This window comes from Neovison vison, chromosome 14, assembly GCF_020171115.1.
Source record: "Neovison vison isolate M4711 chromosome 14, ASM_NN_V1, whole genome shotgun sequence".
In the NCBI taxonomy this organism is placed as follows: Eukaryota; Metazoa; Chordata; class Mammalia; order Carnivora; family Mustelidae; genus Neogale; species Neogale vison.
In genome coordinates, this window is record NC_058104.1 from 33,123,512 (window position 1) to 33,411,869 (window position 288,358).

General features: G+C 42.6%; 3 protein-coding genes and 2 pseudogenes across 12 annotated transcripts; 2 read left to right on the forward strand and 3 right to left on the reverse strand.

The window, feature by feature from the left end:
* LOC122895477 overlaps positions 1–473 on the reverse strand; it is a 630-nt pseudogene extending 157 nt beyond the window's left edge.
* Positions 474–7,674: 7,201 nt separating this feature from the next.
* LOC122895478 lies at positions 7,675–12,284 on the forward strand. Its single transcript, XM_044232904.1, is given in 2 exon segments — positions 7,675–12,244; positions 12,247–12,284. Coding segments are annotated over 2 exon segments (4,551 nt in total). The 5' UTR covers positions 7,675–7,731.
* Positions 12,285–22,766: 10,482 nt separating this feature from the next.
* Positions 22,767–186,925, reverse strand: TNRC6A (trinucleotide repeat containing adaptor 6A). Of its 8 annotated transcripts, XM_044234022.1 has the most exons (26): positions 186,904–186,919; positions 127,034–127,081; positions 124,646–124,810; positions 102,235–102,322; positions 94,379–94,400; positions 71,862–72,290; positions 59,816–62,398; positions 58,243–58,419; positions 56,902–57,077; positions 55,717–55,749; positions 53,846–53,926; positions 53,449–53,500; positions 49,415–49,557; positions 48,887–49,033; positions 48,583–48,720; positions 48,013–48,141; positions 47,552–47,629; positions 47,089–47,299; positions 43,674–43,805; positions 32,813–32,971; positions 31,525–31,665; positions 30,055–30,162; positions 28,472–28,693; positions 26,241–26,311; positions 25,347–25,486; positions 22,767–24,911 (listed from the first exon to the last, which is right to left on the reverse strand). In XM_044234022.1, exons 4-26 carry the CDS (start codon positions 102,292–102,294, stop codon positions 24,536–24,538), a joined length of 5,808 nt encoding a protein of 1,935 aa, XP_044089957.1. In that variant the 5' UTR covers positions 102,295–102,322; positions 124,646–124,810; positions 127,034–127,081; positions 186,904–186,919; the 3' UTR covers positions 22,767–24,535. The 8 variants fall into 8 exon arrangements, with proteins under 8 accessions (XP_044089957.1, XP_044089956.1, XP_044089954.1 ...); XM_044234021.1 differs by lacking the exon at positions 124,646–124,810 and having other exon boundaries at positions 186,904–186,925; XM_044234019.1 differs by lacking the exons at positions 124,646–124,810; positions 186,904–186,919 and adding an exon at positions 128,560–128,813.
* A 21,977-nt stretch (positions 186,926–208,902) lies between these two features.
* Positions 208,903–214,912, forward strand: LOC122895479 (annotated as a pseudogene).
* Positions 214,913–237,794: 22,882 nt separating this feature from the next.
* Positions 237,795–269,807, reverse strand: RBBP6 (RB binding protein 6, ubiquitin ligase). Of its 3 annotated transcripts, none has more exons than XM_044233311.1 (19): positions 269,736–269,807; positions 268,574–268,754; positions 263,250–263,349; positions 260,918–260,954; positions 256,334–256,378; positions 254,150–254,238; positions 253,945–254,041; positions 253,410–253,549; positions 250,624–250,796; positions 249,051–249,154; positions 248,598–248,935; positions 247,196–247,292; positions 247,006–247,084; positions 246,857–246,911; positions 245,187–245,255; positions 243,147–243,509; positions 242,755–242,856; positions 240,140–241,900; positions 237,795–239,783 (listed from the first exon to the last, which is right to left on the reverse strand). In XM_044233311.1, the coding sequence occupies exons 2-19, from the start codon at positions 268,737–268,739 to the stop codon at positions 238,214–238,216; spliced, it is 5,385 nt and encodes a 1,794-aa protein (XP_044089246.1). In that variant the 5' UTR covers positions 268,740–268,754; positions 269,736–269,807; the 3' UTR covers positions 237,795–238,213. The 3 variants fall into 3 exon arrangements, with proteins under 3 accessions (XP_044089246.1, XP_044089245.1, XP_044089247.1); XM_044233310.1 differs by lacking the exon at positions 269,736–269,807 and adding an exon at positions 268,969–269,728; XM_044233312.1 differs by lacking the exons at positions 242,755–242,856; positions 269,736–269,807 and having other exon boundaries at positions 268,574–269,728.
* Positions 269,808–288,358: the final 18,551 nt, after the last annotated feature.

Below are 288,358 nucleotides of genomic sequence, written 5' to 3' on the forward strand. Positions count from 1 at the left end.
CTATGACCTGTCCTGTACACGCTGTAGCCCAGCTGCTTGTGCATGTTGACTGCAACTTGGTTAGACACTCTTACAAAGAGATCACTGAAAAATCCACCCTTTCCTTCTGAAATCTCCCCTAATAACCCCATAACTTTAGCAGCCAAACCAAGGCATCAAAATTTTGTGGCAACAGAGAGAGCAGTGATGTGCCTGTGCCATTCTTCCCTAGCTACTGAGCCTACTGCATTACCTGTGATATAACCCATTAACTCTCCACCAGGTGCCTCCACAACAATGAAGTACTCTGGCCAGTGGGCAAGGTACTGTAAGTAAAAAGGAATCCCATAAGTTTCTATAAGTGGATCCAAGTTAATGTTGTTGAAGCGGAACAGGTCATCGCATGTGAAGGCCCAGAGCGTAGTCACTGCACCGTGAAGCTGGCTTAGGAGACCCCCCTGAGGGGGACGTTTTTTAATGAGGTTAAAATCACATCAACGGGAATTCTCACAATAGAATTTCAGAAGTCTTAAGGCCCCTGGCCTGCTTTCTAAAACACACAGACCACTAAAAACCAGTGAAATAGAACATGGCAATTTGGAGACCTCATCAAGAAATAGAGCCTTGAGGGCGCCTGGGTGACTCATTGGGTTAAGCCGCTGCCTTCAGCTCAGGTCATGATCTCAGGGTCCTGGGATCGAGTCCCGCATCGGGCTCCCTGCTCGGCAGGGGGCCTGCTTCCCTTCCTCTCTCTCTGCCTGCCTCTCTGCCTACTTGTGATCTCTCTCTGTCAAATAAATAAAATCTTTAATAAAAAAAAAAAAAAGAAAGAAATAGAGCCTTGAGCATCTATATTCAGTTCCCCATCACTCTGCTAGCTGAGAAGTACTTACTGGGGTCTACAGGGCATGAGGCACTGAGACACACATGGTCCCTCTGGGCACCATTATTCCCACGGGGTAGATAATCATTAAACAAGATGTCTGTGTTGCAATGGGGATTGACTGCCACAAAGGACATGCACAGAGAAGAGATAGTGGGCTGGACCTTGTCTGCAGGTGTCAGGGGCCTCCAGAGGGAGCCGCATCTGACATGAACCAGAAGAGCCAGAGGCTGGGCACCTTCTTGACTCAAGGGCCTCACCCACATCCAATCTGTCAGTACATCCCATCAGCTCCTCCTCAACATGTACCCAGACTTGGGTCGACTAGCAGCACTTCCCCCCCTACCACCCTGATCCAAGCCAGCAGCATCTCTTGTCCTGGGAGAGAAAGTGTCTCAGGCAGAGGGAGCAGCCGAGCTGCCCCACGACCGGCAGGCACAGGGCACATTAGAAGGACTGACTGGATCCTATAGGGCAGAGAAGGTGAGCCGGAAGCAAGCCTGGAGAAGGAGGATGGAGCAGCCGTGCAGACACAGAAGGAACATTTGGGTTCATCTCCAACAGCAACAAGAAGCCATGAAACTAGGCAGTGACATGATAGAATGAGACTTCCACAAACCTATGGCTCCATGGGAACATGGGGATCTGGGAAACGGAGGAGAGCCTGGAAGCTACCTGGGCAGACTAGCCATGGGTCAAAAGACAAATGCTCATAACTTGAACTGCGACAGCAGGAGCAAATATAGAGAAAATGTGGTAGATTCCAAAAACTGTTTAGCAGTAAAATCACAGGTCTGGGTGAGTGATTGCAGAAGGGGGAAGAAAGTCAAAGCAGATGACTTCTTCCTTTTGCACGGGGGAGCTGAAGGACACAGTGGTCCCATTCATGGAGCTCGGGGGGTGGGGGTGGTAAGAAGGAAAATACAGGAAGGGAATCTTGAGAACAGTTTTGGAAAGACTGGATTTGAGATAACTCTGAGACATGCAAATGCAGATTTCCAGTTGACAGCAGGAGACCCAGGGTACCACGGGAGGATCATGAAAAGCAAAGGGAGTCACACCAAGCAGTACAGATTCTCACCTTGTAGCTAATGGGGAATCAAAAGGTTTCCAGTAACACATTAACAAGAGAAGATGTGGGATTCCAAAAAGATCACCCTGGCCAGAGCAGGAGCACATGGTTGGCAGAGGGAACTGGATGAGAAGCAGGTAGGATGAGGAGGATGGGTTGCAACAGAGCAGGTAGGAGAAGGGACCTGAGCCAGGGGTCTGCTCACAGGGAAGGAAAAGGGAACAGACTTGCCCTTTGTCACCAGTGCAGCACCCATGCGGCTCCTGGGGATGGTTGAAAACCCAGAGCACATCACCTCCCCGACTTTAAACCCCTCAGTCCTCCTGCATTTCACTCTCTGACAGTCTCTCCAGAACACTCTCTTGCTCCCTGCTCTCCAACACAACATCAGGTGCCACTGACACAGCCCTGGGCTTCAGTGTCCAGGCTAGTTTCCCCTGTCTGGCAAACATGTATTTGTCTTGTGAAGACTTCCCTCCTCCACGGGGCAAGAAGGAAGAGCAGTGCTGGCATCGAGGAGGTGGCCTGGCACCATGAGCAAGGCTGCACGGCTGGTAGCAGTGGCCTGGCATGCATAGAGAGGCCATATGGTTCCCTTGTTGGACACAAACGACCTCGCAGAACAGCAGCACAAGGTGACCTGGCTAGGGTGAAGAAGGGACACAAAATAGGCCCACTCAGACAAAACCAGGTGGTTGGTCCACCACAAAATACCAATCATCCCCTCTCCCAGTTCGAAGGAGCAAGCGCCTTCCTTCTGAATGACACAGTTCATCTCACTACTCACACCACCTTCTAGAAAAGACTATAGAGCTACCCAATCACAGCACTGATTCACCTCCGGGCAGCACCCAGTCCAGAGCACACCCCTGCTTCCTTGAACACTCTCAAATACATCTGCTCAAAGCCCATATCTTGTATGTTCTTTCTAACACTCTTTCTTACTGATCAGCCCCACAGTGCCCATGATGTGGGTTCTCCCCAATGAGGAGTAATGAACCCACTGTGTTTAAGGACAGGTGTGCTCCCAGTGGCCTCTGGGGAGGACGTTGACCACTGTCATGGGAGGAAAGGTCAGTTCCCTTTCCTGGAGGGACGTTCATGGAGTTCCAATCTGAAGGTTCCCATCTTCTCCGTGAAGCAGGACCCATCCCATCGCCCATGTTATGCAGAGAATGAAGGAGGAGGGCGGCATCAATCACAGGGTTGAGGAGAGTGGGAAAAGTCTGCTGGAAGGATTCCGGAGAGTGGGAAAGGGAGCTGCCCAGAGAACGACAGAATGGGGGAGCTCCATGAGGAGCTAACTGCCTTGGATCTATTTCTATTTCTCATTTAATCCTTACATCCCAAAGGCAGGTTACCATTCTTATCCCCATTCTGAAGAGAGGAGGGAGGCAGAAAGGGATTTGTTATGATTCATGCAAAGAATCCCTATGGTATTAATAACATGACTTTCTGACAAGATTTAAGGGTTTAACACACCACAGTGAAGTGGCCGATCATGATATCACAGAACTTGAAGGACAGAGCCCTGTAAAGTATCTCCAAACATTAACCTATGGATTTTCCTAATCCTCTTGCATGTTGTTCAGATGAAGGAAAGTCCAGTGCAAAAAAAGCTGTCATGAAATGCATCCACACGGCAAACATACCTGGTCTTTATAGCCCTGGACCTATCCCAGAAGATTCTGACTCAGTCAGTCTAGCGGAGGACGTGAGCATCTGTGTTTTGTTTTAAAAGCCCCACAGGCTCTGCTGATGTGCTCTTTGAGCTCAGTACAATGGCCTTAGAGTCTCCGCAATTCCAAACCCAAACTTCCCCTACGATGTGGAGATGGCTGCAGACACAACAGGGCAGTGGAAACTAAGGCAGAGAAGAACAGAGAAATTATAAAAACTATCGAATAGAGAGTCACGAAAAGGCAAGCTCTAGTTATACTACTTCTCTGTCCTTTTCTTGTATCTGCATTACTCTAGAGTTTTTTTTTTAAGTAAGCAAGTTTGCACAAACTGTTACCAACGAATATTAAATAAATCAATACGAACAACAATTTTAAGTAAACAAATTGTAATATGCTGCTAAAAACTATTTCCTTTCTCTCCGATAGTTTCAGTGGTACTTCAGAGTCTCTTAGCAAACAGCAGTTCATATGAGAAAAATTATTTCTAATTCAACAGTGCCACACATGAGGTCAGTGGCCCCTGAAAGCTGGAGAACAAATGAAGTTGGGTGGAGTCCATTTATGTTCACAAATGTCACCACAGACTGCCTCCACGTCTTCAAAACTTCTGTATTTATCTATTCCTTAAGTCAACCACCACTAACACCTACTACATGACAGACATGGCCCTAAGTGTTTCATTAATGTTAAGTATCATTTCATCCTTCCGATCATCTGTGAAGTGGGATTATTATCATCCCCATTTCTCCCATCAGGAAACTGAGACACACAATGGATTAGGAACGTGGCTTCTAAGAGGGAGAGCTACAATCAGCTTGGATCTGAACTCCATGTTTTAAATCACTATGCTTAGTCTCCAAGAACCTACAGAAAGTGCAAGTCTTAACTCCAAACCTTGGTTTTCCCGACCCTACAGTGGCCCCCACGTGGCCCCAGCTTCAAGGACATTCTCTCAACTCTAATGCACCCGTCAGCGTCGCTAACAACCTTCCTGCTCATTGGCCCGTCGGCCCAGTCGCTGATTGGACAATTTCCCCGCCTCCTCGGCCTGCGGAACGATTATTGGACTCCTTTTAGCCCCGCCCACACGCCCGGGAGCTTTCTCACTCCCTGGGCGGTGGCGCCCCTATTAGTTAACGCCTATTGTCTCCTCAAGAGGTCTACAAAAAATAGTTTGTCTCTTAGGTGTTAATACGCTGTTCTCAAGTTCTTCAGTTTTCCTGAAGGAAACTTTTCCTGACTCTGCTTTTTTCACTTGTGGAACTTGAGTGGTTTTTGGCAGATCTGAATCTTAGAGTTACTAGCGACTCTGAGTCCAGGGCCATCGTTCTGTAACAGGTTTTGCAGTTCTTTACTCTTTTTTTCACAGCCATTTAATTTTTTTGGTGCCTGTGAATAATTTCTGCCATTTCCTGTTCGTGGACATTCTGTCATACTGCCACTGCCAGTTGATGGCCATCAATTTCCCTCGTTCGATTTTGTTCAAGTTCCTTGATGGTACTCTGCCTTTCGCAGATTTCATTTGGCTCTAAGCTATGTGTTCCCTGGGATGAAGATTGGGACGAATGCTTCCGATGTCTGACTTTAGCCCCCAGCGTCAATATTTCATCTGAGAGTCTGTTGATTTCTTGCGGTGCCGAGATGACATCAGCAACACCTGTGTCATCACCATGGGAAATTCCCCTCCTCAGCACATCTCTGCTGAAATTGAAGATGTGGTCTGTGAAGGAAGCCTCACTGCCCTCCACTCCACCCACGGAATGGCTCAGGCAGAGCCCAGGCCACAAGCCCAAGACAGCATCTCTGTGGGTCCTGGAACTGACCTAGTTCGCTATGGAAAAGAATCCAGTGCAGTTGGACTATCTCACCAAGTATCCCCAGAACTGCTGCCCAGGGGGAGGCTAAGAATCAGAAGACAACAGGAGTTTGTAGGCAACCCCCAGCTGCGGCCCAGCTGCCCCAGGAATGGCAGCTTAGGCTGCAGGGAACAAATATTTTCTGAATACCTACTATGTGCCAGGCCAGGAGCTAAGGATAGAGCAATAAAGAAACATAGTGTCCATACATAGTGTTCACCCAGCTGCCAACTGGATATGGATGTCTCCACTGGGCTCTTCACCAAGCTCCTTGACTCACCAAGACCCAAGCCAAACTCTCTGCTACCCCCTCCAACAGGAAACCCACTCTTATCCTCTAGGACCCCCACCAAGGTAGTAGCAGCTCGCAAAATAAAAAATTCTGGGAGAAGGAGAGATTCCTCTCCTTCCCTCTTCACAGAGCCAAGTCGATCTCCTGGGTTCTCCCTCCTGCATGTAGCTTCTCCCCCATCTCTACACCACAGTCCTGTTCAGTGTCGCCCTCGACCCGCAAGGATGACAAAAAAGCCCGTTTCAGATGTATCTTCTATTTCCGCAAGCCTACACACTTATATACATTTACATGACCAATCAGTGAGCAGGGTGACCAATAAGGGGCCAAACAATGGGGAGAGCCAATGAGAGTCCTGTTACTATGCTGATTAAATTTGAAACAGCCAATGACTATGTCCTCCTTTAGGCGGGCTTCACCAGAAAGTTCGGTGTTCACTTGCAGCATATTTTGCTGGCAGTGAGCCAAGCACCATCTTGTAATGGCGGGGACTTTCCCAGCCGGAGGCGGTCCCCGACATCTCCCCCTTTTTTGTTTTATGGCAGAAATTGTGCCTGTCTTAGGTCGTCAGTAGCAGAAAACATCCTTACCCATCATCAGACACAAGATATCGATGATCCCTGTCCTGTCTTAGGTTGGTATTGAAAGACCCCCTTCCTCCTTAGTAAGGTTTGTTTTAGCAACCTATTGTCCCCATAGCCTGATGGCAACACATTGTCTGTGGTCACCTGGTCTGTCAAAGGAGACACAAATGAGAAACGAAATGTACCGGGACTTTCCAGAGTGCTGTCCCAAGGAACCGCCAGAACGCCCTGACCCCAACGCCCAATCATGCCTGAATCAAATTGATCAATTAGACTCCTGTAACCATGCATATCTGCTTCTGTAGGATCGCTTCCCGCCAGAACAAACCGTTACAGTGCCTAACAATGCTTGATTTAGGTTAACCAATCAGAACCCTGTAACCAAGCATCTGCTTCTGTAAACTCGCTTCCCGCCACCCCAACCTTGCCCTATATAATCTGCTCCCCAACTTAGCCCGGCACGCTCAGCCCACAAAGGCTGATGCATCCGCAGGCGCCTGTGTAATCAATAAACCTCTTGCAATTTGCATCCAGTGGAGGCGTGCTGTCTGATTCTTGGGTGCGGCTCCAGGATCTTTCATTTGGAGGTTCCACCGAGATCTCATGAAGTCCCACCCAAGACTCTAGCTGGTCCCCACCGGGAGGTAAGCTGGCCAGTATCTGTGTCTCTGTCATCTGTGTCTCTGTCTCTGATTGTATGTTATGTTCTTGTCTTTGTGTTCTTGCGTCACGACTGTACAACAACGTTGTTGCTCTGTAGTAGGGGCAGGATTGAGAAGGAGTTGACGAACTCGGACTTCTCCCCTGCCACCCCGAGGGACGCCTCGGGGATCTGTAACACCCCGGGGGACGCCTCGGGGTGTCTGAAGAGGTCCATTATCTTGGGCCACCTGTTGGTCAGAGAGGATCTCGCGTTCCTCCTGACCGTAACCCTGTCGGTCAGGGAGGATCTCGCGTTCCTCCTGACCGTAACCCTGTCGGTCAGGGAGGACCTCGCGTTCCTCCTGACCGTATTTCTATTTTTGTCTCTTGTGTCCAGACTGTCCTGTCGACGTCCTAAGTGTCTATATGTTCTTTGCATCAGTTATAAAGGTAACATTCTATTTAGGGAAAAATGTCTGATCCGTTTGAATCTGAGGAATGCATGACTGTATGAATGTTTATGTGGCTCCACCGCCTTTGGCTACGGAGTCTGAGTGGGCTGCACCCTGAGTCTCGCGGAGCGTCATATGGCATAACGGTCATCTACTCCATGGAGTAGCCTGGTTGGGGGTTTATACGGATAGACCTTAGCTAAGACGCTCCTAAGTTCCCGTGAGGGACGCGAGCAGGACAGCACCTGAAAGGTCCCCCTTTCCCTTGTCTGCTACATCGTACATAAAAATGGGGCAAACCATCGCCACCCCCTTGAGTCTCACATTAGATCACTGGAAAGACGTGCAAATCCGAGCTAACAATCTGTCCATGGAGATCAAAAGAAAAAAATGGCAAACACTCTGCACCTCTGAATGGCCCTCCTTTAATGTTGGATGGCCTAAAGAGGGGACCTTTAACATCACTGTTCTCCTACAGGTCAAGGAGCAAATCTTCAGTCGGGGACCTCAAGGCCATCCGGACAAAGTCCCTTACATAGTAGTTTGGGAAAATCTCGTCGAGGACCCCCCTCCCTGGGTTTCTCCTTTCACTCATCCAAAGCCCAAACCCCTTCCGGATTCTATCCCTTCCCCAACACCTTCCGCTCCCCCTGTTCCCCTTTGCCCTGCCGACCCTCCCAAGCCTCCTATTTCTTCCAACCTATACCCTGTAATAGATGATTCCACCTCTTCCCGGCGTCTTAAGCCAAAGAGGGTCCTTCCTCCTGATGATTCCCCCTTAATAGACCTCTTAACCGAGAACCCCCCTCCCTACCAGCTTCCCCCTCCACCGGCGCAAGCATTAAATTCCTCAGAATCTGAGGAAGAATCGAATAACCTGCTGGAGGAACGCCACCCCTTACCATCTGCAATGGCAGGAAGACTTAGGGGTCGCAAGGAACCTGCAAAGGAGGGGTCTTCCAAGCTCCTTCCCCTACGCCAAGGAGGGGGCCCAGGCAACCAATTCCAATACTGGCCCTTCTCGGCCTCAGACTTATATAACTGGAAGTCCCATAACCCTTCCTTCTCACAGGACCCTATAGCTTTGACCGCTCTGATCGAGTCCATTCTAATCACGCATCAACCCACTTGGGATGATTGCCAGCAGCTCTTGCAGACTCTTCTCACTACAGAGGAGAGACAAAAAGTTCATCTGGAAGCCAGAAAAAATGTTCCGGGAGACAATGGAAGACCTACCCAGCTCCCGAATGTGATTGATGCCGCCTTTCCCTTGACCCGTCCTGACTGGGATTTCAATACGGCTGAAGGTAGGACCCACCTAAATCTTTATCGCCAGTTACTCATAGCAGGCCTCCATAATGCAGGGCGCCGCCCTACCAATTTGGCTCAGGTAAGACGGGTTACTCAGGGCTCCGGAGAATCTCCAACCGCTTTCTTAGAGAGACTTAGAGAGGCTTATCGTAGATATACCCCCTTCGGTCCTGATAGCCATGAACAAAGAGGAAATGTGTCCATGGCATTCATTTGGCAGTCAGCGCCAGACATTAGACATAAGTTACAGCGACTGGAGAATTTACAAGATTTCTCGTTACAAGATTTGTTAAAGGAGGCAGAAAAAATTTATAATAAAAGAGAAACTCAGGAAGAAAAGGAAGAAAGGTTAAGGAAAGAGGCTGAAGAAAAGGAAGATAAGCGAGAGCGTAAGCGAAATAAGGAGCTTAGCAAAATCTTGGCCGCCATAGTGCAAAGCAATCAAGGATCAGAAACAGGAGAGCTAGGCAAGGAAGGAGACAGAAGCAAGCCTCGGGTAGCTCGGGACCAATGTGCCTATTGCAAAGAGAGAGGACATTGGGCCAAAAACTGCCCCAAAAGACCCCATAACCCCAAGGAAAATAACAGGCAGAAAACAAGATTAATGGCCCTAGATGACGACTAGGGATGTCAGGGCTAGGAACACCCCCCTGAGCCCAGGATAACCCTAACAGTCGGGGGGCAACCAATCACCTTTTTGGTAGATACAGGGGCACAACATTCTGTCTTAACCAAAACCCCAGGACCATTAAGTAACCGGACGGCATGGGTTCAAGGGGCCACCGGAGGAAAACAATACCGTTGGACCACGGAAAGAAAAGTCCATTTGGCTTCAGGTAAAGTTTCTCATTCATTCCTTCACGTACCTGACTGTCCCTATCCACTCCTGGGGAGAGATCTATTGACTAAGCTAAAGGCCCAGATTCATTTCGGATCAGATGGATCCACAGTGACCGGCCCCAACGGGACTCCATTGCACATACTCACTCTACAGTTAGAAGAGGAATATGGACTGCACGAAAAGCCCCCCCCCCCACCTCAGAGGGACATAAAACCCTGGCTCACATCTTATCCAAATGCCTGGGCAGAAACGGGAGGAATAGGACTAGCTGCCCAGCAGCCCCCCATTCACATACAGTTGAAGGCAACAGCCATCCCTGTTAGTGTTAGACAATATCCTATGTCTAACGAGGCCCACCAAGGCATCAGACCACACATATGGTGGCTACTAGACCAAGGCATTTTAGCCCCATGTCGGTCTCCCTGGAATACTCCTCTACTACCTGTCAAGAAACCTGGTACAGATGACTACCGGCCGGTCCAGGACCTAAGAGAGGCCAATAAACGAGTAGAAGACATCCACCCTACCGTGTCCAATCCTTACAACCTACTTAGCACCTTGCCTCCGAACCACTCCTGGTATACTGTCCTAGATCTAAAGGACGCTTTCTTCTGTTTAAGACTAAGTCCCCAGAGTCAACCCCTTTTTGCATTCGAGTGGAAGGACCCAGAATTGGGAATTTCAGTTCAGCTAACCTGGACAAGGCTACCATAAGGATTTAAGAACAGCCCCACGTTATTCGATGAGGCCCTCCACCAGGACCTAGCCAATTTCCGGGTAAGTCACCCCTCCCTGATCTTACTCCAATATGTCGATGACATCTTACTGGCAGCAACAAATGAGGAGGACTGTCAAACAGGTACTGGGGACCTCCTACGAACCCTTGGCCAGTTGGGATATAGGGCATCCGCAAAGAAGGCTCAGATTTGTCAGACTAAGGTCACCTACCTGGGCTATGAATTGCATAACGGCCAGCGATGGCTAACGGCCGCAAGGAAAGAGACTATATCCAGCATTCCAACGCCCCAAACCCACAGGCAATTGCGGGAATTCCTAGGGACAGCGGGCTTTTGTAGGCTATGGATCCCTGGGTTTGCAGAAATAGCGGCCCCCCTATACCCCTTGACCAAACAGGATACCCCTTTCGTCTGGACTGAACAACAACAGCAGGCATTTGATCATATTAAACAAGCTCTCCTCAAGTCCCCAGCGTTAGGCCTGCCGGACATAACTAAACCCTTTGACTTGTTTGTCAATGAAAAACAAGGGTTTGCTAAGGGGGTCCTAACTCAAAGACTAGGGCCTTGGAGACGCCCTATCGCCTACCTCTCTAAGAAGTTAGACCCCGTAGCAGCAGGATGGCCACCCTGCCTAAAAATGATAGCAGCCATAGCAGTCCTAGTCAAGGATGCAACCAAACTAACTTTGGGACAGCCTGTAACAATCCTGGCTCCACACACAGTGGAATCTTTAATTCGCCAACCACCAGACCGCTGGCTGTCTAATGCTCGCCTTACTCACTATCAGTCCCTCCTCCTGGACACAGACAGAATCTAGTTCAGACCTGTGGTGACTCTCAACCCCGCAACTCTCCTACCCACCTCTGGAGAGGCACCCTTGCATGACTGTCACCAGATCCTTGCAGAAACGCATGGAACACGACCTGACCTAACCGACCAACCCATGAAGGATGCGGACCTAACCTGGTACACAGATGGCAGTAGCTACCTGCAGGATGGAGAACGACGGGCAGGAGCCGCCATCACGACCGACTCTCAAATTGTGTGGGCAAGTGCGTTACCAGGAGGCACTTCAGCCCAACGGGCCGAGCTAATCGCCTTAACCCAGGCCCTCCAACTGGCAGAAGGTAAGAAACTCAATGTTTACACAGATAGCAGATACGCCTTTGCCACCGCCCATATTCATGGGGAAATTTATCGGAGAAGGGGACTACTAACCTCCGATGGGAAAGAAGTTAAAAATAAGACTGAAATATTGGCCCCACTAAAGGCCTTATTTCTCCCCAAGAAGTTGAGCATAATGCATTGCCCAGGCCATCAAAAAGGAAGTAGCCCAGAGGCCAAAGGAAATCGCTTGGCCGATGAAACAGCCCGACGGGCAGCTTTAGGGCCTCAACTATTGACTGTCACCATCCTCACTGGAACAGAGGGAACCAATGAAGCCCCCGTTTGGAATTATGAAGAAACCGATTTAGACCTCATGCAGAGGTTGGGGGCCAATTACAACCCGACCCTGAACCAATGGGAATATCAAGGACAAGCCATAATGCCCATTAAAATGGCAAAGGAACTAATAAATCACCTCCATCGGCTAACTCATCTAAGTGCAAACAAAATGAAATCCTTAATGGATAGGGCCAATTTAGAAAACTATTTCCCCAAACGAAACTTCCTTCTTCCACAAGCGGCCGCAAATTGCAGAGTGTGTGCCCAAGTCAATCCTGGAAAAACTAATATCGGACCAGGAGTCCGAGTACGTGGTCGCCGCCCTGGCACACATTGGTAAATTGACTTTATCGAGATTAAGCCTGGCATGTATGGATATAAATATCTCTTAGTTTTTCTAGACACTTTTTCAGGTTGGGCAGAGGCCTTCCCCACCAAGGAGACTGCCAACATAGTTGCTAAGAAGTTACTGGAGGAGATTTTCCCAAGGTATGGAATGCCTGAGGTACTGGGGTCAGACAATGGACCTGCCTTTGTCTCCCAGGTAAGTCAGTCGGTGGCCAAGCTTTTGGGGATCGACTGGAAATTACACTGTGCTTACAGACCCCAAAGTTCAGGACAGATAGAAAGAATGAATAGAACCATCAAGGAGGCTCTATCTAAATTACTGCTTGAAACTGGCTCTAAAGATTGGGTCCAGCTCCTACCTTTAGCACTCTATAAGGCCAGAAACACTCCTGGCCCTCACGGTCTAACACCCTTCGAAATCCTCTATGGTGCTCCCCCTCCGGCTGTCACGTTCTTTGAGGCAGATATCTCCACTCACTCCCCTTCCCCCTCCATACAGGCCCATCTGCAAGCTTTGCAGCTGGTGCAACAAGAAGTCCGGAAACCCCTGGCAGCCGCCTACCAGGAAGAACTTAACATCCCGTCGCGACCCCATCCCTACAAAATCGGGGATACTGTCTGGGTCCGCAGGCATCGAGCCACAAATCTTGAACCCCGCTGGAAAGGACCTCACACGGTGCTCCTAACAACGCCCACGGCGCTAAAAGTTGACAGGATTGCAGCCTGGATCCACGCCTCCCATGTAAAGGCAGCACACCCGGACGGACAGACCGAACGTCATCAGAGCTCGAAATGGACCGTCCAACGCTCCCCAAACCCACTAAAGACAAGACTTATTCGCCGTTAATTTTACTCTTTTGCTTATTCTCTCTCCTTTGCCCTGTAGACGGCACCAGCCCACATCTCCCCAAGCAATTAACCTGGCAGGTTCTCTCTCAAACGGGGAAAGTTATCTGGTCCAGTACGGCCCAGCATACCCCTAACACATGGTGGCCTGCCCTGTATCCGGATCTCTGTAAATTGGCTGTGGGGTTTTGGGACATAGGCCAACAGGATAATCCCCATAAGCCACCAACATCCCCTACGAGTAAAGGAATGTCGCCCCCTAACCAGGGATGTGGAAATGGACCAGGACGCTACAAACTTAGTGCACTCCCCTTTTATGTCTGCCTCGCGCCAAGAAATAGTATTGCTAGCGGACGGGCCTATAAATGTGGAGGCCCTGATGACTTCTACTGCGCCGCCTGGGGATGTGAAACTACGGGTGATGTCTATTGGAAACCCACCTCGCATTGGGATTTTATCACTGTTACAGCCAATTACTCCCATGAGATAAAAAAGTCCCCGGGGGCTCGTCCTGGGTACTGGGACCAAGCAAACGATGGAAAACACGTAAAAATGCATGGTGTCACCCCCTTAAGATTACCTTCACAGAGTCTGGAAAGAAAGCAGTTCACTGGACAAAAGGGTATAGCTGGGGCCTTAGACTCTATAAGGAAAATTATGATGAGGGACTCATATTTACTATAAAAGTCTCAATAGAATCCCCCTCTGCCACCATAGGGCCTAATCCGGTCCTGCCAGATCAGAGAGCCCCTAACCCTCATCCCAAAGGCCCTCGAATAACACCCGCCATCACCATCACCAACATTCCACCGAACGCCGCCCTCGGCAATGCTTTCTCCTTGATATCACCGGTTTCAAACAGACTATCTCCTGGTACCGGAGATCGGCCCCTTAACCTGGTAATAGGGGCGTATCAAGCTCTCAATTATTCTAATCCCCTTCTTGCTAAGGATTGTTGGCTCTGCCTAGTTTCAAGGCCCCCTTATTATGAGGGCATAGCTACAACCGCTAACTTCATCAATCATACTTTCCCCCCCACCTCCTGTTCTTCTTCTCCTAGCCACAAGTTAACTCTCCCTGAAGTAACAGGTCAAGGACTATGTTTAGGCAAAATACCAACCTCCCATCAGACACTATGCAACATGACAACCACCATCACTCCTGGTAACTACTACTTAGAAGCCCCCAACGGAACCCATTGGGCATGTAATACTGGCCTGACTCCCTGTATCTCCGCCCAACTCCTAAATGCCACCGCAGATTACTGTGTATTAGTCCAGCTATGGCCTAGAATCACCTACCACAGTTCGGAGACTATCCTCAACTACTATGAAAAGCAAAATAGATATCGAAGAGAGCCCCTTACCTTAACATTAGCTATATTACTAGGAGTTGGGGGAATAGCGGCAGGTATCAGAACGGGAACTTCTGCCCTACTCCAAAGCAACCAGCTTATGCATTTACAGGCCGCCATGACTGCTGATTTAGAAGCTATAGAAAAATCAATCACTGCCTTAGAAAAATCCATAACCTCCCTCTCTGAGGTGGTTCTGCAAAATAGGAGGGGACTAGACTTATTGTTCTTAAGGGAAGGAGGATTATGCGCAGCCCTCAAGGAAGAATGCTGTTTTTATGCTGATCATACTGGAATTGTTAGAGAAACCATGGATAAACTCAGAGAGAGACTAGCCCAAAGAAAAAAGGATTTTGAATCCCACCAGGGCTGGTTTGAAGGTTGGTTTAATCGATCTCCTTGGTTCACCACATTACTGTCCACCATTTTAGGGCCCCTTATTATACTTTTACTAATTCTCTCAATCGGCCCTTGTATCTTAAATAAACTCGTACAGTTCATGAAAGATCGCTTGTCAGTAATCCAGACAATGGTGCTGACACAGCAATATCAACTAATTAAACAGACCGGCTCTCAAGCTGACTTACTTCATGAACAAAGCGAATGGATATAGGATTCTATCCATGATAAAGAAAAAGGGGGGAATGAAAGACCCCCTTCCTCCTTAGTAAGGTTTGTTTTAGCAACCTATTGTCCCCATAGCCTGATGGCAACACATTGTCTGTGGTCACCTGGTCTGTCAAAGGAGACACAAATGAGAAACGAAATGTACCGGGACTTTCCAGAGTGCTGTCCCAAGGAACCGCCAGAACGCCCGGACCCCAACGCCCAATCATGCCTGAATCAAACTGATTAATTAGACTCCTGTAACCATGCATATCTGCTTCTGTAGGACCGCCACCGCTTCCCACCAGAACAAACCGTTACAGTGCCTAACAATGCTTGATTTAGGTTAACCAATCAGAACCCTGTAACCAAGCATCTGCTTCTGTAAACTCGCTTCCCGCCACCCCAACCTTGCCCTATATAATCTGCTCCCCAACTTAGGCCGGCACGCTCAGCCCACAAAGGCTGATGCGTCCGCAGGCGCCTGTGTAATCAATAAACCTCTTGCAATTTGCATCCAGTGGAGGTGTGCTGTCTGATTCTTGGGTGTGGCTCCAGGATCTTTCAGTATGTTTCTCTACTGATCTTACCCGTCTTTGACTACCGATCTAGCATGCTTAGCCATATCTGGGGAGATGTCCCAGCCTCTATTGACATAAGGGCTTGTACTATAGCTCAGCTCTGCTCTCGCTGCTATGTTCTCCATTGGCGAACTTTTCTGAATAGAAGCAGAATGCCAGTAAGGAGGAGGACAAGAAGACCAATTGTGCCAGCCCATTGTTTGGTAAACTGGAACATATTGCTGAATGTTTGAAATATCTCTGGGAGGGAAGCTGGTTGCACACGCGTACTCGTGTGAAATTTTGAAAATCGTCAGACCAAGCACCCTGCAAATACTGGGAGAGCTGTCGGGAAACCTTCTGTAAGTCACTCATATTAGTATAGGCTATGGGAGTTACACAAATTGCCAGGAAGGGTGCTATACATCCCAGTCCCAATAAAGTGGCCTTTACTCCCGGCTTTACCGCCCCCAATATGTCCACTTGTTCTTGAACCAAATCCACTCTCTGGTTGACTATCAGGATTCCTGCTTGCAGATGTGCATTGATATGAGTCTGTGTTTGAAGGGCTGCTGCCATTCCTGCTGCAAGGGTGTTCACAGCTTCCACAGTGGGTATAGTTGCAGCAAGCAAGACTGCTGCTGCCGTGGCAGCTGCTGTATATATAGCCAATGCTGTCACAACGGCGGCTGTGATACCAAAGTCTCTCTTCTTTCTGGATAGCACCACCAGTAACTTGTCATCTGGAATGGAAACTGGGATAGGAACATGGGTAGGGATACGCATAATCACAGCCAGCTTGAAGGCTGTGACATTCCAGCACTGGGAAAGATCGTGGAGTGAATGTAAAGCTATGCATTTCATTGATGTAAACTGAGCGCAAGGTACGCTGACATCCAGACCACTCCGGTGGCCATACCCGGTTATTGGTGCACCTGGGCAAGTTAAAAGGTTGATATGGCCCTGAGGCATTAACAGGTTTCACATGGGCCAAACCCTGGATCACAGGTGTTCCCACTGAGGTATGTTTAGCAAGCCTTCCTCTAGGAACCATGGAGCCGCCTTTTCCACTGTATTCAAAAAGGCCCGAGCAGTTTTTGCTTTTAGTGGAGTTCCATTGGCTTTCAGCAGGTCTTTTAAAGACCCTTCCAACCGCACTTTAGATACTTCAGATCCCATTATGAACACACAGACAACAGACGCGGACGTTAAAGACACTAACACATCAACTTTTTGCGTGCATATACTTCAGTCGACCTTTACTCTCCGCTTTACCGCGGAATTCCCACTTTTCAAAGAAAAGACTAGTCTGCTATCGTCACTAAAACAGTGAGCTTTCTCAAGATCGTCACTAACACCAGTGAGCTTACATTGCAATCGTCACTATAATCAGTGAACTTTCCTAAAATTTCTCTGGCCAGAATTTTCTTCTAAATAAATTCGTGAACGTGGCCTTTACTCCCGGCTTTACCGCGGAAGAAAATCCCGGCTCTATGGCCGCCCCGCTTCTTGTTGCGGTCTCGTACAAGATTCCCACCACTTTGATCGTGGTCCCTTCCCCGCTTACCTGCGGTTTTTCTCCTTGCAAGGTTTACTTACTCGTTAACGATTCCCGGGTCTCAGCACCATTTGTCGCCCTCGACCCGCAAGAACGACAAAAAAGCCCGTTTCAGATGTATCTTCTCTCTCTATTTCCGCAAGCCTACACACTTATATACATTTACATGACCAATCAGTGAGCAGGGTGACCAATAAGGGGCCAAACAATGGGGAGAGCCAATGAGAGTCCTGTTACTATGCTGATTAAATTTGAAACAGCCAATGACTATGTCCTCCTTTAGGCGGGCTTCACCAGAAAGTTCGGTGTTCACGTGCAGCGTATTTTGCTGGCAGTGAGCCAAGCGCCATCTTGTAATGGCGGAGACTTTCCCGGCCGGAGGCGGTCCCCGACAGTTCAGACTGCTCTAATTTCTTGCCTTCGTTCCATTCCAGTATCCCGGCTAGTCTCAACTCCCATCCCAGTTCCTCCTCCGCAGCCATCCAGAGGGAGATGGTTAATTTTTACTGTTCAACCACGTTGCCCACCCTAGATCATTTTTCTGCTCTGCCTACTGGGCTCTGTGGCCCAGGAAGCTGGGTCCCATGGGCTCTATCACCTGGCCTCCTTTGCTATCTGGCATCCAGTTAAAATTGGCCAATGGGAGGCACAAGAAGGAGACCAGAGGCTGGGCTGGGTAGCTGAGGGTTTCATGCTTCCCTTTGCCCCACACACCAGCCCTGCTCCCTCAATGCCCCCTGCTGGGGCTGGCAGGTGGCTTCATCCCTCCAGGCCGTAGCTCTGCAGATTATTCCCTAATCCTCTTCAGCCTAGGAGTAACTGCTCCCATAAGAGACAGACTCTAGGTGCTTCACCAGCATTCTCTGGGGCTACTAATGCTGCATGAATCTCAATAAACTGTCTCTTTATGAAATTATCTTTAATTAAGTTCTTTTGAGCGTGATCTCTCTTTCATGCCAGAATCTTGACTCACAAGGCTTCCCGCTGTCAGCAGGATGAATTCCCTATGACACACTCCACTGGGATTCCATTCTCCCACATGTTTACATTCCTTCTTCTGTTCCTGGAACCTTGGGTGTGTGTAAGTGTACTTTTATTTTTTGGCAAAAATTTAGAAGGGTTTTCCAGGAGAAAGGCTTCCCTGGGTCTAGCTGTCTACTCTTTTAAACAGTAATCTAAAAAATTATTTTTTTTCCTGGGGTACCTGGCTGCCTCAGTTGGTAGAGCAGGTGACTCCTGATCTTGGGATTGAGTTTGAGCCCCATGCTGGGGGTAGAGTTGATTAAAAAGAAATCTTGGGGCACGTGGGTAGCGCTACTGGTTAAGTGTCCAACTCTGGATTTTCAGCTCAGGTGATTATCTCAGGGCTGTGAGATCGAGCCCCAAGTCGAGCTCTGCACTGGGGTACAGTCTGCTTAAGATTCTCTCTCTCTCTCTCTCTCTGCCCCTCCCCACCTCAGGTTCTCTCTTTCTCGAAATAAATAAAATCTTTAAAAAACAATTTTTTTTTTCCCTGCAGGCAATGGGGATTCATATCAATACATTCTCTTTAGGGTATCACCATGCTGATACTGAGCCACCCAGGCGTCCCGCTTTATACAAATTTTTTACCGTGGTTTTTTGTTGTTGTTTTGTCTTTTCAAAGGTTACAGTAGGATCGCGTGGGAAAGCCTGTTAGCTAATCTCTCTTAAGTAGCTTCTCAAGACTTCTTCCAGAATAAGGAAGTCGTGGTGCGCCCCCTGGTGGCCGCTTTCTCCACTTACAGGCAACTGCGTCCAAAGCACGTCTGGGGCTAAAAGACCTTGCCGTCCCTCAGACCTAAAGGCTAGAAAACCCACAGCGACAGAAGGTTCTGCTCTTGCAGAGGCTGGTTGGGCGGCTTCAAGGCCACTCCCCGCCAGAACCGTTACAAAGTTTAGGTCACAGAAATGTTGCTTGCAAGGTACTTTCAACACTATAATGCAAGACTGACAAAGAGAGTCTTGTTTTTTTTTTTGTCTTTAAAAAAAGTAAGGTTATATGGAAGCATATTTGATACATAGTAAACCATGCATTAAAAATGTCCAGTGAGGGAGCGCCTGGATGGCTCAGTGGATTAAAGCCTCTGCCTTCAGCTGGGCTCATGATCTCGGGGTCCTGGATGGAGCCCCTCATCGGGCTCTCTGCTTGGTGGGGAGCCTGCTTCCTGCTCTCTGCCTGCCTCTCTGCCTATCTGTGATCTCTGTAAAATTTAAAAAAAAATCTTAAAAAAAAAATTGTCCCGTGAGGAGACGTCTGGGTGGCTCAGTTGGTTGAGCTAAGTGTCTGCCTTCAGCTCAGGTCCTGGGATTGAATCCCATGTCAGGCTCCCTGCTCAGCAGGGAACCCACTTCTCCCCCTGCCTCCAGCTCCCCCTGCTTGTGCACGTTCTCATTCTCTCTCTGATAAATAAATAAAATATATTTTTTAAGTGTCCAATGGGGGCACATGGGGGGCACAGTTAGTTAAGTGTCCAAGTCTTGGTTTCAACTCAGGTCATGATCTCGGTGTTGTGAAGTTGAGCCTCAAGTCAGCCTCTGCGCTCTGTGCAGTCTGCTTGTGATTCTCTCCTTCTCTCTCTGCCTCTCCTGCTTGTGCTCTCTCTCTCTCTCTCTCTCTAAAATAAATAAGTCTTAAAGAAGAAGAAGAAGAAGGGGGAGGGGGAGGGGGAGGAGAGGAAGAAGAAGAAGTAGTAGTAGTAGTAGTAAATGCTCTTGGAGTGGGGGCAGATCAATAGAGCCAAAAACACAATCCATCTTTTCCGGAAACCACAACCCACTGGAGACAGACACTTGAACCTGTTTCGGTTTTGCTAAACACTGTTTTCCTAACTACTCCACGACCAGTAACTCAGCAGCAGCTCTGACCCAGCTTCCACATGCTCTGTGGCTTTCTGAGAACAGTCTCACTCTGGGTTTCATTCATCAGGGTTCTCCAGAAAATCAGGAACGACAGGATGTGTGTATGTAGAGAGAAACAGATCTATTTTAAGGTATGGGCTCACATGATTATAAAGGCTGGTAAGTTCAGAACCTGCAGGGTAGTCCAGGATGCTGGAGCCCCAGGAAGATGATGCAGTTCAAGTCCAAAGGCTGTCTGCTGCTCAATTCCCTCTTGCTCAGGGGACATCAGCTTTTCTGTTCTAGCCAAGCCTTCAGCTGATTGGATGAGGCCTACCCACATGAAAGACCATCAACTCTACTCAAAGTTTACTGATTTAAACATCAGTCTCATCCAAAACATCCTCGCAGAAACCTCCAGACCAGTACTTGGCCATGCCCTCCCTGGTCAAGCTGAGGCATAAAATTAACCATCTCAGATTCCGTCTTGGTTATTCTGAAACCCCACTCTCAATCTGGATTTGGAACTTCCCGTCTACCCTCCCTATGCTTCTGGTTTCCAGAAACCCTGTTCCCTGCCTCTTCCAAGCCTGGCTCCTGTGGGCAGCTTGCACTCCCCTTCCCTGCCCGTGCTCACCTGGCTGTGCTCTCCTAGGGTCTATCGGGTCTCTCTCTGCAAGCCTCTTTCTGGTTCAACCTCTTTCCCTACCACCATTCACACACACACACCACCCAGCCGGCTGCCTTTCTAGAACAGCAGGATGGCTCAGACCCAGTATCCTTCCCTGGGCTCCTACGAACTCTCCCTCCCTGCCCCTCCTGACAGAGCCTGGCTGGGCTGGTCCTTGCGCCACGGGGGAGCTGCGTCTCTCCCATCCCTGAATATGGACCGATTCCGTTTGCCTCAGCAAGTCTTGCACAGAGGGACTGCTCCCAAAGGCTGTGACCGGAGGAAGAGGTCCCCAGGCCCCTTGTGAGGCATATGAAGGGCTGAGAGAGGAGCAGCCCGCTCTCACCAACGCGCCCGCCGGAAGGCTACAGGGCAGCAAGGGTCAGAAGTGCTGCAGGGTGGACAGAAGCCAGCAGGGCCCAGGCCACTGAGCTGGTGGGGGCAGCAGAGTGGGGCAGGGGATGCAGGGCTTCTACGGAGTGCAGAGAATGACCCCCGAGGTGATGATTTTTAGTCAAAGGAAGTAACACTGCATCATGTGCAAATAATGCTTTGCCCGGGCCGGGAGTTGGCTGTGTTGGGCCGGATGTCTCTCTCTCTCTCCCCAACTTTCTGATTTCCCCCTTTAACTTTTAACCAAATTGGACTGAATACACCAGAACTGAGGAAATTCTTATGTCCCTGAGTTTTTGATAGCTCCTGTTTGTGTATGGCAAGGGACACTGATTTTCCACATGGCAACGTGGCCAATTTTCTTTCACCAAGAAATTAATTGGAAAAGTTGGTTTTAAAACCTAGGAAGTGGGCGCCTGGGTGGCTCAGTGGGTTAAGCCTCTGCCTTCGGCTCAGGTCATGATCCCAGGGTCCTGGATCATCGGACTCTCTGCTCAGCGGGGAGCCTGCTTCCTCCTCTCCCTCTGCCTGTCTCTCTGCCTACCTGTGATCTCTCTGTCAAATAAATAAATAAAATCCTTAAAAAATAAAATAGAATAAAACCTAGGGAAGTCAGTGGAAACCAGGGTGGTTTGGTGACGGGGTAATGTCATGGGGGTCCATGAGTTGGGTTCAGCCCATGGACTGCTCAGGTCCCAGGATCACCTGAAGTGGACCGCAGGTGCGGGTTCTCTCACGGTCCGATGCCCAGAGCCCACCACGCATCCAGGGCTGCAGAAGCCATGTGGCTGCTGTGAGCTGCACTTGGGAATAATGCACGACTGGATGTGTGTTAGTGTCTAGACCGCCTCCTGCAGGGGGCCGGTGACTCGAGGACATCTGGCTAGGGGCACACCGAGGTCAGAAGGGTGGCGGGGACAAAGGCCCGAGCAGCCGAGAGAGGTTATGGTGGACTTAGGAGTCATACGGCCACTTAGGGAGTAGAGCTGTAATGATTTAAGGATTAGGCAAAAATGAAAACCACTTTTTAATTTTTTAAATCAAACACTTTATTTCCACATAACAAGCGCAAAAAACTCCCAAACACTTTTAACAATACAATTAACGCAGTTATGAACTCAATTATATACTACTCAAAGCCCCAAAAGGTCAATCAGCTTAACGTTCCAAACATTTCCAAACGTGGTTTTTCAAAGCTACCTTTGGTTTTTGGAAAAACCAGTATGGAAGTCAATATACATTGAATGCATTGAACAACAGTTGCTTATAGGAAGGTGTCCAACATTAGCTCACACCTGGCAAGCCGGAGCAGGATCTGAAGTCATACACTGGGATACACACACAGGTTTTGCCCCAGAGCTCCCACGGTCAGGAGAGGGCCGTGAAGGGGGGAGAAAAAGGCCAGTCCAGGTTGTGGCATTTTCTTATTTTGTAACAGAGGTATGAGAGTTCAACACGAGGACACTGGCAAGTCATTAAGCTTCATGTTCCAAATGGTCTCTTGCTGAGGCTTGAGATGGGCACAAATGGTGGGGAAGATGAAGTCACAGGAGAGCTTTGAGCAACAAGATCCCAAAGATGCTCAGAGAGGGTAGGAAGGAGCAAGCTACAGTTTCCCATTGTTCTCACATTATTTCAGGGTGAAATTGTGGAGAAGTTCGGATAGAATGTTCAAATATTTGCTTAGATTTGTACTCGGTTGCTCTATGAGGACCCTCATATACAGCAACGTTGAAACGTTCATTGTAAAAAAGAGCGTACAAAGAAATTCACAAAAAAGAGACAATTAATGTTGAGCAGCCAAAAAGTCATGGTTTATTATATCGAGAGGGATTTCATAATTCAAACACAACCAAACTGTACATTTTACAATCACATTCTATTTGTAAACAGTTAAAAGCCACTGACTTCTTTTGCATCTTAGGACACAAACAGTTAGATCAAGGCAATGAAATGATGGCAAATTCTGCGCTGTTAAAATGTTTACCCTTGTTTGGCCCGTCTTCTTTGACTAAGCAAGCATTATAATACCATTTGTGGGCAAAAAAAGGGGGCGAGGAGGAAAACAGGTTTAAAAATGGTGTAACTCGTTAGTTTGCAACAACATTTAAAATTTTCTTTATACAACGAACAATTCTGTAAGCCCAATACCTTGGCTACAGTATGCATAGTTACTGATTTCGGCTTTAAGGTACAACAGTTCAACATTAACACAGTCACAGGAGAGCAGAAACAGAGAGAGCCACTTGATGGGGTTACAAAAAATTATCACCTATTGATTATTAGCAAACCATCATCACTCACTAATAAAAAGACAGCATCTGAAAGCAGAATGTCAACTCCAGCTTTAAGCATTTGTTTTTTTGTTTTTTTCTTTTTTTTGGCAGAGAAAATTCTTTAACAGAGCAATATGTAGTATCAGTGCTAAAAGTTGGGGTTTTCTGTTTTTTCCTATAAGAAACTACAAGGAGATTTTTTTTTATTTTTTTATTTTTAAAATTTTTTTTTTTCCTAACTGGGGAACTGGTTTTCCTGAGAACCATGCTCTTGGATTTAGGACAGGAATAGAAAACAAAAGAACATGGCCAAATGCTGCTCCTTTTTCCCAGAGATAGAAAGCATCTTGTAAATCATCCTCCATTGTTTTTTTTTTTTTTTTGTCTTTTAAATTTTTTCTAAATGATGGAAGAGTAAACATTTTTTTTTTTCTCAAAAAACAAACAAAAAAATCTGTAAACAAGAAGGTTCACCGTGAGAACCTTCAAAACAAAATGGAAAGCCTATTCAAAGTGCAGGGCCCGTCCTGGGTGGCAGGGGCCGCAAGTCACAGCTGTGGCCACAGTTTTTCAAACTGCAGAGCGAAATTCTTTAGTTTTAGAACATGAAAACACTGGTGCAATACTTTCATTAATAGTCCTAAGTCAGCATCAGAACTCGGTCTTTTAAACTCCACGACACCACAGTAAGGTAGGCAAACATCAAGGCATAGTAGAGAGCGCACACCTTTAAGAACATCCTTGAGTAAACATTTACACTGGAACAGCTGCCCCCCCATATTGCCGATTAGACGAGAGAACATCATTCAGTGCAAAGTTAAAAGCTCATACATTATCAGCCCAAAAAAAATGGTTTTGCAAAAAAAAAAAAAAAGAAAAGAAAAAGGAAAAAGAAAAAAAGAGAGGAGGAGGGAAAAAAAAAAAAAAGGGAAACAGCAGGTGAAGGATGCGGAGAGAAACAGGGAAGGAAAGGAGGGAAGGGGCAGGGAGGAAAAAAAGAAAGAACCCAAAGGCTAAACATGATGAATATACACGAGTGAGCTCATTCTACACGGTTTAGCATGTATGGCGCTATTTGGGAGTGTAAATAGATAGATACCTTTTCACATTATAATATTGGCCTGCATGATTCAAGTATTCAAACTGATATGTTTCAGGGAAAACAAAGTGGAAAATGTGCAGAGAAGAGCTGTTCCCACAGGTGGCCCCTGGCTGCAGGCGGCGAGCCCAGTTCGTGCTTTCTTTCGCTTCTTGAGGTCACAGTTCGTGAGTCTCCATCTACACGTTACATGGACTCTCCACCCCCACCCAGGTGGTCGACAGAAAGAAAAGCATTAATGGGGGATGGGCTGCTAATTCCCCGGGGGTCGCTGCTACTGGGAGGACCCCACAGGCTTGTGGAATAATGTGGGGTCCCCCAGAGGGAAGTGCCGTGAAGGTCTCCACAGTTAGTTCCCGACAGCCCAGCACCATTCCAGTGATTGAGATCGGTCCGGCTGGAGAACGAGTGGGAACAGTCGAGGGAGCCGAGCCGGCTCTGGCTGGACCCGAGAGACTGCCAGCCAGGAGCAGGGGTCAGAGACTGACTTTGTGCAAAGAAACGGCTGATCTCCTCTTCACTGGCAAACTCGGCAAGAATAGTAGTGTTCCCCAATACACACCTGGAGGGAAGAGACACGGCACGCAGTGAAGACGCAGGGGGTCTGAAGCGAGGGGTGCACCCTGCCTCTGCTCGAAAGCCAAGGGGGCCGGCAGCGGCACACGAGGCCCAGGGCTCTCTGGGGCCCAGAGCCACAGCTGCGCCACACGCAGGGCTGTGGCATCCAGACGGATCATGGCTTTTTGTCTCCTACAGGTGATCTAAGGGATCTTCTAGGGCCATTTTGAGGGGCAGCGCTTCCCCTTAGGAGGACTGACCTTGGAACCCAGGACAGAGCGAGCTGCCGCCTCACGAAGCCCTCTTACGGCAGGACCCCACGCGCCGGCCCGGGGATGCCACACGGTGTCACCGGCTGTGCTTCCACACACAAGGGAACCCAAACCCTTCCGGTCACGAGGGCACTTTCCAGGGGGCATGCACCGGATGTCCAACTTACATGTGCAGAGACTTTTGTGCCTTCACTACCTCTTCTTTTGAACTGTAACGGACCAAAGCGTTTCCATGTGGGAGGTTCAGGTGGAATGTTATCAGTGGGCCATGCTGCATGCACAGAGTACGCAGAGTTGAGCCATCGATCTAGAAAACAGAGGTGGGGAGCCGCCGATTAGATGCGCCGCCACGCGGACCATCGGGGAGGTCGTCCCAGGCCGGGACTCGGCTCCGCTTTCCTGCCCGAGGTTCTTCACTTCTGCTGCCACTCTTCACTGGGCCTCACTGCTGGGACGGGGTCCAGTGCCCCCCTCCCCACCTCCACTGCTCCCAGAGCCATACCTCTGTGGCCTCTAGACTCCGGGACATTCCCCAGATCCCCACTTCCTTAGTTAGCCATGCCCTGCTGTGGCTTCATGTCTTCTCTCTTCCCTGCCCTGAGGACAGGATTCATCAAGGCACTGCTCCCTGGGAGAGGAGGGGTGGGCTCTTAACATCCAGCCTCCAGAGGAGGGGTGGTCTGGGGTCTAAGGAGAGGTTCTCATCTACGAGGGCAGACCAGGCTTTCTGGACTGCAGCGCAAGACCACCGGCAGGAGAGCGCAGGCCTAACCCCGGCCCAGGCCTACGCCATCAGTGCCCCTGCGGGGAGACCGACGCATCTATGCTGGTCGGCTGCCCGCACGTTTTACAGTGGAACAAGCTGGCTCAGACCACAGCCTGCCTGAGGCATCCAGAGATCACCTGCAAGGTCACCCGCTGTGACCTCCTTGGTCCCGCCTTGACGCCCACTCGGTAGCACGCGGGAGGCCTAGGTGGAACCTCCCGTCAAACCAGACCGGGACCCGCTGTTCCCGGGTCTCCTGGCACGTGCCTACAGGCCGGACGCCTGGTGCTCTTACCTGAGGTGTGAGGTTCTTTAGAACAAGCCAATTTGTTATTCTCCCTGAGCTGCTCTCACCCCAGCTGGAACCTAGGGGCGAAGGAGGACAAGTCAGTTTTCCTCAGCTAAGGCGCGAAGGACATTCAGACAAACCCATCTCCGTCAAGTGACCCCTGTGCGGGAGGAGCACGCGGGCCCCTGGCGCCCTCCCCGGCCCTCCCCACTGCCTGCACCTCTGCCTGTCCCCTCGCCGCGTCTCCGACTGCCCTCACGCCAGCTCTGAGCAGGCACGACTTTCTAGGGCAGGTGGCTCTGCCCCTGGGGAGAGTGAGCTCGGCCAGCGGCAAGCAGGGGGCCGTGAAAGGCCATATCCCTTTTCCATCTTTTCATTTATGAAGCTAAAACTATCTCAAAATGGCACCTCTGAGGAAAGGCCCCTGTGATTATCTAAGGTATGGTCTGATAACTCGGCACGCATGAGGGATTTGAAAGCTTGCCATCAGTGTCCATCGACAGGCAAATGGACAAGGAAAACGTGGCATATATATAAAACGGATGAGATCTTGCCACGCAGAACATGGACGGACCTAGAAGGCACTGTATGCTAATGAAACACGGCACGCAGAGAAAGGAAAATACTGTACTATTTTACTTGTCTGTGGAATTAGAAAAAACAAAACAAATGAACAAAGCCAGCTCAGACCGATAAACGCAGTGAAAGAACTGATGGCTGCCGGGGCAAGAGTGGGGCGTGGGCAGAATCGGAAGGGGAGAAGGAGGCACAGGCTTCCAGCGAGGGAATGAGTAAGACAGGAGGAGGGAAAGGTTCAGCGTCGGGAATCCAGTCAATGGTACTGAACAGTGCGTGGGGCAGCTGGTGGGAACACTGGTGGCGAGCAGAGTCACGTGGAGGCTCGCGGAGTCACTGGGTCGTCTGTCGGGAACTGCTGGAAGGCCGGGTCCCCACCGGACTTCAACAGGAAGAGCCAGCCTGCCATCCCTGGACATTTCTGTGTCCGTCTGGCTCCCCGGGAGCTCCAAGACTGGCCTTCCTGCTCAGCCCCAGGGCGCCCGCGCTCCCAGCAGAACTTGAGGATCCAGTCATTCCTGTGAGCGCCCCAGGTACGTCACCAACACGGCGGCGCGCCTGAGGAAGACGGCCCTGTGACGCTGCTCCCGGTCGCACCCTGCACTGGCTCACTCATCGCCGACTCCAGCAAGGAGCTTTCCCGGGCGGCTCGCCTTGCCGTATGGATCCTCTCTGCTCGGCCTGGCGGACCCTCACTGGGCTCCACCAGCCGCCCGCGCGTGGGACCCCTGCGCACCAGACCCTCTCCCGTCACTGTGCTGCCACCGGCCACGTGGCAGGCAGCAGACGTGCCCTCGGCCCGGGAAGAACCACTCACACAGGACACCTACTACGTTCGCCTACGGCTAGTAGCCTGGATCCTTTCATGGAATTAAAATCACCCCCCCTCCCTTAAGCCTTTCCCCCAAAGGAAACACTGCTAAGCTTTCTTCCAGCCGATCGCCTGCCTGAAGACGGACACTGCTGTGAAGTTTCACTCTTTCCAGGCTAGAGATGAGACAGTCAGCTCCAGTTCTGAGACCGAGGAGAATGAAGACAGAGACCGTATTTACTGGAAGAACCGGCAGACAGCAGTTGAATCTGTGTGCGTGTCAGCACGGGGACACAAGGCCAGTCCTAAGCCCGCGAGAGTCCCGTGCAGGAAGAGCCGGGAGGGAAAGGACGCGGCGCGGGGGGGCGGGCCCCGCACTGTTAACGACCAGCACCCCGGCCACCCCCGCACGTCCCTGCTGAAACAAGACTCCGGAGAGCACCCTAAGGATACAGGCCAAGCTGCCACCCAACAGGCCCAGCGGGGCTGCTCCCACCTTCCCCAGCGTCCCCGGGCAGCACGCGGCTGCCACGAGCAGGAAGTGAGCAGATGTTCTCAGGCTCCAGGAAACTTCGAAAGAGACGGGATATCTGTTACGCTAATCTGACCACTGGCTGTGTGTGGCTTTGGCCACATGTTCTTAAGCAAACCAGGTTTAATTCCAAGTAAATTTAAGATTCACAATTTAGAAACTGCAGAAGACGGCAATATGCTGGGAGCCGCACGTCTAAGGTCGAACCCTACTTTATACTGGGTAATGCACATGCGTCTGTCGGACTCCCTGTGCGTACTTATTGCTGTTCAGCAGAGGAACCCCAAGAAACCATCACGAGCATCATGTTTGTCTTACCTGGGGTGTACCTGGCGTCAGAACTTCCCCATCCTCCACCTGCGCGAAGGGGAGAGCTATCCCATGTAGATAAGGGCGGCTTCTGACCCGTCAGTCCCGGAGGTGGGCGGGACGGAGCAGTGATGCTTTTAGGTGGTAAAGGGACCTTCCACAGCTCATGAGCCAGAGAGGTGTTTGTAACTGAACCAGGAGACCATGTCAATTTGGAATCACTATTTCTGGCTACTCACCGGGGAAAAAACACAGTGGGCGGGGGAGGAAAATAATACTTTTAGAAAAGAGAAAATTTAAGGACAGCACCCATTCTCCCACAAAAAGCAAATCAACCAAAAAGAAACCCTACTAAAAATCCCCAACTCAAAACTGCCCCCCAAAAGCCCCACAAAAGCCAAAAGGAAACTGCTCCCTTGACTCAAAACACTCAAACCATTTGTTATTAAAAATTTTAAGACTCATGAAATTCCTAGCCCAGTGTACAAAACTATACCGCAATGGAAATCAGAACAAAACAAAACACACCGCTTTCAACTGCTCTGAAACAGCACCTGGGAACTCCTTACCTTTAGGACCATGACCGAGTCACTCGAGACCGTCACATAGGTCATTAAATAGATCTTAGAACTCTCTGGTTTACACGTGGGAAAAAGGACCACAGAAGTAGCCCCAACTCAGAGAGTCCTCACAGCAGACGTTCACCGGGCGTCTCTCTGTGCCGAGCGCCAGGCTGCCGGGCACTCGGGGCATCCTAGCTCTAATCCTGACACACATCCTACCGGGGTCAGAGAGGTTAAGCAACTTGCCTATGGGTCCCGTGCACAGCCAGGATTCAAATCCAGGCCTGTCTGGTTTTAAAAAAAAAAAAAAAGAAGAAGAAGAAGAAAGCTCACTTCCTGATGTGTCCTGCCTCATGACAATGGGGGTGTGCAGGGATCAGGCACATGGTAAACTCGTTCAAAATAATCCTACAAAACCATGAGGGGGCAGAAGTGATGGAAAATTTTTTAACTTCTGTCACTGTCCATTACGTTTCTACTTGACTTATAAAGTGCACCTCCCTTAAGTGAGTGAGACTCAAAGTGGTGGGAAGCCTGGCACCACACAAGCTCTCACTGGTCTCGGACAGAACCAGTAGAGAAAACTCAGCGTGGCCGTGAGCAGACCGCGGCCGGACACGGCCAGAGCTCCCAAGTACGGGATCGCTTTTCTAGCAATTCCAAGGTCAGGTTTCCTACACTTTACAGAAGTATCAGTCTGCAAAGGACAGGACATTACAAAAATAAAAGCTGCCTCATTTGAGAAGTGCTTCCAATGAAAGTGCATTTAATGAAGCGGCTCTCAGACGGGAGAGGGAGCGGGCTCAGTGACAGGAGACTGCTTTAGCACAGACTGCCGGCTCTAGCCGATTTCAGAAAGGGACAAATGGTGTTACAAGTATTTTCCCAGGCTCAGAAATATATTCTCCTACCTCCAGGCTAAGAATACTTCAAATAAAGAGAAGAGGGTTCCCCACAACAGCCCCCGCCCGAGGTGCTGAGTACCCCATTCCTCTGACAGGGCCTCAACAAGCCCGGGACAAGGCCCACCTGAAGTGCTTTGTGCTGTGCTGCTGAGGGGAACGTTGTAGTTGGAGGCACGAATGGATGACCAGGCACTAGTTGAAGGCAGCGTGGTGTTCAAGGATGAGGATGACCCTGCGTGGGGGAAGAGCCCAGTCAGTGATCCCCAGAGCAAGGGGCATGGCACGTGGAGAACAAGCAGGAGCTTCCCGTGAGGCTGCGATCCAACCGCAGGCCACAGGAAAGAAACAGATGCCGGGGTTCAGGCACGGTGCCCGCAACTGCACCTTCCTCCCTGCTCCTCGTTCTGACTGCGGCTCAGGGAGGTAGCTTCCCTCCTCTGCCTGACACTCCAAGACGACGCTGGCTCCGTGTCCCAGTCCAGGCTCCAGAAGGAGGCCTAGTTCCTCCTGCCCCCAAGCCCTGACTGAACTCCAGGGACAGCTCACCAGACCACCCCCTCCCCCCGGGGCACCCTAGTACCAGCAGGTCCTCACCCTCCATCACGCCCCACAGCAGCCTCCCAAACCAGACTGTCCCTTCAACGGTTCACGTCTTCTAACACCAAATCTAAACTCCTCTCCTGACCAACGATCTTCCACAACAAGAAGCCCGTCTCTGCAAGCCGCAAGATTCTTCCACTGCCTACATACACGGCTGTGAGACTCTACCCTTGGCTCTGTCCCCGCGGTTCTGCAGCAAAAGCCGCGGGTACTTTAGCTACTTCTACACAGTGGTCTGTTAAATGCAGCCATTTTCGAATGAGGAGGATTCTTTCCTTGCCACTGTGATATGGCGAACACCTGTTAACAAAATCACACATTTAATGTAAAATGCTCTTCTTATCTTGTCATAAATTGTCTAGAGGAATAGGAAGATGTAGGTTTTGAACGGAAACAAAATATTTTCTTTCACTCCCCTCACCTTCCTTCAGGTGCATGCAGAGAATACTTCAAATGCCTGGGGGGAGGGGAAACTATACAGTAGATGGCAGGACGACTGTATTTGATGACCCATTAAAAAGTGCATCCGAAGTGGAGGGACCCTTCAAATGGTCTTAATATTTCACTTTCAGAGAGACAAAGAAAGCTAAATTGGTTCTTCACACGGAAGTCCTTTAAGAACAAGAGTGTATAAATGAATGATAACATCTTTTATAAGACATGCCCACTTCTTAATAATCACAACACTGAAACTTGTGTAAAGTAGGTAACAACCTTTCAGTTGCTACTACAACTCCTGGAAAGCAAGTATTTGTTGGTACTTTGAGTTAAGTGAATATATGTGTAAACCATATCAAGTGACAATAAATCCTCTTCATTTTTAAAGTGGCAAAGAATCACCTATGGGAAAATTGAGAATTCACTTTTTATTTTCATGACTTCCTTGGATGTCAGGTGCTGCGATGGGCTAAAAGTTTCCCATCCTCTGTGAACCATTCTTAAATCACGTCATCCAGCATCTTTCAGAAATTCTGACTTGTACCCGCCTACGTACCACTGTTCCTGTCCCTGAGGTGGTCAACTTCCCGCACAGTATTAATTGAAAGATTGTTTATGACACTGCCAGGAGTGACGTAAGGGTCAGTTTCAGGGTCAATGTTTGGATAACCTTTCCATGGTTCACCAGGGCGAAATTCTGGAAACAAACACATAAAATTAGTTTGGGCTTCATCATCCATCACTTAAAGATCCATTATTAAATATCCAAAACTTGTATTCCTTGTGCAATTCTCAAATATTTTCCAGTTAATACTAGTACTCTATGAGGCTGATTTAGTACTATGGTTAGTGTAACATGAGCTGCTATTTAAGAATGACTTGTGCATTTTTGTAAATGAAATCATTTCTCAGGGTTCATATATTTTTAAATAGGAACACTTTAAAAATGTTTTTTAAAATTTAATTTTAAATTTTTTTTTTTTAAGATTTTACTTATTTATTTGACACAGAGAGAGAGAACGCATGCGCACAAGCATGGCAGAGGGAGAAGCAGACTCCCCACTAAGCAGGGAGCCCAGTGTGGCACTCGATCCTAGGATCCAGGATCACGATCTGAACCGAAGCCAGATGCTCAACTGACTGAGCCACCTAGCCACTCTTATTTTTTTTTAAGATTTTTAGTTTTGGGGCACCTGGGTGGCTCGGTCGGTTGAGGATCTGCCTTTGGCTCAGGTCATGAGCTCAGGGTCTTGGGATCGAGTCCTGCACTGGGCTCTCTGCTCAGCAAGGAGTCTGCTTCTCTTTCTCCCTCTATCCTTTCCCTTGCTCATATTCTCTCTCACACACTCTCTCAAATAAATAAAATCTTTAAAAAAAATTATTTTTAAGTAATATCTACACCTAATATGAGGCTCGAACTCACAACCCCTAGACCAAGAGTCACATGCTCTACCAGCTGGGCCAACCAGGCACACCTAAATGGTAACACTGTAAAGTGATTTATTAAATCACAAGCCATAGCAATGCAAACAGAAAAGAAGGCTGTTAAGTCCACTGCCAGTAATGTCTCAGCCCAAATGAAACACCATCAAGTTAGTCCCCTGGTGCAGACGAAGAGGAGCCCTGAGTGTTTTTTTTACCTCACTCCTCACGCGGGCCAGCAGGACTCCCTCCCCCTTCACTGCCTGGAGCATAAAGGCACTGGTAACAGGCCAGACTGGCTCCTCTGTTCCATCCCAGCCCTAGCAGAGCGCAGGCTGATCCACCGGAACTGGCCTACATCCCTAGCGCACTGAGCGGGAAAGGACACCGTGACGGAGGCAGAGCCTCAGTCCGCACTTTACCTGGTGGCCAGTTAACACTGCTAGAGCCGTTAGGCGATTTGGCACGTGGCCAGCCATCTCCTATTGAACCCGGAGGGCTGGCTGGAGAAGTACTGCTGTTCATAAAGTCATAGGGAACAAATGGAGACTCTTCCAGCCTGAAACCACTTGAAATAGCACCTAAAGAGAGAAAAATGATAAGAGAATGTGAGGCAAAAGGCACTAGTGAATTTATTTCTTGTAGCTTCTCAAATATCATAAGAACACCCTGTATGAGCTCTGTGGGTTCCAAAGTGCGTTCTGTAGACTGCGTGAAAAGTCCAGGAGGAAAGCAAGCCCTGAACTCTCTTCCAGATGCCAATCACTTTTAACTCTCTTATGTCCCAAGAACTGATCATTATCATAGTGAATTTTATTTCAAGGAGGAGAATAAGGAACATAATCATCAGTAACTCACCAGAGTATGGGTACAAACTTATTTCCAAGTCATTAGAACACTTGTACTTTGCCCTAAACCGAGAACAAGCACAGTGGACTCCTTGTCAGGGAGATGTGTGTTGCTGGTGAATGAGGTGCACCGGAGGGAAGAAACACAGCTCCAGTAAAGAAAGCTTTATGGTGGAGAATGTTCTAAGTGGCAGAGAGGGGAATCCAAGAATCCAGGAGACTGCTATGACCACTCCATGTAATGAGAACAAATACACGTTTTGATCAGGATGTTCACATTTCTGCCTATGACACCCCCCTGTGATCATACACAGCAGCGGTAAAGATACCTGTTATCCAAATGAGTGTGAAATCCCACAAAAAGACAACTTACTCTCACTCAGAAATGGTCATTTGTCTTCGGTGATTTATTCCCTCCACTCATTTTTGAACACATCTTAAATGACTAATGCTTGACACACGCAGCCAACACATCCCTCTCTCGGTGGACCTGCTGGGCCCAGGGAGGTGGGCAGATGAAGGGGCCTCCCCACAAACCCGGGAGTGTGCGGAGCACGGAAAGGGGAGCATGGGTGGCAGGAAGGGTTGCGCTGGCGTGAAGAAAGGGTCCAGGGAGGAGATGCCGGGCGGTGGGCGCAGCGTGCACAAAGACCCGAGGAGAAGAGCAGCTTGGCATGCGTGAGGAATCGAAAGGCTGTTTTGTCTGAAAACCAGTCAGCAGGAAAGTGAATACATGCGGGAGTGGAGCCTGGCCTTGAGGGGCAGGGATGACCCTGTAGGTTTTGTCTGAAATGTCTGGAACTGGAAGGTCCTGAGGTGTGCCTGCTCCGGGGGGGCTCCAGGCCCTGCCGCCCCCGACGGGCCTACACCCTGCCTGTTCCCTGAAGGCATCAGATTCTGCAACACCCTCCTGCAGGGCTTTGCAGGACACAGCCAGGGCTGTAAGGAGAGAAGTGAGACAACCACGTTCATTTGTGGTCCCTGCTGCGGTTGCACAGAGAACGGAAGCCACGGGGGCCGAGACAGAGGGGCAGCGGCCGAGGCAGCGAGGTGCTACGCACACACGACTGTGCATTTTGGCGGGACAAGGGGCGCTAGTCACAGATGGACGGATGTGAAGTCCGAGAAAGGAAGAAATCAAGGACATCTCTTACACCCAAATACGCAGCACGTGATGGGTGGATAACCCAAATGTGGCCATCAGCCAACACCGCTGTAAACCAGAATGAGCGCGAATGCATGTTCCAACACAGATGAACCTCGAAAACATGATGCCCCACCAAAGAGCCAGTCCCGCAGGACAGGGTAATGTATGTTTCCACTGATGTGAACGGTCCAGGGAGGCAAATCCACAGAAAACGGACTCGTTCTTACGCATGTCTGGGAGGGAAGGGCAGTGCAGAAGGTGCGAGGAGGGACCCCTCGGGGGCTCTTCTGGGACGGGGGATGCTCGACTCCCACGACTCAGACAAATGGGATACTTTATAAAGAGAACTGTATTACACGTAAATTATCGCAATAAATTTAGAGAGGGAGACTCTCTCTCAAGCTTCCAGCTTTAATAACCCCACGAAGGAGCGGGGGCAAAGATGAAAACCAAACACCCACCCACTTGTGCCAGCTTTAGAGCAGGTATGAGGAAAAGCCCTGATCACAGAGGTTATGAGCTTCTACAAAAATACAGCAGAGCCTTGAATGTTGCTTTAGTCTTGTTTTACTCCATGACCAAGTTCTGCCTGGGAGCACCCACAACACCAAGCTTCCGCGCCGGTTACGGAGGGGGCAGAGCTGGCCTGACGGGGCCTCGTGGTACCATCACTGCTGGGCACTGACCTGTTCCCGACAAGGCCTCGTTATTTCAGCAATCCCAGCCCTTCTCTTCCTTGGCTTCCTTATCTAGTTGCTTTTATCTGAGTAAACTGTGTTATCTTTTTTGTAAAGTGAATTAAAATCACTTGGGAGGGGTGCCTGGGTGGCTCAGTGGGTTAAACCGTTTTCTTTGGCTCAAGTCATGGTCTCAGGGTCCTGGGAACGAGTCCTGCATCCCGCTCTCGGCTCGGCAGGGAGCCTGCTTCCCCCGCCCCCTCTCTGCCTGCCTCTCTGCCTGCTTGTGATCTCTGTCAAATAATTAAGATCTTAAAAAAAAAAAAAGATAAAATCACTTGGGAGCTCAGCAGGGTATGAGTAAAGTAGCAGCCGCATGTAATACAGTAAACAAGCACAGACGCCACATTTTAAATGATCAATTTTTCTGCAAGAACCTGAGCTGATAAAAGCACTCGCCCCCTTTCATTACAGAAAATTCATTTCTACTTATTAAAACTTGATTTTATTAAAAACGAAAATAGGCTTGACAGAGAGGCAGCTAGAGTCCAATTATATTCTATTAACCGCGGAGAAGGTGTGGAAAATGGAAGGTATGGATGTCCAGGTGGCAGGTGTAGTGGAACACAAGCAGCCTGTTTTTGCACTGGAGACACACTGTTGTCTTAGAGGTAGGCATGTGGGGAGCCAACAATGAAGTGTCCACCCACAGGCCACTTAGTGTCTTACCCTGTCCTAGTGCATCAGTGCTTCACAGGTGTTGCCTCATCCATTCTCAAAACATCACAGGAGGTACCATTTTATATTCCCATCCAGGGACTATAACAACCATAAAGGTTGTTATTTGACCGTACATAGCTAATAAGCAGCAAAGCTCGCTCTCAAATCCAGGGTCTGTATTTATTTTGCATTCTGTCACCTGAGTCAACCACCATTTCCACTTTTTTTTTTTTTTTTTTAAATTTTATTTGTCAGAGAGAGAGTAAGCACAAGCAGGGAAATTGGGAGAGGGAGAAGCAGACTCCCCACTGAGCGGAAAGCCCAATGCTGGGATCAATCCCAAGATGCTGAGATCACAACCTGAGCCAAAGGCAGATGCCCAACCAACTGAACCACTGAGGCATCCCTACCATTCCCTTTTTTAAAAAAAATATTTTATTTATTTGACAGAGAGAGATCACAAGTACGCAGAGAGGCAGGCAGAGAGAGAGAGAGGGAAGCAGGCTCCCTGCTGAGCAGAGAGCCCGATGTGGGACTCGATCCCAGGACCCTGAGACCATGACCTGACCAAAGGAAAAGGTTTAACCCACTGAGCCACCCAAGTGCCTCTAATTACTGCATTTTCTTAAACCTTCTTTTCTTTGCATTTTTCTCCTCAGTAACAAGCTGAAGGCAGAGGCCTAACCCACTGAGTCACCCAGGCACCCCCCTACCATTCCCATTCTTAAGAAAAATTCCAAATGTGATATGCCACCGAGTGGCAAATTCAACTTAGAATTCAGATCTGTTTTAGGGTCCAAGGTTCTTTCTACCACATGACAATTTCACCGTCAACATCTGATAATCATCAGTCCAAGGTTCACAAACCAGCAAGCTGACCTTTAAGCCAAGTTTAGTCAAATAAAGTTTGAAGATAAAATCCAACAGAAAGGAACGAATGTCACAAAAATGTACTTTTGGTATTAATCAGAGGAACAAATGTGATGTCACTTAAGTTAGAAAGCAGAGAGGCTCTCCTGCCTCTCCTTCCATTATTTTAAATCACTAAGTTCTATCAATTCTGCTTCCCTACAGCTGTTTTTTTGCACAACTGCAAAGATTTCTGAATTATTTTGTTTTGGGTCCTTTGTACACAGCAAAAAGTTGGATTCTGCTTTATGAGTCAATGCGAATTAGTTTGACCCATTTATATTTATCAATTTGACATATACTTGGTCTCAGTTTTTCATTATTTATATGATACCTTCGATTTCTTTGTAGATTCTTTCAACTCTTTGAAAACGTGGTATCTGTTTCTATCTTTTCTGAAAATGTGGAGAGCTTCTATTTTTGATTTAGTGGGTAACTTTATAACTTGTTTAATCTTGCCTTAAAAAATTTTTATTGAGATATAGTTAATACAGAACAAGCGTAGTTTCAAGCATACAGCACAATGATTCGGTATTTGTATATACTGCAAAATGATGGCGCGGCTCTTGATGGTAGAGCACAGTGACATTGGGGCAGGCGACAGTCATCTCCTGTCTGGCTAAGCTCTGGAAGTTCCCTAGCTGATCTGCCCGGCTACCTCCACTCCCCAGGCGGCCACACTGTAGCCAGAGTGATAATCCCCAAACACACATCTCACCATGTCCCGGCTTAATTCTCTGCAAGAGTGAGCCCTCCAGGACAGGGGGGCTAACACTCAAACTCTTTAATCATCTATAAGGCCTCCATACCACCCCTGGGGTCCACTCCCATCGCCTCTGCTTGGTTAACTCCTGTTATCTTTCATACCGCAGCTTAAGAGATCACAGGCCTTCTGGAATCCGTTCCCTCCTGCCCTCTACCCTAAGACTGAAATATTCTTCTACATATGCATTGCCCCCAGCCCCAGAACACTGTGCTGGGTGCTTGGCTGACAAGGGAACAAGATTTTATAAACAACCTTCTAGCCAAAGGATCTTAGGACCAAAAAGCATAGCAAATAACTTAGTCCAACCCTTCTGTGATGCACAGTCTCCTGGTCAGACGTCCTTGTCTCCATTCCACCCTACTTCTCTTAACAAAGCTGGCTTTTCTTACTCTGGAGCGGGTGCAGTAAACGGTTAGCAGAGTAGGCCCAGCATACATACTGTAAAGCGCTTCAGGCCTGGCCCTCAACCACTCCTGGGCTCCTCCAAGTACACAGAATATCCTGCAGGTTAAGAGTACCTTTGCAGGGGCGCCTGGGTGGCTCAGTGGTTTGCGCCTCTGCCTTCGGCTCAGGTCATGGTCTCAGGGTCCTGGGATCAAGCCCCGCATCGCAGGGAGCCTGCTTCCCCCTCTCTCTCTGCCTGCCTCTCTGCCTACTTGTGATCTCTCTCTATCAAGTAAATAAATAAAAATTAAAAAAAAAAAAAAAGCTGTTAAGAGTACCTTTGCAGACCCCGGGCCTCAGCCAAGCCAGATCGTTTACGGCAACATGACTTCCAGTCATCACCTGTTTGTGTCTGCCTGAGGCCTGGGCCATACTGCGTCCTTGTCTGACTTCTGAGAGAGCTGTGGGGGCTTGGAGACTGAGTCATGCACGTGCCTGATGCCTACGTGACTGACCCCGAGTAAAAACCCTGGACACCAAGGCTTGGGGGAGCTTCTCTGGTTGGCAATACTTTATACAATGTTTCACAACATTGTTTCTGGAGAAATTAGGTCCGTGAAACTCCACTGGGAGAGGACTATAGGAAACTTCTCCTGGACTGTGTCCTGTGTGCCTTTTTACTCTGCTGATTTTCATCTGATTCTTTTGCTGTAATAAATCATAATCACAAGTACTACAGCTTTTCTGAGTTCTGTCAATTCCTCTGGCAAATCACTGAACTTGAAAGTGGTCTTGCAGACCTCTGAAAGGGCATCTGCCCTTTCTTTTCTGCTCCACAATTAACTTACTAGCTTTCTAAGCTTCCCTAAATGGTGATAAAAAGAGAACCCACCTAAGACTGTGCTGCAAGTGGTCAACGCCAGCCCAAGGCCTTCCCACAGGTCTCTTCCCTCCCTGGGCTCAGCTTATGTCTGATGTGAGTCTGAATACTACTATCTCCCCTCCTGACAATGACCTCTACACACTGCTCTACTGCTAGAGGACAAAAGCCCCTCTTTTTTCTACAACAGGGAAACACAAATGCCAAAAAGGCCACTGGTGTTTATAAAGAAGCAAAGAAGGCTGGCTACAGGCAAAAATCCCATGGTCCTTCCCCAAACCGAAGCATGACTACAGGCAAAAATTTCTCTGGTTAGGGACTATAGGAAAATCTCTCTCCACCAATGGAAGGGAGGGGACAGGTGTAAGGGGAGTGAGGAGAGAAATGAAACAAAACCAACCACACTCCCCAGCTAAGTGCAAAGGCAAATGGCAAATGATGTCATCGCTGAGTTGAGCGGAGAAGACAAACAGGGAGGGGCAATGAGCCGCAAGTAAGTGGGCAGCAGCCCCCGCACTCTGGTGCTTACTGTTTCCGAGCTTGGTGCTGCCCGACCTCCACGTTTCCAAAGAGATGCCAGAAGTCTGATTCTGTACATGAAAGTTCCTGCATGTTTATAGAGATGTTGGTGCAAAAAGATGGCTTTCAAAATAGTGAGGGTCTAACAAAACATCAGCTGTGGGCTGGCAGATTTGGGAGCGCTCCTGAATACAGGTAGACAGGAATTTTATTTTTGTAAGAAAAACTATGCCAAAATACAAGAGACAGGATAATTAACATTTCTCGCTCTCTCTTTTTAATATAAGGAAAAGGGAAAACAAAGCCAACAAATAAAACAACCATACCTGAAAAGAAGATTCTAAATCTCTGCCAGGACAGAGAGATACTAAGAGGAGGAGGAGTTACTGGTCAAGAAGGAGCAGTTCTGGGAGGAAGTGAGGGTATGAGCAAGTATCATTATAAAGAAAAAGCACTTTCTGGGGTGCCTGGGTGGCTCAGTGGGTTAAAGCCTCTACCTTCGACTCAGGTCCCGGGATCAAGCCCCGAGTCAGGCTCTCTGCTCGGCGGGGAGCCTGTTTCCCCGCTCTGTCTCTGCCTGCCTCTCTGCCTACTGGTGATCGCTATCAAATAAATAAATATTCAATTTTTTTAAAAACAAAACAAAAAAACCCCACTTTCTTCAAACGGATTAAAAAGCTTAAAAAAAAAAAAAAAGCCAACTTTTTTTTTTTTTTTGAGAGAGTGAGCAAGCGAGCACAAGCGGGCAGAGCAGGCTCTGTACCCAGCACAGAGCCTGATGCAGGGCTAGGGTCTCACAACCCTGAGCCCATGACCAGAGCCGAAATCAAGAGTTGGACATTAACTGACTGAACCACCCAGGTGCCTCTAAAAAAGCCAGCATTCTAAGACTTGAAATTTAGAAGGCTCTTAGACACTGATATCACACTTTCTTTCTGGAGCAGAAGACCAAAACCACAACCAGGTCAAGGGCTATTTCTTAAATCATTTATACAAAGAAGAAAACAATATAATCATAAAGAAAGAAAAAAAGCAACCAAACATTATACATCTTATCAAACATTCTGGATTTTAAGGGGATAAAACAGAAGTCTGGTGATATCAAATGATATCTATGAAATGAAGACTACTGGCCTTGGGTTAGATAATATTAATCATACCACCTGCTAAAGTAAAGGAAACAAGAACATTCTTGGGGTGGGAGAGCAGGTAAATATTAAGTAATTTGTATTAATAGAAAAATAATTTTAAAATATTTTTAAAGATTTTATTTATTTGACAGAGAGAGAATACATGCACACACACAAGGAGGGGGAGTGGCAGGTAGAGGGAGAGGGAGAACCAGGTTCCCTGCTGAGCAGGGAGTCCGGACGTGGGGCTCGATCCAGGATCCTAGGATCATGACCTGAGCTGAAGGCAGATACTTAACTGACTGAGCCACCCAGGTGCCCTAATTTTTAAATTTTTAAAAACAAGTGAACAAGCAAGCACAAGCAGAGGGAGGCACAGTGGGAGAGAGAATCTCAAGCAGACTCCACGCTGAGCACAGAGCCTGACACGTGGGCGGCTCCATCTCATGACCCTGAGATCGTGACCTGAGCCAAAAATCGGAAGTTGGACTAACTGACTGACTGAATCACCCAGGTGTCCCGGAAAAATAATTTTTAAAAAATGAAGAGAAAGAATGACTAAGTTTCAAGTGTCAAATTAAGTAAATGAAGAATATTGCGGGGGGGGGGGATAAAAGAATGATAGGAATATAGACTGAAGTAAAGAAAAAGTAATAAGATCTTCCTTATTCTGAAAAGCACATTCCTAGAATACATTCACTAGATTGCTACATAAGAATAGAGGTATTTACTGTTTAAGCTAATTACTAAAACACTTAACAATTTATTGCTCACACTACAGATTTGTGCAAAAGGAAACAGTATATGCAACAAAATGCAGTGAAAAAAAGATATTAAGTTTAAAAAGAAGACAAAGTAGGGACACCTGGGTGACCTGGTTAAGCTGAGGTTCCTGGGATCGAGGCCCACATTGGGCTCCTCGCTCAGGTGGGAGAGTCTGCTTCTCCCTCTGCCTGCCGCTCCCACTGCCTGGGCTCTCTCTGACAAACAAATGAATTCTTAAAAAAAAAAAAAAAAAAAAAAAAGAGGAAAAGTATAAATACAAAATTACTTTATTAATTGAAGCCGATAAAAAGCAAATGGGACAACAGGCTGCTTACAGGAAGCCCCTGCCACCCAAAGCCTGCACCCAGGTGCCAGGCATAAGGGGAAGCTGAAAGGCTGTTACCTTACTCAGTCCTCTCACCAACTCGGGGAGATTATCATTTCCTTTTGCAGATGCAAACACCATGACTTGAGGAGTTTAGGAACTGGGATTGAATCCCAAGTGTTATCTGACTTCAAAACCTAGGCTGCCTGAGGACCCCTTGTACAGGACACACCGTTATCTGCCAGGACGCTGAACACTGGAGAACATACAAGGGACGGTACACCTACCACAGCAGTGCAAGGAAGGAAAGAGGCAGGTCATTTTTACAAAGAAACTGAGGCTCGGAGAAGCGAGGCAGACATGGAAATACCCATTTTAACCCCAAAAGACAGAAAAACGCATGGCAGAAGCATTTTCTTGGCTCTCCACATCTGACCCCTCCACACACTCCTTTCGCCACTAGTGGCTCCAGGATGCTGACCTTGTTCTTTTCTAGGCTCTGTCCCTCTGAGGCAACCTTATCCACGTCCATGACCTCAACACTGTGATGAATACCAAACATTCTAGCTCAGATTTTTCTTCCAATTGCTGGTCTCTATTCCTAATATCTTACTGGGCTTTTCCGTATTGTGCACTACCCAAAATACTACACTTGACAAGCCTAAAACTAACTCAGTATCTGTCCACCACGCCTGCTCTGACGCCTGCATTTCTGCCGCCATCACACATTACACTCCGGTGCTCCCGCCCAGCAGGAGTTCACGGTCCCACAGAGCGCTCAACCGAGTGACTACGAAGGTACGTCAGGGATGATCACATGTTTGCCCAAGGAGGTAGGCTACTTACCCCGCCCTCCTATCCTTAATTCTAAGGCTCTTTCTCATGCATCCCCTCCGTGTCCACTGCTTTCTGTCTTGCGCGGCTTTGAGTCTTCTGTGCTTTGGAAAGCCACCACTTTCAAGTTCTAAATGACTGATGGCATCAAGTTGTCTGGGATTTGCTCCATACCTACTATTCTGGCTTTGCCCTCCTCCTCCTTCTTCTCTGCCCCTTCACCTCTGTGATAGGCCCACACAACAGAACCTACCAGGCTGTCCTGTTTTTGCTTTTCAGTATATGTGCTGCCGAAGTGAGCACCTGTTTTTGCTTTTCAAATGCTAGTTACTCTTTGGTATTCTGTCTTTACTCCTTTGCATGGTAAAGCCAAAGACTGGGCCCAGCAGTCTCTCTGTGAAGCCCTTCCACACCCACTACAGCCACAGTTCCTCATACCTGACTCAACCTGCCAATGGACTTCACATTATCATACTATTTTTACCATCATATGGATTCACATTTATAGCACCTATCACAGCGTACTAAAGTTGTTCACAAGCCTTATTTTTGTCACCAAACAATGAGTTCCTTCAGGGTATTTTTCCTGGCTTACATATGCTCAACTGGATACATCCATGTCCGTAAGTATCTACGTGCTCCAAGTGGCCTAGCACAGTCCTTGGAAAGCAGAAGATATTCCATTAACATCTGCTAGATGAATTGATAATATTAAATAAGATGAAAATGATGTTTCTAAAAAAAAAATGTAATTAACAGATGAAAAAACAAGAATACTGAATCTATATGATTTACACATAGCAATAAAATGTATCAAGAAAACATGCCATGTTTCATGGCAGAAGTCAAACTATGCTGGGAGTTTTTAATATTCTCCCCATCATACTAAATTGAGTATATGCTAAGTAGAATATTAGAACAATAAAACCAACTGTAGAAACCTAAATGACCATCAAAGGGGGAATAATTTTTAAAACACAAACGTATACTCAATCTCTATTTTGTACAATCTGTAATAAAAGTTAATTTTGCTTTTTGATTTTAACTAAGATTTAATAACAAAGCATTTTTCAGTAAAGAGGAAAGGTTATAAGAGAATTTGGCTAAAAAAAAAAACATTTAAAATAAAATAAAGGCCTAGAAGCGCCTGGGTGGTTCAGTCGGTTAAGCATCTGGCTCTCAGTTTCAGGGTCGTGAGACTGAGCTGGGCTCCACACTGGATGTGGAACCTGCTTAAGATTCTCTCTCCTCCCTCATCTCAGCCCTCCCTCTAAAAAAATAAATGAATAAATAATAAATAAAATAAAACAAAGACCTAAATTTAGTAGTCTACAACTTTTTTTTTTTTAAGAGTAACATGTAAGAATGTTATTTCCTACCATGTTTGCTGGAGTTTTGATCCAAAGATGTGTTCACAGAAATGCTGTCCACTGTAGTCCACTTCCTTAGTCTTGACTGTGGCTCTTTAATACTGTTCATATCCATATTTACATTCAAGTTTGAGTTCAAGCCTAAAAATAAAACAAGAGAAAACCACTTTATTTATTTATTTTAAAGATTTTTTTTTTAAAGATTTTTTATTTATTTATTTGACAGAAAGAGATCACAAGTAGGCAGAGAGGCAGGCAGAGAGAGAGAGAGGAGGAAGCAGGCTCCCTGCTGAGCAGAGAGCCTGATGCGGGACTTGATCCCAGGACCCTGAGATCATGACCTGAGCCGAAGGCAGCGGCTTAACCCACTGAGCCACCCAGGCACCCTATTTAAAAGATTTTATTTATTCATTTGAAAGGAAGTGAGACAGAGAGAGCACAAGCAGGGGGAGGTACACAGCAAGAAGGGAAGCAGACTCCCCACTGAGCTGGGAGCCTGACGTGGGGCTCAATCCCAAGACCTGGAGATCATGACCTAAGGCAGACGCTTAACCATCTGAGCCACCCAGGTGCCCAGAAAAACCACTTTAAAAAATACAGCACATTTTCCTTCTGATACCATAACTTCCATTTTCTGGAAAAGCACATGTAACTAATCTGTTTTCAATCCTGTGAATGTTCCTTAATAAATATCACCCTGCAAATGTGGCACAGCCAAATGATTACAGACAAAGGCAAGGCAGGCAGAACAGAGAGTCTGGGCCGCCAGCCAAGGCTGTGCAGAAATAACACTGAGAGAAGGGCCATGGCTACATTATCAGAGAGCAACAAATAAAAATCCTTAACAGCTATTCTACTATTCAATAACCCAATGTTTTCAAACCATCAAACTGTTAAAACCACAACTGTGTCAACTGTGGAAAACCATTTCTTCATGTAATTTTGGTAATTTAAAAACTCCTTGATAAAAGAAGAGAAAATTTAAAGGAAGCCAATTATTAAAGCTTATCTCCAATAAAAGATTTTTTAAAAAGAGTTATTTATGTATTAGAGCAAGACAGTACATGCACAGAGGAGGGCGGGGCAGGGAAGCAGGAGGAGAGAGAATCTTAAGCAGTCTCCATGCCTAGCACGGAGCCCAACACCCGGCTCTACCTCACAACCGTGAGAACCTGACCTGAGCCAAAACCAAGAGTCAGACACTCGACCAACCACCCAGGCGCCCCTAAAATAGATCTCTTTAGCTATCCCCCAAGAGCACCATGCATGAAGAAATATTAATAAACACTTTCAGTTGTTATCTTTTGCTTGTAAACAACAATTTTCAACTGACTGGCCAGACAAAAGACACTGTCACTTGAAAGTAAAAATGTCTTGCTCTAGCAATTGTACTTAAGGGTGAAGAATCTCATATCTCAAAGCACAATTTCCTTGAACTTTGCTGATGACACACATCAGATTCAGATACCCTCTTGGAACAAGGATGGAATTTCCATCTTAGATATTCTGGTCAGAAAACTGACCTTATTAAGCCAGGGTTTCTTAAGTTTAATCCAAGGACCATCAATATCAGAATCATCTGAGATGCCTGTTACAAAAAGACTCCAGTGGGAACCAGAATCTTTGTTTAACACACAGCCACGCTGTTCCTACTCTAAATTTCAAAACAAATAGTTTTCAATACTTGGGTTTCATGACAGTCCATGTGATTGATAACAGGTCATTCAAACTTAAAAACTTTAACAGTGTGAATTCTCTAATATCATCCCTTATTTTTGGAGAGAGCAATTATATTTGCTGCTCTCTGGACTCCTTAGCTAAACCCAAGACTTGGCAAATTTTTCTGTGAAGCTGTGAAGGTTCAGACAGTAACTATTTCAGGCTCTGTGGGGCACAAGGTCTCAGTGTCTTTACGTAACTCTGTTGTAGCAAAAAAAACTGCCACAGAATAACACATTAACAAAAGAGCAAGGCTGTGTTCCAATAAAACTTTATTTACAGAACCAGCCAGCTGGCCAAATTTGGTCAACAGGCTCTAGGTTTGCCAATGCCTGATTTAGACAACCATACTGTGTTTGTACAGGTTCAGCAGACTTCTTAACCAAGAAGTAGGGTTTTTTTTTTTTTAAAGATTTGTATTTATTTATGGGGGGGCACATGTGCATGCACATGTGAGCACAGACGCAGCGGGTGGGGACTCTCAAGGACACTCTGCGCTGAGCGCTGACAGAGCCTGACATGGGGCTCAATCTCATGACCCTGAGAACACCAGAGCCAAAACCAAGAACTGGACGGAGTCGCCCAGGCACCCCGGGAGAAGTATCTCTTACTATAAAGCCAGTCAGAACATGAAATCCCATATTCAGAAACTTACCTCCTCAATGGCCGAATTTGTGTGTCTAGTATGCAACAGTAAGAGTTACTTCCCTTCACTGGTAAGATCACAATGTCTCAGTGTACTTGAGTATTCTTTCACCACACTACTATTGTCTCTGGGATCAAAATGTAGATAAATTCTAAGGTATTTATCTACATTGGTAACTGGCAAGGGAACTGCTTCCAGAAACCTAATGAGATTGCTAACCACTCCAAGGACTCAAAGTGCATCCCACGTCCTAGCTGAGAGTCCACAGCAATACCAGGGAGAGCCAAAATGTGTCCTGTCCAGCTAGAGTGAATTAATAGCAGGCCCCAGGCCCTGCCCACAGCCCGGAACATGCACACTAACTGACTGTCTTGGACCCAGTTGGGCCAGCAACCAACCAAGCTGGTTTACAAGAAAACACAGTTACAGGAAAAGACAGAAAGAAAAAGCAAAATGAAGAGGGTGTGATCAAGGCTCAAAATAGAATCAAAGGCACAAAGGAGAAGAGAGACTCAAAGAAGAAAACATTCAGGCCTGAAATTTCCAGAGGGAACAATGCCCGGGGACAGAGCGAAGAAAGGAAAGAGGGAGCAACCGCAGGGACGAGCAAGGCAATCCTCCGCTAGCCTTGATTTTCTCCACTCAGACCAGAGACCATCCCACACTATGTAGGTGAGAATCACAATTCCAGGTTCCGAAAGCACAGATGCAGAGCAGCGCAGCTCAGTGCATCTCTGGCACGTGGTTACTGCTAACCTTCCCTCTTCTACCCTACGATGAAGCTACCTGGGGCTTCAGAGCAACTTCATGTTTATTCTAACCCACTGTAAAAGAGCAGCGGGTTTGGAAACAGCGTCGTTTTTTTACATGGAAAGAGGCCTTCCCTGAAGCAAGAAGACTGGCTGAACCGGCAAGAGGCAAAGCAGCTCTTGGAGAGGAATGGGTCCCAGGGCCGGCATGGTTATCCCGAGGGGACAAAACTGTGCCGCTCGAGGAGCAGACACAGTAAGCCAGCAGCCCCGAGCATCACCTGAATGTTCAGGGCAACGAGAAACCTACCTATCGGGAAGTTGCTGAAAGCATTTATTGGTGATGGCCCTTTTTGCAGCTCGGGTGTAGTGTGGGGCATGACATTCTCGAGGAAAGACTTCATGGCTGGCTGATGGAGTGGCTGCTGCTGAGATGGCGGGGTCTGCTGCTTCGCCAACAGGCTGGGATCGAGTTGCCGGGACTGCTGCATCATCTGCTGCTGCACGCTAAGAGGTCGACCCTGGAAACAGAGAGAGGATTGGGAAACACGGTGGACAGAAAGGCTGCCCAGACAGCCACATATTCCTCCTCACTGCCAAATTCACTTCTCCTCCTAGGCAGGAAGGTGAACAATCAGCTGCATATCAGTTAAGAGGACTTCTGGGCAAACAGGAGACTTAACCAACCACGTATTCCACTCTACTTTAATAAAGGCATTTCGCATCTCGTTACAATTCTACTGCAATGAGTTCAGATTACAGATGTCATCTACCTGCTGGTCTTGCTGCTGCCGGTTCCCAGAAGGCACGCTTCTCTGACTCTGGGCCCTTTGCTGCTGCGCTAACAATCGCTGGAGGGAAGAGGGCGAAAAGGCTGTCAGCGTCTCGGCGTCACAGAGCTGCAAGCTTCAGGTGACCGCCGCGGATGCACACACCTACAGTGTAGCCTCTCCCTGGGACTCCTGGCCTCAAGCCACCGCAGAATCCGGTCTCTTGTTCAATATAAGCTTGTACTTCATCAGGGACATTTTCCCCAGTCACCCTACCCCCGCCACCCCTTCAGACCTGGCTGGGGGTCCTCACAGAGCATCTGTCCTTCGAGGTCATGGTCTGTCCTCACCGACAGACCATAAGCTCCCTGAGGGCCACAGCGCCGGCTCTGTTTGCTGCAACACTTCCTATACATGGCCGACACCCAGTAAACGTCTATGACTAGGGCTGTCACTCTACTTACCTGTAACTGGGAGATCTGAGAAAGCTGGTTTAGTTGGGACAGCTGGTTCAGCATGGCTACCTGCTGAGGGCCAAAGAGCGGATTCAGGCCACCGTTGTTTGGTGCATACTTCAGCAATGAAACTGGAACCTTAGGATCACAACGGCAAGTTAATAATGTTGATCAAACAGGTCAAAACTAACTAAATGTACGGTGTATTCTGAACTGTCAATAGAATAATTAAATCTGTGGACTATTTACTTGGAGGGCTGGTTATGTTCTGTCTTCTTTTGCTTTATTGTTCATATATACTTCCCTGGGTTAACTAAAAGATGACAGGGTGAATCTTAAACCAACCAATTTACTTTGCTATTGTCCTCCTCCCCTTAAGGTGTTTTACGGAAGGTAATGGTGAACTTTAGGTTTCATTTAACTTGGACTCATTTTCTTTACCCTGACCACATCCTTCTGTAAGGACAGCTGGTGCTGAATTAGCTGCATCTCAAAGACACAAGCATGAGCCATTAGCCGCCTCATTCAAATATGAAGTTTCTCCAGGTCAAGAGAAGAGAGGAGGGCAGGAGTGATTACCTGAGGGGAGAGTAATGGAGGAGGCACTTGAGCACGGAGATTAGGCTGAGATGAACTAAGAGGTTGTGCTGGAGGCTGCTGCATGCCCCGGGGTTGTGCTGCTGTGTTTCCAACACCAAACATACTGGGATTGCCATTCTACAAAACGAAGCAACAGTGAAAGAATACCAGTGGGATTCTTCGGGGCAGACATCCCAACACTACACTGTATTATTGATTTAAACACAGTAACTACATGTGAGAGAGATCTCATTACTTATATAAATCATTCAACAGAGAGCCTAAAATATACACGTGGACTTACCTGTCTAACAGAATTCAAGTTTTGCATACCCAGCCCTGCTATGGAGCCAAGGGCCTGGTTAGGTAGTGCACTATTTGAAGGGGGAAGCTTCATGCTTTGACTGGACATAAACTGCATGTTTTGGGATTCATCTGCTACAATGCCATCCTGAGTGGACAGACAGAAAGATGTGCAACACCAGCCAAGCAAACAAGCAGAAGGGAGAAATCATTGCAGGAACAGAAGAGAAGTCACGTGACATTGCAGCACCAACAGGAAACGGGTAGAAAACAGAAGAGATTAGTGTTAATTCTAGAGTACATAAAAAGAACCAGACATATTTTACGGGATTAAGAAGAAAATACAAATGCAATCCCTATGCTAAACTGAAACATAAAGAGGAGAATGAACTACGAATCCAGTAATAGCACCAGATTACAGTACTTTATATTAAATGCCCTAAACCACTGATGAGAAAATTATGCTATTAAGTGTACTGGTTTATCAGCCACAGGGGTAAAACAAAACAAAACAAAACGAACAACTTACCTTATCAAAGTAAGGGCTGCGCTCCATGGAAGACTCTTTGGAAATCTGAGGCCGAGAACCAGGGCCTTTCCCGACCGTTCGATTGTAATCACCAATATTTAGGCTATGTTTATCTATCTCCATTCGTTTGTCCTGTAACATTCCTAAGAAATACAGGAAACTATGTTACTATGTAGGAAAACAATCTCATGGGTTTCAGATAAATTTACAGCAGAAAGCAAAATATTCACTCCCTGACATGACTTCTGCCTTGACAAGAACATGTAAAAAATGCATTCAATAAATTTGGCATGCCCAGAAGAAAAGTTGGGTTTAGCAGATACTGTTATTTTACTGAATCAATTAACTTGAAAACAGACCAGTACTAAGATGGTTAAGACTTCTTCGGTCATCTTTAATCTGCTTAATTTAGTAATAAAAACATAGTTCCCAGATACAAATAACAAAAACAGCCAAGACAAAGCACCACTGGATAGATGCCCACTATGTGCCAGGCACTGTTTAAAATGCATGATCCAGTTTAATGCTGGTGACACTACTATCATCACCTCCGTTTAGCAGACAAAGAAACTGAAGACAGACTGGTACACATCTTCCGCTCTCTGTTTTCCTCTGTCCATTACTCTCCTCATTTTGACTTCTCTGAAACTTTAAACTCAATTTCTTGTCTACCGAACCTGTTATTCCTACAGATTTCTTATCTCTCATAATGGCCACTTATTGATTGCTTTAATGGCTCTCAGCTCCAAATTCACCCTTTTTGACTGCTGAGTGAAAAGCACATCTGGGCTCTTTACATTTTTCTTTTGCCAGGCTTTGTCAGTAGAGGGCGCTGGAGAGCCACTGAGGGAGGAAGTTCAATGCGTTCACCTGGCTGCTTCTCCACTGCCCCATTCCTGCAGTGCAGGGTGCTCAGCCACACCGCCTGGCCAGCGTCTCCCAGCATTCCCACATACCTCAAAACCTTGAGACACCTCTCTATGAACAGCTTTGCTCAGTACCCTAGAGGGCAGATTTTCAGCAAGTCCCACCAGCACAGCAGCATAGCAACTTCTCTGCCATTCGGTGAGCCAAGGAGGAGGCAGAGCACTGGCCTCACAGAAACACACCCATATTCTGGGTATGAATTTGCTTTTCCCGGCTGTAATGCTTCTGCCACCCGTGGTCTTGCAGAAGGCTTAATTCTCACAGCACTGCGTCTAATCAAGGAACTCACTCCACAGCAAAAGGAGGACAGTGATGGGATCACGTCCACAGGATCAACGGGTCTGACTGCACACATCATCGCCCAAAAGTAGCTAGCCAAAATGATGGGCAGAACTGATCACAAAGCAAGTCAGGGGACAACATCCTCAAAGGACGGGCACCTGGGTGGTACCGTTGGTTAGGCGTCTGACCTTTGAGTTTAGTTCAGGTCACGATCTCAGGTTTGTGAGATCGAGCCCCATGCCAGGTTATGTGCTTATCTTGGAGTCTGCTCGAGTTTTTCTCTCCCTCTATCCTTCCTGCTCGTGTTCTCTCTCTCAAATAAACAAATCTTAAAAAGGGAGAGAAGGGGAATAGGCTTCTGCCTCACAGGACACAGTGTCTTCCACATCGCCAGAATACAGAGGTCTGGAAATCAGAAGGTGAGAATGAGATGGCTTCTCTGACTATTATACCTCATAAACCACTCAGAGAACTCTTGCTTCCTGGTCTGGCAACTCTGCAGGTTTGGAGATCTCAAGAGACAAGATGGTTCTACCAGGACACACGTCAGGCAGCTGAATTATAAGATGAACACTACACCTGGACATTTTGCCTTCCTGTGCCACTGAACCACAGGCAAAAAGGAGCTTGTGTATTGGCTGGCGTGACTGATTCTGATCACCAAGGGGAAATGGGTTTTCTAATATAAAATGAAGGCCACAAGGATTCGAATCCAGGGGTTCTCTGGGGGGCGCTCTTCACTATTTCCAGGCCCACTAGTAAAGGTTAACTAAAAACTACAGCAATCAAGAAAAGGCACATGAATAAGGGCTCAGACCCTCTGGGAACAGAGGTTTGGGTCACTGGACCAGCAGAACACAGGGTGCTGAGGTATGGCGGAGTGAGGCAGCAGGAATGGGCGCCGCAAGAAAGCAGCCGTGCACACCAACCACCGCTTGTGGCCACGACAGAAACGTGGGCAGGACTCGCTCTGCATGTTTTCATGGCTTGTTCCACGCGTGTGCTCGTATAGGCTGACCACTTCTTCTCTTTCCCATTTATATTTTATTCACAAGACACTGAAAGTTAACTTTACAACGGAGTCCTTCAGTCTCAACTGTGACTGACTTTGAGCAGCCAATAATAAGTGCAACAACTCTTGGGACTACGTCTATCTCAACCTGAAGGGAAGGGCAGACTTCCTCACCTGTAGGAACGAAAGCCGTACCTCGCTAAGAAGAGAGATAGTCGCTCTGCCACTACAGTGGAACGGAAGTGTGTGCACAAGGGTGTGTACGGAAGACGGGTGGTCCCAGAGTGGGGTGAACTGTGCCAATCATCAACCCACTACCTCTCAGCTCTCACTGCTCGCCAGAAATAAAGGGATCTAGACCCTTTACCTGTTTTTCCCTTTGCCAGCTGACACTGCAGCTCTGTCGGCAGAGGCCGCAGGAGACACCACCAGAAGACCGATGGTGCCTCCCAGGCCCCGATGCTCTCTACTGCAGCACCGGCAGCTGCCCCAGACACATGCCCTGGCCAGGCTTACTGCTCCCACCAGCAGCCACTGTGGCAGGTTTGTAGCAGAGCTCAAGTGAGACACCTCCCCAGAAGACAGATATCCTGTATAGTTCTAGTGTGGCACCACAGTGACATCTCTGCCATGTGGTGAGCAGAGGGCCAGGTCCAAGGGTCTGGATCTCAGCCCTGGCTCAGATGCACACTCTCTCTGTCCTGAAGTTAGTGATCTCTCCTTACCTCTGCTACTCTACCTTCTTTTGTGGTCCCTTTACTTCTTACTGGTCGAACCTTTACTATGAGAATAATTCTTCATATTTATATTAATAAACCTTCCTGCTCAAATTGCTGTGTAATTCTCTCTCCTGCCTAGAATCGGACAGAGTAACACTACCACCTACTAACGGGTCCAGTCAAGGAAGCTGGAAATCTCTCCCTCCCCCTGCTCCTTCTCTTTCTTTCTCTCTCTCTCAAACAAATAAAATCTTGAAAGCAAGCAAGCAAGCAAGCTGGAAATCAGCTTTCACCACACCCACCCCCCACCCCCCACAATGAACTGGTTCAGATTGGTTCTCAACTTTGTGGATCCTAATTCCTTCATCTTCACTGAATAAAGAGCCTTCCCACCTACTATCTTATTTAGAGTCTTGAAATCATCATTGGCTACTGCAACAAATCTCAACCACTTTTGATACTTTTAGTATCTTTTTCTCAGTCTTCTGCCACCAATCTCTTCTGTCCTAGGATCTTTTCAACCTGTAGCCACATTTTTTTAAAAACATAAATCCCAATCATGTCATTGTCCTATTTAAAATTACTTAATTCCATACCTCCAGAATGAAGTTCAAAGCCCCCAGCTCCTCATGACTTAGCACCGCCCTCATATTCTAGCCCCTCCCCTAGTCGAAGCTTCTCTCATCACCACACTCCCACCACCACGATTAATCTATATTTCTTCTTCTATTGCATGGAACTACTTCCACTTCTCCAGCCTGGTTCAACTTGTCTCTGTCATATGATCTGGGCCTTTGCACCTACGGTTTCCTAAATTACTAAGAGTCTATCACCCAACCTGGATAACAGCTTTTATATCAGACTGGATCTGAGACCATCACAGACTATCATGATGACCTTAGACCCGCACAGTGGCTTGTACTTTGAAGGCGGGCCACCCCTGCACCGCCGCACTCTAGTGTGTGCTGAGAGCCCAGGAACTCCGATCTCCACTCTCCTGGTCCAGGTCAGTGCTTACTTAGAACCATGACATCACAGAAACATTTGTCCCTCCATGATAAATACGAACCCCAATGGATTTAACTTTTTCTTACCTCCGGAAAGATCCATCTTATTGCTCTGTACGTTTTCTTCTGGTGAGTCTCTCTGAAGTGAGAAAACACAGTGTGTTAGCAGGTCTTAATTTATCAATGAAAATAAACTGAAGGTGAAATTTTTTACTCTACTTCACTATTTGTCAAAAATCAAGGACTGAAAAACTCTTTTCACTGCCTAATAAGAAAAAATTTTCAAAATAAGATGTGATCAATATTTTTAGCCAAAATTATAAAAATAAAGGCAGCTTCAAGGCCAATTCTACTCTAACCTCCAGCACATGCATACAACTGAAAGACAGTAGTAACTTGTTAAGAAAACCAAAAAACCGTACTTAGAGTAAATTTACAGACCACCATTAAAAGGGGAGAGGGGCTGCTAGGAAAATACACTTACCGAAAAACTGATATTTGAAAACTGTTTAACGAATGGATTTATCCAAGCTTCTTCTTGTTTGTTTCCACCTTTCATGGTTCCCTTTGGAAAATAAAAGAGTAGAAAGCTACCATGGCCACCTCTATTGATCTGAGCACAGTGATGGATTAATAAAACTTCAAGACAATTCCCAACTCTCATTTTTAGCCAATTAAATTCTCCTCCAACAAACTCTTAGCAGAGTTGTTAACAATTACAAATCAACTTATTTGATTTTCAACTTCCTTTGCTCCAGTCCTCTGGTACAGCTGTAATGTACAGAGAAATCTCTAAAGGCAAGTAGTCAGAAGGAAAAGACGGAAGCAAAGGGCCTTGATGACCCACAAAAAGAAAAAAGATCCTCAGAATAATGGGAACTGCTCATCACAGTTTCCAGTTTACAACTGGATTGTGCTCTAAGTACTTCAACAATCTGGATTTGTGGAGTTCTGACACCACACTAAAGTCAAAGAATTGTTAGGTTCCACAGGTTAGTCCAAAGCAGCCAATGTAACCAGTAATTTAATTATGCTATGAGCACTGTACTGGAAAAGCATCCCATGTTTCCAAATGAAAAGCTATTTTACAATTTTAATTTGTGTTGCTGAGGAACACAGTACCCCAGCGGCAGCTGAGGCTGGGGATCCCCCCACCGCCAGCCCTGGTGCTGGCTGCCAAGGCTGGCTGGGCATGGGCAGTACAGAAATGATTTTGAGACATGTTTTGAGGGAATATGGTCCTTGATGATGAGCCTGGCTGACAGGAGGCTAGATGCCACAGGGATCACGGGGCCAGCCACTCTCGGTGTGTCACCTTAATTCCCCTTTCCCATTGCTACCGCCTGTTCCTTCCGACCATAGGACAGAACACAGCTTCTTCCCCCTCCCAAGCGCAGGTCTCTGAAGCAAGCACCTAACCCTCGCCACGGTTTCTGAAGCCATCCTTGATTCCTCTGTCCCCTACCCCCGCCTCCATGCCTAAATGGCCGCTGAGGCCTTCTGTCCCTTCTATTCTGAAATGCCTCTCCAATCAGTCCCTTGCACTACACATCCAGTCTGGCTTCCCAATGAGGCCCTCACTTTTCCCCTGAATGAAGGCAGAAGCTTCCTGACTGAGATCCCCTAACTCTGGTCTCTCCTCTGTGCCAATTGTCTTTCACAGAATCACTGGTCAGCTTTCTTTATAGAAAGTAATTTAAAAACAAAAAAACAAAAAAACCAACTCCTGTTGCCTTCTATGCAATTTCACTGGCTCTATATTTTATACAGAATAAAGTTCAAATTCTTTGGCACGATAAGGAAAAGACTTTACTATCTGCCCTTAATCTTTTTTTTTTTTTTAAATTTTATTTTTATTTATTTGACAGAGTGAGACCACAAGTAGGCAGAGAGGCAGGCAGAGAGACAGGGGGAAGCAGGCTCCCCGCTGAGCAGAGAGCCCGATGTGGGGCTCGATCCCAGGACCCTGAGATCATGACCTGAGCTGAAGGCAGAGGCTTAACCCACTGAGCCATCCAGCGGTCCCACATCTGCCCTTAATCTAACTACAGAGCCAGATGTCTTGTTACGTCTTTCCAGAAATTCTACAGGTTACTAGTCAGCCTATTATTTTCCCTGGCACACCCCACCCACAGGCATGTTCCAAGCTCAAGCGGCCGCTCCTCAGCCCTCTCCTACAGCCCCACACTAGACTCTGAGCTCCTCGAGAGTGCAGCTCATTTCCTAGTGTTTCTGAATCCCCAGCACCAAGCACAGTACCTGGCACACAGCAGAGGCTAAGTAAGTGTTTGCAGTTGCTTTCTAAAAGATTTTTACTAGCAGAAACAAAGGAGAAAGAGTAAAAAGGCTACACACCCTTTCCCTTCTCCTTTTTTTGCCACTCAGACCCTGTAAGGAAAGACAAAGTCACAAAACAGCATGGTCCAGTGGGAAGAACACAGGGTTTGGAATCAGAAGACCTAAACTTAAGTCCTTGCTCTGTCACTTACTAGTTAAGCATCTTTGGGCAAGTCACCACCTTTTCCGGTCTCAAATTCCTCATCGGTATTCTACCTCGGAAGGTCATGAGGATCAAATGGCTTATGTAAAATATGGGAAAGCACTTCAAAAGCTATATGGAGAGGCAATGGGCAAATTAACCCACATGAAACATATTTTTAAATGAAAATGGTAGGTCCTAGACTGAGAATCCCAGGATTAAAAGGGAGGGACCCTGGTAGGCCGCTAGTGGAACTAGTGGGTATTTGACCTCTAAGGACAGGGGGTGGGGCAGAAGGGGAAGACCGGTTCTCAAATAGGGTGGGGTAGGGAGAACCACCTGGGGGTCTGGGCACATATTCTGAAAATGGTCCCCAAAAGAATCTGACACCAGCATCCAACAGCACGTGTTAAGAACCAGTGTTCTACATCAGTGCTTCTCAGCTCTGGCTCTGCATCAGAGACATCTGGGGTCCGATTTCCAGAACTGTAGGAGGCCTGGGGTACAGGAAGCCGTACTTGTAAAGAACGCCATAGGGCTCTGATGCACCAGCAGGTCTGGGAATAAGATCTGTCCACATATCAGAGAAAAATCAAACTCTGCTCATTCCTAGGGATATTTGTCACAGGACCTTCCGCGGGAGGGGGAGGGCTACGGATGGGGGATGAAAAAGATGGTTATTCTGGATAAAGGGGAGGTCAGGACTGTAGGTGAGGTGGAATGGGAGATGAACTGGCAGCGCCAACGGAGAGTCAACACGGAGATCTGCCCTTCTCTCCACCCCCACCTCGGCAGGCACCACCCTGGAGTAAGGGGTTGTCCCAGGCAGCACTGATGGAAGGGGAGGAGGAGAGAAATCCCAAGCTGTAGCAGTGGGGAGAAAGGAAGTTCCTGCGGTCTTCCGTTTCCTAGGTGGCTGCCCATACAAGAGGCTATACCTAAGTTGGGGACTGCCTACACTGTACTGATTACCATAAATGGGCAGGAAGAACATTAATTTTCTGAGGGTAAACTACCTGTGGAATTTAAAGTTTCAAGAGCTTTGCCCTTGAAATGTTTACCTTCGATGACATTTTCTTTGTATATGGTGGCCAATTTAAAGATGAGTTAAGCTCTTGAGATGAATTACTATTCCACATTCCAATCTCTACATCCTCTTCCTCTTCCCAGCCAGTGGGGCGATTTCCAGGCAATGGCATATCATCACCACACCAGCCATCTTGCATAGATTTTGGCCCTGATTGTGGATTTTTGATATAAAGAAAAACATGCTTTAATCAAACAAGTCTTTCTGGAGGATGAGCACTCATTAAGGGGGCTGGGGAATTAAAAAAAAACCAAAAAAACCACACTTTTATTTCCCTTCCCAAATCTACATGGTAGGATGCATGTTTTATACACTAAACAATGTTTTTTGTTTAAAGTAATCTCTACACCCAATAAGGGTCCCAAATCCATGATCATGAGATTAAGAGTCATATGGTCTACCAAATAAACTGGCCAGGCGTGCCTAACAAAGAAAGAAAAAAAATTTTTGAAAAGTTTTTTTGAATTAAAAATTTCAGGGGTGCCTGGGTGGCTTGGCTTGGTCACTTAAGTGTCCGACCCTTGATCTTAGCTCAGTTCTTAATCTAGGGTCGTGAGTTCAAGCCCAACACTGGCTCCACGCTGGGTGCGGAGCCTACTTTAAAAAATAAAAAGCAATGAAACATCTCCTTCGCTCTTTACAAACAGAAGACTCCTAATGTGCAACAATGGTGGCCTTCTTGTTCATACTCGTTTAACAATCTGGATGGCAACACACAGGGCAAAGAGGATCGAGGAAATTTCAAAGAATTCACTTTGATAGATATTTTCAAAGACAACGGCCACAGAGTGTTACAAGTCATAAGCAGAAAAGTGTATCAACTCTACACTCAGCCTTGGAATTCCTATGGAGTACCCCACACACAACTTAAAGGACAGTGACAATGTTCATCCGAATGTTGCATCAGGTCCCTCCTGAACTTTGTTCACTTTCTCTGTAATACTCAGGGAGTAATCTGGAACCTGAGCCAGACCGTTTGGATATGTGTTCACATGATTGTATATCCAGTCTCTCAAGTTGGATAACATGAAAGTTGGTTGACTAGGTAATCTTATTTGATAAAATATAACTTAGATTTAGTGAATACATGCGAATCCTTATCAATTAACACAGTTCTAAGGAAAGATAAGGAAATTCAGAAAGCTGAAAAGAGCAAACCAAGTTATAAATTCAAAGAGGCAAACAGTGAATCATCTAGTATAATGAGACACAGGTACATTTATCAATGACATAAAAATTATCTGATTATTTAATTACAGACAATGAGAGACCACCACTGCGACAAAATAGCTACCGGGAATTATCAAGAACTTACCAGATTTGCTTAATGCTTGAGGACCAACAGAGCCGGAGCCCCACGTGGATGTGCTGGATGCCGCAGCAATGGGCTCCCCCCAGCTGGGACCACTGTCTGTGGGTTTACCCCATGCTGAAGTACCATTATCCACAGTTGTGGCTGGAGTAGAAGGCTCCCCCCAGGGCTCACCCCAGCCTTTAGAAAGTATGGGAAAAGAAGTCATCAGCACATGGTAGGGTGGTGCGGTGGAATAAGGGGCAATAAGGAATACTTAGGGAACAAAAGATGAAGACCTTCACTTTCACAGATCAAATGATGATGCTGTGATGGGCAAAAAAAAAAAAAGGAGGGGGGGGATCTGTTTTATGCAAAGATGACAAATCATTTCCCATTATCATAATTTAACTACACGGTGTGAATTTTTTTTCCCCATCTCTTCTTTCCTAATTGCCCTCTGGGTATAGACCAGATTGTTTAGAATGACCTTAATAATAGCAAGCCTCCTCCTTTGATGATAAATTTAATTTCTGGAAAAGTCAAGTCATTCCGAGCCAAACCTACTGAATCCAAGCAGGTAATCAAGCTGGGTAAGTACGTGTACTCAATTTTTACCGTTAAGTGCATGCAACCTTTCAACATCACAGTTCTGGGGCATAAATAAATAAAATAAATAAATAAGTATCTACAAGAGGAACATACCTAGGCATCTTATTTTTATAGGTGTTGGACAATCCTCCTTAAAAATTCTGAGGTTTCAGGTTGTGCAAAGCAAAGCCATAAACATTGTTCAACAGAACCAAAACAGCATTTCCCTTAGATACATACCTATTTCTTCTAAGAATTAAATATAAATTAATACAATAAACTATACCTGGGGGGAAAAAACTGGATGCTGAAAGGTTTGCTCATGAAAATGCTCCTATCACTACCTCTGAAGGGACTATTACTCAATAAAACATCATTAACAAACAATGCATTCCAATGACACTTAATGAAAATGCCATTGTCAAGATAATCTATAGACAGGAATTAGCTCCTGGTTATGAGAGTGGGAATATGTGGGAATAGGCCAGAAAGGTATTACCAAAAGTTTTAAGTACACAAACATACACGCTGTCTAACTAACAGTTAGACGTGGATTTCATGCCTACTTCAATAAATCCCTTCCAAGGCCAACATAGCACCTGGTATTTAGAGAGTATTGTATCTGGATGCTTATTTTATTTCTGAGGACACTGTAATCAAATAACAAAACCAAAAAGTAATGGCTTGACTCAGAAGAACTAGGAAGTGGAGGGCCCTCCCACTGGACAGCACTTTCCAGACTCCACCTTCTGAGTCTTCCTAGCAGAGAAGGGAGACTCACAACCAACAGGGACCGCAGGCAGAGCTCTGATCCCCGTTGTTAAATGCTCCGTCTATTGTTTTCTTCCCTAGAAGTTTCTCCTGGATTAGAGGGGGAAAGCTCTTGGTGTGCATATGCAAATACTCTGTTCAACAAATCCAATGTAGCCACAGTACGCTGAAATGAGGCTTACAATAGTGTGAACTATCTTCTAACACGGTCAGACTCCATTACACGAAAACTTACCGGAGCCACTGCCTGCCTCTTTGTTTGAGATGGCACTTGCAGACGGCAGCAACTGGTGTACCTGTGCTTGCTGGTCTGAGCGGCTGCTGCCATTTGGGACGTTTTTGTTCCACATGTTCACATTTTTGTAGTTGTATTTGCTCGGATCTCCCCAAGCTGAAGTTCCGTCGTCAATCTCCATTTTGCGACGTATGGATTCTGGGGATGGTTCCTCCCAGCCTGTGGGCTCTTCTTCTTTTGTTGGGGCTGGTATAGGTCCTCCCAGCCAGCCGGTACCAGGAGGTTTGCCTGTAGCTGGTGGGATTCCCCAAGACCCAACAATGTCTTGTTGCTTGTTCCAGTCTGGAGAACTGACTGGCTTTGACGAATCTCCCCAACCTAGAGACTGATTAGACTTTGGAGGATCTCCCCATCCCTGGGAAGGATTAGGCTTAGAAGATTCATCCCATCCTGATGAATTATTTGGATTTATGTTATTTCCCCAAGTAAAGGAACTAGTTTTACCAAGTTCGTTCCAACCAGAAACGGACCTGTCACTGTCACTACCTCCTGAGCTAGATTTCTTATTAGCCTCACCCCAATGATTACTCCTTGAAGTTTCCCCCCAGTTTTCACCAGCAGAAACGGACCACCCTTGGTTTGATTTTTGTCCATCACCCCATCCCTGTTTGCTCTTTTGCGAATCATTCCATGCGGACTTCTCTTCTTTGCTGTTCCCCCACTGATTGCTCTTGACCATTCCTGTAGCAGCAGAGTCATCTTCCCATCCCCCCTGGCAGCTTGAGCCTTTGGAATCTCCCCACCTCAGAGCAGGTTTGGGATCTCCCCACCCCGATACAGATGAGGTATCATTACTAGTAGGGCTAGTCTTATCTATACATGCCCCTGAGTTAAAAGTCTGTGTTGCAGAGCTTCCCCAGGCCTCTGTCCCATTGTCAGTCTTTCTTTCCCCTCTAGGTGATGTTTCTGTATCCCAGGCAGTATTCTGCTTAATAGGAGTCTGTCCCCAACCAGAGTTGGAGAGGACACGTGGATCCAAGTCAGTTCTGTTTACGATGCTTTGGAGTAATGTGTGCTGATCAATTTTTCTCCTATCTCTACTCTGATTTTCCCCAGTTGCTTTCTCCTCGAGGCGTCCAGTGCTTTCTGTACTACCTTCACTCTCCACTGTACCTCCTGTTTTGGCCCACACACTGTTCTGCTCATTTGTCTGAGATGTGGCAGAACCCTGATCCTCTTCCTCAGTAGATTTCCATCCGTTTGTAAACTTCTTACCGTTGCCATTTGCACTGTCATTGGAATGCTGATTGCTAGGCAGTTTGCTCCACTCCACGCTGGGTATATTAGTGCCAGTGTTTTGTGCGGGAGTTCCCCATCCTCGTCGACTTCCTCCAGAATTTGCGCCATTTCCACTTCCCCACGACGCACTCTGGGAATTCGCTGCCCCAGACTCCCACACGCCTCCTCCTTTATTTGTGTTCACTTGAAAGTTAGTGCCCATAGGCCCATTTATGCCAGGCTGCATTAGAGTTGCATTCACAGTGTCACCATTAGCTTGGCCGATAGGGCTCGAACATTTGTCTCCAGAGTAATTAGAACCATAGGCACCCCACGTAGTACCGTAAGAGCCTCCGCTTTTTGGCTCTCCATTGCTAAGGTGAGAAAGGGAAGTGCCATTCATAACCGACGGAGCCTGTATCTGAGGATGATTCATTGTGCTCACACGCCAGGCCCCTGTATTACTAGGCAGTTCATTATTCTGTACTGAACCGGAGTTTGGTAAACTAGAGGTCATAAAGTTAGTAGTGTTATTTGGTCCAGTCATCTCAGTGGTAATATTCTGAGGTTGACCACTGAATGAAACCTTCTGTGTACCAGTTACTTCAGATTCACAAGTTTCCTGAAGGCTTCCCCAGGTACCATGGGTGGAAGAACCACCCACTTTAGAGTTAATACTCTGATTGTTAGGCATCTGGCCTATGGTACTGCACTGAATATTGATGCCAGAACTACTGCTCCCTACAGGCCCTTTGAGGGCAAGTCCGTTGTTGTCTAATACTGGCCAGGCACCATGGTTGCTAGCTGAATTCAAAGTGCTTGGATTTAACCCTCCATTTGATGAAGAACTTACAGTGCCCCAAGCATTCATTCTATTGTTGCTACTTTCTGATTTGCTTTCAGGAGCATCCACAGAGACCTGACATGTGCTTATTATGGCTCCATGGGAAAAACCCCATGGCCCAGTACTACTTCCATGGCCCACATTATTGCTGCTGCTACCAACCACAAACTTGTTTTGGGAACCAAGTCCAGTGCTATTCCGAAGGCCATCTTTTTCACCGCTGGTGCTCCCTGAAGCCATGATAGTGATGTTTCTCTCTGATTCAGAACTGGAGGCAGAATCAGCATCCATACATTCTGAAGCCAACTCTGGATCACTGCCAGGGACTGAGGGCCATGCTTCTTTTTCAAGGGAGTCGTTTACAACAGCATTCTTACAATTTGTGCTAGAGTCACTCGGAGAAGACCCAGGTCCCCGCTGCGAATTTTCATAATGGGATCCTGAAGTATTGTGGTTTATATCTAGAATAAAGGAGAAGTACAAAATTTTATGCAGTATTTGAAAAGATGGTAAGTATGTTATGAATGTATGTGGTTCCTCGACATTAACTTGGCCGTATGGTTACAAGGGCACTACTTATATCCCAGCTACCAACTTTTCTTTTCCAATCAGGAATTCCACACGGGCAGGGTATTTTGCTGTTTTGTTCACTGCTACTATCCTAGGAGCCTAGGGCAGTACCCGGAACGTAAGAGCCCCTCTCAACAGATACCTGCTGAATGAACAAACTGGTATTTATCAGCAAGTGAAAGAATTTTGGTCTGAGCAAGAACTAGGTGGTAGTACCGTATCAGGATAATGAAGCAACCCAAGTCTAGCGGCCTGGCATGGGAAAGAAGGGGCTGGGAACGCCGTGCGTGAGGACAAATGAGCAGGTCGAATGTGACTACATGGATTAGAAATATATCAGAAATCGCTTCCTGTCTTGCCATTCTTAGAGGAGCTTTTTCATGCCAACTGTTTTGGGTATTAGAACAAATTTATAAACACTACAAAGCCTCTTCCATTTTATTTCCTTTTCATTAGTGTTTTTATTCAACCTGAAATACTGCAACACAAGTACAAATTTTTTTAGCTGCATTCTCCTTCCTAAAAATTCTTAATTTACCTTCATAGCCATGTTTTAAAGATCACAGAATTATGATGATTAAAAAATCAAGTGCTGACACTAAACACCATTAATGACAGTCAGAGAATCCTATAATCTTGGGCTCACCGCTATGTATTATCATCTAGTTGTTTTCCTGCAGGTAGGGGGCAGGCAGTTCTCATGCTTCTAACACTTCCCAGATTCATTTCTCTCATTCGGTTTAAGGATCTGGTAGTCAAAAGTTCTTCACAGATATTAACCTGTGTAAGATGTCTGCCTTTAAATTGTCTTTAGGGAGTTGCTTATATTGTAGTTCCTGACTAGAGCAGTACTCAGAATCCCACACAGTGATTTTAAATAACACATATGCTCAAGTCACATCCCAGACCTAAGGAACCAACCGCCAGGGATTACAGGCCTAGAAAACAAATAGAACTCACTACCGGTATACTGCTAATATGGAAAATCAGGTTCCTCTAGCAACATTTTCTCTCAAAGCACAACTGTCAAGCAGCAAAACACTATGAGCTAGAAAGAAGAGCAGAAAAAAGGACTAGAGAGAGACTAAAAGTGTATACATAATTCACCAAATACATGAATCTTAAAGTTCCATAAGAGACTCTGATCTCCACTCCCTGTTTGGGAACCACTGTTTCAGGCTGCCAAATGAAGTTTGTCATCTTTCAGTGCCCGTGTGAGAAGGTTTTTCTCAAGAAAACACAGGATACCTAACAGTCTGTCTCACAAGGTAAAAACAAACCAATACTCCAGCACCTGCACCACCAGCAACATCACTGAGCACAGATCACGGATCACATGTTTTCTGAGCATTTCTGTCACTGACTCCTTGGAACAACCCTAGAGCGCAGATACACCCTTCACTTTGTAGACGGGGAAATCAAGGCCCAGAGGTTAAGTTACAGCAAATCACAGGAGGAAGGCAGAATTCAGCGATGGGTAATAAAGCAAGGTGGCTGAGAAGGCTGGAACTCTCACAGACACCATGACTCAAGTTCTGCGGAACAGGGCTACAAACAGTACCTCTTTACTCAGCTGTTAACTGTACTGTCCTATGTGAAGTATTTAATTCAGTGCCAGCTTCAAAGAAGGGCTCCACAGGGGCAGTTTATGCTATAGTGATTAAGAGCAAAACTCTGCAGCCTGACTGCTTGCATTTAAAGGCTGCTCTGCTGTTTCCTTATGTGACCACAGACAAGATCTTCACTCTTTCTGTTCCTTAGTTTCCACATCTGTAAAGTGATAACCGTAAAAGCACCTGTCTCAACAACTGCTGGAAAACTAAGTGGTTAATAATTAAAAATGTTCTGAATATCTGATTCTAATTAGGTACTTAATAAATGAGGGCTGTTACCTTCACTAATTAATATATATTGATGACTCTCATGATTTTTTCAGTCCTGTCTCCAAATCACATTTTTCAGTCTACCACGTCTATCTCATGAAGAACAAATTTAGAAATCACACAGCCTGCTTACTTTAAATCTCTACTTACGGATCTCAAACCGGTTGAACGCTAACTCCTGGATACTTCCCCCACAGATGCCTCTTCTCAAATGGGGGGGAAAAATCCTGTTTCTTTATGGTTTTCTTCATCTCAGTAAGTTTCCTAAAACCCAAGATTTATTCTTGCTCACTTACTGTATAGGGTCATATGCTCACTTACTGTATACACCACCAAGTCCCAAATCCATGCACGTTTCTCCAGATCTAACAATCAAGCCACCATCACCATCATCATCACCTCCAAGATGGGAGTAAAAGTACCTGTTGCCACTTTTTGTTTTTTCACATGCACCAGTGTTTCTCGCCACATCCACCCAGCAGGAGTAAGAAAGTGTGACTGGGAATGTCAGACAAAACCACCTAGACTGCACACAAAAGGGAAGACCCAGAATTTAACAGTGAAGTAACAGAAGCATTCTCATACCAACAGGGAAAAGGCGGTGTACTTGCCCTCAACACTAGTACTCAGGCTTGTGCTAGAAGTACTGGCTGATGAAAGAGGTAAGGATAAGAAAAAAGGTAAGGATAGTGGAAAAGAAACAAAATGATGCACATGTAAAATGCAATCGTTTTCCTGTATACCAGAAGTAGTTGATGAGAAAATATAACTGAGAAAAGATCCTAACTCTAACAGCCACAAAAACTAGAAAGCAACTTGGGAGTAAAGCTAACAGAAATACTTGAAGTCGTATATGATTAAGTTTTATTGCAGGCCACAGAAGACAACTTGATTAAGTACAGAAACTTAATTAAGTTGATTAAGTACAGAAACCTGAATAGGAAGATAGAATAATACTCTTTCTTAAAGTTGAATTCAATTATAAGAAACTGCTCACAAGACTCTGTAACTTGGTTAAAGTGATTTAAAAATTCAGATAAAACATGAGAGAACGAGAGAATCTCAGTAGTGGGATTGGGGCGGGGGTTGCTGCAGCGTCAGGCAACAGCTAACCCACGCTGCCCTGCCCAAGCAGCTAAGCTTCAGTGCAACCGCACCAGGAAGGCAGGGACAGCGCCAGGTGCTTGTCAAATTTTAGTATTTTACATCAGTAGGAGAAAAGGAATATTTGATATTTTAAAAAGATTTCTTAAAATCAGACAGTTTATCAAAAATAATTTCATCTAATTAATGTGTTAAAAGATGAAACTATGAAGTTAGCAGTGAATGAGAATTTTTTATGCATGAAAGGAAATACACCACAAAAGAGATGACAAAGATTTGACTACTTACCCAAATTGCGAAGTGATTTTATGTCAGAATACGTCAGAAGCAAGAAAGAAAAAAACCCCAGCAATGAGCAGCATCCGTTCTGCAAACCAAACTCTATCACCTTTAAAGTTAGTAAAAATTTCTTTCAGAATCTGGTCATGACCTGGTTTGGAGAGAACGGGAACGGTCTAAATTTGTCTTTTGCTAAAGATTCCTACATATTTTGGGAAAATGAGAGATACCGTCAGCATTTATTAGCTAAAATTCTATTTTTAATCTAAAAATTACTTGATACTTTCAAAAAAACAAAAATTAAAAGGCTATACCCAAAACTGTGTCTACCAAGAATCTTTTGGTTATGAAAAATGTGTAGCTCACACAGAGGTGGGGGGAGACCCCAGTCTAACTAAAGCTGTGAAAAGAAGAGGACTCCTCAGCGATCGCAACTAAAATGCTTCAGAGAGAGAGAGATTCTTTCAGAATTGGGAGAGGTAAAAATTTCGGTGTTTCCCTTAGAGACAGGAAGCCAAAACCCATCATCACAAATGATTCAGAGGATAAACACAGAGGAACATAATTAACAATCCTGTTAAGTTTTTCCAGGGAACAGTAAGACTGTGAAGCCCCAAGCTGGTGGGAGGAAAGGGGGCAGTTGGGTTTTACTGAGCATGGTACAAAATACAAATTTTTACACATTGCACTGATGTAGGCAAATGAAGAGTTGGAAGACTGTGCCTTACCAAAGGACACTGGAAATCCGTCAGCTCTGCTCTCACACAAAATTATTTAGGGAGAACTGGGGGCAGCTGTAGCCCCACACCTCAGAAAGAATAGTGCATTTCATAGTGCCTATTCACAACGATCAAAGGGGATATGTGGGTAAAGAGCAAAGACTGGCAATCATTCAAGTGATTTGTAAAGAAACAGTATAATCTGCTCAGGAAGAATTGAGGTCCAGGAAGATTCATTTATTTTTATTAAATATATAGCGGGTAACAAACAAAATAAACATGAGCCTTCTGCCTTAACAACTTTTCATTCTCACCAGAAGGGCGAAGTCTTCAGAAGTATATGTACTCTGGTTTTGGAGTATTTCTGGGAAGTATGACATAGTATCACTTGGGAACATGAGAGAACCTGATGTGCACAATTTCAAATAGCACTCAGTGACAAAGGTCAAAATGTTTCTTTCAGTGATTCTGGCCTCTAAGTCCAGGGCTGGCAAACTTTTTCTGTAAAGGCCCAATTAGTGAATATTTTCAGCTTTGCCAGCCAGATGGTCTCTGTGGCAACCGCTGCCATTGTCGCCTGAAAGCGGCTGAAGACAACATGTAAAAGAGGGGGCGTGGCAGTCTTCCAATAAAACCGGACTGAAATGGGCTGCAAGCCATCCTCTGTTCTAGATTAAATACAACAAAAGCAATATTACCAACCAAATGCAATGCATGGATCATGACAGATGAAGTGAGGTTGGTGGGGAGACAGCCATCAAAGACAATCTAGGGGCTGCTGCTCTAGACCAGATGGTGAGGGCCCACACTGGGTGTGTGGTGATGGCTGTGCACACAAGCCAGGACAGCTGAGAGACACTGTGGAGCTGAATCAGCAGATCATGAGAAACCGGAGGCCTATGAGATATGGAGATGGCCAGCCACTCAAACATGATTTTAAGATTTCTACATGGGTGGTGACGGGGTGTGCCAACCTTCTGAGCAAGAGAGCTCAGGAAATGACACTGGTATGTGGCAAGACGAGGAGCTCAATTTTGGATGTGTGGAGTTTGAGGGGCCTGACATCAGCTGAAGACATCCAGAAGGCATGAACCTAAACCTGGGGAGAGAGATGAAGCAAAGTCATGGGAGGGAATAAAATCTGGAAACAGGTCAAAGAAAAGAACAAGAATGAAAGATCTTTAAGGAAGAAGAAGTGATCCAGTAAGAAAAAAAAGTAGGCGTCTACTAACATGAAGACGGAAAAGGCTGGTTTTTTTACCAAAGCTACAACTGAAAATCACAAGCCTGGATTTGACATTCAGAAGACCAATGACCTTAGTAAGATCTAGTTTCGTCAAGTGAGCAGGAGCCAGATGACAGAGGGCTGAAGTCATGTATTAGAGACTGCAAAACAGACTATTCTGTAAAGAGGAAGAGGAGAGAAATTCTATAATGTCTTCAAGAGACTGGAGTTTTGTTTGTTTTTTTTAAGATGATACAAATGTTAACTATGTTTATAGACACAGTAAGATCCAGGACAGGAAGGATGGATACAACACTGAAAAGACAGTAAAAAGCATAGGTGAATGGACAGTCTTTTCATCTTTAAATGTCTCTGAGAACTTTAACTACCCCCCCCCATTAAAACAGCCCCATTTCTTAATCATTCACCATTAGAGCTCACATGTCCTTGAGGCTCTTTCAAAAAAAAAAAGGCAAAGCAAAATTCAAATGCGGTAAAGGCTATAAAGAGTAATACAGACAATACCCACATATTCCTCCTCTTAAGAAATACACTAATAGAGAAAACTCCTCTGAACCCTTTCTCTGATCACATCTCCTTCCTTCCCCAGTGGGTCACTGAGTGGTAACCAATCAAAATCTGAATTCATCCCTAAGCAATACAGAAGCTTTATATTTTATATAAATGGTATCATACTATAAACAATGATATTCTTGGGACAACCAATGGAAATGTGAACACAATCTATCTATTACAGGATTTACTGAATGTGTCTGCCCTTTTGCTGAAGGGTGGATCGTGGTATCGTGGTTGTATAGGAGACTTTCCTTATTCTTAGGGAACTTCCTATGGAAGTATTAAAAGTGAATTATAATGAATGTGCATATGTCGGCATATATAATGTACATACGATGGGGAAGGTGTACATGTCCAGTCAAGGAGGAAGGTGAACGAAGGACTGGGAAGTATGAGTGTGAAGTCAAGATGGGAAAACATTAACAACTATTGGATCTGCTTGCGGGATATATGGGTATTTGCTTCTCTCTATTCTTTTAGCTTTAGGGTACATGTCAGTTGGATGATAAAATGTGGGTTGGAACACTCTGGACCATAAGAACAATACTGCTGCCAGCCCTGTTAGATGTATGAGTGCCCCGCCCCCCAGATCTTCTACTACATGAAGCCCTGTAAGCCCCCCAGCTTCAAGAGTTATTTGGGCAGTAACAGAGCCCAACACCCTAAGGCTCTAAGAAATCAACTGACCAAGAGAATTCTTGATGTTGACCAAAAGCATCACTAAGTGTCTGAGGTATAGCCACAAACTGGCAGCTGAGCCCACAGAGTTGTCTGGGTTGACCAGAGCAGGGTTCTAATGGCTTATAAAGGTATTCAGATGGGGTACAAAGTCAATATATTTACCCCAGTTCCCATCACTCCTTTTCATCTGTGTCACTTACCTGCTAGTCTGTGAAGGTGCTTAGCTTACGACCTGTGATTTATAAAGTACCAGTTCTCATCTCAGGGCCACCCCTGCTCCCTGACTGGTCTGAACGAGTAAGAACTGAATTATGTGAGGACAAAGGAGGTGCATCCAGCACTGCACCGCTCACTTTCATCATGAAAATTTTAAGTAAATATCTATGTATGTATGTATTACATGTATTGACCTACATGTCAAATCTACTTGTATTTGCTCAGGAAACAAAAAAGTGGAACACAAATACAAAAATAGAAACAGTTACGATTATGTTGGCACAGCTAGGACCTACCTGTGATTCACAACACAGAACTCTGGTGTTTGGACTATCGCTCATGCTGTCTACAATGTCCATGACACTGCTCTTCACTGATCTCTACTATTAAGGCGAGGACTGAATATGTTAACATGGTCTGTGTGCTGCAGCGAGCACCCCAACAGTGTTAGTTACTGGATCACTATGATTATTACTGTTGTAAATAACCTCAGAGGTCAGGGCAGACCAAATGGTCTGAGAAGGCTTCCCTTGTTCAAAAACACCTGATGGTCTCTTATTGGCTCAAGCTGCTACTATGCCTCATAGCACCTACATAGGTATTTTAATGTAAATATGTGACATATGCTGGCAAGTGGGGATTCACAAATGTTTTTAAAAAAGACAAAAGCACAAATCTGGTTTTCCTGCAGAGGGCTCTGCCTTCATTAGCCACATCAATTCCAGACCTCAGCCAGAGACTGCTGCGCCCTCCTGGCTTCGATCCCCACCTCCACATGAACGCAGGCAGTGCCCCCTTGTAAAGTCCTCTGCAGAACAGGCAGGGTATTTGTCCTTCTCAGCCTTTGTTGAAGACTTCTTCCTATGCTCACACAGGCCTTCTCTTCATCTGAACGCACATCAATAATACTTTCGGGATTTTGGACCTATACCCATTTGTGAGAAACATTCTTACACTCCTACTGTTTGCATTTCAAAAACAGCTTTCTTCTTTCACTTCCACAATTTTTGAAAATGGTACTCAACACACCATTTTCTAAATGTACAAGCCCGCTTCCCTGTTCATTTTATTTATGAACAAATGGTGGTGTGATACCACCACTGTTAGTTTGTAAGAGGTACTCAAGCATTCACTGTGCGAGTAACCTCTCCTAAGGCTTTGATCACATTTTTTAAAAACATATCAATGACTCATTATAACTGCTCCCAACCTCATTTCTCAGATGAACTTCAAGCCAAAGTAACTGCTTGGTGTTACATGTAATATGTCTAACCCAGACTCTTTTTCCTGAAGAGGACGGGCCGGTCTATAAATGTTTGAGGAAAGATAATTCATTCAGTACCTAAATATCAGGGGCTAAGCTATGTGCATAAACACATCACATTAATTTAATACTCAAAGCAACCGTATGGTTGGGCACTAATATTCATACTTCACAGCTTAGGAGAGGGACGAGGTTAAGTTAAGGGATTTGGCCAACCCACGTGGCTGGGGGAGGGGAGTAGTATTAACTCAGAGTCATAATTTAAGTCTGTATCATTTCCAATAATAATGTGCTGCTCTAATCACCTATGCTAGAAAAATCACGTTTGCATCCTCTTCCTCCTTACCTACCGCATCCGATATGCTGCCGAAGTACAGCAAGGCTGTTACTACAACACAGCTTTGCAGCCAGACAGATCTTGATGTAATTATAAGCCAGGGCTGCTACTGAAGAGCTGTGGAGTACTATTAACAGAATGGACAGGGAAAGTCCTGATGTCTTGTAAGAGAGCACAGAGCTAGAGAGTAACTCTTGCTGGCACGGTTAGCATCAGCTGCTCAAATGAGATGTAGACCCATGGAGCAATTAAGTAATGTGCCCAAGGTCACAGACACTGTTGTATGTGGAGCTAGGATTTAAAAACCTGGTCCATTTGGCTCTAGAGACTCTGTTCATAACCAGTGTATGTTAGCGTTTTCATGCACAGGAACCTTAATTCTCCTCAATTCTCTATCTGGCTTGTAGTAAATGCTTCAAAATAGTTTGAGAAATGGATGGACAAACAAGCTGTCAGAGCCTATCAGAACATATTGAAACAAAGTGGCCTTTGAGAAAACTGTAATCACAGACATTTTCTGCCTCCCCATCATTACAGGGCTCAGAAAGGCCCTTCTGTGGCCATCACTGAATGCACGTGTTGTCTGAATACCACTTCCACATGCGGTGGTCTTTCTCGGGCGCAGGGAAACTAAGTGACCACCGGCAAGTGACTGAAAGTCTTGGTGCCTCAGTTTCCTCTACTGAAGAGGGAGGATAAGATCACCTGGGCCTCACAGGACTGTTGAGGATTCAATAATATGTGCAACTGCTTAGCACATAGGCTCGGGGGTGTGTGTGTGTGTGCTCAATTTTAGCTGTAGTCTTATCAATTTAAGCTATAAACTGCTTATAAAAATGGGTAGAACATGGAGGGAGGGTGATTAAAATAATCAAATAAAAAGTAGGATGGGCAGTCAGCTTACAGGAAACATGTTAGGATTCCCCATTCATAACTCCCTGCATGGAACTCTTCTTTTGCGATGCAGATACTGAAGGACACAAATACATCCCCACCAAGCCATGAACGCATCAACTGGCTGCCCTGCTAATGAAGACGGTGGGAGTCTCGTAAGAAATGCCTTCTCTCACCTGACTGGTTTTTGCTGTTCTGCACCTCTCCGTTATTTTGTGGCTGTTGATTTGTTAAAGCACTGCTTTCTGACTGGCTGCTTAACACTTTAACAGCAGATCCCAGGTTTGCTGCTATGACAGGAAAATGCTGACCCCTCTTTAGAAGCTGTTTGTGTTCCTGGTGGCGAAATCGTGGCGGTACTTCTCGAGGATACCGAGGCAAGGCCTGTGCTGGCTGCGGCGGCTGCTGCGGCGGCTGCGGGGACTGCGGGGGCTGCTGGGGCGGCTGCTGTGGCGGCTGTGGCGGCTGTGGCTGCTGCTGCTGCTGCTGCGGATTGTTGGCTGTGGCTCGCTTGGCATTATTATTAGTGCTGGTTGCTGTGGAAGTGCCGTTATTAGAGTTGGCAGGCTGAGGCTGGCTTACACTGGGCTTTATCTGTTCTGGCACTAATCCCAACAAAAGAAAAGGGGTGGAAAAGATTAGCCAGTAAAGTGTACCTCCACAGTAAGCCATCTAAGTAAAAAGGCACTAAGAAAAACAACCCTAAAGGAACAGAAAGTTCAAGCGTGCGAGGATATCCACAGGCTCAAGTTTTCTTAGGAGAGAGTCCGGTTTTACTTCTCTGACTACCCCTCCAACAAGGAAGGGCACGGATGCCACTGGCATCCTCTGACCTCGACGACAGCTCCGACTCATCAGCTCTGGCCCATATTATTCTGACCAGAGAGCAAGGATCGATTACACAACTATGGAGCTCCCAACAGCTCAAAGAGCAAAACTGGCAAATCGAGTTTTGGTTACCCTAAAAGAATCCTCAATTCCCTGGAAACTATTCTTAATCTGCCTCATTTTTAATGTGTTTGGTCCCTATTCTTCATCTTTGAAAGACAACACAAGAACAAATAGAAAGGGCAAAAAACAATCTGATCATTTCTTTACAAAAAGGCCCAGTTAACAGCATTTTTTGTTGTTAAAACGTAAAGTCTGGATCAAACAGGACAAACTAAGAATGGGGAGGTAAATACAAATATTACAGAATGACAACTATGAAACTAATTAAATTGGAGAAGTAACTTAGATACCCAGTCTTAAGCAAATCTGGGAAATACCACTTGTCCACTGTACGAACAATGTAAAATTACAAACAGTAGATTTCTAGACTAGAAGAGATTCAATAAGAAAACGGATGGAAATGCCTTTAACTGGTGACAATATACCTGATCTCTGAAACTACAGAGAGGCAGCATGGTATATGAACTTCTGGTGCCAGATGGACCCAGGTTTTAATCCCAGTGCTGCCTTTACTAAGCTTTGTGTCTTTGGGCAAGGTGTGTATAGCTTACTGAGCCTATGGTCTCCTCTGGAAGATAGAGATAAAACCCATACCTTGCAGGGCTAGCCTAAAGTTAAATATGGGACCACTTTATAGAGCACTAAACACTAATAGTAGGTATTTTTTAATGATTGACACAATACCACCTTACACTTCTGTGACAGCTGAACGTTTCTGTGAGAGTGTGATGCATCTTTACAGATGCCACTCTCGGATACATAAAGTGAAACATCTCCATGTGACCAATGCGGACACTTGGGAGAAAAAGCTGTTTAAGAACTGAGAGCCCCAGGCCTGAAATTCGAACAGCCTGCCACCAGAACTGGGTTATTTCTGCGTCTTCCTCCTTGTCTGTACGATACAGGCCGTCTTGGTCTAGTACCCAGCATAATGTAAAAACCCAGTAAAAAGAGGTTATTCCATGGGCCAAATAAAGGCAGTATTTGTCAAATGTCTACAGTGTGCATGATGCTGAAATAAAGAGGTCATCAGTATTGTTTCCAGCAGCCCCCAAACCCATTTCCCTTCCCCTCCCTCTCCCCGCAGCTTTAGAGTCTCCTTCATTTAGCAGTCTGGCCTCACGACTGCCTTCTTTCTCTGAGCCACTGGTGCACTTAGCCTACCTCATTAACACTAATACATCTTTTAATACATGATCTCACCTTTTCAAATGTAACTGATTTTTCTAAAGTAATACAAGCAACTGTCATTCGGGAGGACCCGCACTGAAAAATCACAAACATTCTATCTATGGCTTGGAATCTTTTCCATTCCTCTTGAAGGCAAGTGAAAAGCCTCACGTTAAGAATTTGAGCGAAGTACATTCTAGGTCTAATTACTCTACGTGTGAAACTTTCATCTCCCAGACAACTTGATGCTTCCAGAAAGTACCAATAATGTATATTCCTTTGCCACAAGGAAAATATGGCACTAAAGTACCTCTGAAACAAACAAAAAGATAAAGTATGTGTAATTATGAAATCACAGAGAACACAAAAACTCTAACTCAGCCTTCACATGTTTAGTACCAGGCTCAACGTGGTATCTGGCAACTGAACGCGACCTTACACCACTTAGAATACTACCCAGTGCTAAAATAAAGGCTGTCACTTTATCACTAACAGGAAAAGAAAAGATTGTAATAATTTAAAACCCAAATAAGATACTGTTAAAAGAGATGCAACAGGAACCTGTTCTTTAATACAACCAAGGAACCAGAAGATAACCTACAGGCAAACACTGTGAATTGCCTCCAGGAACAATGTACAAGAACCTCAACACTCCATTAAAAGTGACCAGGAATTCCAAAGCAGGATTTATTTTTTTTAAAGGTTTATTTATTTATTTATTTGACAGAGATCACAAGGAGGCAGAGAGGCAGGCAGAGAGAGAGGGGGAAGCAGGCTCCCTGCTGAGCTGAGAGCCCGATGTGGGACTCGATTCCAGGACCCTGAGATAACAACCTGAGCCGAAGGCAGTGGCTTAACCCACTGAGCCACCTAGGCGCCCCCAAAGCAGGATTTATGTCTGTGACATAGCAGCCCCATCCCTACCGCATATTCAGAGAGCTGCTGTACTTATGGATGAAGTGTCATGGGGACAATAAGGCTGACATAGGGGCTCATTTCTGGAGCCAGAAAATTTCACCAAAACCAGTAAAGACGTTAAGAAAATGTAACTATTGATTGTAAAACTGAACTAAATAACCTGAAATGAAATCTCAGCTATTAACGTGAAATGTACTAGAAGAATAAAGGAGAAGTTAACAGTGTGTGTAAGTAGGGAGGTAAGGATGGGGTGGCTGGGTAACAGATATAATTACTGAATAATTTTGGCTACTGTATATACACAGTTAAAATTTAGGTTAATTATGTCAGTATATATCCAAACCAATGGAAAGAGGAAAAAAAAATGAGAAAACAAGAAAACCCGATCCTTTCAACAGATACAGAAAAGGCAATAAAAGAATTATTTCAGAACTGCAGTTATTATGAAATACAAAACAATATGCCAAGCATAAGCCCCCAATGATCTGTAATCAAAATAAATGTGAATGACTTAAATTCACTTGTTAATAAAGGACCTTTAGTTTGTTAAAAAAATAAAAACTTAACGAATACTTCGCAAAAATCAGTCCTGAAATAATACAGGAAGTTGAAGAGCAGAAAGTACAAAGACACATGCAGGATGAAAAATGCTAACAAAATTTAAATAAAAGCGACATTAAAGTCAGGTTTTAAAAAGTCAATCAGGGCGCCTGGGTAGCTCAGTGGGTTAAGCCACTGCCTTCGGCTCAGGTCATGATCTCAGGGTCCTGGGATCGAGTCCCACATCGGGCTCTCTGCTCAGCAGGGAGCCTGCTTCCCTCTCTCACTCTCTCTCTGCCTGCCTCTCTGCTTACCTGTGATCTCTGTCAAATAAATAAATAAAATCTTTAAAAAAAAATTAAAAAGTCAATCAGAAAAGTATCATAAAGAATGAGATATCTCGTGCTGATAAAAGAAACCAAATAAAAAAATATAAACAGCAAAGACTCCTATGTACCGAACTTTAGTATCAAAACATGCAAATCAAATGGAGACAGTAAAACTGAAAGAAAGAAACAAACAACCTTTTTTGACAAATACCCATGGAACAGTCACAGAAAGCACACACACACATCCCCTACAGCACTAAAGAAAACATCACTAATTGCAAAAAGTACAAGTAATATAGATGGTATTTCTGAATTACATGCAATCACATTAGAAACAACAAAACTAGAAAATAAAATTGCCTTAAATATAGAGCTGAAGAATACATACCAGAACTGCAGGGTTATCAAGAAAATACTACTGAAAACTACACATAATAAACTTTAAGGTATGGCTAAACCAGCACTCAGGGGAAATTCGTAGCCTTAATTATTTTCAATAAACATGAATGAATATAAAGCATCTTACTCAAGTTAAAAATGAACTAAAGGAAGCAGAAGAAGGAAGTAGCAATCAATGACCTTAGAAGTGAACTAGTAACTCCAAGTAAAAGTAAAAGTAGCAATCAATGACCTTAGAAGTGAACTAGTAACTACAAGGCAAGACTTTAAGAAAAAAAATTAACAAGTTAACTTAATTTTTAAAAAACGAAAATGGAAAAAAATGAGATGATTTTCTAAAATTAAGATATTTCTGGGGTGCCTGGGTGGCTCAGTTGTTAAGCATTTGCCTTCAGCTCAGGTCATGATCTCAGGGTCCTGGGACTGAGCCCCACATCTGGCTCCCTGCTCAGAGGGAAGGCTGCTTCTCCCTCTCCTACTCCCCCTGCTTGTGTTCCTTCTCTCACTGTGTCTCTGTCAAATAAATAAATAAAATTTTAAAAATTAAATTATTTCTTTAGGCTCAACTCTAGAAATAATTTGAAAAGATAGGGGAAGGATTTAACACTGACCCCACAAAAGGCAAGAAAATAAAGATTAATTAGCACAGAAGAAATGGAGGAATTGATTAAATCTTCCATCAGGATCAGACAGTTTGATCAATATTACCATACGTTCCTTTTAGCATACTTTTAAGAAACACGTAATCTAAGTCTAATGTTATTTAAATTGTTGAAGAGCACAGCATAAGACAGAACACCAACACTGTTACCAGTAAGTCTGACAAAATTTTAGTAATCCTATAGAATGGGGAGAAAAAAGAAAAAGTATAAATCGTTCCAGGAATTTAAAAAAATAAAAAAAGACATTAACTCCAAATGTTAGAGATTCTGGAAATATAAGAAAATACTATGTATAATCTATACTTATAAAACAAAAAAAAAACAGTTAAAAGGAACAATGTTCTGTAACATGGTTTGGCAAATCTTTCCTGTAAAGGGCCAGAGAGTCAACATTTCAGGCTTTGCAGGCCATCCCGTCTCTCTTGCAACTACTCAGCTGTTGTAGCACAAAAACCAGCCACAGACAACACATAAATGAATCGACGTGGTTGTGTTCCAGTAAAACCTGATATAAAAAAATAGGCAATGGGCCAAATTTGCAAGCTATAGTTGCCCAGCGTCTGCTCTATAAAATATAATTTACCAAAATCAGCTCAGAAGAGAAGATCCTATAATAATGACGAAGACACTGTAAAACTCCTCCAAGATTTACTTCTCCAAAAACCACGTGGCCCCAATGACTTTAGAGGGATTGTGCATATAAAATCCTCATGAAACATATCCTATCAACTTCTATAAACTGTTTCAGAACAAAGAAGGGCAGATTCAAAAGACTGACTAGATTCAAACCTTGGCTCTGCAACTTACTAGATGCATAACCATGGCCCAGGTACTTAACCACCCAGTACCTCTGCTCCCTCATCTGTAAAACAGGGGTAAGTATTAATACCTCTACCAAGTAGGGTTGTTGTGAGGTTTTAACAAGATAATGGATGTAAAGAACTGAGAACGGGACCTGGGACCTGGCACCTGGCTACCACTCAATAAATGTTAGTGACCCCCTACTGCCATCTAGATTAAAAAAGAGGAGTAAGGATGACCCTCACGTTTCTGGTCTGGAATGTGGGTAGACAGTGGTACCATTTACCAAACAGGAAACAGAAGACAAAACCTAGTTTGGGAAACACGTCAGAGAGAATGAGTGCAGTGAGTTTAGTTTTTAATGTGTTAGGTCTGTTGTTACTACAGGACAGCAATTCTCAAACATTTTGGTCTCAAGACCCCTTTGCATTTTTATAAGTTAGAATACCAAAAAAGCTTCTGTTTATGTGGGCTACAATTATATTTACCATATTAGATATCTAAACAGGGAAATTAAAAATAAATTAATTGGTTAAAAAAAACTCTTACATGAATGACTATCTATTTTCTGAAATAACTATTTTCCAAAACAAAAAACCAGTGAAAAGTATACAATGTTTCACATTCTTCTCAATTTCTTTAATATCTGGCTTAACAGAAAAGTACATTTTCACATCTGCCTCTGCATCCAATTTGTTTTGACATCCACATTATGGAACTTCTAGAAACCACTACATACTCATGAGAAAAAGAGTGACTGAGACAAAGTCTTCCAATCATTACGAAAATAGCCTGACCTTGTCGATCTTATGACAGTTTCAGGCAGCCTCTTAAGAGTCTTTCGATAAACTCTGACAACCACTGATACGGGATATCCATGCATAGAATGCAACTGAATGTACGGTTCTAAAGTTCAGTAGAAATATGAACTAAAAATATAAATTTAGGATTCATCATACAGGTGGAAAAAAGTCAGGAGAGTAGAATGAGAAAAAATGTCAAGACCAAAAGGATGGGTTCCCATGTAGAGAGCAGAGAAGTAAAGGCGAGAGTAAGTTAGGACTGCCAGGGAGGCACGAGAGAAGGGGTCATTTATTTTAGAAAATGGTCTATCTACTCAAGCAGGGATTTCTTCCTCAAATTCTCCCTGTCCCCAATAGATTATCTCCTTCATAGAATTCAAACGCATCCTTATCATCTACAATGTCACTCCTGTGATTTCGGCCCTCCATCAATACACTCTTGCAAAAGCCTGCCAAGTGGTCTCCTTGGCTTATATCTTCACATTCCCTTCCCCCAATTTTCACCCCCTCTGCAAAATCTATCATCTCTCTGCCCAAGTTATCTATATCACTAAAGGAACATCAGAAATCATCTAAAATCCTTGGCATGGGGCGGCTGGTGGCTCTGTTGGTTAAGCCGTCTTTGGCTCAGGTCATGATCCTGGAGTCCTAGAATAGAGCCCCATATCAGGCTTCCCCTGCTCTGCAGGGAGCCTGCTTCTCCCTCTCCCTCTGCCTCCAAACTCCCCCTGCTTGTGCTCTCTCTCTCTCTTGCTCTCGCCCTCCGTCAAATAAATGTTTTAATAAATAAATAAATAAATAAATAAAGTCCTTGGCATGGCCAGATTCATATCCTGTTACATCCACACACATTTCCTTCTCTCCCACACCAAGTGTCTGCAACACTCCAAAAGATACCATTCTTTTTTGTGATGCTCTTTGTGCCTAAAATGCCTTGATGTCTTTCTTGCACGCACCTCTTTCTATCCAGCTTTCCCAGGAAACAACTAATCATCACCCACCCCCAACCTAGGTTCTGCTAATCTTAAAAGCATTTTATGACAAGCAATTTCCCCTCCTCTATTCCCATAAAACCCTTCTTAATGCATCCCTTCCACTACACCTGCTTACTTTAAGTGCTGGCTTTTCCCTTCTCCTTCTCTTTATCACTGGCATTCCCAGCACCAAATACAGCAAATGGCCAAGAACTGCTAGCTGAATGAACAACTGAAGAACTATCAGCATATGATAGGGTGAAACATTGTGCAACACTGACATTTAAGAAGTGGACTAATTAAGAACCAGTAAAAAAGAGAGAGAAAAATCAAGAGATGTAGAAAGAATAAGGAAGATGATGGTAGCTGGTTAGTATGTTGCTGAATAACTCAGTGGTTACAGATCTCTGCTCAGGAGAAAAAAAAAAAAAAAAAATCTAGAGCCAGCATCTGGAGAACAAGTTCATTCAATATGGTTGTTATTGTTATTGTTATGGAAAAAAAAAATCCATTCTGTGTAGAAACATTTATATTAATTCTCTCAGAGTTTAAAACTTTATTACTGAGTCATTTTAGCCCATTAAAGACTTTTTAGATTTTGCATGATATCCTGAAAAACACTACTGTGTGACACGTATCAACAAAACTCAATGCCACTTTCTCCAATAATAAAAATGTGCTTTTTTGAACTGTTACTTTTTAAATGACGTGAAACTAAAGAAAACTGGTTGCTGGTTTTAAAATCCTCTTGTTTGGAGAAAAATATCCTATGCTTCACTACTCGTTGCCATGCCTTACAGAGATAGGGTCTGTAGTCCACATCTGCTTCACCTGGATGGTTAAAGGCAGGCGGAGGCCCTTCTGTCCAGTGTGAGGTTTTCTGCATTAGAAAGGGTATCTGGGAAGATACCCTTATCAGCCATAACATGATACATATCATCCATAACACCAGAAAAGTATTTTGAAGGAATTTCATTCAGTCAGTACAAAACACGCATAGGCACTATAACTTTTTTATGTTACTTTTTTTGCCAGACTGTGACCCAACTGGTCTTTCGCAATTTAAAGCTGATGGGCAAAACTTGCATAGGCTCAGGAATAAACAATTAAAAAAATTATTTAGAATAGAGAAATTACTTGTGCAAAGAATTTAAACCAACATTTTCCTGAATCATGCTCCAAATCAAGACTTCCCACTTTGCAAAACAATAGAAGAACCAATATTACAGTTAGATTATTAACTTTTGCTACTTTCATGTATTTGATATTCCTTATGTATAAACATTCTATCATTCTATAAACCTGAAGCTGTTCAAAAAAAATAAAAAATAGTCTATTCATTGTGGGGCAGTGGTGGGGGAGCACCTGTCTTATGTTAAGGTAAAAAAATCAAGATTATCTAGATAGAGAATTTAATATCTCAAATCCTAAATATACCAAATTCTCGATTTGTAAATTTTTTTATTTACTGTTATTAAAATTTAATACTTACTTATTTTAATCTTTAATATAACATTTTAAAATGCCATTTAAATAAATTTATCTCAGAAAACAGTAAAATGAGTGAACTCTATTATCTAAAAGTTCAATAGAAACAACAGTTTAAATATAAAGTAGCCATTAACATCCTGAATTACACTAAATACCTCAAGCCTTTCCTTTTTTTGTATCTTTCCACCAAAGTCTGTAACTTAGCTTTGTATAAGAGTTTTCATATTGGCTACATCGCAAATCTCCTAGAAATATTGGCTTAAGTATCAGTATAGTATACAAAAATATCATTTTAAGACATGATTTCATTTTAAGAGAATGAAACATTAAACTGCCCTCCAAAAAAATAAAAACCGTATACAGATTTGTGTTTAAATTCTTAAAAGAAATGAAACAATTGAAATTACCAGTTCAAAATAATACAATACACATCCATGAATACACTTTTTAAGTGCTTTTTAAGACTGCTTTAGGCAAACTTTAAATTTACCTAAAGTAACTATTTCTAATCTCAGTATGTATACAGGAAAAACAAAACCATCATGTTAAGCTCTTTGAAGGCAAATGTTGAGTACCTGTGAAAGCTCCTCAGTTGGATAATGTTACTCTCACATAAAAGCAAAAGTACAGGATTTTTCTAAGTATTTATTTTTTTAAGATTTTATTTATTTCACAGAGAGAGACACAGCGAGAGAGGGAACACAAGCAGGGAGAGTGGGAGAGGGAGAAGCAGGCTTCCTGCTGAACAGGGAGCCTGCTGAGGGGCTAGATCCAAGGACCCTGGGATCATGACCTGAGCCAAAGGCAGATGCTTAACAACTAAGCCACCCAGGCACCCCAGTATTTATTTTTACTAAGAGAAAATTTCCTACCTTCTGAAACAAACATGAGTAGGTGTAATCAACAAGACACAAATGTACTAAAGCAATTTAGTAACAAGCCAGAGTTTCCAGAAAATAAAAGGCAACATTTCTAGCTGTCAATAATTAGGTTAAACTCCAAATGCTTGCTTGGTACTTCAGAAAATCCTTACCATTGCTCAAATGGTATTTTAAAAAATAAAAGTCATCTATAAACATTCTTTAAAATCTTCATCACAGAGAATGATTTTATGCTCTTAGAAGCCAAACTTAACTTCTGGAAGAAAAGCTAATATCCTACAAACTAGTCTATTTAAACTGTAACCGCTTTCAGGCAACACCACATGTAAGATTTGTCGTTCCTACCTACAGTGAAGGTTCCCAGTAAGTAATTATAATCTCCTTAAGCCTAAACTCTCAAATCAATCATTCTAGCTGCCCGCTCAAACAATAAGGTAGTTTTCAATAGTCTTCACTTTAAAGAATCTGCTTCATGATCAGAGTTAGAGCAAACACGTATGGGTGAAATCAGTTCTTCCAGCCTTCCTGATTAATAGCAGCCGAGTCACACCAGGGCAGTTTCAAAAAGCACAAACCTGATGAAAACTTCAAGCAGATTAGAAAATTCTCTATACCAAGAAATTCCAAAGAAGGGGACTTCCAACTTCTGTTGCTTTCCAACTCCACAGCTTTCCGCAGAAAATGGAGGAAAGGTAGAATGTCACTTTACTGCTATGGAAGTACTGCTCGTCAACTTCCCCTGTATTTGAGGCCCATTAACTCAAATTCCATCGCCTTATATTTTAAGAGGGACAGGAGGGGAAAGAAGAAGCCAGAATAATGGTTAAACAATGCAAAGACCATTGTATTCAATTAAAATTGAGCCTACAAATCATACTTATTTAAAACTTGGCCAAACATTGTACTACTATAAAAATCCTCTTCTTACTCATTAATAAGCATCCTGGATGATTTATAATATAATTCCCCTTTATGATATACATTCCCTGTCCTATACTAACTTAATTCATTCCGGAATGCTGAAGGGCACTGAAAGGCACAGAAGGAGCAAGTCTGGCTTTTCAGTTGATACACATAGAGGCAATGCTAGAATTTTCATTGTGGACAAACAGCTGCAGTTTTAAGTGCCACTAGTCAACCTGGAAAATACTCAAATGCTTGTCAATCCATTAACTTCTGCTAATCCTTAGCAAGTTGAACTAAATCGCTATTTGATAATGTGAAAAACAACACTTAGAAGCTAATATGAAATATAACAGGTACAAAGAAATCTTAATATTTTGGTTAAAACGTTCCTAAAGTAAGGAAAAGTAACACATACCAAGGTATCATAAACAACTGATTGAAAATTAAATACTGAACTTAAACTAAATATTACACTGAATTCATTTAATATTATTTTAAAAAATTTTTTCAATTTGTTTAATTTTAATTCACTTCACAAATCATCCAGAAATGGAGAGCATACCTTTTCCTGGGTCTTTGGGAAGCATCTACCTCCAATCCCTCAGGGAACTCAACTTCCTACTCAAACATTCCCGTATCAAATTACTAACACAAAGAGATACACAGCTGATTTACCTCGATACAATCTTCTACTCTCCAGCAAAATGCCTGAGCAATCTGTTCTAAATCTCTTCTAAAGTACAGACCTTCTCTAACGGCTGGAGGATATCCACACAATATTCACAGCATGGCATTTCCAAGAAGTGTAGTTAATCTACCCATCAAATCTTGTCCAAATATGTGAGACTAAGAACACTACGATGATAAAAGATACAGTTTTCAAGCAGAGGTACATGCTTTATAAGAAAATAAGTCAGACTACCCTGCCATCTCTTTCAGAACTTACCATTTTAGAGGTGATTCTTAAATTTGTTTTGTTATAACTGCTATGGGGATATTTGTTTAAAAAAAAAAAAAAGACTCTTTGGCCTCATAGATTTACTAAATCAGAATCTGTATTTCTTCAAACAAGGGTCATACGTGGTTGTCACATCTAAGTAAATTTGGAAACTGTTCTGACCGATACTGCCGCTACATGTAGAGAGCTTTGGACTTCCATTAAAAAAAAAAAAAAAAAAAAAAAAAAGACCTTAAGAGTTATGCAATAAAGGAAATGTCCTAACTCACTGAAGATAATAATTTATTTAGGAAATACAGGACAGTTAATTTTTTTTTAATTAGAAAAAATATAAAGTTCAGGGCGCCTGGGTGGCTCAGTTGGTTAAGCGTCCAACTCTTGATTTAGGCTCAGTTCGTGATCTCAGGGTCATGAGATCAAGCCTCAGTCAGGTGGAGTCTCTCTCTGCCCCACTGTTACTCCCCACTTATGTGCTCTCTCTCTCTTAAAAAAAAAAAAAAAAAGAAAGAAAGAAAGTAAAGTTCAGATAAATCAAACAGTTAATAAAAAGCTTTTAGAAAAGATGGGCAAAATTTTTTCTAAATCTGGATAAATGGTAGATTTTCCCAGCATAACTCAGTCAAGTAATCAGTGAGTAAAAAATTGTTAAGTTTGGGGGCGCCTGGGTGGCTCAGTGGATTAAGCCGCTGCCTTCAGCTCAGGTCATGATCCCAGGGCCCTGGGATCAAGCCCCGCATCGGGCTCTCTGCTCTGCGGGGAGCCTGCTTCTTCCTCTCTCTCTGCCTGCCTCTCACCGACTTGTGATCTCTGTCAAATAAATAAATTAAATAAATCTTTAAAAAAAAATTGTTAAGTCTGACCAAATAAAATAATACAGTACTGCTTATTTTTGCAAGGGTGTGTGTGTGTGTGTTTATTCCAAACTAAAAGGCAAACTAGAAAAATATCTGTCCTTTAGAACAAATTAAAGGGATCCATTCTCTCTCCTCTCCCACGGTCTACCCCAATTTTCCCTAAATGAAGGAAAAGAGGTACTTTAAGGCCCTTAAAGCTAATTCAGGGAAACATTCCACAGAGTCACTAGAGTTTAGGGTCAGAGTTTAACCTAAGAGTACAAAGGTTATTTAATTTTACTTTTCTTGCTCTGAAATATATATTTGCATCCTCTGCATATATACCCCTTTGCGGAGTCTACTACTGGGCAAAATTTAGGTATTTCTGCCTGATACCTCAACTTCAGAACAACTTCAAATGTATGATATAATCCATAATTTTGGAGATATTTGCATCAAATATATGAGACAGAATGCTAATAAGTTTATTATACAAAAAGCTCATGTAGGTGCTCCTGGGTGGCTCAGTGTTAACCCGCACTCTGCCTTCAGCTCAGGTCATGATCCCAGGGTCCTGGGATCGAGCCCAGCACTAGGCTCTCTGCTTGGCAGGGAGCCTGCTTTCCCCTCTTTCTCTCTCTCTGCCTGCCTCTCTGCCTACTTGTGATGTCTATCTGTCTGTCAAATAAATGAATAAAATATTTAAAAAGAAGAAAAAAAAAAAAAAGCTCATGTAAACTGGTAACAAAAGGCCCAGGAAATAAATGGGTTAAGAACAAGAATGGGAAACTCATAAAATTAAAAAGGCACAAGTAATTAAACATATGATATTCCATTTTACCAATAAATACAGATCAAAGCACTAAAATACCAATTTGGGCCTGCCAAATTTATAAAGATAATAGACCCCATTCACATGCTGCAAGACCTATTCCTCGGACTACGGCAGATGCTGCACTGTGATTCACCCATGGTGGGCTGGGCTCTAGTTTAATGAGAGGAAAAACCAAATCACCGTCTGGGTGAAGAGGAACTCCGAAGTGACTGGGGACACTGCTGGTATGTCCAGTTGAGGCTGAAAGGTTGCTAGGATACTGCACAACCACAAGGTTGGGAATTCAAATTCACTAAATATTAGCTAGATGCCAGGCACTCTGATACCACTTTAGCCTCATGAGTCTATAAATTTAAAATATTATTTCCATTTTACAGATGAGGCGGTTAAGGCTTAGAAGAAGCGTGCCCATGATCAAACATCTAGTAAATGACAGAGCTTGAGTTTAAAACCAAACTAGGCCCCCAAACCAATGTTCCTCCTAGTATAAATTAAGTTTCCCCTTACTTATAAGAGCAAAATCAAACTCTCCAAAAATAGAGAAGTCACTAATTATAGCATCGTCACTCTGAAAGCTGCAAATCAAAACTTTCTATAATAAGATGTCTATACTCAGCATTTACTAGTCTCCGGTTCTGAGATTTATGTTCTATATTATTTCATTCCCACAACATCAAGTAGCCTGAATTATCTCCTTTCCACAGCATCGAACTGAGGCATGGAGGTTAAACAACTTGCCCAAGGTCACAGAAACAAGAGCTGTAAAGGCACTATTCAAATCCAATGCTATCTGACTCAGAAGCCTGGACTTTTAACACTATGCTGTGTTTATGCTAGAATTCCATGATTATCATCTTCAGTAGAAGATTCAATACTTTTTGCTTCAGGCCAAATGCTTTCTTTCCAGCTGCTTTTATCCAGTGCATTTTCAATGAGGCTGTAGCAGAGAGAGCGCTCTCAGTAGTGTTCTGAAGCACAGATACTATCTTACTAGAACTGAAGAACATAAAAGTGCAAAGCAGAATATAAACTGTGTTATTTCCTAGTCTGGAGTTTTCTCTTACCTGGTTATAGCTGATGAAGCTATTCTTGCTAATCTCTCCTGACTTCTCCAAAATTTAAACCAGAGGACTGATTTGTTTTTGTTGTTGTTGTTGTTGTTGTTTTGAAGGTGTGTTTGTTCCTCAGTAGATTTTTTTTTAATTTTTTTAAAAGATTTTATTTATTTGACAGAGAGATAGATAGCACAAGTAGGTAGAGCGGCAGGCAGAGGGAAAGGAAGAAGAAGGCTCACTGCTGAGCAGGGAGCCCAGTGTGGGGCTCAATGCCACAGCCCTAGGATCACTGCTGGAGCTGAAGGCAGACACTTAACTGACTGAACCACTTTGGATGCCCGATTTGTTTTCTTTGAAACTGAAGACCTAACTGCTACCAAGGCAGAATCTCAGGGCTTAGGACACAACCCTAGGATACTTCCACAAGTCTCCAACAACTATGGAGTCAATCGTCCCTGAATCTACTTTCCAACAATAGTTTGCTTTGCTGACTGCACTGATGTCTGCTTTTCTCCTATTTCCCTGTCTCTGCCCCACCAGAGCCGCATCAAAAACATATGACATTACAAAATCTTTCACTGTTGGTATTTAGAAGCAAACACAATAATTTGTTGGTATTTAGAAGCAAACACAACTACATATGCTAGAAATAAAATGGCCCTGATCTTACAAGCATAAAGGAGTCCTTAGCATCCTTCACTGCCTCACTGAGTATATAAATTTAGATTTATATATAAATCAACACAAATTGTTTTCCTTTCTCAATAGAAGGAAAGGAAAAATGGTGACTTTGATATACCTAAAACTCTACTATTTCCCTTGGAAGCAGAAGGCCATTTCTCCCCCTACTGTTAGTGCTGAGCTACAAAGAGAGTTACAAAGCTCAAAGACACCTTCCATAGGAAGAAAGATGTTTGCCATTAGTAAATTCTACATCAGCAAGAAACTCTGCTTCTCCTTCGAAGAGGTCAGCACACATCTGCCCTCACAATTTCTCATAAAGTGAACGTACTATGATGGCACATTTGGAATCAGAACCTAGGCTGCCCAGTTATTACTTAATACCTGCCCATAACACAGAAGTCATGATTCTATTCTATATTATGGAGAAAAACGCTGCCTAGAAGGCCCAGTTCTAACAGAACTTCCCTACCTGTGTGACAGAGTCACAGGCGGGCTGTGAGGCAGACAGCCTCAGAAGCTGATGCTCAGCCTCAGCCACAGTAGCCCCTTCTGTTTCCCTAACGGCCCCGAGAAAGGCCGGTTCCTACATGAGCCACTATGTGAACAGTGTCAGGCAACACACTTCCAGTCACATCTGTTTAGGCCTCAGTTTCTCCTCTGAAAATTTATGCAGCACAGGAATTCTTTGTCAAGCTACCAACATTCCTGAATTTCATTATTACAGGATTGTGACTGAGAGACTTAAGACTTTATGAAGTAAAAAGCTGAGACCACAGGTAAATATATTTACTGCTACTAAAGTAAAACGAAAAGATGAAGCATAGTTGGGATGCGGACTTGGGAGTTGGTTTCGTTCATGCACAACAGTGCATGAAACAGGGTCGGCAAACAATAAATATTTCATGAATGTTAAACAAACAAACAAAAAACAAAGACACTTTATGGATCCCAACTTTGGAAGAAAGGATTGCCTGACAATTATTTTTTATTTATCTTTGTTTCCCATGATGACCTCATGAGACCGCACAACATAGCTGACACTGGCAGGGGCGATGGAAAGAAAACGGAAGGCTACTTACTTACCAATAAGAAGGGAACCAACGCTTTCTTCCTGTGACTCTAACAGTCATTTCAATCCGATCCCCACAGCTGAACTGTGTCCTCTGCCCTTCCCAGCTTTCTCAGTCAGTAAGCTAACTGAAGGTAGGGGCCTCACATTTGCCCGTGCTCCTCAGAAGGTACTTCTTCCCTCCTTCCAAAGATTGCATGAAACGGAGGCAATGTGGGTTTTTTTTGTCAGTCTCTTTACATCTCCCTGAAAGAGGTGGAGCAAGGTATTTCAAACTTAGTTAGTTTTGCTCCAAAAAGGGACAGGCTGTAACTGTGTACAGGTCTGATGCCAGGAGGAAGCTTTTAGAAAATCACCTTCTTGCTTGATCCTCAAAATTCGTATTATTCTTTTTCATCAACAAAGATGAAGCAAACAGTTTCAGAGCTTTCTCTAGTGATTCCTGAAAAGCCAACCACTTTACACACTGCAATTGTCAGATGCTCCCTGGTTCACAAAATTACGCTGGTGATACAACTTTTTATTTCTTTGTGCATGGGGAAGTACCATAAAACCTGTTAAAAGATCTTTCTGGGAATCTTTTTAAAACATGCATTGTTTTAGTTCACTCACTGAGTATTATTAAAGCACTAGCGCAGCCTTCCTACTTTGTTTTCCACGTGAATACAGGGCTGTTTTCAAGGAGAAAGTAGCAGTAGAGCCCACTAGAGTCAGTCATCAAATCCTGGCTCAGCCACTCACCAGCTGCATAACCAAAAGGCAAATGATTTTTCTTAGCCTCAATTTCACTTCTAAATGTGAGGATACTATCTCCTTTCATAAGGATGCTGAAGGGATTAAATGCAGACTTATACTGTTCTAGTACACACTGATGAAGGCCTACTCCCATATTAGTTTTTAAATATCCTACACTTCATGAAGCCTCAGAGTTCCCATTCTGCCGCCCTGGTCCTTCTACTAAGTCCCACACATTTACCAAAATTCAAGAGCTAAAAGATTACTCTTAGCATATGAAACTTTTAGGACCCTACTCCAGTATGTGTTCTGAACCACTGGTAACCATTCATTATTAGTGATTAAATATTTAGAATATTCCCCATTGATTAGATTAAGTATATATAAAGCAGTGCCTGATACACAGTAGGTGCTCAAAGTTAGTCATCAGGATGTCTCCAATACGATTTCACATGCCCTGACTTAACAGCTTTTGAATATTTTGATCACCCCCCAGGAGCAATGGAGCTAAGCAATAAAATCACGTTCGACAAAAAAAAGAAATTGTGGGAACCTGGGTGGCGCAGTCAGCCGGGTGTCTGACTCTTGATTTCAGCTCAGGTCATGATCTCAGGGTCATGGTATCGAATCCTGTGTCTGGCTCCACACTCAGCACAGAGTCTGCTTGGGATTCTCTCTCCCTCTCCCTCTACCCTCTCCCGCTGGTTGTTGTTCTCTCTCTCTCTCAAATAAATAAAATAAATCTTTGAAAAAAAATTGTGAGGCTAGAACTGAGAAAGAATTAAAAAAAAAAAAAGAAAAGAACTGAGCAAGAATAATGGCTTCCAAATGTATCAAGGAACAAAAATGTGTTTTAAATGCTCACTCAATTTTCATTAAGAATTTTTAATTAGTCCAGAAAGAGAATAGCAGCAATAAACTATGCTTCCCCATGGGATTACCAGAAAATAACAAAAATATTCATCCACTATTCTCCATTCCTGTTTCCATCTCAGCCTCCTTCCACCTGTCCTCAGAGCTCTGGGGTTTGTTATTCTGTGGGATATAACCTGCTTATAAAATCACCTGAAGAGGGGCGCCTGGGTGGCTCAGTGGGTTAAAGCCTCTATCTTCAGCTCAGGTCATGATCCCAGAGTCCTGGGATCAAGCCCCGCATCGGGCTCTCTGCTCCACGGGGAGCCTGCTTCCTCCTGTCTCTCTCTCTCTACCTGCCTCTATGCCTACCTGTGATCTCTGTCTGTTGAATAAATAAAAATCTTAAATAAATAAATAAATAAATAAAATCACCTGAAGAAAGCACTAGCATGAGAAAGAGGAAGTGGGGGGAAGAGGAAGGGAGTGAAATGGTGGATGAGAGAGAGAGAGAGAGAGGTGTTAGCTGTCAAAAATTAACAGTGCTTATTCTTTTGCAAGGAATGTATAATGGAGAATGTTTCCAAAACAAGTCAGTGTCAGAGCTGAAAAGCAGTTTTTGAAAAATTACTTTACTTTTTATTTATTTATTTTTAAAGATTTTATTTATTTATTTCGCAGAGCTACAGCGAGAGTGAAAACACAAGCAGGGAGAGTGCAGGCTTCCCGCTGAGCAGGGAGCCCTATTCGGGGCTTGAGCCCAGGACCCTGGGATCATGACCTGAGCCGAAGGCAGATGCTTAACGACTGAGCCACCCAGGTGCCCCAAAAAATTACTTTCCTTAATCAAGTTCCCAAAGGCATTCTGAAGAGAGAATATTAACTCCTTCTCTTCCTTGATTATTATGTAAGGCCACAGGCATCTTAAAACGTATCCATTTATTCCTATACCTCACCATACATTTTTCAGCATTTCACTCCCCTGCTGTTTCAAGGAGATATTCATACATATTTTAAAGCATTTCAAATATTCAAATATGCATGCTCCTTAACAGTTTTTCAAAGTTCAAGTCACAAGGTAAGAATAAAACTTTCAAGAATTGCATTCTGTCTCGCATTATGCTGGTCCACATTTTCATTAGATGAGTTATGAATCCACTGTACCAGGAAATAAACATCGACTTGTCTCCATGTATGAAAGCTGGTCAAGAATTTAATTTATAAGGGGCGCCTGGGTAACGCAGTGGGTTGAGCCTCTGCCTTCAGCTCAGGTCATGATCTCAGGGTCCTGGGATCGAGCCCCACCATCAGGCTCTGTGCCCAGCAGGGAGCCTGCTTCCTCCCTCTCTGCCTGCCTCTCTGCCTACTTGTGATCTCTGTCTGTCAAATAAATAAATAAAATCTTAAAAAAAAAAAAAAAGAATTTATGATACTTTATAAGACCCCAACTTTTACACAAACTGTCTTACCACTGGGCGGAAGCAACATTAGTGTTATTTAACCAGAAATGGCAATAGCCTTAGAAAGAACAGCTCATTTATGCAGAATTCATAGAGGGTGCTGCAGCCTAACTAGTCATGCTCAGTCTGAACACTAAGATGGGGACTCCTGACAATCACAAAGACTCTAATAAAAATTCAAAATTCAGTCCCCCAGTCACAGCAGCCCTATTTCCTTCAAGTACTTGACAGCCAGAAGTGACCAGATCCGGGCCTGATAGAGACTCTACTACAGAAGGACAAAAAGTGACGTGGACCATAAAAACTGCAAGAGAAACTGCAATTCTTGGTTACGCAGAATCCCCTGATTTGTAAATGCTGCCAATGGGAAACGTAAAGGGTAACCAACACACTGTGTGGAGACCAAAGGAGACTGAGGAGACAGGACAACTAGATGCAGCTGTGTATCTGGTGTTGGATTTTAGAAATGAGTTAACGGAAGATAGAGGGAAATCTCAATAAAGTCTGGGGGTTCCATTAATACCAATATCAGTTTCTTAGTTTTGACAAAGGTGCCACAGAAATACAAGATGTCAATCATGGGAAAACTGAGTGAGGTGTATGTGGGAAAACTCCCTACTACCTTTTCAACTTTTCTGTAAGTCATAAATTATTCCAAAACCAAACATTTAGTAAACCTAATGACTGTGTGTGCCAAACCTGTCCCACAAATTTCCAGTTTGTAATCTCTAATCACCATGAACCCCAAATCACAAATAACACAGACATTATACACGGCACAAAAATAAATACATTTTCATACACCAGAATAATGTGGCCAGTCATGGAACTGCCATCGGAAAGGGTGGAGTAAAACAGCTGTCAAAGCAACAATACATTTTTGAAGAGACTTTCATACATTTAAGTAACCTAACATTCTCAGAACTCTGTCAAGTTTAAAATCAAGAAGATTCAAATACATTCATATTTTATGTACGGATGTAAAAGGATGATTTACATTTGGAAAGGATATAAACAGCAGGCATTCAAAGATCATGCTGGAGAAACAAACACCCACGAGCCAGTCAAAAGTCTAAGATGGACTATAATCAAGTGGCCCAAATTTAAGATACATCATAACATCCTAAGAAATCGGGAAGGGAGAATCCATGGCCATTGGAGTGACCCATCAGAAGATGAGCTCTGTGAGGTCTGGAAAGCCTAAAAGGCCTCCTTGGCTAAGAAAAAGAGACAGAAATAGGGATGAACACGAAAGAGATGAGAATGCTCTGAAAAGTATAAAGGAGTGAGGGACAACAGGCTGGTTAGATCACAGGAGGTCAGATTAAAGAGGGCCTTGAAAGCCAAGCAGAAGAGTTTGGTCTTGAAGCAGAGCAAAGGGACAACTTAACATCCCTGTAGAGGGGAGTGGTGTGTGAAAACTGAGCTTGAAGAAGATGAAATCTGGTCATGTTCCAACAAATTAATTCGGCAATGTTGCCCCCTACATCATTCTACACCCCTATAACTTTCTTACACGTCCAGATTCAAAGCCACATTTGAACTTTGATTCCCCCTTTGATCTCACCAGTTGCAATCCTGTGAATTCTAGACCTCCTACACCTTCCATCCGTCTCCCACCCCTGCTGCCAAGACCTCAGTTCAAATCGTCTTTACCCTTTCTATTCCCCCACTTCCCTCTCTGGTGCTGCACTCTGCTGGTGAACGCTAGACAGTACTGACAAAGAGAAGCTCCTAAGGCGTAGCTTATACCTGTGACCTTTGCTGGCTCACCACTCTCTTTTTCTACAACTCAAACTGGTAGTTTATTTTGATTCCAGTACAGTTCACGCACAGTGTTACACGAGTTTCAAGTGTATAATATAGTGATTCACCAATTTCATACATTACCCAGGCTGGCTCCTTTCTCTCTAACCAGTATGAAGCCCAACGATATCCCCCCACCTCCAGGCCTACATTCTGTCCCTTCCCCTCAACATCTCCACACTTATTCTCTGAATATTCCCTCTTCTTGTCCACCTGCTTCCTCTGCCCAGAGAGTGCCTTTCTTCTCTTTGCTCCATCTTTCAGCCAACACTTTCATCCACAGTGTCTGACAGCTTTTAAAAAAGAACAAAAAACCAACCCATGCCACTCTTCCGCTTAAACTCTTCAGTGGCTTCTAACTACCTAAAACACAGAAGTCTAAGTTCCTTAGTATACAGAGCATATAAGGCCTTCTCTTGACCTAACCCCTACTTATCTCTTCAGAAAAACCCTTCTACCCCATCCATTCATTGCTGGATATTTAAAGCTCTAGGACTATCCACTGCAAATACCACCACATTATTTCTTGTCTCTGTACCTTCAATCATGCTGATTGATCCCTCTGCCATTTCATCTCTTCTTGGATTGGCTGTTTGATCTTTTCAGATTCATAATCTCAAGGAGATTTTCCTTAACCCCCTGTGTCAAATAAGCTACTCGTTACTCCTCTGTGTTCCAGGACAACAACGGCATTTCTACCTGAAGCAAATCACATTATACTATACTGTGTTTAGGTGTTTCCCTCTACTGCCACTTTCTCCAGTAAAATATAAGCTAAGGCTGTTCTTGTTCACTCTTAGACACTTGCAGCTAATAAATGTTACTTTAACAAATGCTGACCTCAAATAAAATCAGGCAGTACTGAGCTGCATTTCTCAACCAAATGCAGAGGTCGTACTTCTGATATAGCTACACGTGAAAATTCAGGATCTTCAAGCCTAACAAGTTTAGCATCTGAGAGCCCTACACCTTTCATTACCAGGTAGTCAACTCTTGAGAGGGTGAAGAATTCCTGATTCAGGATCTGAGAGGAATGATGTTCCTGGTTCCTTAGCAACCTGAAGGCTCCTGCTTGATGGGTACTGGGAGCTGCTCAGCCTGGCAAAATGACCAGCAGGTCAGCAATCTACTATTCTCAGGAATTAAATACAGAGTGGGTATCAGGTCTGCCTCCAGGAAGGAGTGGGGGACAACTGTTTACAGAGACCAAGGAATAAAGCAAGAGATGAGGTAACAGTCCCAGAGATAACCCCAGATAAGAAGACTTTTTTACACAGAAGACTGAAGGGAAGGTACTTGTGCTCAAAGACTCAAATCAAGGTAGTATGTCAAGAAGTGGTGCGCATCCTAGGAGACAGTGTAAGGTAGGTCTCAAGGCAGCATATTTTGAAAGCAGTAATATAGTAAACCATTAACCCCAAGAGATGACTCCAAGGTGTGTCACTGAAGAAGTCTGTCCCCACCCCTCTGTTCTTTCACGCTCTTGGCTCTCCCAATCCTGGAGGTGAATAAAAATGCATATCAACAACCTTGCTTTAATGAAAAAAAAAAAAAAGATAAAAATAGCTTTAAACAACGTACCTTTGATTTTTTGTTCAGTGGCCTAAAATAAAAACAAACAAACAAAAAACAATGTAAATATGAAACTGAAAGATATGGATTGTTATGATAAAATGTTAATATATTACTATTATACAAGACATATACACTTTTATTAAATAAGGAATTTGTCATTTAGGTGAACTGCATAGGAAAAGATATGCAAAGAAAGCATGCTTTTCCCACAGATGTGCCCCATTGTCCCTGATACAATGTTTATTAATAAAGAATGTTTGAAATGTTTCTTTAGATACAGATCAGAGAAGACATCATTGAATGACATTTAATAATAAAAAAATGGCACTGCACATTTCTCATTACTTAATTTTTAAATGAATTTCCTATAACTATCACCTCTAACATTTAATGGATCTATTGAGTTTTGCATAAGTTTAAATGGTTTCAAAAATTCTTATTTCAATGATAAAAAAATAAATTAAGTTTTCTGGAAGAAAAGCTGAATATAACCACTTGGCCAAATCAGTAATAAATTTAACTCCTGGAGGTTAGGCTGCTCTTTCAGTTAAACGTAGTTAACTTTTAAGTATTTTTGAGTGGGGAAAAAAATTTCAAACATATCTGTCACTTCTGACACATCTGATAATTCATTAAAATTACTGTGTTCAGAAGCCAAACTGACACCAACCCTGCTTTGCCATACTTGCCCCATTGTCCACCGTCTCTGACATAGTAAGAGCAAAGCTGCCTCAAGATACCTCACTGAAACCTCAAGGGCCCCAAAAAGAAAGAACAGATTACAGACAGAGGCCACAAGCATAAATCAACTTTTTAGTTAAGGCCAATTGCATGGGAGTCCTAAAAATAAAAGATACAGGGACAGGCAGGGAGGTAACGGAAAGACTGAATAATTCGTAGCCAATAACCAGGAATTGTTCCTAAATAAAGATAAAGCTTTCCTTAAGTGCCATGGGGCACAATAATTTTTCTTACTCATATTAAATTATTGTTACCTAAAATAGCATTTTTTGAATTTGATCATTATAGAACTAGATGGTAAAGGACTCTATGGCAATTACTCTAATCCTCAAGCCCTACCAAACAATCTTTCCCTAGTGAGCCAGAGTCAGTCCAGACAGTGAGCAACTTAACTTTACCAAGTTTTAGAGCACTAGTGTTATGCTAAATAATGGAGGCCCATCTTTTACTTCATATGGATCAAAAATTAAAAAAACAAAAACAAAAACAAAAAAAACTGATGGAAGGACAATGGCAAAAGACCAGATAACTAGCTAAAACACTTATTTTACTTCTGGAGAAATTGTTTTTAAAATCTGATGGTAGATGATCAGTTTTATTAGAGAGACCTTGGTATATGAATACATTATGAGAAGTACCATGGCAAACAACAAAATACATAATTTTCTGAAGCCAAAACATTATAGTACAAAAATTATTTTACATGATGAAAATCTTTTTTTTTTTTTAACTCTTTCCTAGTCTCTTCCACAGTTTACTTCAAACGGAAACTAAGTTACAATACACAGAAGCCTTGATCACATTATTCCCCAGAGAGACTATATTGCTTTCACTGGCCTTAACATAAAGGATATGTAGTCTCCAACTCCTCCAGAAAAACAACTCCAAAACAAGTCCACATTGCTTCAGAACAACAGTCTACTCATTCAGTACTCTGTCATCCACAGAGAATGACACAGAGAAGACATCTAAAGGTGTCTGCCTGTCAGAATACTGACGAATATACTGAAGGAATTTAACAGAACCCAAGAGCTCCTGACAGATTAAGAGGAAACAGAACTCAGCAAGTGCCAGTTCTTTAAAATAAGGCTTTGTGGGTTGGTCCAGGAACCTAGTATATTTCTCAAACTGTTCAAAAGATAATTTTCCTAACAGGATCAGTGATTTTATGAGTGTCTGTCTGTCTACATTGTTCAAAATGGCAGCCCTGTCCACATGTGGCTACTGACCCCTGAAGTAAACCGAGTGTAAACTGCTTTGTGTAAAATAGCAGTTTTGTACTTTTTGTTACTTAAAAAAGGTAAACTATCATTAATAATATCTGAGACTGATTACATGTTAGACTAGTAATGTTTTATATATATTTGCTTATATAAAATATGTTAAAACTGAGTTCAAATTTCCTTTTTACTTTTACATGACCTTGTCATTCAAACCCTCTGGGTCTCAGTTTCCCAGTTCCTCAAATGGGAGTTTTGGGAGACGACTGCTTATCATTCAGGGCTATTATGGGGCTCAAGTACAACACAGAAAGATTTTTTCTTTACAGTATTACTCAAATGTGAGATTATCACTGTAGACCCTCTTGTGTAACAGAATTAAAGGATTCTGTCACATCTATAAAAATTTTTCCATATTGAGTATCTTTTTCTTAAAAACAAAAACAAAAAACAGAGGCGCCTGAGTGGCTGTCGGTGGAGTATCCACCTCTTGATTTCAGGGTCATGAGTCTGAGCCCCATGTTGGGCACAGAGCCTGCTTATTATCAAAAAAAAAAGAAAGAAAAGAAAAGAAAAAAAAAAAAAAAAAAAGCCTGAGCTGTGATTCCACAAGCAACTACTACAACCGCCTCACTTCATGAAGGAAGCTATTAGACAAGCGGCAAACACACAATATGCCACCTTTTCTGTCCGACTCCGCACCACTTTCCCCTAAGCTCCCTACGTGTGGGTACCTGAGTGCCCAAGAGCTCAGTGTCCGAAGTCGGACTCTGAATCCTGGCTCCACCATTTAACACCTGATGTGACCTTGACTAAAATTAACTTCTCTAAACCAAAGTTTCCTCATCTGTAGGACAGGAACAAAAACACCTCCCCCAGAGCTGTCGTGAGCCTAGAAGGATCTAAATCATGAAGAGCTGGGGGGAGAGTGGCCCTTAAGGACCCGCCGGGCACGCAGGAAGCATGCAAGAGGTCTTAGCCACTGCGGCTGTCACCAGCCGCGATGGCCAATACCCTGGCTCGGTCCTTTCTCCCTGGGAAATGGCCCAACTCAAACACACTCCAGGTTCCCAAGTCCAGTTTTTTTTTTTTTTCTCTTTTCCTAATCATCTACCATATATTCACAGTGCCAGGTATTACAAACTAACATCAGGAAAAAAGAATTGATGGCCTATTTTAAATGAGATAATTAGGGGTCAGAAAGCTTTTCTAGGATTTCTTCACAAGCAGCACTCAGCCTAAACCTCAGGCCGGCTATATACAGTGTTGGTTTTTTTGGTTTTTTGTTTTTTTTTTTTTTAAAAAAAAAAAGGGAACCGAGACCAAGTGGAGACTAGTCAACTGAAATCCTGTGAACACTTGACTGCCCTGCTCTAGGCCTGATTATGTTAACCACCCAGGCTACTGAGAAACTTTCACTCATTAAGCTGCTGAATAGGGTCCTCACGACAACATGGACTTTGGGAGACATGATGACTGACAGTAAAATTTCTGAGAAGGGGACTGAAAGTTGGAGGTTTTCTATAACGTAGTCTCACTTAAACCCAAACTGAGTACATTTAAATCCACAAAGCCTGTAACAATCCCCTCAGCTCCTAACACAGTAACAAAAATAGTCATGAACACGGACTTAAAACATTCTGAACTCTAAAAGATCCCTATTTGTATTGTTGCTTCCCTCCGGCCCCTCAACCATTATATGCTTTCTAGGAACTACAATTACATGCTTAAAGTAAAGGTTATACTAAATTATCCCTCTATAATTAACCTATTTCTCAACCTTCTTTTCCCTTCATTACATTTCTCTCAAGATTCCTTCTACAAATTTCTTCTAAAAACAGAACCTGGAGATTAACAAGCTACTGGTACCTCTGTTGCCCTTTTTAAGCGCAGAAATTACATTCCCATACTGTAACAAATTATTTCGTAAGCCCTGGAATTAGGAGATAAGTAAACAGCCCTCTTAGATATGAAACAGAAAGCTTTTCAAAACACAGAACTAAAAATAAAGCCGTCCAGTCACTGATCTCATTGTGAGAGATGTGCCCAGGCTGAAATATAATGAAAAGCATGTAATTTTCATGTAAAATATCTTCAAAGAGGAATTTAGATACTTAAAATTTATATTTAAGTAGACAAAAAACTACCATAGTAAAAACATTACAATGAGCCTCACTGGTGTCTCATCATTTATAGAAGGAGCCGTGCTACCTGGTTTTTATTTAAAATAGAAAATAACCTGTGGTCTGAATATGAATTCCTTAAAAAAATACAAAGTGGACACTAGGGACCATGCTTCTGTACACACAGAAAAAAGACTTGTTAAATGCCTTACAGAAATAACCACGATAATATTATTTGTGGCTTTAAAGTTCACCTTTAGGTTGTGAAAACTAAAGCAGAAAGTATAAAGAATAGATAGGGGCGCCCAGCTGGCTCAGTTGGTGGAATGTGCGACTCTGAATCTTGGTGTTGTAAAATCAATCCCTAGATGCAGTGGAGAGATTACTCAAAAACAAAATCTTTAAAAAAAAAAAAAAGTACAAAGGACAACACGATGGCATGGCACCTAATTTTGGAAAAGTGTTGGGCAGCGTGGGTGGTTGGGGTCTAATCAGCTTCCCATCCTATTCCTAGTTCTGTCACCCTGACAAAACCATGGTTGGCCTCTTCAACTTATTTTAATGCTTGACTTCTTTCTATCTAAAATGAATAGATCAGAATAGATAGTTACCTGAAATCTTTTTCAGGAATAAAAATATATAGGTTTTTAACATGTGCATACATTACATGAAACCTGCAGATTGTTTTTACTGTAGTGAGTTTATGTTCCAACATTCGTATAAATGGGCCTGCCTACCTGTCTTATGTAGATGTCTGCCACCTACCCGCATACACCTGCTGGCTCCTACTACAGCCAAAAACAAGCTTGAGGAAACTTGTCTTAAAACTCTTGTGACTCACTATCTTTCATATGGTCTGTAAGTGTGCCATCTTGGGATTCTTTCTTGTTTTGTTTTTTTAATAGCTATTTGGTAACAACCTATGGAAATACCAGCTGTCCTTGCTACACCAAAGTGTGTTACTCAAATTCAGTTGTAAGCTGATTATTTGGAATTTGAAGAACACTCTTATTTACAGTAGCAGTCTACTCTACTACACTTAGTATTTATTAGAGGCATTAAACTTCCTTTATATTGTGTTCAGTGGCCAGGGTGCCTGGGTGGCTCTGTCAGTTAAGCCCCTGCCTATAGCTCAGGTCATGATCTCAGGGTCAGGGGATGGAGCACCACAGGCAGCTCCCTGCTCAGCCGAGAGTCTGCTTCTCCCTCTGTCCCTCCCCACCCCAACTTGTGCTTGCTCTCTCTCAAAGAAGTAAATAAAATCTTTAAAAAATAAAAAAATATATATATTGTGTTCGATGATTAAATATTACTGTGTCTACAGGATACACAGGATCTAGCAAAAGAAGAAAACACTCCCCGTTATCCCTAAGCCTCTGTGATGATTCCAGTAGGACATGGTTAAGGTGAGAGACTGGAACCGGGTGAGGCAGAGTTGGAGTGGGAGAGTATAAAAAGCTGTCATTTCAGATCTGGTGAGAGGCTAAATGGCACAAAGTCATCATTCACATGTTAAAGATACTGACTTGGTGAGTCAGAGATTTAGTTATCAGAAAATATAAAGATGAACCTTGGCAATTACAGCCATTATTTGTATATGTTATAACCTTAAAAAATTTACTCACATCACACATTTTAAAAATGTAACTTTTAAAGAAATCATTTGAGCAATGACCTCCCTTTCTCAAAACTTTCTCAGTAAATAGGGTAAATCCTAAATAAACAGACTTCATTATATAGTACCTAAGGCTTCTTCTCTAGCCTTTCGCAGACATCCTAACTTTCAAGCTACATACGGAATTCCTAACCCTAACCCTAACCGGCTAACACGACACTCAGATGCTTGCCAAACCACCGTTTCTACATAAAGTACACCTAAGCATCTTCTTCAACAAGTCTCTGAAGTTTCTTAGAAGCTCTCTTCAATCAGTAAATCGCCTTCACAGCACAGACCAAGAGTTTCATAAGCCTCCCCCAACCTTAACTTACAGAGTATACAATTTTTTCCACACCACAAATCCCAGCTCAAGACTGATCACATTGCAAAGACCAGCCTGTACCAACATGCCTCTGACAAAGGTCTATGGCATCATCAGTGCCAAAACTCTATACTAGAAACCTATTCTAAACCCTGACTATGACAATGCATCCCTCCCAGTCACTCCTGAGAGCGAGCAAAAGGCTAAATGCTAGAGCCACCTATCACCTCTACCCTTTCCATCGTCCAATGCCCCTCGCCTCCCACCCTGTAAGTACTTGCTGGTCACGCTGTCAGCTCAGCACTCCAGGAGGAAATTTTCTTTATCCCTTTCTATTCCCTTACCTGGTTAACTCCTCCCAAGATGTACTCCTGTCACTCAATCTGAAATGGAAGCATCAACGGAAGTCACTCTCCCTTCATATTCTCCCAACAAACTCGGTGGGCTCTTGCCAGTCCCTGCACCAGCATCTGAGCCTCTAATTTCTACCTCTTCCAATTCAATCCCACGGTTGGCTAAGACAAACATTCCCAAGCACAAACTTTTACATCAGTCTACTGAAATGTCTTTGGTGTTTTCCCCAACACTCAATGGCTGAAACCAGGAGAAGAGTCCATAGCCAGCACCAACCCTCTGCAGTCTCATCCGGACACTTCTGCCCTTGGCGTCCCACTCCCACCAAACAAAACCCATACTCCTATAAGGCTGCGGGCGCTGGCTGCGGATTTTACTCTGCGTGGAATCCCTTTCTATTCCACTCCTTGTTCACTTGGCTAATTTCTACTCTAAGAAAATTTTCCCTTCCGATGGTCCCATTCCAGGCTGAGTCAAGCAGTTCTCTGTCTTCAACAGCTCCCCACCTACCACAGATTTGGACGCTGTGTTTTTCCCTGTTAAATAATGTGAAGAAAAGTGTACAGCTGTAATACAGCGCCTGGCACATAAGAGGCATAGGTCAGAAATTAAAGTCAGAACTGCCATTGATACAGAAGTGGAACAGTGATTTCACTGGGTCATTTAGAACATTTTTAAGGTCCTTGAAATGTTGATACAGTAGGAGGTGAGTGCCCAGCACTGTCATCAGGATTGTTAATTTATAAAAAAAACAAAAACAAAAACAAAAACAAAAAAACTTTATAATTATGAACATAATCTTTCCTTTTCTATGATTTGTACTGTTTTGGTTAACAGTTTCTGACAGTGGATGGGGCTAGAGATCTTCTGCAGCAAATTATGTCTTAGGCTTATTTTCAAATATCTTACTGTAAACAGCAAATTCTTGAAATCAGCCCAGGTACTAAACAGAAAGTAGAAAGGAAACTGACACTTTATTTCCTATTACGTGCATTATGTGTATTACGTTATCTCGTTTAATTAAATTCTCCTCTGACAAAACATAAGGAAACTAAGGCCCAGAAAGGCTAAACAAAGCTGAAGGACACACCGTGTAGCACGCCCTGTGGGAGAGCCAGATTTCAATGCAGCTGCAAATTGCTCGCTCTTCTCACATATAGAGAGATGCATATATTATGAAAACCTAGGAAGAGCTGATTGAAAGATAAAGACCTATATAAACCACTTACCTTTGAAAAACCTACCAGCAAGATTAAATAACTATGCATTAAATTGTATATACTTGGCAAAAGTTACTACATATGCATAATCAAAAACATTAAATATTAAAATGAATCTCCACTGAAATTAAAACATTCAATCAAATGCTTTTAAAAAATCCAATTAGTTTTCTTTTTAAATCTGTTTAGACCGCTTAACATAGAGAGTTGATACATATATACTACCTTCTTTTGAGCAGCTTCCTTCTTTTTCTTGTCGTCTTTTTTCTTTTTCTTTTCTTCCATCAACTGTTCTTCTTCTTGCACTAAATCCCTGAACCACACAGTTGCAATTAACGTTCCCAAAATGTATTAAGAAATAAAAATAATGTTGCATACAGATTCATTTTCACTCTTATTAGAAGACATGGCAATTTACTCTTTTTATCATTCATCAAAATAAAACCCAGTTTGCAACCTCCATCTAACTCTGGAGACACTACTTAGTACTCTGCTTTAGGAAGTCAAAGTAGCAGAGCTTTGAGCTTCATGTTATGTCATGGAAGACAACCTAAAATTAGCAAATTTTACTCTGGGAAACAAGCTATACTCTCTGATTCTAAAATGTAAACACTGTGTGAGCCAGAGTTACCTTGCTTCTGGCCCCAACTATCAATTATTGGCTAGTAGCAATGCCTCAGACCTCCCCACCATCCTCTCTGCCCAGGTATCCGGGGTACTGTTGGCTTTCCTTGCCCTAAAAAGCTTTATTAACTATTTTTTAAACACATGTTATTCATAAAAAGATCATGTAGTTCAGCTTTACTGTAATTTCATAGCCCATAAATATTCCAAACTATTCTTTCAGTACATGGGAATCAATAATACACTCATTATGTAAGTTTGTTTCAATTCTTAAAATAACAAATGCTGAAAGTTGTCAACAGAACCCCTGGTTCAGGATTTCAAAATGATAGGCTGAGTAAATGGATCTGCCTCTTCTTTTCCACTCCACCTTACTGAAATGAAAGGAAACAAGGCAATATACATCTCTTCCGAGCTGAGGCATAAACAAGAGCAAAGAAAGCTACAACCCAAGAATAAACACAAGAAAAGTCTTGAATGGATGTATGTGCCACCCTCTGGCAGAGCTTAGAGAGGCTCCAGAAGAGCTTGGAGAGCAGAAATAGACACGGAGCAAAAAGACTGCTCAAGGAATAGAAAGGCCACAGCTATTCAACTCCTCCTAACCACTTTCCATCCCCAAGACTACATGGCTACACATAGCAGCTACACTTGAATCCTGCCTAAAACCAAAGAAACACTCTCTAAAGAAACAAAACCTAGGCAGGAGGCAGGCAGGGCTCCTGCAAGAGGTCTGGTGCCCCAGATCAAGTCCTCTTTATTGGAAACTACCCCCACTCTCCTCCATCACACCCTAGCCTACAGCCTGCCAATCACCGTACTTCTCAGACACAGAGCTCAGTACCAGCCTTTCTGGTCAAGGTAGAGCCTCTAAGGAATGAGGAAACTTCGAAGGAAAGTTAAGAGGAGACTCACTTCAGTTACCTACATTAATAACCCTAGATTCAAGAACCTAAACCTTCATCCACAATATCAACAGAAACCAAAAATCAGATACTTGACGAAAATCAACAGACAAAGAGAAAATTTCTAACTGCCCTGAGGAAGCAAGGAAGCTTCCCAGAGGGAACATTATAAATAACAGACAGACAAGGCAAGGTTCAAGGAACATGAACCAGACATTTGGGGAACTGCAAATAATTTATCAAGGCTGAAAAGCAGATGGCATTGGGGATGCAGAAGAGAAAACAGGAAAGACAAGCAAACACAGAGGAAACTGCAAGGGATGCCACAAGGTGGAGCTCACTGAGATCCCGCTCGAAGCTGGCTTGCTGACGGAGAACTGAGAGGCACACAGGTAGGCTGGCAGTGAAAAACAAACAGAGTGACATTACGGATGGCTGCCGGTGATCCGGCAAGGTTGAGTATGTGACTGCTGAAGTCAGTGAGAAGTTGGAAGGAGGTAACTGTTGCCATACTCCCTTGTCATTTTGTTCCAAGTAGGACTGCCATGTGGCTAACGGAGTAGCAAAACAGACTCACGCCAACCACAGCCATGACTCATTCTCCCCTCTTCTGTGTGAGGGAGGCAAGGAGAGTGAGCAAGCTGGTTCACACTGTAATCCTGGGTAAGTCAGGGACCGAGCTAGCCACACATATGATTAAGAGTAAAATCAGTAAACAAATGAACTTATACCATTGTCATGTCATCCATCAAAAGCAGATTACTAGCTCTAACTACTTAACCTTCTAGAGCCTCAGTGCCCTCCTTAAAACTGGAGATTAATTTCTGTACTTCTACTTTGCACCATTTTTGTTAGGATTAAATGAAGGTGCTTATTTATCAGAGTCTCTAGTAGCACTCAATGCCTAGTTAAAAACCCCTCTCACCGGTTCTCAGTGGGATCCATGACTGCCTTTACTTTGGTCAAGATTTATGGGCATTTATGATACAGACACATCAGGAATCTTCAGCATTTGTCCTCTGTGTCCAACTGTGATTGGACACAGGTCCTTGATCCAATCTTGTTTTCTGTCTCTATAATTCTACCCTATGGCATGCTCCCTCACTATTTACCTGGAATTTTTCTCTCTCCTCAAATTTCATTCTGAAGGCTTTTTGATGAGGTTAGCAAGTATTTTCCTAGCCCAAAATGGTGGCTTTAGTAGTTAAAAGATGTAATACATTAGCTCTCAAGGAACTACTGATACTCTAAGCACAGCAGCAAGTTTGGTTCTTTAGCACAGTCACCACCGCCAACTGACCGTACCTGACCCACATCTTCTCCTTCAGAAAGTTAAGTGGAAAAATATATAAATATACCACCTGTACCCAAACACTGGCTTTCAAGATTAAAATGCTAGTAGATTCATTTAAGACATCTGACTCTATCATTTACATATCTATGAAAAAGAAAGGGCTGTTGGATCTGATGTGGTCCATCATATTTGACATATGCTCCACAAAGACAACATTCCAGTCAGCAATCATTCATTCCTTGAATTGGGTACCCAATTCTGCAAGTCCTGGACCTAGGAACAAGAACAAACTTCAAAGTAATTAAAATGTCAGTGATTAAGAATGCGTGGGTGGGGGACGCCTGGGTGGCTCAGTTGGTTAAGCAGCTGCCTTCGGCTCAGGTCATGATCCCAGGGTCCTGGGATTGAGTCCCACATCGCGCTCCTTGCTCGGGAGGGAGCCTGCTTCTCCCTCTGCCTCTGCCTGCCTCTCTGTCTGCCTGTGCTCGCTCACTCTCCCTCTGTCTCTGACAAATAAATAAAAAGGAAAAAAAAAAAAAAAAAAGAATGCATGGGTGGCTCAGTCAGTTAAGCGTCCGACTCCTGATTTCAGCCCAGGTCATGATCTCAGGGTTGTGAGATCAAGACCTGGGGCTCAGGCTCTGTGCTGAACGTAGAGCCTGCTTAAGGATCTCTCTGCAGGAGCGCCTGAGTGGCTCAGTCGTTAAGTGTCTGCCTTCGGCTCGGGTCATGATCCTAGAGTTCTGAGATCGAGCCCCACATCAGGCTCTCTGCTCCAGGGGAAGCCTGTTTCTCCCTCTCCCACTCCCCCTGCTGTGTTCCCTCTCTTGCTGTGTCTCTCTCTGTCAAATAAATAAACAAAAATCTTAAAAAATAGAAAATAAGATTCTCTCTGCTCCTCCCCACCCCCACCCCTTTCTCTTCCTCTATAAATAAACAAATAAATAAATGTCGGTAACTATGTTGGGCACTTTATGTATATTTTCCCATTTTACTATAAAAAGTGATAGAGATGTGGGACACCTGGGTGACTTAGTCAGTTGGGCAGCTGCCTTCGGTTCAGGTCATGATCCCGGTGTTCTGGGATCGAGTCCCACATTGGGCTCCTTTCTTGGTGGGGAGCCTGCTTCTCCCTCTGCCTCCGCCTGCCACTCTGATTGCCTGAACTCACGAGCTCTCTCTCTCTCTCTGACAAATAAATAAATTTTTAAAAAAAAAGTGATAAAGATGTTACCCATTTACTGATGAAGAGACTGAACCACAGGAAAGCGAAATTAATTGTCCAAGGACATACAGCTAGTACAGGGTAGAGATAAAATTCAAATCAAGGCTCTCAATGTCCTGGTCTTTCCTCTAGAGCATGAAACCTCCCACAGTAAAGTACTAGCTCCTTTTAGGAGACACAGAGAATAAATCCTTTGGCCTTAGACAGATTAACTGCTTTATCTTCTTCCTTACAATGTACCTTTTCCCCAGACTGTATGCCTCCACAATCCTTTCCTTATATCCTTCTACCTTTTATAAGAACACTTAAAATGTACAGCAGGAAAGATAAAGTATTAGATTTCCAAGAATCATGGCTGTGTGACAGGAGCAAGAACCGGAAAAAAAAAAAAAAAATCAAAGACAAAGACTGAACAGCAAGCGACTGGGTTGAAGAGGGACTAGTGATCTTTAAAAGAGTAACTGCAGGGGCGCCTGGGTAGCTCAGTGGGTTAAGGCCTCTGCCTTCGGCTCAGGTCATGACCCCAGGTCCTGGGATCGAGCCCCGCATCAGGCTCTCTGCTCAGTGCAGAGCCTGCTTCTCTCTCTCTCTCTCTCTCTGCCTGCCTCTCTGCCTACTTGTGTTCTCTGTCTGTCAAATAAATAAATAAAATCTTTAAAAGAGCAACTGCAGGGGCACCTGGGTGGCTCAGTCATTAAGTGTCTGCCTTTGGCTCAGGTCATGATCCCAGGATTCTGGGACAGAGCCCGGCGTCGGGCTCCCTGCTCAGTGGGAAGCCTGCTTCTCCCTCTTCAACTCCCCCTGCTTGTGTTCCCTCTCTTGCTGTGTCTCTGTCAAATAAATAAATAAAATCTTAAAAAACAAAGAGAGAGAGAGAGTGCACTTAACTACAACATTTATTTCGTGAATGTCTGTGGGAGATACAACTAGCAAATGGCTGTAAGGTCCCACATCTGAGGAGTTCAACAGCTTAAAAAGAAAGAGAAATAGGCCATGAGAGACTATGGACTCTGAAAAACAATCTGAGGGGTTTGAAGTGGCGGGGGGGTGGGAGGTTGGGGTACCAGGTGGTGGGTATTATAGAGGGCACGGCTTGCATGGAGCACTGGGTGTGGTGAAAAAATAATGAATACTGTTTTTCTGAAAATAAATAAATTGGAAGAAAAAAAAAAAAAAAGAAAGAAAGAGAAATAGGAAGGTAGCTCGAATGGTACCAGAAATGAGCAAAAATGTTTGTCCCTCGAGGAAAAACTCATCATGGAAATGCCAGGTGCATGACAGAGTACACAGTATGCTATGGTCTACACAGTATGCTATGGTCTGTGTAAAAAGCGAGAGAGAGGATATGCACTCTCCTTTCCCTGTATGTGTACAAAATGACTGTGAAGGAACACCTAAGAACAAACAGTGACTGTGGGGAGGAGAAGGGAGGAATTAGGCCGGTGGCGGATGGGAGGAAGGCTCTCACTGTACAAACCTTTTCACATATTTTAATTTCTGATTCATCTGTGAATGGTAGCACTGAAAAATGAAATTTTAGGGGAGCCTGCAGGGCTCAGTAGTTTAAGCACCTGCCTTCAGCTCAGGTCATGATCTCAGGGTCCTGACTGGGTGGGTAGTCTGCTTCTCCCTCTACCCTACCCCCGGCTTGTGCTCGCACGCGCTCTCTCTCAAATAAATAAGTAAAATCTTTTAAAATAATTAAATATTTAAAAATTTTTCAAGCATTAATATTAAATAAGTAAGTTTTAATATTTAAAAAGTAAAAGACTGTTCTCAGTTTCTCGTTTGCTGGGAGATTTGGTCATGGGTGCATGCTATATTTTGTTAGATTTCTTGCCTGTGGCGACTGAAATGGTTAAATGATTTCCATCTTTTGATGGCTAATGTGACTAACTGTATTGATGGACTTTCTAGTAGTGAACCAAGCTTACATTTGTTAGTATAAACCAAATTCTAAATACTACTTGTGGGGCGCCTGGTTGGCTCAGTCGGTTAAGCGACTGCCCTCGGTTCAGGTCATGATCCCAGGGTCCTGGAATGGAGCTCCACATGGGGCTCTCTGCTCAGCAAGGATTTAGTAAAATAGTAAAGGTTTTTTTTTTTTGGCTTCTCCCTCTCCCTGCCTGCTACTCCCCCTACTTGTGTTCTGTCAAATAAATAAATAAATAAAACCTTTAGAAAATTAATAATTTTTTTTTAAAAATACTATTTTTTAAAGATACCGCTAGTTTTTCTTTTTGATAAATGCAGATTAAAAGATGAAACTATAGGGCACCTGGGTGGCTCAGTGGGTTAAGCCCCTGCCTTTGGCTCAGGTCATGATTTCAGGGTCCTGGGATCAAGCCCCACATCAGGCTCTCTGCTCAGCAGGGAGCCTGTTCCCCCTCTCTCTCTGCCTACTTGTGATCTCTCTCTTCATCAGACAAATAAAATCTTAAAAGAAAAAGAAAAAGATGAAACTATATGTTATACCCTTTTTCTTCTTTTTTTTTTTTTAACTAATTTTACTGGTAAAATGTTCAAGAATAATAATATTTGGCAACAATGAGAGTTAAAAGGTTCTTTCTCACATTTTACACTGCCAGTGGAAAACTACTACAATTTGTTGGGAAGTACTTGATAAGAATTTTAACAAATGAATTTATACACATTCTAGCCAGCCACCCCATTCTGCAGAATGTTATCTGACAGCAATAAATCCCTAGAACGCAAGGCCATGTGCCCATCACACTTCACTGCTATGTCCACAAGGGCTGGAAAGCAGAAAAACAGAATGTCCATCAATAAAAAAATGATTCATCTATGGCATAGCATAGCATGTTGTATTGAAAAGGAATTGATTTGTTTATTGATAAGAAAACAAGTTCCTTTTTATAAATTTTTTTTAAAAATTTTACTATTTTACTAAATCTTTAAAATTTTTTTAAAGATTTTACTATTAAGTTACCACTACACTCAGCATGGGGCTCAAACCCTCACCCCCAAGATCAAGAGTCACATATTCCACCGACTCAGCCAACCAGGAGCTCCAGGAATATTCCTTATTTAAAATAAGAAAAGCAAATTGCAAAAATGTGAACATGTTATCCCATAGTTTTTTCAAGCTTTCTGTATATGTATGTGAACTTTATACAAATTTAGATAAAGACACGAGGAAACACTCGCCTAAACTAGGAATAGCAGAGTAACCTCACAACTGGGCCAACTACTTAAAGAAATTATTATGTTTTTCAAAAAGTGCAAGTCAGGGGCTCCTGTCTGGCTAAGTCAGAAGAACATACAACTCCTGATTTCAGGGTAGTGAGTTCGCATCCCATGCTGGGTGTAGGGATTACTTAAATAAAGTAAAAAAAAAAAAAAAAAAAAAAAAAGTATATCTCAATTTGAAATGTTGTGTTACGTGTATGTCACTTTTGTAAATTAGTACTAAAGCAATGTTTATGAAAACACCATAATATCCAGGATTTGCCTTTAATATCCAGGCCCCACCCCATGGCTCCAAAAAACAAAAAGAGAAAAATGCAACATGATTAACAAAATGTTGGCAATTGCTGAAACTGGGTAATGGGTCCATTTATCTTCCTGATTTTGTTCTCTTCTAATGCATATGTTTGAAATTTTCCACACTAAAAGATAAAAAATTATAAGCCTCCACACGAGTGATTAAAGGCAACAAGATGGGAGATTAGAGACAGAGGAAGAAGCAAAAGTGTGTCAGAACCAGAGTCCTGGGAACTGGAAAAGAAATGGGTAAGGCAAGGGCCCATGATGGCAGCAGGACACATCTGGGATCTAGAATGCCCATCCTTGTCTTGCTCTTCCTGATGCTTGATGGGTCAGTTTTTTCTATATCCCCAACATGACTATCGTTAAAAGTAATCACTTCCAAAGGGTACTCTTGTAAAATGCTGAAGTATGGACTAATGAAGCTCACTATTGAAGAATTTGGAAGTATCTAATATCAGATTCTCAAATGTGACTATGTTATGATCCATTAATTCCAATCAAAGCCCATAAAAAAGAAATTGTCCAAAAATAGATACTGCAAAATAGCCTAAAAGCCAGTCAGTAGAGAAAAGTTATCAGAGCATAATATACTCATACCATGGAATCCTACAGTAGTTTAAGAAATGGAAGATAGTTTGTAGATTTCCATGGTGTGCAGAAGAGTTAACAGCAGGTCTAAGACTGCGATCCTTAGAAAGGCTGGCCCTTGACTGGTGTGAAGGAAGCTGGACTTCAGAGAGTTCCCACCATTTCCTAACTGGTAAGGGTAAACTGTATGAACAATACAGTTTATGCTGAAAACCTTTCCTTTTGGGAATCTGGAATTTTAGTACGTGTTAGACAGAGGGTGCACACGTGACTGGCCCCTAATAGAAACCGTGGGCACTGAATTTCTAATGAGCTTTCCTGGTAGACATTTTACACATGTTGTCATAATTTGACACTAGACAAATTAAGCATGTCCTGTGTGACATGAGAGGGAGAGAACTCTTGGCAACTTGCACCTACTTTCCTCTGGAATTTGTCCAATGTGCCCTTTCCCTTTGCTGATACTTTTGATGAAAAAAAAACATGGTCATGAGTATAACTGTATGCTGAATCCCGGGGAATCATCAAACCTGAGGGTGGTCTTGGGGACCACCTGACAAACATGAATTTACAGGGAAAGATCTCTAGGACATATTTCTGAGTCAAAAGAAAGTCAATATTCAGATCAGTGTATCATTTGTTAGAAAAACAAGAAGAAAATCCCATTACAAAGTACCTGTTTTCCACAGTACAGTAGGGAAGCAGACCCTCAAGGTACCTGGATGAGGTGACTCTGTATCCAAAATTATTTAGTGATAACCTCCACAGTGTTTAGCCAATAAAATAATAATACTGGCTTAGGAATTCCTATAAGGCGGGGCACCTGGGTGGCTCAGTCATTAAGGAATTCCTTTAAGCCAAGCAGTCTCTGTGGACTGGGAGAACCTAAGCAGAAAACACAATTTTATTTTATTATTTTTTTCTTAGGAAACATAATTTTAAGCTATAATTTTATAGCAACAACTTAAACACACCCGAAATAAGGAAACAAGTAATCATTTGGTGGAGGCTGTAAAGCAAGTTTAGGAAAATAAAACATGCACATGAGCTGTTAGAGCTATGGAAGGCTTCAAGGAGCAGTAAAAGAAGCTGATCTTGAAGGATCTTAAAGAAGAATCTTCTACAGCGAGGTGGGCCTTTTCAGGCAAGGGAGCACAGAAGGGCATGGACACCAGCAAAGCAGGGAGACTTGTCAGCATGGTGATTTCAGGGAGCAGGACTGACAAAGAAAGAACAAGGGAGGAAGAGCTCCGTAAAGTTGGACATACACTGCTAAACACGGTAAGAAAGCTGCTGCAATAATTCGAGTAACGGTGCAATGCTCTACGCCAAAATGGCAGACTGAAGCAGAAATGAAAAGCAAAGAGTAACACCAAGGTAATCATGAGAAACTGGGAAAGCTGACAGTAGTAAGAATGACAGGAGAGGTAGATTAATGGCAATTCCAGATTTTAGAAAGTAAACATTTTTAAATGGAGGTTCTGTTGTTAAAACTGATTATACAGTAATGGGACAAGGAGTTATTGCTTGTTTTATGAAACAGAAGACCTAGGACAGTGTTCCAGAGGGCCCAACTAGTCTATCAGTCAGCAACTTACCATAAGGCTGCTCATCACAGGCAGAAGCCAGCCGTATGCAACGAGCGGGTTATGAAAATCCATTTCACATCTTCTGCCAAAAATGCTCTTCTCCCACTTTTCCCCTTACACTCTTTCTCCCAGCCTTCCTGCTTCCTCTTTTTAGCTGCTTGCCAACCTCCCTTCTCTTTTCGTCCTTCTCATCCTCCTACACGTAAATTAATCACCAAAGCCAGTCTAGCTCCCCACAGCACAAAGCCACCGGCAACCGTCCCAACTATGACCTCGCCACAGGGTAGAGATGGAAACCCGGCTGCAGCAAAAATAGGCAAGAATGAAATCAGGGGTTTGGAGAAGCTTTTCAAAACCTCTGGCAGCGATATGAAGAAAACAGAGTAAAAATGAAGTTTTACAAATAAAGACGACTAGTACTTATTTGCAGGTAGAAAAGGGGTCAGGAAATAAAAGTCCTGGAGAAAGCGGCAGGGCGGGTGGCACAAGAGAGGCCAGTTTCCCATCACGGCCAGTTTAATTTCCACAAATGCTGAAGGAGTTCAGTAAGTGATGCATCCATAAAATGGAATAGTATGCAACTATAAAACAGAGACGACCGTCCATGTTCCCATATGGTGAGCAAAAAGGACCAGAGAAAGAATGGCAATAATACTGTATATTTATAGATACTACTTGATTTTGAACCATAAAGCACAGACCAAAAGCTTAGCTTTGGAGGCATGGGTGGTAGTGAAGAGTCAGCACACCTTCCTCTTAAGAATGAAGGGAAGGGGCGCCTGGGTGGCTCAGTGGATTAAGCTGCTGCCTTCGGCTCAGGTCATGATCTCAGTGTCCTGGGATCGAGCCCCGCATCGGGCTCTGCTTGGCGGGAGCCTGCTTCTCTCTCTCTCTCTCTCTCTCTGCCTGACTCTCTGCCTGCTTGTGATCTCTCTCTCTGTCAAATAAATAAATAAAATCTTTAAAAAAAAAAAAGAAGAATGAAGGGAAAATAGGGACATGTGGGTGATTTAGTGGGTTAAGGCCTCTGCCTTTGGCTCGGGTTGTGATCCTGGGGTCCTGGGATCGAGCGCTGAGTCAGGCTCTCTGCTCAGTGGGGAGCCTGGTTCCCTTTCTCTCTCTGCCTGTCTCTCTGCCTACTTGTGATCTCTGTCAAATAAATAAATGAAATCTTAAAAAAAAAGAATGAAGGGAAAAATAGGACAGAGACAGCAGTGACTTATCAGATGATAGAGTCTGGATCTCTTCAAAAAGTAAGACATTGTGTGTAAAGGAGGCTTCCACTGGCCCCATAATCTAAGCAACAAAATAAGGCAAATAAACGATTACAACCCATTGAATAGAATAATATAAGAAATCTATGAGTCCTTACTGATATTATTAACAAATGGATGGATGGATGAACAAACAGAGTAAAGGGAAAGATCTTGAGGCAGAACATCAACTAATGGAGAAAGAATGACAGCCCTGAAAGTCACTATTTGGTGATCCATTGATTCAGGCAAAAATCCTGATGAAAAACAAGGTATTTTACATAGTCTCTAAGTTCCCCCAACAATAATTATTAATTACAAAAGCAAAAATCTGAATTTTATGGTTACAAACCTGACTTATTACGGCCTTAACCAAGTAACTGCAGTTATCATCATCGGTAATGTGACAAATGAACACCACGCACCTCCTGATAGGACACATGAGCTAACACACACGTGTTCTGCGCTACTCCTGCCAAAAATGCATAACCTGAACCCAGTTGAGAGGAAACATCACAACAGCTTCCGGCCTCCAGAGCAGGGGGAGGGTCCGTTTCTGCGGCTTTAAGCTGCCATGTCCGTGGTGGTGTTTCGGTCACGGATGCACCGGAAAGCCAAGAACAAAGGTGTTGGTCCTAATGTGTGCTGCTGACCTGCCATCTCAGTAAGAAAGGACTATCTGCCCTGGGGGGCATGTTCTGTTCCTAGCTCACTCTGAGACAGAGCAGCTGCGCAGTCCAGGGAGCAGGCCTTGGGTTGGAATCTGTGTGTGGGTTTCCTGACAGCCCCACAAGAGGCACATTGTACCCCAAAGCCCCCTGGACATTCACAGTACCCCATCCTGTCTCCTTGCTTTGGTTCCTTCTTGCCCCATCTGGCAGGAGGTTCATAAAGGCATATTCTGTGAACAAGGACTAAAGCCCCAAACAACAACCTGTGGAAAGTGTCATTGGCCCTTTGAAGTCAAGTGAGATCAGCCAGCATCATCCCTTTGGGCCTTGACTTGTAGCAATTATCTAGGGCTCGGTGTCTGGCCCATGTGAATATTAGAGAGGAAGTTTTAGAAGGATCACTGGATTTGGGACTGGTTCTTACAAAGCAACAATATTAAAAATCATTTTGTTTAAAAAAAAAGAGAGAGAGAGGAAACATCACACAAATATGAACTGAGAGACATCCTACGGAATGACTAGCCTGGACTCCAAAAAAATACCAAGATCTTCAAAAACAGAGAAACTTCCAGAATGCAGGTGACTAAACAAACGTGAAAACCACAAGCAACCTGTATTCCTGAACTGAATCTCTAACAAGAGAAAGTTTTCTGATCTACTCTAAAAGGCATTATTGAAATAACTGGCAAAATTTGAGTAAGATCTATAGCTTCACTATTAAGACTGTACCAATATTACTTTCCCAATTTTGATAATGGTACTGTAGTTACTAAGGAAATGTCTTTGGGGTGCCTGGGTGGGTGGCTCAGACAGTTAAATGTCTAACTTCAGCCCAGGTCTTCATCTCAGGGTCGTGAGTTCAAGCCCTGTGTTGGCAACCTACTAAAAAAAAAAAAAAAAAAAGTCTTTGATTTTAGGAAATAACGATTTAAAAGTTTTTAGGGCTAAAGGAACATCATGCTTTCAGGTCATTCTAAAAGGATGCAGAAAAAAAATTACTGGTTTTTTCTTGTATGTAACAAGAGAGAATGATAAAGCAAATGTGTTTGAATGCTAGCATCTGAGCAATACAGGTGAAGGCTATTCAGGAATTCTTTGCTCTATTCTTACAAAATTTCTCGAAATCTTAATTATTTTAAAATTAAAAGCTTACCGGGCGCCTGGGAGGCTCAGTGGGTTAAGCCTCTGCCTTCAGCCCAGGTCATCATCCTGGGATCCAGCCCCACATCGGGCTTTCTGCTCAGCGGGGAGCCTGCTTTCTCCTCTCTCTCTGCCTGCCTCTCTGCCTACTTGTGATCTCTCTCTCTCTGTCAAATAAATAAATAAAATCTTTAAAAAAATGAATAAATAAAATCTTTTAAAAAAATAAAAAGCTTAGAGGGGCAATGGGTGGCTCAATCGTAAAGTGTCTGCCTTCAGCTCAAGTCACGTTCCCAGGGTCCTGGGAACAAGACCCACACCAGGCTCCCTGCTTAGCAAGAAGCCTGCTTCTCCCTCTCCCTCTGCCCCTGCTTGTGCCCCCTCTCACTGTCTCTCTCTGTCAAATAAAGAAAATCTTAAAATAAAATAAAATAAAATGCTTAGGTTGAGGACAGCTGGGTGAGATCAGAAACAGAACAGATACCCTCCACAATGACAGAAGCACTCTGTAGTTTCCAAGTGCTCTGAGAGATGATCCACTGGAAGCTGAAGGCTGACACACAGAACTGATGTTACTGCTATGTGACGCTTAGAAACCAAACCAAAGATCAGAAGGTCTAAATGACTTGTATGGTAGGTACAAGGTAATGGTAAGGCTGACCCAAAACCTGGTTTGCTCAACTACCCTCCTAAATTCTACTCTTCTTTCGAGGCTTAAGTTAATTACCAGCTCCTTCATGATTCTTTCCAACTCCCACAAACTTCACCCTTCACCTCTCATTAAACAATGTTCATTTTCTAATTATTTCAGATGTTAATCTCACTCTTCCAAATAGGACTAATTGCTGCTCCGAGGGCAAAAACCAGTTCTACTTGTATTGTACCCCCCAGCACTGGGCACTGCAATTCAATTCCTGCTTCTTCGCCTTCACTAGCATTCTAACTCTATCCCCGACCACCAAAGAGGCATTCTTTTCTTCTTTTCACTCTACTTTTGCCCACATTCTGCTTAAGGACCGTGCTACTTCAGTCTCCAATACCTACTTGTGTAAGCACCTTATTTCTCTTAAGCCTCCATCTCCTCGTTTATAAGAAGTCTCAAACTGTACCTCCTCCCCAGGGCTGTTGTGAAAATCAAATTAAGTAATGCAGAGAAAGTGCTTAACAGATGTGTATACTGTATACACTCATTGTTAGCTAGAAGACTTTGTTAGTACAAAACACTGCTCCAAAGCTAAGGTTAGGGCACAAAGGTTCCAAATGAAGGGAGAACCTACAGTAGAAAACAGAACTGATGCAGTTCTTTGAGTGGCTATCATCAAGAAGACAAAAGATAACAAGTGCTGGTGATGACACAGAAGAAGGAACCCAGTGTGCACTGCTGGGAATGTACACTGGTGAACCCATTACAGAAAACAGTTTGAAGGTTCCTCAAAAAAATTAAAGATACAACTACCAGTGAGCCAGTAATCCTACTTCTGGATATACAACCAAAGGAAATAAAACCAAGGTATCAAAAAGGTTATCTGGGGGCGCCTGGGTGGCTCAGTGGGTTAAGCCGCTGCCTTCAGCTCAGGTCATGATCTTGGGGTCCTGGGATCAAGTCCCACATCAGGCTCTCTGCTCAACAGGGAGCCTGCTTCCCTCCCAATCTCTCTCTCTCTCTCTGCCTGCCTCTCCATCTACTTGTGATCTCTGTCAAATAAGTAAATAAAATCTTTAAAAAAAAAATAAAAAAATAAAAAAATAATACTTTAAAAAAAAAAAAAAGGCTATCTGCACTTCCATGTTGACTGCCCCATGATTCACAATAGCCAAGATGTGGAAACAGCCCAAGTGCCCACCAGTGAACGATGCAGATGTGGCACACATGTGTCTCTGTTGTGTGTCTCTACACATGATGGAGTATTATTCAGCCACAGGAAAGAAGGAAATTCTGCCATTTCCGACAACCTGGATGGGCCTTTAGGGCACTGTGCTAAGTGAAGTCAGTCAGACAGAGAAAGACAAATACTGTGTATCACTTATACATGGAATCTAAAAAAAGATGAACTTGTAGAAACAAAGTAGAACAGTGGTTACCAGGGGTATGGAATGGGAGAACTGGGGAGATGCTGTCACAGTATACAAACTTGCAACTAGAATAGGAGTAAGTTCTAGAAATCTAATGAATAGAATAGTGATCACAGCCAACAAAACTATTATATACTTCAAAGTTGCTAAAAGACTAGATCTCAAATGTTCTCACCAAAAAGGAATGCTAATTATGTGACATGATAGAGGTGTTAGCTAACACTATAGCGTTCATCACACCGCAATACATAAACATATCGTAGCAGCACACTCTACACCTTCAACTTACAAGATTCCAGTATCTTTAAAACAAAAAACAAAACAAAACAAATAAAAAACAGCACACAAGGGCAATGCATGGACCACTGGGGGGCAGGGGGGGATGAGTTGTCAATTATATACATATAAAGCTGGAAAAAATTAAAATTAAAAAGCAAAAATGAAAACAGAACTCAATACATAAGAACAATTATTATAGCATACTAAAGAATAAGGTAGATGCCAGAACAATTCAAGACCCCAGATTCCAAACCAGACCAAACCAAGTACCAGGTACCAAAAAAAGACAAAGATATCTAAACTCCAGACCAAACTCTTATGAATATAGACACCAAAATCTTCAACAGAAGACTAATAAATTGAGCCAGCAACATATAAACAGAACTAATGACCATGCTCAAAGGAGATTCACTCCAGGAATTCAAGGTTGGTTTAACATATGAAAATCAATATACTACAACATATTAACAGAACAAAGGACTGAAACTACATAATCTCACTAGATACAGAAAAAGCGTTTGACAAAATCTACCCTTTCATGCAAGACAAAAACACTCAAACTAGAAACAGTAGGAAACTTCCTTAACCTGATAAAGGCCATCGACAAAAGCCCACAGATCACAACACACGTAATAGTTGAAACTGAAAGCTTTTCCTCCAAGATGAGAATTGAGACAAGAATGTCCGCTCTTGCCATTTCTAGTCAACACTGTACAGTAGGTTCCATTCAGAAAAACTGAGGAAGAAAAACACGTAAAAGGCATCAAGACTGGAAAGGAAATTGTAAAACCATCTCTATTTGCTGATGATACAGTGTTATAGAGGGAGAGTACTAAAGAATACACACACACACTGACTACAAGAAATAATAAACAAGTTTGGCACAGCTGCAGTATACAGGACCAACATACAATATCAACTGATTGGGGCATGTGGGTGGCTCAGTCAGTTAAGCATCCAACTCTTGATTTCAGCCCAGGTCATGATCTCTTAGCCATGAGATCAAGCCCTGCATTGGGCTCCACGCTGAGTGTGGAAGTCTGCTTAGGATTCTCTCTCCCTCTGCCTACACACTCTGCACACACACTCTCTTAAAAAAAAAATCAATTGTCTGATGCGCTACAACATAGATGAACCTTGGGGACATTATACTAAGGGAAGTAAGTTAGTCACAAAAGGACAAAAATTGCACAATCCCACTCATATAAGGCACCTAGAACAGTTAAATTCACAGAGACAGAAAGCAGTATACTGGTTGCCAGGAGTTGAGAGGATGGAAGAATGGGGAGTTGTTTTTTAACAGGTACAGAGTTTTAATTTTGTAAGATGAGAAGAGTTGTGGAGACCGATGGTGATGACATTTGCACAACGCTATGAAAATGTAGTTAATGTCACTGAAATGTACACTCAGAATTGGTTAAGATGGTAAATTGGATATCACAAAATTTTAAACTTTTGTGCTTCAAGGGACAACATCAAGAAAAAAGGCAACCCATTGAGTGGGAGAAAATATGTGTAAATCATGTATCTAATAAAGGACTTGTATCTAGAATATATAAAGAACCCTTATATGGCACTGGCTAGCTAGTTTATAGGGCATGAGACTTCTGATCTCCTTTGATCTCAGGATTGTAAATTTAAGTCCCATGTTGGGTGTAGAGATTAAAGATTTTTTTTTTTAATTCATTTGATGGGGTCAGGGGGTGGGGAATGGTCACTGGGAGAAGGCGAAACAGGCTCCTTGCTGAGCAGTGAGCTCAACATGGGGCTCAATCCCAGGACCCCAAGATCATGATCTGAACCGAACGGAGACGTTTAACCAACTGAGCCACCCAGGAGCCCCTTGAAATTACTTAAAAATAAAATCGTAAAAAAAAAAAAAATTCTTATAACTCAACAATAGAAAAATGACCATCTGTTAAAATGGACACAGGATCTGAATAGACATTTCCCCAAATCAGACACGTAAATGGCCAATAAGCATGCAAAAAGATGTTCACATCATTAGTTATTAGGGAAATGCAAATCAGAACCACAATGACATACCACTTCACACGAAGATAATAAAAACAAACAGTAACAAGTGTTGGTAAGGAGAAACCGGAGCCCTCATACATCACAGTAGAATGGCTCAGATACTTTGAAAACAGTCTGGCAGTTCCTCACAAAGTTAAACACAGAATTACCATATGCCCCAGCAATTCTGCTTCTAGGTACATGCCCAGGTGAATTGAAAGCATTATGGTCACTCATCCAGGAATGTTCGAATCATTGTTTTTCATGACAGCCCTAAAGTGAAAACCCTAATAGTGCTCATCAACTGATGAACAGAGAAAGAAAATGTGGTATATCACAGTGCCTGGCTGGCTCCATCAGAGAAGCATGTGACTCTTGATCTTGGGGTTGTTGAGTTCAAGCCCCACATCGAGCATAGAGATTACTTAAATAAACAAAGAAAAAAAAATTTTTTAATGTGGTATGGGGTGCCTGGGTGGCTTAGTTAGTTAAGCATCTACCTTCAGCCCAGGTCATGGTCCCAGTGTCCTGGGATTGAGTCCCACATCCGGCTCCTGGATCAGCAGGGAGCATGCTTCTCCCTCTCTCTCTGCTGCTCACCCTGCTCGTAGTCTCTTGCTCTGCCACTCCCCCCTGCTTGTACTCTCTCACTCTAACAAATAAAATCTTTTTTTAAAAACACGGCATAGGGGCGCCTGGGGGGTGGTTCAGTAGATTAAAGCCTCTGCCTTCGGCTCAGGTCATGATCCCAGGGTCCTGGGATTGAGCCCCACATCGGGCTCTATGCTCAGCGGGGAGCCTGCTTCCCCCTCTCTTTTTCTCTCTCTGCCTACTTGTGATCTCTGTCAAATAAATAAATAAAAATCTTTAAAAAAAAAAAAAGATTGTATTTATTTATTTGACAGAGAGACACAGAGAGAGGGAATACAAGCAGGGGGAGTGGGAGAGGGAGAAGCAGGCTTCCCGCTGAGCAGGGACCTGATGTGGGGCTTGATCCCAGGATCCCAGGATAATGACCTGAGCAGAAGGCAGATGCTTAAGGACTGAGCCACCCAGGCACCTCATAAATAAACTAAAAAAAAAAAAAAAAAGTTGCAGCAGTACAGAAGATGCACTTGATGCCCCTTCCTATCTTTACATGGTAAGAGTCTCAGGTACACATATGTCTCACAACACCTGGAGCGTCACAAGTAGAACACTATGTAAAACCTATCTCTCTGACATCCTTTGTATGGACAATTATCAAACAGTGAAGTAATGCTTAAAAACACATTTAAAAGCACTGCATATCTGAGCACCACATAGTACTATTTCCTTGTGTTTTAGAGGGCTACCTCAAAAGAATAAGAAAAGACCAAAGTCAACAAAACACAGATGTCAAAATTATAAAAATATTCAATTATCACTGCAGCAAGCTGCTCAGTAAATGCTAGCTGACTCAAATCCCTTAGTAAGAACAGCGAAACAAGTGACTCGGTTTAATCTTGTTGGTTATTATACCAAATCCAATCAATCGCTATTTGCAGAAATTATCTTTTAAGGTTCAAAGTATAAAATTCCTTAACCGAGTTTCAATCGGTTGTTAACATTCCATCTGAAGCGGGAAGTCAGCTGAGTCATCCACATATAACAGACTGCTGCAGATTCAAAATGCTCTTCCCTAGTTACAAGAGTAGAAAGGCTAGGATTTCTGCTTCATAGCCAACTCACACACCCAGAGTATGCAAATTGTTTTAAAAATAAGACCACCTTCATAGGAAATTTAAGCTATATTTATTTCCATGGGTCTTGTTTTTTTTTATTTTTTAAGAGAGAAACTACGCCTTTGTCGAACATTACTTTCTCTCTTTGAATCTTAAAATCTTTTCATTGCCATTATTCAGCTCCTCTGATAGCCTCCCTGTAACGTGTTGTTTCTTACTCTTTGGGGAGCCATGACCCTTTGAAACCAGATAAATGCTAAGAACCATCTTTTTTTTTTTTTTTTTTTTAAACACATATTCAATTTTTCAAAGTACTTCATACCATCTGTACCCCTGAATAGAATCCAGGATGAGAGTCTCTGTTCAGTGGGACATCCTTTTTCAGGATGCAGATCGCAAGCCCTGTTTTATTTTCTGACCCAGGTTATCAGTTTATCAGTGGTGAAAGCTGAAAACAAGCAGCTTTCATGTCTAACAATTAGGGAGCTACCTCCAGAATGACCCTTCAAAAAACTGCCATTGTCACAAGCAATCAGTTTAAACATGAAGACGTGTAATTACTGTAACCTCAACTATTTAAAATTATATCTCAGTTTGACCTAATTGTTGGCATGTCTGAAAATGAAAGAAACAGAGTGAGCAGGAAGGTAAAAGTACTGGGTCCACTTTCAGCTAATTTGCTTAAAAATGGTGGGGGAAGGAGCCCAACGTACTGTCCTGAGGGCACATAACCTATACATTATTCCTGCCAAAAAGCGCGTGGGTGGCTCAGCGGGTTAAGCCTCTGCCTTCAGCTCAGGTCATGGTCTCAGGGTCCTGGGATCGAGCCCCGCATTGGGGGGTCTCTGCTCAGCAGGGAGCCTGCTTCCTCCCCACTCTCTCTCTGCCTACTTGTGCTCTCTCTCTCTGTCAAATAAATAAATAAAATCTTAAAAAAAAAAAAGAAAAAGAAAAAAAATCTTAAAAAAAAAAAAAAAAAGGTTTCACAGTATCTAATCCTACAGAAACCATCAGAAAAATCCAAACTGAAGCCTGCAAAAACTAGTGTGGACGACTCCAAATGTCAGTGTCATGAAGGGGAAAGAGGGGAAGAAGCTGCCTCGGATGTAGGGAAATTACTGACGCTGAAAGCAACTCTGGGTTAGGGAATGAAGGACCAAAAACCCAACAAACGTTTAAAAAGTTACTAGGATGGCTGGGAAAATCTGAGTAAGGACAGAAGGCATTGTGACAAAGTTAAACTTACCTGTCTGTGAGTGATCATGTGATTGTAATACAGAATGCCCTTATTCTCAGGAGATGTGTGTTGTCTTACTTAAGGATGAACTGGCCAAGATAAAACTGTATAGCAAAATATTAATAATAGGGAGAGACAGAGATGTTCGCCGCACTATTCTTGCTATTTTGCTGAAGGTTAGAATGATTTTTTAAAAATTTTAAATGGGAGGACATTTTGACTTTGAGTGAGACTGTCATAAGTCATTCTGAGCAGAAAACATACAGCACATTCTATTTTTGTCTCTCAATCATGGGCAATACTTCTGAGGTTGCCAGAAAACAGAACTGTAAGGGACTTTAATTTATACTTGCAGACTTACTTCAGAAGCCAAAAACACAAGAGGTTACAGAGTGGTATTCAGACTTTTTAATGATGTTCATATTTAAATTTTCCAGAGGGTTGTTACGCATTTTTAAATTAAGCTTACAGTTTATGATTCATTTATTCTATCAATTGACTACCACATAGCTGCCAAATTAAGAGAGGAAGAAACCTACCAATATGAATTTGTTGGCCCACAAACCGTACGACAGGAAAGCAACAGAAAACCTTAACAAAACTGGAAGTAATTTTTTTTTCTCAGATAAAGGTGGATGAATTGCAAGAGTAGGATCCACCTTATCTAGAGAGACCTAATGCTCTGGTTTATTCCTGCTGTCCCTAATCTTTTCTTAATTAGCACCTGTCCCAGGAAAAAGTGCCTCAGATAACAATGTCCCAGTTTAGATGCTACATTATATGGCATTAGAGCATCTTTAACAATTTTTCCTAAATGATGGTGTTTAATAGTTGATTTAGGGAGGAAAAATCAGCTAACATGAAGTGTTTAACTTTTTCGTAAGACAATATACTCTACATTATAGTAATAAATCAATTACTAAAATGGGCACAAAATGCATTAAGTATTCTTACATTTTCAGAAAGAAATGAGAAACCAAAGTTATTTTTCTATATGCATTATAAAATAAAATATTGCACATTTGCAAAACCTCAGTAGTTAAGAGTCAAAAGACCTGTTGGAATCCCAGCTCCGTCACTTGAGAGAACACAACCTTGACTGAGTTACTGGATCTGTCTTAAACCATAGCTTTCTGACTCGTAAAATGGAAGAGATCAGAATCCTGGCAGGTCTCTCTAATCTCATGGTCCAGCTCTAAATACTGAATGATTCTATGCCTTTGGCCTCCAAAATATTTTTTAAAATTAGATCAGTTGCTTCAGATTTTTTTTTTTACAACTAGCAAATGTAGCTTACCATATTCTCTCACCAAACTCCTATTTCTGCTCTGATCTCTCTTCTGTTCAGAGGCTGGGTCAATCTCTCATTCATCCACGACGGTGTTTAGACCCCTCTCACAACTAATCCCAGCTTAGTTGGCTGCCAAATCCCAGATTCCACTTTCTCAGTATCTCCCACTCCCAGCTCTTTTCTCCCAACACTGTAATTCAGGTCTTCATCAACACCTGCCTTATTCTATCATACCATACCACCTTACCCAAGAGCATGTAATAGCTCCATACTACCAACAAGATCTATGCCACAAGATCTAAGTCCTCAACCTAATATTCCAGAACCTCCACATCTGGCCCTGCTCTTCCGCACCAATCCAAACTACCCACTGCTATTTCAAAACTCCCTGTACTTCCTGGGATTTTGTACCACTAATTCTGTTGTTCTTACTCTGCCCTTTTCTCAGCCTTTACAAATTGAGTTCATCCTTTAAACTTCAGTTCTAAGGGTCCCTGCGTGTCTCAGTCGGGTAACCGTCTGCCTTCGGTTTAGTCCTGATCTCAAGGTCCTGGGATGGAGGGTACAAAACCCTCAGGATTTTGTACACTCTCAGATAAATAAAATCTTTCCCAAAAAAATTTTAAAAATAAAGTTCAGTTCCAGTGGTGACCACTCCCACCCCATCACAGTTCCCTTTTTTGAATGCCCATGATAATGACATAAAGTGACAAATTTTAAAGGCCAACCGTGTATTTAAAAATATAGTTTACCCCAGGTAGTAAACAAAATTTCTCTTCTGCCAGTTCTGTTTAACTGGTACTGGCTACCTGGCACACTGTCTTGAGGATTTGCCACTCAGCAGAGGGAAAAGAGAATGGCAACACAACACCAACATTCAGAAACTAGAAGGTTCAATCTAGGGGCCCACACAATAGGATCTGTACTTCCAATGTATTAAAAGATGTAAAAATTAACATTTAAATATTTAACATTAAAATTTCATATGTTTGGTTATCTGCAGGGAATATGAAGATCTAGAATGACAGTTCTCAACTGGGGGTGATTTTGCCCCCCAGAGAACATTTAGCAATATCTAAAGACATTTCTGAATGTTACAACTGGGAGGGAGTGCTACAGGCAGATGCTGCTGACCATCCCACAAGGCACAGGGCAGATCTCACAATAATAAATTATCTGGTCCAAAATGTCAACAGAGCCCAAGTTAAGAAACTCTGATCTAGAAGTATCAAATGTACCTGTGGGTTCTGCCTCCTCAAAGATATTTTCAAATTTTTCAAGATGAAGAACCATGCCTCTAAAAAGAGATGATACAATATGATCCGAAGCCTGACAGCTCCTCCAAAACCAGTGATGTAGCCTCCTGAAAGTTACTTAACCTCTTTGTGCCTCAAAGTCTTCATCTGTAAAACAGGAATAATAGTACCTACCTCACACAGTGATCCAGGGATCAGATGAGTCCATGCAAAGTCTTCAGAAAATGTGCCAGTCAGATAGTAAGCATTCAGTACACTTACTACTTCTGTTCTTCCCCTCCCAAGTGCCTAGCCTTGCATTTGGAACATAGAAGATGCTCAAGAAATGTTTGCTAACGGAATACAGAATACTGCCTTGGTTTCCTGGGGAAAACATAAATGCTTCAAGACATACACAGTCTCCTTATGTGGGAAAAAGGAAGCACAGACCTAGAGATGGAGCTGAAGGCAAGCATCTGCCCACCCAATCACAACTCTCCCTCCTTGGAACCTTTTAACCTTTAGGTAATGCTACCCTCCCACAGTCCTGATATACTGCCTTGAAACCTCCTTAAAAATAGTTCCTCCTCCTTGTGCCTGATTACCAACTGCAGTGTAGAGCTATCCTTAAATATGGAATGAGAGGGTAACTTAACCCCTACACCATCTACTTTGTATTAGTTATTTATGTACATATGACAGTCTTCCTACCAGATTGTACATGCTCCCTGTGGCCAGGGATGACACTGAACTCCTTTTCATACAACCCAGGGGGCCTCACACACCTTAGGAACTGACTAGCCCAAATCTCTCATTTTATAGATTACATACAGAGGCTAAGTGATTTGCCAAGAATCAAGGTCATATTGTAAGTGGCAGGGCTGGGATTCAAACTCTAATACATAACTTATATAGAGACTCTACGTTCTCTCCAACTGTAATATCACATGAAAATTATACCTGGTAAAGGCAATTTTTAATTAAGCCCCAGAAAACCTCCATAGAAATTATACTGATATAGTTACCTAACAAAGCAAAAATGGAAGGAGAAATAGACTCCAAGCTCCCTTCTGCTGCTGAAAATTCAATCTGTTTTCTTTAATGGTCTCATATCTTAACATATTTTTTTTAAGCTTTTGACAACAAAAATTACTAAATGTCTAAAGAACAGTTGTTTTATCAGTCATGTCAGGCTTAATTTCCTTGAACCAGTCCCCATTAATTATAAGAAATGATAATTATAAGAAAATCTCTTATTTGGTAAGCCAATGATGCCTACCCTTCACCCACTGAGAAGATTTTTTTAAACTATCTCGTTACCAGATTAGTATCTATAAAACTCAAAAGACCAGCAATTTGGGATGATTTTATATGGTGAAAAATATTCACATGATTTGAACTGAGTAGTTATTAACCTCACCCTAAACGTAAAACTTATAATCGTGAAGGACAAACTACATTTAAGACTTAAGATAGGAGAGATTTTATTTTATCCTGTCCAAGTGAAAAAGAAAGCTGCTCACTGATAAGGTTCATCCAGAAGTTTCTCTCAGTTTCCCCATATGATTCGAAAGAAAACGGCCAATAAAGACAAGACCGTAGGAAAATGAATTTGAAAAAGAGTTAAATATAATGCAATGCTCTGATGCTTTAAGCAGTTACAGCTCGCTAAAGCTAATCCTTTCCACAAAGGCTACGTTTAAAAATCAAAAAACTCCCTTTGTGGTGGAGATTTAAGTTACCAGTGCAAAAACACTCAGGCCCAGGAAAATCGATAAGCATTTAATGGGAACAGATTTTTTTAATTATTTTACCAGTTGATAAAAAGAGCACACACCGAACACAGACACGAATGTAGTTTCAAAAGAAAACAAAACGCAGTTTATGCTCGGTAAAGTTCAAGGGCAAAACTGTTTCCAGTGCAACAGAATCTGCCTGACTACAATGTGTTGGTGGGGGGGTGCGAACATAGTATCTTCTTATAAAGGCAACAATTTGAGTTACAAAGTAATAACGGGGAAGCCAAAACAGTTTGACAGCCCGCCATAAGGGCCGCCTCAATCATGAGTCACACAATGCCTGCAACCATTTACAATAGTAATTAATGCACAAGTCCCCTAATTAAATTCTAAAAGGGTGAGAATGCTTTAACTAAGTTTACAAGAATTGCTTTTCGCTGTTTTTTCTTCCCCCAAAGAAAAGAACACACGCGTAATTACGCATCTCCTCGCAATCCCTCCATACAATATTCCCTCCGGCCTCTTCTCCCGAATGCCTATTCCCTGCGTGCGAAAAGAAAATGACACGGGGGAACTTCTAAACCCAGAAAGGACGAACCAGAGTGAAAACACACGATTAATGGGGCGACAGACGGAAGCTCGCCCATCTTACCTGCTAAGATTCCTTTCTACGTCTTTGGTAGCTTTAGCTTCCAATTCTCTGCAAGAGAAAAGAAAAAAGAGAGAGAGAGAGAGAGATGCGCGTGAAAACGGAGCCGCTGCGGCAGAGGCTCGCGCCGGGGCGGATGGGGGAGGGGAGGGGAGCCCGGGGGTGCTCACAAAGCTGCGGGGCTGCAGCCCGGACTGCGGGCAGGAGGCGCGGGCAAGCCGCAGCCCCCGGCCCGGCCCCAGCGGCGCAGCGCGGCCCCTCCGGGCCTCCCGCCCGGCCTCCGCAGCGGCGCCCCCACACCCCCCCCCCGCCGGGGCCCGAAGTCTCGGGGACGCCCGCTGCCGCCGCTGCCGCCGCCGCCGCCCGCAGTCGCGGGCCCTGCGGCAGCGCCCCAGGCTCCTCCCGCCAGGAGGGAGGCCCCCGCCCCACTCACCTCATGTGTGTAAAGTGCACGAGCAAGTGGGGCGCGGCGAGTGAGGCTCGCGAGCCTCAAGCCCTCCGCAGCGCCGCGGGGAGAGGCCCGAGCCGCTGCACCAGCGCCATTTTCTACACCGACCCGCTGCCGCCGCCGCCGCCGCCACCGCCGCCGCCGCAGGCCCCAGACCGGAAGTGAATGCCCTGTTCGGCAACCCCTTCCGGGGCCGCCGCGGCCACCGGCCTCAAGATGGAGGCCCTAGCAACTAACCCCGCAGCCGGGGCAGGCCCTTGGCAACCACCCGGGTGCGGCTAGCGGTCGGCCGCCGGACCTCCCTGAGGGGAGCGTCACTGCCTCCGAGGCGCCTTGCACAGCGGCTGGGGGCCCGCCGAGCCCGGGGCCCAGCCTCCGTCGCCGCGGCCGGCTGCGATCCGACTGGAGTCCCGCCCCTCCTCCTCCTCCTTCTTTGCTGCGACACAAGTTTCCTTCCCTGCCGCCCGGCCCCTCCCCCACCGAAACACACCAAAAAAAGAAAAAAAAAAAAAAAGAAGAAGAAGGGCTAAACCGCAAATTCTACCCCTGCCGCAGCAAGATGAGCTCGCGCGGCTTTTGAAATCCGGCACTTGTAATTATTTTTGACCTTGGGCCAATTATTTAACCTCTCTGCTCCTCTGCTTCCTCCTCAGGTAAAGAATGCATACCTGAGGCGGACTATGAGGCTTAAAAGCGATTTTTATCCACCGAATTTTGCAGACCGATTGACTCAGCAATTCCCCTGGCATGAATTTCTGTTCCGAAAACAATCCCGGACATCTACAAATATTTCACCGTCAACATGTTAAGTCCCGGGGATGATGACGGTGAAAAATTTGTAAACGTCCAAAATGTCCAACACTCTGAGGTGGCTTTAAAAACTGAATTACTGGCGTGCGTTAGGGTACTGCAAAAATGATGGGGAAGAAGAGTAACGGCGTGGGGGAAAGTGGTTACAATAGAGTAAGTGAAAAAGCGGGTTCCAAACTCGCTTCCACGGTAGGAAACATGTAGCTACAATACGATACATACGTGTAGTAAAGTAAGAATATCTAAGTGTCCATGGGAGAGTCATACATACCTACAGGTAGATACAGCAATATACTTCCACGTAGATATAAGATACATGTGTTCGTGTGTATATGTGGATCTTCTTTCCGTCCTCCAAAAGCCTTTTTTTTTCCCCTCCTAATCAAAAGATGATCCCGCCTTTCGATGCTTAAAATCCATTCCTTTTCCGAGACCTCACTCTAAGGATCATCCTGTTTTCCTCTTTCTAAACTAAGTCTTTCTTTCCATTGGATTTCAAACATGCCCAAATCTCCCCCATTAAAAAAACAAAACCTCCCTTCACTGCCCGGTTCTTATCCTCTCTGAGGGAGATGTGTAATAAATAGGTTAATGAATAAATGAAAGAATGCACAGAAAGTCCTAAAGCACATGCACCAAAATGTTAACTGATGGTATTATGCGGATTTTAATTTTATCTGGCTTTTTTATTTTGTTTCATTTTTATACAATGAGCATGTTAAAACACTCCCCACCCCACCCCCCCACGCACACACACAAAATTTTTAAAAACCAGGTTTATAGGAGTGCCTGGCTTGTTCACTTGGTGGAGCATGTGACTCTTGATCTTGGGGTTGTCAATTGGTGTCCCACATTGAATGTAGAGATTAAAAAATAAAATTTCTTTTAACAGAGGGCCAGAGGGAGGAGGGAAGGAAAGGGGGAGAGAGAAAATCTTAGGTAGGCTCCAAGCCCAGCACTGAGCCTGAGATCATGACCCCTGCCGAAATCAAGAAAACAACACTTAACCGACTGAGCCATCTAGGCACCCCAAAAATAAAATCTTAAAAAAAAGTCATGTGGGGTGCCCGGGTGGCTTAGTCAGTTAAGCATCGGATTCTTGATTTTGGCTCAGGTCATGATCTCTGGGTCCTGATCTTGGGGGCCTGGGATTAAGTCTTTGTGGGACCCCCCCTAATCAGTGGGGAGCCTGCTTCTCCCTCTCCCTCTGGCTCTCCCCCTGCTTGTGCACTTTCTGTCTGTCAAATAAAGTGTTAAAAAAAAAACAGATTTAGGGGCACCTGGGTGGCTCAGTGGGTTAAAGCTCAGGTTGTGATCCCAGGCTCTCTCTCAGCGGGGAGCCTGCTTCCCTTCCTCTCTCTCTGCCTGCCTCTCTGCCTACTTGTTATCTCTGTCAAATAAATAAATAAAATCTTAAAAAAAAAAACATTTACACAACGTGAAATGTAAAGGGCACCAAATAAATGCTAAGTGACTTCTTTTCTGGCCATCATCGCTGAGGTCCATACATATATATATTTGGTTTGGTTTTTTTTTTTTTTTTAATGGTTCTTTCTACTTGAAATGTTAAAAATTATATTATATCATTTCTTTAGAAGTTAGAAGATATGAACATGTGTGTATAGCACAGTGTGCTTTCATGCCAGGTTTATGAATAATTTTCCATGACAGCATAACCCCATAAAAACTATTTATCAGTATTTACAGAGCTGTTAAGATTAGCTGATTTTTTTTAAAGATTTTATTTATTTATTTGTCAGAGACAGAGGGAGAGAGAGCAAGTGAGCACAGGCAGACAGAGAGGCAGGCAGAGGCAGAGGGAGAAGCAGGCTCCCCGCCGAGCAAGGAGCCCGATGTGGGACTCGATCCCAGAACCCTGGGATCATGACCCGAGCCGAAGGCAATGGCTTAACCCACTGAGCCACCCAGGCGTCCCAAGATTAGCTGATTTTTTAAAAAGATTTTATTTATTTATTTGACAGAGATCACAAGTAGGCAGAGAGGCAGGCAGAGAGAGAGAGAGGAAGAAGCAGGCTCCCAGCTGAGCAGAGAGCCCTATGCAGGGCTTGATCCCAGAACCTTGAGATCATGACCTGAGCCAAAGGCAGAGGTTTAACCCATTGTGCCCGCCAGGTGCCCCATGATTTTTTTTTTTTTAATTAAACTTCCTTGGGTTTGAATAACCCACTGGTTGTCCATTGGGACATATAGCTATGCCTGATTTTTGGCTGTCATAACTGGATGCTACTGGTATCTACTGGGTAGAAGTCAGGGGTTATGCTAAACATCCTACAATGCAAAGCACAGCCCCACAATACAAGAGTATCTGAACCAAAATGCCATTAGCACCTAAGATTGGGAAACCGTAGAACTAATTCCCAGCCCCAGGGAAGTTGAGAAGGTAGGATTTCTTGGAGATCTTTCCAGTGTGATTTGACATAACCCCTCCAGGGCTGCCTTATGAAGCCATGTTAATCACTTTTTAATGAGCTCTTATGCATAGAGGTAGATCAAAGAAGAATGACCTTGTAAGACCAGCAGGGATTCCTTATCAGTAACCTTCTAAGGAATGTTGTCTCTTATTATCATTTCCCTTTACTAAAAAAGTAGTCTCTCTTTCTGTTTTGCATTATCATACATATTCTGGTAACTTCCATTTAAAAAAAAATATTTAACACAATGAGTACTGACTAACATATATTATTGTTGAATCAGGGGTGCCTGGGTGGCTTACTCGGTTGAGCATCTGCCTTCTGCTCAGTTCATGATCCCAGGGTCCTGGGATGGAGCCAGCATAAAGCTTCCTGCTCAGTAGGAAGCCTGCTTCTTGCTCTCCCACTCCCCCTGCTTGTGTTCTCTCTCTCTCTCTCTCTCTCTTTCTCTCTCGATATGTCTCTCTCTGTCCAATAAATAAAATCTTAAAAAAAAAGAATTGTTTAATCATTACATTGTATATGTATATTAACTATACTGGAATTAAAATTTAAAAAAAGAAAACACACAAAACAGGGCAAAGGGATAGGTGAAATGGGTGAAGGGGATTAAGAGTACATGTATCATGATGAGTGCTGAGTAATGTACATTACTCAGAACTGTTGAATCGAATCATATTCTACACCTGATACTAATATAACACTGTATGGTAATAATACTTTATTTCAAAGAAGATATATGTTCAAATGATTTTTTTTAAGATTATATTTATTTATTTGACAGAGATCTCAAGTAGGGGGAGAGGCAGGCAGAGGGAGAGAGAGAGAGAGGAGGAAACAGGCTCCCTGCTGAGCAGCGAGCCCGATATGGGGCTCAATCCCAGGATCCTGAGATCATGACCTGAGCCGAAGGCAGAGGCTTAACCCACTGAGCCACCCAGGTGCCTTCAAATGATTTTCTTTTTAAAAATGTTTCTTGCTCCTCACATGGAGACGTGGGTTATTTCTTTGAATGGATTTGCAGACCATTCTGTAATTCATGTAGACAATTTTCTTAAAACAATAAAGATGTTAAAGTAAAATAAATAAACAAATAAAACAACAACAAAAACCAGTTGATGGAGCCTCACTCCTCACAGCTCCTTTTCTCTGCTCTCCTTCTTAGAAAAGCTTCTTGGAAAGTGCTAGAAAAGTGCTCTATACCAGCTACTTCCGGTTGCTGTACACTTTCACCTGTCATTGCTATTCATCCCCCCAAATTGCTCCTATCAATGCCACAAATGACCCTGAAGCTGTCAAACTCAATGGTAATATTCCTAACCTGGTCTTGACTTAGCTCTTAGCTGTATTTCTGCAACGGGTCACTCCTACCTTCTTTTGAGAGTCTCTTCTCTTGGCTGCCTTGGCAGCCCACTCTCCCTGAATTTTTTTTTTTTTTTTAGATTTTATTTATTTATTTGACAGAGTGAGAGGGATCACAAGTAGGCAGAGAGGCAGGCACTTGGGGTGGGGTGCGGGGGAGAGCAGGCTCCCCACTGAGCAGAGAGCTCTGATGCGGGGACTAGATCTGAGGACCCCGAGATCACAACTAGAGCCGGAGGCAGAGGCCCAACCCACTGAGCTACCCAGGTGCCCCTCCCTGAATTTCTTTTTACCTCTCTATCCTTTCCATTTTTTATTTTTTATTTATTTAATTTTTTTTGTATCCTTTACCAACATCTCCCAATTTATACCAAATAAATGTCGGGATCCCCAAGGCTCCGCTCCAGACCTCTTCAAAAAGTGGAAAGTCTCTCCACTTTCTCCTTGGGATGGATGATCTCATACATTCTCTTATATCTAAATACTGTTTAAATAGAGATGCTTTTCAGACTCCTAGTCTTAGCCTGTATCTCACATGTATACCCCAGAATGCCAAAATGACAGATCACCCATGCAAGAAATATTTATTGAGCACCTACAGTATGGACCTTTTACTCTGCCTTTTGTGAGGAACTACTTTGGTGGATTAAATCTAATGGGGCAGATATATATAGATATAGATATAGATATTTAATCAAACTATAAAGTGTATAATTACAAACACAAGTGCAAAGAAGGAATGTTGTTCTAAGCAAGTGTAAAACAAAGGAACATCACATAGAGTATGAGGCCAAAGAAAGTTTCTTTGAAAATGTCAGGCTTTGGGGCACCTGGGTGGCTCAGTGGGTTGGGCCTCTGCCTTTGGCTCAGGTCATGGTCTCAGGGTCCTGGGATCGAGCCCAGCACCGGGCTCTCCGCTTGGCAGAGAGCCTATTTCCCCCCTCTCTGCCTGCCTCTCTGCCTCCTTGTGACCTCTCTCTCTCTTTGTGTCAAATAAATAAATAAATTCTTTAAAAAGTAAAGAAAAGAAAAAGAAAATGTCAGGCTTCACCTGAGAGCTGAAGGACCCAGGGAATAGGAGAGGAAAGTTCTCAGGCTGGAATCTTCTTTATGGGCATCTTCCTTATGGATGAACAAACTTTGCACTGCATTTGGCTTTAAATCCTCTGGAGCCACCATTTTTATTTTACTCACATAATCAATTCAGAACAAAACCAGAAACGAGATCTCGTATATAGAGTAATGGGTTTCATTACCACTGCTCATTGAAGTAAGCAAATGCCATTTCCTACAACAAGCAGAGTCCCTAGATTCAATGAATATTAGAATATTTTGTATGGCTCACTGTTGAAGTTTACAGTTTGAGAATTTGGATAAAACATGAAATGCCTTTCCAACGATAACTTTTTATGAAATAAGCTGTAACTATCTCAGAAAACTTCTCACTTCTTCTTAGCATAATAAGAAGCAGGCTGTACAAATTTAAATTTAAATTTAAATTTAAATAAGACCCTTTCTCCATTTGTCTTTCTTCTTTAGGTGCTTGTTTCTTTGGTTTCTGAGGTTACCAGAACATAAATGTTCTCCAACCCTCTCTTCTTTATCTCACTGGGAGGAGTAAATGACTAGCTTGACTTAGGAAATTATGTGCTTGAAAGAAAATGATTTTTTTTTTCCTCCCAAGTCTTTACCAAATGTCATCATGATATATCTATACATGTATTTTTTTTAGGCAAAGCTCACTCAGAATATTCTTAAATTTAGAAAATTTTTCACAATAATGTGTAGATGGGAGTTGAAGGCATGAACATGAATTAGATTTCCTGGAGAGAGTATTTATTTTGTTAAAATTTATTTGGCACTTCTTATGTGCCAGGCATGCATTGTTCTAAGTGCTTTACAAATATTAACTAAACATTCATTGTTTTCCTCCCATGGCTCCACAAGGTAGGAATGTGATTCCCATTTTACAGATGAGGATAAATAACTTGCTCAAAGTCACATAAATTGTGGTAGTAAAACCAAGCAATTTGGCTCCTGAGCCCATGTCCCTAACCCCTACATTGTAAACTGGTTTATCTCAACCATAGTAGACTCTGCAGGACTTTTTAAAAAGATTTTATTTATTTATTTATTTGACAGAGAGAAAGATCACAAGTAGGCAGAGAGAGAGGAAAAGAAGCAGGTTCCCCACTGAGCAGAGAGCCCGATGCGGGGCTCGATCCCAGGACTCTGGGATCATGACCTGAGCCAAAGGCAGAGGCTTTAACCCACTGAGCCACTCAGGCGCCCCTATTTTATATTTTTTAATACCACCCCTTACTATCCGCAAATGATCATCATAGATAATATAATCCACCTAACACATAATTTCAAAACATGTATATAATGAATTATCTCTGATTTAAAAGAGAAATAAGAGAGGGCACCTGGGTGGTTAAGCATCTGTCTTCGGCTCAGGTCATGATCCCAAGATCGGGCAATCAAGCCCCATATAGGGCTCCCTGCTTGGCGGGAAGCCTGCTTCTCCCTCTCCCCCTACTGTTCCCCCTGCTTGTGTTTCCTCTCTCCCTGTGTCTCTCTCTGTCAAATAAATAAATGAAATCTTTAAAAAGAGAGAGAGAGAAATAAGGGAAACGGAAGTATAAAATAAAATGTCTTTCACCAGACATTGGGCAATGTCTGGGAAGGGTCTCCACTGGAAGCCTCAGTAAAACAGGCAGATGCTAGCAGCTCTGTGTAGAATCCCTACTACAAATGCAGACTGATATGGTGGTGTCACATGGATTACTCACACACCAAGAACCAAGGTGATATTGGAGGCAAAATTTTTCTAGAATACAAAACAACTTGCAAGTTCTGAAACAACTAGACAGCAATTCTCCTTCAGTCGATGTGGTAATTGCATTAATGTTAGGGTCTATTAAAACTGAAAACGTAAGGAGTTAGGTCTTTGGATAATTATAAACACACCTTCTGCCTGTGGGAGCGTCCAGGGCAAGAGAGGGAATTTCCGTTTGGTGGGACTCTCCAGCATCCACAGCTTCTATCCACTGAATCTTGGCACACCGCCACCAACGCTTTGTGACAACCGAAACCACATTTAATGGTTTCCCCAAACCCTCTGAGGAATGGAGGTGAGGTATTATTTTATTGAGAACCACTGCTATGGAATGCGAATATTCTTGAGGAAGTTTGGTACTCCAGGGAAGAAACCAGTGAGGGAGGAGGAAAAGTGGGATAACTGTGGCATAATGGGGCCAAGTGATGCCTCCCCGACTTCTCAGACTGACATGTCAAAGCTGAGCCTCCTTCCCCCTGCTCCGTTCCCTTCCCCCTCTATACACAAACATATCCCCAAGGGGACAGGTTTCCTCAGCTCAGTAATAACACTACTAGTCACCGAGAGGACCAGAAACCTAAGAGTCAGTTTTGACTTTTCCGTCTCCCTCACCCAATGCATCAATAAATTATTCCGTCTCCAAACTTCTGTATTTCCCGTCTTCTGTTTCTTCACTGCAACCTTGCTAAAAACTCCACAAATTCTTTCCTTTCTCCCTCTTTTATTTTTTGGTCATGGTAGAGTTTATATAAAATAAAATGTACCCATGTGAAGTGAAAAATTCAATGAGTTTTGGCAAATAAATACACACATGTAACCACTACCACAGTCAATACATAGGACATGTGAATCACCGCAGAATATTCCCTCAGGACCCTTTTCAGTCGCTCATCTGCTACTGGCAACACACACAGAAAACTGTGCTTCTGACTTATATCCCCATAAATGAGTATTGTCAGTTCTAGAATTTATATAAATGGAGTCATACAATGTATCTATCCTCTGTGCCTGGCTTCTCTTGCTCAATATCTGGGAGAGACATTGATGTTGAAAGTATCAGAAGTGTGTTTCTTTTTATTACTGACAAGTATTCCATTGTTCACCATCTTCCACTGATTGACATTTGGGTTATTTCCAGTTTGGGGTTATTATGAATCCAGCTGCTAAGAACACTCTTGTACACATCTCTTTTTGGGGACATTCGACGTTATGTTTTTATTTCTCTTGGATAAATAGCTAGGAACACAACTACTGAATCACAGGAGAAGTGTATAGGAGAGCTTAACTCTACGAGAAACTCTAGAACGTTTCCAAAGTGGTTACACCAGGTTACCATTCCAGTCCTGGGAAGAGTTCTGTTGCTCCACACACTTGGCCAGGACTGCACATGTTCCCTCTTTACCTCTTGAAATAATTGTCCATGTAGCATCCTTTACGACTTTTTCTTCAAATGAAAACTTAATCATCTTACTCTGCAGCTTAAAATTATTCAAAGACTTTCTAAGGCTCTTGATTCAAAGCCTAACCTCTTTAACATGGTCTGTGGTGCCTCCTCAATGGCCTCTCTTTTCATTCCCCCTGCTCTTAAGTCCAGGTAATCCAAGGGCCCTTCTTTCACTTTCTAAAAGGTGCCCAGCTCCTTGATCCAGCCCACTGCTAACCTCCCACTGGCTCTCCAACCCCTGTATATCACACCCAGGAAGGACTTTCTGACCACCATCTGTTAGGTGTCCCAATGACATATTCTAAAGGCATTCTCTACTCCTTTAATAGTACAAGCACATTTGTGATATAGTATTTCTGTCATTATTTGTTTAAGCTTTGATTCTCTGGATTCTTTGTAAGCTCCAGGAGAGCAAGGACCATATCTGCCTTCTTCTCACTGTATCTTTAGCCTCTATCACAATGCCTCCAATTCCTCAGGTATTTTGGCTGCTTAAAATTCCTGAATGGCTCATTATATTCTATAGGATACTATCGGAAATCCCTTGCCTAGCACAAAAGGCCCTTCAAGACTTCTTACTAACCAAGCCTGCCCAATTTCTTAGAACTCTTATTTTGTGTTCCAGTGATACTGAGTCATTCCTACTCTCTCATGTTTTTCAATGCCTCTATGACTTGAACATGTTATTTCTTCTGAGTGGAACACCTCCCTTATTGTCTACCTAACAAACTCCGACCTCAAAGCCTGGTTCAAATGTTTTGATGAGCCTTCCTGGGATTCTCTGGACCTCATAACAACATAGATGGGATTCAAGTGCCTGTACTAACTTAGACTTCTCTGACTCTTTTCCACTCCTATTCCGGTGGAAACTCAGCCCTCTGGAAAGAACCCTGTGAGCATTTATGGCTGGAATTGCACATGTTCTCATGAGATAATTCATTTTATTCAGACCTTGCTGGCACGGAGGGCCCCAGAGAGTGGGGACCTGTCTGTTGGGTTCAGCGTTGTATTCCCTAGGACGTACAGCTGTGCCCCGGAGGTATTAAACATTGAATTAATACTTGTTGAATGATGAAGAATGAATGTCTTTGTTCCAAGCAATTCCATAACAAGTGTCAAGGAGCATCATTGTTCTCCCAGGTATTTCCTTGTTACCATCTTGATTGTCAGCAAGAATTAGATTCATCTAAACATCTGCTTGGCTTCTTAGATCTGCTGGGTTTTGCTTTATCTTACAGCTGCAAACAACATTCTTTCTGTAAGGCACTTGTTTTCTGTCAGACCCACCAGGTACCTTCACTGTTTTGTTGAGAAGAAAGTGGGCACTTCTGCCCCTTACCAGTGTTGCTCAGAAATTCACTGTTAAAATAATCAGTTATTGGGGCGCCTGGGTGGCTCAGTGGGTTAAGCCGCTGCCTTCGGCTCAGGTCATGATCTCCGGATCCTGGGATCGAGTCCCGCATCGGGCTCTCTGCTCAGCGGGGAGCCTGCTTCCTCCTCTCTCTCTCTGCCTGCCTCTCTGCCTACTTGTGATCTGTCAAATAAATAAATAAAATCTTTAAAAAATAATAATAATCAGTTATTGGGGTGCCTGGCTGGCTCAGTTGGTAGAGCACGCAACTCTTGATCTCGGGGTTGTATGTTCCAGCCCCATGTTGGGTATAGAAATAACTTAAAAATAGAATCTTTCACCAAAAAATCAGTTATTGTTTCCTGATTTTTTTTCTATGAATAGACCAAATGATAATGGCATCCTGCTTTTTCCTTGAGGGCCAATCTTCTTCACTCTCAGTCCATTCATTTGGATAGAGAAATGTCGCATTGAAAGCATTTTTATATTTTAAAACAATTCTGCTGGATGTCCATATGGATGAAAGAGTACCTCAACTCATACCTTGAATCATACACAAAATAAACTCAAAACATTTCCTATGCCTACATATGAAAACAAAACTACGGAATTTCTAGAAGAACATATAGGAGAAATTTTTGTGACCTTGATTTGGGCAATGATTTCATAGTTAGCAGAAACATGATCTATAACACATAAAAATTAAGAAATTCTGTGCTTCAAAAGACACTGTTCAGAGAATGAAAAAACAAACCACTGACTGGGACACAAGTTTTGACCTATGCATACAGCCAATCACGTATCCAATAAAGAATTTGCATCCAGAATATACAAAGGAGATACAATACTCAATAAGAAGAAAACCTATTTTTTAAACAGGCCAAAAATTTGAACAGACACTTCAATACATAAGATACCCAAATGCTCAACATTTTTAGTTTATCTAGGGAAATGCAAATTAAAACCACCATAAGATAATACCACACACCTATAAGAGTGTTCAAAATTAAATGGATTGGCCTCCCTATTGCTGGTGAAGATGCGAAACATCTATAGCTCCCATATACTGCTGCGGGGGGGAGGGCGTAAAATCATTCAATTAATATGGAAAGCCATTTTGATTCTTTTTTTTTAAAGGTTTTATTTATTTATTTATTTATTTATTTATTTATTTATTTATTTGACAGACAGAGATCACAAGTAGGCAGAGAGGCAGGCGGGGCGCAAGGGGGGAAGCAGGCTCCCCGCTGAGCAGAGAGCCTGATGTGGGACTCGATCCCAGGACCCTGAGATCATGACCTGAGCCGAAGGCAGAGGCTTAACCCACTGAGCCACCCAGTTGCCCCCATTTTGATTGTTTCTTAAGAAAATAAGCACACACCTAACATATGACCTAGCCACATACCCAAGAGACAAGAAAACATGTTTTCATACAAAGATTTGTGTGTGAACGCTTATGGAAGTTTTATTTATAACACCCCCAAACTAGGAACAACGTGATTATCCATGAACAGAAGAAACAAATTGGTGTATATCCATAAAATGGAATATTCTTCGGCACTTAAAAGGAATGAACTATTGTTGTACACAACATGGATGAATTTTAAAATAATTATGCTGATAGAACTCAGACCCCAAGAAAGAAGAAACTGTCACGCAATTTAAATAAAATTCTAGATAATGTAACTTATTCTATAGCAATTGAAAGTGGATCAGTGCTTGGTTGGGATGGGGAAGATGCAGGAAAGGAGAGAGAGAAAGATTACAAAAAGGCAGGAGAAAACTTCTGGCGGTGATGGGTGTTTATTACCTTGATTGTGCTGATGGATTCCCAGCTGTATACATTTGTCAGAACTTACCAGATGACACATTTTTAAATATGCAATAGACCATGTCCACAAACAAGAAGTCTGAGGAGAAACGGGACATTTATATAATATCAAAACACCTCCCACAAGATGCTTAAAGAGAAAAGAGTAGCCTGGGAGACACCACCTTAACAGAGTCATCGAAGGGAATGGCGTCAGGAATGGGACACCTCAAAATCTAGCAGCACTTGGATGGATCCAGTGAGAAGAAGCTGCAGCTCTGTTCCTCTCAAAGGTGCCTAACCTTTCGTGAGGAAAGCTCAGATCAGCAAGACTGTGGCACGTTCCTCAGAATAACTGGCTTGTGATTCTTTCAAGTGTCAAGGTTAATGAACGTCAAGGAAAGACTGAAGAGCTGTTTGTGCTTGAAAGAGATGAAAGACAGAGCAACTAAAAGCAATATTGGAGGGGTGCCTTGGCGGCTCAGCAGACTGAGCAGCTGACTCTTGACTTCAGCACAGGCCATGATGTCAGGGTTCTGAGATGGAATGGCACATAGGGCTCCCTGCTCATCGTGGAGTCTGCTTCTCCCTCTCTCTCTCCCTCCCCTTGCTCACTCTCTCTCTCAAATACATAACTAAAATCTTAAAAAAAAAAAGCAATGTTGGGATTCTCAGCTGTATCCCTTTGCTAAAAAGACATTATTAAGATAATCATGCGCTTAGGGGAGCCTGGGTGTCTCAGTTGTTAAGCATCTGCCTTTGGCTCAGGTCATGATCCCAGGGTTCTGGGATTGAGCCCTGCTTGGGGGGAAAAAAAAAATCCCTGCTCAGCGGGGAGGCTGTTTCTCCATCTCTCACTCCCCCTGCCTGTGTTCTCTGTCTGTCTCTGTCCAATAAATGAATAAAACCTTCAAAAAAAAAAAGATAATTATGAGCTTAAAAGGGGTCTCCGGATTAGATAACATCAATGTTAATTTCCTAATTTCAGCAGTTGCGTTTGAGGAGAATTTCCTAGCTTGTAGGAAATATGACTTATTCCAGGGTGATGAGGCATGTATTTGGGTCTATTTCCAGATTGTGTCAGCAGTTAGTTCCAGAAAAAAGTTCTTTTTCTGTACTTCCAACTTTTCTGTTAGGTTGTGATGGTTAAAGAAAATTATTCTATTTACACCTTTGTTTACATAACTGAGATCTCTGGGACATAGATTCATAGAAGTAGACTAGTTGGGTCAAAGGATATGAACATTTAAAAATATAATAAATATTACCAAAATGCCTTTCAGAAAGATTGTGCCAATTTATACTCTTGTCAGCAATTTATGAAAGCACCTATTTCGTTACTCATTTGGGGCACTATGAAACACCTGTATCTCTGCCAATCTGTTATCTCATTTAAATTGATATTTATTGAGTCACAAGTGAGGCTGAGAAACAGTCTATGTGTTTATAAGCACATATCATTATAATCTTTGTCCAATTTTAAAGCTATTCCTATTTCCCTTTTTATTTCTAAAAGTTCTGTGTATATTGAGGAACTTGGCTTTTTTAATTTGTTTTCTGGATTTTAAAACTATTCTAGCTTGGTACCTATCTTTTAAACTTAGTCTGTGTTATTTTTAAAAAGATTTTATTTATTTATTTGAGAGAGCGTGAGAGAGACAGAGGGAGCAAGGGAAAGAGAGAGCAGGAGCAGGGGGAAGCGGCTGAGGAAGAGGGAGAGGTAGAAGCAGACTGAGCAGGAAGCCTGGCACAGGGCTTGATCCCAGGACCCTGAGATCATGACCTGAGCTGAAGGCAGGCACTTAATGACTAAGCCACCCAGGCGCCCCTAGTCTGTGCTATTTTTGTACTGTGAGGCTATTTAAAAAATTTTTGGGGGGGGAGAGAGTGTGTGTATATGCATGTGTGTATGTGCAAGGGGATGGAGAGGCAGAGGGAGAGAACCTTAAGCAGGCTCCATGTCCAGCATGAAGCCCTATGTGGGGCTCAATCGCACAACCCTGAGGCCATGACCTGAGCCAAAATCAAGAGTTGGACAACTAACTGACCGAGCCACCACGCACCCTCCTCCCTGATTCATAAACAGCTTTACTATATACCAGCTTCTCAAATATATCTGGGTTGATTTCTAGATTCTAGTCTGTTTTGTTAATTTGCCTTTCTCTTCATGTACAAGTACCAAACTTTTACCAAACACAGCTTTTATAGTATGCTTGATACCTACTAGGGTTAATCCTTCTTTATTACTTTCCTTTTTCAGAATTTTCCTGGCTAGTCTCACTTGTTTATTTTTCCATTTGAACTTTAGACTCAGTGAGTCAACTTCCAAAAAAACCCTCATAACGTATTTTTTTGATATAAAATTAATGTAAAGTTTAGTGTTGTGAAATTACACAACTTTACACCATCAATCTTAATCGTGAACAGGGTATGTTTTTCATTTGTTTCTTCTTTCATTTTCCTTAATTTTTGTTGTTGCTGATGTGGTAATGGTTGGTGTTGGCCCTTTTCAAAGTACAATATTTTCTTTCTTTCTTTTTTTCTTTTTTCCTAGCTTTTCTCTGAAACATAGTAATGCCTTTGATTTGGGGGTATTTATAACCAACTACCTTTCTAACTAAATTCACTGTTTATGAGAGACTTTCAATTAGTACTCGTGGATTATCTAGATATACAATTCTGTTACTTAAAAATAATTATCAGATTATCTTTACATTGGAATTCTTAAACTTATTTTTAAATCTTCTTACATCTAGAATAGTGTTAAATAATAGTGGCAATATATTCCTCTTATCTCATTGCCATCTTTAATGGAAAATGCTTCTAGCATCCATTCTAAACATGATGCATTTTATAACTGAAATGTTTTTATCATGTCAGTGATGGAGGTTGAAATTTATTAAACACTCTTCAAGTCTCTCAAAAGGGTCATGTGGTCATTCTCCTGTAGACAGTATTAAGGGATTAAGGGTTCCTATAATATCAATAAAGAGTCAGTGTGACAGGGACACCTGGATGGCTCAGTCCTTAAAGTGTCTGCCTTCAGCTCAGGCCATGATCTCAGGGTCCTGGGATCAAGTCCCACATCAGGCTTCCTTCTTAGCAAGAGTCTGCTTCTCCCTCTGCCTCTGCCTGCCACTCCTCCTGCTTGTGCTCTCTCTCTCTGCAAATAAATAAAATCTAAAAAAAAAAAAAAAAAAGAGGCACCTGCGTGGCTCAGTCGTTGGGCATCTGCCTTCAGCTCATGTCGTCATTGCAGGGTCCTGGGATGGGGCTGCGTTGGGTTCCCTGCTCCATGGGAAGCCTGCTTCTCCCTCTCCCACTCCCCCTGCTTGTGCTCCCTCTCTCACTGTGTCTCTCTGTCAAAAAAATAAATAAAATCTTAAAAAAAAAAAAAAAAGAGAATAGTCTCTGTATGACAAAGAATTTGAGGGTCACACTGTCTGGTTCAAGTTCTAGATCTCCTGATTGCCCACTTGGCAATAGCTTATTTCTGTCTTTGTCCCCTCCTTTAGAAACAATCAACCATGGATACCCGGCTGGCTTAGTCGGGTTAAGCATCCGCCTTTGGCTCAGGTCATGATCTCAGTGTCCTGGGATTGAGCCCTGTGTTAGGCTCCCTGCTCAGTAGGGAGTCTGCTTCTCCCTCTGCTCCTCCCCCTTGCTTGTGGGCACACAAAAATGAATAAAATCTTACACAAACAAACAAACTTATGTATTTATGGAGCAAAAAGTGCAAAGCTGGATGAACTGCTATAAAAGTTAATAACACACATGCAACTCCACCCCCAGAAGATCCCCACATCCTCCTCCCTGCTTCAACCCTACACCCCTCCCCACAGGAAACCACCACCCTCCTTGCTAACAGGTTGCGTACACTATGGTTTGAAGGTGCTATTAATTTTGATTTGTGTATCAACATTATGCTGGCTTTGTGGAAAAGTTTGAAAGATTTTTCTTTTCACTGTATATGAAGTTCAACCATACCAAACTGCAAATATTCAACTGTTTTGGAATTACAAAAATAGCAATTACATCAGAAAGGATTTAAATAATGGAAAGACATCCAAAAGACTCAATATTTTTAAGGTGGCAACACTCCTCAACTTGATCAAGAGATGTAACACAGTCTGTATTGGAATCTCAGCTATATTCTTTATAGAAATTGACAAGCCAATCCTGAAATTTCTATGGAAATGCAAGGGACCCAGAATAGCTATAAGCATCTCAAAAAAGAACAAAGTTGGAAGACTCTCATTTCTCGATTTTTAAAAGTTATCACAAAACATAGTAATTTAAACAATTTGACACTAATGCAAGGATAGACACGTGGATCAATGGAATAAAATTGAGAATATAGATGTAAACCCTCACATTTATGATCAATTGATTTTCAACAAGGGTGTTAAAACAGTTTAATAGGGAAAAGAGTAGTCTTTTCAACAAATAATGTGAGGACAACAGGATATTCTGGTTGGTTTTTTTTTTTTTTTTTAAGATTTTATTTATTTGACAGACAGAGATCACAAATAGGGAGAGAGAGAGGAGGAAGCAGGTTCCCTGCCGAGCAGAGAGCCCGATGTGGGGCTTGATCCCAGGACCCTGGGATCATGACCTGAGCGGAAGGCAGAGGCTTTAACCCACTGAGCCACCCAGGCGCCCCACAACAGGATATTATTATGTGAAAGAATGGTGGCACCTGGGTTGCTCAGTCATTAAAGGTCAGCTATTGGGCTCCCTGCTGGGTGGGAAGCCTGTTTCTCCCTCCCACTCCCCCTGCTTCTGCTCTCTCTCTCCTTCTCTTGTTGTCAAAGAAATAAATAAAATCTTAAAACACACACACACGCAAATGTGAAAGAATGAAACTTGATCCATATCTCATGCCACATACAAACCTTAACTCCATATGAATCAAAGACCTCAGTGTAAGGGCTAAAAACTGTAAACCTCTTAGAAGAAAATATAGGGTAAACCTTTATGATCTCAGATTTGGCAATGGTTTCTTAGATATGACACCAAAAGCACAAGCAACACAACAAAATAGATTAATTAAATCAGCTGGACTTCATCAAAATTAGAAAGTTTGGTGCATCTAAGGACACTATCAAGAAACTGAAAAGACAACCATGTAATTTAAGAAAACCTTTGCAACACTGGTGTTTGATGAGGGACTTGTCTCTAGAAATTAAACATAAGGAACTCTTATTACTCAAGCATAAAAAGACACATAACCCAAATAAGAAATGTGCAAAGGATCAGTATGAACAGTCCACCAAGAAAATATACGAATGGCCAATAACACATGAAAATTTGTTCAACGTCATTAGTCACTAAGGAAATGTAAATCAAAGCCACAATGAGATATCACTCATCACACTAGAATTGTTGTAATCAAAAAGACAATAACAAGGACTGGTAAGAATGTGGAGAAGTTGGAAACTTACATACTGTTGATGGAAACATAAAATGGTGTGGCCACTTTGGAAAACAGTGTAGCAGTTCCTCAAAAAGTTAAACATGGTTACCATGTGGATTTATCAACTCCTTGTCTAAGTATCTACCCAAGAGAAATAAAAACATTTATCCACACAAGAACTTTGAATAAATGTATTCAGTGGTTCTGTTCGTAATTGTCAAGAAGTAGAAATATCCCAAATGTCTATTAACTGATGAGTGCATAAACAAATGGAGTATATCCATTCAATGGAATATTATTTGGCCATAAAAAGGGTTGATGTACTGGGGATGCTTGGGTTGGTTAAATGGCTGCCTTCAGCCCAGGTCATGATCTCAGGTCCTGACTGAGTTCCCTGTCCGGTTTCCTGCTCAGTGAGGAGTCTTCTTCTCTATCTCTCCATTTGTTTCCCCTTTCCCCTGCTTGTGTGTGCACTTTCTCTCTCTCTCAGATAAATTAAGAAATAAATCTTTAAAAAGGGAGGAGGGATGAATTACTGACACACACTACAACATGAATGAATCTTGAAAACATTATGCTAAGGGAAAGAAGCCAGGCAGAAAAAAAAAAATCACATGATTATATGACTCCATTTACATGAAATGTTCAGAATAGGCAAATCCAAGAGACGTGTAAATTAGTGCTCGCCTACAGTAGGGATAGGGAGTTGGGGGCCTGGGAGATGACAGTTAAAGGAGATTGGGGTTTCTTTTGGGGGTGATAAAAAATGTTCTAAAATTGTGATGCTTGCACAACTCTGTATACTAGAAACCACTGAATAGTAGGCTTTTTTAAAAAATTGCAATATAGTGGACACACGTAATGTTCTACTAGTTACAGGTGTCCATGAGTTGTATACTTTAAGTGTGGGAATTGTAGGGTATGTGAATCATATCTCGATAAAGTTGTTGCCGGAAAAAGGCAATTTCATATGGTTCAACCTATTATGTGACAGTGTCTTCAATAGCACCGACAGACTATGGTATGGCCTGAGGTTTTATGTTTTTGATTTTAAGATTTACTTATTTATTTGAGAGAGAGAGCAAGCATGAACGGGAGGGGCAGAGGGAGAAACTCTCAAGCAGACTTCCCACTGAGCACAGAGTCCCAACATGGGGCTCAGTCTCACAACCCTGAGATCACAACCTGAGCTGAAACCAAGAATTGTATGCTCAACTGACTGGGTCTCCCGGGTACCCCAGTAAGGAATGAAGATTTGGTTGAGCTTATGTCTGAGGCCTGGCCTTCTGTATAGGAGAAGGAAAAAGAGCCAGCAGAGTGGGAGATGAAGGAATAAGCACGAGGTTGATGGACGGACCCCAGAGTCTGGGTGGAAGAAATCATCTTGGAGGGAGTCCAGTCTCTTTTCCGTAAGAGCAGAAGGAGGAGAAACAGATAAGGTTAAATACTAATTAGTTGGTGGAGTAGAGAATTTTTTTCCCTCCTGGCCTTGATTCTCTTAGGAAAAGAGGAACAATCATTTGCAAAAATGAGAGGAGAGCAGGATGGTAGGTTTGAGGAGAGGGGAAAGTTGCTGAGAGTTTAGTAAGGGGAGGGGGAGGGGGTAGAGAACTCAGAGGGAAGTCAGGGAGTATCAGAGGCCCTGTCCTGTGGACAGCCGAGAAAGGAATTCTGGAGTGCAGGAGACCGGGCTCCTGAACAGTCCCCTCCAGGTCCCTGCAGCCATGTTTGGGAGCCACCTCCTGAGTCATCTCTGCTTCAGCCAGACAACCTCAATTCTTTGAATGTTACTCATACATCTTGGCTTTCGGCCTCTCGCTCTGGACAATCTCCTGCGAACTGGCTGCCTTTGGCAACCTTCCTCCCAGAACTGAATGTTCTTACCCGATGAGGAGTGATCCAAGTCCACCTCCCAGGTTCTGGGTCCTATGCCTTCACTAATTCAGCCTGGGATGGCCAGATTCCATTTGGCAGCCTCCTGGCATTGGGTCAGTAACAAAGAAATCCAAAGAGCTGAGGGAGTTCTGTGTGATAATGTGTCAGTCCTCCTTGTTAGCCACAGGAGAAGGTGGAATGGGAGGAGATCAGAACTTTGCTAAAGACACTGGAAAAGATGATTAATGTGTTGAGACATGGAGAATGTCTAGTGGTGTGAGATCAGGGATAAGGGATGGAAACATCTAGATGGGATGTTCCCTGGGGCCAGGATCTCATTTGGGAAGGCCTGCCGGATAGGCACAGTGCCCATCACCTTGAACCTAGTTACGGAGTACAGCCAACCAAGCACCTCCACCCTGAAGATCCAGAGCCTGTGAGAATTCAGGAATACAGCAAGAGAATGGGAAGAGTGTGAGGGAAATCTCTAGGTTAATTTTTTTTTATATATAGATTTTATTTTTTTTAAAGATTTTATTTATTTATTTATTTATTTATTTTATTTTTAAGATTTTATTTATTTATTTGACAGAGACAGATCACAAGTAGGCAGAGAGGCAGGCAGAGAGAGAGAGGAGGAAGCAGGCTCCCTGCCGAGCAGAGAGCCCGATGCGGGACTCGATCCCAGGACCCCGAGATCATGACCTGAGCCGAAGGCAGCGGCTTAACCCACTGAGCCACCCAGGTGCCCTGTTTATTTATTTTAAAGATTTTATTTATTTATTTGAGAGCGTGACAGAGACAGAGAGAGCACGAGCAGGGGAAGAGCAGAAGGAGAGGGAGAAGCAGACTCCTGGATGAACAGGGAGCCCAAGGTGGATCCCAAGTCCCAGGACTCTGGGATCAGGACCTGGAAGGCAGCCGCTTAACTGACTAAGCCACCCAGGAACCACCCCCCAATTTTTTTTTTTTTTAAGTAATCTCTACACCCAATGTGAGGCTTGAATTCATTATCCGAGACCAAGAGTTGCACACTGCACCAAATGACCCAGCCAGGTGTCCCTCGGGACACTTTTTTTTTTTTTTTTTTAAAGGATTGAGGGGCAGGGAAGAGAGAATCTCACGCTTTCTCCCCATCCAGCGTGGAGCCCAAAAGGGGCTCAGCCTCACAACCCTGTGATCATGACCTGAGCTGAAATGAAGAGTTGGATGCTCATCTGACTGAGTCACCCAGGTGCCCCCCCTCAGGGACACCTTTTGATATCTATTATCAGATACTGGGGTTACTGCCAGTCAAAGTCTTTGGACACCAGGAGGTACAGGATCCCTGATTCTAGAGGGGGCTAGATAAAATGTAGTGGAAGGAATATAGGGTTTGGTGTCAGGTCTAGATTTAAAAGCCTGTCTTGGGACGTGTGGGTGGCTCAGTCCATTAAACATCTGCCATCAGCTCGGGTTGGGATTAGTAAAATAACTCCCTGTCTCCAAGGCTCAGGGCTTTGTCTAAGCAGGGGTGGAGGGGGGAGATAATATAGGGCTGGTCTCGGAGGTCTCACCTCCGACCCATTATCTCTGAGCCCAAACACACACTTTTAGCATGAATTCTTCCCCAGGAAGCTTCTCAAACTCTCAGATACATGAAGAGAGCAGTGGAATCCCCTCCACACCCCTCCACACCCCCACCTTCCCCCTCCCCCCAGTCAGCCATTCCCTTTCTTGAGGCAATAGTGCAGTGACACTGTCTAAGGGAGTTATACAACACCCACACCCCCATCCTCATGGCACCCTTCTATGCTTTGGAAACTAACTAACCTCAGGCTCAAGGGGTGGAACCTATAACTGAGGCCAGATCAGTGGGGCCCACATCACTAAACTGCTAGTGATTGGTTCAGGGCCAAATCAATCATCAGACTGAAAACTGGACCAATCTTATGCTTTAGCACAAGGAACCAGTGTCAAGGCTCAGAACGCTTCTGAACCGTGCCATGTCCTTTGGAAATAAGATACTCTGAGAAGGGAGTTCTTATGCCCATATCTACCCCTTATTTTTATTCAGCGGTGCATATTATTAGTCTCTTTAGCATTTTTTGGTGCTCTGATAAATGAGCTAACGTCAGCAGAACTGGAGTCCCCAGAGGTCGGAGCTGCCACGGACCCCTTCCCCCACCCCTGCACATAATGTCTGACATTGCCATAGGCAGTCAACCTGATGAGCCCAGCTACATGCTAAAGGGGCTACCCTCCTTGGGAACATCTGGGCATGTTAACAGGGGTGTTCTCAGGGAGTGACCTCAATGGCAGCCTCTTGGGCATCATGGCACCTAGAGGATCAGAAGAGGGCATGTGGGGGTCAAGGAGAAATGTTCATCTTGACCACCAACCTCACCAGTGAAGCCAATCACTAAAGCTAAAAAGACTCAATCCATGCTTTGGGTTGAAATGCTGGAGAAGCAAACTTGCTTTTCCATGTTGCATGTCAACAAAGATGGCCATAGCTTCAGAAGCTCTAGGAAGCCCTCTTGAAATCCCAAGGAGGTGACCATTACTAAAAACCCAGCCAACTCTGAGGCAATGGAATGGAGACTTAGAGAAAAAGAAGAGTCCCATGCCGTATGTACACCATGCTTGGACCTTCTCATTTGGTGACACAGTACATCTGAAAGCACCCTAGCTAATAGAGGGAGACATCGTACTCTGGGGTGATTATACACATGTTTCCAGCATCAGAAAAACTGGAGGGTGACTTGTCCTCCCACTACTTGCTAAATGTTTGACCTCACTCCCAAGAATCTCAGTTTCTTCAACTGCAAAAGGAGAAAGTAAGTTTGGTGGGGCAGGCCCAGCAAGCTCAGATGCCAGGAAAGTCCCAGTACTTTGTGGGTTTTTCTACATCACATGAAAGGCCTGGGAGCCCTAACAGCTCAGTGGACCTGTTGGAAGTGTCAGCTCAGCCATTAGTGGGTGCTGGGCCTGTGAGAGCTCTCAGGTCTGGCCCTTGGATCGCTGAGGCTAGCCCCACCATCTGAGTCCACATGTTGGGTTTTTAAAGATAAGTGGCTTTAAGTGGCTCAGCTGCTTTAGTGCTGAGCACAGGGGCCTTGGCTAAGCTAGAACTGCAGGCCACAGCCCAAATAGCCCATGAGGTCATTTCCCCTGGGGGCACTGCCCCCTTCCCAGGTGTTGGAAGAGGTGGGATGGTGGGCCAGTAAAGGGGAGGAGGACCTCCCAGGTTCCCGCCCACCTCTGGTCCTGGAGCCTCTTGCTTCCCCTCCATCTGAGATTCTTTTCTTTATCCCCTCAACCTCAGAGATGACCCAACCAATGTTGCACGGCAAATAATATTTTGGAGAACAAAGCCAGAAATGGCGGTTGTTTTGAAGTTACTTCTGCTTTTTTCCATACCAGCCAAGCCCCTTCAAGTGAGAGAACACAAAGTCTGATTTTCTCCTTAGAGCAAGGGAGGGAAAAATCCCCAGGAACAAACTATGAATCCATAGCTCACTAAATTACCTTGCTATAATACGAGTATGTTTATAATTTTTCCATAGTACTATTATTATTAAATTATTACTTTAAATATACAGTGGTTGGGAATACATTTACCAATTTATCCTCAGGTAAATACAGCTTTAACTCAAATCTGAAGCCTCTAGGATTTACGATAAATAGCTCAGTGCAGTGTATGGTGCCCATTGAAACTGTGATAAATATTAGTTTCCTTCCCTGGGTCTTCATGAAGAAAAATTCCTGTTGAGGTGTTAGATATCTAGGATTGACCACCACTTTTTAAAAAATATTTATTTATTTATTTGAGAGAGAGAGAAATTGTGTGTGGGGGGGCAGAGGCAGATGGAGAGGGAGAGAGAGAATCTCAAGCAGACTCCACACTGAGTGTGGAGTGGGACAGACTCGGGCCATGACCTGAGCCAAAATCAAGAGTCAGAGGCTTAACCAAATGAGCCACCCAGGTGACCCTAGGGTTGACTACTACTTCTTTTATTTTTTTTTAAAGATTTTTATTTATTTATCTGACAGACAGAGATCACAAGTAGGCAGAGAGAGAGGAGGAAGCAGGCTCCCTGCTGAGCAGAGAGCCCGAACTGGGGCTTGACCCCAGGACCCTGGGATCATGACCTGAGCTGAAGGCAGAGGCTTTAACCCACTGAGCCACCGAGGCACCCCTAAGGTTGACTACTTCTTAAATAAAGAGTGGAGATTTTAGGATTACATTTATAGTATGACACTATTTGTGTACTTGGGGGAAAAAAGCACATAACAACAGTATATAGATTCTATACAAAAGGATCTGTTTAGAGAAATATCTGGAAGGATACACTCCAAACACACTGAGAACAAGGGCAGGGAAAAGAAGCTCAGAGTTGCTGATGGAGACCAAAGGGGACTTTAGCCTTACCTGTCACATTTTAATTTTTTTTTTGAAGATTTTATTTATTTATTTGACAGACAGAGATCACAAGTAGGCAGAGAGGCAGACAGAGAGAGAGGAGGAAGCAGGCTCCCCGCGGAGCAGAGAGCCCGATTGGGGCTCGATCCCAGGACCCTGGGATCATGACCTGAGCCAAAGGCAGAGGCTTTAACCCACTGAGCCACCCAGGTGCCACACATTTTAATTTTTTTTTAAATTTTATTTATTTTTGCAAGATAGAGAGAGAACACGAGTGGGTGGGGATGGGGAGGGGCAGAAGGAGAAGCAGACTCCCCGCTGAGCTGGAGACTCCAACCCAGGACCCTGGGATCTAACCTGAGATAAGGGCAGCTGCTCAACTGACCCTGGGTGGCTCAAGCCTAATACTTTTTAATTCTTTATAAAAAGAAGAATCCATTTAAGCATTATATATACAATTAAAACAACATTCCAACAACTTAACTCACACACACACACACAAAATGTTGATGAGAGAAGAGTCAAATGGCCCCAAGCAAGGATATCCACAAAGCACACTTTGCTCTGCTTTTTGACCTTGAGTCTTTTGCCTTCAAGGGGTTTCCAGAACAATATTTGTTTGAGAAAGGAACAAGGGGTTCTTTCTGTGAAATCTGGTTGACACAGTGCTCCAAGTTCCAAAGATCTTCACCTTCTGGGTCTGTTCCTGTCCTCCAACAAACCCCAGGTAGCCCCTGGGGGTGATGACTATAGGAACTCAATGGGGAAATGAGGGGGCCACAGAGATAGAGATAATCAAGAATTGTGGTGAAAAGCCTAGCTGCATCTTGAGGTCAGACTTAACTGTCTTTGATGAAGGAGAGTTGAAAGAAAAGAGGGAAAGACAAGCCTCCCCCATTCCACCCTAAGAGGAAACCACCCTTAAAAGAATTTACACCACCCTGGAAGGAACCCTCCACCCTTTCCTTCATGATAGATGACCAAAACCTGACTGGATGATAGGCATATGGAGGGTTAATCAGATTAAAACAGCCCACCAAGCCCATAAAAGCCCCTAGACTTAGAAACTCCTGTGGCCACCTCCTTGGGTCTCCTCCCTCTTTGGTAGCTTTGTACTATTACCCAATAAACTTTACTTTGTTTCCCACCACTCTTCACCTGGTCTACCTCTTCATCCTTTGAAGTGGTGTGACCAAGAGCTGTGGGCTCTAAAGGAAAAAACACCCTATAACACCTTTACCCTTTATTTTTATTTTTATTATTTATTTATTTATTTTTAAAGTTTTTTTAAAAATTTATTTATTTGACAGACAGAGATCCCAAGTAGGCAGAGAGGCAGTCAGAGAGAGAGGGGAAGCAGGCTCCTCGCTGAGCAGAGAGCCCGATGTGGGGCTCGATCCCAAGACCCTGGGATCACGACCTGCGCCGAAGGCAGAGGCTTTAACCTACTGAGCCACCCAGGCGCCCCTCTACTCTTTTTTTTTTTTTTAAATACTCATAGTTTATTTTGAGAGAGAGAGAGAGAGAGAAGGAGGCAGGGCAAGAGTAAATGGGGTGGAGGGGCAGAGAGAGAGAATTTCAAGCAGACTCCATGCTCAGTGCAGAGCCCCACGCTGGGCTCGATCTCACAACCCCGAGATCATGACCTCAGCTGAAATCAAGAGTCTGACACTTAACTGACTGAGCCACCCAGGTGCCCCTAGCTTCAGTCTTTAAAAACCTTTATAGTTCCTCTCATGGATACCTTTGAAAGATTTCACTCATTTAATCACACATAGCCTTCATAAGGAATTCATTTTCTCTTTCTTTGTCTTTTCTGGTGGTAGCTGCTGAGAAACATAACTTTGGACCCTACTAAGTTAGTGTCATACAATCAAAAAGGAAAACAGGGTGTTGTTGAATGGACCCAGGTCCAGACCTAATGTCACTATGCCATCTTGGGTGGCTTACTTTTCATCATTGGATTTTGGTTCCTTGTCTATAAAACAGAGACTAAGTAAAATAATGTTCATGAACAGACTGGAATAATGCTTTGGGTTTTCATGTAGTAGGCATCCAATAAATACTAAGGTTGTTTTATCATAATAGTAATTACTTTTGTAATTACTAGTCAGCCACAGAATATAGAAAAGTACCGTTCCTCAAAGCTTTTTGTTGATAAAAACCTCTACTTTTGAGGGGCATGGATTGGGAACCTCTGGCTAAGTAATTTCCCTTCCAACTCCTTATTCCTCTCCTCTTTTTAAAATTTTTCTTCGCAGGATGGATCCCCCTATCACAATTTTTTTTTAATTTTTAAAGAGATTTATTTATTGGAGAGAGAGCATGCACGCATAGAGGGAGAAGGAGAAGCAGACTCCCTGCTGCACCATATAACCAATTTTATATGTGTACTTATTCATTTTCTTTATTGTCTTTTCCTCCACTAAGATGTTGGCTCTACAAGGGCAGCGATTTGTGTCTGTCTCGTTCACTGCTGTATCTCCAGCAGCTAGCACAGTGCTGGCACAGAAGAGCTCAAAAAAAAGTGTTGGATGAATGAAGAAATATTCCTAAATTTGCTCCTGGCCTGTCATAATGGTCCCACAGTCTCAGAGCATTTGGAGTCTGAGGAATAATCCTTGACAACATGTCTATTTTAACTTCGAGTCCTAGTGTCACCTTCGCTGTCCTTGGTCCACGCCTCCACCAGACACCCTATAGCCTGAGCCTGCCTCTATTCTTAAATCCCCTTCACTGTCCTCACTGCCACCAGAGGGCTCTTTAAAGCATTGGATCTGGTCACGTTACTCTTCTCTGGAAGATCCTATGTTGCCTCTTGATGGCTAGTTTAGTCTCCAGGCTACATGTTTATACCAGCTAGGATGCTCCTGGGTTTTTGTTTTTGATTATTTATTTATTTATTTTTACCAGAAAACATACCTCCAACTGGTTTAAACAATAAAACTAATCAAATCCCATAAGGAGTCCAGATATGGAATGAACTTCAAGTCCAATTTGACCCAGTGGCTCCTGCCTCACTTGCCTCGGCTCAGTCCTACCTAGATTTCATTTACAGGCTTGTAGAGAAAACAGCCTCAGTGCTGGCCTCGTTTCCTCACCCCACAATGTCCAGAAGAGGGGTAACCAATGTATCTTGTGCATCGTGAGCCCTTGTCTAACTCACTGGACCTCAATAGACTGAGTTGGCTCATTGCCTGTCCTTAAACCAAATCTTTTCTCTGAGAAAATGCCATACGTGGATTCCAGATTTCTGAATCACTGATATAATAGAAGAAATATCCAAATTGGTTTTTATCAGTCAGGATTCTCTCTTTTCCTGCTCCCTTCAAGCTGAGGGTCAATGCCTCAAGGTGCTTCAGAATGTCTGAGAGAATGTAGAGGGTGTGCTGAATGGACAACACAACTTCCTTTAATAGTTTACTTCATAGGACCCCGTACACCATTGTTTTGATCATCACAGATGTTAGTTTGAATAAATGTGTGTAAATGAGTAAATGAATGAGTAGGGTTCCCCTTGCTAGGAAAGGAAAGAAGGATGTCCAAGAAAGTTGGGAAAGCCTATAAATCCATGGCATCTTAAGGTTTGTCACAACTAGAGCCCAGGGTGGTGGTCTAGAAAGAATTTCTAGAAATTGATTAAGTGAATGATGAATGTATTAGTCAGTGTTCTTCAGAGAAACAGAACTAATAGGATGTATAGATTAAGAGACTAATGATAAAGAATTGACTCACATGATTATGGCGAATGAGAAATCCAAACCCAGAAGAGCCAACGCTATTGTTCTAGTCTGAGTCTGAAGGCCTGAGAACCAGGAGAGCCAATGGTATAAATCCTAGTCTGAGTCTGAGTCTAAAGGCAGAAGACTTATGTTCCAGCTTAAAGACAGTCAGGCAGAGAAAGAAAATTCTTTCTTATTCAGCCTGTTATTCTGTTTAGGCCTTCAACAGCCCACCACGCCAGGTAGAGCAATCTGCTTTACTCAGTGTACCAGTTCCAATGGTAATCACATCCAAAACCACTCTTACAGACATATCCAGAACTAATGTTTAACCAAGTATCTGGACACCCTGTGGCCCAGTCAAGGTGACATGTACAAATTAACCATCACAGAGGGTGTTAGTCAAATTGTATGCATGACAAGGAGGTCAGACTCATCCTCTGGCCATTCAAATGTTCACATTTTCACTGATCTCCTACTCCACAGACTGTGTTTGGAGGTGGGAATAAGATGGGAAAGTGATGCAGATATGATCCCCGATCTCAGGGAAGTAGGGGGTGGTACAGATGTTAAGTAGCTAATTAGCTACCCTCCTCTGGTAGGGTCTCTCTCACCGCTCAACCTCCAACTCTCCACAGAGACTGAGCATCAACCTCCTCTGGGTCCGGGGGTCCCTTGAGGTCGTGGCAATAATACAACAGATCTAAGAGTACTGCCCTAGATGCCTGCACTCAATCATTTAAACCTCAAGCAGCTCTGTGCAGCAGGTGCTAGAACACTCCCCACTGAACAGAGAGGTTAGCTAATTTGCCTAAGGACACAGAGCGGGTAAGCGGTAGAGTGGAGACCTGAACCAGTCAATGCCATGTCAGAAGGCAGACTCGTAGCCACCATGCTCTATCATGCCCTCAAGGGGCTATCCCTATTTCACAGATAAGAAGACTGAGGCTCAGGCTCAGGCTCAGGGTTTGCCCAAAGCCATGGAATTTAGGAGCTGACTCTGAATGCAGGCAGGCAGCAGAAGCCGAGCTTCCCATCGCGGTTCCACACCACCCTGCAGAGCCCTCTGTCAAGGCACCAGGCATTCTGCATAGTGTGTAGCCGTCCACATGCCTGTCCCCACTCTCCAGTGGACAGGTTCCTCAAGACTAAAGATCCAACCCATTTGGCTCCTTTCTTCAGTTTCAGCACAGTTTTGGCATTTAATCCAATACCCAAGTGTTTGTTGAATGAATAAAACTACTAAAAAAAAAAAAAAAAGAAAGAAAGAAAGGATGAAGGAATGAATGACTGTTAGTGAAATTTCCAGACTTGGGGTACGACCTGTGATAAGGGGGGACTTAGAAATAGTCTTTGGAAACTGGGGATGCATGTGAGCCTCTGTGTCCTCAGCCGCAGGAAGAAACAAAACCCTGGAAAAGGAAGACAGAGAGAAAATGGGGCGTAGCAAGGATTCCGGGTTGGATTCCATGACGTCACCCTCAAGCTGGATGTCTGGGCTGGTAAACAAAGGTTCTTGTGACATGGGCCCGGGCTGCGCGGCCCACCCAGCCAGCATGGGGGAGTCAGTTAAAGTGGCCTGCCTCAACCCTGGCCTCCACCCCAAGCTTTAGCCCAGACGCCTCTGCATTCAGCAGGTATCTCGTCCAAGGGAAAACCAGGACAGGAAATCACGTTGCCATGGAGACCAGAGAGGCCCTTCCAGACACAGGGGAAAATAAACACGTTCTGGTTGGACTTAACCCCAGCAAAGCCAGGGTAGCCTCACCTCCTAGTCTGAGAGATCTTGCTTTTCTCTACAAATGCCCAGGAGCCTCTCCTCCAAGGGCTTTCGGCACCATGGGCTCTGTGAGCCTGTGCCCCCTTAAAGTTCTCTGTGGGCAGGGTCACCCCGGGGCTGAAGGAGGAAGCCATTGCTTTTGCCCAGACCTAAGATCTCCTCAGTCTCCTTCACGGCTGAGAGCTTCATGCTGACAAGGACTAATGCTGGGCACATTTCTACACACCGCTGGTCTACGAACTCCTTCGATCCCCATGACAACCCAGTGAGAAAGACCTTGTTATTATTATTATCATGCCTATTTTACTGACAAAGAAACTGAGACACGGAGAGACTAAGTGACCTGATCAAGATCTTCAGATAGTTGACGGCAGCACAGAATATGAGGCATTTTGAGACTCCCGGGCCAACAGAGAGCATTGCATGCTGAAACCTCTGAAGCTAGCTGTGTGACCCTGCACTAGTTAAGTCACCTCTCTGAGCCGCGGTTTTCCCCTCGGTATGTGGGCATCTACCTTGAGGCACTGGTATGGGGTTAAGTCTGAGGCACATTTATTGAGCACTCCCTGTATGCTAGGCACTATGTTGGGCCTCGATAGTACAGTGGGAAGGAAGACAGATGTAATCGCACAATCGCACTGGGGGCAGGTGCCTTCAGGACGGAGGGAAGCGTCCTTCTGGAAGCCCTGAGGCAGGAAAAGGGTTGGCCCTGAAGAACTGGGAAAAGGCCAGAGGCACTGCAGTTCCCAGCACCGTGGAGCTGAGTGCCAGAAGCTGCATCACACAGGCTCACAGCAGATTTATCTTAACCAGGGAAGGTGGTGTTTGTTCCCGGGTCTGATTCTGAGGGGTGAACACAGAAGAAAGTCAGGTTTCATGTGTGCTGCTAGGGGGTCCATTGTGCCTGAAGGGGCTACCACTAAGGGTTGGCTAATTACAGACTAAGGGCTAAACCTGGCTTGCCGCTTGTTTGTTGTTGTTGTTAATTGTTTTTTAAGGTTTTATTTGAGAGAGAGAAGGAGCATGAGAGACAGTGAGCACAAGTGGAGTGGGGAAGGCAGAGGGAGAAGCAAACTCCCTTCTGATCAGGGAGCCGATGTGAGGCTCCATCTCCAGATCCCCGGATCATGACCTGAACCGAAGGCACAGTCCTCACCCACTGAGCCACCCAGGCGCCCTGCCCGTGGACTGAGAGTTATCTTAGAGATTTTAAGTCATTGAAAAAGAATCCAAAGAAATATTATTTTCTGACATGAAATTCAGATATCAGTGTCCGTACATAAAGGTTTACTGGAAACTGGCCACACCCACATTTACAGATGGTCTCTGGCTGCTTTTGCTCTGGGAAGACAGCAGTGGGTAGTGGTGACAGAGGAAATGGCCCACAAAGCCCAAAGTATTGATGCTTGGCCCTTTATAGCCCTGGACAAGATGCCTCTGGCTTTGGGGGAGCAGAGTCTCACTAAGGAGAGATGGTACCTCAGGAGTTCTTCAGGGGAGCAAGGCCAGGAGGCAGCAGCCCTCAGTGAGTCAGAATAGACACGATAAAAAAATGAGCTGGGCACTCTACGTTGTCACGCATAAAGCTCTCCCAACAGTCCTTCTGAGGTAAAAACCAGGATTATCCTAACTTTCCAGAGGGAGAAACAGGACCAGGAGGAGTTAAGGTGCCTGCCCAAGGTTACAGAGCTGGTGGGGGACAGAGCGGGGATCTGAGCGGGAGCAGCTGTGTCCAGAATCGGACTTTCAGCCTGTGTTCTGCCCTCTCCTCCAGGTGTGCCCCCGTGGTGGCAGGGCGGCGTGGGGGCGTGGCTGGCGTGGCTGGGAACTTGTCCACCGCACCCCACCTGAGCTACCACCTCACACGTCACAGAGGCTGCGCAGAGTCTGATCCACAGGGATCCCTGTATTGCGGAATTTTGACATTTGACAACAGGTTTGTGCTGACTGTTGCCTTCTTGCCATCGGATCCAAGCTCTGTAGCCTTGAAGAGTACAGAGCTCAGGAGCCCTCAAGACCTACTGTGACCTTGGGCAAGGGAGTTCATCTCTCTGAGCCTCAGTTTCCCCCACTGAAATATAAGTGCCTGCCTTGAAAAACTGCTGTGAGGTTTACATCCAATGACACGTTTATTGAGCATTTACTATATGCTTTATGCCTCATGCTCTGGAAGGCCAAGTGTACAGGCAATTCAAAGGGCTCCCTTACCCTCTGGCTTCCCACTGGTTTTGACTCCAGAGGGAGTCCCAGAAGGTGACTGGGGAGGAGGGAAGGAGGAGTGGGAGGTTGGGATATTAAGTTGCCAGCTTCCAGGCATTTGGGTGGCTCAGAGGGGTAAGCATCTGCCTTCGGCTCAGGTCACGATCCCAGGGTCCTGGGATTGAGCCCCACAATGGGCTCCCTATTCAGCAGGGACACTACTTCTTCCTCTCTCTCTGCCTCTCCCCCTGCTTGTTGTGCTCTCTAATAAATAAGTTTTCTAAAAATCTTTTTAAAAAATTGTCAGCTTCCTCGCTGTCTGGTCTCTAGGTGGCCTAGAAGGACAGCTCCTGCCCGGCAGCCTTCTCCACCTGTGCCCCTCTGAGTCCTGGTTATGGTCCTTCGCCTCTCTTCTGTTGGCCTCTGCAGGCCTAGGGTGATAACAGAGCCTGCTGTACTTAGTCCTTGAGGATGCCTGTGGCATTGCAATACCCTACTCTCCTTCAGGAAGTGTCCCTTTATTAAATGCTCCTTGAATCACCTCATTTGAGTGTGTCTTCTCTCTCCTGCTGGGACCCTGACTATTGTTTTCTTCATTTATATTGATCTCCCAAGGGCATGGGTAGGCTCAGCGCACTGTGCCTGGTCTCCAGCTCCCCAATACAACATTGATAGTTAAAGAGCCAATGCCACCAATGTCAGAGATGAATTATATCCCACACTGCTGGGGGCACGAGGGGACACAGGCACTTGTGCATACCGACGGGTAGGAATGTAATACAGTAGACTCTAAATGCAGAGGGATTTGGCAACATGTTGCAAGATTTAAAGACAGCCCTTTTGACTCTGTGACTTCATTTTTAAGGAATCCATCTCAGGGAAATAATCATATTAGTATGAAAAGATGTCCTACTGCAGAATCAAACCAACTGTCCATCATTAGTGACAGACAAATGAATGCACTTGATGGATATTTTTTGAGTAACTACTAAGCTTCAAGCATTGTGCTAACCCCTAAAGATATACAGTAGTCAAAAAAATTAATAGTTCTCTACGTATGAGCATAGAGAGATGCACACAATATATGGGTAGTAGAAAAGAATCAGGCTACAGAACAGGAAGTAAAATAGGATCCCATTTTTATACATTAGGTTTAGAAAAAAGTATGGAAGAATATAGAACAAACTATTCATAATGGTTAATTGGGGAGAAGGAGTTACCACGGACTTTGATCTTTTATAGTCTGTATTACTAGAGTAATACTTACCCTTTTCATCCTTCAAGTTAAAACTTCAAAAACTAGAGATAGACAGAGTTTAAGTCCTTCTTAACCACCCCGAGGTAATCACTACTATCTGTGGATATGTTTACTTCCAGAATTATTTTGCATTTTACATGCATTTACATAAACTTACATGTAACTATAGACCTTATATTGTGTGTTCTGTTGGATTTTTTTTCTTTTACATGAATGATACCCTACAATAAGTATTGCTCTGCACTTTGCTTTTTTAAAATCCAGTGTCTTGAAAGCCTTTCCACATTAGCATAGATGGACTTAGCTTCTCTTAACTACTCCAGAGTATTCATAGTATGAAAATACCACAGTTAACATAATCTATTAGAGGGTTTAGAGCTTGCAATTTGAAATTAAGCATTAGGTCAAGTAATAGTTATCTATATTTACAGAACAAATTACTGTGGAATTTAGCCGCTTAAGACAATCAGTATTTATTATCTTACAGTTTCTGTGGATCAGGGTCTCCCGCAAGGTGGCAGGCAAGGTGTTGGTTGGGACTACAGTTTCATCTGATGGCTCAAGTGAGGAAGAATCCAGTTCCCAGCTCACTCACACAGTCGTTGGCAGGTCTCCTTGCTGGCTGTTGGCTGGAAGGTCTTCCTCAGTTCCTTTCCATGAGGGTCTTTCCACTGGATAGCTCACAACATAGTAGCAAGAAAAGGCAGAGAGAGCAAGAAAAGGCATGCAAAATGGAAGCTGGAGTCTGTCACCTAATCTTAGAAGTGATATTCTGTCACTTCTTTGGCATATTGAGTTCACTAGGCCCAGCCCAAGTGGAAGGCGAGGAAAGTATATGAGGGCATAAACATTAGAAGACAAGAATCATTGGGAACCATCTTGGAAGTTATCTACCATTGGAAAGGTAACCCAGTGATCACATAAACCATGGATTTAAAGAGAGAGAGAAGAGAGGAAGCTTAACCTATTCAAGGAAGGGGCTGTCCATCAATTCAACAAATACATTCTGACCACCAACTTTGTGCCCAGGCACTATTCTAGGTCCTGGGAATAAAATGGTGAACAAGACAGACCAAGCTGAAGACAGACCTCAGGGAGTTTACAGTATAGAAGAAGCAAGACAAAGCAACTAGAGAGATTATGAGCATGAGGAACAAGAAACAGTGGTCATGCAACTTGCAAGGGATTTCACAGGTAGACTCACCGCAGCTGTGACTGGTTGGATGTGGCGCGTGAACAAGGAGGAGGAGTTCAGGATGACTCCCATGTTTCAAGGTTGGGTAACTTATGGACTCTGGTGCCTCTGCTTGAGGGGAAGAAACCTGGAGGGACCATAGACTTAGGGAAAGATAGTAAGCCCAACGTCAGACACGTTGAGTTTAAGGAATGTATGGGACGACCAGGGGATATTTGAGGGTCAATTAGACATGAACCTAGGAGCTCAGAAGTGATGCCTGAACTGGAGACAGAAGATGAGGCATCAGATGGTTGTATTGAAAGCTCCATCAATGACTGTAGAGAGAATAGAAGGCCGGTGGGATTCTGACAAGAGGGAACATCTAAGGGGTTGTGGAAAGGAAAGGGAAGGGCAAAAGGAAGGAGGAAAAAGGAAAGAGAATATAAAAGAGCAGTCAGAGAGACTAGGAGGGGATGCCAAGGATTCTGCTAGAGAGAAGAATCAGAAAATAAAGGAGTGATCAGCTATGTCAGACAGAGTCAAGAAAGCAAGATGTGTCCCCTGGTGCAAAAAGGAGGTCATCAGTGACCATGATGAGAAGAGTTTCAGGGGCAGACTGTGAGGAGAACAGTTTCAGAAGTGGTGAGTGAGAAGAGAAGAAGGTTGAGGAGCAGAGATAGTGGGTGCAAATCACCCTGGACTGTTTTCACCGCGCTGGCACATATGTGAATTCTGAGGCATTATCTGAATTAAATGTCCATCCTTGAAGTTATTTTAGCATCTGGGAGGCAGCCAGAAATTCCTTTTTCATTCAGTCCTGTTGCTGTGGTTGGGAATCATTCCATTAAGCAAGAAGAATAGGATTGCTTTTGACAGGTGGGGAAAGAGAAGGAAGAAAAGTCAGGGTGGTACATCCTTCTTGGGCTGTCATTGTGAGGCTGTGTGACCTCCAGTAAACAGAGAAGGAAGGTGTCCAGGAGTACCATGGTGGGTGTGGTGCAAATTCCTGGATCCTATGAGGGTACTCAACATCCCGTATCTAATGTGAATCTTCTTCCAAAGCCGAAATGCATTCGTATTTCTTTAGCAACCTAGAACCTTGGGAAATTCTGGCATTTGTTATTTAAGTAGGAAGAATCATAGCTTTCCTTGTGCGAAATATCCTCGCGTACGTCTCTTGCAATTTCCATTTGTTCTCTCTGTCCACCAGAGGCCTTGTTTCTTTGATTTCCCCTACCCCCTTGGGATCAGAAAACTGCATGAAATTGGTGATGTTGGTTGGAGAATTGGAGTGGGTTAACCAAAATGGTTAGTTGGTAGCCCTTTCCATAACCTTTTGGTGATCCTTTCTAAAAAAGTTTATGAACATGATTGCTCAGATTTAGGCCAACATATACGTGTTGTATTGGGGGAGGGATGCTTTCAGAGAACATTTGTGCTTAAAAAGGATACCCTTCAGGGTGTTAGCTTCTGTCAGAATACATTGACAAGTGTACCTGCTTTTGTGTGCCACTGTGTTGCACTGGAGAGGACAGGATGCTACACCTTCTTCTATCCCCACTCTAAGGCTCTATTAATTGCAAAATCCCTTTCTAGTTAGTCTCAGATTATTAATTCCACCCAGGAAAAATGGTACCTCCCTGTTTGTGGGCCCACCAAATCATTTACTACCATTCTACTTTCAAATCACCTACCCGTTGGAAATAAAAAATAAACCATTGGTAAACCTTAGCATTCTACCTGAATGGCTTTCTGTTGGGAAGTAGCATTTAGAAAGAAGTACCGAGGACTGGAAAATTTCAGAACTCACTTGCCAGGGGCATTTTCATTTTTACCTGTCTTCCAAATAATCATACCCCCATAGCTGTGGTTTGTTTTTAATTTCAACCACCCTTCCCAACCTCCATCTCATTTTATTAATCCATGTTCAGAGGCTGACCTGCATGTAGGACCCCAAAAGAGTTAGGTTTTGTGAAATGTTATTGTCAATAAAAATGATTTGCAATATGTCGATTTTGCTCCTGGGAGAGACTCATGATGCTTCAAGGTCTGGTGTGATGTCCCCTCAACCAGGCTTTGATCATCTCCAGGGGAGTTTGCGTAGTTCCTCCCTCCATCAGTTCTGGAAAGCGAACCTTTGTTGTGTTCTATCATTAATTTTAGCCTTGAGACTCACTGCCAGTTCTTTCCCACCACAGGGAAGTCAGAAGCTCCATGATCTGGTTTTTTTACTTTTTCCCCTTTCTTGATTAATTTCCTCCGCATTTCCTAAGTTCTTCTTTTGTTGTATTGGTACAACTTTCTCCTGTGCATTTCTGCTTTTCCTGCCTTCAGCTGCAATTTTGACGAAGTCGATACTTTTTTGTATCCGTTTCTTCTTTTCACCCTTGGTTTAATATCCGCCCTTTTACCTCCTTGAGTATAGACGGTTTTTCAAACATGCTATCTGCTTGGCAGTAAATCTTTGTTATCTCAAGAAACATTTTCCTCTGAGCTCTTTGGTCTTTGTAATTCGTCTCAGGCTGCTAAATATTCTCACAAATCCCAAGGTTTTATTTTTTATTCATTGATAATCTATTAGTTTACTTTTTTTTTTTGATCCACATATGCGTTGCTGGAATGTCTTCAAGATTGAGTAGACACTTCAACCAATACAGATGGCCCCTGATTTTTACGATGGTTCGACCTGGATTTTTTGACTTGACGCTGGTGTGAAAGCCATATGCATTCAGTAGAAACCGTACTTCAGATTTTGAATTTGGATCTTTTCCCGGGCTAGGGAGATGCAGTATGAGCCTCCGTTATGACGCTCAGCGGCGGCAAGCCACAGTTTCTGGTTGGCCACAGGATTACTTGAATACTGTCAGACTTGTTAAGTCTAGTGTTGAAAGTAAATTTTGGACTTGTGCTTTTAAGAAATACTCTCAATAATTTTGCTAATGTTGATGTTGTTATTGATACTGCAGACATTTTGATGCTACAAAAATTACAGACGATAGCTCTCAACTCCCCTTCCTAGGCTACACCCAGAAACATGTTTCAAGGGATATCTGATGCCAGACCCTGCTGCTAAGAATGTAGTCTAAAGTGGTTGCAATGTAAGCTGCACAGAGGCGGGAACTTTCGTCTGTTTTCATTCATAACGGCATTTCTTTAGCCACTGACAGTCCCATAGCTATCTCAGAAAAATAGCTCTTGAATAGTTGAAGGGCCGTTTCACAGCTTGGATGGTGGGATTCTCCCATCGCGCCAAAACCTGCTTCCTTACCATCGCCAAATACATGGCCCTCTGCAAAGGGAACCCACTGGTAACTCTAGTGAGCAACAGAACAGTGTTCTGGAACACAGGCTTTGAAGCCAGGTGCCTCAGATCAGAGTTCACTTCTGACGCCTAATAGCTATGTGACCTTGGGCCTTGGACAAGTTACTCAACCTTTCTTTACTTTTATTCACACCTACAATGAAAAATTTCACGCACAGAGAAAAGTTGAAAGAACAGTACTATGATGACTCATGTGATATGCTACTGATAACCTAATGATGAACCACCAGGGTTCAACAGTTGTTGACATTTTGCTATATTTGCTATATATATGTGTGTGCACATAAGTGTGATACTATAACAAAAATCAATATTTGGTCTTTGTCCCAGGTTCCTGGCACATGGCTCCTAAAACATGTGGATCGCTGGGCAACATAAGCGTGCCTTTTGTATGCGAATGAATTACTGGTGGCTGTGGGGGGGGTGTCCCTAGATAGCTCCAGGACGGCGGGTTGGTCCCCAGAAAGCCCAGGTACAATGAGATGGTTGGAACTTTCAGCCCCATCCCCAGAGGGGCTGGAGATTTGAGTCAGTCGCTTACTGCCAGTGATTTCAGCAATCCTGCCTACGTGATGAAACCTCCAGAAGGACCTCCAAATGACAGGGTTCAGAGAATTTTGGAGTTAGCAAACAACCTGAGAGGCAGGGAGGGTGGTGTGCCCCGAGAGGACACGGAAACTCTGTGCCCTTCTCCCCTACCCTACCCTGTGCGTGTCTTCCATTTAGCTGTTCCTGAGTTGTACCCTTTGTCATACACTAGTAATATAAGTCCAATGCTTTCTTGACTTCTGTGAGTCATTCTAGCAAACAATCAAAATTGAGGAGGGGACTGTGGGGACAACCTTGAATTTATAGCCTGGCAGTCAGAAGTAGAGGTGACAACCTTGGACTTGTGATTGGTATCTTAAGTGGGGCAGTCTTGTGCGACAAACCCCTTAACCTGTGGGGTCTGTGCTGACTCTGGGTAGTTAAGGTCACAACTGAATTGAATTGTAGGACACCACCCCCCCCCGTTAGAGTCCAGAGAAATCAGAGAATTGGCTATTAGGAAATGTCACGGAGTAAGTATATGCACGAGTAAATTATAAGCATCACGACACTTTTTCCATAAATATTACAACCCGTGTCACCCAAAAATAAGTACATTGTCCTACATAAGCACAATATTAGTATCAACTTAGTAAAAATTAACAATGATTCCTAATGTCATCTAACATGCAATCCGTATCTAAACTTTACCATGTGTGCCTCAAATATGTTTTATACTGTTTTTATTCTCCTTATCAGGGCTGAAGGTAAGGATCACAAATTGCATTTGATTATTAATCTCTTTACTCCTCTTTTTTTTTAGGAAAGATCCTTACCCTTTTGTAAATGACATCAGTATTTTTGAGGAGTCCAGGTCAACTGTCTTGCAGAATGGCCCATGTTCTGGATTTGTTCTGGGTTGCTCTTTCCTAGGGTGAGACACTTAACCTGTCTACGTCTTAGAATCCCACCTATGAACTGGATATAGGAACAGAGGTTGCCACCTGGCTAGTACAGGCGACCGTAGAGCTGATACGAGGTTCATGTGCAATAACACTTGCAAAGGGCTTTGCATGGTGTCTGGCACATAGTAAGTACTCAATAAATGGTCAGTTGTCATCATCGGGATCAACACCCTTATCCTCATCTGCATCATCTCCACTACCATCCTTGGTGCCTAGGCTCCAAGCTGCTTTGACACAGGAACTGTTTTGATTCTTTCCTCACTTTTCTGGGGTATTTTGTACTCATCTTAACCCTGTCCTTCTAACCAGGAGAACCAAATCAATGAATTCTAAACCAAACAAATCTCTTAACCCCTCCAAAGACTGGTGTTTCCCCTTACTTGTTCTCCTAGGGACAGCATCTTTTTTTTTTTTTTTTAAGATTTATTTTTATTTTTGAGATGGGGGAGGGCAGAGGGAGAGAGAAAAATCCCAAGCAGACTCAGTGCTGAGCACAGAGCCCAACGTGGGGCTCCATCTCACGGCCCTGAGACCATGACCTGAGCTGAAACCAAGAGTTGGACACTTAACTGACTGAGCGACCCCGTCGTCCCAAGGGACACCATCTTTCTGCAGAACCACAATCTTATTACCCCAAATGGCTCAGACAATCGGGAGGCGCCAGCCAGTGCAATGCCCACCCAAAAAGGAAGGGGGTGCTTTGTCACTGTTGGCCCCTGTGGTGACCTTGATGTTGAGGTGGCTGGTGCAGCTGCTGCAGTGCTGTTGGAGGCAGGCTGGGGAAAGGAGATTGGCTGGCAAGGAAGGTGAGGAATGTGCTGCCAGAACGCTGGGCTCAGAGCCAAATGCTAATGATGGTGGGGGGTTGCTGGTACCCGCTGTCAGGTCATCTGAGGAAGTGCGGGGGCTGCTGGGAATGGGGGAGGTGAGAGAAACAGGAAAGGTGAGAGGGACTGACAGGTTGGAGAAATCCACTTGTTCCCCTAGGGTCCACCCTCCCTTCAGACCCAAGCTGTCTGGGAGAAATTGTGGCTGTCACCATGGCAACAGCCAGCAGCTGATGCGTGATGCACAGTGTCTTTATTACAGAACCTTGGTCAAGCTTGTGCCAGTATTTTTCCACCTGAATCTCATTTCTTCAGAGGAACGAGAGACCAGAAGCTGGAGATGGCATGGGTGGGGCCGGGGGGATTTGGAGATGGAGTAGAGATGGGGGAGTTCTCAGATATTCTCCTGAAATTCTGGGAACTGTAGTAGATTGAAGAGAAGCAGCTTTTTTTTTTTTTTTTTAAACGTTGCCTTGATAAGACATAATTTAAATATTCAAATTGCTTCAGAATTCCCTTAAATTATACATGAATTGCTGAAGCAGAGTTCTCGTTGCCTTTGGAAAGGTACAAGTCGTTGCACTCTGGAAACCCTTGTGGGAGGAGTTGTCTCTGGTCGCGAAGAGCACAAACCTGGGAGTCAGACTGGCCTCAGACTCACAGTTCTGCTACTTCCCAGCCAATTATCTGAGCTCATTAAGCTTCAACATCTCATCTGTAAAATGAAGGTAGTAAGAGTAGCTCCTAGGGTTGCGATGAGAAAAATGAGCAGATGCATAGAGAATTAAGCCCAATACTTAACCCTCATCAGGTGCACAGTAAATGGTTGCGACCATGACTACCATCTCTATTGCTCCTACGACAACCACGCCTCCCATGACCATGACCGCTCCTGGTACCATCACTGTTTCTGCTCTTACTATTACTACACTTGCTACTGTTAGTACTCCTTCTTCCCCTCTTCTCCTACTATCATTGGGAGGATAACGCAATCTGGCTGAGTACAGGATTATGAATCACTGACTACTCCCTCGTCTCCCACGAATGGTCCTGGAGTGCTGAATTTACCAGCACCTTTGTGAGGAGCTGGTGTCCAAGACTGGGAAGACCTGGTCGCTGCCCTCACAGACTGTGGGATCCAGTGCCAGACAAAAGCTTGACCCCACCACCAACAAGGGAACCCTATAAGCATAGGAGGATTTTTATTAGAAGAGCTTGTACAGCTGATCCGAGTCAGGATTTTCCCAAACTTGTCACTCTACTACCCCTTCTCTATTTTTGTCCTCTCTGAGAACCACCCACATTGATATTTATTTAAGGGTTTCTCCTTCAAATTGGTTCCTTTTTTTATTGGCCAAATAAAGGCGGTTTTGAAGGCAACTTTATAGCGCCATGAAAAATGTAGAACTCGTATCTCTTGCCACGAAAGAAAGTGACTGTAAAAATAAAAATGATGGAAACAATTCAGGGCTAATACTTTTTTTCCTCCTATAAGGTTCAAGACCTGGGTTCACTTTGTGTCATACAAAAAGGAGGCCGGCAAGGATTCCAGGGGTGTTAAAGACACACCAACATCAAAAGGAAATTTCCCTGTGTGATCAGAAGTATTGAAAAACTGAAGGGAGGTTGATGATTTGATGAAACCCAGTATTCCCTGCGTGTCGCACCTGAAGTCACTGCTGACCTTGGTGAAGAGCAAATAATGAGCTCTTTTCAGAAGGGGAGGACTGGGGGCAAGAAGCAGGCCCGCGTCTCAGCGGCATCTAAGAGTTCAGGGGCCAAGAAGACAGGTGGGTGCTCCAGGAGGAAGGCAGAGCCTCCCGCAACTCGAATAGCTCAGACGCTGACATGTCTGTCAGGGAGGCAGGGAGGGAGCGGACTGACAAGGTCCAAATCATGCAGGCTTTCGCAGTGGCACTACGGGATTCAGATTTCATTCCCCAAGGGAACTATATTAAAGAGCAGAATGACAAGACAGTCACCTGGGCACTAGGCACGGAATCTTCGCGACTCTGAGGTAGACAATACGCCCCACCCCGTGGTGCAGCTGAGAAAATGGAGGCTGGCCCAGGTTAAGCAGCTTGCCCAAATGTGGTTGATTGCAGAAATGACCACCGTGCTCCCTCCCTCCCTGTGGCTGTCACCTTGCAAATGACTTTGCAGCCCTTGCCATCAAGAGAGGAATCTGTTTTCCTGCCCGCTGGCCTTGTGATATTCTGGGCTCAAAGGAATGCACGGGAAGGGATAAGGGGCCAAGGCCATGCATGGTTCCAGCTGTGCTCCTGGAACCCTGACATCACCTTGTGGGCAAGGCCTCGCTGGCCTTTTGCGGAGCGAGAGGGACCAGGTGGGGTGGAGCCCGGTTTTTCTGGCTAAGACCCAGGCATGTGACGGAGCCCAGCGAATATCAGCAAAGCCACTTCTCCAACATCCAGCTGACCACAGGCACGTGAGTGAGCCCAGACAAGCCCAGCACAGCCACCCAGCTGACCATAGACCCATGAACAAGAGTGTGGTGTTATTTTCAGCCATTTTTTTTTTCTTTTAGACTGGCTTTGGTTAGTAAAAACTACCAAAAAACCCCCAAGATATCTTGATGAATAAATGTTGCAGTTAGGATGTGTTCCTGGGCTGTGCTCTTTTTCCTTTTTCTCAGCCTGTGCTTTAAACACCATTTCTCAGAAACACTCAGAAAATTTCCAAGTTACATGGGTGTGTGTCATTTCTGCAGGACGACTGCTCGTAACTTTCCACTGATCGGGGACCACACATCAGCTGCCTTGTACAGAGCCACTTCACACGGATGTGATTGATACACCAGCAGAGCGTTGGCGGAGGAGGGGCAAAGAAATATCTGTACCCCTAGAAAATTTCCTGCCAGTCGCATCTCCAATAGTCCTTTTAAGGCTGCAGTTCTCAGCCAGAAGTGATTTTTGACCCACTGGGGACACTGGCAGTGTCGGAGACATTTTTTATTGTCATAACTGGGGAATAGGGTGCTACTGGCATATAGGGGGTAGAGGCCAAAGGGTGCCGCTAAACACATCCTACAATGCACAAGACAACCCTCCAAAACAGAATGCCTGGGCCAAAATATCAGCAGTGGTGAGGTTGAGAAACCCTGTCTGAAGGTAACCTGGAAAAAAGACCATCGTGAGGACTGTGACAGACGCTTCCGAGAACTGGCTCTCAACCCTGTCTGTGCGTTAGATTCATCCACGGAATTTAAAACAAACAAACAACAACAGCAACAAAAAAACCCAAACCAAAAACGATGCCCAGCCCCGATTTCCAGAGACTCTGATTCATGTGGGGTTAGGCCATTTAAAAAATTCTTTCCAGGTGATTGGAATGTATGGCTAGGGCGGAAAGCCACTACTTGAGAACATGTACTATGACAATGAGTCATACAAAGAAGACAGAAAAATGATGCTTAGAAAATGCATTTGCCCCTTTTCCTCGTCAAAATAGCTGTCCACCCTCTTCGGCTCCCCTGGCCATGGATGCTGCTGGCAACCCACATGTACAATTCCCTCTGGTCCTGTGGCTTACCCCCCTACCAATCCCTGTTTCTGTCTGTCTTCAAGTTTGTTCCCTGCCACCCTTGCCCCAAATGAATACTTTTTCTCTGATGCAAATCTATGTGCTCACAGCAAGCACTTACAGAAAGTATTTCAGGACTTCTCCTAGGCTTTTCTTGGAGATTTGAGGATTATAGGGAGGACTCTCTATCCACAAGACTTTTCTGACAGCTCTCTGTTTTCATTCGTCCCTCCCTTCTGTGCCCTGTTCACTCAGCAGGCTTGGGATGGTCAAATGCTGCACATTTCACAAAGAAGACTGGATTTGGAGCTGCCCCTGAAAGATGACCTCTAAGCCCTTGGAACCACCTGCGTGAGAAGAGTGTCTTTGGATACTTGAAGCCTTGGGCCCTGTTGGACAGTTGATGCAAACTGTGATTTGTGGTGGGGATTCTGGGCCCTCTTCAGTTCGTGGGACTTCTGGACAGGCTGGAGACGGGGTTATGAGGGACAGTCACAAAGTCCTGACGTGACTGACCCCCAGTAAAAGCTACAGACGCCAGGGCTTAGTGGAGCCTCTGGCTGAGAGCAGTCCGTGTGAGTTGTCACACGTCACTGCCAGGAGAATTAAGTGTCGTCTCCATGATCCCACTTGGAGGTATGACTGAAAGCCAGTGCCTGGGCTCTGTCTGGGCAGGTTTTCCCTTTGCTGGTTTAATCTGTATCTTTTCACATAACAAACATTAACTGTGACGATACCAGCTTTTCTGAGTTCTGGGAGCCTTTCTAGAAAATCATCAGACCTGAGAGTGGTCTTGGGAATCCCTGACACATCTTCCCACTCCTTGACTTCTGCCTCTTCCAGAATGAACCAGAAGATTCTTCTGTCTGTCTCTTGCAAATTCAGAGCATTTGTATTTCATACTCTCAGTAGTTTATCAAGAAATTTCTTTCAAGTAAATCCAGCGTTCCCTATGGAAGTGATGTTGGTAAAAACAATTTTCTCTAGCTTATCTCCTTTTGCAAACATGCCTAGGAAGTGTGTGTGTGTGTGTGTGTGCATGTATGTGTGTCTGCATACACACACACATACACACACACTCATACACCAGAACCAGGACTAGGAATTACTTTATTGCCAGTATCTAGGGACTATTTCCAATTACTGTAAGGCCAGTGAAAGAAAGAAAAAAAAAAAAACAACACACAGTGGGCAGGGCACCTCGGATTACCTCTCTGCAAACAATGTGAGGTCTTTTTGCAACCACTCTGGAAAACAACATGGAGGTTCCTCAAAATGTTGAAAATAGAACTGCCCTATGACCCAGCAATTGCACTACTGGGAATTTACCCTAAAGATACAAACGTAGTGATCCAAAGGGGCACGTGCACCCGAATGTTTATAGCAGCAATGTCCACAATAGCCAAACTATGGAAAGAACCTAGATGTCCATCAACAGATGAATGGATCAAGAAGATGTGGTATATATACACAATGGAATACTATGCAGCCATCAAAAGAAACGAAATCTTGCCATTTGCGACAACATGGATGGAACTAGAGCGTATCATGCTTAGCGAAATAAGTCAAGCGGAGAAAGACAACTATCATATGATCTCCCTGATATGAGGAAGTGGTGATGCAACATGGGGGCTTAAGTGGGTAGGAGAAGAATCCATGAAACAAGATGGGATAGGGAGGGAGACAAACCATAAGTGACTCTTAATCTCATGAAACAAACTGTGGGTTGCTGGGGGGAGGGGGGTTGGGAGAAGGGGGGTAGGGTTATGGACATTGGGGAGGGTATGTGCTTTTGGGTAAATTGGAAGGGGAGATGAACCATGAGAGACTATGGACTCTGAAAAACAATCTGAGGGGTTTGAAGTGGCGGGGGGGTGGGAGGTTGGGGTACCAGGTGGTGGGTATTATAGAGGGCACAGCTTGCATGGAGCACTGGGTGTGGTGAAAAAAAATAATGAATACTGTTTTTCTGAAAATAAATAAATTGGAAAACAACAACAACAACAACAAAAAAACAATGTGAGGTCTTTTTATCCCCCTCACGGTAACTAATGGCTTCACTGGTCTCATCACACACTTGTACCGTAATTTTCTAACCAGTCCTCTCTTGCTGAATAATTGCATTTCCAACATTTTTCCTTTTCCAAATAAAGCATCATTGAATATTCTTGTACTAGTAATCATTAGGCTCTGCTATAATTATTTCCTTAGCATCAATTTCTACACATGGGATTTCTGAATTAGAGAGCACAGACGTTTTTTAAGATCTCTGATAGAGTATACTTTTGGGGGATTGTATCAGTTAAAAATTCCACCAGTTTTATGTAAACATGATCATTTCCCTGCTTCCGGATCACACTGAGCATAAATTGCTTGTTCCATTAATTAATTTACTGCTCTATCAGTAAAAGGATGGTTAATTAAATTACAGTAATTTTATATTTCAGAATATTATGCTGTAAAGAATAAGGGGAGTTTCTGGAATATAAAGGTGGAGAGAAACAAAAAGACAGACTTTTCCTATCCTAATATGACAAAATGAACAAAAAATTGACAAAATCTGGAATTTAAAAAACCCCACCAGGAATATTTAGAAGAATACAGGGAGGTTTATGACCCCATCTTAAGGCTTTATGGAGGAAATAGAGAAGTTTCAGGGTATCTACAAGCAGCTTCTCCCCCTGTATACCAAGAAGAAGGGTTGAAGAATGGGTAGAAGGTACAGGTGAAAATACTGAGTAATATCCCCAGTTTGGAGAGAAGCCAACTGAGGGGATGAGCCCCAGCCCAGAGAGAAATTTCCCCCATGCCCTAGAGGGGAAGCCCCTTGCCTTCATCTCGCTGTTCTAACAGAGTGAGGGGTCAACAAGGAGGGGCTGGTGGTGTTTTTCCCCGATGGCAGGAAAGCAGGAAAGGAGGTGTAGACTGGTTTCAACCACCTCACTCTCACCATCCCCTGTCATAAACGGAATTGGAAAGAAGAGGAGACAGCAAAGGAAATAAATCAGGTAAGTCTCCCGAGGGCAGTTATGACAGGTGGAAGGTGCATGGTGGCTGTCCCCCGGCCCCACTTCTGGGCAAGGAGGGAAGAGGGTGGGATCTCTGGAAAAGCTGGGTGAGACATTTTCTAACATTGACAAATGAGGAAGTGGAGGTTTAAAATATTATCTAAAAGTATAAAGGCGGGGCGCCTGGGTGGCTCAGTGGGTTGGAGCCTCTGCCTGAGGCTCAGGTCATGATCCCAGGGTCCAGGGATCAAGCCCCGAATCGGCTCTCGGCTCGGCGGGGAGCCTGCTTCCCTCTCTCTCTCTGCCTGCCTCTCTGCCTACTTGTGATCTCTGTTTGTCAAATAAATAAATAAAATCTTTAAAAATAAAATAAAATTATAAAGAGGAGCTAAAATTATAAAGCTAAAAATGACCAGAAACACATAGATACAAAGCAATGTGAAGCAATGCAAACATAATGCTTGTATCAAATTGGAAAGAACAGAGGAAATGTTAAAAACAGAAAATAGAACATGTGAGAATTAAAACAAAGGGTCTCTTATTTCAATACGTGTATGTAGAATTTTTTTTTAAGCTTTTAAGGAATTTAGGGGCACCCGGGTGGCTCAGTAGGTGAAGCGTCTGCCTTCAGCTCAGGTCATGATCTCTGGGTCCTGGGACGGAGCCCTGCGTCGGGCTCCCTACTGAGCAGGGAGTTTGCTTTGCTCTCTCTCTCCTTCTGCCCCTCCCCACTGTTCGTTCTCTTTCTCTCTCAAATAAATAAATAAATAAAATGATGCACAGACCTGTACCCCTGAAGCAAATAATACATTCTATGTTAATTAAAAAAAATAAACAAAGAAGCAATTTAAAGAGAAATCCTTTCAGACTGGGTCAGAAAAACAAAACCCAACTTTGGGTTCAAAACAAAAGAATATGTCCAGGTTTCTCAGGAAGTTTGAAAGGCGTGAACAAAGACATACCAGGTGAAGTGAACAAAAAGAAAGCTAGGTTCATGACATTAATATCGAACAAAATCAAATCCAAGTTTCAATGTGGTAATGACAACCCATGGAGGGATTTTATAATGACAAAGGACTCATGCCCTCCACAATTAGGCTAAAACTTCCAGGATTGAGAAAATAACCAAAAACAACATCAAAACAATCGGAGCGTCAACGTCCAGCATACACCAAAGACCAGCAGACTTAACTACAGCTCCTCTCCCATGATAGATAAGGAAACTGAAAATACAGACTTTGAGGACCTGAATGTATATTTAATAAAGCTAATTTTGTCATTTTGTATCAAATGCTATACACTGATAATACAGAATAAACCTTTTCCTGAGCCTGTGGAGTATGTATCAGCCACAAAGAAAATCCTGACAAAATTTTAAAAAATACAAATAGTCCAGACCACTTTCAAATTACAATACAAGAAAACTAGAAGACTCACAACAAAAGAAGAAGGATTAGGGGCGCCTGGGTGGCTCAGTGGGTTAAGCCGCTGCCTTCGGCTCAGGTCATGATCTCAGGGTCCTGGGATCGAGTCCCGCATCGGGCTCTCTGCTCAGCAGGGAGCCTGCTTCCTCCTCTCTCTCTCTGCCTGCCTCTCCATCTACTTGTGATTTCTCTCTGTCAAATAAATACATAAAATCTTAAAAAAAAAAAAAGAAGAAGGATTAGAAAATAATTAGAAGGTGGGGGCGGGGGGCGCCTGGATGGCTCAGTCAGTGTCGGCATTTGGCTCAGATCATGATCCCAGGGTCCTGGGATCAAGCCCCGCATTGGGCCCCCTGCTCAGTAGGGAGCCTGCTTCTCCCTCTCCCCCTGCTTGTGCTCTCTCTCCCTCTCTGTCTCTCAAGTAAATAAATAAATAAAAGCTTGAAGAAAAAAAAAGGAAAGAACTATTAGGGTAGGGGGAAGAATTTAGGGAGAGATCAAAGAAAAACTGTAAACCAGAATTTCCCCAGTATCTCAAATAATGAAATAAAGTTTAATAGATGTCAAAAATCTATGTCATATGGCTAAAGTTGGGTTAAGAGGAAAATGCCTAGCCTTTAACACGTTAGTAAAGAAGGCAGTGAAAATTAACAAATTCAGTATGCAATGAAGAAGTCAGAAAAAGAACAACTATCCTAAGAAGTCGGAAACAAGAAAATAATTTTAAAAATTTGTGAATTTGAAAGCAAAACAAATTAAGAAAAAGGAATTGATTAATCCTAACAGTGAGTCTTTGGGATGGGATCAGTTAGAGGAAAATGGATAAAATCTGAGTTGGCTCATTTAAAAAAAAAAAGGAGGAAACCACCAAAACCAAGATTAAATATGATGCACAAAGAACATCACACAAGGGAAATGAAAAGTCTTCACACCTTGCAAGACTTTGTGCAATTAAATTGGAAAATCCGGGGGTTCCTGGGTGGCTCAGTCAGTTAAATGTGCAACTCTTGGTTTCAGCTCAGGTCATGATCTCCCCATTATGAGATCAAGCCCCATGTCTGGCTCTGTGTTCAGTGAAGAATCAGCTTTGGATTCTTTCTCTTTTTGCCCCTCCCCACTTGTGCTCTCTCTCTCAAATAAATAAATAAATAAATAAAATCTTTAGAACAAATTGAAAATCTGAATGAAACAGATGTTTTTCTTAAAAAAAAAAAAAAGTAACTGTACCAAAATAAATACTACGTTAGAAATTTCCAGACAATAAGCAGGAACAATACAGAATGTTATCAACAAGCTCCCTGAGGATTTCTCAGAGGAATTCTTCCAATCAGCCAATAAATAGACAATTCTACTCCGTATAAATTATATCAGAGCACAGAGAAGGAAAAGATGCTCAGATTTTCTGTGAAAGCCACAGCAAAACCTGAAAATCATGTCACAAAAACTACATACTAAGCTCATTTATAAATATCATATCTTAAATAAAATATTATTTAAAGAAAACCTAACATATTTCAGGAATGTAGGAAATGCTGAGTATTTGGAATTCTATTAATAAGCATTGGCCCTGGGGCGCCTGGGTGGCTCAGTGGGTTAAAGCCTCTGCCTTCAGCTCAGGTCATGATCTCAGGGTCCTGGGATCGAGCCCCACATGGGGCTCTCTGCTCAGCAGGGAGCCTGCTTTCCCCTTTCTCTCTGCCTGCCTCTCTGCCTACTTGTGATCTCTGCGTGTCTTATAAATAAATAAAAATCTTAAAAAAATAAATAAATAAGCATTGGCCCTCATATATCTTGGTTAAAAATCATAAAATACTTTTAAAAACTTAATTTAGTCTAAAAAAATAACATAGAATTGACAAGATATTCTCATATCTTTCTAAGTCTCAACTGGATCTCTAAGACTCCTGTTTTAATGCCAAATTTGGAAACATGTACTCTATTTTCCTTGATAAACCTCTCTAGAGTTTTACTGATTTTTTTTAAAGATTGTATTTATTTATTTGACAGAGAGAGAGACAGAAAGAGAGAACACAAGCAGGGGGAGAAGGAGAGGGAAAAGCAGGCTTCCTGCTGAGAAGCCAGGATCCCAGGATGAGGGGCTTGATTAGGATCATGGCCCACGCTGAAGGCAGACACTTCAAAACTGAGCCCCCCAGGTACCCTGAGTTTTACTGATTTCATCAAAGATATGGATCACATTTAAATTTAAATCTGGATTTATTTAACACTTATTTCTCTCTATTGCTTAACTTTGTCATGTCTGCTTTTATCAGGCTTAATTCCATCCACCTGCTACTTTACTCCTTTTAATTGTCTTCCATAACCCCCCTTTAAGCTTTTATTTCTAAAATAAAATCTCAGCACCCAACATGGGGCTCAAACGCATGACCCTGAGATGAAGCGTTGTATACTCACAGACTGAGCCACACAGGCACTCCTCATAGCCCTTTTTTATCAGAAACATTTAAGGAGCGCCTGGGTGGCTCAGTCAGTTAAGGGCCTCAGCTCAGGTCTCGGTCTCAGGGTTCTGGGGTCGAGTCCCACATCGGCTTCCTTGCTCAGCAGGGGGCCTGCTTCTCCCTCTGCCTGCTGCTCCCTGCTGCTTGTGGGCTCTCTCTTTCTCTGACAAATAAAACCTAAGAAAGAAAGAAAGATCTTATTTCTTTTCATCCTCCCCCCCTCCTTTTTTTAAGAGAGAGAGAGAAAGAATCTTAAGCAGACTCCATGCCCAGCACGGAACCCAATGTAGGGCTCAGTCTCGCACCCTTGAGGTCATGACCTGAGCCAAAATCAAGAGTTAGACGCTTAACTGACTGAGCCACCCAGTCACCCCTATTGTCCTGGAATCAGGAAAAGCTCTGGTTAAGACTTTCCTCCTTACTTTAGTCATGTCATAGGAACAAATGACAATTACAATAGGAATGGTTTAAGGGATGCCTGGGTGGCTCAGTTGGTTAAGCAGCTGCCTTCGGCTCAGGTCATGATCCCAGCGTCCTGGGATCGAGTCCCACATCGGGCTCCTTGCTCAGCAGGGAGCCTGCTTCTCCCTCTGCCTCTGCCTGCCTCTTTGTCTGCCTGTGCTCGCTCGCTCTCTCTCCCTCTCTCTCTGGCAAATAAATAAATAAATAAAATCTTAAAAAAAAAAACACACAAAGCAGAATCTCGCTTTCTTCGACAATTTCTATCACTTTTTTTCAGTCAGTGCTTCACTTTTTGTTTCAGATGTTCATAAAAGTTATTATCCTTCAGGGAGATTGTACTTTCTACCATAAAATAATACTCTGCCTAAAATGATTCGGTTATGTGTCCTCTTTCCTCTAGAATTGCTACTACTGTCTTGTTTCTTTTATGTTTGTATTCCTGATGTACTCTGGAGCATCCTTCCCTTTTACCCCCTTAAGGATTTTTCCCCCCCTTAACACTTTTTTTTTTTTTTGCCTATTGAGAGATGTTTATGCATTTTATTTTTTGTTATATTTTTATTAACATATAATGTATTATTAGCCCCAGGGGTGCAGGTCTGTGAATCGCCAGGTTTACACACTTCACAGCACTCACCATAGCACATACCCTCCACAGTGTCCATAACCCAGCCACCCTCTCCCTAGTCCCCTCCTGGAAAACAGCATGGCGTTTCCTCAGAAAATTGAAAATAGAGCTACCCTGTGATCCAGCAATTGCACTACTGGGTATTTACCCTAAACATACAAAGGTAGCGATCCGAAGGGCCACGTGCACCTGAATGTTTGTAGCAGCAATGTCCACAATAGCCAAACTATGGAAAGAGCCCCCTAAACACTTTTGATTCGCTTTTCATGACGCTGGTCTCTTGGAAACATGACCCGTCTAGATTTTTAAAATCTAGAGTGTTTTGTTTTTAATTGGGTTGCTTAAGTCTTTTTTATTTCTGTTATATTAGGTCTTATCATTGTTCTCCTGTTCTGTATTTTCTGAAGGTAATGTTCTCTTGTTTACTTTTTCTTCTTAAATTTGCAGTATGAGTCATGCTGTCTTTGCTGGTGTTATGGTTCTACTTTTTATAGATTAATTCATTTGGGTTTTATTCAGAGACACACGTCCTCTACTTAGATAGTTTCCACAATGCAGTCTTAGGCTGAATTTCTAAGGCTGTGATCTTACAGAAGTGGAATGCAATTTCGATTTAGGGAATGGTTTAAACCAAATGCTCCCAAGAAGCTCCAATTTCAGGACATGTTTGTACAGAGTTTGAGAAGATTCTCTGGTCTCTCTGCTGATTTTGTTGTCTTTCTGGACTAATCTATTTACTCAATCAATGTCAGGTGGAGAAAGGGTAATTTGAGATACAGATTAAATTTATCAACCCATGTCCTATAGGGCCTGGGGTAAAATGGATCTATTGGGAAGGCAGAAAACTGGCACTGGGAACCTATTCATTTGAAACTGGGTTTTTCAAAGGTAAAAAAGGGCACGCTGGGGACCCCAAACACTTAGATTCCCCAGCCCCCTCTTTCCTGAGAAATCTTATGTTGTGTAGACCCTAATTACCACATAATCAAAGTCTATATTGAAGAAACAAAGAAAGCAGGAGAAAAGAACAGTGGATGTGAAAATGGGAACTACAGGAACAACTGGAAAATGTTGTCAGTGGGTTGGATGCCAACCGGGACCGTGGTCTGGAGGCTTTTAATGCAACAGCAGCCTGTGATGGGTAACCTGGATGGTAGCCAAAACCCTGGTGGAAGCAAGCCTCATAAATTAGTTTTGATCACTGTTTGGCATTTCCCATTTTCAGTTTACAGAAAGGCCACCATATAATTTGTGCATCTTCTTTTTGAAGAATTGCTTTTGACATATGCACTAAATATTATAACCATGTGATAACACTTATTTAGAACCATATAATCTGTATTGCAGTTAATTCTATTTAATTGGTGTCTTTGCTCATCTTTCCACTTACCAAGACTTCCCCTTAAGTTTTTTTTTCTCCCAAGTTAATTATATGAGTAATACATTAATGGATTCTTCTTATTAAATCCCAGTTAGTCTAAACTTTCTCTCTCCCTTTAGAGACACAGGGGTAACCACTCTGGTGTGTATCTGTCTATCTAGCTATCTACCCAATTTTAAAATATGTTTGTTTTTGTTTTTGTTTTATTTTGAAGAGAGAGAGGACAAGAGGGAGAAGCAGAGGCAGAGGAAAAGCAGACTCCCCACTGAGCAGGGAGCCCGATGCAGAACCCTGAGATCATGACCTGGGCCAAAATCAAGAGTTGGAGGCTTAACCGACTGAGCCACCCAGGTGCCCCCAAAATGTGGTATTTTATTTTTTTTTTTTATTTATTCATTTGACAGAGAGATCAAAAGTAGGCAGAGAGGCAGGCAGAGAGAGAGAGGAAGGGAAGCAGGCTCCCTGCCGAGCAGAGAGCCCGATGCGGGACTCGATCCCAGGATCCTGAGATCATGACCTGAGCCGAAGGCAGCGGCTTAACCCACTGAGCCACCCAGGCGCCCCAAAATGTGGTATTTTAAAAATAATTACATCACATTGTATAATTTGCTACCCCCCACACCTGTGATATGTCTTAGAGATCTAAGTAAATATCTATTTCATTTTTTTAAGTTTTATTTTATTTGAGAGACAGAGAGAGAGAGAGAGTGAGTGAGCACTGACAGACGAGCACTGTCTCTGTCTCTGGATGAGGAGAGAGGAAAGAGAGAGAATCTCAAACATAGTCCCCACTGAGAGCGGATCCCGACACAGGGCTCGATCTCACGACCCTGAGATGATGAACTGAGTCAAAATCAGGAGTTTGATGCCTAAGTGACTGAGCCCACCAGACATCCCAGTAAATATCTATTTTAAACTGTGGCATAAAATTCCTTAGAATAGATACACAGTGATTTTGGGGGGTCGTAATCCCATTGATCGATATCAGGGTTGTTCTGCTTGGTGACCACGGTAAACAATGTGGCAAGGAACATCCTCCTGCCTGCCCTCTGGTGTACATGGGGAGGCAGAGAGAGGGGGAGAAGTTTCTTTAGGGAAGAAACTAAGCAGAAGAATCGCTTAGGCCATTTATTGTTGTGGTTCTGTATTTCTACTGTGCTATGCAATATAGTAGCCACTAGCCACATGTAACCACTAAGCACTTTCACTGTTGCCGATGTGAGTGGAGAATTAACTCTTAGTTTTACTTAATTTTTAGAATGTCAAAACTTAATCAGTGTAAGACATTTTTCTGTCAAATTCCATTTTATCGAGATGACAAACAATTGCATTCTAGCAATTGCATCACATGAAATATTGCTACACTGTAGGGTGTGTGCTGGGTACCTATAGGGTTATATTTCTGGGATTACATGTGAACACACCGCCAATCTACTAGGTATCAATGCACTGATTCAGTTTGAATGATCTTTTCTGTGCACAGACATAACACCATCATGTGTTTACTTGAATATTTTATGCAAACAGTATAGGCTGCCTGATAACACTCGTAAAACACAACTGGTAATTAAGTCAAAATCCATATTATTTTAATTATCATAAAATCCAGTCATTTTTCTATGTAGGGACGCAATTTTAAATTTAAAATTAGGCATACAATGAACGCAGAACCAAATGGAGATGTAGAAGCTAGTACTATGACCAGAGGAGAGAGAGAGAGAGAGAAAGAAATGAAAATACAGAGACTAAAAGAAGATAAACTACAAATTTCATGATGAATGGCAACTGTAATTTGCTGGGCAAAGCAAAACAAAAATGCTGTGTTTGTTGTAGAACAAACACTTAAAAAGATAATAAAGTAGAAAATATGGAGGCATTTTCAGCAAACACGGAGTGAATTTGATAAGAGGTTTTCTTTCAACATTCAAAAAAGAATTGATGGCAAGGGAAACAAAAGCAAAAATAAACTACTGGAACTACATCAAAATAAAAAGCTTCTGCACAGCAAAGGAAACCATCAACAAAATGAAAAGGCATCCTATGGAATGGGAGAAGATATTTGTAAGTGATGTATCTGATAAGGGGTTGATTTCCAAAATATATAAAGAACTTATACAACTCAACACCAAAAAAACAAACAAACTGATTAAAAATTGGCCAGAGGACCTGAATAGGTATTTTTTCAAAGAAGACATCCAGATGGCCAACAGATACATGAAAAGATGCTCCACATCACTCATCCTCAGGGAAATGCAAATCAAAACCACAGTGAGGTATCACCTCACACCTGTCAAAATGGCTGGCATCAAAAAGGTAAGAAATAAATGTTGAGGAGGATGTGGAGAAAAATGACCCCTCATGCACTGTTGGTGGGAATGTAAATTGGTGCAGCCACTAGAGAAAACAGTAAGGAAGTTCCTCCGAAAAAAAATTAAAAATAGAAATACCATACGATCCAATAATTCCACTACTGGGTGTTGGCCCAAAGAAAAGTAAAAACACTAATTTGAAAAGATATATGCACCCCCGTGTTTATTACAGTATTACTCACCATAGGCAAGATATGGAATATTATGCAGCCTTAAGAAAGGATGAGATTGTGCCATTTTCCACAACATGGGTGCATGGGCGGACCTAGAGGGTATTAAGCTAAGTGAAATAAATCAGACTTAGAAAGACAAATACTAAATGATTTCATTCATATGTGGAATCTAAGAACAATGAATAAACAAACAGAAACCAGAATCATACCTGTAAATTCAGAGACCTGATGGCTGATGGAGAAAAAGGGAGAGAATGGGGGGTTGGACAAATTGGGTGAAGAGGGGTGGGAGGTACAGGCTTCTGTTATGGAATGAATATGTAACAGGAATAAAAGGCACAGCATAAGGAATATAGCCAATGATACTGCCATAGCACTGTGTGGTGACAGAGGGTAGCTACACTTGTGAGCACAGCATAAAGTATAGACTTATTGAAACACTGGGTTATACACCTGAAATGAATGAAGCACTGTGTATCAGTCGTACTCAGATAAAGAATTCTTTTTAAGGAGGAATTGACGACACACATGACAAGATGGCCATTGTCACCTCCCTGTCACGAAGGAAATGCGATTCAAAACCACACAAAATCCCGCTTCACACCCACTCGGTTGGCTGTCACCAAACACTAACACGTGCTGATGAGGAACTGGAACCCTTGTACACAGCCACTGAGAATGCAAAATGGTGCTTTCATGGTGAAACACAGTATGGCATTGCCTCAGAAAATTAAACCTAGAAATACCACATGACTTAGAAATTCTCCATCTCTGATTAAATTTATCAACCCATGTCCTATAGGGCCTGGGGTAAAAGACCCAAGAGAAGACCCAAGAGAAGAGAGAGCAGGGGCTCCCATAGGAATTTGTGCACCCACATGAAGAGCAACATTATTCACAGTAGCCAAGAGTTGGAAGCAACTCAAGAGTCCACTGGTGGACGGAAGGATAAATACGATGCGGCAGAAGATTACGAGGGAATATTAGACAGCCTTAAAAAGGAAGGAAATTCTGACACATACTGTAACATGAATGAAATTTAAAGACATTATAGTAAGTGACACAAGCCAGTCACAAAAGGACAAACACTGTATCATTCAAGTTACACGAGGGGCCTAGAGCAGTCAAACTCACAGGGACTGAAAGTTAGAATGGCGGTTGCCAGAGGCTGGGGAGAAGGGGGGGTTAGTGTTTAAGGAGAGACTCAGTTGCGGAAAATAAACCAAGTTCTGGAGATGGACGGTGGAGACGGTTGCACAATGGGAATGCACTCGATGCCACAGAACTGTACACTTAAAAATGGTACGCTTTATACATCTGTTTTGCAATAGAAAAAAAAGAATGGATGAGATTAGTTTCCTGAAAGCAGAATAAAACGTGGAGCAAAAAAAGTGTTTTAAATAGGTTTTAACAAGATCAGAGAGTATAATTTTGGCCAGGTAGAAAATGATCTGGATTTTTATACACCCATGCATTCCCATAATTTTTAGTGAAAAGATGGTAAATTATTATTTCAGTTGTGAGAAATTTTTTATAAAATCACGAGAAAAAGACTAAAAAGATAGTCTTATAAAAGGGGAACAATTTTCAATTAAGCCACCAAACAACTGCCCACAGAATAAAAACTTATTAAAGATAAATTCAAATTTTGAAAAAATAGTGAATTGTAGACGAGCTATGCCATGAGACACTTCCCAATTAATGCTGAGTATAATTTGTTTTATTTTTATTTATTTATTTTTAAGAGTTTATTTAAGTCATCTTGCCACCCACTGTGGGGATCGAACTCATGACCCTGAGATCAGAAGTCACATGCTCTCTGACTGAGCCAGCCAGGCACTATGAGTATATTTAATTTTAAAGGTCTTCCAAATTTATGAAGAAACATTGTCAATTCATTGTGTAAAAATATAAACTGTAAAAGAGATTTAAAAAAATTTTTTTACATCTGACAAAGAAGATACTCAGTTAGATATGAAATAAATTAGTTTCTGTCATGCCAGATGGTGCTCCAGATATGTTCAGTTAAAAAAAAAATCTGGATTTATTGTAATTTCAAAACAGGAGACTGATGTTTCCCTTATTCCTTCATTCCACCGTATGATATATATTGAAAATATTTGTGTTCGTTTTCAGAAGTAGACTCTGTGGAAAGTGTCATGGATATAGCTGTTAAAATTGTTCAGTGTATACACTCAAATGCTGTGAATCACCAGCTTTTGGAAAGGAACAGAAAGCAATAAATGCGATGATCTTGTCTCTTTATCTCTGTTCATTGGTTGGGTCATGGAAGTTTAAGATTTTATTTATTTATTTGAGAGAGAGAGAGAGTGAAAGAGAACATGAGAAGGGAGAAGGTCAGAGGGAGAAGCAGACTCCCCACGGAGCTGGGAGCCTGATGCGGGACTCGATCCTGGGACTCCGGGATCATGACCTGAGCTGAAGGCAGTTGCTTAACCAACTCAGCCAGCCAGGCACCCACATGGAAGGGTTTTACAAAGATTTACTGTGCTGTGAATTCTAATCAAGATTTGCTTGGAACAAAAGGAATTCTTGCCAAATATTTAATAATCAAAGACAAAACATGGTGATCTACTAATTTCACACTGATATCATAGTATATATGAATGAGATAAATTTGAAGCTCTAAGGACACAGAAATCTTCCTTGTGACCTAGCTAGAAGGCTACAAGAATTTACATTGAAATGGAAGCTTCATAAATAAATGATTCATTGAATGATTTAACACATTTTCTAATATGAATATATAGGCAAAAGATTTTTAATTGTAATAACCAGCACAATGTAAACTACCTACAAAACCTACAAGAACAATGTGGAGAACGTTGTGTTGGCATTGATGAACTTAGAGTTACTTTTCAATTTATGCAATACCCCTTTACATCCCATGTTAACAATACTGAGTTACTATGAGTCAGTCAATTGACATAACTTGGACAAACAATAGTTCTAATAAAGACGAATTTGTTTTGTCAATGTGGAAGTGAACATTAAGGGAAGATTATTTTTTGATGCTTCATCCTGCAACTGAAAAACTTTTTAAGTATGCTTGGAAGAGCTTGGGTATGTGACTTGACTTGTTCGACCATAAATACAAACACAGATTCAATATTTCTAACAAAAATTCAGCATCTAGATTGAATTGTGCTCAGTATAAAATAGCCCTGGACTCCAAAGGCTTAAAACAACCACACAAAAGAACCTATCTCATTAATGATTTGTTTATGTTGAATATATATTGATGTGATGAAATTTTAGAAATACTGGATTGAATAAAATGTAACATTAAAATTAATTTCACCTCATGAAGAGCAGCATTATTCACAATAGCCAAGAGTTGGAAGCAACTCAAGAGTCCACTGGTGGATGGAAGGAGAAACACGTTCCTACCTTTTTAAATGGGGTTACTAGAAGATTTAGTATTTTAGTATTCTATCAAACAGCACTCATCTAGAGTCCCTACCTTTTTATTAGTGCCAGATCTCCTCTGGGAGAATTACCCACTGGGATTCACTCTGACATGAGGGTAGTGAAGGCACTTGCCTCCTCTTGCAATTCCCACTGCGGAGGCAGAAGGAGCCCCGTCGTCCAAGGAGGGTGCCATGGACCAGAATGATATGGCGCTTATACCTGGGACTTCGATTCTGGAGTAAGTGGTGCAGAGACAAGGATTGTCTGGAAGTGGAACTCCGTATGATGTCAGCGGCAGTGTGTGGACCCAGCTCTTTGAATTTCCCAAACTGCATTTCTGCCGCGACGGGGATGGGGTGGGTGGGTGTTGGAGAAGCAAACACGATGTTCACCAGAGTGAGGTGCTGAGTCAGGTGAAGACAGGGTCACACATCAGGTTTGAAGGGTTAGGGAAGCTTCCATATAGGGACTAAGCAACAAGGGTGTTGCAGTGTGGAGTGCAGCGTAGGCTGTCCCTAAGAATGAATGGTGGGCAGGGGTGGTGGCTGACAGAAACCACAGCGAGACTAAGTAAGATGGAGAGAAGGCCTCCGTATCTGTCCTAATCAACAGTCCTGCTGACCAAACCACCCTCTGCATTATGGAGTGAACAGCTGGGTTCACTCAAGAAAAAGACTCTCTGGAACCACAATGTCACGGCAACCGTGAAGGAATTCTACTTTCTCGATAGACCAGAGCTCAGTCCCTCTATTATTTCAACCTGGGGAAGGGTCCAGGTTGTAACTGGGCTCCTGCAGCCGACGCCGGAGTTCTGAGGGAATCTCCCTTCTTCACTCCTGCACCTGAGTCCCTGTCCTAATGCATTGCTTGGGGTGTACCTTATTTATCCCAGAGGCAGGAAATCTTCCTTGAATCTCAACTCAGTGCTCCCAGCCCTGCTGCTCTGGCTTCCTTAATTGGAAGCCCAGGCAGCTCTGGGCTGAACGGACCGACCCATGGCCCCCAGGATGAGTGATACTACCTGTTCCATTCCTCGGGCAGCGGAATGTCTTGAGAGCCAGGACACTTGGCTTCTAGGCCTGGCTCTGCCACTAGTTGCATGACTTTAGGCAAATCACATCACCTCTCTGGGCCTCAGTTTTCACACCTGAGAAACGAAGGGGTTGCATTATATTAGTAATTCTCTACTTTTAATTACTTTTCCCTCCCAAACATAACCAGTGATATATATTTTACCTAAGAGACACACACCCATTTGCAACTGTTGGGTGCTAACTGATTACACCCCTTCCTTCCCCACTCAAGAAAGCCTATCGGAATGCAGGGAAGAATGTAGATAATTTGACTGCATTTTTAAAATATAAATAATCATGCGCAATCTTTGACTGCAACAGAGTTATACTTATTGAGGGTTTAATTATCCACCTTCCAAATAAAAAGGGAGAGAGAGGGAAAGAGAGAGAGGCCAAGAAGGAAAAGCTCATCAGTGACATGAGGGTAATGAACACGAGGTGGGAAACATGGACCCCACATCTCTTCCATTGGTCCCAGTAGTTGCAAATCTCCCATCCTGTGCCTTCCTTCCCTCTGGTGAGGTTCTCATTAAGCACAGGATCTCTGGTATGACCTCTTCCTTAGAAGGTTTTGTTTTAAGATCGGTTTATTTATTTGAGAAAAAGAGAGAGCGTGAGTGGTGGGGGCAGAGGGAGAGGGGGAGAAGAATCTCCAGCAGTCTCCGCACTGAGTGTGAGCTCTACGTGGGGCTCAATCTCAGGACCCCGAGATCAAGACCTGAACAGAAACCAAGAGTTGCTCACTAAACCAACTACGCCACCCAGAGGGCTCTTCCTTGGAGGTTTTCAAGGGACACTGACTCTCCAGTTTTCATCTTCTACACTGGCTTACTGACCCGTGGGCAGATGCCACAGAATTCTCCATAGTCTTATGTACAGATCTCACAAGGCACCCTTGACAACCTCTGAGTTTGTGCACCAAGGCTGCTGGCTGCTGAGCTAGGGTCTCTGAGGTCTCTCCCTGCATCAAAGTGCTGGGAAACAACTGCCTTCAGTTGTTTCCCAGCCGCTGCCCACTTTCTACCTGGCTTCGCCTACCTGGTACTCCTTTTCCACATTCCTGCCTAGGACAAGGGCTAGCCGGTCTTTCTTTCTTTCTTTCTTTCTTTTTCTTTTTAAGATTTTATTTATTTGGGGGCGCCTGGGTGGCTCAGTAGGTTAAGTGTCTGCCTTCAGCTCAGGTTATGATCTCAGGGTTCTGGGATTAAGCCCCACATCGGGCTCTTTGCTCAGTGTGGAGTCTGCTTCCCCTTCTCTCTGCCTGCCTCTCTGCCTACTTGTGATCAATCTCTCTCTCTCTCTCTCTCCCTGTGTCAAATAAATAAATAAAAAGAAAAAAAATCTCTAAAAAAAAAGGATTTTATTTATTTGTTAGAGAGAGAGAGCATAAGCAGGGGGAGCAGGAGAGGGAGAAGCAGGCTCCCCACTGGGCAGAGAGCTCGATGTGAGACTCGAACCCAGGACCCCGGGATCATGACCTGAGTTGAAGGCAGATGCTTAACTGACTGAGCCACCCAGGCATCCCTGCACAGTCTTTCTTGTCAACATTTGTATCTACTTTACAGTTGTTACCCTTTGTAAGCGGCACAAGGGCAAAGATTGTGTCTAGTTAATTCCCTGCTCTGTTGCTGCCTGCGTGGCAGTTACTTAGCGAAACAGTTATAGAATACAAAACGGACTAAAAGATTGAAAGCAGAAATAAATGAAGGAAAGAATTCCTGTCAACTGATTTACTCCCTTTTAGCACATAAATACGTGCTAGTCTTTCTCATCTTTTATGATAAACACTCACACAAACACTAAAGAGAAATTGTCAGCCCCACATAATTCTCTCCTAACGTTCAGAGCCAAGGAATCTGAAGTATTTGTCAGCATGCTCCATTTCCCCTTCTTTGTATCCTATCTCTCCTCGAACCTCCACAGTCTGGCATCTGCTGCCTCCACACGAGTAGAACTGCTTCTACCATCAAGAATCTACATGTTGGGGCGCCTGGGGGCCTCAGTCGTTTCAGCGTCTGCCTTCGGCTCAGGTCGTGATCCCAGGGTCCTAGGATTGGGCTCCACATCGGGCTCCCTGCTCGGCGGGAAGCCTGCTTCTCCCTCTCCCACTCCCCCTGCCTGTGTCTCCTCTCTCACTGCATCTATCTCTCTGTCAAATAAATAAGTAAAATCTTAAAAAAAAAAAAAATCTACATGTTGCCAAATCCAATGGACAAATTCTTTGGTCCTTGTTTTACTTGCTTTCCTGACTCTAAGACCTAAAATTAAGCTGAATGTCCATTGAATGCATTTATTATTCTCATATAAGTAGAGGGAAGAAGGCAGAAGTAATATAAAAAAATGGGAATGACAGTAAAAGTAGATACTGTTTCTGTATTCCTAATATGATCAGTTTAAGGGGAGACTAAAGACAAAAATCTTTTAGAGATTATAGAGATGCATTGTTGTTATTCACACACACACACACACACACACACACACACACACTGAATCCCTTCAATGTGCCTGGCATTGGGGAAATAAGACAAGGCAGCAGATTTCAAGGAGTATCCCTCTGGTGGCTGTGCCCTCTATAATATAGACAAAATATAATAAGACAGTTAATTTTGAATTTAAAAAATAATAATGAAACTGCTGACATGTAGTATTCATATAGGAAATGCACCCATTTCAAAAGTTCAGCTGGACGAATTTTCACTAACTGAACACACGCGTGTCAACAGCACCTCCGTCAAGAAACAGAATGTCACCAGAACACCCACTCTTTTCCTCTGGACCCTCTCTGCTCCACAACCACTGCCTTCCTCACTTGGAAAGGGTAGATCCGTGTTGCCCGAATCCATGTTTCATTCCCTGCACGAATGGAGTCATACAGGAATTCACTCTCCAATGCCTTGCTTCTTTCATTCAACATGGTATTTGCAAGATTTACTGAGACTGTGCAAGGAGTTGTACATCATTCATTCTCCCTGCTGTCTGGATTCTCTGGTAGCAATACTGGCTATGTCCCCACGTGGGATCTTCCTTCGCATAATAACTGTGGTTCCCCCTCTCTCAGTAATGTCTCCCATCCTCCTTCCCTTCTTTTTCTCCATACCTCCTATCGCCATCTAACATAGTACACATTTTACTTATTTCTTTATTATTTGCCCCTTTCCCAGATCAGAAGTTCCAGAGAGTCAGGTAAGTGCTGGATGAATTCTCTCTGAACAAATGAACCTCAGCTACTTCCGCATGGTACCCAGCATGCTCATAGCTGGAGGGAATGTCATGTTGCCCAGACAGAACAGATGGGTCAAGAACTGCAACAAAGTGTCATTTAGCAAGGGGCCAACCTGATGTGGAGCCACGTGTGGCTCTCCTACTGTGACATCTGTACCTTAACCGTGAATATCGATGTGTAAATCCTTACATAAAATGCTTGCCAATAAATTTCAGAAGTTTGTTAAAATGGAAAAAGAAAACAGTCCAGGCGTATTTGTCAACTGGGAATATCCCTTAGGGGTATTGGGAAATTGGATGTGGACTTCCCAGTTTTACATCCTTTTGTATTTTTGGAATTCTTAATCATAAAATCCACTGATTTAGGAGTTAAAAATTAAAGAATAACATGCCACACTTAAGTGCAGTCTGCCTTAGTACTGTAAGAACTATTTAATATTTACAAATGGATATTAGAGATACCACCAAGCCCTACAACATTTTATAAAAATTACAAATTAAAATCACAATAATAGAAGAATGCCTGGCTTATAGTAGGCACCCAGATATTTCTTGAATGCATGAAAATATATCAAGATGTTAAATCATGCCAACAGGTCAAATAAGGAGAAAAAACTCACCATTTAACTAATAAATACCAAAAAAGCATTTAGAAAGAATTCGGCATCCATTCCTGATGAAAACCCTTGGCACGCATTAAAGAAAACGGTTTCCACCCTATGCCTCTCTGCAAACCACTGCAATCTGGCTGTTGCTGGCACCATGCCATGGAAACTGCTTTCCCCAAGGCGATCAGTACCCTACATATTGCCAAATCCAATGCACTTGGATGGAGACCAATAAATATGTAATGAATTAAGGAATAGATGATAAAAGAATCTCAGATCAACAGTCAACATCACACTTAAAACACCAGAGTTCAAAAAAAAAAAAAAAAAAACCCCACCAGAGTTGTCTGTTCAAAGTCAGAAACTAAACCAAGATGTGAGCCACTATTATCATTTGACATTTTTCTGGAAGCTCAAGCAAAAACAAAAAAAAATGGAGACAAAACAAAGTGCGGCTATTGGAAATAAGGAAATAATAATTATCTTTCTTTGCATGAGATCTAGGAGAATAATTTAAAAAACTATCAGAAATAATGAGAGGTCTAGAAGTTTACAAAGTCAATACCCAAGGAGCAATAGTTTTTCCCAAATGTCAGCAAAGGGAATGTCTATAATTGATGAGGTCATTGAGAAAGTGAGATATAAAGAAAGCACAGAATCCCAAAAATGAGAAAGAACACAATCTTCTGTTAAAGTTCTGTAAAAGCTGTAGAATTTCAGCATTGCAAATTTATTTTTTTAAGATTTATGTATTTGAGGGCGCCTGGGTGGCTCAGTGGGTTGAGCCGCTGCCTTCGGCTCGGGTCATGATCTCGGGGTCCTGGGATCAAGTCCCGCGTCAGGCTCTCTGCTCAGCGGGGAGCCTGCTTCCCTCTCTCTCTCTCTCTCTCTCTGCCTGCCTCTCCATCTGCTTATGATTTCTCTCTGTCAAATAAATAAATAAAATCTTAAAAAAAAAGATTTATGTATTCGAGAGGAGAAAATAAGAGAGAGTGAGCATGGGCAAAGGAGGGAGCAGAAGGAGAAGCAGACTCCCTGATAATTAGGGAGCCCAACTTGGGGCTCAATCCCAGGAACCTGAGATCATGACCTGAGCCGAAGGCAGACGCTTAACCTACTGAGCTACCCAGGTGTCCCCAGCATGACAGTTTTAAAAAGGAAACATTGTACAGAGGATAATATTTTTTTCATTGGCTAAAGGTGAAAAATAAATGATACTTAGGTTGCAAATTTTATATTGAATTTTAAGTGAGAGAGATGGGCTTGATATCTAGCATCAGGTACAGTTTAATCACGAGACAGGGTCAAGATTGTTAAAATGGGGACCGAAACCATACACCAGTTCCCTTGTTGCCCTCTGTAATATCTGATGGGAATTCCTGAATTTGCAAGGTGGGCTGACCTGAGATGGTTAATTCTGCTGTCTTACAGCAAAGTAACTTGACGAATGCAGGAATGTCTGTGAACAAGTATATAGACGATGAGCAAATAAATCAAAGCTCTGGGATTAATACTTCTGTTAGCTTTAGCAGGAAGTGAAATCCTTGTGATCAGTTGTGGGTTCTACATAATTTTTAGGGGGTGTGAAACACTTGAAAGAATTTGATGTATCTAATGTGCATTTGGTTCAAAATGTATCGCTCCAATTGTCACAGTATTCTAGGTACTGGGCATATAGTGCTGAAAAGATAGATGAGGTCCCTGCCCTTAAAAGAGCTTATGAGAAGGGCACAGAGAACAAACAAAGAGACAAACAAATGCTTAACCAATATGATTTTTTTTAAGTCACTGATGCTGTGAAGAAAATAAATCTGGTTAGAGATAGACATGAAAGGAGGGGTGTGCTTTAGATCAAAGACTTCTCTGAGAAGGTATTTGAGCTGAGATCAAAAAACATATGAAGGAGCAAACCATGCAGAAGCAGAGCAGTCCATGCACAGGAAACAGAGAGGCAGAAATGAGCTTAGTATGTTCCAGACTCTGCAAGGCAACCACTATAGCTGTAACACAGTGAGTGAGGGGAAGTGGGGGTAGAAGGCAAAGCAGGTGCTGACAACCATGGGGAAGGGTCTAGATTTCATTTGTATTTATTTGTATTTATTTTTTATTTTTATTTTTATTTATTTTTTAAGATTTTATTTATTTATTCGACAGAGAGAGATCACAAGTAGGCAGAGAGAAAGGCAGAGAGAGAGAGGAGGAAGCAGGCTCCCTGCCAAGCAGAGAGCCCAAAGTAGGACTCGATCCCAGGACCCTGAGATTATGACCTGAGCCAAAGGCAGAGGCTTAACCCACTGAGCCACCCAGGCGCCTCGTATTTATCTTTTTTTTTTAAGATTTTATTTCTTTATTTGACAGAGAGGGAGAGTACACAAGCAGGGGGAGCAGCAGAGGGGAAGGGAGAAGCAGGTTCCCCGTGGAGCAGGGACCCCTATGTGGGACTCAATCCCAGGACCCTGAGATCATAACCTGAGCTGAAGGCAGATGTTTAACTGACAGCCACCCAGGTGTCCCTATTTTTATTATTATTTTTTTTTTAGAGAGGGAGAGAGAATCTTAAGCAGGCTCCATATCCAGTGTGGAGCCCCATGCGGGCTTGATCTCATGACCCTGAGATTATGACCTGAGCAGAAAGGAAGAGTTGGACACTTAACCAACTGAGCTACCTAGGGGCCCTTCTGGATTTTATTTTTGATGTGAAGGGAAGTCATTGGAAGGTTTTAAGCATGGGCCTAAGTGATCTGTTTTATGATTTCAAAAGCCCATGGGGGCTGCTATGAGACTGATCATCTACAGTGAGGAGGGGGACACCGGAAGCAGGCAGTTTAGATGCTCCTTATGCAGTCCAGGTGGAGGGTGATATTGGCTTAGAAGATGATGATATGGGCGCCTGGGTGGCTCAGTGGGTTAAGCCGCTGCCTTCGGCTCAGGTCATGATCTCAGGGTCCTGGGATCGAGTCCCGCATCGGGCTCTCTGCTCAGCAGGGAGCCTGCTTCCTCCTCTCTCTCTGCCTGCCTCTCTGCCTGCTTGTGATCTCTCTCTGTCAAATGAATAAATAAAAATCTTAAAAAAAAAAAAAAAAAAAGAAGATGATGATATGGTGTAAATGGACAGAAGTCAATAGCTGGGAAATGTATTTTGAAGGTGGGGCCAAAGAACTGGACTAGGGATTGACTGGGTGCAGGATATAAGGCAATGGGAAATCAAGAACTTCTAGGATTTGGAACAACACAGCTGGATGGATGGTGGGAAGATACTGGGGGTGGGGTGGGTTCAAGGGCATGCATGTTGAGGGGAAATCAAGAATTCTAGCTTGGACCTATAAAATGTGGGGATGTCTCTTGTCTACCCAAGTGGACATGGTGAGTGGCAGCTGGATATGAGGAAGCACGGGCAATCCGTCCAATGTAGATGGTATTTCCAGACAAGGGACCTAAGATGCCAGAAAGAAAGGATTCAAGCGGAGTGATGCTGAGGTTTGAGGCCTGAATCCCAGGGGGCATCCCAACATTTAGGGCAAGTGGGAAGAGGAGGAGGGGAAAAAATGGACTGAGAGGGAGCAGGGCAGACCCAGAACTCAAAAGAAAGTAATTAATTGTGTGGAATCCTGCTAAGATGCTGAGAAAGGTGAGGAGAGAGACTGGGCCACTGGACTGGCAAACTGAAGGTCATCAGTGGCCTTCACCGGAGAGGTTTCGTGGGACTTGTAAAAACGTGATTGGAAAAAAATAAAAATAACACATGATTAGAATGGGTAGTTTTGGGGCCAAAAGTACCAGTGAAGATCTACATATCTTATGTCTAAATATTTAAATGTTAACAATTGAGCAACTACTGAGTAAAATATTCTCTTCCTGGGGCACCTGGGTGGCTCAGTGGGTTAAGTGTCTGCTGTCAGCTCTGGTCATGATCGCAGGGTCCTAAGGCAAGTCTGCTTCTCCCTCTGCTCCTCCCCCTGCTCATGCTCTCATGCTCTCTCTTTCTCTCTCTCAAAGAAATTTTTAAGAATCTTTAAAAAAAAGAAAGAAAGAAAGGCAGGCAGGCCAGGAACAATTCTTCTAATTCTTCCACTGTAAGAGGAGGGGAGTAGCTTAAATGTGCAGCAGATCCAGCAGGCTGGTAACTCCAGCCGTAGGAAGAAAAAAAAGACCGTTCTTTTCTAATTGCTCTTGTATTTATAATAGCATAATAAGTGAGATCATCCGCTGAGTGTAGGAAGAGACAAGTTGTGAAAAGTGATCTGGGAGCACTTAAAAATGGTTAAGATGGTAAATCTCATGTCATGTGCATTTTACCACAATTAGAAATAATTTAAAGAGGGGTGCCTGGGTGGCTCAGTTGGTTAGGCATCTGCCTTTGGCTCGGGTTGTGATAGCAGGGTCCTGGGATCGAGCCCCACCTCCGGTTCCCTAACCTTTGGTGTGTGTGGGGGGTTCTGCTTCTCCCTCTCCCTCTTGTGCATGTCTCTCTATCTCAAATAAATAAATATCAAAAAATTTTTTTAATTATAAAAAGGCTAATAAATGACCACCCTCCTCCAAAAAAAATCTATCTGTGAAAACAGAAGAGTAAATATTATTCAGGAAATGAAATATTAGAGGGGCAATATTAGAAGCTTACTGGAAATTTATGGGCATAAATTTGAAAGCAAAACCAATAAACATAATTATGCCTGTTTTTTCTCCTGCTGCTTTCCATTGCCAGGTGAAGTACATAAAAAGTTGGGCTAGGGGAGTTTGATTGAAATAAGATTTGTGTCTTTAATTAAAAATACTTAGGAGAATTTGATTGATTTAGATGGCAATGGAATGTGTAGAAACCTCTGGATCAGTAAATAATTTCAGACTTAAGATGTTTTGTAAACAGTGTTTCCATGTTTAGCAATTCCGTTTGTTACATTTAGAAGTCTGCCTTGTCAGACATGTGGAGCACTGAAGAGAATCAAATTTGCAATTGTGGTTAAAAATGCCAACGCTAAGGGAATGTTATTAATCAACTTTGTAAATGATGGTTAAATATTTAAGGGAATTTACTATGTCAAATTTACAAGCTAAATTAGCATTGATCTAAGAACAAATAAAAATCTGTCAGTCATTAACTTTACATAAGAGATAGCAAGACATATAAACAATAATAAGATCTGTGGGTTGCATGTTAAAGGCTTGGGGAAAACTAGGTTTTGAATCTATAACTTTAATACTCTGAGCATTAGTTAAAATACAAGTAATTGTAAGTATACTCCTGTTTGCACTAAGGCCCAAATTTAGGTGCTAAAAATAAGACTGTTCTCTGTGAGATGCTGTCTTATGCCAGTGTCACTGTTTTATGTTCTCAACACAGGTATCTACCGCCCATGTTCCCAAATCCTACTAAAATAACAAAAAAAAATATGGTAGTCTCTCATTACCAGTGTTTTTTCTTGCCACGGTTTAAGTTACCCAGGGTCAACCTGAGTCCAGAAGCCGATGATCCTCCTGATTTATTGTCAGAAGGTCAGTAGTAGCCGAACGCTAGGTTAGGCTAGGCTAGTAGGCTAGTGCCTACGTCCTTCACCTCACTTTATCTCATCATGTGGGCATTTTATCATCTTGCATCATCACCAGAAGAGGAAGGGTGAGAACAGGACAGTAAGATACTTTGAGGGAGAGACCACATTCATACACTTATATACAGTATATTGTTACAATTTGTTCTATTACTTATTATTATTATTAGTCTCTTACTGGGCCTAATTTAAATATTTTAAAAAATAAACTGTTACAGGGGCACCTGTAACAGTTTAAAGGGTTAAAGCCTCTGGCCTTCGGCTCAGGTCATGATCCCAGGGTCCTGGGATCGAGCCCCGCATCAGGCTCTCTGCTCAGCGGGGAGCCTGCTTCCCTTCCTCTTCTCTCTGCCTGCCTCTCTGCCTACTTGTGATCTCTGTCAAATAAATAAATAAAATCTTTAAAAAAATTTTAAAAAACTGTTATAAGCATATTTTTAAAAAAAGATTTTATTTATTTATTTAACAGAGAGGGAGGGAGAGAGAGAGAGAGACTGTGCACAAGAGCAGGGGCAGAGGGAGAGGGAGAGGCAGGCTCCCTGCTGAGCAAGGAGCCCCATGTGGGACTCGATCCCAGGACCCTAACCTGGGATCATGACCTGACCCAAAGGCAGCCGCTTAACTGACTGAGCCACCCAGGCATCCAGCCTAATTTACTTTTTTATAAAGGATGTATTTATCTGAGAGAGAGAGTGCGAGTGAGTGTGGTGGGGAGGAGCAGAGGGAGAGAGAGAGAATCTTAAGCAGACTCCATGCTTCGGATAGAGGCTGATGCAGGGCTTGATCTCCTGATACTGATATCACAACCTGAGCCAAAACCAAGAGCCAACACTTAACCGACTCTACCATCAAGGTGCCCCTTGTGCCTAATTTATAAACTAAACTGTACCATAGGTATGTATGTGTAGGAAAAAACATAGTACATAACAGGGTTTGGTACTATCCATGGTTTGGGACATTCACTGGGGATGTTGGAAGATATAAGCTGTGGTTAAGGGGGGATAATATATATATGTATACATATACATATATGTATATATAATATGTATATAATATATATTAATATATATAGCGTGTGTGTATATATACACTTTTATATATGTATGTACTATATATGTATATATAAGGTACATATTATATATACACACACACACACATATATATGTATATAAAATATACATGAAAATTTAGCCTATAGATCCATAATTGCCAAAACCAAGTAAGGATCCTAATCAGTAAATCAGAAATGGTGACAAATTGTTGTGAGACGGACTATATAAGGGTTTGAATCAATGGCAAAATCAGGGTAGAGAAACTTGAGGCTAAACACTCTGGAGAGAAGGCAGTTCTTCCCAAGGAAGCCTGGGGGAAATCCAAGATTAGAGGAAACAAACACAAAGAATGAAAGAGGTCCCCCAGGGCAGTCCTTGAGGTAATTAAATACAGGGTTGCATTTGGCCTGGCCGGATCAGACATCCCCTTTTGGCTGGCAGCTCCAGGAGGATAAAGTTTCTGGAGTAAAGACCTTAAGACTATTTTTGAACAAGAGAATAAATACCTCTCCTGGGGAAGGTTCTGAATTTGAAGGTTGGCTTGGATGAGGAAGCAGAGCCCTTCTTAATAAGTCTCCATAATAATTGGGGCTGAGGCTGGGGACAAAGAGGAAAGTTGTTCCCAGTGCATACCCCCACAACAGCCACATGGGTAGGTCTCCAAGGTAGGACACTCCAGAGTCACAACAGGGGCTGCTGAAGAAGGTGAGCAGTTGTGCCTGAATAGTATTTATAAGCAACTTAGTCTGACAGTATGTTTACCCCCTATCTCTTAGAATCTCAGGAACTAGGGTGCCTGGGTGGCTCAGTGGGTTAAGCCTCTGCCTTCAGCTCAGGTCATGATCTCAGGGTCCTGGGATCAAGCCCTGCATCAGGCTCCCTTCTCAGCAGGGAGCCTGCTTTTCTCTCTCTCTCTCTTTGCCTGCCTCCCTGCCTACATGGGATCTCTCTCTCTCTGTTAAATAAATAAATAAAATCTTAAAAAAAAAAAAAAAAAAAAAAAAAAGAAGAGTCTGCCTTCAGCTCAGGTTATGATCCTGGAGTCCCAGGATAGAGGGCACCCTACCCCACCCAATCAGGTTCCCTGCTCAGTGCGGAGTCTGCTTCTCCCTCGGACCCTCCCCTGTCTTCTGCTCTCTTTCTTTCTCTCAAATAAATAAATAAATAAATAAAATCTTATTTAAAAAAAAAATAAAGACTCTCAGGAATTGTCTCCTGAAATAAGAACAGCGATTCTTATTTAGACTGAAGCTCCAGCTTCCAACACTGCAAAGTCTAGAGAAAGGAAGTGGTGGATATAAGAAACATAGTATCTAAAAATAACTAGTAAAACTTATGGCTCTATCTAAGTAAATAAATCTAATAGAATTTCCTAAGACTTCACTTTTGGAGTTGGGACAGGAAAAAGCTTGAAAGTATGTTATGGCTTGAATTGTCCCAGGGGAGGTATAGTTGCAAGTATGTCTAGATCCTGCCAGGAAGATATCTGTTTAAGAAGATTTAAGATAAATCGGGTTGGGTCATGCAGCACATTTCTGGGGTATTGGTAATATTTCATTTCTCGATGTAAAAAATTAAAGCTTGCTTTATGTTCTTTTTTCCAATGTGTGTTATGTCTCTGTACTTGTGGCATTTTATAATAAAACATTAAAAACAAAAACAAAAATCAAGAACAACTACTAGATTTTGGGTTCTCAGACCTGGCTTAGCTTTAAAAGAAATATTTTAAAAAATATTGATTTACAGAACACACACCAGACCAAAAAAATTAGAATTTCTGGGATGGACTCTCACATATGTATCTGCAAACTGCTGTATTAGAAGAATAAAAATAAAAATAAATAAATTCAGCAGGAGGAAACATTAGTCACAATATTATTAATGGGTTAAAATCCCTAATTAAAAGGCAGAACCCAAACAAGATCACCAAGATCCACATTTTCTCTGTTTCTCCGGTTTCCTATCAGTATTGGCTCTGTTCTCAAATCCCTTGCTGTAGAAATACTGTCCCTATATTCTTTTACATTTGCATTAAGAGGGAAAACTTTTGAGCTTGTGCCAGAATTCTCAGCAAAAGTGTCATGGCATCTCTCTTTCTAAGATTTATCTATTTTACAGAGAGAGAGAGTGAGAGAAATCAAAAGAGAGTACAAGCAGGGGGAGGGGCAGAGGGAGAGAGAGAGAGAGAGAAAGGATCCCAAGATGACTCCCCACTGAATATGGAGCTCAACGTGGGGCTTCATCCCAGGACCCTGAGACCATGATCTGAGCCAAAACCAAGAGTCCAATGATTAAGCAACTAAACCACCCAGGTGCTTCAGAATCTCTCTTTTTTTCTATTGTGACCATGTGCCAATCATTTATCCTTGAACCAATCACTATGACCAGGAGACTTTGATTGGTTAGACCTACTGTATAAGCATGGAGTGGAGTCAATACCACCAGAATTAGTGGGATGAGAGTGTGAGGGGAGAGTTTCAGTTTGGGAATCAAGTTCATACAGCAAGGGATGCGGTATGATTTGCACTTACTTGGTATCTGAATTTTGAATAACAAGTAGCAAGAGTTTGGACCAGCCCTACTAACAAGAAGAATTTGAATATACTCATATCCTGAATTTGGGAAGAAAGAGTGGAAATTGCAAGAGCAGTATGGTGTGAAATATCAGGTTAGTAAAAGAGATACTGTTGTTTGCAGTCAATTGTTGAAATATATAATACATTTCAGATAAATAAATATAAAGTATCTGGGTTAATGACAGATTCAACTTATTTTTGTTCTACTAAATTACGAAGCACTAACTAAGAATTATGGGCTATTAGATAAAGCAGCAAATGTTTAGTGGTCCTGACAAAGGTTTTATATGAGTGGATTGGACATATACCTAGAAACAGTGATGAGGTTTCTCATCAAAGACCACTTTTTTTTTTTAAGATTTCATTCATTTCTTTGACAGATTGAGAGAGCACACAAGCAGAGTGGCAGGCAGAGGGTGAGGGAGAAGCAGGATCCCCACTGAGCAAGGAGCCTGATGTGGGGTTCGATCCCAGAACCTTGGGATCATGATCAGAGTTGACAGCAGATGCTCACCCTTGGGCCACCCAGATGCCCCATCAAAGACCACTTTCATGAGCAGCTAAGTCAAAGAACAGATCTTATTCAAAGGTTGGTTGGTTTCACTTGGGTGTTAGTTGCAAATGAATTTTTTTTAAGACTTTATTTATTTATTCATGAGAAACACACACACACACAGAGGCAGAGGAAGAAGCAGGCTCCCAGCCATGCAGGGAGCCTGACTCAGGACTTGAACCCAGGGCCCTGGGATTGTGATCTGAGCCAAAGGCAGACACTTAACTGACTGAGCCACCTGGGGGTCCCTGCCAATGAACTTCTAATGTTTTTTGTTTGGCTTCAGCTCTGAAAAGAATTTCTCCATGTTTCCTGGCATTGCGTATGGTTATTAAATAGTAATATGTCATTGATTTTTTTTCAGAGAACAAAGAAAATCAAGTGTTAGCAAAGAGTCAATGCTTGCCAATGAAGCCTCCTGCATCCAAGTTCAATTTCCTGATATCTTATCCTCAGTACTGCATATCCTCAGCACATAATATCCTATTATGTTAGACCTAAAAGGAGAAGGTCAAGGTTTTCAAACTCCTGACCACAGTGTGTTGACATATCACTTGAAATCAGAGATAACATTTCTTCACAACGCTGATGATGACCACAAGGACCAGATTTATGATTTCTGGTCTTTCACAGAGTCATTAGTGTTATAAACTTTATCTCCTCTCTCATTTGGATTATTCACAGGAGAACCTTCCCCTGTGAATAGTAAATTGCTTCCCCTGTGTAAAGCCTGCTTTAGCATGGAGAAGAAACTCTGGTCCCTGTCGCCCATTTCTTCACAAAACACAGAGGAAAGACGGATGCTCAGGGACTGAGATGTGATTGTGCTAACCACTTTTATTACTTCTTCAACTCTTCGTTAAGATCAGGATACGTAACTGTTCTTAGGAAGTCAAGTGGTGAGCGATTTAGTACTCAAACGTAACTATGGGTGAGTGTGCAAGGGAGGCTGATGGCAAAGATGGCACAAGCCCCCACCCAACCAGACCTCGTCCCATCACGTGGAAGGACCCTCCCTACCTGTGAGTTCGCCATGTGGCTATGCTGTGACCCAGTGGGACGGCAGTGCATGTGACAAGGCAGAGACTTTATGGAGTGCTTGCATTCTTGGGCTGCCTTGTTCTTGCTCCTGGGCCTTTGCTGTGTGAACATACTTGTGCTAGCTTGCTGAAGAACCTTGGGATCATGATCAGAGTTGACAGCAGATGCTCACCCTTGGGCCACCCAGATGCCCCATCAAAGACCACTTTGAAGCCAGCCAAAAGCAGCACAGCTGCCCCCAGGACCCACAGCCCAGGCTGGCTTCATGGTCATGTGACCTTTGTAGTCACACAGGGGCTCTGTGTTAAGAAGACCCTGTGCTTGGCTTAATGTTCTATTGTCATTGTCTTTAAGTTCTTAATCATTTTTTCAATGAGCGGCCCTGCATTTTTATGTTGCACTGAGTTCCACAAATTTTGTAGCTGACCCTGCCTACACTTGATCACTGACACTGGGGTAAGCCTTGCTGAGATGGGAAGAACCACCCCGTTGGCCCACAGACTTGTGATATAGATATAGATATATATATAGAGAGAGATTTATTTATTTATTTATATTGATATATTTTAGTATTTATATATTATAAATACTAAGTAATTTATTATTATATAAATACATTATATATTATTTATAATGTAATTATAATTAATTATATTATTAATAATATATAATATTATATATAATATAATATATAATTTTTAATAATTATTATAAATATTATAATATAATTATAATATAATTATATTATATATATACTATAAATTCTTAGTATTTAAATGACTGGATTGTGAAGTTATTTTGCATCATTGTAGCAACAGATACTGATACGCCAAACATTTCTTTGTGGGACACACATCTGGTCCTCCATCAGCATTATCTCAAATATGTTCCTGTCTCACAAAAAAAATACTAGATTAAATGATAAACAGAACTCAGAATTACCAAGTGTGTCTTTCTCATTCGTATATGTACCACAGGGGTGCAAAGAGCCAGTTTGTACTTTCCCCACCAGTGCTTTCACTCAGCTCTAAAACAAAATATTGGCTGTCATCATGACAATAATAGTCTCACCATCATCTGTACACACCTTGTGTCCTCTGGCTTGCTTATGGCTACTTTTGCTTTCTCTCCCAGCCTTTTATTTGCCTTGAATTTGAGGCTGGCTTTATAAGCATGTTGACTACAGAATGACTTTCATCTGTTGTTGCTGTTGTTTGGCTTCTTTGCATTTAGAAATAAAATTAATCAATTTCATACCACGAAATATTTTGCATGTAGTCCAGGAAAGTCTACTCATTGACCAGGGAGGTTATTCTATTTTGGAAATGATGGGACATCTCTGAAAGCATCATGAAACTCTCTGACAGAGTTTTCTAATAGAGCGTACATTGGAGACAAGAGAGGGATAAATCCCTTGCTCAAAAAAAAAAAAAAATCCAGTTTTTAGATATTCATAGCCACACTTCCCATTCACACTTTGCCTTTCAGCTGCTTGGGTGAAATCATCACATTCACATTCACAGATGCTCTTGTCCCAACAGATCCTGGAGTCCTGTTTGCTAATTACGCTTCTGAGTTGCGGTGTTTGTACTACTATTTTTATCTTTGCTTTTACACTTCAATGAACCACTCTTTAGTCATTAATCTATTTTTGTTCATCAGAACCATAACAAAACATAATAGTAGCAACAAGAAATGCAAATTTTACACACATAAACAATAATATGCAAATGATATAGCTAAAATAAACTATATCCTAGTAACTGAATTTTAACGATACCTTGCTAAGAGTCTGACCATTTTGAGTCATCTGCGCCCTTGCGCCATTATTAGGAACATAATGGTCCTTGATAATTCTTCTTCCTTTTCAAAATTAAAACATTCTGAAGCATCTATTTTCCCATTGCTTATGTCACAGAAACTGCCAAACAACTTGGAGGCGATTTGTTTTACAGACACATTGATCCCATTTTAGAAACAGTGACCCAAAAGATAAAGCCTGAACTCTTTGACGTGAGATATAAGCCATCTACTAGTTACTAGCATAGGTGTGTGTGTGTGTGTGTGTGTGTGTGTGTAGTATAACAATGACAATAACAGCACCACTTTCTCCTTACTGAGGACTTAAATAATACCATGTGATCAGTGCTAATCTAAGCATTTCAAATGGATTCTCCTACTTCAAACTCACAACAACAATAACCCTAGAAGGGAGGAGCTAGTGTTGTTATTATACATGTACAGAGAGTACGAAGGGTACTCGCTCAGGAGCACAGAGCTAGTAGGAAGCTAAGCAAGAATCTGATTCCAAGCTTGTCTAACTCTCAATGACCTCGTTGTTTGGCATCCCTCTTTGACCTCCCCTTCCTGCACTCTCTCACCAACATGCGCGGCCTCCGTATGCTCCAGCCATACTGTACTCCTTCCCCTTCCTCAGGGATCTTCCCTCTGTGTCTGTGCACACTTTGCTCCCTGTGCCTGGGATGCTGTCTTCCATTTCTTACCTTGTCACCTCGGTGAACTCTCATTCACCCATCAGCACCCCACTGAAGAACCTTCTTCATAAAGTTTTTCCTTCCACCCACATCCCAAGATTTTTACCTTTTCTATAATAGCCTACATTTTATTTCTTCCCGTTCTCCAGATAAAGACGCAAATATGTCTAGAGTGACAGCTGCGTTATTAAGAATTACAGTATGACAGAACATAATTTACTACATCGTATCTGATTGTTCCCTCGTCTATCATTAGTCGACTCCACTTATTGACTTACGTCTCAATGAATAGGCAATTCCTTACCTTAAAAACGTTATTCTCAGGTGGTCAGAGAGCAGAATTAATTCTCACTGTGTCTATAACAGCAACTAGTTAACTTCATGAGGCACAGAAAATACATTCTGTTTTACCCTCTCCAATTTACTGAGACTGAGACCCATGATAATAAGTAAGGTTTCTAAAATCACTATCTCTAGTAGGTAATATTGCTTTATAGATATTCAGAAAATACAGTTCTATCAAGGTGGCAAGAATGTATCTTCAGTTCTGCTAGTAATTAAGAAAGCTGTAAGTTAATCAGTAAGAAGAGAATGTAGAAGGTAGTGGCTTGGAGTAATGGTTCCTAAACTCCTTTGAAGACTCACTTCAACAGTATACATTTTGGGCCTACATCCCCACAAATGTGTGTATTTATTTATAAATAAATGTATATATATTATTGTATGGAACATTCAGTATATTAAAAAAAATCATGGGCGCCTGGGTGGCTCAGTGGGTTAAGCCTCTGCCTTCGGCTCAGGTCATGATCTCAGGGTCCTGGGATCGAGTCCCACATCGGGCTCTCTGCTCGGCAGGGAGCCTACTTCCTCCTCTCTCTCTCTGCCTGCCTCTCTGTCTACTTATGGTCTCGCTCTGTCAAATAAATAAATTAAATCTTTAAAAAAAATCATGAAAAGGAAACTAAAAGAAATAAGGTAAGTAATAAATAAGATTAGAAGTTCCACTATTTTCCTTCCTTACCCAATGGAGCATCTAGTGTATCTGCTGGGGTATATTTGCACTATACTATTGAAGATCAAAAGTTCACAAATCATTCTCTGGGCAAGTACGACTAGCCCACTTGGATCTAGATGTTGGACTCACTCTAGTGATACCCAGCACCTGGATGGCCCCTGTGGACTCAGGATCCAGGTTCACCACCATGTTCCCAAGCATGGCCTGCCCACCAAAGGACTCCAATAATAAGTCCACATATGGTTACCACCAGATTGCCCACCCAGAATCTCTGGTGAAAGGTTTTGCTGTTGAAGCTAGCATGTAAAGACTGGAAGAGGTGCCTACTTCCTTAATTGTGCAGACACCAAAGCAAGACCACAAGGATCATGAATAATCAAGGAAATACAACATCACCAAAAGAAAATAGTAAAACTTCAACAAATGACCCTAAAGAAATGGAGGTCTATGAACTGTCTGACAAAGAATTCAGAATAATTCTCTTAAAGAAATTCTGTGAACTGCAAGAAACACAGAAAAACAACTAAATGAAATTAGGAAAATAATGCATGAACAAAATGAGAAGTTCAGTAAGAAATAGAAACCATTAAAAAAAAAAAAAAAACCACACAGGGGCACCTGGGTGGCTCAGTGGGTTAAAACCTCTGCCTTCACCTCAGGTCATGATCCCAGGGTCCTAGGATTGAGCCCCTCATCAAACTCTCTGCTCAGCGGGGAGCCTGCTTCCTCCTCTCTCTCTGCCTGCCTCTCTGCCTACTTGTGATCTCTGTCTGTCAAATGAATAAATAAATCTTTAAAAAAAAAAAGAAAAAACACACAGAAATCCTAGGATTGAGGGACGCCTGGGTGGCTCAGTCAGTTAAGCCAATGCCTTCAGCTCAAGTTATGACTCCAGGGTCCTGGGATCGAGTCCTGCATCAGACTCCTTGCTCAGCAGGGAGCCTGCTTCTCCCTCTGCCTCTGCCTGCCACTCTGCCTGCTTGTGCACTCTCTCTCCCTCTCTCTCTCTCTCTGACAAATAAATAAATAAATAAAATCTTTAAAAAAAAAAAAAGAAATCCTAGAATTGACAAATACAATAACTAAAATGAAGAGATCAATAGAAAGCTCAACAGCAGACTCGACCAAGCAGAAAGAATTCGTGAGCTAGATGGCAGATCACTGAAATCACCCAGTCAGAGGAGCAAAAAGAAAAAAGAATGAAAAAGAATAAAGAAAGCCTATATGAATTACGTGATCCATTCAAAGAAACCATGCATTACTGGATCACCAGAAGGAGAAGAGTGGGAAAAAGAGGCAGAAGTCTTATTTAAAGAAATAAACGCTGAGAACTTCCCAAATCTGAACAGAGATTTGGACATCCAAACTCATAAAGTTAATAAGTCGTCCTAAAATTTCAGCCCCAGATGATCTTATCTAAGACACTTTATAATAAAACTGTCCAAAATAAAAGAAAAAGAGAGAATTTTTAAAGCAGCAAGATTAAAAAAAATTCTCATATATATGGGAAGTCCCATGAGGCTATAGAAGATTTTTTTAAAAGATTGTATTTATTTACTTGACAAAGATCACAAGTAGACAGAGAGGCAGAGAGAGAGGGAGGCAGGCTCGTCGCTGAGCAGAGAGCCCGATGCGGGGCTCGATCCCAGGACCCTGAGATCATGACCCCAGCCGAAGGCAGAGTCTTACCCCACTGAGCCACCCAGGCGCCCCAGGCTATAGAAGATTTTTTAGCAGAGAGTGGAATGATATACTCAAATTGCTGAAAGGAAAAAAACTCTATCAACCAAGAATAATTTACCTGTCAAAATTGTTTTGAGAAATGAAGGAGAGAGAAAGATTTTTCCAAACAAACAGAAGCTGAGGGGTCTGTCATCACTAGAACTACCTTACATGACATGCTGAAAGGAATTCTTGAAGCAGAAATGAAAGGACACATGAAAGGACACTAATTAGCAACATGAAAATATATACAAATATAATACATACTGGTAAGGTAAGTATATAATCAAATTCAGAATCCTAATACTATAATATGTTTGTGTATTAATCACTTAATTATAATATAAAGGTTTAAAGGACAAAAGTATCAAAAGTAACAATTGCTACAATAATATGTTAGTGGATCTACAATATAAATGAGATTAATTGTGACATCAAAAACATAAAATATGGGAGGGCTGTAAGAGGGTTGAATTTTTGTATATGATTGAAGTTAAATTATCATCTTAAAATAGACTCTTAAGTTTATGAAACGTTTTATACAATTCTCAGAATAACCACAAAACAAAGACCTGTGGTAGACACACAAAAGATAAAGAATGATCAAAGCTTGCTACTATGGAAAATCATCAACTCACAATGAAAGATAACCAAAGAGGAAGAAAGAAAGAAGGGAAATACAAAGCAACCAGAAAACAGTAAGATGGCATTAATAAGTACTTACCTATTAATAATTACTGCTAATGTAAAGAGATTAAATTTTCCAATCAAAAAGCATAGAGTGGCTGAATGGATTAAAAAACAACCCTGGGGTTTCTGGGTGGCTCAGTGGGTTAAGCCGCTGCCTTCCGCTCAGATCATGATCTCAGGGTCCTGGGATCAAGCCCTGCATCAGGCTTTCTGCTCAGCAGAGAACCTGCTTCCCCCTTTCTCTCTGCCTGCCTCTCTGCCTACTTGAGATCTCTCTCCCTCTCTCTCTCTCTCTGTCAAATAAATAAATAAAATCTAAAAGAAAAAAACAAACTCAACTCAATCATATGTTGCCTACAAGAGACTCACTTTAACCTTAAGTACACACATAGTCTCAAAGCGAAGGGTAGAAAAATAGATTTCATGCAAATGGAAACCAGAAGTGAGTAGGAATAGCTATCCTTACAGCAGCATAACAGACTTCAAGTCAAAAATTATAGCAAGAGACAACAAGGGTCATTTTACAATGATAAAGAGGTTAATTCATCAAGAGAATATAACAATTGCAAATATATATGCACTCAATATCCGAGCAACAAAATATATTAAGCAAATATTAAGAGATCTGAAGAGAGAAATAAACAGCACTACAATAACAGGAGGGGACTTACAACAATGGATTTGTTTATCCAGACAGAAAATCTGGACAGAAAATTCATAAGGAAACATTGGACTTGAACTATAACTTAGCATAAGTTATGCAGAACATTCTGCATACGCAATGGCAGTAGAATACACATGCATCTAAAGGACACATGGAACATTCTCTAGGATAGATAGGTGAGGTTACAGAGCAATTCTTAGCAAGTAAGATGACTGAGATCATACCAAATATTTTTTCTGACCCCAAGGGTGTGAAACTAGAAATGAATTACAAGAGGAAAACTGGAAAATTCACAAATATGTGAAAACATACTCTTGAACAACCACTGGGTCAAAGAAGAAATGAAAAGTGAAATCAAAAATTATCTTTTAAAAAAAGATTTTATTTATTTGACATACAGAGAGAGAGAGCGAGCGAGCGAGCACATGCACGGGAAGAGGCAGAGGGATTGGGAGAAGCAGGCTTCCTGATGAGCAGGGAGCCTGATGTGGGCTCGATCCCATGACCCTGGGATCATGATCAGCCTAAGGCAGATGCTTAACCGACTGAGCCACCTGGGATCCCCAGAAAATATCTTGATACAAAGGAAAATGGAAGCGCACACTAAACTTACAGGCTGCAACAAAAGCAGTTCGGAGAGGGAAGTTTAAAGCAATAAATGCCTTCATTGAGGAAAAAAAAGAAAGCATGCTTCCTAAAGCAAAAGAACCCAACCAATGTCTCTTGCAAAGGAGAGGGTCAATTCTTGGGATAGCTTCCAGCTCTGGAAAATGAGCATCCTCAAGGGACCCCAGAATCCAATCACAGCATGTACACTTCTTTTATGAAGTCTCATCACAGCTCTGACCTGATTCCCACAAACTCCAATATGTTTATATTTAATATTTTCCTGTAGATGAAGAAAGCTTTTTTTTCTCACCCCCTTTGGTAACCAATGGTCTGTAAGCTGCCCCTTTGTGGGAAGGTAAGAGGCAAAGTTTTGTGGCCATGCCGGCCATCAAGGATTTCATCAGTATCCTGCACTGCTGCTGATAAACCAGTCTTGGTATAGATCTAAGGCCGGGGCAATGGGAGATAGAAACCTGGAGGGAAGTGTACCCGCAGGAGTTCTTTAATCCCTTGTCTGTGTTGCTTCTAAGTCCAGCTTGTTTGATGCTATCTCTTCATTGATTCAGAATAAGACCCACAGGGTGCCAGTTACTGACCCGGAATAAGGCAACACCTTGCACATCCTCACCTATAAGTGCATCCTCAAGTTCTTCAAATTGTTTGTCACTGTGTTTCCCAAGCCAGAGTTCATGTCTAAGTCTCTGGAAGGACTGCAGATCGGCATGTAGGCCAACACTCCCATCCCTGTGTACACGGCTCTAGGCATTCTGAATGCACTGATTCTCAGCCCTGCCGGTCGTGGATGGGAAAGCGTGTGTGGGGGACATCTACTCAGGGTTTTATGTTATCACATTGGCAGCGGAAAAGACCTACCATAACCTAGATGTGTCAGCAACCAAAGCTCTACAATGTCGATCACATTACTTTAAATGTGTCCTTGGGTGTGTGTCTGGGTAGTTCTGTCAGCTAAGTGTCTTATTCTTGGCTTTGGCTCATGTCATGATCTCGGGGTTGTGAGATTGAGCCCTGCAACAGGCTCCATGCTGAGCATGGACTCTGTTGGAGATTCTCTCCCCTTTTCCTTCTCTTTTCCTCTGCTCCTGCCACTCACATGTTTGCGCGCGCGCTCTCTCTCTCTCTCAAATAAATATATAAATAAAATATTAATATACATCCTCAAGTATTATTTGCATGAGACTCTGGAGACCATTCTCAACAGGCTCGCGGAACCAGAGATTTGCCTATCTGTAGTGGTGGATAAGAATGAGGCAGCCAAGGAAATTTTTATCACCATCTGACCTCCTTTCAGAACTTGGTGCTCACAGGCAAGGACAAAAAAATCTTGACATGGGGAAAGAGGTCAGGCAGCACCAGGAATCAGCCCTACTCACTGGCAGCCCTGGGAATCACAGATGAACTCCTGAAATCACTGTGACTATCCCCTGCCCAGAAGACCCCTATCTTCTACCTGGAAACTGGGGAAGGTACGGGAAGAGGAAGGAGAATGGATTTTCAGGTGCCCTTATCCTCACAATACTCTTGAGAAAAACTTTCAGCCTAGACCAGTCTAGCCCCTGTCCTCTCAACACAGTCCCTTTTCCAAGAAAACTATGGGTTCTGAGCCCCTAAAAAAAATTCTGGTCTCTTAGAGATTCCAGAACTTTACCCAGCCTTTAAGTCTGCCTTGGGCTCTACCCTAAGATAATAACACAACAAAACTCTTCATAAAGATATTTTTATTCACCCTGTTTCAAGCTGTATGGAAGAAGGTGAACCTGTTTGGTGACATTTCTTCCCCTAATAGGAATGGAGAGGAAGGTGGGAAGGGGAGAGGTCTTTGGGTTCCCATGCATATGTAGGGGATTAGGGATTAGGTGGAGAAGGAGTGTGAAGTGGCTAGGTTATTGCTTTTCATGGCAATCCTGACTAAAATGATAGGGACCTAAAACAACAACAAAAAAGAAAAATCACAAGTAAAAAACCTAAATTTATCCCTTAAGGAACTAGAAAAAGTAAGCCCAAAATCAGCAGAAAGAAGGAAATAACAAAAATCAGTGCAGAGACAAATGAAATAGAGTAAAAACAATAAAAAAGATCAACCAAATTAACAATTCTTTAAAAAGATAAACAAATTAGGGGCGCCTGGGTGGGTCAGTGGGTTGGGCCTCTGCCTTTGGCTCAGGTCATGATCTCAGGATCCTGGGTCATGATCTCAGGATCCTGGGATCGAGCCCGGCATCGGGCTCTCTGCTCAGCGGGGACCCTGCTTCCTCCTCTCTCTCTGCCTGCCTCTCTGCCTACCTGTGATCTCTGTCTGTCAAATAAATAAATAAAATCTTTAAAAAAAAATCTGTCATCACCTAGTCATTCATACACACTTTGGATCCCATTCCCTCACTCTCTTCCAGCTGGACTACTCTGATAGTTTACATAATCTAGAGGCTTTTTTTTTTTTAAGCAAATGTAAAATCAAGAGAGTTCCTTGACTCTGACCCATAGCTAAATACTGCCTGATTCCTATTATCCTTTTCATAGCTTACCTTCACTCACTCCAATTTTGCCTCCATCCTCGCCACTCCACCAAAAATTGCTCGTTGAAGTCTTCAGCTACCTCCTCCCTGTTTCTAAGTCAAACAGAAGCTCTTCTGTCCTTTAATTTACTCAGTGCCTCAGCAACATTTGGCCCAGCTGATAGCATGTTTGACTTTGTTCAGCCTTTCCTACTCCTGTTGCCCCTGAAAACATCCTGATCCAAACCTACTTTTTCCACTTTAGGATATATTATCACCAGCCTGGGAGGCTTCTTTAATATGTACCTTTTCTTCAACCCCTGTTAGACCATCAGCAAGACTTGCTTTTTTCCCCCCTACCTCTTAAGCATCTTTTCAATCTGTCCACTCTGGTTCCATTCCCACTGCAATTACATGAAACTAAATTGTCTCCTATTTCCCAAACAAGCCACCTACTTCCTTGCCTCAGGGCCTTTGTACATGCTGTTGCCTTGCATGGAACACTTAAACACATTCTGAGTTCCATATGGCCAAATTTCATTCTAGGGTAACAATCTTAAAAGTATTCCTAGACTCCAAGCTATTCCCAGATAATCCTGTGAGAAAAGGAGGAGACATTTCCATACCACATTCTAGATACACTCCTGATCCGTGGCCAAAACAGATGCTCAGACTCCTACTTGTTCTAATCAGAACACAAAGTCTGATATACAACCAAGTTTAAGTTCATTTCCAACCATAGCAAAATTGGCTCTGAATTTCCTCCTGGCTTTCAGTTCCTCCCATAGTAGAGGAAGAGAGTATCCAGCTTATTATTTTGAATTCAGGCTATACACTGGAAACAAACAGAACCCAGTATTTTCTAACTCCTCTAGCTCAGAGATCTATTTCTCCATCCCTTGAATCTGGTCTTGACCATGTAATTTGTCTAGGCCAATGGAACATTAGCAAATGTGAACAAGTAGGTGCTTGTAAAGTGCTTGTGCGTTGGGGGCTCCCCTTCTCTTGTTGCTTTTGGAACCCAGCCATCATATGAAGGAGACTGGGCTAGCTCGCTAGATAGGGAGACACATGGCCCAGTCAATTTCAGCTGCCCCTGCCAATCAGCTGACACGTGCATGAGATCCTCTAGGATCAGCCGCTGGCAGCCAGTGTGCCAGCTGCCCAGTTACATGAGGGAACCCAGGCAAGAAGTATACCATCCAGATGATCCCACCTTCAACTGCCAATGGCATTAGGAGCTATAAACGAGGGTTGTTTCAAGCCACTACATCTCAGTGGGGTTTGTAATGCAGCAAAAACTAACAGATACACCTCTTGAAGAAGTCTTTTTGTACTGCAGATCCAGTTATGCGACTTCCCTACTTAAAATGCTTTAATGGTTTTTCATTGATCCTGAAATACAACCCAAGTCACGTTAGCAAGGCCCACAAGAGATCCACATAGTCTGGAGGGCTCATCTCCTGCTCTGGTTCAACTCACAATGGGCTCAGCCTATCAACCTCCTGCTGCTCCTCGCGTGGTCCCAGCTCTTTCCCACCTCAAGGCTCTCGTACATACTGTTCCCTCTGTCTGGAATGCTCTTCCTGGCTCTTCACCTGCTTGACTCCCTGCTCCTCTCTCAGGTTACATCTTGAGTATTACCTGCACAGAGGGGACTCCTCTGACCAACTGTTCTTCTTTGTCCCCCAACTGAAGTATGTCTGCAGGTGAACATTCTCACGTCACCCTACTATTCTTTTTAGCAAATTCCCTGATTTGAAATAATATATTGTCTTATGTGATGATGTTTAATAGCTGCCTTCTCCAATGAGCTGTCAAGTCCATGAGAACAGGATGTCTCTGTTTTGTTCGCAAAACCAACCCTGAACCTTGCATATTACCTGTCACATAGTAATGTGGATGGATTTGGGTTTTTTAAGATTCTACTTATTTGTTTGAGAGAGAGAGAGAGAGAGAGACGGAGAGAACATAAGCAGAGGGAGAGAAAGAGGGAGAGGGAAAAGCAAACTCCCTGCTGAGCTGGGAGCCTGATGCAGGGTTGGGTCCCAGGACATGGATATCATGACCTGAGCCAAAGGCAGATGCCCATCCAACTGAGCCACCCAGCTGCCCCTGGATTTTTTTTTTTTCTTTTTGAGGGAGTTTACAATAGTAATTAACTGTGTGGGCTCTGGAGAAAAGCTGTCTGGGCTTGAATCCTACCTCTATCACTTACTGGTTGAATATCTAACTGCTTTGTGCCTCAGTTTGTCCATCTCTAAGATGGGGACAAAAATAGCACCTGCCCATTGAGTTGTTAGGTGGATTGTGTGCAATAATTATTAATTATTTCTTGCTGAACAGGTATCAGCACTGGATAACAGTGAACCAGAAGCTTCTGGTAACCAACATCTCCTTCCTATGTAGTAAGTATGAACACTGCCATGATTACATTTACATGTGCCTTCCCCATGGCTAGTTCCTCAGCCAGCGATCTGCCTCATTCTGCAAACGTACGGCTTCAAACTCTGAGTCACCTCTCCAAGATGCGTAGAGCCCCTAATCCTTGAGCACTGGCTGGATCTTGGCTTCTGCTTTAAGACTTGATTTCTCCCATAGAGCCAGACATTTGGGGTCAGAGATCAAGGTCTCCTGACTGCTGTAAGTGCCCCTCCTTATCACTTGATGATCCCCTACCTGAGCGGGGATCAGGAGCCAACAATGGTCCACCCAAGAAACAGCTCTGATGGCCCCAAGAAACAGATCGGTCACCCTTCAACACAGACGCGCGCGCGCACACACACACACATATATGACAGGAACCAGGCCATCTACCTTGTATTAGAGAGAAAAATATTTTAGAAGGGATAGTTAGTACATTTCCAATCACCAAGTCCTCAAAGGTTTGTCTTTCAGGTTCTGGACCGAAAGAAGATCTAGGTGTCCAAAAAAAATTTTTTTAAGGCGAGGGAAGCAGATCCCCTAAGAAAAGCAGTGGGGGTGGGGGGTGGGTGGGGGATGGTTGGGGGGAAAGTGATGGAGGCGCTCCTTCCATCCCCGCGCCTGCGGAACCAGCACAGCTCCGCTCCCCAAGAAGGCAGCGGAGGACTGGCGCACAGACCGGAGAGCGGCAGCTCTCCAGAGCCGGCGGGCACTTTTCTCCCGATGTGCCCAGTGCCCAATGAGGGTGCCCTGTGCATGCTAATGAGGTAGTCTAGGACAGCTTCACAAATAATTGCTCAAAGTGTTCAGTAACTTACCAGGCTGGGAGTCAGTGGGCTGCAGAATGGTGGGGCACAGCTCCTGGGGGACCCCCAGCAGAGGGGGCCTGGTCTCCAGGTATCCGGTGCTCACAGGTTAGTGCCTGCAAGATGACGGATTTTCCATTCAGTCGGGCACCAACCCAAAGACAGGGAGAGCCGGACCAAAAGGCAAAAGAGAGGAGGGGAACCTGCTTGTGTTTTTGTATTTAAATTGTTTTTGAGCCCACGTAGCCCTGGGAGTCACATGCCGCCTCCAACATCACCGGAGTCATCACATGATACAGGTCCCCCATCATGTGATAAGACAATTCTGCCTAACTTCGGCCCCCCGCCCCCGCCCCCACCTTACAGACTGACAGATAAAGTGCTTCTGGAGGAGCCCCCCCCCAACGCAAAAATCCGCGGTTGAGGGAGGAATGCAGATGGAGAGCGCTCAGAGCCCACGCAACGCTAAGATCTTGATGAATACTTAATACGCCTTTCTCGCTCCTCCTAAGCTACTGCGACTTGGAGCCGTGCCAACCTCATTTGAATTCCAGCCTTTGTGAATAACTCAAGTGTCGCCACCGTTGTTCCAGCAATTGCAGGGCGTTTGAGCTCACACCATCCTGCCTCGTTCTGGAAAGCCCAGCTCGGCTGCCTCCCCGCCCCGCAGCTTCCATGCCGCCTCATCGAGCAGCGGGAGTGGGGCGGAGGTGGGGAGACTGCGCCCGCTGAACCTTCTAGGCTTTTTTTTTTTTTTCTTCCCAGCTGCAGTAAGAGTCAGGTGGGGCCCGTCTGGCTCTCTGATTAGGCTGTCTCCTCTTTACTTGGTGATCGTAGCTCAGCTCTGTCTGCTGGAGCGAGCTCTCTCTCTCTCTCTCTGTCTGCCTGTATGCATACATTTGTTTCTCTCCTTAATCAGGATACAGTTGAACACATTTGGCTTCAAGATCTATTGGGCTCATTTCCTCCCATTACAGTAACCTCCTTTTCTCATTTATTCATTCATTCTATCAACATTTTATTAAACAAGCATTTTTTGGAGCACCTACTATGTTGAAGGTCTTGTGCTGGGTGAGGAGGAGAAGGGGAGGGAATAGAGGTTGAGGAGATGCCTAAAGGGAGGGATCTCTGTTCTTGAGGTGATTCTGTCTCTGAGGGGCAGCAGAAACACACAGGGAGGTAAGCAGATGCACACTTCAGAGTCCCCCACAGTCAGGCACGAGTCTGTCTACACCTGAACTTCACCTCTACCTCCAGCCTCCCTGCCCTCCATTCTGCCCAGCAGAGGAAATGGACTCGAGTCACTTCCAAGTGAACACCTCTGAGCCATTTCTCTCTGCTTCTCATTTAAAGCAAATGAAATTAAAGATTTTTCTCTTGTTGTTCTTCACCCTGGGGTTGGTACTAAGCTCTGATCCTCACTCCAATGAACTAGTAAACTGTGTGGACTACTTTCCTTAGGAGGTAGAGAGTGCTTCAACATCACTTTGCAATGTGGGGGCAAGGTCCAGGAAAGGAGGATTATGTTTTAAAGCCAGATGGGGAGCATTGTAAAATACCTCTGAGAGGAAAGAGCCTGCTCCAAATACAGAAAACGTCTGTGCTGTCCTATACAGGAAAGCAGAGAGGGCGTCTGTGGCACACACAGATGACTGCCTACCCCCTGATGGCGTTGACAGTATGTGATACTTTGTTTCCTGCATGTGGAAGAATAGGGGTTTAGGGTGGAAATTAGATTTGGGGGTAGACTAATAGAGAATTTACATTACTGTACACCCAAGTTTGTGTGACCATGAATTTTGCATTCGTTATATCGGTGCTTCTGTTGTCTCCCCCAGACAACACAGACCTCAAGGGCAGAGATCTTGCCTTGCGCATTTCTACAACTCATATTCCTTGTCAACAAAATCCCTTTATTGTTCCAACAGCAATGTTGGCAACCCTGGGAATGACTTGAGTGATTGTTCCAGGGGTGGGTATGTGACAGTTCTTGCCGGAGGGGTTAAAGGGTCTACTGCTTGGACCTTCTGGAAAGATTTTTCCTACTTGATAAGAGAGAAAAGCTCGTGAGGAAAAAAGTCCTTTTCTTGCTTGCTACATTTACTACCTGGATGTGGTCACAGGAGGCAGCCACCATGTGAAAATGAGATAAAGAATGTTACTGACACGTTAAAGATGACAAAGAAGAAGGACAGAAAAAGCATAGGTCCTTAATGGAATTGAGCTGCCAAACTGACCAGCTGTTTTAGGAAAATTGAGAATCTTTATGGTATAAGCTCCTTCTAGCCAGATATTTTGTCACTTGTGGTTGGAATACATCCTAACCAAAACAGCATCCGGGGAATTTGGCAGCTGCTTCCTGGTCATCAGTGGCCTTTGAAGAAGAGCATCAGTGAGGTTGTGGAGGTAGGAGCTCAGTGATGATGGGTTAAGAAGCAAATTGAGACATTCTGTTCCTGACAAGACAAAGGACCCAATAGTCATAGAAGAAGTTCTGGATAAAATACAGCAGACATTCCTTTAAGTCAGAGCTGAGCTCTCTAAATGGCAAAAGGAAACAGAAAACCAGAGAGCGAAGCATATCAGTTGAAACCATGCCATCCCTGAAGAACTGGAGCTTGGTGGGGACATGGTAGCTATAGAAGATTAGGTTGTGACTCCAAGCAGCTGTTGGTGACAAATTGTTGTGCCTAAGAGGTAGAACTGAGATTTCCACATCAACGTAGGGACCTTAAAGCATTGTATTCTCAAGGAAAATGTGGACCAGAACAAAGTTTACCTTTATGGAATCTTATGGGATTTGACCTGAATTCTAGGTCAGGGAAAAAAAATCGACTCCCCCGATAAGGAAAAACCATGGCCTGTCCTCACTTGTCTTTGATGTTTGAGTATACAATTGACTCTTGAACAACGCAGGAGTGAGTGGCACTGACCCCTGATGCAGTCAAAAATCCACACACAACCTTCAACTTTTCAAAAACTTAACTACGGGAGTTCCTGGGTGGCTCAGTCATTAAGGGTCTGCCTTTGATTCAGGTCATGATCCCAGGGTCCTGGGATTGAGCCCTGCATCGGGTTTCCTGCTTGGCTGGAAGCCTGCTTCTCCCTCTCCCACTCCCCCTGCTTGTTTTCCCTCTCTTGCTGTTGCTCTCTCTGTCAAATGAATAAATAAAATCTTTAAAAAAATTTAACTACTAATATCTTACTGTTGACCAGAAGCCTTACTGATAACATAAATAGTTGATTAATACATATTGGTAAAGGTAATATATACTGTATTCCTATAATATAAAGTAAGCTGGAGAAATGAAAATGTTAGTAAGAAAATTGTAACAAAGAGAAAATACATTCACAGAATGTTAAAAAAAAAAAATCCATGTATAAAAGGACCCACACAGTTCACTGTGTTGTTCAAAGGTCAACTGTAAACTACTTTTGTGACCCAAGAATATCAAAATAAAAAATAACACACAAGGAGGGGAGCTTTGGACAGGGAAATATAAAACTGACCTAGAGGCAGATTTCTTAAGCCCTGGCCTCATAGAATTCCCACAGATTAAATTCCCATTGCATATGAGTTCATAATCCAAAATTATAAAACACCAGTTCTTTCAACACATAAAGCACAAGTAGACAGAAAAAAGAGCAGGACAGACCCTGTAAATTTCATATAATATAACAGTTGAGGGGTGCCTGACTGGCTCAGTTGGTTAAATGTCTAACTCTTGATTTCAGCTCAGGTCATGATGTCAGGATTCTGAGATCATACCCCATATCCCTGCTCATGTTCCTTGCTCAGTGGAGAGTCTGTTTGTCCCCCTTTCCCTTTGCCCCTCCCCTTGCTCAAACACACACTCTCTCTCTTTAATAAATCCTTAAACAGTTTAATGAAGTCTTTTTAAAAAAAAACTTTATGCTTAACTTTTTTTCTTTTAAGATTTTATTTATTTATTTGACAGAGAGAGATCACAAGTAGGCAGAGAGGCAGGCAGAGAGAGGAAGGGAAGCAGGCTCCCTGCTGAGCAGAGAGACCGATGTGGGGCTCGATACCAGGACCCTGAGATCATGACCTGAGCTGAAGGCAGAGGCTTTAACCCACTGAGCCACCCAAGTGCCCCTTTATGCTTAACTTTTAAAAAAGAGGGAGTGCTTTTTGATTCCAAATAAAATGGAATAATAGAAATTAGATGTACCTATCTGCCTGAAATTGGAAAAAAAGAGACAAATATAAGACAACAGTTTTGAAGACATCAAACATCAAATAACAAAGGACAAATAACTGAAGGACAAAGGAAACAAATGAGATCAGCCCTATTATTGTCCCATATTACTGCCTAGAGAGAGGCTGCACTGTGGAGGTGGAACTCAGATTGAGGCTTGGCGGTCTTCCCAAATCAGAGAGAGAGAGCTGGGAGTCCAGGCAGGCCAAGCGGATGGAGTTTTCAGAGCAGGGTACTGGACAGAGCTGCACAGGAAATGAAATCCAGAGACCTGCAAGGGTGTCTCCCAAGTCCTCAGCTGAGTATATATCATCATGTGCCTGTGAGAAAACTATCCAGAACGATGGAAAAAAACTACCCAAAAGGATTTGAGCGACCAAGTTTTGGGGAAGACATAGGGCCAGGAATCACTCCTGTTCACAAACCTAGAATGGCAAACTTCCTAATTCACAGAGTATCAGTACAACTGTCGGAAATGTTTTGCCTCAGTGGTGGGACTGAATTATCCCTAGACTAAACACAACTCTGGTTTAGACAGACAGACTTTAAAAGCAAGCCTTGAAAGAATCAACAAGTAACTTAGATGCAACCCATATCAAAGTTCAACAACATTTGAAGAAACACTGAAATAGCAAGCATATGTCAAAGTAAAATTCACTGTCACAATCACAAATATTATCAGACTTGCAAGGAAACAGATAAACATAACTCATAGAAAGGAGAAATAATCAATCAACTTAGAACTAACTAGAAATGGCACAAAAATTAGAATTAGTACATAAGGAAATTCAAGCTATTATGATTATTATGTTACATAATTATTCCATACAAGAAGCTACAGGAAAGATGAGATATGTTAAGTAGAAACATGGATGACATAACAAGGAACAAAATCCATCTTCTAGATGTGAAAACTATAATGACCGAGAAGAAAATTATACTGCATAAAATTAAAAGCAGATTATACTTGTAAGATAAGATATTAGTGAATCTGAAGATATAGCAATGGAAATAACTCAAAATGAAGCACAAAGAGAATAAAAGATGGAAAGAAATGAACATAGTAGCTAAGGGACCATTTCAAGTGGCCTAATATACACAGAATTGGAGACCCTGAAAGGAGGTAGATAGAAAAAATATTTGAAGAAATCACGACTGACAGATACCTGGGTGGCTCAGTTGGTTGGACGACTGCCTTCGGCTCAGGTCATGATCCTGGAGTCCCGGGATCGAGTCCCGCATCAGGCTCCCAGCTCCACGGGGAGTCTGCTTCTCCCTCTGACCTTCTCCTTGCTCATGTTCTCTCTCACTCATTCTCCCTCAAATAAATAAATAAAATCTTTAAAAAAAAAAAGAAATCATGACTGAAAATTTTCCAAACATTTATAAACATGCAGCTCCAAAAACTAAACAAACACCAACCACAAAAACATAAGGAACTCTATACCAAAGAACACCATCATCAAATTGCTTAAAACCAATTATAAAGGGAAAATATTAAAAGTGGTCAGGAATCACTTGCTGGAATTGCTATAATTTTTTAAAAATTGCTTTTGTGTTGGCAAAGTTGTGGAGAAATTGGAATCCTCATGCATTGCTGGTGAGAATGTAAAATGGTATAGCCACTTTGGAAAACAGTTGAGCAATTCCTCAAAAAGTTAAACATTCAATTACTGGGGCACCTGGGTGGCTCAGTGGATTAAAGCCTCTGCCTTCGGCTCAGGTCATGATCTCAGGGTCCTGGGATCGAGCCCCGTGTCGGGCTCTCTGCTCAGCAGGGAGCCTGCTTCCTCGTCTCTCTCTCTGCCTACTTGTAATCTCTGTCAAATAAAATAAATAAAATCTTTTTAAAAAACATTCAATTACTATTTGATCCAACAGTTCTGATCCTAGGTATATACCCAAGAAGAATTAAAACATGTTTTCATAAACATAATACATGATTATTCATAGCAACATTAACCACACTTGCCAAAACATGAAAACCCAAATGTCTGTCAACTGATGAAAGAGAAGCAAAATGTGGTATGTACTTACAATGTAATATTACTTGGCCATAAAAAGAAATTAAATACGGATACAAGGTACAACATGAATGAACCTTAAAAACATTATGTTAAGTGAAAGATGACAGTCATCAGGAAAACCACATATTATGATTCCCTTCATACTGAATATCCTGTATAGGCACATCTGTAAAGAAAAGTGGATCAGGGCTGGGGAGATAAGGATCTGGAGGATGTGGTAACAGCTAAAGCATATGGGTTTTCTTTCAGGGTAATAAAATACTCTCAAGTTGATTGTAGTGATCCCTGCACAACTCTGTGAATATACTAAAACCCAGTGAATTGTACACTTTAAATGTACAACATGGGAATTACATTTCAATAAAGTGGTTATAAAAAATAAAAGAGCGGGCGCCTGGGTGGCTCAGTGGGTTAAGCCGCTGCCTTCGGCTCAGGTCATGATCTCAGGGTCCTGGGATCGAGTCCCGCATCGGGCTCTCTGCTCAGCAGGGAGCCTGCTTCCTCCTCTCTCTCTCTGCCTGCCTCTCTGCCTACTTGAGATCTCTCTCTGTCAAATAAATAAATAAAATCTTTAAAAATAAATAAATAAAAGAGCAATCAGAAAGGGGAAAGATATTTTACAGAGAAACAAAGGTAAGGATGACAGCAGATTTCTGCTGGAAAAAAATGCAAGTGAAAAGATAGTATAACATTTTTAGAGTACTAAAAGGGGGCGGAGTCAACCAGAATTCTATAACTAGCAATAAATCTTTCAAAAATGAAAGCAAAATAGAAACTTTTAATCATATAAAAGCTGAAAGAATTCATCATCAGCAGACCCTCACTATAGGAAATGTTCAAGGAAGTTCTTCAGGTAGAAGAAAATGATGTCAACTGGAAACCTGGATCTACATAAAGGAATAAAGAGCACAATGAAGGTAACTGTGTGAGTAAATAGAAATACTTTGTTTCTTATTATTTAAATCCCTATAAAAATAAGAACAATGTATTATAAATATTCGAAATAAGTAGAAGTAAAGTATATGACAAAAACAGCATGAAACCCAAGAGCAGAAATAAAGGTACAATGTTCTAAGATTCTTTTTTTTTTTTTCAAAGCCAAACAGCAAGGGTCGTTTATTAAGAGTTCAAACCCGGACCTCCACGCCCTCGTTGCCGGTGATGCTAAGAGGTCCTGAGCTCAGGATCACAGCACTTTTTTTTTTTTTTAAGATTTTATTTATTTATTTGACAGGCAGAGAGAGAGAGAGAGAGAGAGATCACAAGTAGGCAGAGAGGCAGGCAGAGAGAGAGGAGGAAGCAAGTCAAGACCCTGGGATCATGACCTGAGCCAAAGGCAGAGGCTTTAACCCTCTGAGCCACCCAGGTGCCCCTGTTCTAAGATTCTTATACTAACTACTTGTGAAGTAGAATATCACTTGAAAGTGGGCTGTGATAAGTTTAAGAAGTCTACTATAAACCCTAGAGCAAGCACTAAAACAACATAATTAAAAGTCATAGCTAATAAGCCAACAGAGGAGATGAAATGGAATTAACAAAAATATTCATTTCATCTAAAAGCAGAAAAAAAGGAAAAGGGAAACAAAGAACAGATGACCTCAACCCAATCATATAAACAGTCACATTAAATGAAAATGCTCTAAATACCCACTCAAAAGCAGAGATTGTAAGATCGAATAAAAAAGCAAGAACCAACTAAAGGCTAAAAGAAACCCGTTTTAAATATAAAATACAAATAGGTTAAAAAAAATACATGGACAGTAAAAGATTATACCGTGCCAAATTTAACCCAAAAAATGTTGGAGTGGTTCCATCAATGTTGAACACAGAAGGAGGTCTACTACAAGAGATAAAGAGGGTAATTTCATAATGACATTGGGGTTAATTCATCAAGAGGATATAACAAACTTAACATTTGTTCACCAAGTAAGAGAACTTCATAATAAATAAAGCACAACAGAACAGTCAGGAAAAACAGGCAAATCCATAATTATAGGCAGATATTTCAACATCTGTCTTTCAATAATTAATAGAACCAGACAAAAAACAAGCATAGAAGTCTTGAACATTTTGACAAACTCGCTCTAACTGACATTTATAGGACACTCCGAGCAAACAAGAGCAGAATACACATTCCTTTCAAGTACACATAGAATGTTTACCAGGTTAAATCACAGCCTTAGTCATAAGACAAATTTCAATAAACTCAAATAGACAAAAAACATACAAAGTATCTTCTACTAAAATGGAATTAGAAATCAGTAACATAAATATATTTGAAAAATCTCTTAAATATTTGGAAACTAAATAACATACTTCTAAATAACCCATGGGTGAAAGGAGAAATCAAAAGGGAAACTAAAATTCTGAACTGAATAAAAATAAAAATAGAACATACAAAAATGTGTTGGATGCACCTAACATAGTATATAAATGGAAATCTGTGACACTAAAATGCCTATACTAGAAAAGAAAGTCCTCAACTTAGTAACTTCATCTACTGCCTTAAGAAATTAGGAGGGGAAAAAGAAGCAAGTAAAACATACAGTAAGCAGAAGAAAGGAAATAAAAAATTAGACTCAATATTAACAAAACAGAAAACTCAAAGATAATACAGAAAAATCCATGAAACCAAAAGACGACGTTTTCATATTAGTGAAATTATAAACTTCCAACTACACTGATCAAGGAGAAAAAAGGAGAAGACACAAATTACCAATGTCAGGAATGAGAAAGAAGGCATTGTTCCAGATTTATGAATTAAAAAGGATAATAAGAAGATACTATGAGTAACTGTGTGTCCATGAATTTGATGACTCTGATGAAATAGGCAAATGCCTGGAAAGACACAAACTGTCAAAGCTCACTCCAGAATAGATAGATAGATAACTTGGATATGTGTTATACCTATTAAAGAAATTGAAATTGTCGTTAAAATCTTTTCAACAAGGAAAACTCCAGAGCCAGATGACTTCACTGAGTAATTCTACCAAAGTCCTAAGGAAGAAAAAATTCTGGGTCACCTGGGTGGCTCAATCATTAAAGCATCTGCCTTTGGCTCAGGTCATGATCATGGGGCCCTGGGATCCAGCCCCGCGTTGGGCTCCCTGCTCGGAGGGAAATCTGTTTTTCCCTCTCCCACTCCCCCTGCTCGTGTTCCCGCGCTCACTGTCTCTCTCTGTCAAATAAATGAAATCTTTAAAAGGAAAAAAAAAAAAAAGGAAGAAACATTCCAATTCTACACTAGCTCTTCAAGAAAACTGGAGGAGGAGTATTTCTCAATGAATTCTGCAAAGCCAGCAGTACTCAGAAAATTCAGACAAATACAGTACAAGGAACATAACTAAAAACTAATATCCCTCTCAAACATAAATGAAAAAATTCTTGGGGTGCCTGGGTGGCTCACTTGTTAAGCATCGGTCTTCAGCTCAGGTCATGATCTCGGGGTCCTGGGATAGGATCACATCAGGTCCTTGCTCGGTGGGAAACCTACTTCTCCCTCTCCCACTCCCCCTGTTTGTGTTCCCTCTCTCGTGGTGTCTCTCTCTGTCAAATAAGTAAATAAAATCGTATAAAAAGAGAAAAAATTCTTTTTTTTTAAAGAATTTTATTTATTTGACAGAGACAGAGATCACAAGTAGGCAGAGAGGCAGGCAGAGAGAGAGGAGGAAGCAGGCTCTCCGCTGAGCAGAGAGCCCGATGTGGGGCTCGATCCCAGGACCCTGGGACCATGACCTGAGCCGAAGGCAGAGGCTTTAACCCACTGAGCCACCAACGCGCCCCTCAAAAGAGAAAAAATTCTTAACAAAATTCTATTAAACTGAAGTTAATATCACATGAAAAGGCTACCACATCATGATCCAGTGGGGTTTATTCCAACAATATAAGGTTAATTTAACATTTAATCAATGTAATTCACATAATAACTAAAAAAGAAAACCCACGTAATTATTTCAATATATGTACCACCAAAATATTTGACAAAACATAACCATTTCTAATAACTCTCAACAAACTAGGAATAGAAGGGAACTCCCCCAACCTGATAAAAGGCATCTATGGAAACAGTCTACAGCTAACATCACACATAGTAGTGAAAGACCAAAAGCTTTACCCACTACGATCAGAAACAAGACAAAGAGGTCTGTTCTCACTACCACGTTCCAACACCTTATTATGGGTCTTGGCTAGGGCACTTGGGCAAGAAAATACATAAATAAATCAGAGTCACCCAGATTGGGAAAAAGAAGGAAAACTGTCTTTATTTAAGGCAATAGGATAATTTATATAGAAAATGGTAGGAAAAACTAGAATTAATATGTAACTTTAGTGAGAGTTCAGGATTTAAGACCAAGTTCTGAAATTTTTGCTAGACACTAGCAACTATCAGAATGGGAATTTTAAGAAATGCCATGAAAATATGAAAAGCATGGGGACAAATCTGACCAAAAATGTATAGGTCCTGTATATCAAAAATTACAAAACCCTGGGATGCCTGGGTGGCTCAGTTGGTTAAGCAGCTGCCTTCGGCTCAGGTCATGATCCCAGCGTCCTGGGATGGAGTCCCACATCGGGCTCCTTGCTCGGCGGGGAGCCTGCTTCTCCCTCTCTCTCTGCCTGCCATTCTGTCTGCCTGTGCTCGCTCTCTCTCCCTCTCTCTCTGATAAATAAATAAAATCTTTTTAAAAAATTACAAAACCCTTAGAGAAATGAAGGAATATCTAAATAAATGTAAAGGTACATGGGTTTATGGATTGGGAGACTCGGTATTGTTAAAATGTCAGTCCTCAGGATGCCTGGGTGGCTCAGTCAGTTAAGCTGTTGCCTTCAGCTCAGGTCATGATCCTAGGGTCCTGGGATTGAGTCCCACATTGGGCTCCTTGCTCAGCCAGGAGCCTGCTTCTCTCTCTCTGCCTCTGCCTGCCACTCTGCCTGCTTCTATGCTCTCCCTCTCTCTGACAAATAAATAAAATCTTTAAAAAAAAATAAAATGTCAATTCTCCCCAAATTGATCTATTGGCTCAATGCAATCTTAATCAAAATTCCAAAAGGAGGGGCTCCTGGCTAGCTCAACTTGTGGAGTGTGCAACTCTTGATCTTGGCGTTGTTCAAGGCCCATGTTGGGTGTAGAGATTACTTAAAAATAAAATCTTAAGAAAAAATGCCAGATGGCTTTTTTAAAATAAAAACTGATAAGTTGAGTACTTTAATTAGTGTTCATAGTAGCACTATTCATAAAGGCCCAAAGGTGAAACTATTCCAAATTTCCAAACAGAAGAATAGATCAACAAAAATGCGGCATATACATACAATTATTCAGCCTTAAAAAGGAAGGAAAATCTGACATGTGCCTCAACATGGAGGGAAGCTGAAGAAATTACACTAAGTGAAATAAATCAGACACAAAAGGACAAATGTAATATAATTCCACTATGTGAGGTTAAATTCACAAAGACAAGGGGCGCCTGGGTGGCTCAGTCATCTGTCTTCAGTTCAGGTCATATCTCAGGGTCCTGGGATCAAGCAGGGAGCCAGCTTCTTCCTCTCTCTCTCTGCCTCTCCCACTGCTTGTGCTCTCCCTCCCTCTCTCCCTCTCAAATGGGTAAATAAAATCTTTAAAAAAATGAAAATAATTTCATAAAGACAGAAAATAGAATGGTTGTTGCCAGAGGCTGGGTGGGGAGGGGAAAAGCAAAGGAGGCGCTATCGTTTAATGGATACAGACTTCCACTTTGGGATGATGGAAAAGGTGGACGGTGATGTTGACTGTACAACAGCAGGAAGGTACTTAATGCCACTGAGCAGTACATCCAAACAGGGCTAAAATGCTAAGTCGTGTTATGTATATATTTTACCACAACAAAAATGTTGTTGATTCCGAAATTCATGGTAATATGGAAGGTCTCCGAGAACAGTGGGGGGAAAACTTCGAATCAGACCAAATCAGGAGTAGAGTGCTGTAGTAATCAAGACAAAGCAGTATAAGTGGTATTGGTGTAAAGACAGATGCAAAACCCAGTGGAACAGAACAGGAATTATAGAAGTAGACCCACACAAATCCGGCCAATTAATTTTTAACAAACTTGCAAAGGCAGCTTGGTTGAGAAAGTTAGTCTTTTCAGCAAATTGTACCAACAAAGTTCATATATATGCTAACAAACAATGAATACTTCAACCCCTACCTTGTACTGTACAAAAATTAGCTCCAAATGGATCATAGGGACACCTCCCAATTCATTTTACGAGACCAGTATTACCCTGATCCTAAAACCAAACAGATATCACAATAAAAAAACATTCTACCCAATATCCCTTTTAGAAGAAAAATTCCTAAATAAAATACTAGCTAACAGAATTCAGTATCATATAAGAGTAATTATACACCATGACTAATTTGGATCTCAAGAATGCAAAGTTGGTTTACCTATGAAAATAAATCAATATGATACAATGTATTAAACATAAAACAAAGCCATAGGATCATCTCAATAGACACAGATAAACATTCGATCAAGTCTGACACCCTCGGACTCAGTGACCTAGGGACTGAATAGAAGGAATCTCCCTCAACCTGATGAAAGTTATTTATGAAAAACTTGGTGCTACTTAATCAGGAGAGCCTGAATGTTTTTCCCCTAAGAGTGGAATGTTTGACAAGAATGTTTCTTTTTGCCACTTCCATTTAACATCCCCAGGAAAATTAGGCATAAAAGAAAAAAAAAGAAAAGAAAAAGCTATCCAAATTGGAAAGGAAGAACCACTCTTTCCAGAGGACATAACCTTATTTACAGAAAGAATTCCACAAAAAGCTGTTAGAGCTAACTGACAAGTTTAGCAAGGTTGCAGAATATGAGATCTATATGTAATAATCTATTGTTCTTTTTTTTTTTTAAGATTTTTTATTTATTTGACAGAGAGAAATGGGGAGAGAGCACAAGCAGGGGGAGCTGCAGGCAGAGGGAGAAGGAGAAGCAGGGCTCCTGCAGGCAGGGAGCCTGATGCAAGGCTTGATCCCAGGACTCTGGGATCATGACCTGCGACGAAGGCAGATGCTTAACTGACAGCCACCCAGGCATCCCTAAAAATCGACTGTAGTTCTCTACACTACTAATGAACAAGAAATCAAATAAGAAAGCAATTCAATGTATAATAGCATTACTAAGAACAAATTACCAAGAATAAAGTACAAAACTTGTACACCGAAAACTACAAACATTGCTGAAGGAAAGTAAGAAGATATAAATAAGGGGAAATATTTCTTGTGTCTATGGTCTAGAAGACTTAATATTAACATGGCAATACCACTGAAAGAGATCACTGTAATCCCTGTCAAAATCCCAGATGGCTCTTTTTTTTTTTTTTTTTAGAAATGGACAATCTAACCCTAAAATTCACATGGAAATGCAAATGACCCAGAAGAGCCAAAAAAAATTTTTCTTTTAAAGAAGAAGTTGTAAGACTCATACTTCCCAATTTCAAAACCTATATAAAGATGCAGTGTGGTACTGGCTTAAGGATAGGCATATGTATCAATGGAACAGAATTAAGAATCCAGATATAAACCCTTACCATCACCATCAACTGATTTTGGAGAATGTACTAAGATTCAGCGGGGAAATAGCAGTCTTCTGACAAACAGTGCTGGGACAAGTGAATATCCATATATGTAAGAGAATAAAGATGGACCACTATCTCCTACCATATGCAAAAAATGTACTCATATTATATTAAAGACCTAAATGTAAGAGATAAGATAATAAAATTCTTGAAATGTAGATCTTCATGAAATTAGACTAGGCAATGTTTTCTTAGATGTGACACCAAAGCATAAGTGACGAAAGAAAAAAAAATAAGGTAAACTCGACATCGACAAGTTTAAAAACTTGTGCTTCAAAGGACAACCACGGAAGAAGTGAAAAGACAATCCACAGAATGGGAGAAGATATTCGCAAATATGTATCTGATAAGGGACTTCCATCCAGACTATATAAGAACTTGTGCAACTCAACAATAAAAAGACAAACAGCCCTGGGGGGGTAAAAATAAAACGAGCAGAGGATCTGAATCGACATTTCTGGAAAAATAAAAAGATATGCAAATGACCATTTAGCTCATGGAAAGACGCTTAACATCATCAGTCATTAGAGAAACACAAATCCCAAACCACTGAATCGTATACACGAGAGGGGTGACTTTTATCTCAGTAAATAGATCTCAGTAAAGCTGGTATTAAAACCGGATCATCATCGGTCCAAGCAGAGAACTACAAATAAAAAGTCTTTAGAAAAAGAACATGGGAGGGGCGCCTGGGTGGCTCAGGTCATGATCTCAGGGTCCTGGGATCTAGCCCCGCATCCGGCTCTCTGCTCGGCAGGGAGCCTGCTTCCTCCTCTCTCTCTGCCTGCCTCTCTGCGTACTTACGATCTCTCTCTGTCAAATAAATAAATAAAATCTTAAAAAGAAAGAAAGAAAGAAAGAACACGGGAGTAAGCTTTTTGAATTGGGGTTAGGCGAAGATTGCTTAGAAACGCCACCAGCATATACTGATAGCAAGTACTATGGAGAGCAGCAATGCCGGGAGAGCCAAAAGGGAGGACATGAAGCCGCTCACTGTGGCAGACGATTGGAAGCTAAATCTTTGGAGGGTTGCAACTCCAGCAGTGGTTCCCAGCTTTGGCTGTGTGTTGGAATCACCTGGGAGATTCTAAGCAGCCTGATGTTCAGGTTATACCTGATGTATTAAATCAGAAACTCGGGGGGGTGGCATCCACCCAGTCTTCGGTATTCGCTCAAGCTCCCCAGGTAATTCCAATACACAGCCCTTAGGAGAACCGCTGAACGGCACAACCTCTGCATTCGAGGACATCAGGCATAGCTCTAGGCAGGGCCGCTGTAATCAAATCAGGGAGATCAAATGCTAAGCCTTTATACTTAACAGAGCCTACTTCTCTCCAAAAAAGCTCCTGGTAGTCAGGTTGGTAATTATACTCCTCCCCCTCTAGCCCACTCTGAAGAGTGGAGAATTCCTTCCTGGGGAAACTAGTCCAAGAAAAATGCTTGAGGGTACACCTATCATGATGGGCACGGAGTAATGTAGGGACCTGCTGAATCACTGTAATGTACACCTGAAACTAAGAGAATGCTGTATGTTAACTGTACTGGAATCAAGATTTTTTTAAAGATCTTTTTTTTTTTTTTTAAGATTATTTACTTATTTATTTGACAGAGAGAGAGAGAGATCACAAGTAGGCAGGGAGGCAGGCGAAGGGGGAGGGGGAAGCAGGCTCCCCGCTGAGCAGAGAGCCTGATGCGGGGCTCCATTCCAGGACTCTGGGATCATGACCTGAGCCAAAGGCAGAGGCTTAACCCACTGAGCCACCCCGGCGCCCCTGGAATTAAGATTTTTAAAATAACTTTTCATAAAAGGAAGATGCTATCACATCTTCACCAACCCTATTATACCCATGAAAAAAGAACAGGAGATTATAAAAAAGGGAACAAGAAAACAAAAAAGAATTCTGAGAGATTATAAATATGCTAACAGAAATAAAAATTAGATTTTTTTTGTCTTTTTAAAGATTTTTTAAAAAAGTTTATTTGAAAGAGAGAGGGTGAGAGAGAGCACAAACAGTGGGGAGAGACAGAGGGAGACGGAGAAGCAGCCTCCCTGCTTGGGGCTCAATCCCAGGACCCTGAGATTATGACCTGAGCTGAAGGCAGACACTTAACCAACTAAACCACTCAGGAGCCCCAAATTGGAATATGTTGAGGAAACTTCACAAAAACAGGTATGGAAAATAGGAGAAAAGAGGTAAGAAAATCAGAGAATCAGGGGCGCCTGGGTGGCTCGGTGGGTTAAGCCGCTGCCTTCGGCTCAGGTCGTGATCTCAGGTCCTGGGATGGAGTCCCACATCGGGCTCTCTGCTCAGCGGGGAGCCTGCTTCCTCCTCTCTCTCTGCCTGCCTCTCTGCCTACTTGTGATCTCTGTCTGTCAAATAAATAAATAAAATCTTTAAAAAAAAAAAAAAAGAAAATCAGAGAATCAGTTCGGGAAAACTAACATCTGAATAATATGTCCTAGGTGTGCCTGGGTGGCTCAGTCAGTTAAGCATCTCTCTCTCTCTCTATATATATATATATGAAATGTCCCAGAAAAACATTGGGAATGTTATCCCACAAGTAATAAAAAAAGGTTTCTAGAACTGAAAGACCGGAGTCTCCAGATTGAAGGGGCTCATAGAATACTCAGGAAGATAAATTTTATCTTTCTTAAAGATTTTATTTATTTATTTGAGGGAGAATGAGTGAGAGAGAGCACGAGAGAGGAGAAGGTCAGAGGGAGAAGCAGACTCCCCAAGGACTCGATCCTAGAAGTCTGGGATCATGACCTGAGCCGAAGGCAGTCGCTCAACCAACTGAGCCACCCCGGCACCCAGGAAGATAAATTTTAAAAGGCTCACATCAGGGTGTGCCTCAATGGGTTAAAGCCTCTGCCTTTCAGCTCGGGTCCTGATCCCAGAGTCCTGGGATTGAGCCCTGCATTGGGCTCTCTGCTCAGCAGGGAGTCTGCTTTCCTTCCCCTCTCTCTGCCTACTTGTGATCTCTGTCAAATAAAAATTTAAAAAATTTTTAAAAGGCTCACATCAACACACATCGTCAGATTTTTAACGTACTCAGTATCAAAGAAGTTCCCAGGGGAACCTGGGTGGCTCAGTCATTAAGCCTCTGCCTTCAGCTCAGGTCATGATCCCAGGGTCCTGGGATTGAGCCCCACATCTGGCTCCCTGCTCAGCAGGGAAACCTGCGTCTCCCACTCCCACTCCCCCTGCTTGTAATGCCTCTCTCACTGTCTTTCTCTCTGTGTCAAAGAAATAAAGAAAATCTTAAAAAAAAAAAAAAAAAAAGGAAGTTCCCAAAAGTATCCTGGGGGAGAAAAAAAGTCACAAAAATGGATTAGGAGTCACAGTGCCTTTGGAGTCCTTATCAGCTATGCTGGAAGCTGTATGATGAACCATGTCTACAAGTGGGAGTGAAAATAATTTCCAACCCAAGATTCTGTACCCAAAACGTAAATCAAGTGTGGGGTGGAGTGAGAACGTTCTCGATATTGTAGGCTCTCAAAAAAATGTACCTCTTCATGCAGCCCTTCCCAAGAATCTGCTAAAGCATGTGCCCTTCACTCCGAGTGAGGCAGCCCACCCGGAAAGAGAAAGATACAGGATGGAAGACACAATGACCCGCTGCAGCGAGAGGGTGAGGAAACCCCCAGGATGGCAGTGAAGAAGCTTGCAGGGTGAGAGCGGCATGGCTGCCTAGTGGACAACCAATTTGTACAGGAGACTTATCAGGAGAAAAAAAGATAAAACTGAAAGACCACTGGATTCATTTGAATAGACTGAGGAGAGATTTATATTTTTTGGTACTCAATAGGACCTGAAACACTTTTACAAATAAGTCAGTCATCAATTCCAGGGAAACCAAAATTTTACAGGAAAAAGAATCCTAATATACTGAATGACTTGATTTTGAACTACAGATGTAAAGACATAATGTTTCCCAACATCTTTTTTTTTAGAGTAAGCTTTACACCCAACATGGGACTTGAACTCATAACCCCGAGACCCTGAGATCAAGAGTCACATGTCCTACCTACTGAGCCAGCCAGGAGCCCCAAGACACACTGCCCACACCATTTCAATGGAGCCTGAGGGGGAACTTCTATTTGGAGGATGGGAGAACATACATGTGTGGAGGAGGAGCTAAAGTCAGTAGTAGCTAATACTTGACATGGAAAACTCAAAGAGTTCACTTTTTTTTTTTGCCTTTTTAAAATTTTTTAAAAATTTTAAGATTTATTTTTTTCTTTTTTAATCAATTTTTAAAAATTTTAAATAAACATAGAATGTATTTTTATCTCCAGGGGTACAGGTCTGGGAATCGCCAGGTTTACACACTTCACAGCACTCACCGTAGTTCACTTTTTATATTTAGCAAGTTTTTGTTTTGTTTCTAAAGAGAGAACTAGGAGAGTTGGAACTGATAGCATCGGAAGTCATCGGAGTCAGGGTGCAGTGGGGTTGGGGCAGGAGGCTCAAGCATTTTATGTCGAGAAGAACTTTATGACTTTTTAAGCGATGTAGGGCTTTGTTAGAAATAAAAGCAGAACCATTTGAAAAGCCTTCAAACTAAGGATGCATATTATGATCTGAGAAACGGAGTGAGAAGCTAACCCCCAAATGCTGACGGAAATGCCAAGGTGGTAGGAGGAGGGAGAACAGGGCTGCTTGTACACTTGCAGGTAACGCTAAATGCCTGAAGGCAATGGAACTCTGTTTTACTGGCATTTTTATTGCCAGTGACATTTAACCTTTTCAAATGTCAATTGGCCATTTGTATTCTGTGTAATAGTTGAGTTTGTAATTTTTAAAAATTGTAGAGGGGAGAAAAGAGGTGCTATTTTAAAGAACTGCCTGCAGCTTCTTCTGCTCTCTAATGGTGTGATTCATCACAGGGGGGGGTTGTTTCTTGGCTCAGAAAAGTACCGTAAAAGATGGAGTGCCTATGGCATAGGACAGAAAAGAAGTAAAGACATTGGACACAGGTAAGTGAGCGGATGTCATGTATTCTGAGGGAAATGTCATAAAACCTAATGAAGACCGAGACTCTACCATAGTGAGATCCAAAGAGAAAAATCAGCACCAGGAATAAATGTCAGGGAATCAGAAAGGAGCAGACCAAGATAAACCACATCTCACAAGCATTCTCCAGAAATATTGGGGAAGATCTTGGGTTGCCAGTTGACTGGCCAGCTTGAAAAAAATAAAGACCTCATCTGTTAAAGAGAACTTGGTCCTAGGAAAAGGAAAACTGACCAAACACTTGGGTTATGTAAAATAAAACTGTGGATAAAAAGATTGACTCCATCTAGAATTTTGAGGTATGAAAAAGTTTTTCTCTAAATGGTAATCCAGTTTTCTCAAAGCTACTTACTGAAAAATGGGCCTTTTTTTGTGTTTATTTATGCTAAAACTGTCATCAAACATTTTTATTTGGGCCAATTTCTTTCCTTTTTTTTTTTTTTAAAGATGTTATTTATTTATTTGACAGAGAAAGAGAGAGGCCACAAGCAGGCAGAGAGGCAGAGAGAGGGGGAAGCAGGCTCCCTGCTTGATCCCAGGACCCTAGAATCATGACTCAAGCCGAAGGCAGAGGCTTTAACCCCCTGAGCCACCCAGGTGCCCCTATTGGGGCCAATTTCTGGAGTTTCATTCAAATTCCACAATTTGTCTACCTGTTCTAGTAGAAACACTATCATGATTTGAAAATTGTGTATCTTCCCCACGCCCCCCTACCCCCACCAAACTGTAATAGCCAGGGGAACGAGGTTTCTTGTTGTTTGACCTCCTTCCTGGCATGAGACCACATACAGCAAATCTATTTTTGGATGGAAGCTTCCTCTATCCCCATCAACTTTGTAGCTTATGCTTCAGGTGTCCTTTGTGCAATATCCATCATGTTGACCACAAAGGGAGTATTCCTTGCATGCTTCATAACCTACCATTGTCCCTCCAGAGTATGAGGCATTCATATTGCCCAAGATCTTCTACTTGCACTTCCCAAGAGGCCAGTTCCTTTCTCAAGGAAGAGAATTCTGGGCATCTGTCTTTAGTTCTTAAAAACAAACACAAAAACAAAAACACAACTTTTAAGATGTGGCATTGTGGCAAAATTCCACATTTCTGGCTGTCTCCCCCTCCCAGCCTTTCCCTGGACTCTAGCACTGATACAGTTTCCTTCCATGTTCACTTTTCATCTAACTTGTTTTTATTAGTTTTAAGTTTCAGGACATGAAAAGGAATCAGTCTACCAGGTCATTAAGCCAAGGTTAAAACAGATTTATAAATATTTACCAAAAATTTAAGGTATCAGTGTTTCTACAAAAACTATTTCGAATTCTAAAGGTATGTCCATTCTTTTGCTAGTGTCTCTTACTACTCTAGACTTTTAAAATAAAGAAATTATAAAAGATCCACACTGGCCAACCCAGCTTTGTAGAAAATTATTAAGTAGCCCCATTTCTGGGTGGAAAAGCAAGATTCATTCTGGTGTGGATTTTCAAATGGGATCACTGTCCAGCAACCAGTAGTTTTTTGGTTTTGTTTTGTTTCTGAACTATATAAATTAGCAATAGCTATTCTTTAAAAGTCCTTTTAACATGATCTTAAAAAATCTCAGAAACCTGTAACAAAGGGAAGCCTTGATGGAGTGTTTAGACTACATTACTGAAAGGAATTCTCAAGAAATCTCTGAACATTCCTGTTAACCTCAGTTTTCATATTAGTGGGCTGAACCATTAGTCACACACAGCAAAGCCACATTACCCTTTAAGGATTTAAGTGGCTTATTCAACTTTTTCATGATCATTTGCAATTCTTAAAACTAATGAAAAACGTTAATGCCAAAAGGACCTGTTTGTGATACATAAAGAGAAAGCAGAGCACACTATATATACACGTACCTACATATTAGTGAGACTTTAAGAGACCAGCTGGAATTGGCTTACATAAATAGCAGTAGTATAAACGGGCTCAGAGAAGAAAGAGCTTGCTTCAAACCAGAGGTTTTGTTCCATGTAGTTTTATACAATAGAACAGCATTCATTAAAGAAGTTAAAGACAGGAAAAAGTGGACAAAACAGATGGGGACACTTGCACAAATCGGGATGAATAAACCATTAACTAGCTTTCTAACTCTGAAATCCCAGGCTTACAAAGTTTGGAGGGGATTTAGCGCTCTTCATTTGGCATGCTGAGACTAGCAAAGGAGTTATTCTTAGGTCCCTGATTGTAAGGCATTGCAGTATCCTTGGCACACTGAAGCATCCGGTTACTGGAAGGATACTATCTTCCAAGTCTATAGTAGCTCAAAAATTATTTTCCTCCCTTAAAAATGTTGACATACTGCTGGTTTCCAGGAAGTTTGCAAAATTTAACTTCAAGCTAAAAGAAGTTCCTTCATCTTATCAATTCAAACATTATATGCAAGGCATGGTTTGGCTTCTGGAATAAAACCCCCACATTTTGAGGCTCTCAGTCCATTGAACAAGAAAACCAGAGCCCACAGAAAACAACTCGAGTGTCCTCACAGCACACTCAGTGATGCTCTTGCATCTCGGGTATGTTTGGATGGGGATGGGCTGGCAGGCACTGTGAGGGAGTAGTTTAAAAAAAAAAAAAAAAAAAAAGGCAAGCTAATTCTTGAACAGTGGGTAGGAAACGGAGACAGGCAGAGGAGGAAGACAGACAAAAACAGCCAAGTGTAGAAAACATGTAGATAGAACACGGCATTTCTGGGGTCCAGCAAAAGTGAGTGAGTCTTAACACGTTATGTCCCACTCCTCTCTACGTGGCAGGGGTGAGTTGGACTAGTTAGACACCCAAGGCTGGACTGAACCTTTATAGGCAGTGGAATTTCCTGCTCAAAGTAGTATCAGATATCAAAACTAGAGTTTTTGAGGGTCAAATAAATACAAGCACCTAGCACAGTGCCTGGCCATTACTTCTTACAATTTCTTTCAAGCCTTTAATTTCACTAAGCAGCCCATTCAGCCCCCTTATTGAGGTTTGGGGCGATGGAGAAGGGGGAGCAGGTCTGAGGTGTTGTGTGGTGGGAATGATGGGGTTCAGGCAATCACAGAAAGGAAAAGGCAGTAGGAAGAGTAAGGGAGGAGTTAAAACCTCAGGCCTAAGTAAGGCCAGTAGAGGATGGAGCTGGAAGACCAGGCTGTAGATGAAAGATTGATTTTAAACTTAAGAGCCAAATGGCCACAGATGATGAGCTCTGGAAAACTGTCATAGGAGTGGACTGCTGTTAAAGTGAAGTCCGTTGAGATTAATATTATAGAGGCCAGGAGCCTACCTAGGTAAGGAAACGGACTTCACCTGATGAAGTTAATGCTACAGAGTCCTGGGTACTAAAATCCTCAGTGAATGTGGGAGATGCAATCTAAATCTGGGGTCCTGATTAGTACGAATGAAGAGGGTAGCCTAGCTGGAGTGCCTCAGAGTAGTAGTCCTGTGTTGCGTGGGGTGGGGTGTGGTGGGGCCGCGAGGGGGAACCACAGACGCCTTCATCCCCAGTGACAGAGCCCTCTAAAGGAAAGCTGGTTTCATTGAACTTACTTTAACACACTTATTTTGACAAACATATAATAAACTTAACTCGGTCCTTGATGGCCTTCATGAGGTCAACATTTATGACACCCACATTCATCTCTTTAAATCCTTTCTTTCTTTTAAATATTAAAAGTTGCATTAAAAACACACTCAGTATTTTTGTACACTGTCTACACGTCATAGTCTGGAAATCCTGACAAGGCACGAACACAGAGGTTTGTAGAGGCAAGTTGCTAATGTAGACCCCTTCTTCTCCCACGAACAGTTCAGGGGTACCTAGGACCACCCTCAGACTGGACCTGGTCTCTTTTCCTCCTCCCAGCTGCTGTCATCTTGATCGCTGTTTATACAGCTGTTTCTGAGATACCATTCTTACCCTAACTCGCCAAACCCTTCCAATAGCTTCCCAATGCCTACGATAACTTCTGAACCCCAGCCACAAAGGAGGAGCCCATCAGTCGAACCTAGTGCTCCTGGACCTGCTGCTGCTGCTTGTTCTTGTCAATGCGGCAGACCAGAAGCTCAAGGCTGTTTGTTTTAGCTGGCATTTTATCAAGGAATTTAACACTCATTTATCAGGGTTTCAAGAAGACAGAACCATAAACCACAATTCCTCATTGCTAAAGTTGAAGTCCAAACTTCGAATTACTATATATATTTATGACCCTGGGTTTTTTCCAACCAATTCTCCAACTAATCCTGATTTCTTATTTCTGGCCACCTACCACCCGCCCACTGATGAAGTTCATCTACCATGTTTACTTCCCAATTTTGTTTATTTGGTGCAACATATACTACAGGCTCAAAGGCTATTTTAAATGAGGACACGGAAGGCGGAAGAGACAGGACAAACTTCCTTCAAGAAAACCCACAAACATTCGACATTTGAAAAGTTTACTGAAAACTTTTATTGTAATCAAAAAGTGACATAACGGGGTTGTAATGAATTCAGCAAATCATTCTGCTGATATTTTAGAACTGATACCAGCTTTTGCCAGGCAATTAAAAAAATTCAAATGTGAAAATTTCACAGTACAGTAAACTCCACCCCAACTAATTAATGGTGGTTAAAAATAATAGGCCCTAGCAAAACCTCTCATGTTACATGGTCACAACTCACAATTCTGTACAAAAGTTCGTGTTATAAAGCTCTGATGTAAAAATCAAATAATCAAGCAGCAATATTTTAAGTGCAGCACAGGGTCTTCCATATCATTATTTACAAGGCTTGAATCTCTTTACATTATAACAAAATTTAATACAGATGACTTAGTAATTAAGTCAATTTTTAAAATCTGTCCTTTTATACAGGGACAGATTTCACTTTTTGGTCATCCTTCTCCTTCTCCTTTTCTTTATCTTTGCTCTTCTTTGACTTCTTTTTCTTGTGTTTGTGTTTTTGGCTTTTTTCCAATTCTGCTTCAGTGCCCGCATGCTTCTTATGCTTCTTGTGTTTTTTGTGCTTCTTGTGCTTTTTCTTTTCCTTTTTCTTCTTCTTCTTCTTGCTGTCCTGACTCTCTGCAGAGCTGGCACTACTGCTGTGGCTTCGGGTCTGGCTTCCAGAAGGGCTATGACTTCGACTTGGACTAACACTAGGGCTGCTTTGGCTCTGGCTCCTGGCTGTGCCTATCTGGCCGCCTGCTGCCGGGTCCAGGCTGTCTTTTGCTTTCTCCACGATTTTCTCTTTCACTTCCTTAGAAACTTTTCCTGAAGTTTCCTCCTCTTTCACAGACACATTGCTTTCACTGTCACTTTCATTATAGTCTGGTTCAAAAGCAGCTTCATCAGTCTCTCTAGTTAAGTCGGAGGAAAGTCGGGAGGAGTGACTTAACTGCGGTTTCGGCTTCACCGCATTCTTGTCAGTCTGCCCAGGAACTTGCTCTTTTTCCGTCTGTGGGTCTGGTGGGTTAAGCACATACGGCAATTTATTGCCACTTGACTCTTTATTGTTCCTTGCTTCTAATGTGTGCTTCTCACGGTCTTTACAAGGATTTTTATCTACAGGTTTTGTCTCTTCACTTGGGCGTTTTGTATCGTAAGTGGCTTTGTGATCATGAGGTTTTTTCTCTCTTGAAGGACTGGAATTGCTCTTTTTGGAATCTCCTGTTCCTTTTTTGGGCAAATCTCTCTCCTCCCTTGGCTTAGTTTTCTGTCCAGATGCAGAATCTTTACTTCGAGAAGGAGAGTCTTTCCTTCTTGTTAATTCGTTTCTTTCCTCTCTACGTTTGGAACTTGAGTATTCTCTGTTGTCATAGTCGGTTTTTTTGTCTCTGTTGGGGGTAAAGTCTTTAGTTGAAGAACCTCGAACGGAATCATGCTTATCTGAAGTTCTTGTCTCTTTGGAAGATTGAGACAGACTTTTAAAATTTCCTTGTTCATTCAGACGGTCCACATTACTATCTTTCTCTGGCTGAGCGCTGTTCTTCCTCTTCTCAGGGTTTTCCTTCTCCAACACTGAATGATCTCGATCTTTGGTCTTCCCCTTTTCACTGGATGCAGAGTTTTTTGAACTTTTGATCTCATGCTGTATAAGTTCATGGCTCACTTCCTTGGTGAGTTTCTGAATTTTCTCTGATGACTCACTCTCTTTTTCAGTATACTTGACTGTATTTAACGGTTTAGTGCTGACATTTTTAATAACACTGGCAGGTTTTCCTACACTTGACACAGGCTGGGTGGTCTTAACATCTTCTTCTTCAGATTCAAAGTCATCTTTATCCCATTTGGACTGAGGAACCTGAATCATAATAATAACATCTTCAGCAGGAGCTGTATTGTCATTATTATATTCTTCCATAGTTTTAATGACAGTTCGTTTTGTATCTGTTTTCTCTTCAGATTTCCGCACAGGACTGCCTCCAGTTGAGCTTGTACTAAAAAAAAATTAAAATGCTGTTAATCTGTGATGAATTTAATGAAGAATTTACCTACTACTGAACACTACTAAGTGTAAAAAGGCTACCTTAACCATAAATGTCCTTTTAATGCTCAAAAGCCAATGCCCTTATTCTGATAAAAGATTAAATGATTTAAATGTAGGATTGTGTAAAAAAAAAAAAGTGGCTCATCCACAAAATTTAACCACCTTCAACTCCTTTCTTTAAAGACAGGAATTAACCAGCTTAATCCCTTCTTAATTAATATATTACACTTTAGAAGTACAAGCGCTGATAAAATTAAATTCTTTCCCAAAACACGCATCCGCACCCAACCACCCATAATCAGTTACCTGGTATAATCCACAAGCGTTGAGCTGGATCCCTCGGCTCCAGCTACTTTTCGTCTGACCTTTCCTTTGACTTTTTCTTGTTTAACTTTGCTAGATGTTGACTCCAGTTTTTCAGAGGGTTCTTTTGTATTAGATACATTTTCTGTACTTCCAATTTTCTTACCAGTTTCTCTGTTGAGCTTGATTTTTTTGGCTGGGGCAGTTGATGATGAAATTTTGTCTTTCTCAGGGGTCCTATCCATCTTTTCAATATCAGGTTCCATTTTACGCTTTGGTGATGGTTTCACTATTTCCGTTACTTCTAGTTTAGAGATTTTCGTTGAAGAGGATTCAAAATCTTTATCTGCACCCTTTTCTTCAGTTTTTCTTTTTCTTTTTTCTCCCTTGCTGTCAGGTGGCTTACTTTTTTCACTAGGCTTCTTGGCCTTTTCTTCCTTATTAGTGAGCTTTTCTGATTTGACATCTTTGGAGTAATCCTTCTTTACTTTTTCCTCTTTGACTGGTTTTGTCTCTTGGTGTTCTTTTGCTGACTTAGAGTGAGCTTTCCTGGGGGTACCAGTGATCTTTTCATCTTTTTGGGAGGAAGATGATGATTTAGCATTGTCAGTCTTTGGAGTCTCCTCTTTGGCTTTTTTAAGTGGAGGTTCAGATCGAGGAGATTTTTCACGCTCTCCATCTAGTTTTTCTTGAGGTCCCTTAGCAGGTTTTGCAACGTTTTCCTTTTTTGACACAGTGGAAGCATCATTTTTTCGTTTGGTCTTATCACCTTTTGCTTTTGGTTTGTCTTTCTCCCTCTTGTCTTTTTCAGACACCGATTTAAAAGTGATAGATTCGGCATCCATTGGTTCATCTCTAACAGGTGTAGCATCATCTCGACTTGGGAGAACAAACAATGAGTCTGTTTTATTTTCTTCACCACTTGTAGGTTCTCTCGATTTTCTAGAAGTTTCTAATAACTCAGGGTTAAGAAAGCCTTCACTTTCCTCCCCCTTTCTTCTTTTCCTATGTTTCTTATGTTTGTTTCCTTTACCATCTCCCGGAGCATTTTCACTCTCTTTCTCTTTTGACTTTGTGTTGTCCTTCTGATTGTGACTGTCTCTTGTTGAAAGCTTTTCTGGATAGTTGCCACCTAAATTTCGACTTCTGTGACTTTGTCCACCAGCATAATCTTCCCTGCGGCCTCTTGTGAAGGGAGAATTCCTGATATTAAGAGGCAAAAACCTCTCTGGAGAAAAGTTCTCTCTATTTGCTGATGGTCTAGGCTGTGCTCCAGTAGCATAACCTATTTTATAATACTTTTCATACCACTCTCTGTATTTTCTCTCCCATTCTCGGTAACGCTCTTTTTCAAATGGGTCTCTAAAGTCAACACTCCTCCCATAATAAGCTTTCATGTCATAAGGTGGCGGAACTTCTCTGTATCTATTAAAATATTCACGTTCTGTTTCCCCTTGAGGCACATTACGTTTATTGGGAGATTGTCCCCTAAAGGCTTGAGGAGATCTTGACCGTGAATGATATCGTCTATATGGGGGTGACCTTGATCTAGATCGATGATATCCATGAGATCTAGACCGTGAACGGTAATTTCGGCTCTTGCCTCTGCCTCTTCTGGGGTATGGAGGTGATCGTGAATAGGAACGAGAGTGTGAGCGGCTAAATGATCGCGAATAAGAACGTGAACGTGTTGAACCAGATCTTGACTTAGAGTAAGTATATGAACTTCTTGAGTATGACGAACCACTATAGGGAGATTTAGACCTAAAAACAAAAACAAAACAATAGTTGATAGTTGAGAAATATATACAAAATAAAATACAGACTCAGATTCTAGCATGCTATCCTCACGGTTCCATCTTTCTTTATATCAAATTTCATCTTAGATGATTAAAGAGGCACAGTGACCTCTACTGGAATGGAATAAAGTACACAAAGATCAGAGCAATCACTTGTTACAAAACAAAAGTGAAATCCTGACAATTAGAGAGTGAAGCGCATTAATGTACCGTGAGTTATATGAGCCAATTAACTTAACATTAAACAAAATGCCAATTAAGTTTAAATTTTACTTCCTATCTGATTATTTAAGTAGGAGTACTTTCTTTGTCCTATGTTGGCCAGTAGTCTAGCTTTGAAAAGAACCACATTTCAAATGTAAGCTTAAAAAATAAGTCTTTTAAAAACAAACTTCCAGGGAATTTTTATAATTCAGTTTTTCTATCGGCAAATCAATTTGTATTCTACCACTACTTCATTAATTACACAGGTTAATGTTCCAGCAAGAAGCTGTCGCCTCAGGTAAAAGGGTCCTCAGAAATATCCTTTGGCTATTTCTCTCTTTCCTTCCACAAACATTTCCCAATTATTTCATGCTACAAATAACTTTGAGGGACAAGGGCAATTTAATCCCCATAACTGCTAGTTCTACACAATAGAATTTACACTGAGACATTTTAATAAACAGATATTGGGAAATAAGCTACATGTCCATTTCTATAAACCTAGACCGAATCAGAAAAATTCCGTAAGTGCAATGCTATTTATATCCATAGCTAATCCCTGGATATTCAAAGTCCCATTTGTAATTCTGTTGTGAAGGCTTGCAAAACACTAACCTGGAAAATGAGCGCCTACGCTCCTTTTGAATCTTTTTGTATTCCATCAATTCCTTAGCAAAATCATTTGTAAACTCATCTAGCTTGGACTTTTTCTTTTCCCTAGTAAAATAAAGTTAAAGAGTGAAAGTTAACAAAAACCATTTAAGAAAACTAACAAGACAAATGTAATTAGATCATGAATGAAATGAATGAAATTGCCATTAGTTTTCCATTTTAAAACTATAAATAACTAAGAATCCCTGAGGAAGTTGCTTGTATGGCTTTGGTTTAATTTGTAGGTGATTTTTCTTACACTAACTGGAAACACTAGAAAATGTTTCCAAAGATACCTGGTTTAATGTTACATCAGAAAATGAAAGTGTATGAGAATTTCAAAATAAAACACTCACTCTTCTTTTAGCCGTCGTTGCTCTCTATAGAATTCTTCCCTGGACAACGGGGGTGCCTGTGTTGTTGGGATGGTATTTGAGTGAGCTGTCTGCACTCCTGACGATACCCAAGTTGTCGATAAATTGGCCGGAGCTGGAGGAAAGCCTGGAGGAGGGACACTATAGCCAGCAGGTGGCGGCTGGCCGGGAGGAAACTGAGGAGAGAACTGTGGAGGAGGCACACCTGGAGGGAGAGGAAGTGTATGGGGTGGGGGCGGATACAGAGGAGGGGGTGGCACAGGCACAAAAACTGGAGTTGCTGGTAGCGACGGGCCTTGAGTTCTCTGTGATCTTTCGCTGTGGTGTCGTCCGCGGTTTATACTTCTGGAGAAACAAATTCCAAGATATTATTTCTTCAAACTAAAATCACCTGAGACAGACAAGTAAGCCTGTCTTTTCTGTCCATAATTACCTTCAAACTTACAAATGATGGGACAGAAACAACTATTCAAAATAAGCATAGGAACTTATTTATATGAAAACATAATTTTTAAGGCCACTTGGGGACCCAGATGATACAAGTTAACAGGGCCGTCTCCCTACGGAGACACTATATTTAGAAGTTCTCTTATGAAGTTCACATTCATGATCACTCCACAATGATCTTTTGTGACTTCCCAATCTGTCATTTCAAGGAACGGGCAAGGTTAATGCCTCTCTGACCTAGACCATCCCAGAATACCCTTCAGACCAAAACTTTCAATGAAGAAAAACCACTTCCTATAATCCTTTGAGATAGGAACTGTGGAAAGGATCCTTCTAAGTAGTACTTCAAAAATACCTTTGATATTTATAATTTTGTATTTCACCTGACATTATATATACCATGAACATTTCTCGATGTCATTAAAATGTCTTTAGAAACACAGTTTTAAATGGTTTCATGTTTTTTTTGTTTTGTTTTTGGATTTAAAGTACTTTGTATTAACTGGTTACATTTTTTACAAACTGGAAGTAGAGTTGACACACTAGGTTTCTTTAGTTTCAGGTGTGCAACACAGCGATTCATTAAGTCTACACCTTACGTGAGGCTGACAGTGTAACCTACTATCTGTCACCGTAACACACCATCACAATACCATTGATTACATTCCCTATGCTCTACCTTTCATCCTCAAGAACACAAGTATGACTCGTGACATCTGTAATCAACAACTAGAAATCTCAATGTTTTATTTCTAAGGGTTGGGTGAAAATAACAGTGCGAGCCGATGTTTCTGAATTGTCCCTCACTGAGGAAATAGTGGCTTCTTTAAAAGGTGGGCTTCTTTCTGTCAAGTTAAAGGTTTTTTAAAATTATAAAGCAGCAGCAGGGGTTCAGATTTTAAGCCTCTTTTCAGAGTCTGAATTAGTAAATATTATCTTCCATTAACAAGTGATCTAGTAACAAAGTTATTACTTAGCAATTCTCAACAGAGCACTAAAGATGCCCTTAATATATTCTTGTTATAGAGTTAATTTAGAGGCCCTTTACCCTGGTGGCGGGTGTGACCTAGATATTAAGACCTAGGGCTTACTTCCACAGAATAACATTGCTTTGGTCGGTCCCGGGAAAGAGCCCTGAACAATCTCTTTGTCCTTTCTTTTAGAAAAGAGAAGGTGGGAGAAGATTCAAACAATGGAGTCTAGAAGAGAAATAAATGCAAGTGTTCTTCACGCTTGGGAGGTGAACTAGTTAACTTTCATGTTAATATTGTCTGGGCCTTAATGACTCCCTTCTACCCTCAAAAGAGTAAATGTAAGCTAATACTCTGCTGTGCACTGGGAGAAAATCATCACTGGGAAGGAGTATTAAAGATGTAGCCTAAAACCATCATTTAAAAGACTAAATATAATCTATTCTTCTCTAGGCCTCAAGGGCAACTCCTGAGGACTTAAATGAGATAAGCATAAACCAAATGACCTCCCCTCCCCTGCCACTGCTGTGGCTTTAATTTCTTTGTGTTATATTTTTCAGCAGGTCATCAGATTACAGTTTTTCAAGATGTTTAATAAGCCTACCTGTAGCAGCTTCTCTCCCCCCTTCTAATTTGCTGCGGTGGAGAAACCAGATATCCAAGCTTATTGGAACTGTGTGGAAAGATAAAATGGGCTTGAGTATAACACATGATCTCTTAATGTGTAGACTTTAAGACACAAATTTTAACTATTTTAGAAACTTTCTCCTCTCCCTGATCCTCATTCTGAAATTTGTTCCAGATAGAGGAGATACGGGCAAGTATTACATCTACTTAAATTATTTTTTTGATTAACTATTGTGACCATAATTAAACCTCAATGTACAGTATTTTTCACAATATGGTATTCCATTTAGCATTCTACAAGTGACTATGAACTTGTTACAGAAGAGAAACAGAGCCCTTTTATCTGCTGCACACTGCACAACTGAGGAGTAAAACTGCATGGCCCAAGGTCATGCAGCTGTTAAGTGCAGGGGCTGGGATTCCAACCCAACCCTACCCCTCTCCAAATTCTGTATTCCTTCTGACACAATCTGCTAAGTCTCTCACTTAGCATACTTTTGAAAATGAAAAATCTAACTTACCTTTCAAACAAATAGATCAAACTTTTAGATTATAAGCCAGTTTACATATAAATATATATCAGTCTGTTTATATAAATTATAGAAAAAGAAATGATTATATAAAGACCATTCATAAATAAATATACTAATTTTTAATGCCACAGACCATCATCAAATACAAAGATCAAAATCCTACAGATTTTGGGGCGCCTGGGTGGCTCAGTGGGTTAAAGCCTCTGCCTTCGGCTCAGGTCATGATCCCAGAGTCCTGGGATCGAGCCCCACATCGGGCTCTCTGCTCAGCAGGGAGCCTGCTTCCTCCTCTCTCTCTCTGCCTGCCTCTGGCCTACTTGTGATCTCTCTGTCAAATAAATAAATAAAATCTTTAAAAGATGACTTTCTTTAAAAAAAAAAAAAAAAATCCTACAGATTTTAATATGCAATAAAATTTCACAAACACAGACCATTCAAAACGAGAAATTCTGTGTTTGGCAGCCTTACTATGTGTTCACTCAAATCAAATTTCAAAAATCCATATCAAGACTAGGAAAAAGTTCGGGGCACCTGGGTGGCTCAGTGGGTTAAAGCTTCTGCCTTCGGCTCAGGTCATGATCCCAGGGTCCTGGGATCGAGCCCCACATCAGGCTCTCTGCTCATCAAGGAGCCTGCTTCCTCCCTCTCTCTCTGCCTGCCTCTCTGCCTACTTGTGATCTCTGTCTGTCAGATGAATAAATAAAATCTTTAAAAAAAAAATAAAATGCTGGCTTTAAAAAAAAAAAGACTAGGAAAAAGTTTAATCTATTAGCACAAGTGATTTACTATTTAAAATATTCTTTCAAAAGAAATACTTTCAATTACTTCTTATCTATTCATTAACTGAGATTCTGTCAAGATCACCATTTGGTAAGACATGAAAGTAACAAGAATTGGTAAGATTTTATGTTTTACCATTTTAAGAGGAGAATTACTCATTCTTTTAGAAAATAGTTTACCTAATCTTGAATTTATGACACTTTACATAAAAACTATGTTAATATGGCATACAAAAGAGGAGTTTACAATAAAAAATATTAGCAACAAGCTAGACTCTAATTCCCATTACCTAGTTCAAAAGCAATCATCTGGAGATTTTTAAACATATACTTACTGTTCCCAACCTGGTCGACCACCACCCGGACGGGCAGTATTTATTCTTACTGGACCTTGGAAACAAAAACAATAGGTAAATATGAAACCGCATGTTAAGTTACAACTGTTCTGAAAGAAAAAAAATATTCAAACCAGAATTTTACTTACCAGTTGTGGGGATCAACTGTCCATGCAATAGTGACTGTCCAAGCAAAGATGGGGTTCCAAGTACAGGCACCTGGTAACCCTGTAGGAAAAAAACATGAATAGAAAGAAACAGTTAAAAAAAGACCCAACAACAGACCCAGAAGAACAACAGTAAGACAACTCTCCAAATTTAAAAGCCAATCAAACTTACCTTTTCTTCCATAAGAGCAGTAATTGCGATTGAAGAGGCCCCCTTTGAATGCTCGGGTGCAAGGGCCGCAGCCGGCAGGATTTTACTATCAGAGTCCCTGGAAAACCATGTAGTTCACGATGCATTAAGAAATCATCAGAAATGGAGGATTAAGAGCAAAAAATTACACATTATTACTAAGTCTGTTTGCCCACCACCTGCATTAAGGTGATTAATTAAATCAAAGTTGATGAAAACTTTTGAGGAAAGTGAGAGGACTGGACCTTTACAGAGTTCCTTGAACACAGAGTGGTAAGTAAAAAAATGGAAATCTCGGGGCGCCTGGGTGGCTCAGTGGGTTAAAGCCTCTGCCTTCGGCTCGGGTCATGGTCCCAGGGTCCTGGGATCGAGTCCCGCATCGGGCTCTCTGCTCAGCAGGGAGCCTGCTTCCCTTCCTCTCTCTCTGCCTGCCTCTCTGCCTACTTGTGATCTCTGCCTGTCAAATAAATAAATAAAATCCTTAAAAAAAAAAAAAAAAAAAAAAAAAAAAGGAAATCTCCATAAGCAGTCCCATCTATGATAGCTATGATAGAAACCAGTATGGTGGTAAGAATAATAAAAGCTTAAAAAAAACCCAAACAAACAGAAAGTCAAAGTGTGGGACCTAAAGAGACAGGATTAAGAGTAAATTCTACTTCCAGCTCCACGAGTGAATCAAAGGGGTGATCTTAGAAAAGCCAATGAACCCTGAGACTCATTCCTACCGTTAATCACAGAAAATCAGTGAGAAGTCTTCCACGTACATGTAAAGGACCCAATCCTCAAGATTTTTACTTCAGTAGGTCTGTACAGACCCCCGATATCTTTTTTTTTTTTTTTTTAAAAAAAGGTGGTTGCTTCTTTAAGAATTTATAAAAGCCATCAGACTACATGGTCAAAGGTCCTTTTTGTGTCTGAAGTGGTAGGATTTGAGTGAGTTTTCATTGGTCTTCTACCTAATTTTGCTCCAAAACAATTCTACCGCCACCAGTGTTTTATCCCCTCTACCGATCCAAACTGTGCTTAGTTCTGCTCAAATCGACTCTTTCTAATACCACCATTATGACCATAAGTGAAATCTCTTTATGATTCGACATTTAATAAGGGTTGTTGGCAACTTGTATAGTCCTTCACCTTGGGATGCTTAATCATTTACCGAGTGAATCTCCTTCATTTGCCTGTTCCTCCAATAGGAGTAGGTCATCTGTTACAAGGAAACCTTTAGAAGAGGGTGACTTTTTTGAGTCCCCCACCTTACTGAGCACAGTGATCACAAGGATGATACATACAGCAGCCACCACAACTGCTAGAGCAACATACAATAAAAAAACTGTACTATCGATCTCACTTGTTTCTAAATCACAAGAGCCGCACACAGACTTACCGGAAAGGTCCATCTGATTTTTCTGAGTGGACTGATATGGACACCGTTGCCGTTATATCAGGTACAGGAGCTGGGGTAGAAGATGAATTTCCAGGCACAGGAGGGGCCAAGGAAGATGGGTTAGAAGTTAATGAAGACAGAGGAGGAGCTGGGTGAGTTGATGAAGATGTCACTGGAATCATAAGAGGGTCCTGTTGTCTTGATATTGGAGATCTCATCAGAGGCTGGAGGTTCCGCTGGATGAGTGGTCTCGGAGGCGGTCCGGAGGCTGCTGGTGGAGGTAACTGTTTCCGTAGTCTTTTCGTATAACCAGTTTCATTTTTGAAGTTATTAACAGCCTACAGATACCGAACAGAAAAATGCAGGAAAATGTAAGGCTGTATTTACTCAAGTAAATTTAAACAATCAAAATTTCTTAAAAATTTTTCAGAAAAGGGATATGAAAATAGTTACCTGTCTTAAGAATTTATTGGCAATTAAAGCATCAGGAGAGACATCATTCTGATGGCAGGTTGGACATGTATGATCATCTGATTCCAAGAGTGCTGTTCTTATACCTATGTCAAATATTTTAAGTATTAATAAAAGCAGAGTACAAACTCCGTGTTTAGAGAATGAATAACAAAAACTCAGGGTTTAGAGAATAAATTACAAAGACTTATACCTAAGCGGTTACATTTCTGTTTCCAAGCACATATCACTAATCATTTCTGAGATTAAGAAACTTAGAAGTAAAATCTCTTGCCTGATAGCACTCCTTCGCTCTAACTTCTACCTTAAAAACAGAAGCCATGAATATAATTTCAACAAACATTTAAAGTGAGAGAAGAAGCACTCTTTCCTTAAAACCATTCTCTTTGTTTAGCTAGTAGTTGGAATATTACAGGGGAAAAATCACAGAAATAAGGTATAGTCTAGAAAGAGAAAAACTTTTCATGGCTAAGAGGCCTTTTAAAAAGCCTCACGAGGAAAGTAGAGGATAAAAACCAGAAATGTTCTACAGTCAAAGTCAGCAATACCTCCAGCACAGTACATAGAAATAATGCTAAATTACAGATTCACCGATTATGCTTTAGTATAGTAAAAAAATCCAGTAATAAGTGGCTTGTTAATCTAAGACACACCCTGAAACAAACTGTAAGTGACCTCTTCTTTACCTTGGTCTTCACTAAAGAGGACCCCAAATAAAGATTTATGTTCCAAAGCTATGTTTAGAAATGAAAAAGGCCAGAGGAGAGCACGCCACAGAGAAGCAGTGAAATTTTCAGAGGATGCCATTTTCATCTCGGTTAAGAAGGGGCAAATTTAGAGTAAGTGGCAGAAAAAAAACAAATGCTAATATAAATGATCAGAAAAAAAAAAAAGTCAGGGACGCCTGGGTAGCTCACTCGGTTAAGCCGCTGCCTTCGGCCCAGGTCATGATCCCAGGGTCCTGGGATCGAGTCCTGCATCAGGCTCCTTGCTCAGTGGGGAGCCTGCTTCTCTCTCTGCCTCTGCCTGCTTGTGCTCTCTCTCTCTGACAAAAATAAATAAATTAAATCTTTAGAAAGAAAAAAAAAAAGTCACAAGTCACCACATGGCAAATGCAGGTGAGAAAGAAGATCTCAATCACACTTAGGAATTTTAGAATAAGGAATAAGCTATTTTCCACAATCTTCCAAAAAAGGGATTTAAGTACCATTTAAAAGTATTTCCAGAATATCTAAGGCCCAAAAACCATTCAAAATTTTGCATACCATTTAAAATGTACAGGCAACAAAAATCCTACATTTCATAAAACCCCAGTTGAGTTACCTGATGAAGGTACAAGAGGTGGTCCATTCTAATAATTAATAGGACAAAGAGACTATTGTTTAAAAAAAATGCAGCAACAAAAACAGTTCTTGCTATTAAATGCTCACTTAGGAACTGACCAATTACTGACATTTCATACTTCATTCTTAAAACCTATAATGTTGCTTAGAGCCTCTCCATGTAAATACACATATTTCAAGACCTACATCTTTTAAAGTTCAACGTTTCTTACATTCATCGCAATAACTGTTTCCACAGCAGGGAATGACAACGGCGTCAGTCATAATATCTTTGCAGATGAGACACAACAATTCATCTGGAATAGGATCATCTTCTTCTGAAGAAGAAGATGGCTCCTCTGGTAAGAAAGGTGGTTTTTCTTTCTTCCCAATTGCATATGCTTCTCTGTAAAAGAAGGTTTCTCTGTTTTAACACTGTTAAGAAGGCAAAGTATTTCCAAGATATGAACATGTTCTACTATACCATAATGGGAACTTATAATTCAGTTCGATGCTACATTTGTTTACACAAGTATAATACCTTCCAAAATAATGGAGTATTACGAACATCCTCCCTCTAAACAACAAAAAGACATAAAACAAAGTCCTAAACAAGTATAACAAAAAGAAACAAACACTGTAAAACTGGCTAACAGAATCTTAAAAATCCACAACTCTGGAACTGAGGACTGGAAAATAAAGGGACATATTCGGTGCCACAAAATTATGTTTAAGTGGCAGAGACAGGATTTGAACTTAGACATGACAACACCCTAACCACAATTTTCTCTATGCTACCACGTTACTTGAAAAACAAACAAACGAAATTTCCCCTCCACGGTCCAACAGTACCCAGAACATGTGACGGTATTACAGCGAATGCCGTACCACAGGAAATAGAAATTGGTGCTGACATTACAAAATTAAGGGGGATACCTCAAGGGAAACAGGACGCTACCAACCACACCAGTATCTAGAAGTAGACTATAAAACCAGTGATCTACTTATAATCAGCATTTTAAAAGAGAGACTTACTATTCATAGCCAACTAAGAAATATTAATGACTTAAGTGATCAAAGTATGTGTTACAAAAACATAAAGTAACACTTCCATCATTTGGGGTCCATTTTTTGGTAGAAGTGCATTCTGCAGAAATGTTGTATATTTAATATATCAAAAAGAAAAAAAACAATACACTATTCTCTAACTTGTCACAACTATTTCGAACACCCCCATCTTCTCTGTAATCAGGCAGATTTATAAAACACAGGAATGCCTACATAAATTCTTTCTACCTCATTTAGGAACAGAGTGTGTCAATCTCAACGCTGGAAATGAAAGAATCTCAGCTGTACGGAGTAGGGTACCTTAGGTGTGTTATTTGTGTTGCAGTTGCTCCATAGACATCACCACGATTCCAGAAATAAGTATCAATTTGCTTATGCCCCATTGTTCCCAATTTGTGAAAGAGGAGTCTCCCACTGCCCAAAAGAGAGAAAAGAAAGAAAGAAAAAAAAAAAAAGAGGAGAACAGAGGATAGAAAAAGAAACAGAAGAAGAGTCTGAGTTGCTTATCAGTGGTGTTAGTGGAGAGGGTGAAAGCTTCATTTAAAATATTTGGGCTCCCATTTTCCCCAGTATTTGCTGTGTGTTTGGCACAAATGGGCTTTTGTATTTCAGCATTCAAAAACAATGAAGTTAATTACTAGTTAGGGTTCACAAGGGTGGTGTTATTCCAACACAAATTTCTATTTAAATACTTTTACTTGTATATATTATATTAAGATGAAGCGGTCTGCTCTTAAATTGTGTCTGTAAAAATCATCCATTTCAACCTAAGTTGTTTGGAAATATGTATGAAATGTCTGAATTAGAAACAGAACAACGGACTGCTCTAAGATGAACCACAAACACAGGATGGTGACGGAGAAAAAATAGATGGGGGTGAAACTGAGAAAGTGAACAGGGTTGGGAGTTTAGGAGAACATTCATTCCTATCCGTGAGCGAAAACGAGGCACTTCTTACTCGAGCGCATACTCGAAACCACTCTGCCCCACACCATTTCCACAGCGCAGCCGTCTTTCTCCCATCACCCTCAGCTGCCCACTACACTGCATTTCAACAGGACAGCATGAAGCTGAAGCAAACCGTTCTTCCGTACATTTTCCGTGTCCCTACGAACACTGCCAGCTGTTCTCTAAATTGATGTTTCTCAAGATCTGTCCTGAGGACATGCTCACTTCGTAACTCACTGGAGGAGTGGTTAGAGAATGCAGTCCAAAGGAACAATTAATACCGTGTTCTATATTATGTGATTTCTCAGCTGCCCAGGGCAGCCAAAAATGTAATGATCAGTAAGAGCAGGTAAACTGAGAAGTTATCTAGTTGAACCATAACGCTAGGTTTCCACATCTATCCATTTCATTAAAATTGACCCATTAAGCAAAATCTGAAAACCCATTCAAAATAAGCATGAAGCTGTAGCATACGGCGCTGTAGCTCTAATGGCGTATAAAATAAACCACATTTTAAAATCTTAACACTCCCATGGTTTGTCCAAACTTGTTCAAGAGGACTCGGTTTTTTATTTATTCCTGGCACTTATATTTGCCTTGATATCTTGTAGAACGCTTATGCTTAAGCCTTTTGCTTCTCAAAAGGATTAAGGTATTTGTCTTCTTCACTTATAAATGTAGATAGCATATAAGATTATGTGGGAGTATGTATGTGAATGAGGAAGAAAGCAGGGTATGACAGAAAAAGAAAAAATCAGAAGACTACAAGGGAAGTGGCACTCAGTGATAACAAAAACCCCCAAATCCATTTTAAATTTGCATTTAATGGAGCAGACTGCAGCCTTTCATTCTTCACACAGAAATGCAACACATGGAGACTAACAGTATTGCTATATAATGCTCACAAGTAATCCAGATAGCCACGTTACGAGCCGAGACTACAGAGAGCACTGGCGCCTGGCCGGACGGCGGCCTCACCGACCGCACCTAACTCCATACTTACGCATCTATAGTTGGTATTGCGTATTTTCCGGTGTTGGTAAGCATTGCACCTTTCATGTTAGGATCTTTCACCTCCATCATAAAACTTCTGGGAATACCAGTGCTCTTTTTAATCCTAGGACCAGATTCAAAGTTTTTATCCTATTCGGAGGAGAAAGGAGAAAGGAGGAAGAAAGCAAGCAGTTACATTTATTTAATATTAACTAACATGCAGTACTCATTAATTGCTTCTGTTATTTGTAGTGCTTTACACACATGACCTCACTTAATCTTCGCAACAGCCACGTGAGGGAAATACTGCTATGAGCACCTCAGTCACCCAGAGAAGAAACGACAGGCCTGAAGCATCAAGTAACTTGCCCAGGCTCACGCAGCTATTAAATGGCAGAGCCAGGTTCTGAAGCCTGGCAGTTGGGCTCCAGAGCCTGTGCTCATTTGCCATGGTAATAGAGAAGGCAGGATTCACAAGACAACTACAATGGCTAAGAAATAACGGAGAAAAATAAGGTGCACCAGGGTTTCTATTTTGGACTTACCCCATTTGTTGGGCAATTCTTAATATAATGGCCAGGTTTACCACAACGAAAACAGGTGTAAGATGGAGGTGGTGGACCTAGAGGTTTCTTCATGTAACTGAAAGGGAAAAAAAATTACATGTACACAAAAACTTGAAAAAACGTTTTGATTGGGGGGGGAACCCACCCCCAAATACCTATTAATACGAAGCCTTTATGGACTTACTTGATTGGGTCGTATTCATGGCCAGATTGCGACATCATTGCTTTAATTTTATCTTCTTCAGAAGCATTGGCTTCAGCCAGATTGGCAGTCTGTTTAACAGGTAATTATTTGACACACACATTAGAAACACATTTAAGACCACACAGCCAAAGACAAACCACTCATCCTGTAAAGAGCAGTATCTAGTCTTGCATAAAACCTAAAACTATTTAAATGTATAACCTAGAAGAGGCACCGGGAGTTCCTTAGGTCATTACATGACGTTTGGGTGTCTGCAGTGCTGAGGAAGGCCGTTCTGGGGGCACTCAAACCTTAGACCCTGTTTGTACCTTACATTAAGATTTGCATATGACTCCTCTAAGAGTTAAAAACAGATTCCGGAAACACTTGATATTTTAAATCTTAAAAACAATTCAAGTGTCAAAATACAAAGACTTAATACTTACAACTTGGAGATAGGGTTGTGGGTAGAACAACTGAACATATTATGCAGCTGTTATTAAGCCAGAAGGCTCTTTAAGTAGTAGCAACAGTTTCAAATTAAGTGCAATGCACATGCAACTGAGCACTCGAAATTTTAAATCCAAGTCTCCGAAGTTTTATGAACTTCATTATATACATTAGAGTCTAGATATAAGCAGGGTCTAAGAGAGTGAGTCCTAGTAACTTTAATCTTCAAGCATCTAGCACTCACATCAGCCATTCATTGGGTTTTATCTTTACATTCATCCACAAAACAAGCAACCAGTTTTAACATTTTATTGTAATTTTATATACAAAGAATGCTTAACATTAACAGAGCTTAGAACAACAGCAACATTTACAGAAAACTGGATTACAGATGTTGAACAACTAATTTGTTTGAACCCAAACATTAATTTACAAATAGTTAAAAAAAAAAAAAAAATCCCCCAAACCTCCAAAATTCCCCAACTGCTTCCCACAAAGAAACAATGGTAGGAACAGACCAAAACTCAAATATGGTCCTTACAGCACATAAGAATTAAAACCATGAACTATAAACTGCTTAAGAGGTTAACTCTATGCTAGACCACTTTGCTTTAGAAAATTGTGAGAGAGGATGGGTTTCAGCCCACTTTGTGTCTCAGAATCATCAATTTTAATGTTTAGTTTTCCCGGAACAAGAGCTTAAAAGCTTATCTGTTACTAGGACATTTGGGGGGGATACATTCTAGGGGAAAAGGACACAACCTCTAACAAAGCCAAGGATAAGAAAGGGACAGCACTAATGGAAAATCCATCCAACTCATTAGATAAATCTTGGTTACGTAAGTTTGGTTTTACATTTCTGACAGTAGGGAAAAAAGATTTTTGAAAAACTGGAAGACTTCCTTCCTTCTTGGTCCTAAAAAATCTGTCTATTCTGTAATATATGTCTTCTTCCCTTTTTACTTTTTTTTAAAGACATAATTTGCAAGCTACATCTATTATTTTAAAAAGTAATCCATCACTAGTGCTTTCCCAAACAAAAGTACACATTGTTGAGCAGAAAATGCAAGCAATTTTATCGCAAAACACGGCATATACAATTATTTCAGGAGGTAACAATTTGCCCCTCTGCCAAACATACACATTGGTATATTCCTGCAAACAGCTTCATACATTTACACAATTCATGTAGTCTGTGTTCAAACAAATTAGGTTGTCTAAAACTTTTTCTAATGCAGACAGACTACAAGTCTATAGCATAAAGAAACAATTGTAACACATTTAAAATGTTGACCTTCATGGGATCAATTCGAATATTCAAGAAATAACTGTGCAATTGTCCATGTAAAGGAAAGCTTCTATTTTGGCTGCTTAAAGAAAGTCCACATAATTTACAGCCAAAACCAGGAAATTCCTCCAGAACTTTGTTAGTTTCCAATGTATAATTAAACAAAATGTATGAGGGGAAAAAAAAAAAGGTAAGGGTAGCTTCATATGTTTCTTCGGTCTTGAAGATGAACAACACTCCAACATTATGGTGAGGCTGCCAAAACACTCCCCCTATCTTCTCAAAACGGCAACTACTCTTTACAGGATAGTAATAATGTGTACAATGTTTTCACAAAATACATCCTCCCCCAACCCCTCTTCAAACAACTGTTCCACATTAAAAAAGAATACGATGTTAGAAAAAGATTTATATTTTCAAGAATATATATATATATATATATATACCTTTGTAAGCTGGGCCAGAGAAATAGACGCAGAAGAGTCATCAATCTGTTCACAAAAAATTAAACACACATTCAAGTTCCACACTGAAAACATCTGAAAGTGATCATTTAGTCCCTACTGCCACTTAATGTTCAAATACTGGGCATTTTCTTAGAAGTTTTCTAAAGAATGCTATTATTTCCAGTTTTAAAGCTGAAACTGTAGCTCGCCCCGCTTTACCCTTCTCTATGTATTTCACACACAGTAAAAGGCTAAAGTTGAGGGAGACTCAATTACAAAGAAGAAAAGAACAACAGGGTGAAGAAAAATGTATCACAGAAAATGTGTTCAGAGCAGTGACTAAATATTAAAAAAGAGTCCCACGTCTACCAGTGGTCTCTAAGTCGGAAGATGCTCAAGACAATGTACATTAGATGAGAGAAGAATAAGAAATCTAACTTTTCTGGAATGCCATTATAGGACACTGTAAAAACAAGCAGCTCTTTAAAGGCTCAGATAATTGTTGAATAAAACAGCTCCCACATAACTGCTACTTTTTTCTCTATTTTTGAGCATGTACTGTTCATTCTGAGTAAATCTGTTTATCCTCCCAAAGAGTAAGTAAGAATGGCTTCTTGCCAAAGAAACCATAGCTTTATCAAGGAAAGGTGTTAAGCCCAAAGGGAAAAAAGAAAAAAAAGGAAACCAAAGGTAGCCTGTGACAAAGGCAAACAGGGCTCTCATAAAAAGATGGAATTTAATGTGTGAAGAAAGTTAATCAAATGGAGCAAGCATTAAATGCTGAAGGATATAAGGATTTTAAAAATGTATTTTCAAATAGGATATTAAAAATTTTTTTCACTTATTTGATCTCTGAAGTGATTTTAGTATCAGTTTTTTTATGTAAGTGTTTATGTGTGTATATGTGTACACATGTATACACACACACACACACATTTAGAATATAACTCTAAAGATACTATTCCCCTGTAAGTGTGCCAAAATGAAAACGTTATTAGCTTCCTATGTAGTAATCAGGTTGCTCATTCAACAGGTTATAAATTTCTCATGCATTTTGGTCAGAACTCTTGTTTAAAATGGAGAGGATGTAATGGGATGTCTGGATCAGAGAAAAACAACAACAACAACAAAGTGAGTCTCTGTTAAGTATTTTTCAAATATTCCAGAGAGCTAAGAGTATTAAAATAAAAGCAGCATGACTGAGAGCCCCAAATAGAAATGTTACAAGTTTCAATGAAGTAAGTTCTTAGCACAATGCCCACCACAGAAGGAGTTCAATAAATAGAAGAAATGTTGGCTAAATTTAAAATATATCTTATAAATATCTTAGAGTTTTAAGAGTTAGTTCAATGGATATTACTACGGGGATGCTTATTTAAACAAAAGGTTCTTAGCTCCCCACTGAGGGGCGGCAGAGTTCATAATGCACGAACTCCACATTCCTAATACACAACCAAATAATCCACCAACGTGTTCTTATTCTCATCTAGCTTTTAAGTGCTCTTTCGTTACAGAACTAATCTCAAAGGGAAACTTAAAGAGAAAAAAAAATACACGAATATCCCATTTTTATCGAGAATAAATTCCGATATCTATTTTGAAGAGGGTTACATTTTACATCAGCTAGGAATTATTTGAATCTAAGTAACAAGAACTAAACAAATTACTGTCAAGCATCATCTATGTTTCTAACCAAAGAAACAAATTGTCTTTCAAAATAAATCTATTACTATCTAGAATATGAACACTGATCATTTCTTAAAAAAAAAATAAAATAAAAAAGCAGCTAGATTAACTTTATTATAGCTGAAACTAAAATACTAACACTAACACTTTTTGTTCTTTCCATTCCTAAAATATAGCTGTCTTCTGGTTCTTACACTGGGCTTTCTTGCCATGTTAGTTTTCTGCCAACTTGTTTTAGTATCCTATAAAGTGGTTTCAGATACTCAATGGCATCTACATCACTTTTTTTCCCCACCAAACAATCACTCTAGCACCTTAAATACCTTAAAATCCACAAGGAAGTAAAATTTACCAGAAATTGAGAAAGGAATCCAATTGTTTCCTGGATATAGCAAGGTACTAGAAATTAAGTGAAAATTGCTGACAAGAAATGGTTTAAACATGACCAGAAATTTGCATGTCCTAAGCATCAATAAATGTATTAATAATGATTTAAAAACTGCACCATGTTAAAAAAAAAATCTAGTCTTAAAAAATACTGATGAGTGCATACTGTGGACATTATTAAAATTAACCCACTTCCCCACATCATCTAATTTATGGTCTTGCTTCTGGGAGAAAGAATCTGAAATTTTTTTATGCCACCCATACTTGCTTGAAATTAAAGGATCCAACAAAATGCAACTCTGATATTTAATAAGCAAGAAGAACATCCAGCTTTGCAGTACCAACGTGGAAGGATGACTAAATAAAACAAAGCTAAGGAATATGGATAGAAACAGCCATCCTTGATTGCAATTGGCTTAGGTTACCAAAAATGTACACACATTTACTTCTATTAACTAGAATTAGAAACCTCATTTGGTGGCTCTATCTTGGCTTTTGTGAAGTGTACAGTAACAGGTGATTTGTAAAATGGGCATTAATTATGCTTCATGAATATATTCTCATCCTAAATGCCAGCAAATGTACCCCAAGCAAATAAATGATGGGGATATTAAATTATTAAATTATCTAGTGTCTTCATTTCAGACATTCTACCTAAAAATTAAAGCCACTTTTAAAGTATCCAAAAAAAAAAAAAGAAAAAAAAAAAGAAAAGAAAAAAGAAAAGAGAAACCTAAATAAGCATAAAATAAACTGCTTCTTGTATAAGTGTAATACAGACATGCCAGGGAACACACAAGGCTAAAAGAATGTTAACTTTATTTATGAACATGTGATTTGTGTTTATACACATGCTAATAAACAAAAAGGAAATAACTGTTTTCAAGAAATAAAACTTCATCTGAATTAATTTAAATACTATATAAAAGTACTTTATACAAAATGTGTTACATTAACTACTACAGTCACCAGGATAGTCACTCTAATTTGTGCTAGCATTTGGATACATAAAATCAGTTTTAAACCAATCACCAGCAAAACAGAAACTTGGACAGTTTTTTACAGCATTATGCTTTAAAAACCAAAAAACCAAACCAAAACAACACAAAAAAAACAAAAACAAAAAACAAAAACCCCAAAAAAACCAAAAAACAACAAAAACCAAAAAACCCCATATACCCCAGGGGTGGGGGGAAACCCCAAAACACTAAGTTTTGATCTTTGAATCACCATATTTAGTTCCATGAGAACTAAAGGCCATATACTTTAGAGAACAAGTCCAAAGTTAAGATATTCTATATTATCATGTTTAAGATGCAATGATCCAAGGTTAGTGAAATGCCTGATACACAAAGATCAGTACTATTTAAAAAGGATAAAGTGAAACAGCAAGCAATACCCTTGAATTCTAAATCAAGATTTCAGACATCTTGTATTGTGTACAGATCAAGCCTCAGCAGTAAAATGTTTCGAGAACCATCAAGTTTACAGAACCCAATTACTACAGCCCTATACTCTGAAACCAATGTGTCACCCCACAACTTAGGAACACTGCTGCCTTTTACTTAAGACCTCCAAGTCAACAGGGTGTCATATTTAAGCTATGATCGTAAAAATTAAGATGTTATCCTGGTTAAGGGGAGTTACCTCTGATGAGCTACAGCTTTCAATTAGCTTACAATTAATGCAGCATTTAGTATCTTTATGAGAAAGAGGGAAATATTTCAATTTGGAGAACTAAGCAGGCTGGAAGTGGAAGACCTTGTAGTAAGATTTTAAAACAATGTACTCAATTATATAAATCATCAATGAGACATTTATATATTCATGGGGGCCCAATTTCAGGTCTTACTTTATAGTGGAGATATAAACGAAGAATAAAAGCTTGAAATTGCCAAATAAGATAAAACTAAGTAATATAGCTGCATCAACTCCGGAAAGCTCTTTTCTATATGTGTCTGAACTTGGAGAAAGCATCAAACTTTAACATTAGCTTTGCATATTGCTAATGCATTTTTTAAAAGCCATCTGTCAGGCAGGAAAAAAAAAACTAACAAAAACTAAGTGATACAACGTGAAAATGGCAAAATATACACTCCAAACATTTTTTTTATTGCAAGAAACAAAAAGCACACAACAGCCTGTACATACATACAAAATACTAACTATAGACAGACAGATGTAGAACATGTTATCATGTTCATTAGTGTAAAACCTACAAGAGCTAAAAAGAATCATACATTAACTGTACAACACGGTGTCATACAGGGAGGGTGCTATCATATTTAATATGAAACAGTGTTTTGGGGGGGCACAAATTACCCATTTCTACAGAGTGTGCAAATTATGCCACATATATCCATATTCAACTGAGCTGTCATTGAAATACATTTTATTTACAATATGTACTATGATCAGTTGGATATTAAGTTCTAAATGATTTACTTCACTGCTACATTATAAAGGTAAAAGCAATGTGTAGAAAAAGTGTGAGATTGTGTTTTTACATACTGCTTTTGAAGTTCCCATCACTGGTTCAGTTCGACTTCTAAAAAATAAACAAAAATGAAAATAATATTAATTATGAGGAGGTATTTATGGATTTTTGTGCTAAAACAACTTAATAATATTATCTCTCATCACATACCTTTATTAACACAAATTTCCTTTGGTACAAAGATTTAAAAACAACCAATTTCCTAATATGTACACTACTAATAGTTTAAGACCTATTTGTGGGATATAAAATAAAATAAAACAAAATTCTATACTAAGAAATTCTAGAATAGGTGTAACTTGCCATTTACAACAGATGTTTTCCCACAGGTAGTATGAAGGTCTTTTGTTAAGAAACATTGTAGCTATTTCTTACAGACTGAGCAACCAAGTTACATTATCCCCCCTACCTTTTCTTAAGATTTTTATTTATTTATTTGACAGAGACAGACACAGCTAAAGAGGGAACACAAGCAGGGGGAGTGGGAAAGGGAGAAGCAGGCTCCCTGCAGAGCCCCCTGATGTGGGGCTCAAGCCCAGGACCTGGGGATCATGACCTGAGCTGAAGGCAGCCACTTAAGGAAGAAGCCACCCAAAAGCTCCTCCCTGGTTTTTTAACAGGTAACAAATAAAAATTTTCATGTATCAGATCTTCTTAAATGAAGACCACTCACTGTTAGCATTTATAATTGGGACCCCTGAGAAATTGCTGTGCTCCAAAAACTAAATTTCAAATCCAGAAAGACAGGTTGATAGTAACTTTAACTTCTTAGAAGTCTCAAAACAATGATTAAGGATTAAATAAGAACTAACTTCCAGAAATACCAATATAGTCTTGACAGTTTATTAGTTCAAAGAACGAGCTTGATGGTTGTGAAGAACTGAACAAATTGATTTTTTTAAAGTACATACAAATAAAGCCTGAGAAGAAATTCTTTTGAAAGTTCTCACAGGAAAGGGGACAGGAGTTGAGTTGTTAAATACAGCACTTAAATGCTTAATTGAAATTTATGCTATCCTGACTACAGAGAAATGTTAGTGTGCATCTGAAAGGAGTTTCTAAGTTTACATGCGATTTGCAAGTCCTAGGATAAAAATGAAGCATTCATTTTCTAGTATTTGCTCAATAAACTCAGAGGCATTTTATGAGGCAGAGAGATTACAAAGGAAATCTCACACACAGTCCGTTAACACACAATCTTAAGAAGCAACTTATTTCCCCATGTACTTCGAATAATTCTCTCCCTAAAAGTTTCTTAGTATCAGAAAACAAAAACCAAAAAACTGAATGGTTACTGTTTTTAAAAAGCATTTAAAGTGTAATTTCACATGAAATACTAGGAATTATTCCCTCATTTCTTACAATTACACAAAGTTAAAAGCACATAATTCATTTGGTTTTTGTAAGAAAAAGAAAGTATACAAGTTTTTATGCTGTTGTTATACAGAAGATATTACACAAAACGATCCCCAAGGGCTAGGACATGGAATATAACTTTATAGCAAACCAATGACAATAAGTTTAGAATGAACACTTGCCCATATGAAGTAAAGCTCCAAGAAATGACTATTTTACCTCAATTCCAAGAACACATTCCATTTCCTACGACTGGCAAATTCCAGAATTTTTCACTGGCCAAAAGCAGAATTTGCCAAAATTTCAATTAAGGCTACCTAACTTCTAAGTGGAAATCACTACTCTTTTCACATTATTATAATTCTAACATCATTAAAATTGCAAGGAGGCAGGGAACGTTAAAAGATGTTTTAATCCTGTGTCTTTTGTGAATTCCTTAAGCTCTAGACTGGGGCTAAAATACTGCTGTGTTCGAACTCCATTAATGGAGTCTACCATGGGTCAGGCACTGTTTAATTCTTCCAACTCTCTTCTTGAGTTAAATACTCATATCCCTATATTATTTCAAGAAGTCTATTTTGAGGCTTTAGATAACTTACTCAAAGTCACAACTTGTATAAAGCAGCTACTGGAGTCAAACCTAAGCCTGATTCCATAAACCCTATAAACTCTATAGCTTCCCAACAAAAGCCCCTTATTGAGAAACAAATGTTAGCATTACTGAACACTCTGGATGCTGTCAAAATATTTAGAACAAGGCTTTTAATATACTTATATAGCAAAAACTTCTTCCTGACAGTGTGTACTATTAACTACAGATTAAGTTACCTGGGGGAAGAAACCAGGAAGAAACAAACCCATCCCCACAGTTTCGAGGATTAAGAAGATATACTTATTAAGGTAATGACTTCTATTCTAAAATACTTCTTTCTCACAAGATAAAAAGTCTATTCTGAGGACTTAAATACATGAGATCCGATAAATACTTACATAACATACGTCTTGCTTGTAGATTTAACACCTCCAATAGGAATTCTTCTAACAATTACAGATGAATTCTTAGGAATTAGAGCATTATCATCAGTATATTCTGTAAAAAAGATAGAGAGTTGAATTTCTATTTGGTGATTTGGAGATGTCAGTCCTCAAGAATTAGAAAACTTCAGCCAAACATAAATTTTATGGGAAATGAACTTAAATTTAGAAGAACATTAATCACTGCATGTTCCTTGCATCTGGATTACTGATACTGTCAGAACAAATAGAAATTCTCTTCAAAGGACACCAAAGACTGTCAGCAGGTTCTTGGCTCTAGCGCTGCTCCTACTTTTGTTGAACCCCAAATCTCAGTAAGACTAAGTTATTCTTTAGTTTATTTAGCTAGTAATGCTAATCATCTAAACTATGAGAAAAAGGTGTTATTTAAATTAAACAATTAGGGGCGCCTGGGTGGCTCAGTGGGTTAAAGCCTCTGCCTTCGGCTCGGGTCATGATCCCAGGGTCCTGGGATCGAGCCCCATGTCGGGCTCTCCGCTCAGCGGGGAGCCTGCTTCCCTTCCTCTCTCTGTCTGCCTCTCTGCCTACTTGTAATCTCTGTCTGTCAAATAAATAAATAAAATATTTTTTAAAAAATAATAAATTATTTAACAATTATTAAGTTGCTATTTAAAATATGTCTCTCCTAGCCCCTCGCTCAACCTGAGTTATTACTAAAAACGACAGACTAAAGAAATTAAGACACGTTCTGAATAGAGGAAAGAGTTTCATAAAAATAATTAGTAGCAGGATGCAACTGTGGATAGAATATTGATTTAAGGCCTTTCTAAGGAACATTTGAGACTTAAAGAATGAAAAGCTAGAAAGATATGCAAAAAAGCTGGACAAGAAGTGTTTCAGACAGAAAGAAAAGCATGTGAAAAAAATAAAGTCCAGAACAGCTGGAAGATAATGAAAGGGAAGAATGATGGATAGAAGTACAGATCACAAACGGATTTATATTTTATTTATACGTACAAGAAGTCACTGAAGATTTTCAACAAAAATGATGACAATTTGATTTACATTAATAACGAACAAACAAGATAACTTTGGTATCTATGTGGACAATGAACCCACAGGGGAACAAGAGTAGAAAGAGGGTGACCAATAAGGAGGCTGCTGCAAAGGCCCAGTAAGAAATGATCATCCGTGCTGGTATGTGACAGATGCAGAAAGGGAGAGAATCCGAATGTTCTGAGGTAGAAGTGGTAAGGCTATCAATGGATTAAAGGAAGGAGGGTAGGGAGATGAAGGAAAAAGAGCAGTCAGTCATGAGAAACTGGGTTCCTGGCTTAAGCCAACTGAAGAACAGTGATGTTACTGAGAACAAAAGACGGAGGATGAATGGATCCTCTTTTTCTCCTCTTTAAACTCCCGATTACTTGCAATACTTCTGGAAGAATGAAATTAAAAGAGAACCTGGACCAATTAACTTTAACTATGGGTAAAAAGCTTTCCTGAGGAAGGAATCTATAAAATTACAGATTTGATAGATATGAGAATATCTATGAGATAAATATGAGAATGTACCCATCTCTCCCAATCACATAATCAGGTTATCAAGGTTCACTCTTCTAAGATTATGGAGTTTACTTGCTTCACTGAAGTTACTCAGCACCAAGCGGCTGACTACCTCTGTTCTTTCAGTTATTTCAATTTATCACGCAACGTGAGCATTTTAAGTTTAATACTCTATTAATTTTAATCATAACATCATTAGTTACTTCCTGTTACAAATTGTTCAAAAATGGGTTCTTATCAGTATATTTCAAGGAGCAGATTGTATCTCACAGGTATCCAATCAGAGCAATTCAATTTCCTAGACCTGTTAGAGACTATCATCATTACCTTGATAGTTCATGATAGTTCCAAATTTCAATCAAGATCTGAGTAAGAGAAACTGAAAGATGGGAGATGTCCAAAAAATAAATTCTAAAACAAAACTTGGCGTCAAACATTTGACAAGGACTTTCTGAATATGTAACAACTCTTAAAAACATTGAGGGTAGCTTTCCAAGACAACTTATTAATTCAATCAGACCAGTACTGTGTCAGACTAAAAGTCACGTGCCCCCACACCAGATGCTCTGATTGACCTTTAAGTACCTGAATTACACTGGTTACTTCCTACCCTTAAACTACTTTACTAAGTAGGCTGTTAACTTCAAAAGACCCTTTCCAGGCGCCAGTGTGATTTCCGATTCAAAAATATGAAGACCATGGATTCCGGAATGAAAAACAAGATGAATCTGATAGATGGAAAAAGAGAAGACTCTTCAAAAATACTTCATTCTCAGCTTTCAAATCTTTCACACTTAAGTTCAGAATGAAGGTTTGTTTTGTTGTTGTTGTGGGTTTTGTTTTGTTTTGCTTTGTTTTTTTTTTGGAGGTGGGAGAGAAGGTGAAAGGTAGGGAAATACGTTTATATAGGAAATCTGTATTAAAAAATATAGGAAGATCATTCAGGATTTGTTTTGAAAAGAGCAAGATTCTTAAATCTAAAACATAAAATTCTGACCCATGCATTTTGATGTAATTAAGATTTAAGGGTCCTAAACATAGACAGATTCCCAAAACTCTAAGGAATGTTTTTACAGACATGTGATATACTGGGTAATCTAAACATTAATTCAAACAAATTAAGTGATCCAGTTCAGCATCCTTCTCCTAGGCAATCGCCTAACTATGAGGCTATAAATATTTTGTATTCTCTAATTCACTGGATGGTGCTAAAACCCAGCCCATTCTTACTCAGCTGCCTGTGACACTGGATGCTATTTCCTGTAAAACTCATTAAGTGACTATCCTCAGACTACCAGTATTTTCTCCTCCCTTAATTTGAGGATTGCACAAAATGCACATTCTCTCCCCAGAAACCCCTTCTCTTAATATAACATCAAAGCTTTCTTCAATATAGACGGTTCACACAAACATGTTAAAAAAAGATATGCTGGGGCACCTGGGTGGCTCAGCGGGCTAAAGCCTCTGCCTTCAGCTCAGGTCATGAGCTGATCCCAGGACTGGGATCGAGCCCCCGCATCGGGATCTCTGCTCAGCGGGGAACCTGCTTCCTCCTCTCTCTCTCTCTCTGCCTGCCTCTCTACTTGTGATTTCTGTCTGTCAAATGAATAAATAAAATCTTAAAAAAAAAAAAAAAAGATATTCTGCTGGACAGAACACCTCCCTAACTTTCAGGGTTTGTAAAAATAATACATAACATAAATTTCCTGGCTTAGAAAAAAAAAATAACCAATGTCACAAGACTCTTAGATTTTTGGACAAGACGTCCATCAACTGTAACTTACTGCAATCTAACAAAGTTGTATTCAATTATCAGGTAAAGAAAATGGACCAAGTCCATGATAAAATCATTTAATACTCCAGAAAGTGTAAATCCTGCCTAAGTATCGGACTAAAATTGCCTTAATATTCTTTACTTTCATATATATTTTCTTCCTCTCATTTATAAGTGTCATAAACATACCAGTATGTCCTGAAATTCTTATAAACCCATCTATCCTGTAACATATGGCTGCAATATTTCAGGGACACTTTTGGTGACCTTAAAGAGAAGAGTATTTTCTTTAAGGTATTTTCTTGAACACTATTTTAAAAAGCTATTTGACTCTTCATGATGACCAGCAATTTTTCCTCTCCTTACGTGTAGAGGATTCTACACGTAATTATAATCACAAAAGCTTCCTGTGGAGTATCCCTTAGGTATGACATTTTAAAAGGAGGTGGGGGCAGTGGAGAATATTCCTTCATGTGTCACCATGTAAGCAAGTAAAGTTTGTATTCAATATTTTTGAATCATGCCAGTAATGCCAGTCCTTAATATAATACTTAATATTAAGTCCTTATATTAAGTCCTTTATATTATATTAAGTCCTTAATATAATATAGTCCTTAATATAATCAAACTTTTATCTGGAAATAAATAGGAAACAACTCTTTTACATGACAAGATTCACTCTATTAAAAACTATAAACTAGGGGCACTGGCTGGCTCAACTGGTAGAGCGTCCGACTCTTAGTCTCTACGTTGTGAGTTCGAGCCGCACGCTGGGTATAGAGATTACTTAAAATTAAAATATTTTTAAAACGAAACAAAATCCAAAACCCCATGTAGGCTAGAAGTGAGGGACACCCCCCTCCAATTTCAACTAAAAGAACGCAAGTCACACCTTAAGAAAAATTTAGTGATCGATAAAATACCCTAAGCTAATTTGAACTTCTTTATTTCTTCCCATCCCAGACTGATCTACTGAAAACTACACATCAGCATTACAGTACTAAGAAAAAGAAACCAAAACAAATGCAGAACCAGAATCTGCAGATACTATTTCTCACACTGTCATAAATAATGTTAAATTCTCAACATTATTAAATGCTTTTAAAAAGGAGAAAGAACTTAAAGATTCCTATCAGTGGCTTGTTTGAAACTCACTTGGTAGCAGCCTACTATCCTCCACATCCAAGTAACATAATCACGTAAATAAAGCCTAGCAATTACTACTTTAAAAAAAAAAAAAAGAAGACCCTTTACTAAATTGCTACTAAATTTTAAGAGTAATGTGATGAACTCAGAGCTCAGCCACTTAATTACTGGATTACTAATTCTGGAATTTACACACAAAAGTGGTGACATCAGAACACATCAGGTTCCAAAAGCAATTCCAACATTAAAGACTAGCTGGATTAAATCCTCAAAAATATTTAAGTGAGGATCCCTGCGCCGCAACACAGGCAACTCCAAAATAAAAATAAATTAAGTACAAAAGGACTGGAAGAAAAAAGGAGTACATAAAACCTGCCACTGAACCCCCAAACCACTGTCAGGTTAGCAAGCTAGGGCACTATCTCGACTGCTGCTTTAACAAGTACGAAGCCTCCATATGCTCTCCTCCCCTCTGATGAAAAACAAGCTCGAAAACGCCACAGGGCAAGCACCCCCAAGAACCTGGAAGGCACCCCTCACCCTCTCCCACCGACATCCTCATTTTAACTAACATTTGAGAAGACTAAACGGACTTCCACGTTTTCAGATTAGCCGGTTACCCATGATCCCACCTACGCAGACATCATACAAGCCAGTTAAACCCCCAGGCCGACGGCTGCAACCCCTGGGTCTCCAGGAAAGTTGCATCCAAAGTCTTAGAATGAACAGGCCCACAAGAGACGTAATGGCGGTTAGCCTCCTGCCAGGCAACCAGTATTTAGCAGAACTACTATCTATCTCCGGCCAGCAGAGCTGGAGCCCGTGTGGCTCTTACCTTCTTTCGTCTGCGCGTTGGTGATCTGCAGGTCGCAGTCGGCAGCTTTCAACTTCTCTCTCCCCATAATCTGCTTCTTTAAATCGCAGAGGGAGATGTGGAGCCCATCAAAGGTGACGGTATCATAGTTGAGTTTAGAGGAAAATTTATAATGCACACAGGACATGGTGCCAAAGGATTCCTAAGGTTCAGCGAGGAGACGTGGACACGCTCAATATATGTATATTTATAAACTTAAGAGCAAAATATGTACACACACAAAACACTCAAAAGACACCGAAGGACCCTAAGGCCTCAGATTAAATACCCCCCCAACCACAAGCAGGGGTTCGTAAAAACAATAATCCAGAGCCCCCCCCGCCCCCCTCCCCCCGATACTCAGAAGCACTTCATACGGGAGGAAGCGGACGAGGACGGGGAAAGGGGAAATCGAGAATCCGCCAACGGGCACAATGTCACCCGGCTGGGTCCCCCTCGCTCATGCTAAGGGCCGGCAGGAGACGGGGGGCAGGCGGTGCAGTCAGTAGCGGTCAGTCCACACGTTAGAGTCCGAATGACCCCGCGGGGTCAGGGGTCCATAGCGAGGCCGCACCTCCCGGTTGGTCTCTCTTTCCGTGGATTGGGGTGACCCAGGCCCCGGGAGAAGGTTGGGGGAAGAGGGCCTAGGCCCGGAGTCCACGAGCGGCCTCTCGCCTCCTCCTGGCTTCCGGACGACCGGCGTCAGCTTCCCCAGGCCCAGGCCCCCCCACACGCAAACCCCTGTCGCCTGCTCCCCGGAGGCCACGAGCGGCCCGCGGCCTAGGCCAAAAACGCGCGGTCGGCGGAGGAGAGGCCTTCCCGCAGGCCGCCCCCGGCTCCGCCTCCCCCCCGCCGCCGCCGCCGCCTCGGACACAAAGCCGGTACTAGGCCTCAACTAGGCCTCGAAGCACTTCCTCACCACCCCGGGCCCCAGCCAGCGGCCGGGTGGCTTTGGCGGACCCTGGGGACGCCGCCGAGGCTCCCCGACGCTTCCTCTCGCCGTGTGCTCCGCGCTTCTCTCGCCTTTCGCTCCCGTCGCCTTTCGGCCCCCAATCGCGAGAGGAGGCCCGGAAACCGCCGGGCAACGCCAAAGGCTTCGGGGCTCTCTTTTTGTTTCGCCCCCCTGCCGCTCTCGGGCCCTCACCCAGCGCCGGCGACACCTCCAAGCCAGGCACTATGGCGGACGCGGCCTGGCTTCGGGCGAGCGCCCCACTCCGGGGTCTCTTAAGCAGGGATTGCACGGGCGGCGCGCGCGAGGCGGGGCTGGCGTGCGCGGATAGGCGGGCCGGGAGGCGGGGCCCGCGGCGTCACAAAGCGCACCGGCCCGCCCACGTGACCCCGCGCTTTGTGACTCGGAGCGCGGAACCTGAACCAGCCGGAGAACGGAAGGAACCATGTGCCTCAAGAGAGAGGGGGGCGCCGCGCGGAGGGCCGGCTCACCGGGCGGCTCCGGGGCGGGGTGGTGGAGGGGAGCTCGGATTTGAGCTGCTCCGGTGCTTGTTAGTCTCCGCCGCAAATGGGGTGTCCAGGGATGGCCGGCTAACTCCGCTTCCCCGCGATCCCCACCAACTACCCCAGTTCCAGTAAACATTATGGTTGCTATGCATTGAACTATGGTTGCTATGCAAGCGCCCCCTAGCCTCCCCTTCCGACAAACCAGCCACCTTCAGCTCTTCCTAAGTGGAAATTCTGGAGCAGCCCCGCGCTAGAACTGACAAAACCACCCCTATAGAGATTTACCGAGCTCTAACTGTGTGCTAGGCCCAGGGCTGAGCCCTTTGTAACACTGCCAGGCTCTGGAGCCCAGTTGTCGTGGTTGGAACCCTAGCTGGGGAGGTCAAGATTTAACGCCTCCGTGCCTCAGTTTCCTTGGCTTGTAAAGGGCAGTTTAAAATTGTACTCGGTCTACGGGTGTGTCGTGGATTAAATGAATGAATATGTTTCCATTGTTTAGGAACATGCCTGGTGTATGGTTCAATGTGTCTCCCATGTAGCTCAGTAAATGTCATTTTAACAACATCAGTAAAAACCCTAAAGTGGTCAGCCCTACCATTATCTCCGATTCATGGACGAGGGAACGGAAGCTAACAATGGAGAATTTTCCGAATTCTAAGAATCAGGGGAATGCCTGCTTTGTAGCAGGGTCCGAAATCCCAGTCCTAATTGTAAAAGAAGGGAAATATGGCAAGATCCCCCTCAGGGGACTGGAGATTATTTTTTCCTTGGGGCATAAAGAAGTTATTATAGCATCCATAAAATTCATACTATAACAAAATTGCATTCATAAACTGTAATAATCACTATAATTTACAGTGCATTTTCCTCATCCTCTCTGGATTTTTACTGGCTTGGGCTCAGAGAAGTTAGTCACTGAGAACAAGACCACACAGCCATGATGGGGCCAAGTTTGCCTGGGACTTCCTAAATACATACACCCAATCCTTCCAGAAGGTGGTTTAAATCAAGCATCACCAACTGAGCCACCCTGCCTTCGGCTCAGGGCGTGATCCTGGAGTCCCGGGATCGAGTCCCACATCAGGCTCCCAGCTCCATGGGGAGTCTGCTTCGCTCTCTGACCTTCTCCTTGCTCATGCTCTCTCTCACTGTCTCTCTCTCTCAAATAAATAAATAAATAAATAAATAAATAAAATCTTAAATCAAGCATCACCTTGTCAGGAAAGTCTACCTAAGGCAACTTTATTCAAATAGGATGACCAACTTCTATCTCTCCCTCTTCCTAATTTTCTTTGAAGCATTTGTTACCTGACGTGGTATATATTTATTTTTTAATTTTCTGCCCCCCCATAGCTGAGAATAGGGATTTTTCTCTTTTGGTCATGCCATATACCCAGCTCTTAGAACCCCAGCCTGAACAGAGTAAGCACTCAATTAAGGTGTTGAATAACTACATTTTTATGTGATCTATAGAAATACCATGGCAGTAAGATTTCGGCAGTCAAGGCAGCCCCGGAGACACAAATACAATTTAACTCAATCACATCATCAGCATCAGTGCTTTCCACATAAAACAAATTTCTCCCACCTTTCTCTTTGGTAACTAACCCAAATGTTCCTGTCTTGGGTCCACTTCAGAATGGCTGCTTTTCTTGAAAAACCTGTGTGAACCAAAGTGGGGAAATTACATCTACTGAAATAAAAGGGGGACAGGAAAATGGGGGTATTGCATTAGTATTCACGCCTCTAAAGTGGCAAATCTATATTCTTTGATCGGTCTTTGGCTAACTCCTTCCCACTTAATTCAATGATAATTTAGTCAGCCTGCTGGGACTCAAAGGAGGCCGCATCCTCGGGATCGAGTGAATTAGAGTCCTGCCAGATATGAGTGTGTATCCTTGGAAAGAATACAGTCAGTGTTATGATGTGGTCCAGTGGTTCTCCTCAGCCAAGAGTCCTTTACAGAGTCCTTTTTGGAGCCCTCACGCTGTATCACATCCAACAGGTCAAAATTCACCCACAACCTGCATTAAATGAGGTTGTGATGGGATTTAATTCAGTGGCTTGCTTCCTTGAAAAATGTTACGTTTGGTTCCTTTCGTGAAATTCCTAACTGAATCTAAACTCTGTAAACTTCTGTTGGTGATACGGAGTTGCCCTCCCTGCCGCTGGTCCCCTTACTCCCACGCCAATATCCGTGTAAGCCCTGGAAAAGCCTTTGGTACTGCACCTGCTTTTCCAAACTTCTTTTTGTAGCAACTCCTGAGCTCCCATCTCCTAGAATTTTAAACCTTTGTCACTGGCAAGTCCACTGAATCCTCACACCCCCACCTAACACATTCATAGTAGATCTCCTACCTTATTTTAGTGTGCCTAACATCTTGGGTCTGCCTAAAATAGCCTGCCAGTCCCCTGCAGGGCCTTGTGTTAGTCTCCAGGCTCTGGAAGTTAGAACGAGATCTACCCAACCCAGGTGTTTTATGCTCTTATAATCTAATCCCACTAAGTGTCCCAACGGCAGGCAAGTCACCAGATTGAGTCTGGCCTCCAGGTTCTCAGCCCAAATTAACAAAGATAGATGAACCCTTTATAACACTGATGTATCTTCCCCAGATGGTTGATTGCCTTTATATTTTCTTTATTTAAGAGTGAAACCTACAAAAAACTTCGCATTTTTATGTAATAAAATCCATCAGTCTTTTTTCCTCATCGTTTTTACCTTTACTTTTATGTTGTAAAAAGTAGTTCCTAGGTACTCAGCAACCACCTTAGATTTTTATTTGCTTATGTTTCCTTCCAGTTATGTATGGGCATCATGATTCTACTTTATTTTACGTTTTTAAACATTTTAAAAATTTTTTTATTTATTTGACAGACAGAGATCACAAGTAGGCAGAGAGGCAGGCAGAGAGAGAGAGAGGAGGAAGCAGGCTCCCTGCTAAGCAGAGAGCCCAATGCAGAGCTCGATCCCAGGACCCTGGAATCATGACCTGAGCTGAATGCAGAGGCTTTAAACCACTGAGCCACCCAGGCACCTGGCATCATGATTTTAAATTAAACTCTGTAATCTGTTTGTATTGGTTTGTGTATAGGGTATAATATAAAGTGAAGACCATTTTCTTCCTTTTTAAATTGTGAAATATATTGTTAATAAAGGAAAAAAAAAGCATAAAATATGTATTTATGGTTTGGTGCAAATTACACGTGTGTCTTCTAAGGGGAGCTTCTATCTTTTGTTTTTTAACTATTTATATTTATGGTAATTTATGACAGATTGAATGATTTTAGTTTTTATAAGATTTGTTGCAACATTTTACTTGAAATTTTTCATCTTCTCTTCTTGGTAACATTTTACTTTTATTTATTTATTTATTAAAGATTTTATTTATTTATTTGACAGACAGAGATCACAAGTAGGCAGAGAGGCAGGCAGAGAGAGAGGAAGGGAAGCAGGCTCCCTGCCCAGCAGAGAGCCCAATGCAGGCCTCGATCCCAGGACCCCGGGATCATGACCTGAGCTGAAGGCAGAGGCTTTAACCCATTGAGCCACCCAGACGTCCCTACTTTTATTTTTTTTAAAGATTTATTTTTTTATCTGAAAGAGTGAGCATGAGGGAGGGGCAGAGGGAGAGAGAGAATCCTCCCCACTGAGCAGGAAGTCCCACTTGGTGGCTTGATCCCAGGACTTTGAGACCATGACCTGAACTGAAATCAAGAGTCAGCAGCTTCACCATCTGAGACACCCAGGAATCCCACTGACAACATTTTAAAGCACATTTGATTTGTTTAAAGCTAAAGGTTACTGATTGATCATATGAACTGATTTTTTGTGAGCAACCTGGTTTCCCCATTGTTCAGTCATCCATTCATTCAACACTCATTCAACTTGACAAATTAAGAAGGTTGACCATACCATATGTGGGAGATGGGGATCAATGGGATCCCCTGTGATCACTGGGGGGTTTGGAACAGTAATTTTGGAAACGACTTGGCATCCTCTTGCAAATTTGAGCATTCTTGTACCCTATGAATCAGGCATCACACTCCTGGTTATATATACCCAAGGCAAAATTTAACCCACGGACTTGCATGAGAATTTCAGCAAAAAGCTGAAACAGCCCAAATGCCCTTGAGAGAAGAACAATGGTCTATCAGACGGTGGAGTATTATGCAATAGTGAAAAAAAAATAACAGTAGGTGTGACGATATGGCAATGGGATCTTTTTAGCTGTTCTGGAGTCAGAAAAGCAAGTCTCAGAAGCTGAGAAGTAGTTCCTAGGTACTCAGCAACCACCTTAGATTTTTATTTGCTTATGTTTCCTTCCAGACCTGACCATACCCTTCCTATGAATTTCAAAAATAACTCAAAGCAAACAATGCATTATTTAGTGAAGCAGACAAATGTAATGCATCTGAAAACTGGCGACGGGGACACACAACATTCGAGACAGGGGTTACCTCTGAGATGGCAGAATGAGACAGGTGAGGAACCCCAAGGCGATAGGAGTGAACCAGCAGTGAGCTCACTCTTGTGTGGGTTCACAAGTAGTCACTGGTGTACTGAAAATGGACAGATAAATAATACTTAAACTCAGGGGCGCCTGGGTGGCTCAGTGGTTTAAGCCTCTGCCTTCAGCTCAGGTCATGATCTCGGGGTCCTGGGATCGAGCCCCACATTGGGCTCTCTGCTTAGCAGGGAGCCTGCTTCCCCCTCTCTCTCTGCCTGCCTCTCTGCCTACTTGTGATCTCTCTCTGTCTATCAAATAAATAAATAAAAATCTTTAAGAAAAAAAAAAAGAATACTTAAACTCAAAGGGAATCACGTACACAACAGTAAGAGGTCGCGAGATTAGGAGTATGATTAATCCATTGGTGTGTCCCTGAGGTTTCCTCTCTCCTTTCTTCCCACTGTCAGCAAAGACTCTCACAGTCAGCCAGGAAAAATGAAGTCATTTTCAGAGCGACAAAACATAGGCTAGCTCGCTAGACTCTTTGGCAGCCCTGCATGCCGTAACTGTAAATAAAACTCGAGTTTGGTTCTAGTTTTCCTGTGTTGAGATCCGGGGGGTGGGGGGTGGGGGAGCTAGCCATCAGACTCCTGGGCCCTGGGGACCTGGGGCCATAGCATGCTACCAGTGATCTCTCTTCATCCAGTGACTTTTTTTTTTCTTTTTCTTTTTTAAGACTTTATTTATTTATTTGAGAGAGAGAGATAGCGAGAGAGAGAGAGAGAGAGAGAGAGCACCAGAGGGAGGAGAGAATAGAAGTAGACTCCCTGCTGAACAGGGAGCTCGATGCTATTATTGGGGGGGGGGTTGATCCCAGGACCCTCAGGGCTTGATCCCAAGATCTTAGCATCAAGACCTGAGCCTAAGGCAGACACTTAACAGACTGAGCCACCCAGGCGCCCCTATCCAGTGACTTCTAATTCCACTGCACTGCATAAAGGTGGGACTTGAAACCAGGAATGTTTTGAAGGGACAGGGCCTCATAAAAGTGCCACGGGACATTATATATAGAAAGACACGCGTCACACGTGCTTCTCCTAGAAATTCAAGGGCTCTAGGTAAACACAAAGGAGGAGCAGTGGGGCACCTGGGTGGCTCAGTGGTTAAGCCGCTGCCTTCAGCTCGGGTCGTGATCTCGGGGTCCTGGGATCGAGTCCCGCATTGGGCTCTCTGCTTGGCAGGGAGCCTGCTTCCCTCTCTCTCTCTGCCTGCCTCTCTGTCTACTTGTGATCTCTCTCTGTCGAATAAATAAATAAATAAAATCTTTAAAAAAAAAAAAAAAAAGGAGGAGCAGTAATTGTGTGAGAGAGCCAAGGCAAAGCACAGATCTCTGGCCAAAGCCCTTCTCTCTCAGGTGAATGTGACCGATTTATTCATTCCCCCAGATATGAATTATATGATGAATGACGAGGGATACCAGGCACTGTGCTGGATTCTGGGCACTCTATGGTGAACAAATCAAAGCCCCTGCCTGCAAGGAGTTTACGGGAAGTAAAGGATTTTAGCGGCTCCTAAAGCTGCTGTGTGATTTTGGGAAAATAACTTACTTCTCTGGCCCTTGGTCTCCTCCAAGTTCCTGTGTGATTGTGCTTGAGGTAGTTAGTACTCTGCTGTGATCGTCTTGACCATTCCTCATAACTTACATTTCATTTTGCACTGAGTCCCACGAATTATGTAGCTGATCTTGGTTTCTTGACTTGTGAAACAGAGTTAAAATAGTACCTTCCTAGAAACAGAAACCCAGGGTTACAGGAAGGGGAAGAGAGGAGATGATGCTCAATGGGTAGAGAGTTTCATTTTCGCAAAAACAAAAAAAGAACAAAAATGTTCTCGAGATCTGTTGCATAACAATGTGATTATACTTAACACTATGGAACTGTACATTAAAAAATGGTTAAGATGGTAAATTTTCTGTTATGTGTAAAAAAAAAAGGGCTAAAATATAATATCTTCCTTATATAGTTGTTAAGACAGAGTCTGGCACAGAAGCACCAGGTAAATGTTGTTTGGAAAATAAATTTAAGGAACACTTGGGTGGCTTGGTCAGTTAAGCCTTTGGCTCAGGTCATGATCTCAGGGTCCTAGGATCAAGCCCCACACCAGGCTCCCTGCTCAGAGGGGAGTCTGCTTTTCCCTCTCCGTCTGTGGCTGCCCTTGCTTGTTCTCACGCTCACTTGCTCATGCTTTCTCACTCTCTGTGTCAAATAAATAAATAAAATCATTTCTTAAAATTAAAAAAAAAAAGAAAAAAAACTTAAGTGGCAAATGCTAGAGAGGTTTCTTTGCAGTTGAAATGCTTCCATCTTGAGTAAACAGAACAAAACAAAACCTATGGCTAGCATTTGCCACACATTTCTTGTTCACCACCCTTGTCAAGTACTTTTAAAGTAGACTTTAAATCCCCTCAAGAACCTGTGAATAGGTCCCAATATTATCCTTATTTCATAAACGAGGCAATGAGGTTCAGAGAGGTGAGATCATGTGCTTGAGGTCACAGAGGAGCCTCAATTTAAAAATGGGTGTGTCTGAATGGGAAGGGCATCCTCTTAACCACTGACTCTGTTTTCCTGCCAAGGCATCCTTCGGAGGGGCCCCAGGGAGGGGTGCCCTCCCTTCAGGTACTGGGAGCAAAGCTGGTCTGCTGCCAACAGACTGCCTCCTCCCCCTGTCTTCCACTTAACCTCTACTGTCTCTGGGCCTGTGTTTTTATCTGTCTCTGCTTCCAGATTAAGTTTCCCAGCCCTCATGGTCTGCTTCCTCTACGTCTTTCCTAAGGCACCTGGCAGGTGCTTGGTAATTATTCGGGGAGCCCCAAACCAACTCTTGATAAGTGGTTCTGCTTGGCTTCTCCAGCAGTAACAAGCTTGGGAGATTAAAGCAGGACAGTGGCCTTGAATGTCCCCCCATCCTCTCCAACCTCCCTCGAGGAAGTGCATATGGGGACGCCTTTCAGGCTTCGCGGGTGCCCCTCCCCTGCTCTGCCTGCAGGATCGCTGGTCTGTTAGACTGGGCTACGTGCTTCACGTGTATTGTCTCATTTCACCTTACCATGACCCTGTGAAGTAGGTCTGATTCCTTCCCTGATTTTACATAGGAAGAAAAAAAAAAAAACAACAACAAAAAAAACACAGGCTCACAGCGGGGAGCCCAAGGTCACACAGCCCAGAGGTGAGGTCAGGGTCAACAGTGGGGAGGGATGGAGGGAGCCAGGATTTGAACCCAGTTGGTGAGTTTGCTCTCTCTCCCTGCCAGGTGTTGCCGGTGGCATCTGTCACAACTGTGACCATCTCAGGTGCACCCTTTGCCTTTGGTTTGCTGGCTTTGCTCCTGGAGGACACTGGTGGAGGGAGTGCGGGGGTCAGGAGGAAGCACTGATGGCAAAGGTTCTCATTCATCTCCTAGATACTTTCGTCACTTTCTAGACATGGATCCTGATAGGCTTCTGCACTCGGAACACAGCAGTGACCATGGCAGGCAAAGTTTTGCTTTCCTGGAGTTTCCATTCTAGAGTTGGATACAGGAAGCACCTAGACAAGCAGAGGGAAATAGCTATGAAATGTCATAAGTATTGTTTTATACAAATGGAATTATTTTGTTTTATTATTATTATTTATTTATTTATTTGTCAGAGAGAGAGAGAGAGAGCGCATAAGCAGGGGGAGTGGTAGGCAGAGGGAAAAGTAGACTCCCCACTGAGCAGGGAGCCCAATGCGGGACTCAACCCCAAGACCCTGGGATCATGACCTGAGCCGAAGGCAGATGCTTAACTGGTTGCCCCATCCAGGCATCCTGGGTCTATATCCTGCCAGGATTATGAAGAAAATAAAACAAGGTTAGCAAGATGGAGAGCGATGGGGAAGGGTTGAGGAGGGGAGCTGTGAATCCGATGGCCTCTGTGAGGAGGTGACACTGGAGTTGGTATTATGAATGATAAGAACGAGCTAGCCGGGTGAGCTTCTAGGGGAAGAATGTTCTAGGTGGGATGGATGGGAAGTGCGAGAGTCTTCAGGCGTGAGCCACCGGAGTCGAAAGGCTGGTGTTGCTCACTGTAGATCACGGCAGGGAGTGACTGGGCTCAGGCCAGAGAGATTAGCAGAGGCCAGATCATGTAAGACAGTAAGACCCATTTAAACAAATTTTAATTTGAGAGAGGAGTGTCCTAGAGGGGTAGGAGAACTCAGAGCCATCTTGTTTTTAACGTTCAGGGCAACGCCACTATGGTTGATCCCATGGGTTCCTACGACCCAGGTTACAGCTGAACTATGCCTTCCGACACAGCCCAGGAGTATTCTAGTATCCTGAAGGGGCGCGGGATAACATGGTGTTTTCAGGTGGTTTATTTCAAAGACAGAGGTTGGGTGACGCATCCGCCATGGCTCAAGGCATTTTTTTCTTTTTTTAAAGATTTTATTTATTTATTTGACAGAGAGAGATCACAAGTAGGCAGAGAGGCAGGCAGAGAGAGAGAGAGAGAGGAAAGCAGGCTCTCCGCTCAGCAGAGAGCCCGATGCGGGACTCCATCCCAGGACTCTGGGATCATGACCTGAGACGAAGGCAGCAGCTTAACCCACTGAGCCACCCAGGCGCCCTGGCTCAAGGAATCTTTCCTAGTGGTCCCATGACTGCGGTTGTGGCTTCAGACTGGAGGAGAAGGATGATCCCAGGGACAGCCATCTCTTCCTGCAGCTCCTGGAACCTGTTCCTCCTGTCACACAGGCTGGTGGCATGGCTCTGTCAGGAATGGGTCAAAGGTAACCCTAATTATCTAGTCCTATGACTTGGTAGAGAGCCAGTGAGTCAGGAAAAGGAAGACAGGGAGGGGAAGGGAATGCCTGTATCCCGGCACTGACGGTGCCAGAGCACAGAGCTTGCTCCCAGTGCAGAGGCTGCAGAGTCTGACTCGACAGGTCTTCACAGGTCGTGCTGGTGAGTCTGAGGCACGGCCAGGATGAAAGAGCCACCGCATTCTAGGGTGCATGTGGCCGAGGGCACGGATGTAGGCGCCACACAGCCTCTGTGCAAAGCCTGGCTCTGCCACATGCTGCCAGGAGGGGCACTGAACAAGTGGCCTCTGCCCCCTGTGCCCTGGTTTGCTCACCGTCGAATGGAGCTGTTGGTTAGAGCACCTCATTCCTAGGCTGTTGCAAGGAATAAAACACCCAAGGGCAGTTTCCTGCTGAGAATAAGCCCCATGTAAACATCAGCCTCTGCGGTGCCACTTCATTGCCCTTCAGAACCACCTTGTAAGGAAAGTATCACGATTATTCAGATTGACAAAGGAGAACTGAAGTGAAGTCATAGCGAAAGTGTTTTACTTCCCAAAAGAAAGGAGAGGAGAAAAGAAAAGAAAGAAAAAAAAAGCAAAAACAAAAAAAAACAGGGAGCCTGGGTGGCTCAGTAGGTTAAGGGTCTAACTCTTGATTTCAGCTTAGATTGTGATCTCAGGGTCGTGAGATCGAGCCCAGCGCCAGGCTTCATGCTGGGTATGGTGCCTGCTTGAGATTCTCTCTCTTCCTCTCCCTCTGCCCCCACCCCGCTGTCTGCGGGCTCACACCCTCTGTCTCTCTCTCTCAAATAATTAAATCTTTTTTTTAAAAGATTTTATTTATTTATTTGACAGATAGAGATCACAAGTAGGCTGAGAGGCAGGCAGAGAGAGAGAGAGGAGGAAGCAGGCTCTCTGCTGAGCAGAGAGCCCGATGTGGGGCTCAATCCCAGGACCTTCGGATAATGACCGGAGCCCAAGGCAGAGGCTTTAACCCACTGAGCCACCCCTGTGCCTCTGAAATAAGTAAATCTTAAAACAAAACACCAAAATAAAGTTCATTCCCCAATGTTCAAATGATCTGGGATTCAAAGGATCCACGGCACCCATTTCGAGGCAGGCAGGATGCACAGTAACACCTTCCTTGCGGGGTTGTCTGGAAGGTGAAATATGGTAGTTCAAGAGCAAGGCAAAATTCCTCTCCCAGTCATGGCTGGGTAACTCCTCACAGATGGGTCTTGCACAAATAACAACGATAAACTCTGGATGAAAGGCCAAAAAAAAAAAAAAGCAAACAAAAATCACAAAAAACCCTCCACAAAATCAAACTACCTGCAGACACTGGGAAACTATAAAAAACAAGCTGATGCTAGAGAGGTGTCATCACTTGGAAGACAGGGACAGTACAGGCTGAATATCCTGTTTTCAAAGGTAGAGCAAATCTGTGCCAAGAGAGGGTGGCCAGAATTTCCAGGATACCTGGTTTTACCATCCTGGGGAACTGGAGGACAGGGTACATGCAAACACAGCCTCTGGACACTGAGGAGCGAATCCTGGAGAAGGAAGATCCAGGAAAGGGGAGCCCCAAATTCTATGTATGAACTCTGCCCACATCTCTAGCAGAGCACTTGAATACAGGGCTAATGCTAGGCAAAGTGAGCCGATGACCTCAGCGGCCGTTCACCCCTAGGGAGGCAGTCTGCAGTTCAAGGTTAGCCACATTGCTGCCCACTTTAAAAAAAGAAGAAAAAAAAATGAGACAGGCTGTTATATGTGGATACACGGTGGAAGGGTATTTAAAATTCATAGTTAGGTGCAAAGCAAAGACTGGTGTATAATATGCTTCCAAACTATGTGTGGTATACATATGTATACACACGTTTGTATATGCAAAGGTATACACACACAGATGTATACACCAGCAATGTATATACAGGTAAATGTTTAAGCACGTAAATGTATATACATATACATGTATCCATACATACTTGTATGTATCTAGAATATTTCTGAGAAGCAGAAAGAATCTACAAAGTAGTAACAATGATTGTTTTCTGGGAAGAGAAAATAGAATGGAGCGGTTGACCCAGTGATGTACAGAAAGCACCACTTCCCCCTGCCTTTTTTTTTTTTTCAAGTCAGATTCATTGAAGTATAATTTACATAGAGAAAAATTCACTCCTTTTTAGTTTACACCTGTCTGATTTTTGGCAAACACATCCGATCACAAAGCAACGGCCGTAGTCAAGGTATAGAACGTTTCCATCAGCCTCCAAAATTCCTGTGTACTCCTTTGCCCCCAGCCCTCTCTGCCCCCAGCCCCTGACACTCATTGACCTGTTTTCTGTTCCTACAAATGGGCCATTTCCAGCTTATTGTGTAAAATAGAATTATATAGTATGTTGCCTTTGAGGCTGGCTACTTTCACTGAGCATATAGCATCTGAGATGCTTCCATCTGGCTGTAATACCAGCGGTTCATTCCCTTCTGTTGCGGACTCGTTTTCCATTGTATGGATGTACCATGGTTGGTTGACTCATCCTCGAGTATTTGGGTTATCTCTTGTTCTGGCAATTACCAATACCACTGCTACGAAATTAATGTGTAGGGTTTTTCCACGAACATAAGTTTTCTCTTTTAAAATTTAAATTCAATTAATTAACATAGAGTGTATTATTAATTGCAGAGGTAGAGTTTTACGATTCATCAGTTGCATATAACACCCAGTGCTTGTTACGTCAAGTGCCCTCCTTAATGTCCATCACCCAGTTACATCAACCCACTACCCACCACCCCCTTCCAGCCATCCTCAGTTTGTTTCCTAGAGTTAGTCTCTTGTGGTTTGTCTCCTTCTCTTATTTTGTCTTATTTCCCCCTCCATTCTCCTATGTTCATCTGCTTTGTTTCTTAAATTCCACTTAGGAGTGAAATCGTATGATCAGATGATCACGTCTATCTCTGATTGACATTTCATTTAGCATAATACCCTCCAGTTCCATCCATGTCATAGCAAATGGTAAGATTTCATTTTTTTAAAGATTTTATTTATTTATTTGACAGACAGAGATCACAAGTAGGCAGAGAGGCAGGCAGAGAGAGAGGAGGAAGCAGGCTCCCTGCCGAGCAGAGAACCCGATGCGGGGCTCGATCCCAGGACCCTGGGATCATGACCTGAGCCGAAGGCAGAGGCTTTAATCCACTGAACCACCCAGGCACCCCAAGATTTCATTTTTTTTTTCTTAAAGATTTTATTTATTTATTTGACAGACAGAGATCACAAATAGGCAGAGAGAGAGAGAGAGGAGGAAGCAGGCCCCCCGCTGAGCAGAGAGCCCCATGTGGGGCTCGATCCCAGGACCCTGGGATCATGACCTGAGCCGGAGGCAGAGGCTTTAACCCATTGAGCCACCTAGGTGCCCTGTCCCTTCTTGTGATTTTAATATAAATTTCTCTAGAAGTCAGTGCTGTGAAGCAACTTTTCTTGTATTTATCTGCCATCTATGTATCTTCTTTCTTTTACAGCATTATTGAAATATGATTCCTGTACCATAAAAGTTACCCTTGAAGCTTATACAATTCAGTGGTTATGCAGTCATTACCACCATCAATTTCAGAACATTTTTTTCACCCCCCAAAGTAACCCTGAACGCTTAGCTGTCATTCCCTTTTCGTACCGGCCTGTCTTCTCTCTCTGCCCCAGCCACACCCCAACCAATAATTTACTTTTTCTCTATTGATTTGCCTATTCTGAACCTTTCGTACAGATGGTACCATATGTGGTCTTTGGTGTCTAACGTTCTTCACTTGTTTTATTTTATCTTTTTTTTTTTTAAAAGATTATTTATTTATTTATTTGACAGAGAGAGAGAGATCACAAGTAGGCAGAGAGGCAGGCAGACAGAGAGAGGAAAGCAGGCTCTCCGCTCAGCAGAGAGCCCGATGCGGGACTCGATTCCAGGACTCTGGGATCATGACCTGAGCCAAAGGCAGCGGCTTAACCCACTGAGCCACCCAGGCGCCCCTTTATTTTATCTTTTGATTGAATGTTCAACCCCCTTTGGGAGAGGATGCTGCTGATGGCTGCCCCCTCGTGGACTCCTGCAGGACTGCGTCGACCGGATTGTGAGAAACCCCCTCCGCGCGCTGAGCTCTTTTCTTTCCTGTAGGAGGGCGAGGCCTCCGCTCAGTCTTAGCACCTGCTTCCCGCAGACAACACACACACGGATAATCCTCAGTAAAGAACTGACATGCCTACCTTGACAGCATAAGTATACTCTTGGGGACTGGTCGAGGTCAGCCTGTACCATCCCAGCTTTGGTTACTCTTTGGGGTTAGCTATCAGATTGAAAAGGCACGGCAGGCTTTAATCCAGTGCAGTTTCTCAACCTCAGCGCTACTGACATTTTGGGGTGGATAATCTTTTGTGTTGGGGCGGGGGGGGGGACGTCGGGGGGGTGGGTGCGTGGCGCGGCTGTTCTGCACGCGGTAGGATGTTTAACAGCATTGTTGGCCTCTATTCCTTAGACATCCTTCCCCTAGTGAAAGCCCCAGGACCCGTGTACGTAGCCCGTCTTGTCCCCTCACGCACACAGCTGCAGTGACAAGAGCCAAAGCAAGCATAAACCCACTCTTAGACACAGGGGCCTCTGCCTTGATTTCCTCCCCCATCTTTGATGCCGTGTTTATCCTGTGGGCTGAAGCCTTGCAAGCAGACTCAGAGAGCCTCTGACACATGGGGCATTCCCACAGAGCAGGAGAAAGGGTCACAGCACTCCCTGTTTATCTTAAATCTTTGTTTTCCAAAGAAACTGCGTTGGGAGAGCTCAGACACTGGCATCATGGTTCGGGGGCGGGAGTGAGAGGGGGAGGGGGCCAATGCCTTAGCCTAGGCCTGAAGCTAACCAACACTTTACTTCTCTACATAAACCATCCCTGGCAAATTAGAGTTTGTGTATTAAGTGCTTCCCCTCCCTGCAGAGATGCTGTTCATGCCCCACCCTCCCCCACGGAAACAATGCAAAACCAAACCAGGCCTCTGTCTGCCAGGACCTGCCCAGCCTCAGGGGAGCCTGCTTTGAACTCCCCACTCCCTGATCCCTATGTCCCAGATGAACTTCACGGGGGTCATTGAAAATCTAGGCTTCTGGGATGCTGGCAATGTCTTGCTTTGCCCCTCTGCTGTATATTACGTATATTGTCCTGGTTATGAGGTTATGGTACATTGACTATATCTAGAAACATTCGTCAGCATGCTAGAGACATCCTGAAATGTTCCCCTAAAAGAAGAGTCTGGGGAAAATTTCACAGGCCGCGATTCCCCTCCAAAGACACCAAGATTCTTTCAAGACTTGCGTGGCTTCTTACATGGCAAAGTCGTCTAGAACATTGGCAGCTGCTGGAAATGTACTGGGGCCAAGGAAATTCTGGAAATCTCCAAGAGTTGCCTTTTCTGCTTGAAAAAATCCCTCAGAGATCCTTACTTTACCTCCCTCCCAGGACCCTGAAGTAATTCAGAAGAAACAAGCTGTCTCTTCCCCACAGTTTAGGTTGCTTAAAAGGTAAGTCGTAAACTTGAATTTACTGATGGCCCCTGGGGAGACTGTACCTGGAGTGGAATTGTCCCCAGCAGGATTCCTCCAGAAGCCGATCCAGCAACAAGGTTGGGAATACAATTAATTTATTTGGCAACTGATCCCGGGAAGCTCCAGTTGGGGATTAGAGTCATGAGACACGGGAGGAAAGGAAGCCAGCCAATTAGGAGTGTTTTATGGAACAGGTTATTGCTGGGGGCAGCTGGGCTGTGAACCCTGACGGGGACTCTGGGAGATTGTGTAGAACATCCATCATACAGTCATCCTGACCACAAGTATGGATCCATCCATATTTTAAAAACAGATTTATTTATTTATTTATTGGGGGAAGGGAGAGGCAGAGGGAGAGAGACTCTCAAGCATACTTCTGCCTGAGCACGGAGCCCTACTTGGGGCTCGATCCCACAACCCTGAGATCAGGACCTGAGCCCAGCTCAAGAGTCCGGTGCTTCACCAACTGAGCCACCCAGGAGCCCAGTCCACCCGATTTTATCAGCAGTTGAGGGCATGCCCAGCCTTTCCTGCCGGCGGACCAGGTAGCCTCGGTGGCCAGAGTCCCAGGCAAAGAACTGTAGCTGCTGGCACTGGAGGAGACTAATGTGACAGCTGGTCACCTAGATTCTCTCATGCTTCATATTAATTCATTCTCCGCTCTGTCTTGTCACCTGTCCCTCTGGGTAGTGGCCCATTATCACTGTTTCTTAAAAAAAAAAAAAAAAAAAAGACACCAAAACGAGTGTAGGTAGGATGAACTCCCTCTCCACTGTTTCAGTGGTCCTGAGGTCATAATTTATCTTCATTATCCATTCTCAAGTCTCCTCAACTTTTGGCCAGCAATTCTCTTCTCATCAACTTCCTTTAATTGAGATATAACTCCCAAACTACAAAATTCATTTATTCACGTGTACAGTGTCATGGTTTTTAGCGTACTCACAAAGTTGGGCGACCATTACACTTGCATCACCCCCAAAAGATACCACTAGCTGCCCCTCCCCCACTTACTTCCCCCTTTGCCCTCCACCCAACCCCTGGCAACTACCCACCTACTTTCTTGTCTCTGTGGCCTTGCCTTTTCTGGAATTTTCCTATCCACAGAATGTGGTCTTCGGTGTCTGGCTTCCTTCGACTGAAACAAGATTTCCAAGGTTCATCCGTGGGGTACCATGGATCTGTTTCTCTTTCCTTCATGGCTGGATGATTCTATTGCATGAATATGCTATTTTATTTGCCCATCTAAGATGGACATTTGGGTTGTTTCCACCTTTTGGCTATGATGACCAATGCTGCCGGGAATATTTGTGTATGAGTTTTCACGCAGACAGGTGTTTTCATGTCTCTCGGGTCTGTACCTAGGAGTGGAATTGCTTCGTTACATGGTAACTCATCGTTGAACTTTTTGAGAACCTGCCAAACTGCTTTCCAAGGCAGCTGTACTATTTTGCATTCCCACCAGCGATGTCTGAGAGTTCCGATTTTTTTTCACCTTCTCACCAACACATGTTCTTCTTTTTGATTATGGCCATCCTGGGGGGGGGTGGGAAGTGCTATCTCATTTTGGTTTTGATTTGCATTTCCCCGAAGACTGAAGATGCGAGCATCTTTTTTTATTTTGGCCACCAATTTTGCTTATCTCGTGGCTTAGCCCCAGTCTTCATCCTCAGGGCTCTGAGCCCCCAGTTTCCATGCCTGGAGGAGGCTGGAGTTGCTGTAATTGCCTCCTCACAGTGAAAATTGGGCATGGGAACACCAAAGGGCACCCCAGCAAATCCTCTGAGTTTCAGAATCCTCCTCTCTGTCCTCATTATGGAGCTGTTGTCCTATGTCCCGGTGATAATGGAAGTCAATTAGCTCAGCTAATAGAGTAACTGCTTTTTCTGTCTGCTGGGCTACTGGCTTAAGCAGCCCAAAATGACCGAGTAACAGCTTAGCTTTAGGGAAGTGGAATGGTTAGTGTGATACCTGGTGGGAACAGCCCTCCCCCTAGGAATGGGGGACTTTAGTTCAGCAGAGCTTAAAGTTGCAGGGAGAGGAAACACAGATTCCCTAAGTGGGTCACTGGGAGTGATGGCGGAGGGGTAGTGATGCTATCCTTGGTTCTCAGACCCATGCATTATAACTTAATGATTAGGGACACACGACCCTATAAATGGCTACTGGGGCAAAGTACATACTGCATCTGGAGGGAAAGCACCTAACCACCGTCCCTCCTCAGAGTGACACCCCCAAGCTGCTATCTTCGCTGTGCTTTCAAAAAGCCATTTCAGGGGCACCTGGGTGGCTCCGTCAGTTAGGTGTCTGTCTTCGGCTCAGGTCATGATCCCAGGGTCCTGGGATCGAGCCCCGCATCGGGCTCTCTGGTCAGCAGAGAGCCTGCTTCTCTCTCTCCCTCTGCCTGCCACTCTGCTTACTTGTGCTCTATCTCTCTGTCAAGTAAATAAATTAAAAAAAAAAATGACAACAAACAAACTCCTAAAAAAAAATAATAAAAAAAAGAGGCCTTTTAAATCTATTAGATAGGCAGCTTCTGAGTGAAATGGAATATCATGTCCATGGTCACCTCTCTGTCATCATAAAGTGGGAGTCCCTTGACTTAAGAGTTTGTTACCCAAGATCCCATGAGAGAAAACCAGACACTCTGGGAACCTTTAGTTACCAGTGCTAGCCAGTGGGGGAATGGAAGGTAGACTAACCCATGCTTGGAATCCACACGGATCCTGGTAGGGAGACATCACTGCCCACTGCAGGATAGAAACGGTCCAGTGCAGTCAACTTGCCACCCACTGACTGACTGCGTTCTTCAGGGACACCGCGGTACTGAGGGTTTAGTGTCAACAAATGGACAGGACAAAGGTCCAGCAGCAGCAGTGGGCAGATCAGCGCTGGTGGGAAAGAGTGTGTGTTGTTGAATCCTTGCTGAGTCTCCAACTCTGCCACTTTGTCATTCAGTACAAAGGCTCACTGAGATGGCACAGTCATCGCTGAATAAAGAGGCCGGCCCATGTCCAGGACGAGTTGCCCTGTCCACCCCATTGTCCGGTTGCTTTCTTTTGATGGCAGCTCTGGGATGGTTATGGACCTGAGGCACAAGGATCCACGTACTTGGGGTCTCTCCCACAGACCCATCTACATCATTCTGCCTCAATATTTGCCTGATATTATGATCTTGCTCCTTCAGGGCGGCTGACCCATCATTTAAGCCATTCACCACCTCCAAGAAGTCAGCGTATGTCCTTAACACGGGCTGCTTCTTAACTTCTCACAAAGTCGATGACTAGGTCTGCCGCCTGGAGCTCTGCCCAGTCTTCCAAAGCAGGGATGTAGTGCAGGAGAAACACATTTTCAGCTCACACCAATATACGAAGCCAACCTATCCATGAGCTTGGCTGAGATTTTCTCTTTCTCTAGCAGGTAGCAGGTAGGAAACCCTTCCTCAGGACCAGGCATGAGC

Bases quoted from the DNA above. Each gene is read 5' to 3' on its own strand.
- TNRC6A (XM_044234018.1), bottom strand. From the start codon at position 101,959: ATGCATCTCTCTATATGTGAGAAGAGCGAGCAATTTGCAGCTGCATTG. The intron at 72,291-94,213 runs GTTAATGGTTTA...TGTTGGGATTAG, and splicing joins CCTTGGAGTCATCTCTTGGG to TGCCAGAACAGATAAAGCCC. The intron at 25,487-26,240 runs GTAAGAGCACCA...TCTGTTTTCTAG, and splicing joins TAAAGAACCTCACACCTCAG to ATCGATGGCTCAACTCTGCG.
- RBBP6 (XM_044233311.1), bottom strand. From the start codon at position 268,739: ATGTCCTGTGTGCATTATAAATTTTCCTCTAAACTCAACTATGATACC. The intron at 260,955-263,249 runs GTAAGTATTTAT...TTTATTTTTTAG, and splicing joins ACAAGCAAGACGTATGTTAT to AAGTCGAACTGAACCAGTGA. The intron at 242,857-243,146 runs GTGAGTGTTTTA...TTATTTTACTAG, and splicing joins CAACGACGGCTAAAAGAAGA to GGAAAAGAAAAAGTCCAAGC.